This window comes from Microcebus murinus, chromosome 13, assembly GCF_040939455.1.
Source record: "Microcebus murinus isolate Inina chromosome 13, M.murinus_Inina_mat1.0, whole genome shotgun sequence".
In the NCBI taxonomy this organism is placed as follows: Eukaryota; Metazoa; Chordata; class Mammalia; order Primates; family Cheirogaleidae; genus Microcebus; species Microcebus murinus.
Window position 1 is genome coordinate 56,828,085 of NC_134116.1, and position 288,358 is coordinate 57,116,442.

Below are 288,358 nucleotides of genomic sequence, written 5' to 3' on the forward strand. Positions count from 1 at the left end.
CTCTGCTACATTATGAACTCTTTGAAGTTAATAATCATTTCTTTTACTCTTTGTATTCCCATGGCATCTATATATTCTAGGCACAAGGTAAATACTAAATATATACATATTTAATATATTCTCACAGCAGCTACCACAAACAACTGAAACCCAAGCAATCATGGGGATGTGAGATTTTCTAATAAAGAAAAAAACCATACTAACCCCCCCACACACCCCAACACTATACTTTCAAGAATCCTGCTGTGGCAAAAGCAGCAAAAAGTGGAGCTGGGTTTTCCTAGATCCTTCTTTGCCCCAGCTTTACAGATTATCCTCCATTGCAGTGTGTCAAACTCAGGTATTTATGTTTTATAAACAGAGATTCACAAAGTAAGGACCAAAATATTTCAGTGCAATTACAAGTTACAAATACTTCCCATAAAAAGAACGAAATGGGAATTCCCTATGATAAATAATTTCTCAAAATTCTCATTAAAAACTTAAGAAAAAGGTAAATAAACCAAACATCTTCATAGAAAAATTGTATTTACAACTCCATTCAAAAGCAGTTTTTAAAAGCAAACACAATATAATACTGAAGTTGAAAAATCTATGCGTATCCAAAGCTGCCAGGTCTAATAAATTATTAACAGAATACTGCATCAAAAATAAGGCAATAACCCAAAATATATCATTAAAGATTTCTCCACTCCCACAACTAGATAGTACTAATCTATCTAGTAGCAAATGATACTTCTTCACTCAGTTTCAGCATGTCTAAAATACTTAAGGACAGAAATGATAAAATGAGATCTTCATTCTTCATTAGACTCTTAGAACACTTAAAGGAAAATAATTTTTAAAGCACAAAGAGGTAAAGAGGTATAATCTTTCAAAAAGATATTCAATGCTGATAATTCAAGAATGCAATATCAATACACAATGGGCATTAGGTGAATATACGCAATACAATAAAAGCAAATTAATTTATTTAGTACTTTTTCCATTCCATATCATCAGGAGGGTTGATTTCAACTTTCCTTTTACCTACATCAGACCAGTTGGTACTCAAAACTGTACCACCAGACTCCATCTGCAATAAAAAATAAAAGTAGATTAATTTCTGGACCATAAAATATTTTCCTTAAAATGCTATAAGCACAGTCTCAAATACAGGCTATTATATATAGCTCAATATAAACACTATGTTTTGATTTACATATATATTTGTGTGTATATATATAGATATAAAAATAACAGGCTGGGACAGTGGCTCACGCCTGTGATCCTAGCACTCTGGAGGTTGTGGTGGGGGAATTGCTTGAGGTCAGGAGTTTGAGACCAGCCTGAGCAAGAGTAAAATCCCATCTAAAAATAGAAAAAATTAGTCAGGCGTGGTAGTGCACACCTATAGTTCCAGTACTGGGGAGGCTAGGCAGGAGGACTGCTTGAGCCCAAGAATCTGAGGTTGCTGTGAGCTAGGCTGATACACTACAGCCCAGGAAAGAGAATAAGACTCTGTCTAAATAAATAAATAAAATATTTAATAGATCACACACATACATAATATATAGCTCAATATAAACTCAAAACAATATTTTTATTTAATCTAACTGTATATCTAGATACTAGTACACACACACATTAACATCAAAATTAAATATACAACACAATTTACGATCATTCAAAAACAAGATTTAAATACTCAAGTATAAACCTAACAAAATGTGTAGAACTTAAATGCTAAAAACTGCACAATACTGATTTTAAAAAAACCAAGAAGATTTAAATAAAGATTGGGAAATTCAATACAGTAAAGATGTGAATTTTTTCAAAATGACACACAGTTGAATGCAATTCCTATCAGGATTTTTCTGTACATACAAAATTATTCCAAAATTTATATGGGAAGACAAAGGAATTAGACTAACTAAAAATTCTGAAAATGAAGGATAAAGTTAAGTAATGAGTCTGCCAAATTTCAGACTTATACAGCTAGAGTTCAAGACTGGAACTGACAGAAGAACACACACAGATAAACGTAACAGAATGGAGAACCCCAAAATAGAATCACACAAATACGCTCAATTGATTTTTGAGAAAGGTGCAAAGCAATTCAACAGAGGAAAGACAGCCTTTCAACAAATAGTACTAGAGCAACTGAACATACCAGCCCCCATTCCAAAATGGAATCTTGACTTAAATCTCACACTTTAAATAAAAAACTCAAAATACATCATGGACTTATAAATGTAGTATGTAGGACTAGGCAAAGAGCCCTCATACTTGACACCAAAAGCATGATCCACCACTGGAAAGATTGATAAATTGGACTTCTATCAAAATTGAATACTTTAGCTCTATGAAAGACCCAATTAAGAAAATGAAAAGAGGCTGGATGTGGTGGCTCACCCCTATAATCCTAGCACTTGGGGAGACCAAGGCAAGGGGATCGCCTGAGCTCAGGAGTTGAAAACCAGCCTGAGCAAGAGCGAGACCCTGTCTCTACAAAAAATAGAAAAAAAATTAGCTGGGCATGGTAGTGAACAGCTACCCAGGAGGCTGAGTTAAGAAGATTGCTTGAGCTATGATAATGCCACTGTACTCTAGTGAAACCCTGTCTCATAAAAACAAACAAACAAAAAAGAAAACGTAAACAAAACCACAGACTGGGAGAAAATATTTACAAACTACGTATCTGACAAAGATTTGCCAGCTTAGTGATCACCAGGGCCTAAGGAGGGGTGGGGGTGAGGGGCATAGCTATAGAATGACAACATGAGACATCCAACATCCTTGGAATCCCTGGGAATATTCTGTATCTTAAGTGCCGATATCACAATTGCGATATCATACTACAGTTTTGCAAAATGTTTCCATCAGGGGAAACTGTGGAAAGGGTACTAGGAATCTCATTTCTTACAACTGCATGTGAATTTATAATTATCTCAAAATAAAATGTAGGGTGGTCCCAGTAGATCACGTCTGTAATCCTAGCACTCAGGGAGGCTAGGGTGGGAGGATGTGAGGCCAGGAGTCTGAGAAACAGCCCAAGCAAGAACAAAACTTTGTCTCTACAAAAATTAGAAAAATTAGCAGGCTGTGGTGGTGTGCACCAGCAGTCTCAGCTACTTGGGAGGCTGTGGCAGCAGAAGCAGTTGAGCCCGGGAGCTTGAGGTTGCAGTGAACTATGATGACGCCACTGCACTCTAGCTGGGACAACAGAGTGAGACTCTGTCTCAAAAAAAAGTTTAGGCCAGGGCATGGTTGCTCAAGCCTATAATCTTAGCACTATGGGGGGCCAAAGCAGGCGGATAGCTCAAGGTCAGGAGTTCAAAACCAGCCCGAGCAAGAGCGAGAACCCGTCTCTACTAAAATATAGAAAGACATTAATTGGCCAACTAAAAATACATAGAAAAAATTAGCCGGGCATAGTGGCGCATGCCTGTAGTCCCAGCTACTCGGGAGGCTGAGGCAGAAGGATTGCTTAGGCTAAGGAGTTTGAGGTTTCTGTGAGCTGGGCCACGGCATTCTACTCCGGGCTAAGAGTGAGACTCTGTCTCAAAAAAAGCCAATTTCCTCCCATAAAAGATCCTCCAAACAGAAAATCAACAAAGAAATAATGGACTTAAACAGAACTCTAGAACAAATGGGCCTGACTGACATTTACAGGACATTATACCCCAAAACCACTGAATATACATTCTTCTCATCAGCTCATGGGTCATTCTCTAAGATTAACCATATCCTAGGACACAAAGCACATCTCAAAAAATTAAAAAAATAGAAATTATACCATGTATCTTTTCAGACCACAATGGAATAAATGTAGAAATCAATCCTAATAGGAGCTCTCATTTCTACACAAAGTCACGGAAACTAAACAACCTTCTGCTGAATGATCACTTTATAAATGAAGAAATCAAAATGGAAATCAAAAGATTCTTTGAACTATATAACAAAGAAGACACAAGTTACCAAAACCTGTGGGACATAGCTAAAGCAGTCCTGAGAGGAAAGTGTATTTCCATAAATGCCTATATCCAAAAGTCAAAAAGATCACAAACAGACAACCTAATGAATCGTCTCAAAGAGCTGGAAAAAGAAGAACAGACCGACCCCAAACCCGGCAGAAGAATGAAATCATTAAGATCAAATCCAAACTAAATGAAATTGACAAAAGGGAAACTATACTGAAGATTAATAAAACAAAAAGTTGTTTCTTTGAGAAAATAAACAAAATTGACGCACCTTTGGCTAGATTAACAAAAAGCAGAAAAGAAAAATCTCTAATAAGCTCCATCAGGAACAATAAAGGAGAAATTGCAAGTGATGCCACGGAGATACAAGATATAATTTATGAATACTACAAAAACAGGTGGGGGGGGCAGGTATATACATATATAATGAGTGAGATGTGCACCATCTGGGGGATGGTCATGCTGGAGACTCAGACTTGTGGGGGAGGGAAATGGGCATTTATTGAAACCTTAAAATCTGTACCCCCATAATATGCCGAAATAAAAAAAAAATGAAGAAAAAAAAAAAAACCTCTATGCATACAAACTGGAAAATGTGGAGGAAATGGACAATTTCTTAGAAACACACAGCCTCCCTAGGCTCAACCAGGAAGAAACAGAATTCCTGAACAGACAAATATCAAGTACTGAAATTGAAAGAGCAATAAAAAACCTTCCTAAAAAGAAAAGCCCTGGACCAGATGGTTTCACACCCGAATTTTACACCTACAAAGAACTGGTGCCTATCCTGTAAAAATTATTCCACAAAATCGAGAAGGATGGAATCCTCCCCAACACATTTTATGAAGTGAACATAACCCTAATACCAAAACCATGAAAGGATGTAACAAAAAAAGAAAACTACAGACCAATATCCCTTATGAATATAGATGCAAAAATTCTCAACAAAATCTTAGCCAATCAAATCCAGGTGCTTGTCAAGAAAATAATCCATCACAACCAAGTGGCCTTCATCCCAGGGATGGTTCAACATACACAAATCTATAAATGTAATTCACCATGTAAACAGAAGCAAAAACAAAGACCATATGATCCTCTCAATAGATGCAGAAAAAGCATTTGACAAAATTCAACACCCTTTTATGATAAGAACGCTCAACAAAATAGGCATAGACGGGGCTTACCTAAAAATGATACAAGCCATATGACAACCCCATAGCCATATCATACTGAATGGGGAAAAACTGAAAGCATTCCCACTTAGAACTGGAACAAGACAAGGCTGCCCACTATCTCCACTTCTATTCAACATAGTGCTGGAAGTCCTTGCTATAGCAATCAGACAAGAGAACAGAATTAAGGGCGTCCAAATTGGAGCAAAAGAGATCAAACTCTCACTCTTTGCTGATGACATATTATACCTAGAAAACCCCAAGGATTCAACCAAGAGACTCCTTGAACTAATAAATGAATTTGGTAAAGTCTCAGGATACAAAATCAATACACAGAAATCAGAGGCATTCATAAACGCCAACAACAGTATAAATGAGAACCAAATCAAAGACTCAATTCCCTTCAAAATAGCAACAAAAAAAATAAAGTTCCTAGGAATATATTTAACTAAGGAGGTAAAAGACCTCTACAAGGAGAAACAACTCGAAAACTACGAACAACTTGTAGAGTTGTAGAGAACAACTCTACAACTACGAAACACTGAAGAAGGAAACAGCAGAGGATGTAAACAGGTGGAAGAATATACCATGCTCATGGGTCGGCAAAATCAACATTGTTAAAATGTCTATACTACCCAAAGTGACCTACAGAGTCAATACAATCCCTATTAAAATACCACCATCATTTTTCATAGATACAGAAAAAACAATTTTACGCTTCATAGGGAACCAGAGAAGACCCCGTATAGCAAAATCAATCCTAGGCAATAAAAACAAAATAGGAGGTATCAATTTACCAGACTTCAAACTATACTACAAGGCTATAGTCATTAAAACAGCATTTTACTGGCACAAGAACAGGGACATTGACCAGTGGAACAGAACAGAGAACCCAGATATAAAACCATCCTCATACAGCCAACTAATCTTTGACAAAGCAGCCAAAAACATACACTGGGGAAAAGAATCCTTATTCAATAAATGGTGCTTGGAAAACTGAATAGCCACATGTAAAAGACTGAAAAAGGACCCACACCTTTCACCTCTCACAAAAATCAACTCACGCTGGGTAACAGACTTGAAACTTAGGTGTGAAACTATTAGAATTCTAGAGGAAAACGTTGGAAATACTCTACTAGACATTGGCCTAGGCAAAGAATTTATGAAGAAGACCCCAAAGGCAATCACAGCAGCAACAAAAATAAATAAATGGAACCTGATCAAATTAAAAAGCTTCTGCACAGCCAAAGAAACTGTCAAGAGAGCAAGCAAACAACCTACAGAATGGGAGAAAATTTTCGTAAGCTACACATCCGATAAAGGGCTGATAACTAGAATTTATTTAGAACTCAGGAAATCAGCAAGGAAAAATCAAACAACCCTATCAAAAAGTGGGCAAAGGACATGAACAGAAAATTTTCAAAAGAAGACAGAATAATGGTCAACAAACATGAAAAAATGCTCAACATCTCTAATCATCAGGGAAATGCAAATCAAAACTGCAATGAGATATCACTTATCTCCAGAAAGAATGGTGGCCTTTATCAAAAAGTCTCCGAACAATAAATGTTGGCATGGATGCAGAGAGATAGGAACACTCCTACACTGCTGGTGGGACTGCAAACTGGTTCAGCCTCTGTGGAAAGCAATATGGAGATACCTCAAAGCGATACAAGTAGATCTACCATTTGACCCAGCAATTCCACTACTGGGCATCTACCCAAAAGATCAAATGACACTCTACAAATGGGACACCTGCACTCAAATATTTATAGCAGCACAGTTCACAATTGCAAAGTTGTGGAAACAACCCAGGTGCCCATCAATACATGAGTGGATTAATAAAATGTGATTTATGTATACTATGAAGTACTATTCAGTTTTAAGAAACAATGGTGACATAGCACCTCTTCTATTTTCCTGGATAGAGATGGAACCCATTCTACTAAGTGAAGTATCTCAAGACTGAAAACACAAGCACCACATGTATGCACCAGCAAATTGGTATAAACGGATCAACACCTAAGTGAACATATAGGACTAACATTTATTGGGTGTTGGGTGGGTGGGAGGAGGGAGGTGGTGATGGGTATATACAAACATAATGAGTGAGATGTGCAACATTTGGGGGATGGTCACTCTTGAAGCTCCGACTCGAGGGAGGAGGGGGCGTATGGGCAATATACGTAACATTTATACCTCCATAATATGCTGAAATAAAAATAAATAAATAAAAATTTTACGCCACTAGTGAAAAGCATAATTATAACCAGTTTTATATGTGGAATATCTGGGCCAGAACCACACTTATTAACTACATATCAAATTATTAAATATCAATTTTAAATTTCAAGTGTGAATATGAATCCCTTAAAAGAAAAGAGTGACATTTCCTGAGCTACTAGTAAAAGTCAAATGCTTGTATCTTCCTCTTTTTTTTTTTTTTTTAAAGAGATGATGTCCTGCTATATTGCCTAAGCTGGTCTTAGACTCCTGGATTCAAGCAATCCTCCCAGGCTCTAAATGATTGTATTTTCAATCAAAATAATATACATAGTTCTACAGGAATAAAAATCTCAAAACTTAAAGACTAAATCAAGTGATACTTATGCTGTCCTGGCAAAAGGCTTGAATTATCTTAAAACAGGAATTATTAAACCAATAAATACTAATGTGTACCTTCTACTTGCCTAGTACTGTTCTGGAAGTTTCTCTTCTATATTATTCATCTCTGACATTGAGACTATATACTATTCCAGAAGGTGAACAATGGAAACTCGTTCAGCTACGTTATATTTAACTAAGATAACTCCGAATCAATCACTGTAACTTTGGTATTTCTTAGCCATCCAAGTTATAACTCACTGGCAAAAAATATTTATTTGGAATAAACCACTTGTTTTTCATCTCTTCCACGAGGTTTTCAACTTCCTCAACAATTACTCTAAGTTTAGAGCAAGAATAAATGCTCAGAGAAAGCCTATTCAAAGGGTCTCTCAGCTATAGTACATGCAATCTGGTCTCATATTACCTAATTTTTCTTTTAAAATGTCTAATTTGCTTTCATAATATCTGAAAAAAAATTTATGTTCTTACAAATGATTTGTTCATGGCACGTTTAACTTCATCGGAACCATCTGAATAGATCTGCTGAAATAATTTGTTTAAAGCTGCATCTCCCTCCAACTTCTCATTCTTTTCTTCTTCTTTGATCTCGCCAACCAATTTATCCCAATTTCTTGTATAATGAGATGATGATGGATATAGATTCTTTACATCTATGAAGCAAAAACAGGCAGAAGTGATTGATCAACATGTGTGGATTATGTTAAGAATATGTAAATTTTGTGATCACAGTGTACAGAACATCTTAGCTAATAGTTTAGGTCACTGAACTTTATGTCTGCAATAAGTATCTTTCTGATACATCAATAACTAGATTTACATTTTTAAAAACTGAATCAGTTAACATAATGTAAAATCTGGGAATTTCTTCTGAGCAAAGTTAATTCAATAAAGCACAAACTATGGCACATCACTTAAATTAGATTAAAAACAGATTCTTCACATTAACGGGAAACTGGATGAAAATATGCAAAAACTTTTATAGTTACAGAAAAGTAGCAAAAATAGCAACAATTCTAAAAATAAAGGTTCTTTTTTAAAAAGATGCTTAAGAAATTTATCTTTTAAATAAGATTTAATATATGTTAAAACGTGCCTTTTTAAAAGGTATTTATGAATTTTTCTGAGTAGACAAACTGAAAATATAATCATTCATGTTACTAAACAGTAAGTTAAGACTCTATCCTATCCCCACATTAAAAACATAAGATTATTTCAATAGGCAACAACAATAAGGAATTCCTCAATGTTGAAAAATACTACTTGATAATCTAGAGTTCAATGCCCACATCACACACATAGAAAACAGTAATATTTGTAGGACTAAAATAATTATGTAGGACTAAAATCCAGACTGGGGTAAACAGAGGCTAACAGCCCAGGGGCCCAGGGCATTGACAAGACTGTTCCAAAGACCAAGGGCACCAAGATCTTGGTACAGAAATAATTTAAAAATAACTAACTGACCTACTAGCTCTAAGAGCAGCTCTGTTCACGGTCCAATGGAAATACAATAACAAGCACAAATGTGAGCCACATTTCAAATTTCTTATAGCCATGTTACTAAAAAAAAAGCCAAAAATCAGGTGAAATGCATTTTAATGCATTAAGCCAACTTTCTCCCTGCCCATACCCCCTCAAAACAAAATTAAAAACTCCAACACCACCCTGCAGTTTTATTAAAGACAAGTATATTATTTAAAAAATACTATCCACCTACCCACTAATAGAAATCCCTCTGTATTTATACATACTCACTAGTAGCCAAAGAAAACAAAAAATGCATGCCATTGTAAGTTAAGAGCCTGAGAAACATGGATTTAATTAATCCTAATGCTGACTTCCAGAAAAAATGGAAACAGAGGTTTTAATCTCCACATTACAGATAAGAAAGCTGGCCCAGATTGGTTAAGTGACTTGCCTTTATCTGTAGTCTTCAGCTTGCAGTACACAGAAATCTGACAAGCATATTAATTCCTTACAAAAACATAACGGAACAGGAAGAATAGCACCTTGAATATCTAAAGGTGTTAAGTTTAGAGAAAACTTGATAACTACAACACTAAAAAATCTTGATCTTTAAATCTCAGAAAAACTTTGACACCTGGAGATGAACTACTGAGAGATGAGTAATCTATCTTCTTGCTCATTCATTACAATGTCAAATAACTGTACAGATATGTCAGCAGAGACTGCTTCCATTGTTAGAAAATTATACAACAAGCAGTGTCACACAAGGGGTCAACAGAGGAACTGACCCAGACTGTGAAGACCTGGATTTTAGTCCTACATAATGAGAAGTTCTAGGTGATCTTTGGCAAGATGCTTAACCTTTCTGAGCCTGTAAAGTAGGAGGAGAATATGGACTGCCTATTATATAGGGCAGTTATTAGAATTCAGTGAGATATTACATTTAAAGCAACTTTAAAAAAAAAGAGCTTTGGTCGGCCTGTAATCCTAGTAATCTGGGAGGCCGAGACAGGATGATCATTTGAGCTCAGGTGTTTGAGACCAGCCTGAGCAAGAGTGAGACCCCGTCTCTACTAAACAAATAGAAAATTAGCTGGACAAAAAAAAAAAAAATATATATATATATATACACATATATATATATATATATAAATAAAAAAATCAGCCAGGCATGGTGGCTCATGCCTGTAGTCCCAGCTACTTGGGAGGCTGAGGCAGGAGGATCGCTTGAGCCCCGGAGTTTGAGGTTGCTGTGAGATAGGCTGACGCCATGGCACTCTAGCCCAGGAAACAGAGTGAGACTCGGTCTCAAAAAAGGAAAAAAAAAAAAGAGCTCTGTATTATCTATAAACCTCAGTCCAAAAATCTTTCAGACTCAGTACCAAGAGAAGCATACAACTTAATTGAATACCTGAAGTATCAACTAGAACTATTTCAGTCCTTAAAAAGTATCTGTTGGTGTTAATATCCCGGTTTTGCTAATTATACTACAAACTAGTTAAGTTGTTCTCATTGGGAGAGGCTTGGTAAAAGGTACATCAGAACTCATTTCTGCAATGTCTGCATGAGTTTTAAAATGTTTCTAATAAATATGCACACACACAAATGATGTGCTGAATAACTAACTTGGTGTTTTCTAAAAGATGCCACAAGGGAATATGTTTTAAAAGGGAATATGTTATAAAAGAAAGTCAAAATCTGAAAGTAGCCAAGACAAAATGCTAGCTTGTTGCAGTTATCAAATCAGACCATTTCCTCTAATAATAAAAAAAAAATTTCTCACCATTCATTAATGAGCTTATTGCCATAAACTACAATCTCAGGTTGTAGTTCTAAGAGTGACCTGCAAATCTGTCCATTAGAAAAATGCTTATCTGCTTGTAACAGCTTAAAATTGACCTGAAAAGTTGTCTGTCTTAGCCCTAGTTTTCTACTCTTCTTGTAGGCTTTTCTAAGGCATCATTACGTGTTTGTATCCATCTCTAAATTAGCAATATAGTGAAATAGGCTAGATAATTTATTCTGTGAAGCCCTGAAATTCCAGGAAACTAGAGTTGACAGTATTAGAAGGAATAGAAAGAAAGAAATCAAGAGGGAGAGGGAAGAGAGGGAAATATATTAGCAGGATAAATTAATTAACTTGTTGCCCAAAAAGAAGCAACAGGAAAGGCCAACACACAAAAATAATCTCCAACTGATGATAAAAACTTGACATGGTAAAGAATAAATTTCAGCTCGCTCTGGGATTTTGCTGCCATTTGTTTGTATTCTTAAGAGTTTAAGAAGTTTGAGCCTTCAGAAGAAAGACTACTTTGTATTCATTACAGAGCAACCTTATTATACTCAATGTATCTTATCTTGGGAACATAAATAATGAAAGTAGAAAGAATGCTCATTACTATTTAATTTCAATTATACAACACAATATGAATTTAAAGCTCATCAAGACCAGAAAACAAACCTGCTATGAACTGTTTTGGTTTAGACACATCTCCTTGCCCCTCTAGCATCTCCCATCTCACAGCCTCTGGCTTTTTCATTTTAATTTCAATCTGGAGGAAACACCAAATAAAATCCATTATTCAATGTAAAATACACAATACAGTAAAAAATGCAACTGTCTTAAGTCATCAAAGTTTTATAAGAATAGTGTCTTGAACAGTTTTCTTAAATTATACAAGGTTAAATCTGAAGAGCTATGAAACATTTATTTTGTTTCTACACTTAAAACTCACCCTTCAAAAAACAACATAGACTATATAAGCTACAATTAAGAAGAGTCTTGAAATCTGCTTTTTTCCTTCTAGAGCAGTGTTCTCAACCAAGAGGATTCTGCCACCCAGGGGACATTTGGCAATATCAGAAGACACTGTTGGCTGTCATAACTAGAGAGAGAGCAGAGGTGGTACTGACATCTAGTGAATAAAGACCAAGTATGCTACTAACCATCCTATAACGTACAGGGCAGCCCCCCACAACAAAAAATTATCCAACTCAAAATGTCAATAATGCCACCACTTAGAAATCCTGTTCTAAAAGAATTACTGTTTTTACATGTGCTTTAATTTGCTTTAGAACGGAGAAATTTCATAGTAAAAACCTAATTAATACTAACATTTTTCCATTCATTCATTCAACGAATAATTACTAAACATCCACTATGAGAAGTACAGTCTTCAAGACTAGGGGAGATTTCAAAAATATTAAAGACACATTCTTTATCACTTGCAAGTATTGAGATACTTGAAGAGAGTTAGTGAAGAGGCAAATAAATGTTCTAAAAGCTCAAGAGAGATCATACCTGCTTGTGAAGAGGAAAGATTTCACAGCACCTTGAAGGGCTTTGGGGGATAGAAGCAAGAATGGAAGGGGTAGGTCTACAGAGGCAAAAGAATGGCCTGAACTTGGAGCTCTAGAGTATGAAAGGACACAGTGTGCATCAGGGAGTAGAGAGACCACCAATATGTCTCAGGTCCAGGATTTATGTCAGAGCAGTGAAAAGTACAGATGGAAAAGAGGTAGAAGGCTGACTATGGAGAGCTTCAGACTAAGTTCACTTATTAAAATGAAAAGTTAATGGCATCCTAATAGCATCTAAATCAAGGTTGGTTCCCTACAGCCTACCCTTACCCCTAACACACATTCACGCAACATTTATATATAACCTTTTCTTTTCCTTATTCACGTAATGCTCTCATTCCCCATTTTTAGCCTTGCAAAAATCAGCACTTTCAGTGGAAATATTAAACAGTAATAAATATACGAATCAAATTAGAATTTTATATTCTAAGATTTATGAAAAGGATCATTATTCATATAAATAAGAAAAAATCAAAAGACAGATCTGATAAAAAAAAAAAAAAGCCCATTTACCCTACTGGTTCTTTGATTTCTTTATATCACATAACTCATTTAAACCAGCAATTTCTGGTAATCTTTCTACTACCTGCATTTAGAAAGACAACACTCAAAATTTGTATTTTAAAATACCTTAACAAAGCCGTAAAGGAGAAACCTGCCAATATTTTTAATCAAACATGGAGTGATGGTAACTGGAATATGTGGTCTCTGAATGTCTATTTTTATTTAAGAGCACAGATATGTAACAATTGTTTTCATAATAAAAACATGAAACAAACTCACTGGGGCAAGAGCAAAGAGAATAGATAGTATCTTCAATGTAATTTACATGCTTAAATTCTATATATAAAATAAATACTTCATAACAATCTCTAGAATTGCCTAAAGTGAACTATGGTTAATTTCTATAAGGTAAAATATTACCAATGTTTTCTCATACATAGTATTAAGTGATAGTACTCTGGCTACTTTGTCACCTCTGGGATATTTATCAAAAGGGGACAGAAATCCAAAGGTTGGCAATGACACTGCAACAGTTACTGAAAAGTGCTATTAATGTGATCCTAATTTAAAACTGTACCTTACTCCTTTAATTTTCAACTCTTCTGGAAATGAGGGCCTGAAAAGCAGTACATACATCATCACACTAAACTTGGCCACAGGGCACCAAATAGCCATACTTCATTGTTCTTGTACTATGTATGCACTGTCTATAAAAAGTTAGTTGTTTCAAAGAATAGCACAGATTAGCACTCACATCTACTGAAAGCTACTGTAACTTGAGTAATTGTGTAGTATGAACAAAGAGGCCTTTATTTATAAACCAAAGTCAAAGCTCTTAGTAACAGGCAACAAAAACAAAATGGGAGGCATTAATATGCCAGATATTAAACTATACTACAAAGCTGTAGTAATTAAAACAATATGGTATTGGCACAAAAACAGGAATATTGACCAGTGGAACAGATGTGAGAATCCTGATATAAAACCATCCTCATATAGCCGTCTCATCTTTGACAAAGCAGACAAAAACATATGCTGGGGAAAAGAATCCCTCTTCAATAAATGGTGCTGGGAAAACTGGATAGCCACCTGTAGAAGGCTAAAACAGGACCCACACCTTTCACCTCTCACAAAAACCAACTCACGCTGGATAACAGACTTAAACCTAAGATATGAAACTATTAGAACTCTAGAGGAAAAAGTTGGAAACACTCTCCTAGACATCGGCCTGGGCAAAGAGTTTATGAAGAAGTCCCCAAAGGCAATCACAGCAGCAACAAAAATAAATAAATGGGACATGATCAAACTACAAAGCTTCTGCACAGCCAAAGAAATAGTCATGAAAGTAAACAGACAACCTACAGAATGGGAGAAAATTTTTGCATCCTATGCATCCGATAAGGGACTGATAACTAGAATATACTTAGAACTCACGAAAATTAGGAAGAAAAAATCAAATAACCCCATTAAAAAGTGGGCAAAGGACTTGAACAGAAATTTTTCTAAAGAAGACAGAAGAATGGCCAACAAACATATGAAGAAATGCTCAACATCTCTAATCATCAGGGAAATGCAAATCAAAACCACAATGAGATATCACTTAACCCCAGTGAGAATGGCCTTTATCAAAAAATCTCCAAACAATAAATGCTGGCGTGGTTGCGGAGAGAGAGGAACACTCCTACACTGCTGGTGGGACTGCAAACTAGTTCAACCTCTGTGGAAAGCAATATGGAGATACCTTAAAGCGATACAAGTGAATCTACCATTTGATCCAGCAATCCCATTGCTGGGCATCTACCCAAATGATCCAGTGACACTCTACAAAAAAGACACCTGCACTCGAATGTTTATAGCAGCACAATTCATAATTGCAAGGCTGTGGAAACAGCCCAAGTGCCCATCAATCAAAGAATGGATTAATAAAATGTGGTATATGTACACCATGGAGTACTATTCAGCTCTAAGAAACAATGGTGATATAGCACACCTTATATTTTCCTGGTTAGAGCTGGAACCCATACTACTAAGTGAAGTATCCCAAGAATGGAAAAACAAGCACCAGATATATTCTCCAGCAAACTGGTATTAACTGAGTAGCACCTAAGTGGACACATAGGTGCTACAGTAATAGGGTATTGGGCAGGTGGGAGGGGGGAGGGGGGCGGGTATATACATACATAGTGAGTGAGATGTGCACCATCTGGGGGATGGTCATGATGGAGACTCAGACTTTTGGGGGGAGGGGGGGAAATGGGCATTTATTGAAACCTTAAAATCTGTACCCCCATAATATGCCAAAATAAAAAAAAATAATTAAAAAAAAAAAAAAAAAAAAAAAAAAAGCTCTTAGTAACAACCTGTTTCAGCTGAGACAAGCTGACCTGAACTTAAAATTATACTTAACCAATTCATCAAAATAGCTGCATGTAATAAACCATTTTAAAAAGATAAAAAAAAAAAGGGGGGGGGATTGTGGGGACCAGTTTTCTATGAATTCATTTTTACATCTACGATGATTGAACATGCCTTTTTAAAATAAAGTTTTAAGCCTTGATGATTCTGGCAGATAATTCTGGACTTATCACCAATCCAATTTCAGAGATTTCTATTGCCACCATTAATAAACCACTGTGTGTTCATTAAGTCAAAAACACCTTACAAGTTAACTTAAAACTGACAGTTTGCTTGAATCTTGCTCTCATATGCATGGGGAAGGCTTTCATGGTGCCATAATAACCAAAAGCAGTATCCACAGGTTATTAATAAGAATCCCTACTGTGCTGGATCGTTAGCTCTTAACATTATATAGATTACCATCCACTGTTAAAGTCTCCTCTGCATAGCAGAGAGTTTATTAATTTTATCCAATAAAGGAACTTCGGATTTAAAGAGAAGTCATTACTCCTAAGCAATCAAGATCCAACTTACCACTATACACTGACATGAAGGGATCTTTCCCTGAGACTAAATAGCTGTAGCAATTTATTGGCAAACTTCTTAGAATTATATGCTTCGAGGCCTGTAGTCATTAAGTAATTGTTCTCCTGATCTTCAGGATGCAGACTTCCCAATGTTCTCTTACTCAGCTCTTTGCATATTTATTTTTTATTTGTATATATTCATGCCGTACAAGTGCAATTTTGCCACATTCACATATGGCAATGTAGTGCTTCCATGTTTCTGCATATTTAATTGCTGTATCAAATCCCTCTGATAATAGCTCAGTCTTCCTGAGGCCAGACTAATTCATCTACCTTCTTATATATTCAAATCATTTTATAATCATTTTTTAAAATGTAAAAGATGGTAATGAATCATCTCATTTCAAACATTTACAGAGTGCCTACTCTGAGCTAGGCTATTATATAATAAGGACAGAGTCTCTGTTTTTCCTAATCAAGAGACATTCTCATACACAAAACAATTCTAGTATGTGTTATATGTAGCGACAGACTACATACTGGGAAATATCAAGTTATCTAGAAGGAAGTATGCTAAAATGTCATCATGGTGAGTCTGATTCTCCTTTATCTTTTCTAAATTTCTGATGATTATGCTTTGGTATATACTTATTGCTTTTATAACCTGAATAAAACACTAATCAGGATAAAACAATAACAACAATAGTAGTAAGATTTATTGAGCACTTATACATAACCCTATGTGCTAAGTGTTTCACATACATCATCTCACTTAATAGAACCACCATATAAAAGGAGATTACTTATCCACAATTTAGAGATGAGCGAGTCAAGGGATGATATAACTTGCAGGAAATGCCTTTATCAGCTAGCATTTTTACTTATTTCCTCAGAAAAAAGCAGGGATTGAGAACAAGACCGAAAAAAATCAGTTGTGTAATTAGAAAAAAGTCACAAATTGGTGCCGCTTGTTGGATGTATGAGCATAACCAAGTAACTTAATCTCAGTGAGAATAATAGGGCCTACCCACTGTGGGGTTCCTATGAGAATTAAATGAGACTATGTACAAAAAGAATATAGCATTGTGTCTGGCAAATAACTAACAAATGAATGCTATTATCAGTTACCTTCATCATCATTACAGTCAGCTGAAAAACCTGACTTTTTTTCATCTCTGAGTTCAATTTCTCTCCCTATAAACTAGAAATAAAAATACCAATACCATGCAGTAATTTTGACAATTACATAAGATAATACATAACACAGCGTCTGGCATAAGATAAACAGTCAAAACAACTATTATAACTCTCCACAGGTCAAACAATATGGGACTGGCTAAATAAGCTACCGTACATGCATACAATAAAACACTTTGCTAGAGAATATTTAAGGACATGATAAAAATGTCCACAATGCATGATTAAGTTTAAAAAGACAGATACTACGAGCCAGGTGCAGTGGCACATGCCTCTAACCATAACTGCTCTGGAGGCTAAGGTGGGAGAATCGCTTGACCCTAGGAGCTAGAGACCACAACAGTGAGAGACCATTTAAAAATAAAAACAAACAAAAAAGCAGATGGTATATATACAGTAAAATACTTTTTTTTTTTTTTTTGAGACAGAGTCTCACTTTGTTGCCCAGGCTAGAGCAAGTGCCGTGGCGTCAGCCTAGCTCACAACAACCTCAAACTCCTGGGCCCAAGCAATCCTACTCCCTTAGCCTCCCGAGTAGCTGGGACTACAGGCATGTGACACCATGTCCGGCTAATTTTTTCTAAATATATTAGTTGGCCAATTAATTTCTTTCTCTTTATAGTAGAGATGGGGTCTCACTCTTGCTCAGGTTGGTTTTGAACTCCTGACCTCGAGCAATCCGTCCACCTCGGCTTCCCAGAGTGCTAGGATTACAGGTGTGAGCCACCTTGCCTGGCCAAAATCCCTTTAAAAATATTTTTATTTCCCATGATTCCAGGCCTTCATATTCTATATTGTATAATACAGAAAAATTACTTTGACTAAAAATAGGAATATAAGAATATTCTGCAAGGGTAAATTTACCCCAAAGGACTGAGAATTCTTATTCTTAAAGGAAATGGATATGAATTTTTAAAATGAACAGTCATAGTATAGCTACTATTCACAACTGTGACAACAGAAAATTGTCACGAAATTAACAAGATAGAACAAAAGAAACACTACAGTTTAATTTTTTAAAAAGGGTTAACAGGTGGACATGAAAGCTTATATTTAATAAAATGTAGAACTATCAGATACTGAAAAAATATGAATTCTGCTCAGAAACATTAGATATTACATAGTGAAATATTTAGTTAAGTAATGCTATTTTGGCTGGGCTAAGGGTGGCTCACACCTGTAATGTTAGTACTTTGGGAGGCTGAGGCAAGAGGATTGCTTGTGGCCAGGGGTTTGAGACCAGCTTGAGGAACATAGCAAAACCTCACCTCTACAAAAACAACACAAAAATTACCCAGGCATGGTGTCATGAACCTGTAGTCCCAGCTACTTGGGAAGCTGAGGTAGGAGATTGCTTGAGCCCAGAAGCTGGAGACTGCAGTGTTTATGTTAATTCGCTCCTGCCTGGGCAACAGAACAAGATACTGTCTCTTAAAAAAAAAAAAAAATTCCTCTAACAGGTCCCATGTACAAATTTTAATGCCCTCGACTAACTACTTGACCTTCCGAGTGGTTTCCCAGAAACGGTGGATTTTCCCCAAGACAAAGGAGCCCAGATTCTGAAGGCCCCAGGGCATATTTCCTGCAGCCAAGATTCATCATCCCCACAACTGCCCCAAGCAGGTAGAGTTACACCCCAAGGCAGGTGGCCTTTCCCTTAAAAGCCCAGTATCTCCTTTAGAGAGGGGGACTTGAGGCTTCTCTTGTTCTCATCAGTTGTCTTAAAAATTCCTGTCTTCCTTGGCAATTCTCCTTGTCTCAATAATTGGATCTTAGTGCAAGGAGCAACAGGATCTAGACAGAAAACCCTTTGCAGTTTAGACATTTCATTAATGTAAGGGCCTTACCTCTTCCTATTTTCATCACAAATTATAATTAACTCAAATTAATAGCACTTAACCAATGGCTATACGTGAATATGCAATATTAATTCAACCTTGAAGGTGGAAAGAAAATAGGATTCTCAAAAGCAAATCGCCCTCTTAAACTGCTGATTTTACAGAATCTCTAATTTTAAGCAGATTCTCCTAAGCAAAATATACCCTTTTTTCAATTCACACACAGACTCAAGACATCGCAACAGAAATACATTCAAGACATTTAAATACATGAAAAGCAATTTCAGTACTTTTCCCTGTTAGTGTCATCAATAAATAAGCCTCAGTAACTCAGAGATTTTATTTTCAGTATTTTAACATTGTCTCCCTCTGCTGTATGAAAAAAGAATTCAAAGATTTCATCATTTATTTCTCTTAAAATACAATTAAGAAAAATTCTTTCAATATTTCCTATAAAATACAGCTTAAAAGCTAGAAGTTTTATATATATGTATAAAAATGTGGATCTTCCAGGGTCAAGACAAGAAAAATAATCATCCTTTAGAATACATCCTTAGAATCTAAGTTCTTCAAACCAGAACTTACAAAAACCTAAGCAAAGAAGCACTAACTTTAGTTGGCAGTCAGAAGTAAAAGTATGTCTCCTGGGCCAGGCTGAACAATTGAGTACTGGAAAGCATTTAAAGTCCATGAACAAGGCCTGTTCACACCTGGCTCATGGTGGTTTACTGTGATTAAGGTGGTTTAGGATTACAGTGGTTCACACCTGTAATCCTAGCACTCTGGGAGGCTGAGGTAGGCGGATTGCTCGAGGTCAGGAGTTCAAAACCAGCCTGAGCAAGATCAAGACCCCCCCCCCCATCTCTACTAAAAATAGAAATTAACTGAATAACTAAAAATATATATACAAAAAATTAGCCAGGCATGGTAGTGCATGCCTGTAGTCCCAGCTACTCAGGAGGCTGAGGCAGTAGGATTGCTTGAGCCCAGGAGATTGAGGTTGCTGTGAGCTAGGCTGATGCCACAGCACTCACTCCAGCCTGGGCAACAAAGTGAGACTCTGCCTCAAAAAAAAAAAAAAGTCCATGAACCTCAGTTTTTTTTATCTTTTTTTTTTTTTTGAGACAGTCTCACTCTGTTGCCCGGGTTAGTGTCGTGTGTCAGCCTAGCTCACAGCAACCTCAAACTCCTGGGCTCAGGCGATCCTCCTGCCTCAGCCTCCCGAGTAGCTGGGACTTACAGGCATGCGCCACCATGTCCGGCTAATTTTTTCTATATGTCCAGCTAATTTCTTTCTATTTTTTTAGTAGAGACAGAGTCTTGCTCTTGCTCAAGCTGGTCTCGAACTCCTGAGCTCAAACAATCCGCCCGACATGGATTCCCAGAGTGCTAGGACTACAGGCGTGAGCCACCAAGCCCGGCCAGTTTTTTTCTCTCATCTGTAAAACTAAGAATAAAAATATTTACTCCACCAATATCATATGTCTAACATCAGAATTCAACTGAGATTCATTAATTGAACAAATATTATTGAGCACCCTCTATGTACACTGGACAGGGAGAGAGCTGCTAAATTTAGCAAATAAAAATACAGCACAGAATATATTAATGCTAAAAAATTATGCATTGTTTTTCTGAAATACAAACTTAACTGGGCATCCTGTTTTGGCAACCCTAACTGGGGCACACACAAAGATACAAGACATGCTGCTTATCCTCAAAAGACTTACACAAGTACCAGGAATATAAAATGTATATATAAGCAAGGAACTATACAAGGAAGAAAAGTCGTTATGTAGCAGTTAAAGGAAAAGAGACAAAAAAAGCAAACTGGGAACATAGTAAGGTGGTTTGAGGAATGGTTAAAAACAAGAAACACTAGGAGAATAAAAGCAAAAAATTAGACTACTTAATTACATCCCCAACTTTAGACATACAGATTTCTGTATTTACCACACATACTATGTTCTTCACAAGTACATGAGGTGGCTCAGTAATACAAGTTCTTAAATCATTTATCTATTTATTATCTATAATAAGTCTATTTATTATCTACATAAATATCTACTTATTACCTATTCATACAAATCAATTTACATTTACTTCAAATGGACATGGATTAACAGTCTCTTGATAGAAATCTACAAAAAAATTAAACTCATAATTTTCAGACTTGTCTCATTCTCAAATCTTCCTAGAGTTTTGTGCTTGATTAAATTCTATTAAGTAAATTCTTCACTTACGTGGATAGGGCCAGTGACAGACTAAAATCCTGATAAGATTCATCCCTTTTCTCATTTTGTATTGTTCCAAGCAGCTGTTTCATAAATCTGCCTCATTAACTACCAGCTTTGTTCTTGGCATTCTTCAAATAAATAGGCAGATCTTTTCTAATTAGAAGCAAAAAAGTACTTCCATACTTTGCACTTCCTACTCCAATCCTGTGCAGCTGTCCTCTTCCTTTCTGCAGGCCCAGTCACCATTCTTCATGACACAGGCTGACCCTGATCCTGTACCATGATAGGAAACCTCACATGTTCTTAGAACTTAATAAAGTTAATAGCATAGTATGTTGTAGGATCTGTGTATAAAAAAGGTGTAATAATGGAAAAAGCCTACCTACAGCATTCATTCCCATTAACTCATTTATCAAATACCTACACACAATTTTACAGCTGAAAAGTTTTCAGAGCTCATTTGGCCCGTATCTCTCATTTCAAAGATGATGAAAATTTAGTCCTATAATCATTTTGTGATGAGACTAAATTCACAGAGCAAGCAAAAAGTCAGAGTCAGATTTGATTTTCAGTTCACTAAGTTGCACCACTACCTACATCTTTTGAGTGAGAGTTAAATATTTGGTGAATGAAATATTAATTCTATTGTATATTTTTACTTCTTTTTGAAAATATAAAGGAGTCTAAAAATTACAGTTACTGAAACTGTAAATTATTATTCCCTCATAGTAAACTAAAATTCAGCTTAATTAAAAAATAAAACCAAAAAGCAGATTCATCTTTATAGTAGTTTATATTCTGAAATGCATGAGGTAGGGTGAGAAAAGTATCTGTATATCAAACAGACCAAACGGACAAGTTCAAGAGAAAAGACATTGCCATAGTATCCAATCTTAAAGAGGCTGATTTTTATAACTAGCTTTAAAAAAAAAAAAAACTCCTTAATGAAAAGTACTTATCTTATTATCTTAATAATTACTTATCTTATTATCTTATTACTTATCTTATTATCTTAATAAAGTGTGCAAATATCACACAAGCCTAGCAGATATTTATACTTCACTGCACTAGAATTCTGGTGGTAAAAGAACCTTGATACTCAAAAATCATCATTTTTATTTACTTGTCTCTTTTAATTTAAAGATATATGGCTGAAAGAATGTACAAGGTTATTATCACATGGGTAATTAGTTCACTAGTGTTTCTATATTCTGAAAATATTATTTGTGACAACCCTTTTCAATTGTCTTACCTTTGTTGAAAGTACTTTAAACGTGCTCTGTTCTGGTATTATAGGATAAAGAAGTCTGAGTTTCAAATTGTAATCCTCTCCAGATGGAAGTTTCACCAAAGCAGACAACTAATAAACACAAAATAATCACATTTTGTAAATTTATATATGATGAGTAAAATACTTAATATAGAACTTTGATAATATTGCAAATTATTTTAAACACTTTATATGAAATGTCAAAATAATCTTTTTTTCCCCAAAATGGTATCCTTCAGGTGATTTCTCATATACATAATTAAATAACAGAAAAGAACATGTTTCATAATATTTTATCACACATTTAACATTTAAATCTCAAGAAAACAAAATACACAAGAGTAAAATCAGAGTATGTAACAAAAAGAAACTATTCATGTACAAAACATAATTCTACCACTACCACTCAAATTATCTATCATAAGGTTCTCTACTAAATGATTAGAAACCAAGTTATTAAAAGTCATACTCATTTAACATGGTTAGTAAATTCTAAGACATGCATAAATCAAAGAACTTTTTCATGAAGTATACCACACAAGTATTACCAAATCACATTATCTTACCAATGTCAACCAAGTTCTGTTTTGAATTCCAAATTTAAAGAAAAAAAATCTATACCTAGCTATAACGTACAGCATACACATTCTTATCTCAAAACTTAAAATGACTCAACTCAAACTTAAAAGCAATCTTCAGATTTTATTCAGCATTGTCCATAAGGAAGAAATGGCATGTATCTGATAAACTGCTTTAGATTATTCTGCAATATGATAAAGTTGTAAACAGAATTTAATCTCAATATAAAAAATGGTTCCAAGACCTCTTTAGCTGAAAATTCCACATTTACATCATTCTTCTGAACATTCTTGATCATAAGTGTAACGATTACTTGAGATTCTGTTTGATACCAGTCATACCTATTTAAGAAAAAAAAGAAAAACTTAAAACAGCACTTTTAATTCTCTTAAAGTTGTTGTTCATCAAAATAAAAACAAGTCTGATAAACAACAGCTCCACCTTGAGGAACAAAATAGCAAAGTAGCTGTTGATTCACAGCAACAATTTTCTGTAACTAATTTTTCTTGGTACTCTGTACTAAGGGAAAAAACCCAATAAGGTTGATAATGTCCAAACTTTCACAGTTGACCTAAACACTTATGTGATTTTCTGGGTTCTGACTTACATCTCTAATATTGCTGTGCTCAAGCTAATACTAAGATGAAATTTGTTCTAAACTGCTAACAGTTACATGCCATCAACAGAGCTTTATGCTATCATTTCAAATACTAAAGATGAAGGAAACATTTCTATCCCTATATTATCGAAGAGAAAACTTAAGCTCAGAAAGGTGAAGCAATCAGCCAATCAGCAGCAGTGGTACACTGGACCCAAGTCAGCCTGAGTCAACACTCCAAGCTCTGTTAACTGAAGCTGGAAGCAGAATTGAGTAGAGGGAACAAAAGCAAATGAGCCAAAATTAAAATAATGTAAGTTTAACTCATTGTGTCAGGCACAACATTATATACAATACCTTCCTTCAATCTGAAGGTACATGGGAAGACTAATTTGTCTAGAGATTCTAATTATCTGTACCTTTTGAACTGAAAGCTCTAAATGTAGGAATCCTCACTTTAAAATCAGACTAGACTATAAGTCTAGTCCCTGAGAGCAGAGCTATTTATCTATCCTGCCACTGCTACATTCTCAGTTCAAGCACAGTGCCTGCTACATAGTACATTTATTAAGTGTTTACTTTATGCTCCAAATGCCTTAATTATTATTTAATAGCTAAGTGCCCTACCCCTGCTGCCGCTGTCACTAGGGCAAGTCAAAGTTTCTTGTCTACTAGATACCTGGAGTTTCATCCTGTATCATGTATCCTGTAACATGAACAAATTGTTTTAACATTTCCAAGCCATTTTAGGTAATTATATCAAAAAGCAGCCTTGATTAAAGAAATGAACCTCAAGAGTCTCAGTTTTCCTTTTGAAAATCAGTGAGGATGTAAAGCTCCAGATCAATGCCCTGTGTTTCTTTCTGTTACAGTCCTAAGAATACAAGTTGTACACATGGCTAATGATTAAAAATAAAATCAAAGACTTGCTAATTGCTTATTCATTATTGCAATTGCTGCCCTCAGCAATATTAACTTTTAAGTCACACAGTGTTCCTATGAAAAATTTGCTCCAAATATAAAAGGCAGGGCAAGTTACAATTCTGGTAAGCCTACTACTAACCTATTTACCTGTGTAATAACATCAAAGTAACTGGAAGAAACTCTCCTTAATATATGGAAAAGTGACATAATATGGAACCAAGTGAAGTAACTTTAATGATGAGAAATGATATGAATTTAACATAAGTAAAAACACTAATACTGATCCTTAAAACAGACTTTTTTTTTTTTTTTTGAGACAGTCTCGCTTTGTTGCCCAGGCTAGAGTGCCATGGCATCAGCCTAGCTCACAACAACCTCAAACTCCTGGGCTAAAGCAATCCTCCTGCCTCAGTCTCCAGAGTAGCTGGGACTACAGGCATACATCACTATGCCCGGCTAATTTTTTCTATATATATTAGTTGGTCAATTAATTTCTTTCTATTTATAGTAGAGACGGGGTCTTGCTCAGGCTGGTTTCGAACTCCTGACTCGAGCAATCCGCCCGCCTCGGCCTCCCAGAGTGCTAGGATTATAGGTGTGAGCCACCACGTCCGGCCAAAACAGTCTTAAAATTAGTTTTACATAGTCTATAACAATTTTAGAAAACAGAACAAGAAACACTTGAAATCATATGGTATGGACTTGCTTACTATTAAACGGCAGGGCTTTTCCACCTTTAGGCTTATTTATCATGTACTATTTTATGAAAAAGATACACTTACTTGATTTTGGACTGATGAGTCCGCTGGGATGTAGACTGATTTGGGGAAATTGAAAAAGAAAGACTTTTACAAGTTAGTTTAGCAAATGATGTATTAAAATACATGTATTATTAATTTATCCAGCAATAAAGTTATTTTGATATGAAATTACATGAAAACTTTCTTCAAAAATAAAACACAATAAATGTAATTGTAAAATAATGTCTTCATCAAAAAAAAGAATATTAAGCATTTTAATAATTTTATTAGTTTCGATTTCAAAAAAGATTTTTCTAAAATAAAAGTTTAACAGAAAACTTTCTAAAGGTATGGTTGGAAAAGGTTACTTATATAAAATGTCCAGTTCTAAGATTCATTAATTCCCTACACTAAAAATAACATTAATATTTTAAAACATTAACATTAACCTTTTGTTTTGTTTTGGTTTTTTATTATCACTTTTTTGAGACAGAGTCTTGCTCTTTGGCCCAGGCTAGACAGCAGTGGCATTATCATAGCTCACTGCAACATCAAGCTCCAGTGCTCAAGTGATCCTCCTGCCTCAGCCTCCTGAGTAGCTGAGACTACGGCGTGTACATTATGTCAGCTAATTTTTCTATTATTTGTAGCAGAGTCAGCCTCCCAATTAAATGGGATTATAGGCGTGAGCCACTGTGCCTGGCAGCATGAATATTTTAAAAACCATTTTTAAGAAACAGAGCATAACCTTCAGGCTTAACAATGATGTCAAACATTGCTCTGGATACCTTTTGTAAAGGAACATTTACATGGTGGTTTCCTAATAATGTCTTACTTCATTTATAACCTCTCTGCAACATACATACATCATTATCCATCAAGAAAAAAGTGACTCCTGATCAACCTATACTTTCCTAAACTACATATGCACCTATTAAGACTATAAATCTAAAGAGTTTATCCTGGGTCATAGGCAGTCTCTAAGCTGTCCCTAAAGGTGAAGGGAAGAATGGGAGTTTGAAGTCACACACAGTGGCTTGTGCCTGAAATCCCAGCTACTCAAGAGGCTGAGGCAGGAGGATCACTTGAGCCCAGGAGTTCAAGAGCAGCCTGGGCAACATATGAGACCTGAGAAAGAAAAAAAAGAAATGGGTTTTGGAGCAAGGAAATAAGCACACCACTCTAGAGATCTGAGTCTAACTCAGAGTTACCCTCCAGTATTGAGGATCAAGAAATACCTAGACCGTATCAAATAGAGAAACTAACTAGAACAGATTCTTCTAGTTCATCCTGGGACTAGGATAAAACTAGATTGATCCAGAGCAGTGACAAAATGCAGAAAGGCCACACAACTTGTTTGTGTTACTAGACAAAGTCCTTTCTTTGTTACCCAAATGCCTTTCTACTGTTTTCAGGCCTAGTCACAATCTCAAATACTATAAGACCTGAACAAGTCTGACCTACTTTCAGGTGAAGAAGGAAGCCAAGTTTCAAACTCCTCAATCCATTCCCCACTTACCACCCCTAGGAATATGGGCAAGCATGGAGATATAGAGACAGCTAGATAGGGCTCACTAATGGAGATGTTCAAAATCCCAGTCATACATATGCACATGTTGCCTGAAGTTAACAATAACCTACCTAAAGTAGATCAGCTTTATTAGCTCCAGTTACACATGAAGAAATCTCAGGGAATAATTTCAGTATTACAATGGAAATTTTGGAAGACGAATATAAATCTTCCTTGGGAAATGCAAGAGACTCAAAAAGGTTAAGTAATTGCCCATAAAGAGAGGACTACACATGTATCTCTCCTAATTCCTTGTTATTTTATTTCTTGATTAATACATAGACACTAGAGAACATTATGTTAAGTAAAATAAGCCAAGCACAGAAAGACTAATCTCACATGTTCTCATTCATATGTGGGAGTTAAATATCAAAAAACAATTGATCTCCTGGAGACAGAGAATAGAATAATAGTTACCAGAGGTTGGGAAGAGTAACAGGAAGGGATAAAGTGGGGATGGTTAATAGGTACAAAATATAGTTAAGATAGTTACATAGAATGAACAAATTTGATAACACAACAAAGTGACTATAGTCAACAATAAGTTAGGGTATATTTTAAAATAACTAAGAGTAGAACTGGAATGCTCCTAACACAAAGAAATGATAAATGTCTGAGGTGATGGATAACTCAATTACCCTGATTTGATTAATTCACATTGTATGCCTGCATCAAAACATCACGATGTACCCTATAAAGATATACAACTATTACATACCCATAATAATTAAAAACAAAAAAATAACCTTTTATATCTGTTTAATCTAAAAAATACAGACAACTGTTGGTAAAACAGCATTAGCCATATTTTGACTGTGCTATTATATAAATTTAAGTTGATTAAAAAATAAAAACTACTTTTATAACTTCACCGTTTTTTTTTTTTGAGACAGTGTCTCAATCTGTTACCAGGGCTAGAGAGGCGTGGCATCAGCCTAGCTCACAGCAACATCAAACTCCTGGGCTCAAGCAATCCTACTGCCTCAGCCTCCCAGGTCTCTGGGACTATAGACATGCGCCACAATGCCCAGTTAATAACAAATCAACTTGAACCACGAAATACATTAAAATAGCCTAATCATTTTCACAACTATCAACTTCTATATTTTCAAAAAAAATTCTATTTCAGTTACTAAAAGAACTAGTATTTAAATGGAATTGCATAGTATTTAACTGAGAGATAGCTCATCCCAAGTCCCATCTCAAATATATTTGGTACTTGAAATTTAATAAAATTAAGTAAAAACATGAAGGATGAAAACTTTGGACTTACCACCTCAGATTCTGATCCTATTAAAACAAAAAGGAAGCATTTTCAGATAATAGTACATTTATAGACAAAGTTACATATGTGATTTCTATGACTCAAATACACTGATTTAAGCTAGCCAATTCTCCTAACTTTCAACTAATGGAAAGTGGTTTAATTTTGCATCCTGGAATAATTTTAGGCTCCTTAGTAATTTCTCACACGTAATATGTAAGCAAATCCATCCAAATCTCCCTTTCAACGTAAGAAACTAGGCAAACATTAGTACATCTTTGGAAATCCATACCTAAGGGAACATGTACTACCTAAATCATACAATTATAAAGTTAAAAACAAATTTGTTTAAACCAAAAAATTTCAAATGTTCACTTCTCTTTAAAGAACATGTAAATCTACATACCATTCTGAGCTTCTTGACACCTTTTAATCCAGACACTGAAATCAGCATCTGTACCTATAAACAAAAAACTGACTATAATAACATCACTCATATGCACAACCTAACATACTCATTCAACAAATACTTACTGAATACCAACTATGTTCCAGGCACTGGGGATTCAGCGAATAAAAGACAAAAACACCTATCCTTATAGAGTTTACAGCAGCTCTGTTATAAATATTCTAATAGGTTCAAGATTTAGTTGTTCTTCCTGAAAAAAAAAGTCTTTTTAAAAATTAGTTTCAACCACAATTTCAACCTTACTAGTTTCCTAGATACAATCAATCTACATTTCTGCCCACTTTCTTTTTTTTTTGAGACAGGGATTCCAAAGTTCAGGGATTACAGGTATGAGCCATGACACCTTGTCTATCGCCCTGGCTAGAGTACAGTGAAATCATCATAGCTCATGGCAACCTCAAACTCCTGGGCTTAAGTAATCTTCCCACCTCAGCCTCCCAAGCAGCTGGAATTACAGGCATGTACCACCATACCTGGCTAATTTTCCTATTTTTTTGTAGAGACAGGGTCTTGCTCTTGCTCAGGCTGGTCTCAAATTCCTTGCCTTAAGTAATTTTCCTGCCTCAACCTTCCAAAGTGCTAGGATTACACCCCCTACTCTTAAAGGAGCTTCCTCTAATACAACAAAAATCAGACCTGATTCAAAGATTCCCAGTATGTCATCAGGGTAGGAAGGAGGTCTGGTTACCGGCAGCTGGGCTGAGGTTCAGAAGCCCTTCCTGGTCGTCCCAGCTCACTCTTCAGTGCAGCTATCTATTCTGTCTACTACTCTCTCAGTGGCTTTACTTGTTACCATACCTTTCCTACCAACACCAAGAAGCATCTTTGTAATTCGTGAGGTTTTGTTGTATCTCCAAGTTACAAGAAAGTCAAGAGAGTACAGATGATGAACTGTGTATTTACAGATAGCAATGTAAATATGTACACATTATTTACTTCTGAAGACCCAGAACAATGCTTACATCTAAACAGTCACAATGCATAGTAATTTAATTAAGAAAAATAGGGCCAGGTGTCTTGGCTCATACCTGTAATCCCTGCACTTTGGAAGACTCAGGCAGGAGGATCACAGGAATTTGAAAACAGGCTGAGCAACACAGTGAGAACTGGGCTCTACAAAAAAACTAAAAATTGGCTGGGTGTGGAGGTGCATGCCTATAGTCCTAGCTACTCAGGAGGCTAAGGCAGGAGGACCCCTTAAGCCCAGGAGCTCAAGGTTACAGTGAGCTGTGCTCATGCACAGCACTCCAGCCTGAGCAACAGAGCAAAACACTGTCTCTTTAAAAAAAAAAAAAAAAAAAAAAAAAGTACTCTAAATAAAAAGTCGACTAATTCAAGCTAAACACAGGCAAGATTAATCTGAAAAATAAAGAGTAATTAAAACAAAATTTTCTGGCCGGGTGTGGTAGCTCATGCTACCCTAGCACTCTGGGAGGCCGAGGCAGGAGGATTGCTTGAGCTCAGGAGTTCAAGATCAGCCTGAGCAAGAGCGAGACCCCATCTCTACTAAAAAAAATTAGAAAGAAATTAGCTGGACAACTAAAAATATAGAAAAAATTAGGTGGGCATGGTGGCGCATGCTTATAGTCCCAGCTATTCAGGAGGCTGAGGCAGTAGGATTGCTTGAGCCCAGGAGTTTGAGGTTGCTGTGAGCTAGGCTGATGCCACGGCACTCTAGCCCAGGCAACAGAGTGAGACTGTTTCGAAAAGAAAAAGAAAAAAAAAATGTTCTGATTTATAAAAAAATTCAACTATATTTACTTGAAAATTTAAATATATTCTCACACTTTATTTTGGTGGTAAACTACTATATCAAAATCCTAGACTTGAATAACCTATTATAATCAGTAAATAAAACCAAGCTTCCTACCATACCAAAGGGGGAAAATGGCAATATTCTGTGTTAATGTTTCACTTTGATAAAAATGGAAGCCTAACACAGTTTAACCTAAATTTTTCCGTGAATTAAATTTAAAGATAAATTTGTTTTTACATTAAATATCCTCAATAGCAATTTTACCAAAGAAGCTTTCTTCAGAAGGACATTTCTGAAATAATTCTAGGATTTTACTTCCCAGTAAATTTCAATAGCACGATATTAAGATACTACTCAAGGAAGGACTTTAGGCAGGAACTTTCTGTTGCTCTTAAAAGCTAAGGAATAGGCCGGGCGCTGTGGCTCACGCCTGTAATCCTAGCTCTTGGGAGGCCGAGGCGGGCGGATTGCTCAAGGTCAGGAGTTCAAAACCAGCCTGAGCAAGAGCGAGACCCCGTCTCTACTATAAATAGAAACAAATTAATTGGCCAACTGATATATATATAAAAAATTAGCCGGGCATGGTGGCGCATGCCGGTAGTCCCAGCTACCCGGGAGGCTGAGACAGAAGGATCACTCGAGCCCAGGAGTTTGAGGTTGCTGTGAGCTAGGCTGACGCCACGGCACTCACTCTAGCCTGGGCAACAAAGCGAGACTCTGTCTCAAAAAAAAAAAAAAAAAAAGCTAAGGAATAGGGTTTAGAAATGTTGAAGATGCAATGATTCATGTCTCTTCAAGTTTTTCAAATATGTATCAAGGCATGAGATAAAGAGACTCTTTAGAATTTACTAGGAGTGCAGATATGCTATGTTGTTAACTGAATAGGCATATTATTCATGTACTGAACTTGGGATAAAAAAGTCTGAGAACCCCTATTGCCCAGATCTCTTCCTTTCTAATTTGTAGCTTCCATTTCCATAGTCAGGCCTAAAATCCTTTCCTTTGAGTAAGCATATAGCAGAAAAGCAAACATTCAAAGAAATACAGAGTAAATTTTTTAAAATTTAATATACGATACCGGGCCAGGCATCATGGCTCATGCCTGTAATCCTAGCACTCTGGGAGGCCGAGGCGGGAGGACTGCTTGAGCTCAGGAGTTTAAGACCAGCCTGAGCAAGAGCAAGACTCTGTCTCTACTAAAAATAGAAAAATCAGCCTCGCATCATGGCATGTGCCTATAGTGCCAGCTACTCAGGAGGCTGAGGCAGGAGGATCCCTTGAGCCCAAGAGACTGAGGTTGCAGTGAGCTATGATGATGCCATTGCACTCTATCCAGGGCGACAAGAGTGAGACTCTATCTTAAAAAAAATAAAACCCAATAACAAAAAACCCCAATACCACAGAGGAAGGTTTTGAACCACATACATTTTTGCTATGGGGGACTGTCCTGTGCATTATAGGATGTTTAGTAGCATCCCTGACTTCTACTCACTAGATGGCAGTAGCAAATCTCCCATCCACCAGTAATGATAACCAAAAATCTCTTCAGACATTGCCAAAATCTCCTGGGAAGTAAAATCGTTCCCCATTAAGAACCATTGCCTTAGAGAATCATAACACTCTATCATAAAAATAAAATGAATATGCAATCAGGATTATGTAGTTTACAATTTTTTCCAGAGGCAAGGTTCCGCTCTGTCGACTAGGCTACAGTGCAGTGATGTGATCACAACTCACTGCAACCTTCAACTCTTAGAATTGCCTCAGCCTCGCCAGCAGATAGGACTACAGGCATGTGCCACCAATGCCCAGCTAAGTTTTAAAATGTTTTTGTAGAGACAAGGTCTCGCTATGTTGCTCAGGTAGGTCTCGAACTCCTGGCCTCTTGTGACCCTCAAGCCTTGGCCTCCCGAAGTGCTGGGATTACAGGTGTGAGCTGCCATGTCCAACCTACAATTTTTCTATGAGGTTACTCACAGCCTCTTTTAATATTTTGAAGATTTTTATTTTATTTTATTTAGCGACAGAATCTTGCTCTGTTGTCCAGACTGAAGTGCACTGGTGTAATCACAGCTCACCACAGCCTCAAAGCCCTGGGATCAAGCTGTCCTTCCAACTCGGCCTTCTGAGCAACTAGGACTACAAGTGCACATCACCATGCCCAACTAATTTTTTTTATTTTTGTAGAGATGGGGTCTTTCTATATTGTCCAGAATGGTCTTAAATTCCTGGCCTCAGGAGATCCTCCCACCTCAGCCTCCCCACGTGCTGGGGTTATGGGTGTGAACCACTGCACCCAACCTTTTGCAAATTTTTAAGTACTTGAATCTCATAACTTCCGTATGTCTAGATATCCATAATACTATGATAATTTTCATTTATTCCTCTCAAAAAGATGACATTAACAACTCACAATACTCTCAAAGCTCCATATTTCTTCTGTACCCGCTCATAATTTTCACCCAAGCTTACACTTCACTTCTCCATAAAAGATTTTTTTGTAAGACTCTCCATCTCAGCAATCTGCATACTTAAAATGAACAGACTTCTGAATAAGAAAGTAAATTAAATTTTCACTTCTCCATTAAAAAAATAATAAAGCCAGAGCACATTACAGTGTTCATACATAGTTTTTGGCTTATAATGGTTAAGGTATGATTTAAATGCCCAAAAAAAAAAGGCTAATTTAATCAATTTTAGGTGATCTCAAATTCTGCAATCAATGTCATTACAATTAGAAAAAAGTGGGTTCCTACAATTATCCTGAGATGAACGAAATTCAGCTATGGAATTTAAGATATAGAAATAATAGATTAGTTTCTTAAGTATAATACTAATACTTACTATATAATTTTTGTCCTTCTGTAAAGGTTTCTAGAGCAGCAGCATAGTTTTTTTCATGGTATTCACATATCCTGAATTAGCATATTAAAAATAAATTAATACACGTGAGAACATGAAAAATAGCCTTCTTTCTAAATAAAATCTTAGGGTTTTCTATTGTTAAAAGAAAAACATTATTTAAATGTTAACAAGCCAAGAGATTTTCTAAAATGCTGTAACATCTAGTACAATCCTCACTAAAATTCCATTTTGGGACTCACTTCAGAAGATATTTTATTTTATTTTATTTTTGAGACACAGTCTCGCTTTGTTGCCCAGGCTAGAGTGAGTGCCGTGGCATCAGCCTAGCTCACAGCAACCTCACACTCCTGAGCTCAAGCAATCCTGCTGCCTCAGCCTCCCAAGTAGCTGGGACTACAGGCATGCACCACCATGCCCGGCTAGTTTTTTCTATATATATTAGTGGGCCAATTAATTTCTATTTATAGTAGAGACGGGGTCTTGCTCTTGCTCAGGCTGGTTTCGAACTCTTGACCTCGAGCAATCCGCCGCCTCGGCCTCCCAGAGTGCTAGGATTACAGGCGTGAGCCACCGCGCCTGGCCAATATTTGATTTTAATTGTACATACTTGCTTTTCCAAAATATAATTATATGAAGAAATTAAAGAAGTTTTTTGTTTGTTTGAGACAAGGTTTCCCTGTTTCCCAGGCTGGAATGCAGTGACCCCATCACAGCTCACTGCAACCTCAAAGTCCTAGGCAAAAGCAGTCCTCCTGCCCCAGCCTGCTGATAGCTGGGACTATAGGAATGCGCCACCACACCTGGCTAATTTTTCTATTTTTTTGTGGAGACCAGGTCTTGCTCTTGCTCAGGCTGGTTCCGAACTTCTAAGCTCAAGCCATCCTTTGTTGCGGGCTCCCAGAGTGCTAGGATTCCATTTCATGTCTAGCCTAAAGAAGTTTCTTAAGGAATAAAGTCACACTTAACAGATACAAGCTGGGATATACATTAAACAGATATAGAGCTTTCATATCATTAAATGTAGCCTAGCCAGCTTGGTTGAGAAACAGGACATTCTTTAGTCAGTTAAATATAGTAAATTCCAAATGATGAATAAAAAAGGGATATGAAATCTATCAGTTTCATCTATACCTTGCACTTACTTCAATTATCACTATTTTAAAACACACTAACTATAGATCTCCTATCACATACTATGGTTAACATAATAATAGAACTATAAGTTATATTTAAAAAGGAATCGTATCTCAGCTATAAAATGTATATAGAATTTTACCACTTATATAAAGCTTTCAATGGACTCTTTCAACAATTTAAACACCTACTACCTATAATCCTAGCTCAACAAGAAGAGTTGTTTATTGCATACCCTTTTCTCAGCATAGCAGTAGAATTATTTGGATTAAGTTCAAGAGACTTCTTTGTATCAGCGACAGCATCTGCATAGAAAAAGATGGGGTTTTTAGGCAGTTATTTAGAAATCCTAGCAAATACTACACACAAAATTTGAATCTGATAATGATTCTTAAGTTTTCAAGTTGATGGAAAGGCCAAATGGTTTTTTAATAAATTAGGACAAGCTAATCCAAGATACAGTTCAAATAAATAACACTCTTCTATCTTTCTCTCAGCCTAATATTTAGCTTCCTTCTTAAAGCTCTTCATGTGTCACAAAGTTCTTTTCTCATTAACATCATTTATGTATTCTGACTCAAGGTATTGCATTTTTCCCTACCCAGATTCTTGATCAGAATAATTTTTCAAGCTACATAATACAGAAATATTCCTTATTAAAAAATGCTAACAAAACCATTTCATTTAAATATTCTGTGAAACTAAATGTAATGTGATTCTTTATTAGCATATCCAATAGTTATGAACAAAATCTGTATAAATTCTCTACCCACTGAAGAAGAGACACCCATAAAATTTAAATGGGTTTTGTGTAACATAATATTTGTCACATTTCAGCTACTTTTCCTTGTATGAATGAACAGTTTAAAAATCCTCAGAGATAACCTCTATTTTGATTTGATTAAATTTGTCTTGGGTAAAGTTTATAAACAACTTATAAAGAAGAGACAATATACTATATAAGAAAGTTACCACAGTAATTCCCAAGAAGAATGTGACAATAAGCTCTTTGACAATAATACTGTGCATCGTCTGGTTTCTGTTCCAAAGCCTTAGTCAGCTCCTACAAATACAAACATGTTGAATATCAATAAATGTTTTTTAAAAGCTACTGAATTATAATTAAAACCAATTTTTTTTTTTTTTTTTTTTTTTTTGAGGCAGAGTCTGGCTTTGTTGCCCAGGCTAGAGTGAGTGCTGTGGCGTCAGCCTCGCTCACAGCAACCTCAAACTCCTGGGCTCAAGCGATCCTCCTGCCTCAGCCTCCCGAGTAGCTGGGACTACTGGCATGCACTATCATGCCCGGCTAATTTTTTCTATATATATTAGTTGGCCAATTAATTTCTTTCTATTTATAGTAGAGACGGGTCTTGCTCTTGCTCAGGCTGGTTTCAAACTCCTGACCTCGAGTAATCCACCCACCTCGGCCACCCAGAGTGCTAGGATTACAGGCGTGAACCACCACGCCCAGCATGAATTATAATTAAAACTATTTTTAATCAAATAACCTACTATCATAAGCTATTTGGAGGTAAGACAAGGAAACAATCTTGGAACTTTCCCTTGAAAGAGGAATATCTCCCATTCTCCTTCCCCACTCCCCCAAAAGCACACAATCTAACATAGTATCTATCTACTGTAAAGCAGTAGATAGCAGTTCTTGGCCTAAAGTAGGAACTCAATAAATGGTAATTATTATCACCTCATTTATTCAGAAGAGTTTAGTTGATAAACATTGACCATCACAGATATTCTCCTTTTAATTTGGAGAAGATTCAAAAGACCATGTACAATTTGAGATGCCTAGAAAATGTGAACTTGTGCAATTAAAACAAAACAAAACCCTGAAGTTAAATCTAGAGCTCAGGTTTACAGAATCAATAAATATACAACCAAGCTTACCTGTCCCACTCCTACCCTGTCAATAGCAGACAGCCCTAATAGATTAAAACATTCTGTTCAAAGCCCAGATACAATCTCATAGAGACAGCTGTTATCAATTGATCAAGCATTAACATCAGAGAGAGTAAAACTTTTCCATCCTGGACAGTCACAGTATATAGGTGATAGCTGGAAAAATAATGATGCAAGAAGAGATCACACAATTAGTGAGACCAAGGACAAGTGCAGGCAAACAGCAACACTTTGATTCTGTGCCCACTGTCCATACACTCCAGAGATTTGGTAGTTTTACTAAAAGGTAAAATTATTTCAATAGGCCAGGCATGGTAGCTCACACCTATTTAATCCTAGCACTCCAGGAAGCTGAAGCTAGACAATCGCTTGGGGTCAGGAGTATGAGACCAGCCTCAACAAGAGTGAGACCAAAAATAGAAAAAATTAGCTGGGCATGGTGGCATTCGCCTGCAGTCCCAGCTACTTGGGAGGCTGAGGCAGAAGGACTGCTTGAGCCCAGGACTTTTGAGGCTACAGTTAGCTGTGATGATGCCACTGCACTCTAAACAGAGCGATGGCCCGTAACTCCATCCTAAGTCTAAGAGCGTCTGAATACTTGCTTTGTGAGAATCATACTAGGTGAAAAGGTAAAAACAAAGTCAATGACATGTGACTACTGAAATTTTTTTTTTTTTTTTTTTTTTGAGACACAGTCTCACTTCATCACCCTGGTCCAACAGTCATCAAGGCCAATGCAATTTATATCAAATAATTCCCCTCCATGCTCTGAATCACTGCCCTAGATTCAGACAGTCCTCTTTTACCTGGTCTGTACCACTATGTTTCTGCTATCCACTATCACTTTGTCTCCTCCAATCCATTCTGCAATTCAGAAAATTTCACTTCCTTCCTCCAAATCCTTCAGAGATCTCCATGATCATATGACAAAACTAAAGAGCATCTCCTAGGATTTAATGTCTTTGATGGACTTGGCCTTTCTATACTTGTTTAGCCTTTATCTCCCAAAATGTGTCTCCTGACATTTTATGTTCAAATAGACTAAACAACTTTTATTTTGCTATGGAGTCCTTATCATGTGCCAGGCACTGTACTACACATATAATATAGAGTCCCTCACTTATCTTCATAACTCTTTCAGGTAGGTCCCATTTTACAGATGGGAAATCTGTGCTACAGTGATGATAACAACTCTCTGAGGTTACAGATTTATGAAACCAGGATTTGGACCTAACACTTTCTGACTCCAGAGCCTGGGCTCTTAAGCCCCATGTGTAGCGGGACTCAAAAGATTCTCAAACTTCACACATTTTCTCTCCCTACTGAATTGTAACCTCCTCTATAAAGTTTTGTGTGTTTTCTTTTTTTACTCTCCCAGTCAACCTCTGTTCTATGCTCCTTTATACACAACCCCATTGTAGTAGTCATCTTATATTTTCATCTTTAATTTTCTAGTTCCCAGTTATAGCATTTGCCACTAATGTACATCGTTGAAGGAAAAATATAAAACAGCTTAAGTGATACCAACGGTTTCCCCTTTATTCCTAACTGGATGCCTTTATATAAAAGTACACATATTTTAACCAACGTAGTATCAGGTGACCTGAATTACAAAGCAACTACTGCTACAGGAGCCATTGGGAAAATACAGAGGGACATACACTCATATTCATAATCCAGGTTTCAGCCCTATTTATCATTAGGCATTATTTAATAATTTACATTTACATGTTCATCTTTGTGCAAAGGTCATCTCAAGGTTTAAAAAGAACATTTCCTCTTAACAGAGCTGGTTCTTATCATGATCATCCTCACCACACCCAGAGTTTCTGATTCCAGGTTTGTGGTGGATCCTGAGAATCTGCATTTCTAACAAGCTGATACTGTAGCTGATTTGTAGATCTCATTTTTGAGGACCACTGTTCTATAACACTACACTAAAAGTTAGGAAACCTGTGTCCTGCAGCCCGCATTCTACCTCTAATTGGCCGTATACATCTCCAAGACGGATCATTTGGATTTCTTTGGGTTTCTGTTTTCATCTGTACGTTGTAAAAAGATGGGTAAGAAGTACTGGAATACATGAGCTGTCAGGACTTTCAGTAAGAATATGCATTTCTGATGAATTGCCAAGTGATGCTGATACTGCTGGTCCAAGAGCCACATGTTAATGACCAAGATACAAAAGCTAACCACATGCCCACCCTATGCATAGTATATACAACTAAAAGAAAGAAATACATACATGCACTAAAATACATGTACAAGAATATTCACAGCTTTATTCATACTACCTAATAACTAGAAATAACCCAAATGTCCACTAATAAAGTGTGTTATATTTCCACAATGGAACACTACACAGCAATGAAAAATACCACTTCACACAATGTGGATGTATACTCACATAATAATTAAAGCAAAACCAGAGTAGCTACACTCAACAAAGCAGCTACTGCATAATTCTGTTCATGACTGCAAGAAAAGCAAAACTGATGGAGATGGAGGTCAGAATAGGAGTCAGCTGGAGGGTAAGGGGAATTATTGGCTAGGAAGGAGCACGAAGGAGCCTTGTGAACAGATACATTTTTTATCTTGATTTGGGTGGTGTACATATATGTAAAAACTCATCAAATTGTAGCCTTAAAATTTGTGTTATTTACATCACATATCATACCTCAACAAAAAATTAAAGTAAAATAAGCAAGATGTAAAGCAACAATGAAGTTCATTATATTAACATCCTTTAAAAGCAAACTTTTTCTTTTGTTTTTTATCTGACAAAAATGCCATTCAGAATAAAAGCAACACGGCCGGGCGCAGTGGCTCACGCCTGTAATCCTAGCTCTCTGGGAGGCCGAGGTGGGCGGATTGCTCAAGGTCAGGAGTTCAAAACCAGCCTGAGCAAGAGCGAGACCCCGTCTCTACTATAAATAGAAAGAAACTAATTGGCCAACTGATATATATATAAAAAATTAGCCGGGCATGGTGGCGCATGCCTGTAGTCCCAGCTACTCGGGAGGCTGAGACAGAAGGATCGCTCGAGCCCAGGAGTTTGAGGTTGCTGTGAGCTAGGCTGACGCCACGGCACTCACTCTAGCCTGGGCAACAAAGCGAGACTCTGTCTCAAAAAAAAAAAAAGAATAAAAGCAACTTTTATGTAAACTGGATTTGCAAAGGAAGCATGAAGCCTGACGGGACCATAATAAATGTAGATTCAGAATTGTAGATTCAGCTATTAGCTGTCTAAACACAGATCAGTCAGCAATATACGACATAAGAAAAATGATCTGGGCCAATTATGTTTTGCACTGAAACAAAACAAAAAAAGAATTTTCCAGTTGGTAGGAGGGCAGAAATATTTGCGGATTGTGGCTGTAACTCAATAATGGTGATGCCCTAGAGTTATGATCCCCAAACTCCTGTCATCATCTAGCTTCTAACTCTGTGAGGTCACCCTCGTTCTTGGATTTTCATAACACTCTATGGATTTGGTATGTTGGGAGGCAGTTCTCTGTGGGCCTCTCATGTGTCCAGTTGTCTTCTGAACACAGGTACTAGTCTGAAGAATGAAGCCTCTGTTCTGGATAATTTTTTCCAGGATGTTTGTATAATGAACAGTCTTGGTAGATATTGTGTCCCTTGTCTAGAGCAAAGAGAAGGTTTACTATCCAGTAAAATAAAGATAATGTCCCCAAGGGGACAAGGATCAGGCAGGCTTAGGCCCATTATAAAAGATTCAGATTCCCTGCATCCTGAGCTCCTCATATAATGTAACCCACTGCACATACAGGTATTATCTGGCCTTCTTTGTGTCATCCTGTGGGATTTAGGGTTTGGGGAACTGACACAAAAATGCTGATACTCTGGCTTCTGCTATTGTAGGAATTACTAAACAATCCTTTGCTTCTGGGGAAAAAAAAAGAGAAAATGAATAGCCATCTGACAAAGAATTTCGGAGAAAAATTATCAGTGCTATGCTCTTTTGAGTAGATGCCTAATAATGCTATTGCTGGATCAAATGGTATTTCTATTTTTAGTTCTTTGAGGTATCTCCAAATTCTTTTCCATAGAGGTTGCACTAAGACAGATGCACCCAAATGTTTATGGCAGCACAATTCATTATTGTAAAGACGTAGAAACAACCAAAGTGCCAGTTAATTCATGAGTGGATTATTAAAATTTGATATATGTATACAATGGAATATTACTCAATTATGAGAAACCACAGTGATCTAGCACTGCTCATTTTTTCCTGGATTGAGCTTGAGCCCATTATCCGAAGTGAAGTGACACAAGATTGGAAAAATGGGCTCCACGTGTACTTGCCATCAAATTGGTACTAATTAACACTATAGTGTTCACGTAGTGGTGGTGTTCTCCAGGGATTAGGGGGTTGGGAGGGTAGACTCAACAACTGAAGGATGTGGTGAGCATTGTGGAGGGGAGGGGCATACCTCTAACCCTTGCTAGGGAGAGTAAAAGATATAAAATATAATCAAAATGTTTGTACTCTCATAATTTCCTGAAATAAAATTATCAGTGCTTCTTATAACATTACTATAGTATTGATCCCAGAAACCTTACTCAATCTCCTTATTTGAAGGCCTATACGTCCACATCCAAAAACACATCCAGAGCTTAAGAGGCTTTATGTGACCTAGCCCCTGGTTTTCTGTAGAATCTTATCTCCTACTCCTCTTCCACTCCACTCTAATCAAATGGGCCTTTTTGCTGCTCCTTGTATAGGCCAACCTCATTCCTACCACAGGATCTTTGCACTGGCTTTTCTTTCTGCCTGGATAATGCTTGTTCCCCACAGCTTCCAACCTCACTCCCTTGTTTCTTGAGGTCTCTATTCCAATATCATCTTCTGACAGAGGCTCTATTACCCTGTGGCAAATTTCTTTTAGAAGTCATAGCTAAGAAAGAAAAAGGATATCTTGCCTCAAATTGCTAACCTTATTTATGTTAGCTCATAAAAGCATAATAAGGCTTTCCTCTTTTCTGTGCTTGAAAGCAAGCAATTTCTGACTAAATTCTGTGATCCAGAGAATGGTGTATCTTTAGCTTGGTCTCTCTTTACTTCTTATCATTTAATGCTTACTCTTTTACAGACAGCTTTAGAGTCTGTCTTCCACTGCACACGTACAAAAAATCCTAAGTCAGTTAAGTATATAAATAAGACTTTAACCCATAGCAATAAGCGTGTTTGCATACAGCAACTCCAAAAAACGAGTCAGTGAACAATGAACAATGACAGACACCTGGAAAGTTTCAGGGAAATACGGGAAGAGGTTTTTGTTCCACTGCTCCTAAGTTCATACACAAACTTAACATACATAAGAACGTTACATAATGCGAGGATGATTGTCAAATAAAGTGAATACATTTCATCAAATCCACATTTCACTTTCTTCTTACAGTCATAAGTCCCATTAAAAAAATCCTTTCAGGCCATGTATGCATCCTCTAAGAAATAAAATGGAAGTGGTTTTTCTTAGGAACTTCAGGAAGGCAGGAGTCTGGGAGTGGAAAGGACAAAAACAGGGGTCTGGGGTAAAGGGGCCACAGCAGAACAGAGAAAAGAGACCGAGGGGCTCATCGTTGGGGCCGACACACAGGAAACCAGGATTTGGACCTAACAGGACCCGGATTTGGACCCAGCAGCCCAGGTCCCAGGAAGGCAGTGCTGGGAAGAGGCGGGGTCACCATGACCCGACGCAGCCCCTCCCGCTAAGAAGAGTGAAGGCAGAAAATGGGCTCTCTCACCTCTAACGCCGCCTGGGGATCCTTGTCGATCAGAGCATCTGAGCAGCTCTGGAAAAACCTGCCAGGAAAACAACGACTTCAGCAGGGCTCACTAACCAAGTAAAGGGGGATAAAATAAACAGCAGAGGGAATAAAAAACACGCACCTCTGGGTTGTTGCAGGGCCTGCTGCAGCCGCCGCCATCCCTGCCAGTCACAAGTGCTCCCGCTGAAGCTGCTACTACCGCGGTTATCAGCTCCGCCACCGCCCAAGGGGGAAACTTCTGGAGAAACACCAACCGAGCTTCCGTCCTAAGCAGCCAACGAGCAGCCACGCAGCGTGCGGCTGGGGGAGGGGAGCCGACAAGCGGGCGCGGGGCCGGCTGGGAAGGTGGAGGACCGAGTCTCCCAGCCCGGCCCTCGGGTCCCGTGACCAGCGCTCCCAGCCCCCGCCCCTCGCAGCCATGGTTACGGAGGCCTCAGGTATACAAGTTCGCCTCTTTTCCACTGCGCGCCCGCCATCACTCCGACAGAGCCTTCAGGAGTGGTAGAACAAAAGCACTTGTGTAACATACTGTTATCCTTTAGGAATGTGTAGCGAGTAGGGGCGTATGCCTATCTGTTAAGAACACAAGCTACACCGAGCTCCATTTTCACTACTTTTCATCATGGCCGCGGCAGGCAGCCAAGCCTTTTGTAGTTCGTGACGTCACTCGCGGCTGCGCGATCTTTTCCAGGAGCAGAGTCCCGAATGGCGCCTCGATTCCCGCGATCGTTGCGCTGGGAACCTTAACGGGCTAGGACTCGCCGGAAGTCGTTCTGCCCTTACAGATGCTAGAGAGAAAGAAACCTTCCGGTTCCCGGGTAGAGGCGCCCGCTGCTGGTGTGCCCTTGCGTTCCTCAGATTGCTACTTGCCCGGCTTTCTTCCTAGTCGCCTTTGGAGGCTGAAAGAAAAGCCATTTCCATTCTAAGGCCCTAAGGGGTGGCCTAAAGTTGTCTCATGCTGCTTTGTTTTCTAACTTATTCGGTCAGGTTCTCTCCCACCGCCCTTTGACCTACACAGATCAGATAAGGAAAGCTTCCAGCAAGTTCCAGTGATGGGAGGAGCTGGAGGGAGTCGTTTGTCTCACGTTACACCAATACCACACTGCCTTAATTAATGTAACTTTATAAAAAGTCTTAAAGTCGTGTGATTTTGTTCTTCAAGATTGCCTTGGCTGTTCTTAGTCCTTTGTAGTCTTTGAAAATTTTAGAATTTGTTTGTTAGTTTGAAGAAACCTACTAGGATTTTTATTAGGCTCACATTGTATCTGTAGATCTGTTTGGGGAAAAACTGACATGTATTGAGCCCTTCAAGCTATGTATATCATTCCCCTTGCCATTTATTTAAGTGGTCTTTGATTTCTCCAGGCAATGTTGTAGATTGCGTTACAGGGGTCATACATATCTTTTATTAGATTTCTTCTTGGACATTTGGTGTTTTGTTTTGTTTTTGAGACAGAGTCTCACTTTGTTGCCCAGGCTAGAGTGAGTGCCATGGCATCAGCCTAGCTCACAGCAACCTCAATCTCCTGGGCTCAGGCAATCCTGCTGCCTCAGCCTCCCCAGTAGCTGGGACTACAGGCACGCACCATCATGCCCGGCTAATTTTTTCTGTATATATTAGTTGGCCAATTAATTTCTTTCTATTTATAGTAGAGACGGGTCTTGCTCTTGCTCAGGCTGGTTTCGAACTCCTGACCTCGAGCAATCCACCCGCCTCAGCCTCCCAGAGTGCTAGGATTACAGGTGTGAGCCACCACGCCCAGCTGGTGTTTTTTATGTGATATTAAATGGCATTTAATTTTTTATAGTTTTCTTAGTGGCAAGTATATAGACACTGTTGATTTTTACTTATTGACCTTATCTTCATCCATCTTACTAAGTACCCTTATTTCAACTACTTTGCAGATTCTTTTGGAATTTCTGTGATCACAAACTTGTCATCTGTGAATAAAGATGGTTTAATTTGTTCCTGTGTGATCTTTATGCCTGTCACTGGCTATTATATGCACTGTAGTACTGAATATAAATAGTGATAATGGACTTCCTTGCCTTGGTTGTGACATAAGGAGAAAAGCATTCAGTACCAAATGCTTTTTCTGCCTTTATCGAGATGTACACAGGTATTTTTTTTTTTGATATGTTACTGTAAATTACGTTGATTAATTTTCGAATGTTATCTAAGGCTGGGAGTGGAGGCTCGTGCCTGTAATCCCAGCACTTTGGGAGGCCAGGGCTGGAGGATTGCTTGAGCCCAGGACTTAGAGACCAGTCTGGGCAATATGGTGAAACCCTGTCTCTACTAAAAATAAACAATTAGCCAGGCATGGTGGTGCTTGCCTGTAGTCCCAGCTACTCCAGAAACTGAGACAGGAGGATCATTTGATCCCAGGAGTTAGGGGTCATAATGAGCTATGATCCAGCCACTGCATTCCAGCCAGGGTGACAATGAGACCCTGTCTCAAAAAAAAAAAAAGCTATCTAAATGGCCAATATGTATATGAAAAGAAGTTCTATATCAGGGATATTAAAATCCTAATGAAGTACCAAAAGTACTCCCACCAGAATGACTTAAATTAAAAGGATGTCCAATATACCAACCATTGGAAAGTGTATGGAGCAACTCTAACTTTCATATATTGTTGGTAGCACTATAAATTGATTAATCACTTTAGAAGACTGTGTGCCACTGTCTCCTAAAACTAGTCATACATATACCATACTACACAATAATTCTACCACTGGGCATATGCCCAATAGTAAAGAGTATTTATGATTATGTACAAGAATATTCATTGCAGCACCATCTACAGTAGCAAAAACTGCAAATAATCTAAATGTCTTTACATAGGAGAAAAATACCACATAGCAACAAGCAAGAATGAACTATCACTACATACGACAATATGGATGAACCTTGCATACAGAAGTTAGGTTCAAGAAGCCAGACAGAGTATATTGTGATTGATTCCATTTATATGAAGGTACAAAACTATGGTGAGAGAAGGAGCAGGATTTCCAGGAGGAAGTGGGGTGGAGCATGGCATGGATGCTGGGAAATGTTACATCTCGATGGGGTGGTAATTATGCCAGTGTATTCAGATGTAAAATTTATTGAGTTCTACACTTACAATTTGTACACTTTACAAAGTTGTACTTAAATAAAATAGAAAAAAATTAAAACAAAATCAATTTTAAAATGCAAAAAGCCATGCCATTTACAATAACATAAAAAATATTAAATAGTGAAAAATCTGACAAAAGATGTGCGAGACGTGCACTGTAAACAAAACGTTGCTGAGTGAGGGTAAGGAAGACTAACAAATGAAGAGATACTTTATGAGTCAGAAAACTTAATATTGTTGAGATGTCAGTTCTTCAAGATTGATCTAAAGACTCAAAATGATCTCAATCAAAATCCCAGAGGTTTTTACCTTTTAGAAGTTAACAGACTGAGCCTAAAATTCAAATGGACTTAAAATAGCCAAATCAACTTTGAAAAATAACAAAATTTGAGATATGACACTACCTGATTTCAAGACTTGTCAAACTGTATTAGCACAAAGACAGACGAATTAATAGAACAGAATAGAGTCAATAAATAGACCCATAATGTATATGGACAACTGATTTTCAACAAAGGTCCACAGATAATTCAGTGGAGAAAAGATAGTTGAAAAGGATAGTCTTTCAGACTTTTAAGTTGAATAGTCTTTTCAACAAATTAGATACACATATGCCAAAAAGTTTCCATACATATCTTGTACCATCCACAGAAATTAACTCAAAATGGATTATGGATCTAAATATAAAACTTAAAACTAAAAAAACTTCTAGAAGAAAGAATATCTTTGTGATCTTGGGTTAGGTAAAGATTTCTCAGATACAACACCAAAAACATCCATAAAAGAAGAAATATATAAATTAGACTTCAAAATCTAAAAGATTCTTCACTTTGAAAATATTTGTAAATCATAAACCCGATGAAGAGCTTGTATCCAGAATGTGGAAAGAGCTCTCAAAACTTAGTAGTCATTAGTTATTAGGTAAATGTACAATAAATTAAAATCACAGTGATATACCACTACACACCCATTAAAATGGCTAAAATGAAAAAGACTGAGCATGTTGATCAGGATGCAGAGCAACTTGGAGACTCATACAGTAGTGATGAGAATATAAAAAGGTACAACCATAATATGATTCAGCCAGACAACTGCTTCATATTTACCATCTAACAGATATGAAATCCATGTTCATAGAAGCTTTAATGGTAATAACTGAAAACTATAAAAATCCAAATGTATATCATCAGATAAATGGATAAACAATAGCATAGCTATACAATGTAATACTACTCAGCAGTAAAAGAAATGAAGAATTGATAAAGATAACATGGATGAATCTCGAAATAGTTATGCCAAGTGAAAGAAATAAAAAAATAGTATGTGATATATGATTCCATTTATATAAAATCCAAGAAAATCTTTATAGTGACAGAAAGCTGATCAGGTGGGAGTGTGGTGGAGAGCAGGCCAGTAATAGCAAGAATGGAAGTGGCTACAAGGGGACAAAAGTAAACATTTTGGGATAATAAGTATGTTCACTATCTTGATGGTGATGATTTTACAAGTGTATACATATATAAAGTGCACAGTTTAAAGTACTGTACACTTTACATATCTGTAGTTTATTGTATGTCAATTATAGGTCTATAAAGCTTTTTTTGTGTGTGAGACAGAGTCTTACTTACTCTGTTGCCTGGGCTAGAGTGCCGTGGGGTCAACCCAGCTCACAGCAACTCCTGGGCTCAAGCAATCCTGCCTCAGCCTCCCAAATAGCTGGGACTACCGGCATGCGCCACCATGCCCAGTTAATTTTTTCTATATATTTTTAGTTGTCTAGCTAATTTCTATTTTTCAGTAGAGATGGAGTCTGGCTCTTGCTCAGGCTGGTCTTGAACTCCTGAGCTCAAACGATCCATCCGCCTTGGCCTCCCAGAGTGCTAGGATTACAAGCGTGAGCCACCATGCACAGACTATAAAGCTATTTTTTAAAACAAGTTTGGAGCTGTGGATGAGGAATGATAGTTACCAGTGTACAGGTAGCGGTTAGAAACAACATGAGCATGAAAACAGACAAGGAGAACATGTAGTTTGTTCATGTATTTAATAAATCCTTTTGGCTGTTGGCTGTGGAAAAAATTAATTAATCTTGAGTACCTGCAATGTATAGATATTACACTAGGGACTGGGGAATACTGAAAGGACTGTAACCTTGGTGCTTTATAATCTAGTTTTGAAATCACACATATCAAAAATAAATTATTATAGTGTCACACATGCCTAATGGGAGAAATGAAAGTGTTCTGTGGGAGCAGTCGGAAGATTTTTACAGCTCAGAGCAAGCTCTCAAAGAAAGTAATGTCTAAAATGAGGCCTGAAGAACAGGTAGGAGTTAACTAGAATAAGATAAAATGTGCCCAGCAGAGTGGTCTGGAAATAGAGCTAGCAAGGCAATTTAGGAAGTATAGCTTCAGAGCTATTCATTTGTATCAGCTCCTTCAAATCTTCTAATATGGTATTATAATTGTCTATTTTTCCTAAATAAGTCCTCCCCCTCAACCACCAAATTGTTGAAGTTCCAGCCCCACAAAACCTGGATTTACCCTTAAATAGGTTCTTTCTTTTGGGCTACTCAGAAATTAGCCCTTTCTTAACATTTGGGAAATTCCTTGGGTTTTCCCAATGAGCCAATCTCTCTATATATAAACTGAAAATACCAAACCAGTTAGAGAAGCTGAACTTGCTTTCTCAACTTCCCTTGGAGTTAAAGGGAGTTAAAGGCATGGGTACTTGACCTAGGCTCTGCCAATCACATACTTTTAAATTGGTAGCTAGTTGACAACAACAAAACAAGAAAGAACCTTGGTGAACTCTCTCTAGATGCAGTAGCCCTTATGTCAAGATCAAATTCCCAAAGGAGCAGACAGTGGTACAAAGTGGTGTTTTAATGCTTGGCAAAAGTCATTAGTTTCCTCACTGGACCTGTTGTGCAGGATAGTTTGGGATTTATTCCTAGCTATGTGCCTCAGATTGATGCCAAATCTCTAGTCCTTTTGGCCATTCTGTGAGCAGCACAATATTCTACTAAAATTCTCTTATGCTGGAAACCAGAATCTCTCTGTTGCTTATAGCTAAGAACCCAAACTGACAGACAATTGGCTATTTGGAAGTGGTATGTTACAAATCAGACTCTAGTATGAATAACTGGCCAGTTGGAGAAGGTGGGATGGAAGGCATTGAGGACACACTCTTCCAGGCTGGGAACATGGTGACCCTGAGACAGGTCATCAAACTAACACTGTCAAGAAATGTGTTCTAAAGCTGAGCAGACTTGGAAAGAGTATTCTTCCTAGTGCTCATATCAGATGTAGCTGTTGAGGACAAGAATCTAGGGAACCACAACTGACCTGAAAAAGAAGATAGTACATCACCCCAGAGATCCTAGACATGAAGTTGGATAGATTAGCTAGATGAGACTTTGGCTGATTTTGGGGGAAAGAAATACATTTTTCATGTAGGCATGAGCATTTTTAAAGTGTATGTACAAGAAGAAGAATGTGTATGAGTAATAGTAGGATACATCATTTCTCTCTTCCTTCTTCCTCTGGAGCCCTGATTTTGTTTCCCCAACACATAACTAAGTCATTTATGATAATCTCACTTCAATGGCTAGCACTATGGGTTAGGAAGGAGTATATGACCAATCTAGCCAATGAGCATGAGAGGATGGCTGCCCAGGGTCTCTGGGGAAAGTCTCCTTATTGATAAACAGAAATATAGAATGAACTATCTTTAGTAGGAGCCATCCTGGAAAATTAAACCAACAATCTGAGGAATGTTAAAGCAGAAAGATGGAAGAAACTTGGTTCCTCAGTCTTACTACTGAGCTCCAGAATTAACTAACCCACAAGCTTCAAATCTCCAGACTTTTTCTTTTGTATTATGTTGAGTTGGTTTTTTTGTTTTTTGCAATTAAAAGCATCACTATTCTAATTAATACTATGACTTGGATTGTAGAATTTGAAGGTTAAGCTGGTGAGGTAAAGAAGAGGTGAGACCATGCAGAGCCTCAGCTCCATCCAAGGAGAGTAAGGAACCACCAAAGGCTTGACATAATTAGATTGGCACTCCTGTTGCATTGGGGAGAACAGACTAGAGGCGGACAAGGTAAAGACAGACAATGAGAAAAGTAACCTTTAGATAAAACTTGGGGGAACTCCAATCTTTGAAAAAGTCTCTGGACCAACCCAAGAAGAGCATTAAGAGATTATTATACAAGCAGGATAGAAAAGAGGTAGTTTGGTGTGGGAAAAAGTGAAGGCAGTAGAAAGTTTAAAGGAAAAGTGAGTCATGAAAAGTTACCAACTAGGCCGGGCGCTGTGGCTCACGCCTGTAATCCTAGCTCTTGGGAGGCCGAGGCGGGCGGATTGCTCAAGGTCAGGAGTTCAAAACCAGCCTGAGCAAGAGCGAGACCCCGTCTCTACTATAAATACAAAGAAATTAATTGGCCAACTGATATATATAGAAAAAATTAGCCAGGCATGGTGGCGCATGCCTGTAGTCCCAGCTACCCGGGAGGCTGAGGCAGAAGGATCACTCAAGCCCAGGAGTTTGAGGTTGCTGTGAGCTAGGCTGACGCCACGGCACTCACTCTAGCCTGGGCAACAAAGCGAGACTCTGTCTCAAAAAAAAAAAAAAAAAAAAAAAAAAGTTACCAACTGCTGGAAAGGTTCAGGAAGAGAAGGAAAGATGGAAATTTGGCAATATGGAGATTGGTTACTATTAGTGACCTTGGCAATGATAATTTTAGGGTAATAGGGCAAATACAATACTACAAAGATTTAAAGAATGAATGGAAAGTGAGAAAGGCAGCAAGTTTATAGGTGACAATAACATCACAGGTCCTTCCTTAATAAATACTGTTGTCAACGATTGGGTGTGCAGAGGCCACATACTAAGAGCAACGTCATGTGCAGGAGTTCAGTGTGACTAGATTATATTAGGGGAGACATGGGTAGAGAGAGTCAAGACAGATCTCTAGGGACAGATCCATCAATAGGGACAGATCATGTTGGTCCTTGTAAATCCTGTTTAGAAGTTTGCAATTTCCTTACAAGAAATGATGGTAGCTTAAACTAGAATAGAAACATGAAGATGAAACCTGACAACTTAAAAGCTCTTTAGGAGGAAAATTACCTGGACGGCATGATTGATTAGATGTGGATGTCAGATGTGAAAATAGGGAAAAATGGGTCCCTTAGTAGCTGATACTTAGTAAAATGGAAAGATTTACTTGTATTAAGCTTTTGAAATTTTAAGGTTCTTACTACATGAATTTTAGGTTTCTTCTACCTTTACAATTTCAGTGTTCATGGTAATTGTACACTGTTCCAGTAACCTTAAGTAGAGTTATCTCTAAAATTCTTATGCTATACTTTTTTTTTTTTGAGACAGAGTCTCACTTTGTTGCCCAGGCTAGAGTGAGTGCCGTGGCGTCAGTCTAGCTCACAGCAACCTCAAACGCCTGTGCTCAAGCAATCCTACTGCCTCAGCCTCCTGAGTAGCTGGGACTATAGGCATGCGCCACCATGCCCGGCTGATTTTTTTTTCTATATATTTTAGTTGGCCAATTAATTTATTCTTTTCTATTTATAGTAGAGATGGGGTCTCACTCTTGCTCAGGCTGGTTTCGAACTCCTGACCTCGAGCAATCTGCCCGACGCGCCTCCCAGAGTGCTAGGATTACAGGCATGAGCCACTGCACCCGGCCCTTATGCTATACTTTTTAAAGTAAAAAGAAAAAAAAAAACTAAATAAAGTCTAAATGGTGTTACTCATTATTATAGTTTATCTAATATCCCCATGATAAGGATAATTACTGTCAAACACTGCAAGATGCTTATTTTTTTTTTTTTTTTTTTTTTGAGACAGAGTCTGGCTTTGTTGCCCAGGCTAGAGTGAGTGCCGTGGCATCAGCCTAGCTCAAAGCAACCTCAAACTCCTGGGCTCAAGCAATCATCCTGCCTCAGCCTCCTGAGTAGCTGGGACTACCGGCATTGCGCCACCATGCCCGGCTAATTTTTTCTATATATATTAGTTGGCCAATTAATTTCTTTCTATTTATAGTAGAGACTGGGTCTCGCTCTTGCTCAGGCTGGTTTCGAACTCCTGACCTCGAGCAATCCTCCCACCTCGGCCTCCCAGAGTGCTAGGATTACAGGTGTGAGCCACCACGCCCGGCCAAGATGCTTAATTTTTTAAAAAAACCACTACCTACCGTGTGCTATGGTTTGAATGTCTCCTCAAAAACTCGTGTTGAAATTTAGGAGATGGAGATGGAGCCTTTAAGAGGTGATTAGGCCATGAGTACCCCACCTTCATGGGTAAGTTTAATGCCTTAATTATAGCACTTTGCGGGTGGTCTGAGTGCAATGGTATTTACAACTAATTGATCACCACTAGTTACAGATTCCTTTGTTCCTTCTCCACTCCCACAGCTTCACATGACTGGCCTTAAAAAAAATAGGCCGAGCACGATGGCTCAAGCCTGTAATCCTAGCACTCTGGAAGGCTGAGGCAGGAGGATCGCTCAAGGTCAGGAGTTTGAAACTAGCCTGAGCAAGAGTGAGACCCCATCTCTACTAAAAATAGAAAGAAATTAATTGGCCCACTAAAAAATATAGAAAAAATTAGCCAGGCCATGGTGGTGCATACCTGTTGTCCCAGCTACTTGGGAGGCTGAGGCAGCAGGATTGCTTGAGCCCAGGAGTTTGAGGTTGCTGTGAGCTAGGCTGACGCCATAGCACTCTAACCCAGGCAACAAAGTGAGACTCTGTCTCAAAAAATAAAATAAAATAAAAATAAAATGGCTTTTGGGAATGGGCTTTCTCTTTGTTCTTCTGTCTTCTCCCATGTGAAAATGAAGCTTTGGATGCAGTATTAAGGCATGTTTGGAATCACAGTCATCAAACTTACTAGTGCCTTGATATTGGACTTTCCAGTCTCCAGAACTTTGAGCAAATAAAATTCTCATTATAAGTCACCCAGTCTCAGGTATTCTGTTATAGCAGCAACTAAACAAATGAACTGAGAGTGTATATTCACTATTTATGTAGTGAAAAACTACAAAACTTACCTAGTTAAAAGGTTTTATTTAACTGGATTATGGGATACTAACATAATGTTACATTACCTTTAAAAATCACATTTTGGAAGAATATTAATAAATATGAGAAAATGAATGAGTCAGATACTGCTGGGTATAAAGTTATTGGATTACAGAGATTTTTCTTTTCTTTCCTTTTTTTTTTTTTTTTTGAGACAGGGTCTCACTCTGTCACCCTAGCTAGAGTGCAGTGGTGGCATCACAGCTCATTGGAGCAACCTCAAACTCCTGGGCTCAAGCAATCCTTCTGCCTCAGCCTCCTGGTCTCAAACTCTCGACCTCAAGTGACCCTCCTGCCTTGGTCTTCCAGAGTGCTAGGATTACAGGCATGCGTATTTTCTTGTATTTTTCTATGTTTTCAATAACTAACTGACATATTAATAGTTTCTAATTAGAGAACTTTTTAAAAAGTGTATTTAATAAAATTGCTGAGAACATTTTATTTTCTAATTTTTGGAACTTAGTAACTCATTGTGTGATGTCTAGAAATTGCCATTTGGCATGGTAGAAAGGAAGAGTGAGAGATGACATCATACAATTCTAATGGAGTTTGTTATATAAACATTTAGTAACACTGCAAATACTAAAGACATTCTCTATATACTTGTTCTTTAAGAAACATTTTCCTGAAAACAGAAACATTGAGAATTTTTACATGATTTATTTAATAATAAACCAATTAAAGATACAAAAATGTTTAGAGGATTCCAAAATTTAAACTTTTGTTTAAATACAAATTCACTCTGTAATATGAAAACATATAACATTAGACCTCTAATCATAATGATTTTTTTCATCTACAAAAATTTCTCTTTGCTATACTAGAAAATTTTCAGAAAACAATTTTTCTTGTGACATTAAATGTACATTATTTACAGTTGGAAAAGTAATCTAAAAACTATTTCAGAAACTTGGATATATATGTTATCTTTGTATGCAATTGCCCCCTCTACCCCCAGTAAGAAATTATTGAAAATATAAAGCAATTATGCCTTTATAACAACTGAATACTCAGCCAAATTAGCCCAAGGCTCAAGTTACTTTCTTGGCCCTTAAGAAAGAGCCTTGACTCTCTTAGAATAGCAGTATATTATTTAGCACTCAGCAATGTAAGTTTACTAATAGACCACAATGCATAGTGATCTAAAGAGTTAATGAACAAACTAGAAAGAATTTATGGTAGACTTTACTGATAACAGAAGAATGAATTTTGTGGGGTCACATTTTTTCCACAATATTTTAGCTACTCTTATATTAGGAAATAACCTGATAATGTTTAATGTTTAACTGACATAACTTTAAAATATAGGTGTTAGAATAAAAAATTTAGAATTAGAAGGGAATTTGGAGATGATCTAGTATAGTCCAATGCATCCCTTCCTTTTACGAGAAGAACTAAGGCCCCCCAAAATGAAGTGGTTTGCCCTAGTTAGTCAGAGTGCCACTCTAAGGCTGATGCTTTTATACTATCCTGCTTCCGAAACAGGTTCAGCCATATCATGGGCATATCTCAATTTTTAATGTTACTTTATATGCATAGTTCATTATACAGTGCAGCCAACTAAAGTCAACCTAAGTGACATCATAATTTTAATTATGCATAAAATAGGTTTCTTACATTTCAAAGAGTCAAGACTTAACTTATACAAATGGAATGAAAATAGTTCCTATGTAAATTTCCTGCTGCCTTATCTTTAAAGATTGTATTTACAAAAGAATCAGAAAAGCTAATACAGTGTAAAATTAGGAAAGAAATTTTAAAAATACTTATGATATAGCAACTGAAAAATAATCTCAAAAGAACATCTTCATAGTATAAAATGCCTGTTCCTTCACAATTGAATTCTGAAACATTTAGAGAACAAAGAGAAACACTTGGGTTTTCCTCCCTCACCTAACAAAGTCAGAATTAACTTGAAATTGTTAACAATTACAAAAATTAGGAACCTTTGTAGAATTTATCTTACAATCAACCAGATAGTTAGGCAAACTATCGTTCATAACCTTTGGTATATTAACTAAAAAGAGTTGGGTTCCAGCAGTTCGTTTTGTTTCACAGCTACCTGAGAAGGAAATCCATTGGAACTGGACACCACCATCACATAAGGCTGTGGCTGTTGCTCAGTTTTCTCAGTGTCTTCTTTCAAATGATCTTCAACCTCCTTTTTCTCTACTTCTTGTATAAGAGTTTTTGTTTCTTGAGCTTTGATAACTGAAGTGATTACAGTGCCAGGTGGGTGAGCAACCAGTTGTGAACTGCGAGGAGAAAAGGTCACCACAGGGGTAGTGGCACTGAAGGATGGAGATGAAGCCACACTGACGGTTCCATTGCAAATGGACTGAACGTTGCTAGTGAGAACTTGCTGTGGGTGGGCAGGGCTAAAGACAATTGAAGGAGGAGAGCCCGGCTTCTGTGACTGTAGCACGACATTTTCTTTCAGTACTGTCATGGGCTGTGATGATGGAATGGCTTGCAAAATAAATTTCTGAGACCCAGCACCTGCTGATGGATCTGTGCTGGCTATAACCGTTGTGAGTGGCACCGTCTGGAGTGTTACTGTATGCAGCTGCTGATTCCCAGGAGACACGACCACTGGAACTTGGGTTGGAGCCTGTATAGTCCTATTGAGTTTAGGAAATTAAAATGAGAAAATTAGCATACTCTGCATCACTTAAAACTGTTAACACTTGAGAAGTCATTCTGACAAAACACAACTTAGACATTTCAAGTGCTACTTCCCCTATTTTCAACACAACATAACCAACATCGTGCCAGACCATGTATTACAGAATTGCCTACTACAGAACTCTCTGGCCATTAACTAAGATACCACCTGGTGATGCTATGGAAAAAAATGTCTGTAGCTAGTGCCACGTTAGTATTTACAAATAGGGAAATAATTTTGTTGGGGGAGAAAGATATCAAAATGCTTAGCAAGGAAGTTATCTATGAGCTGCAAGAAAGAAAATTAGGAATTTAAAAGCAAATCTGTTTGATTCACTCTTGCTATTTTAATATTTGAGGGATAATGTCATCAACATGCTCATCCACAATACTTACCAAACTTCATATAATTGTTTTCAACCAGGTTTTTTTTACATATAAAGAGGAAAAACAGGCTGGGTGTGGTGACTCACACCTGTAATCCTAGTACCCTGGGAGGCTAAGGAGGGAGGATCACTTGAGCCCAGGAATTTGAGGTTGCAGTGAGCTATGACGACGTCACTGCACTCTACCCAGGCCAACTGAACAAGACTCTGTCTCGGAAAAAAAAAAAAAGATAAAGAGGAAAAATGCTCAATTAAAAAAAAACAAAAATCTCTGTCTTAATTGTATGTATGTGTGAAAGAATTCTTAGAAAAATTTTAATAGCTCACAGTTCAAATCATATTTACATAAAACAAGTCATAGTTATAATTAACTTGTGAGGGTTCTTAGGCTAGCAGAGAAAATAAGGCCAAGCTTTGGCAAATGCGAATAGAAGCATGTTTTAGCAGTTTTCTAGGCTCAAACAAATTTTACAAATGTTAGTCATAAAGCTACAATTTAACTTTCAAAATCCTTTAACACAAAATCCAGTTTATGTAAGGTTGTTAATACCACTTATCGAAGAAAAAGTTACATAAATATTATGAGTTAATCTAATTTTAGAAGTTCACAGCCGTGAAATTTATAGTTATGGCCATTGTTAATACAGCATAAAACAAATGCAGTTGAAAAATCTCAGCATCTGTATGTCAACTCTTTCCTCTGAATTCTGTATTTTTTAAAAGATACTTGATTGCTACTTCAGATGGCTACAGCTAGATTAGTCCCCATAAACCAAATGTTAAACATTATAGATTAAAACTAAATTTTAGTGAGTTATAGTTATGTGTTTCTCACATATGAGAAATGAGATTCTGGAGGAGAAAACAAACTGGCTAGGTGGAAAGATGAAACGAAGATCCAGTGCAACTCAGGTTAAGTACAAAGGAAGTGGGAAGACACAGGATGACTATAAGCCACCCATTCATATAGGATGCTGCTTCTCAAGTCACCACTGTGAGCATCGGTCTCCAGCAGGATATTAACAGCTCTCTTGAAGGACAGGGCTAGAAGAGAGCATCATGAGTTGGGTAATGAAGATTTAATAGGTAGACAAGGGATGCCTGGGAATAAAGCCAGATGTGCTAAAATTACTGGGCAAATAGGGATGAGTTGGGAGGAAATAGAATCACCTCGGGAGCCGGGGAGTTTTTCCAAAATACACTACGTTTCTCTTCTTCTCCTGCCCACCTGACTCAGGGGTATCTTGGGTGAAATATGAATCTGGGTATGATATCTAACCCTACAGCCAGATACCATTTTTAAATTTAAGAAACTCCAAGGGCTTCCCATGAGAAGAGTTTACTTACATGTACATGTGGATAAAATAGTACTTTGCATTTAGTTGGCACTCAGATTGCATATATAAATATGTATAACCTTGCTGCCCTATAAATATTATCCCTGTTTTATACATATGAAAAAACTAAGGCACAAGGAGGTTGAACAGCTTGCACAAGATGACCAGTTAGATAAGAAGAGAGGCCAGCAGAGCCCATGTGCCTACCCATGACAATGTACTGCCGCCTCTTACGTCCTGAGTTACTTCAGCTAAAGATGAATATTTACTATGATATCCTGATACAACGGGCAGTTAAAACTCTTTCATACACATCTCTCCCCTCTTTCCTTCTCTATAAGGTGTGGCACAAGGAATAAGGTACTTGGAAATTTTCCATATTGCTAATCAGGGGTGCCACTAGGCCTTCCATACTTTTGTTCAAATTAAAAAAAGATGCCCTTTGCCTCAGATATCTGACTGCCAACTGTCAGAAAATATATAGACTTACCTGCAATATCTACTATGTAAATATATTGACTTATCTGCATAATTCTAGAACAATTTTCACTAATAAAAATTTAGAGATTAAAAAATAAAATTATGAAGACTTCAGGACTTTAAATATTTAAAGACCACAGGACTTTAAATATTTTTCTTAGTTAATGATTAAACTGTCAGTTGTATCTGATTATATTATATAACAGATTATATTATAGCTGATTACTTATTAAAAATCTCCTAAGCTGCTTGTAAACAACTGGTACAACATTGGTAATTTATTATGCATCAAAATTTCTAAAGTCAAGAAAGATATACAACATAACATTAAGCTTTTGTTGAAGATTTACTTAAGTGTAAAAAGTGTCCTTTAATTGTCTCAACCACCTGTAAGGTTAAATATTATCTAGTAAGTGGAAAGTTTGGAGAGCTGGAAGGTTGTGCCTACATTCTTCCTACTCCATTTCACTGCTTATAAGGTAACCTACACGTCATACATTTTAGAGGATAATTTATTTAAAATACCCTAAGACAAACTATTAGTACTTAAAAAGATATTCTAGAGAAAAAAGTTATGGTAGGTAAATGGATTTCCAAGTTTACCAAGGGACAATTTTCAGAAAATACTTTACCTAGAGATTCATTTGTTGTTTATTTTTAATCACAGAAAAACCCCGTAGACAGGTTTATTTTTGTTGTTTCTTTGACTAAAATGAAGCTGGAGTCAAATTAAAATTTGTAAAAAGCTAAGCATGCATACCATGAGTCTATTAAGAAAAGTTTAATTGATTCAATGTAGATACATGCAGTTATGTGAGATGAAAAGAAATGAGCGAAGGAAAAAAATTATGTTGCTGCCTCACTGTAAATAACTGATAATTCATGTGAATTATGTAAATCAGTAGGCAGTGAGGGAAGTCATTAACCTCACTGCTTTGGGCTAAACTGCTTGCATTAAAACACTATCTCCATGGCTGATGCGGTGTCTGTCTCACGCCTGTAATCCTAGCACTCTGGGAGGCCCAGGCAGGTGGATCGCTCAAGGTCAGGAGTTTGAAACCAGCTCTGAGCAAGAGTGAGACCCTGTCTCTACTAAAAATAGAAAGAAATTAATTGGCCAACTAACAATATATAGAAAAAATTAGCCAGGCATGGTGGTGCATGCCTGTAGTTCCAGCTACTTGGGAAGCTGAGGCAGAAGGATCGATTGAGCCCTGGAGTTTGAGGTTGCTGTGAGCTAGGCTGATGCCACAGCACTCTAGCCCGGGCAACAGAATGAGACTGTCTCAAAAAAAAGAAAAAAAAAGAATATGTGTATACATATATATATAGGAATGATTTACTATAATAAGAATGTATGTTTTAAAGTTTGAAAAAGTTAAATTTTGTATTTCTTCATTATATTAAATAGTCCACCTAGAGAACTCATTACCCTAAGAGGAGATAAGAATGAATATATACACTACTTCAAAATAAATTCTATAAATATAAATGTATCTGACACATTACATACAATGTTAGGTGCTAGGAAAATGACAATGAATAAAACATGGGTCTTAAATATATAGGAAGAGACATACATTAAAATAAACTGAAACACCAGGTTTATATAACAGACTGAGAAACAAGGCAAGGCTTAGCTTTATCTGAGAGTAAGGAAGGAATTATTAGTAGAGGGTGAGAGCTGGCAGCTGAGGCTACAAAAATTGGACTGTACTCTATGTGCAACAGGGACCTAACAAAAGCAGCAAGAAGGCAACATAACAAAGCTACTTTAGAAAAATGACACATAATAATATAAATATATATGTTGGTCTGAAAAAAATATATCAGAAGCAGGCACAGTCCATGGAACTCTCAGGGACCCTGGAAATGAAGATTCTGAAAGGTACACCAAGGATAGTTTAAAAGCCAATGGGCCAGGCGCGGTGGCTCACGCCTGTAATCCTAGCTCTTGGGAGGCCGAGGCGGGCAGATTGCTCAAGGTCAGGAGTTCAAAACCAGCCTGAGCAAGAGCGAGACCCCGTCTCTACTATAAATACAAAGAAATTAATTGGCCAACTGATATATATATAAAAAATTAGCCGGGCATGGTGGCGCATGCCTGTAGTCCCAGCTACTTGGGAGGCTGAGGCAGAAGGATCGCTCAAGCCCAGGAGTTTGAGGTTGCTGTGAGCTAGGCTGACGCCACGGCACTCACTCTAGCCTGGGCAACAAAGCGAGACTCTGTCTCAAAAAAAAAATAAATAAATAAAAGCCAATGGGAGGGAGTATAGCTTTGAATTTTCCTGGCAAGTATTACAATATCTGTTTTAATATTTTACATTGGTTATTAATCAGAAATTGAAATTCAGAGTAATATAGTATCCAATACAATATCTACAATTTAGTATCTTTCAAACCTAGAAGTGTTTTTTGTCTTGTTTCTTATTCTTACAGTCTAAAAAGGTAATTTTGAATACAGATACTAAAAAATTCCACTGAATCATTCGAAGAAGGGGGTTTCACTAACTGACTACACTAACTGGCTATTGTGTATCTGCTATCAACACAAATAAACACAACAAACAGCCTCGAAACCAATGGGAGGAACCACCCACTCTCAACTAGCTGGTCATCACACATAACCAATAGGGCATAAAAGAAAATAAAACATTAATAGGAAAACAGCTAAATAAGTACCAGTTTAGCATCCCAAACCCAAAAATCTGAAATGCTCTAAAATCCAAAACCTTTTGAGCACCAATGTGACATTCAAAGGAAATGCTCACAGGAGCATTCTGGATTAGGGACTTTTGGATTTGGGATGCTCAACCAATTTAAGTATAATGCAAATATTCAAAAATCTGAAATAATCTGAAATCTGAAACACCTCTGGTTCCAAGCATTTTGGATAAGGAATACTCAACCTGCACTCCTTTAGTAACAGTTACTGAGAATTAATATATCATCCAAATTAAAATGAAAAATGTCTTTGTACCCTGCTCACAAATCAACTGAAGACTTAAGAGAATTAGATTTTAACAGTGTCAAAGAGTTTAAATTGACTATATAAAGATGACCGAATCACCCAAGTTGGTCTTGATTCTAGGTAATATAACTTCAAAATCAGTTGAACAAAATCTTAGCATTTATATTCTGGAATATAACAATGTAGGACTGAAGTCTATTAATTAAAATAATCAAAGAATCATTTTTATTGGCTTTAGAAGGGCTCATATTTTATTATAATTAGTGTTCTAGAAATCAATGACAATATAAACAGAAAAAGAGAGTGCTGTAAATATCCAATTTTCTGCCTTCCTTTCTTGCTCCCATTCTAAATCAGCTGAGACGAGTCCCAAATTTCTACAGAAGACCGGACTCAAAGCATGTAGGGTTCTCTCGGTCAATTTGTTGTTTAGCATCTTTCCTGGGGCTCTGAGGCAAATCTGATTTGATTAAACCAACACAGCTGGTTTGGTGCTGTGTAGTGATATGTAGTGATATGCACTGGCAGTTTTAGTTTTCTTACCTAATACTCTGAACGGAAGAATTTAATGTCTCATCCTGCATGCTACTGGTGATGGGTGCTTCTCCTTCTGGGACAGCTTGTACTGGCTGTACTACATGAACAGTCCGGAAGAGCTGGACAGGGTATGGAGGCTGTGAGGGCTGCACTGTCCTCAAAACTTCTGATGGCTGTGCAACTTCCACAGGATCTTTGGGTTTTGTAGCTTTAGAATTCCCTGGTTTTAGAACTGTAGTGGCTCCTCCTTTTACCCCTGGACTCGAAGGCACTCTTGACCGGCTTGCTTGGTTCCTACTTGAAGTGGTTGTTGAGGATAGTGATGGATCTGAAGATTCTACACTGGAACTTGGATCCTCATCATCTATATATATGAGATCTTTTGGCATTTCTTTAAACTGATACACCAGGCGCTGACCTTCCACTTTGGCCAGAATACCCCTTTGGTAATAGTACCTATTCAAAACAGACAATTTCATCAATATTTTATTCAATCAAACATAAAATAGTATTCAACAAATCAAATTTTCCTAATCATAAAGAAAATTTAATGGTTGGGGTCAAACAAGTGAGGAATTTCTAAATGAAGGGCAGTTATTTTATGTAAGATACATACACATTTATGCACAGATAGAGAAAAGTTCTTATTACCAACTAAATCTAAAACCAATTCTATTGAGGGGATTTTTTAATAAAGAATCTTCTGGCCCTTCACTTTTCTTCCTTCCTCCACCCTTCTGCTAACTTGCCAGGATAATCAAATCTGTTACAAACCTTAAGAAACTTTTTCCCCCTTCACACCTTCCTATCAACGTCCCTACCAGCTTAAATGTGATTCAGTAAACTTAATTCAGTTTGTGTATAAGATTTAATGATGTACAATAAAAGTGATCCAAATTTTGTCATCAATTTTTATAAAATTAAGAACCTAAAAAGTATAAATTAAAAAAGTAAAAACTATAACTAAATAGTTCTAGTTTAAGATTGCCAAATTATATTTACCCTAAAACTCATTCAGATAGTTCCTATTTCTAGTAACTCTTTCTCAAATACATGCATACTTTGAAGAATAAATGGCACTATCATAGAAAAACAAACTAAAACTGAGCTTAAGAATAAAATGGGGCTAGATGTGGTGGCTCACACTGATAATCCCAGCACTTTGGGAGACCAAGAGGGGAGGATAGCTTAAGCCCAAGACTTTGAGACAAGCCTGGGCAACACAGTAAGAAAGAACTCATCCCTACAAAAAATTTTAGCTGGGTGTGGTGGCATGTGCCAGTAGTCCCAGCTAACAGCTACTCAAGAGGCTGAGGCAGGAGATTGCTTGAGCCCAGGAGTTGAAGGTTGCAGTAAGCTATGATCATACCATTGCGTTCTAGCATGGGTGACAGTGAGACTGTCTCTGAACTGAAAAAAAAAGAAAAAAGAAAAAAAGAAGAAAATGGTTCAAAATTTTCACTCTCTAGTATTCTTGAAGTATTAATTTATTCCACCTCTTATTAAGTACCTGCATTACCACTATTGGTACTTTGCTGAATTTAAGTTTAAAAGCTTAAAACATACAAACCCGATGGCCTATTTTCTGATCCTTCCCTTCTTTTTTTTTTGTAAGAGACAAGGTTTTACTCTATCCCCCAAGCTGGAGTATAGTGGCCCGATTATAGCTGACGTTGAATTCCTGGGCTCAAGTGATCCTCCTACCTCAGCCTGCCAAAGTGCTGGGACTACAGACGTGTGCCACCCTGCCTGGCTCTCTGATTTCTTTGTAAGTAAGATATCTGTTGTTTGCAATGAAGATTTATTTTTTTTGAAGGAAAACATTTTCCCAGATTAGAATAAGATTTCAATTTAAATGCACACTGATTTCTATAAGTATTGTGGTTTTGGCACTCCAATTAATAAAATTCACCACTTCTTTAATCCCTTAATTTTTAAAGTTACCTATTTTTTTAGTATTTACAAAATAAGATTCTTAACACAATAAACTACAAAAACTTCACATACCTGAGTGCTCGTCCCATGGTCTCATAATTCATATCAGGTTTGTTTTTGTGCTTCCCCCACAACCTGGACACTGCTTTAGAATCTACCAATTTAAAAATGCCTTTCTCCCGCTGGGTCCATTTGATGTATTTAGGACAGGTAGCTTTGTCCTGGAGCAGTGCCAGTAAAAACTCCCAAAGATAAATTGTGTTTCCTGAAACAAAAACAAATTCTTTTTAAATGACCAAAATTTCATGTAAAAGAGCAAAATAAAACACAACTAAAAGTTATAAAAGTTCCATCTATAGTTATAAAAAAATATTACGTAATTCAGTTAGTATTGGTGATATAATTCAGTTAGTAATGGTGAGATAATGGTCATAATTTTTAAGGTCTAAGAAAGATCTTTTTATTAAGTCCCACAAAGATGTCTGAACAAAGCAATCTTGTGAGATTCTGATAATTCATAGAGAACGTACTTTGAGACAATCTTTTTCTACTTCTTTAAGAACAATCACATAGAAGAAACATGAAAGAGTTATACAAAACCTTTCAATAGTTATTCTTTCTGTATTAGAACCAGCAGATCAGCCATAATGTGTTTTTCAAATTTAGGCATGAGTTATGAAAATACTTGAACTCCAAGACAACATAATAAAGTGCTATGAATTGAAAATCTAACCTGGCTGAACTGTTCTAAGAGCCTCATTATTAAATGAAAGGAATGGATTATTTTAACAGGTACGTGACAGTCACTCAAATTAATTTCTTTGGTTATTGTATTACCAGTCTCTCTTTTTTTCTGTTTTGTTTTTGAGACAAGGTATCGCACTCTGTTGTCTGGGTTAGAGTGCAGCGGAACACAGCAACCTCAAACTCCAGGCTCAAGAGATCCCCCTGCCTCAGCCTCCCAAGTAGCTCGGACTATAAGCATGTACTACCATGTCCAACTTAATTTTTTAATTTTTTGTAGAGATGGGGTCTCACTATATTGCCCAGGCTGGCCTTGAACTCCTGGCCTCAAGAAGTCCTCCCACCTTGGCCTCCCAAAATGCTAAGATTATATATAGGTGTGATATCAGTTTCTTTACAGAAATTGGCAACTATATCTAATAAGCACGTGGCAGCAGTAAGATCCATTTCAACATATCAAGAAAGCCGGTGGTTTCTACTTACAATATGTAGATGCTATAAAGCTGCGCCTGGTACTGGTCTGTGGCCTGTTGGGAACCAGGCTGCACAGCAGGAGGTGAGCAGAGGGTGAGCCAGCAAAGCTTCATCTGTATTTACAGCTGCTCCCCATTGCTTGCATCACCGCCTGAGCTCTGCCTCCTGTCAGATCAGCGGCAGCATTAGATTCTCATAGGAGCGCAAACCCTACTGTAAACTGCGCATGTGAGGGATCTAGGTTGCAGCTCCTTATGAGAATCTAATGCCTGATGATCTGAGGTGCAGCTGAGGAGGTGACACTAGTGCTTGGGAGCGGCTGCGAATACAGGCTATCATCAGCAGAGAGGTTTGACTGCACCACAAATGTAATGCACTTGAATCATCCCCAAACTGACCACACCCACCCCCCATATCCCACCACCCCCCATGGAAAAATTGTCTTCCATGAAATCAGTCCCTGGTGCCAAAAAGGTTGGGGACCACTGCTATAAAAATATCTGAAGGTTATTTGACCAGTAAGTATTGCAGGGAAATTATAGTAGTACTTACCCTTCCCATCTTTGTTTTTCTTCTTTACAGATATATTTGGCGTAGTGGCTGGGGAATCTGGTCGTGGTGGTTTAGTTTTTCTCCCTGAAATAAGAACAGCTCTGAGTAAGTATTTGCTTTCAAAAGCGAGAGAGAATGGGCAATCTAGCTATTTGTCATTTATCCTAAATTTCAAGGGTCAAATGCTTTATATAAGGGTCGCATATACAGGTCTCATAAAATGCTGTTTACTAAAAGGAAAACTTCAGTAAAAATTGAACATTAATGTAGGTTAGATCACAAATGTACTTACATAAGAAATAATTTAGCTTGTTTTTTTTTGAGTCAGAGTCTCACTCTGTTGCCTGGACTAGAGTGCCATGGCATCAGCCTAGCTCACAGCACCCTCAAACTCCTGGGCTCAAGCAATCCTCCTGCCTCAGCCTCCCAAGTAGCTGGGACTACAGGCACATGCCTGCAGTCCCAGCTACACTATATATATATATATATTTATATATTTATATATATATATAGTGGGCCAATTAATTAATTTCTTTCTATTTATACTAGAGACGGGGTCTCACTCTTGCTCAGGCTGGTTTTGAACTCCTGACCTTGAGCAATCTGCCTGCCTCAGCCTCCCAGAGTGCTAGGATTACAGGCATGAGCCACCACGCCCAGCCAATAATTTAGCTTATATATGGAAAAATTAGGTTAAATTAAAAATATTGTATCTTGCCCCTTGAGGTAATTATACTGATAGTTCTTTCTTAAAATTTTGGAGAACACTCTTGACATTGATAAAATTTGGGATCAAAATATAAGTTATATAGGTTTGTCTGTCTGTTGGTTACACAAACTTGTTAAGGAAGAGAAGTGGATTTCTAGCTTTCTCTCTATAAACACATGCCTGCATACAGTTAGTTCCTGAATATTAGAAAGTTCCCCAAACTCTAGAAATACAGAAAAATGCCTGAGGCAAAATTTTGGTGAACCACATTTTTCGTGTGCATTTTATTTATTTTTTAGAGATGGGGTCTTGCTATGTTGCCCAGTCTGGATTGCAGGGGCTATTCACAGGCACAGTCCCACTACTAATCAGCACAATAGTTTTGACTTACTCCATTTCCAACCTGGGCTGGTTTACCCCTCCTTAATCTGGTGGTCCCCTGCTCCCAGGAGTTCACAGTATTGATGCCGAACTTGGTACAGATATCTGATGGGCACAATACACTACAGCCCAGAACTCCTGGGCTCAAGTGATCTTCCTGCCTCAGCCTCCCAAGTAGCTGGGACTATACAAACAGGGCCTGGTTCCTGTGTATTTTTAAACATCTTATGGTTTTTTTTTTTTTTAATCTCGTTCAATTCATAGCAAACTTCCTAGTTATCCATCATCAGTCTCTAAATAAGTCCATCCCAACAGCCTTATCTGAGTCAATCAGCTATTCTTAAGCCTTGTGATCTTCTCTAACCACAGCTTGGTAGCAGTGTTGCCTTGTATTTAGGTTGAGATGATCATGCTGTCTGAAGAGATAACCATTCTGCATATAGGAAATGATGAATATTGTACTTACTGCCTCCTAACCCAACATTCTTGAGGCTGATTCTCTGGTCTAGATCACAATGGTGAATCGTAGGTTAATATAATATGGGGCAATAATTTAGAATGCTAGAGCTAAAAATCACGAGGTTAGTTAATAACCTATCCTCAAAAACTGAATAGGAAAACATTCCTAAAGTCACTTGGGTAAATGAAAGTTAAGGGAGAAGGGGATAAAAAGGCCCCTCTTACAACTGCCAAAATGTATACTAGTCAAGCAGGCATCTCACCTTTTATCACTGCAGGCCCCTTCAGAGAACCCATTCATAAGGCAGATTCCTCTGGCTGACTGTCTTCATGACAATTGGAAGCCAAGATTTTGGTAACCTTCTACCATCTTATTTTATGCTGTTTATCTACTTTTCCTGGTAGATAACATTTTCTTTATTCCCACTTTCTTCTCCCTTACGATTTTCTTTTCTTTAGCTTACTTTATTGTAAGAATATAGGATATAATACAAATGACATAAAATATGTGTTAATCAGTTGTTGATGTTATCAGAAAGTTTTCAGTTAACAGGTGACTATTAGTTAAGTTTTTGGGGAGTCAAAAGTTATACACAGGTTTTTGACTGCTCAGGGGGTAGGTGCCCTCCACACTGTTTGAGGGTTAACAGTAGAAGCATATTCTTATCTGTCTGGCTTCTTTCCCTTAGCATAATTGTGTTGAGATTCACCCATTTTTGTTGTATGTATCAAGGGTATATTCTGTTTTATTGCTGAGTGGTATTTTATTATATATACCACATATTTCTTTATCATTTCTTTATCAACTGTCCATCAGTTGATGGACATTTGGATTGCTTCCAGTTTTGGGCAATTGCAAATAAGGCAGCTAAGAACATTCATGCACAAGTTTTTCTATATATGGTTTCACTTCTTTTGGGTAAATACTCAGTAGTGAAATGGTTGGGTCACGTGTTAAGTATACATTAAATTTTTTAAGGCCAGGTGCACTGGTTCACGCCTGTAATTCTAGCACTTTGGGAGGCTGAGGCAGGATGATCGCTTAAAGGCTAGCCTGAGCAACATAGTGAGACCCCATCTCTACTAGAAATAGGAAAATTAGCAGGGCATGGTGGCATGCACCTGTAGTCCCAGCTACTCCAGAAGCGGAGGCAGGAGGATTGCTTGAGGCCAGGAGTTTGAGGTTGCAGTGAGTTTAATGATACCATTGCCCCCTATTCTCAGGCAACATAGCAAAAACAACATCAACAAAAAACTTTTATCATCTTGTTTTATTAAATGGAAGAAAATGTTTTTTTAAGAAACTGACATTGCCAAAACAAGTTCCTCCCTACAGTAAGGTGGGGCAATCACAGGGCTCACCTCATTTGTTTCTCGTCTCTCAGGGCTCACTGGCTTTTGCTGACTGATGTCCAATTTCCTCAGTACCATTGTTTCATATATTTTGTCTGTGTTTTTATAGTTGTTTCAGGTGGTAGAGTAAATCCATGTTCTGTTATTCCACCTTGACTAGAAGAGGAAGTTCCACCTGGTCTTTTTTAATAGCCTTATTCTTTGACCATGTTTTTTATTCTTTTGCTTTAAAAATTATAATCCTATTCATTTAAAGCTTCTATTTGATAATTCTATTGCCTATGGTTCTTAAAGAATTAATCCTAGGGCTCTCTATGTCTGTTGCTTCTCATCAGGGAGTGTCTTCTTCATGTATTCAATGACACTGAAATGTGAATTTACCTTCAACAAGGCTTTACCTGAGGATGTAAGTGTGTCCAAGGTTGAATGCGTAAAGAGCAATTTTACAAGAACTTCTTCTGCCTGGTACCCCAAAGTTATTATCATCCTAGGGCCACTATTATGTTAATTACTTGGCTGAGAATTCCTAACATCAGCGATAGTTTTAAATCTAATTTAGTTTTAAATCTAAATCTGGTAACACAGGCCTAAGATTATGAATTCTTAAGAATAAGAATGAAGAATAAGATTAATTTCTCCACTCAGAGACCTGACTGAGAAATACAAGCTTCCTTAACATCTGTGCCACTGGGTGGATGTTTCTCCCCTCGGGGTATAACCCATCAAGGGTCTCAGTTATGTGCTAAGGTCTCTGTCTAATACCCCATCTTGCATAGGCTCAAGACCTAAGCTTCTGCCTCTGCACGGGCAATAAAACCAAGCCCCCTGATATAGCCTTCACAGCCCTTCCAAGCTGCCGCAGTGTCAGCTCACGCTTACTATTTTTACTTTCCTCTTCATTTTTGGCTCTTGGAATTTCCCTTACTTTCATGGGAACTTACGTTACTAGGTGGCTGGTGATACCATTGACCAGATGTTATGCTCAAACTACTAAACAAGCAGGAGTAGAATCACAAGGCAATGAAAATGGACTGAGTATCAGACTTTAGAATGTAAGTGTGGGCCCAATTTGTGAAAAATTAAAAGTTCCCATTTAACACATCCTAACATTTCAATTATTTACCTGGTTTTCAACTCATTATATTTTTCCAACTGGCATCTTATATTGGAATCACCAATATAAACTGGTGGCTTTCCTTGGGAGGTAGCTGACTTGCCCCTATTCCTATGTGCTTTATGAACTTGGATAAAAGGGTTTAGATAAAAATTTGAGGCTTTAAAATGTTGGAAAATCCCCTTTCTACGAGATAGACCAAATATTTTAAATGCATAGAATAATTTAATTTAAAAAATAATCCTACTATGAAGAAAACCTCTTCATTTATGTTTTATGCCCTCAAACTTTTTTCTTACATAAGTTTTAGCTGGTGTAGAAATATCCTTGAATAAAAATTATATCTAGATTCCACGTGAAGACTTGACTGCTTGCCCTGAACAAGTTGACCACCTACCTTTCTTTCTCTTAGGCTGTTCTGGTGATGAGGCTCCAGGTGAGTCTGCATATTTCTCTTGCACCTGCTGAGTTTCCATCACTTCAGGAATTCCATCTAATGTGACGGATACGTGGGTGACCGGGGCAACAACAATGTCATCTTCAGATGAACTAAATATATTATCTAATGGAAATAAAATGAACTAATTATAATTAACTGTGCACTATAAACCAAAACAATTTCATAAAATAATGTCCTGTCCAGTTTCTATGAAGATTGAACTAGAAATAAAATCTCAAAACCTATTCCCTGATTTTTATTTCCTCTTTCCTAAATTAAGTACTCTAAATCAGCTCAGGCTTGACTGGACTATTTCAATGTCTTTCTTACTTGACTTCCTATCACCAGTCTATCCTGTCTCTTCTCTCCATTCTTCACATTGTTGCTAGAGTTACCTTCTGAATCCTAAGTCTGATCTGACCATATTCCTCTATATAAAAACTGTACACCCTGAAAATTAGAAAGAAAAATAAAATGACATATTTTCCCATAGTTTATATGGAGGGGGGAAGGTAAGAACAACCCAACTCTATAGCATGCAAAGTGTCCACATCTAGACTAAGCCTGCTTTTCCAATTTTATTTCCCACACACTACGAAGCTTACATTTCAGTTATACCAAAACATTTCTATCTCAAATATTTTTATTTCTTTATTTTTAAACAGGTCTGTGTTTTTGGCTTAACCCATTCTCTCTAGCATGAATGCCCTTTCCTGTTTTCTCTACCAATTATAAGCTTATTTGTCAATTACAGCCCAGGTCAAAACACTCCCCCAGTAAAGTCTATCTCCGATGTTCTAAATACTCATTACTTACAGAACACTTTGCTATCACTGTCATGGACTTTATTTTTGGCTTTTGTAGTTATTTACATAAGTGTCTTTAAAATTAAACTGTCAGCTTGAGGAAATGAACCTTTGCTCGTTTGTATATTATCCTATTGCCTAATGTACTACTATGCATATATTAAATATTGAATAAATATCTTGAATTGATTTAGTAATAATCAATTTTATGAGTTTGCTTCCCTATCAGAAAAGCCCAAAGCAGAACATGAATTTAAAAGCATGTCCAGTTAATGTGGTAGTAAATTTTATGCCATGAAGTGTTAGTAAAATTTTCAATATATTTTTCCCTATTCACTGATGAATATCTATAGAGATGACTAAACTGTAACAGTTTGGGCCTTAAATACCCAAATACTTTCACCAATGAGCTTAAGAGAAAAAATTCTGCATAATCTATTTGATAACTCATAAATGACTTTTTTTCTTAAAGGTTTCATTTCCCAAATTTAATATAAGACAGTCTTTTAATCTCTTAATATTTACCATGTAATACGGAGAGATGGCAAGAATAACTTAACAAAGCAAATAAAGATGAATAGTCATAACCACTCACTTCGTTTCTCATCCAGCAGAGGGCCAGGAGAGTCCATATTGAGGAGTGCCTCAGCAGCCTCAATAGTTTCAATTGTCTCATCCCCATCATGACAAGAAGCTTCGACTATAATTCATTCAAAGAAAAAAAATAAAATTAGCTTACAAGACATCCGTTGCTCTGAAATTCATACACTACTGATCTTTTGAACCAGGAGACATCACTTAATATTTGAGTTTATATATGGATAAACTATGAACATATTAAATTATACTGAATCTGTTTAAGTAATTGCCTATATTTTAGTTAAAAATAATTTCTGTAAGATGCTGGGGGGTATCTCTAAGAAAAAACAACAAGCAGAACTTCAACCACTTTTTTGTTAGGACTTTTTATTATAGAAAATGTCAAACATACACAAAAGTTGAATCAAAAAACAAATCCCATGTGTCTAGGGCCCAGACTCAATAATTAACAATAATAGTTGATCTTCATTCGTCTACACTTCCCTAGACCAATACAAACATACACTGAATTATTTTAAAGTGAACCCCAGAAAGCATACCACTCAACTGTAAATATTACAGTATTTATCTCTAAGAAAACATTGCCATGATCATATCTTTAAAAAATTATTCTTGGCCAGGCGTGGTGGCTCACGCCTGTAATCCTAATACTCTGGGAGGCCCAGGCGGGCGGATTGCTCGAGGTCAGGAGTTCAAAACCAGCCTGAGCAAGAGCGAGACCCCGTCTCTACTATAAATAGAAAGAAATTAATTGGCCAACTAATATATACAGACAAAACTAGCCAGGCATGGTAGTGCATGCCTGTAGCCCCAGCTACTCGGGAGGCAGAGGCAGCAGGATTGCTTGAGCCCAGGAGTTTGAGGTTGCTGTGAGCTAGGCTGACGCCATGGCACTCACTCTAGCCTGGGCAACAAAGCCAGACTCTGTCTCAAAAAAAAAAAAAAATTATTCTCTACAGCAGATATCCAATGTCTCAAGTTTTTAAAAAGTCTGTTCAAATCAGGACCCAAAGTTCATACGTTATATTTGATGACATGTATTTCCTCCCTCTTTCTTTGTTCTGTTTTTGCTGTTTACCTTAAAAAAACAGGGTCATCTATAGTTTCCCATACTTTAGATTTTGCTGATTATACCTCTGTAGTGTCAGTTACCATAATGCCTCCCCCATGCATTTCCTGTAAACTGGTGGTTTCATCAAATCCACATTCAATTTTTTTGACAAAAACATCTCAAGGGTGTTTGCATCACGCTATGTACCTCCAGACATAATGCTACAAAGTCTGGTAGCCTGCTTTCAGTATTAAGACTGAGAACTGTGTTAAGGTGTTAATCAGTAGGATCTGCCCATTCTAAGATTCTCCATCAGCCTTTCATCTAATGCCTTTAGCGGTTATTAGTTGCTTAGATCCGATACTTCCTCATGGGTTCTAAAATGGTGATGATTCTAATCCTATCATTCCTCCTGCATTTATTAGCTAGAATTCTCTATAAAGAACTTTCCTTTATCATATACCTGGTTAACCTAGGCCACAGTTCATACAATAAAGGCAAATTAAATGCTTGATTCTTTTTTTCACTTATTAATGGTTTTCAGAATAATAAATGGGCTTCTAGCATCTTCCAAAAGTGACCAATGAGTTGGTTTTTCTTTTTTAGTATCATTGTGAATACAGAGATTTGGACATATTTGATGTACACCAATCAACTGCAATTATAATTCTAAATGATGCTCTAAATGTTCCATCTTTGGGAACTAAAGCTGGTTCCTTTAGACATGAACTGAGTAATCTTTGATAACTTCCCTGCCTCTGGGGATGACAAGGTTTTATAGGCTATTATTGTATATGTCCTCTGCAAGCCCAGAATCAGTCATTTTTCTCAGGTATCCTGAGATCTTTAGTGGGAGGTGATTTTATTTATTCATTTTTTTTTTCTTACGGTATTAACGGCCTTTACTGATTGGTAAGTAGAAGAGGAGGGGACATGATAACTCCTGCTTCCTGGGGTGGTGTCCACAGAGGCTACTATTGGGGCTACTACTTTCCAAAAGGAGAAAGTGTCTCTAGAGGCCACAATTTGGATACCAGGGTTGCTCACTGCTATCAGATTGCTCATTATTTCTAGGTCTTATCAGAGGTCAAAGTTAGGAAATATTAGATTTTCTAAAAATGTTTATTTTGGGGAATTTTAGACATATTGAAATGTAAATAGAATGACATGATAAACTCCTAGGTATTATTCACCACTCAGTTCCAACAATTATCAACTCATGGCCAATCCTGTTTTACCTATATTTACATGTACTCCCCCACTTCCGTATTATTTTGATGCAAATTCTAAACATCCTGACATTTCAGTAGTAAATACTTCACAACATCTGTCTAAAACACAAGGGCTGTTTTGAAATCATTATCATAATGCCATTATCATACATACACACAAGCAAAATCAGTATTTCCTTAATATTAAATGGCCAACCAGCATTCAAATGACCAATTGGCTCAAAAATCATAAATGGTGGTGGTAGAAGGGAGGAGTGGACAGTTTTTTGTTTTCAAATGAAGTCTGCACATTGCAATTGACATGTCTGAGTTCCTATTCATTTCTATGTCATTCTCTATCTCTAGCTTTTTTTTACTCTGTAGTTTATTTTTTGAAGAAATTTAGGCTTGTTAGAATTTTTACCTAAGTTTTACAATTTAACATCACATTTTTCTACATTTTCCTCTATACTGGTAGCCAGATCTAGAGGCTTAATCAAATTCCAATGTAATTTTTTTTTGGCAAGACTATTTTTCATTTGTGATGGTGTGTTCTTTTATTAATAGCAAAAGGCTCAAATGTATTCATTTGTTAGTTGAAATACCACTATTAGACAAACTTCTTGTCTAATATTTGGTTACTCAGTGATAGAGTTCACATCATCATGGGAGGTGACTTTATTTATTCATTTAATTGTTGTTTTTTCTTACAGTATAGTATTAAGGGCCTTGATTGGTTGCAATGGAAAGTGGAAAAGGAGGGGATGTGACAACTCCTGCTTCTGGGGTAGCACCCACAGACTTGGCTGCTACACCCCAGTACCTCAGAATGTAGAGTGTATTTGGCAATAGGGCCTTTACAGAGATAATTAAGTTAGAATGAGGTCATTCATGTAGGCCCTAATCCAACATAGCTAGAATCCCTCTAAGAAGAAACTTGGACATGGACATGTACAGGGAGAAGACCATATAAAGACACAGGAAGAAGACAATCACCTACGAGCCCATGAAAGTGGCCTAAGAAGAAAACAAACCTGCCAACACCTTGGTCTCAGATTTCTAGCTTCCAGAACTGTGAAATTTCTCATTCAAGCCACCCAGTCTGTGGTACTTTGCTATGGCAGTCCTAGTAAACTAACGCACCATCTGAAGCACCACCTAACATACATAAGAATACAACTGTGCTGTCCTTATGTCCTTATTTCTTTCATTCCCGGGAACTTCTCAAAAGCATACATACTCCCCAGCCTTCCCCATTCTGGAATAAGAAAAGCTATAAGGTTCTCCTCTTATGACATTGCTCACACAAGGACGGAGGAGTTAAAGCTTCAGTAAGTCAAGAGATAACAGGAGGGGGAAAAACATGCAAATAGAAAATCTGCTTTTCAGCCGGGCACAGTGGCTCACGCCTGTAATACTAGCACTCTGGGAGGCCGAGGCAGGAGGATTGTTCAAGGTCAGGAGTTCGAAACCAGCCTATACAGCCCATCTCTACTAAAAATAGAAAGAAATTAATTGGTCAACTAAAAAGATATAGAAAAAATTAGCCGGGCATGGTGGTACATGCCTGTAGTTCCAACTACTCGGGAGGCTGAGGCAGTAGGATTGCTTGAGCCCAGGAGTTTGAGGTTGCTATGAGCTAGGCTGATGCCACGGCACTCTAGCCTGGGTATCAGAGTGAGACTGTCTTAAAAAAAAAAAAATCTGCTTTTCAAGATAGGTCTTGCTTTCTGGACCCCTTCCACACCAGTTCTATTTTCTAGGAAGGAGCCTATCTATTTCCAGATCACAGTCAGCAATGAGCAAAAACTTCTGATCTGATTAATCCAATTCCCTTATTGGTAAGGGAGAAGTAAGTCTAGTTTCACCAAAAAACATTCATTGGTTTGCTATGAACAAAAAAAGTGAATACATGAGAAAAATGCTCTCTAAAAAATAGGCTTGGTGGCTGAAGCCTGTAATTCTAGCTTTGGGAGGCCAAGCTTTGGGAGGCCATCTCAACAAGAAAATAGAAAACTAGCTGGGAGTGGTGGTGTGCACCTGTAGTCCCAGCTACTTAGGAGGCTGAGGCAGGAGGATTACTTAAGCCCAGGAGTTTGAGGTTATAGTAAGCTATGAAGACACCACTATACTCTACAGGGGTGACAGAGCGAGACTCTGTCTATAAAGAAATAAATGAATGAATACATAAAATAAAAAATAAAAAAAACAGAGAACACAAAAATTAGGTAATGTTAACCAATGTTATCAAATGGGAGCTTTGCCACTTGGTATATGACCTTAGACAAATCATTTAATTTAACCTAACTTCAGTTTTCCATTATGAGAATCAAATAAATAGGATAATGTATGTTTTTTAACAAAAACCTATTACTTTAATATGATGTGCTGAAAAGAAGAAAATACCATTTTTGTGGTATTCTTGACAAAAAATATATTACCTCATTCCAATCATGTGAAAACATCACACAACTAAAATTGAGGGACATTCTATAAAATACTCAACCAGTCAAAGTTATCAGAGACAAGACAAGACAGGAACTGTTATAGACTGGCAGAGACTAAGGAAAAATAAGTCCTAAATGAAATGTGAAATTCTGAACAGGACCCTGGAACAGAAAAAGAACACTGGTACAAAGCTGGTGAAAGACAAATAAGGTCTAGGTTTAGGTAATAATACCGTGACCAGCCTTGAGTTCCTGTTCTTTATAAAAGTACCATAGTTACATAAGATGTTAACATTAGGGGATGCAGGACGAGGGAACTCTTTGTACGACTTTTGTAACTTTTTTATAAGTCCAAAAATAAAAACTCAAAATTAAGTTTTTAAAAAACTATCACAGGGCTTAGCATATAGCAAGCACTCAATAACTGATCTATTATTTATTTTGATTATCATGATCACATTTACTACTAAAGATAACTGCAATTTTATTCAGTTCCAAATCAACCTTGTGTTCTTTCCCCCAGCTACAGCTAGCCTCTAGCATGAGTCCCTAAAACAATGTTCCTGGTCTAGTTTTTCCACATGATAGAAAACAGAAACTCACAATTCTTCGTTCCCTTTCCAGTCTCTATTTTTATGTGTCATCTATAAGACTATCTATACCACCCACAAACATAACCACACCCAGAGCTTTTTTGGTGTTATGACAAAAACGTCAGCCCAATTTCTATTCTTTCGGTCCTAAAATCTGTGCCACAAAACTATCGTCTTTTTGTTTATTATCTTTTGTCATCTTTTCAATATGATGGGTGAAAATGGTTATTTGTTTAATAAATAAAATATCTCTCTTGGTCATACTTACTGAATATTTAATAAGTTTTTCATTTATTAACATGATTGTTCAAATTCTTTGCCAACTTAAGGTAGTTACTGATTGGTAAGAGCTCTCTATAAATTAAAAACATTAACCCTTTATCTACCATGTAAATTGTAAATAGTTTTAGCCATTTGTCATCTATTTCAGTTATATTGTTTTTTGGCATAACAAGTTTTCAATATTTGTCACTAAAGTCATCCACCTTTTTCCTTTTATACTTTTCTCCTAATTTTTATGCATACAAAATCCTTTGTTACTTTAAAATCAAATATTCAACCCTTTACAGTTTTTTTAAATGGTTTTATTTGTTATATTACATTTGTAATCCATTTGGATTTACTTTGATATTTTGGAGCATGATTAAGGTAAAATCTAACTTTCTTTTCTCTCCCCCACCAAATGGGTATCAGGTCATTCTTTCTTTCCCCTCTGATCAAAAATGTCACTATGTCGTATGTTAACTTCTTAATTAGACCAGAACCTACATCTAGACTTAATATTCAGTCCTAAGGTCCTGTGCTATATACTAAGGTAAAATTGAGACAAAGCAGCCACAGTATTTGCCAAGATGAAATCTACAGATATACCTCATTATGCTTTTTTTTTTGGTAAACTTTCTTTTATGAATACAGATGAAAATATTTGCTTCTAAATAATTAAATTTCTCAAATATCCCCAACATCTCTGGCCAAGATACATGAATGTAAATGCACAAAAATAGAAAGGATACACTAATTTCTAAAACTGATGAAAATATGATTACCACTACCCTCACATTTTATGTAGTCTACTCTTCAAGTTTAAAATATCTTTCTAGTTCTGACTGAACCAGAAGAGAAACCCTCTATAAATCGAAGGACCTTATTTGGGTCATGGCCTACTATTTTGCTTCCTGTAGCAGTATAAGAACATTTCTACCTCTTGCCTTGCAAACAACTTGGTCTCAGGAATACAGAGGTAGGCACATAAAAAATGTACTCGGTGAGCTATGTGTAGTGCTGCTCACCTACATATAGTCCCAGCTACTCTGTACCAGGTGTCCACAAACTAAGGCCCGCAGGCCACATGCCGCCCGCTGAGGACATTTATCCGGCCCTCAGGGTGTTTTAGCCACCGCTGCCTGTCCTGCTTAGGAGCTGACTAGTCCCGGGCCCACAGTGCACACTCTCCAAGGGTCTGAGGGACGGTGAACTGGCCCCCTGTTTAAAAAGCTTAGGACCCCTGCTATAGGCTGTGGAGTGGGGTAGGGGGAAGATTGCTTGAGCCCAAGAGTTTGAATCTATCCTGGGCAATACAATGAGACCCCCTACCTCTTAAACAAAGTATTCAGTGAAGTTGATGACTTGAGTAGATTTGGTTCCTGTTACATGCCTATTTTATCACATTCATCTCAATATATTTAGGAAAGAAGAAATGGGAGGTGACAAAGCAGTACAAAACACAGCAGATGAGACAGTAATGTCATTTCCTTTTCCAGGTGATGCTCTAGGCTTTTGCAAATAAGTTACTAAAAACTAAGGTAAGGACTTTGTATACCCCAAACCTCAGGACTGGGACATTGCCTAAAACTACTGCAGCAAGGTCCCCCGTAGACACACATACCTGTAAGGGTGATGTCATCATCATCATCGTCTATGATTTCTTCTTCAGCCACATCCAGTGAGCTCTCGGTAATCATGTCATTGGGCTCTTCCACACAGGCTAGATGAGTGTAACTATTGAGAATATCAGCACCAGGAACATGTTCCACAATAACCGCAGGAAAAATAGCTGGATCACCAAGCTGGGAGGTGTTGGGAAGAGGTGGGAAAACAAAGAATTAAAGTTTTGCTTTTGTTAAATACAGCTGAAAAATATTTTATACTAGATATTGACTTAGTTTTTACATCATCAGCTACTTGTATCTTGACGATCCTTCTAGGCTGGGCATGATGGCTCACACTTGCAATCCTAGCACTTTGGGAGGCTGAGGCAGGAGGATTGCTTGATGCAAGAAGTTCAAGCCTGGGCAACAAGAGCAAGACCTTATCTCTACCAAAAATTGAAATATGAGCCAGGCATGGTGGCACATGCCTGTAACCCCAGCTACTCGGGAGACTGAGGCAGGATGATCACTTGAGCCCAGGAGGTTGCAGTGACCTATTATAATCTCACTGCTCTCTAGCCTAGGCAACAGAGTGAGATCCTGCCTCAAAAAAAAAAGGACAAATAAACTTTCATTATCAATCATCTTGGGTCTTAACAACCAAGTTTTCATTGGGTAATCCTATAAAAGTACATTTTTTTAAATGACACTAAATAAAAATCCAATAAGATAACATTAATGAATAAGCATAAACCAAGAAGTGGCATACAAATAAAATGTACAATTAAATAAAATTTTATTAAAATTTCTTTTGCAGAAAAGCATCTGTGAGCTTAATAAATATTATGCTGTCACTTGGCACACAGGCCTGGTTTTAAAAATACCTTTTGACTCAAATGAGAAAATTTACTTTCGTTTTCTATTATTGTCCTCTTCAAGCATGGCTATTTTAAGGGTATAAGTTACTGCTACTATGTCTACTTATAAAGTCACAGAATTTTAGAATTGGAAGGATCCCTAAAATTTAATGTAGGCTAGCCACCTCATTTTATAGATAAGGAAACTGACCCAGAGAAGGTTTTTAACAACCTACTCAATTATCAGTTAACTAGTGGCAAAAACCTCATTAAGCTACTGCCTCCTTTAACTTTTTACTTTAAAATAATTTCAGACTTGCAAAAGCTGTAAAAATCGCACAAAAAATTCACATTCATCATCCATTACATTTAGTCATATTCTCCCAATTTCAACATTTAATCACATCTATTTATCACTCAAATTTTTTTCTGAATTGTTTGAAAATGGTGTAATTGCTTCTTAAACCCTAAATATTTCAGTGTTCATTTCCTAAATATATGAATATTATCTTATATAAGATAGCACAGGCTGGGCACGTGGCTCACACCTGTAATCCTAGCACTCTGGGAGACTGAGGTGGGAGGATCATTCAAGGTCAGGAGTTCAAAACTAGCCTGAGCAAGAGCGAGACCCCATCTCTACTAAAAATAGAAACAAATTAATTGGCCAACTGAAAAGATATAGAAAAAATTAGCCAGCATAGTGGCACACGCCTGTTGTCCCAGCTACTCGGGAGGTTGAGGCAGAAGGACTGTTTGAGCCCAGGAGTTTGAGGTTGCTGTGAGCTAGGCTGATGCCACGACACTCTAGCCCGGGCAACACAGTGAGACTCTGTCTCAAAAAAAAAAAAGCACAATCATTAAAATCAGGAAAGTAACATTGATATAGTACTATTATCTAACCTACAGATCTCATTTAAATTTCTAACTCTCCCAGTAACATCCTTTAAAAAAAATGAAAAAAAATTTTTTTTGGTTTAGGATCTAATGTAGGATCACAGGTTTCATTTAGTAAATATCGTGTTTCTTATTGACAACTCCTTTGACATGGAACAGTTTCTTCTCCTTTAATCTAGAGTTCTTGAGAGTCTTTATCTTTCATAATCTTGACACTTTTAAAGAATATAGGTCATTGTTTTATAGATGTCTCCCAATTAGAGTTTGTATGATATTTTCTCATGATTAGATTCACTTTGCATTTCTGCTAGGACCAAAGAAGTAAAGTTATGTCCTTTCAAATACATCATGTTAGGAGGCTCAAAATATCTATTTGTCCCATTCCTGGGGTTATTATTTAATTCATTTAGTTATTGATTAGGATGCACTATGTTGCCTAGGCTGGACTCAAACACCTAGGCTCAAGCAAGTAGCTAAGACTATAGGCCTGTGCCACCATGCCCACCTTAATTTTGATCACTCAGTTAATTAAGATAGTGTAAGAAATCTAAGAAAAAGTTCCTACTTATAGATAATAATGTTAGGTCCTTGGCTCTTTTAAAAATTTTTTATTTTCTTTTATTTACTTATTTTTTAGAGACAAGGCCTCACTATGTTGCCCAGGCTGGAGTACAGTGGCTATTTACTGGTACAATCATAGTGAAATACAGCCTTGAACTCCCGGACTCAAGTGATCCTCCTGCCTCAGCCTCCCAAGTAGCTAGGACTACCGGCGCAAACCACATCACCCAGAAACTTTACTATTTTCCTTAAGTCTGCTGTACTGAAAATATTTATGGTTTCATTATAATTAAGCAGCCTCAATAATTTTTTCTGTTTAAAAATTTTAGTAACATTTTTTTCTTTTTTTTTTTGACACAGAGTCTCATCCTGTTGTCCCCCCCCCCTTTTTTTTTTTTAGCTGGGGTGCATTTTATTGGTTTTCTTTCAGAATCCTTCTACAAAACAGCAAAGTCAAAAACCAAGGCCCTGGCAGACAGTGGTTAGGGTGTAGCGGCGTCATCATGGCTCAGTGCAGCCTCAAACTCCTGGGCTCAAGCAATCTTCCTGCCTCAGCCTCCTGAGTAGTTGGGACTACAGATGAGTGCCACCACGCCGGCTGGTTTTTCTATTTCTTGTAGAGATGGAGTCTTGCTCTTGCTCAGGATGGTCTTGAACTCCTGAGCTCAAGTGATCATCCCGCCTCAGCCTCCCAGAGTGCTAGGATTACAGGTGTGAGCCACCAAGCCTGGCCAGCAGCCTCAATATTTTAAAATTAATATGTCTACAGAACTGAAGTTAGATATTACTATCATAAGAATTTAATTACCTAAATTAAATATATATCATAGATGCTAAACAGATACTATCTTTGCCTTCAAGAATGTTACCCTATGTTCTGAAATTTATGGGTAATAACCCTGAAACACATTTGAATCGTTTTATTTCAAAACGTTTCTTCCTGTTTCAGAAAAGAGGAAGTTAGCCAAAAGTAACTGGCTCTTCAAATCATAAAACAAGTTTTAAAACTTGTGGAAACTAGGAGGCTCAAAAATCAGGGTGCAGTAGCACACACCTGTAATCCTAGTTACTTGAGAGGCTCAGGAGGGAGGATTGCTTGAGCTCAGGAATTTGAGGCTGCAGTGAGCTATGATCACACCTATAAATGGCCACAGCACTCCAGCCTGGGCAATGTGCCAAGACACTGGTCTCCAAAAACAGAAAAAAAATTATACTGTAAAACACATACTCTGCACACAGAAGCAATAGAGAAAATATAAAATGTTTAAAGCAAAGTCATTTGGCCTTCCCTTTCTCTCTTTTGAGAGGTGAATAGTATACATGCAATCCAATCTAGCACAAACATGCACTTGTTAAAACACATCTCGTCTAGGAGCTCAGCGCTCCTACTCTTCTAACAAGGCTTAGCCCAGGGTTGAGTAAATTTTCACATGATTTCATTTTATGCTGCAACAACCCTCTGCACAAGGTAAGAACAGAGCTCATCTCTCCATCCATTGATATCATGAGGAGGAATCAGGTCAAGAAACTTATCCAAGATCACACACTAAGTCAAAGACGGAAGCATGTAAAATGCAATTCACAGGAACAGTCCTTGCGCAAAAGAAACCGAGGTATTCCTCCCTATCCAAATCTATTTGGCTTTTGCAATTTGGGTAAAGCATAATAAGAAAGTGGACATTACAAAGGATACCTCCAATATTTGAATCTCTACAGTTCCCAAGTTTCAATGAACCATGGAAACTTGTCACTACTTTCTGCCTTGTCCTAGTCTGCTAACCTGTGATTATTCCCCAGAATTCACAGGTCTCAGGAACACCTTGTCAGATACCACTACAATCAATGCCACCTCTACTCTAGTGCCCTTCCTAGAGGCAACCATCGTTACCAGTTTCTTTGTTCCATAACAGTCAGTATATACACAATCAAGCATATTGTAATCTGCTTTAAACAATCATTTTAATTTCAGTTCAAAGAATTTTTAAACTATTAAGAAAAATTTCAAACACATTTTCTACAAAAGTAGAAAAATGTTTCCTTTGAAGCAAAAGGTTAATTATGACTGCAAAGGGACACATGGTTCTGTGATTTAGAAGGCAGCATGTATTTAAAAAAAACTGTGAACCAGGAGACCTAGGGCTCTCTCCAACTCTGATGTCATGACCTCATTTTTCTTACCTCTAAATGAAGGAAGAGCACCAGCTGATCCTAAGGGCCCTTTTGGGTTTTGCTTTGTTAAGATGTATTTTAACATGGATTCTAAAACTATCTGAGCTTATAACATTATAAGAGAAGGGATTATTCATTCTTATGCACCCAATTGGGGGAGGGAGTAGAATGCACCGTGGCCACATAGCTGCTGCCTTTGCTATTGCTATTAACTAACATTTATTAGCACTCAATATGCACCAGGCATTTTGCTCACTGCTTTACAAAAGATTACCGCTCAATTTAATCACTGCAAATTCCTATGAGGGAGATATGCTGGACTATCTATTTTGCACACAGGAAAATGGAGGCAAGGGGAAGGGAAATAATCTACTGCAAGCATATAGCTAGCAAGGGGTAGAACCCCAACTTGAACCAAATCGAAGGTCCATGCTCTTTACCTGTACAGTTATAGTTAGCCTTAAACATGGTACAGTTTTGTTTTATTAGCATATTTACTTGGCACTGTTTAGAAAACCAGAATAGGCAAGGAGCTGTGTTTGAGGGGGGAGGTATGACTTTCAATAGTATTTTTTCCAGGGCTTCACAAATTTGAGTCTGTGATAAACTTTCTCATGAGCAGAGCCAGTTCCTCTTGGTTAGCAGGGTACTTTCCAGGATCACTCCTAATTTGGCCATACAGCCTTTTCCTTCTGAGGCACTTGCTCTTATCATGCATGAAAAGCATGGTCCATTTTTTTCTAGTCCACTGAAATGGGGATATATATTAAAAGTTGTTCACCTCTAATTTCTCCAGGGTGCTATTAATCCATATACAAGAAAAAGATCAATTTTTGGATCCTCATAATATGAATAGTTAGGTAAAAGGCCTGAATCTATATGTGCAAAATACATCTAGGAAACACCTCCCAGGTAACTGGGAAAACTCTCCCCCTCCATTATCATAAATGAAAGGAGGATGTGCATTCCAGAAACTCCACCTGCTGATCTGGGCTCATAATAAACTGCCCCTCTGACTAGCAACTGGCTCAAGTATGAGTCATCAGGAATCCATGAACGCTAACTACACATTCTAAAATATATATTACAGAGAACTAGTTTCTCTACTTCTTAAATAAAGACATAGTAAAATTGCAAAAGTTAAAATATCGGGACTTATATTAGTTTGCTATGGCTGACATGACTTAGTACCACATACTGGGTCCCTTAAACAACTGAAATTTATTGTGTCACAGCTCTTGAGGCTAGAAGTCTGAAAATCAAGGTGTTGGTAGGATTGATTCCTTCTGCATACTGTGAGGGAAGGATGTGTCCCAGGCCTCTCTGCTTGGCTTGTAGATGGCTAGTCTTCATGTTCTCACGGGTCTTCCCTGTATCTGTGTCCAAATTTCCCCTTTTTATAAGGACACCAGTCATACTGGAGTAGGGGCTCACCCTACTCCAGTATGACCTCATCTTAACTAATTATGTCTGCAACGACTCTATTTCCAAATAAGGTCACATTCTGAGGTACTAGGGGTTAGGATTTCAATACAAGAATTGTGTGTGTGTGTATGTGTGCGTGTGTGCACATGCGTGTACACAATTCAACTGATAATAGGACTCGATTTAATTTGGCTTTAAGTCTTATCATTTGACAATTGATTCCCTCAACCCTAAATAACTTTTATAGTTCACAGTGAAAAAGATACATATACTTTATTACTGTTTCTGAATTGAGATCAGATATTATTCTTCAGATTTCTTTGCTGAAGACCATCAAATCTTATCCATCTCAGTTTTTTCTAAACCATTTCATCCAGATCCTTTCCAAGATTTATTTAAAAGAAGAGCTTCAGGAAGGTCAGAGGTATGCATAAAATAGCCACACTCCCAACAGCAAAATGTACTGTTATCTACTTTTAAGATATGAAGGTGTCAATACTTCTTTGATGCTCTAACAAAAACATTACATTCCACTGGGCTGGCTACTTCTTTTTAAAAAATGACTCTCCAAATACTTCTAAAAGCTCTCATCACTTAAATAATTAGATTAAACATCTTTTCTGCCTTTTATTTGAATGGAGGAACTTCACTAAATTCTACCAGTGCTCATCAACCTTGGGTATACACTGAGAACAATTTTTAAAAAATCATTATCAGAATAAATAAATCAGAATATCTAGGGGTGTGACCAGGGCCTGATATTAAAGCTACTCAGGTGGGTTCAATTTGCATCCAGGCTTTAGAACAACTGCTTTAAAGAATTATATTTAAAATTGAATTCCTTAAATTGAGTCAACTCTAATTATTCATGCCATTATCTGGGGTTCTTTCTAGTAATGCAAACAATTACATTTTTATATTATGTCTTTTGCGGTTTGGCACCTGCAGATTATTTCCCCCTTTATTTTCTGAACAGAATCAAAACAAATCACAAAACATGGGAAGACAGAGGGAAGATCTAGATTTAAAATCTGTGAAAGAGCAGACTTTTCAAAGTCTAAATTTCTAGAAGCAAATTAAACTATAGTGATGAACTTTCAACTGTTTTGTAACTTTCCTGAAGGTCTTTATAGCTCCAGAGAGAAAAATACATACACCAATGTCTCCTTTCTATTAATTACAGGTAAGTTTAGGATATGTGTTGAAAGCAAAACTTTAGCAAACTTTTTAGCAGCAATAATAAAAATAAAACCAAGTTTGGGCAGGAGAGAGATAGTTCCCCAAATTTCAACATTGTTCACTATATAGTTTCCAGTTGTTGTGGTTGATCGCACATGTGGCAATACCATCAAGACAAAAAGAGAAGGGAAGTGACCAATGTAAACGGTACAACATGTTACTCCTCTAACTAGGTATGCTTGTTCCTTCAATATACCATAATCCAAGATTGTAGATGGATATTAAAGAAACTGTGAATCATTATTCCAACTCTATTAATGAATTTGTTAAACAAGTTTTTGGATATAAAAAAGCACAAGAACTTTCACCTAACTTGCTTGTCAAGCTTTGCTAACAGCACAGCTCAATCTGGTACATGATGATTGTGAAACATCCTACCAAGATCCTCTATGAAATAGCTTAAAATGAAATACCTATAAAATGTTTTCCTAAAACACAAAGTTAAAAAACTATTTTTAAAAATGTCCCCAAAGCAGATATTTATTTTTTGAGGCTGGTATGAAATGAGCACACCTTCAAGTAGTTCATACCATATCTTTGCATCAAGACAAGAGGATACCAAGAGTAGTCTGGGGCCTTAACTCCTCCTGTAGTCTTCAATATCTCCTCCTACTCCAAAGCCTCTCCAATAAACACACAAACTACACACTGCACTTGCTATGAAAACACACCTTTGAGTCAAATTCCTGTGCTCTGCCTTCCAATCGGACTAAAGCCTCAACACCTCATTCTATGAAAGGACACCACTTTGAGGACTTCAGACTTATTCTTCAAACGACTTCCTTCACCTTTGATTTAAAAAACAAAAACCCACCACCTCACGCTATCATGACATGATCTGATAATATTTTACCAAGAAGTAAATGCACTACATATACACATGATGAAAACAGGGTGCAACAATAAGTGCTCAGGCTCTTTTTTAAGGCCAAATACCCACAGCCTGGGTATTTGAACTCAAGACAAACTATACAGCCTCTCTAAGCCTAAATTTTTGTGTCTACTCAAAATAAGAAAAATATCTGAGTTTGAGGCTGCAGTGAGCTGTGATCCTGCCACTGCACTCCAACCTGGGAAAAAGAATATCTTCTATTAATAGAGTTGTTGTAAGAATTAAACAACATGTAAACAAATCACTTGTTATAATGCATGGCATATAGTAAGCAATCAGTATTGATGATCAAAGTCCTTCAACATTTGATTTAAACAGAAATAAACACTCTTAAAAGGTGGTTTACTACAATCTGAAACTGACAAGAATGGTTTTGGTTTTATTTTTACTGAGAATGATCTTTTCAGAAAATTGGTGAAAAAATTTAACCATCTACACTTAGCAACAACATTTAGCTTCAACTAAAAGCAAAAGCTAATACATATGTGTGTTCACTTTATGAAAACTGATTAAACTGTGTACTGTGCATATTTTCGTATTTATGCTATACTTCAATAAGAAGTTTAAAAAGCAGAGATCCATCTGATGGGACAAATAGAACTTTAAAATGTCTTCAATACACTTTTCTCTAGTTTCTCTCAGTTCTGAGCATTGTTCTAAGGCAGAGGTAGAAAAGAAGCAAATCTGTTAGGGGGGAGAGGCTGGGACCAGATCAAATACTATTATGGCATTCCTTTATTACCATATATAAACCATAATAAAATTAATGGAAATCTCTAGACACTGTGGATCTAGGTGGATAAACACAAAAAAATTAGGGTGACTGGTTAACAAAATTAAAATTCTGAAATCATTTAAACAAGTCCCCCCAGATTGTTTTAAAAAATTATTTTGGGGAATAATTATGCATAAACATACATATATTCCAAGAATATAACACCACTGTTCCCTCTCCATAGAGTGCCTCTCCCCAATGGCTACCACTACTACCAATTTCTAAAGTGCATTTTATTTTTCTTTACTTTTCAAAAATAATTATTTTATTTATTTATTTTTAGACACAAGGTCATGCTATGTTGCCCAGGCTGGACTCAAAGTCCTGGGCTCAAGCACTCCTTCAGCCTCAGCCTCCAGAGTAGCTGGGACTACTGCTACACACTGTGCCCAGCCAAAGTGCATTTTAAATGATTTCAGGAATTGATGTATTACATAAAACGAGGTAGGATTGTGCAACAGATCTCCAAGGTCCAGCACAGAGTTTTCTGTGAAGAATTCTTCACAGCCAAATTCTCTGCATACTTTAAAAAATCTGCTACTAAAACAGCTTCCTTATCTGCAAATGAAAATATATCTGTTAAGTCAAGACCCTTACAAACACCTTCTATTCTTTATTTTAAAAGAAAATAAAAAGTAGTTTTACAAAGCAGGCAGTAAAGTCTAAGTAGCTGCAGTACCTAACTACCCAATAATACATGGATCTAAATTATAAAAACATCACAGTTTCTCTGACTACAAGGGTAGCGTATGAATCTAATTTTTAAAAATGTAATGCAAACATGTATTTGGGAAAGAGTAAAACTCTCATTTATTCCAGGTATAATCACTATAAAAGACAATTTACCTAATATTCTTCCATATTCTCTTTTTCCTTTTAGGTTCTTTTATCTTTATTTCCTAGCACAATGGTTAAGAGTTTGGGCTCCCTCAAGTCAGACACTCAATTTCAATGCAGGTGCTGTCACTTTACTGTTGTGTGTTTCTGGGCAAAATTCATTCCTTCATTCAACCTCTCTGAGATTCTTCATTATAAAGGTTTTCCTTATTTGTAAAATGGGGATAACAAGAGTTGTCATACCATACAGGCTTACTGTAAAGATCAAAAGAGAAAATGCATATCACATACAGAATCTGACAAGGGTAAGAGACAATAAATATTCGCTCATTATTATATTTAAACAAAATATCCATCTTGAGAGCTCAATCTAATGTTTTTTCCACCAGGTTTTGGTATCAGTGTTATGTTGGCTTCATACAGATGAATTAGGAAACTCTCTCTGAACTGAAACTATTTCAGTAGTTCATTAAAATTTAAAATAACCCATCCATGAAACTATTTGGACCTACCAATTTTATGCATGTAAAGATTGTTCCCTGGCAATTTCTTCAATTTCTCTTATTACTAGAGCATTTTCATTTCAAACAAAGCACCAAATTTAGATTACTGCCATTCCAAAAACTTAAAAATACTTCAATGTACTAGCTCAAAGGATCTAACAAGTCCATCCCCCAGAATAAGTAAAATAAAAAGAAATAATAAAAGAAAAAGGCTGTAGCCTGGGCAACAGAGTGAGACTCTGTCTCAAAAAAAAAAAAAAAAGAAAGAAAGAAAGAAAAGAAAAAGGGCCAAGCACAGTGGCTCATGCCTATATTCCTAGCACTTTGGGAGGCTGAGGTGGGAGGATCACATTAGCCACAAGGAATGGCTAATAAGGCAAATTATCCACTAACAGATACTCTAAAAGAATGTTAGTCCCCATAATATAAAAAAAGTAAAAAAATAAAAAAATTAAAAAAAAGAATGTTAGCAAATCAGAATTATAATCCAGATATATTTATAGTAAATAAGCTAGCTTATTTTGATCAGCAATTATTCTGGGTGTCTTTGTAACCCTTCCTTACTAATCTATTATAGGTGAAAGATTCTAATATAGGTCTTCCAGGTATCCAGTAACAAATTCAAGGGAACAATATACTACAGAATGTGGGAAGAATACTATCTCTATCATAGGGTGATTTGTAAGAAAGTGCATGCAGAGAAGACTCTGTAAACTACAAAGCACTGTGTAAAATGCTAGGCAGTGTTATCTTTACACTGTACTCAAGATTAAAGCAAATAACGTTTTCTTGGCTTAGAGGATGGCATGCAAAGCAGCATCAAGGTATAAAATATAAATACATGTCTCTTTTAGTCTCCTCACTTCCCACTGGCTTTCTTCAATATCCTAGGTATTTGGATTATATACCTGCTATAAATATCATGACACAGATAAATATTACATTATGTGGTTTGATATAGGGGAAAAGGGATTCAAGTCTCTGGTAATTAACATAATCAAAGTACTTCCATCTTTAAAAAAAAAACTCACTATACAGCTGTGTGTAAAAAGGTGTTCTCGCCGGGCGCGGTGGCTCACGCCTGTAATCCTAGCTCTTGGGAGGCCCAGGCGGGCGGATTGCTCAAGGTCAGGAGTTCAAAACCAGCCTGAGCAAGAGCGAGACCCCGTCTCTACTATAAATAGAAAGAAATTAATTGGCCAACTGATATATATATAAAAAATTAGCCGGGCATGGTGGCTCATGCCTGTAGTCCCAGCTACTCGGGAGGCTGAGGCAGAAGGATCGCTTGAGCCCAGGAGTTTGAGGTTGCTGTGAGCTAGGCTGACGCCACAGCACTCACTCTAGCCTGGGCAACAAAGCGAGACTCTGTCTCAAAAAAAAAAAAAAAAAAAAAAAAGGTGTTCTCTAGTCTCTATCTCTGAGGGTTCTTCAGCATAATGAACTATAAAATAGAATTAAATGGCACTACTAATGTGGTGATGATGATGGAAATAGTTACTATGTTACAAAAGTATTTCATATGGCTTTTCCCACGTAATTCCCACAACATCACTATATTAATGACACTAGTCAACCAGCCAGGACCCTAGAGACCACAAGTTTCATGACTACCACAGACTATAAGTACGGGATCCCACAGATAAACTATAGTCATAATGAAAGTTTCATCTCAGTTAAAACTTAGCTCAAAAAAGTCATACAGATAGTTATTTTTTTGTTCTTTTTAAAAAAAAAGACAGCATCTCGCTTTGTCACCCAGGCTAGAATGCAGTGGCGTCAGCATAACTCACTACAACCTCAAACTCCTGAGCTCCAGTGATCCTCCTACCTCAGCCTCCTGAGTAGCTGGGACAACAGGTACGTACCACCATGCTCGGCTAATTTTTCTATTTTTGGTAGAGACAGGGTCTCACTCTTTTTGTCAGGCTGGTCTCAAACACATGGCCTCAAGCAATTCTCTCAACTTGGCCTTCTAAAGTGCTAGGATTTCAGGTGTGACCCACTGCACCCCAGCCGATAGTTATCTTCCTAACATTATATTAGACCCACAGATGAAACAACTTTGTTTTACTTCTGTTGGCTCCAGTAGGGATGAGTCTTTCTGAAAAAGCCTGCATAGAACCACCAAAAATACAAAGATCTAAGTGAAATGGTCTTTTTTTCAGACTTCTCCAAGATAACTATTGAAATTCCAATGTAAATCCCCATGTAGTTGCTTTAACCAAGTCTAATCCTAGTGTAACTCTTTCATGACTACTGGCTTTCTTTAGTCTTTGCCCAGATTCTCCTATTTTTTTTAACCAGGATAAATTACAGTTTGGCCACGCATATCAAAAAGTAAAACCAATGAAAATAATCAGTTTTTGTATTAGAGTACCCACTTTAAAAGCTTAATACATAGGTGGTGTGTGTGTGTGTGTGTGTGTGTGTGTGTGTGTGTGTGTGTATGGCTATATGTGAACAGAATTAGTTATGAGGTAAAGAAACAGGTAGATTTGAGGGGAAAGTAGTAAATTTTAACCAGGCTTAAATATGTTTACTTACAAACTTAGTAGATAATAAACATCACAGGAATCCCTACCAGATTAATAAATGTTTTAAATATGAAGATTCTACATAACTCAAAGAAATTAAATAAAATCATAATTAAAGGAACAGTTTCTGCTTCTAAAAGATAGACTCTGACAAGAATCTTGTATGATACGTACAAGTCATAGAATAAAATCAGGCAAGGCATGCCTAAATATAGGCAGTTTGGCTACAAAAGAGCCTCCTCAAAATGGAAAAGTCACAATACCTGATTATATGCAAAGACAGAAATTAGAATTACACCAAAAAAACTGAACGACAGGTCAAAAACTATGTCAAAACAAATTTAAAACGCAATGGAAATGTTAAAGGAAATGGGATGAATCCTCTTCGGGATGAATCTACCAGATTTTTTAAAATTCTGAGTGACAAGTTTATTGGCTTATTCTAGAATCAAGATAGCCATTCTGGATTACCAAAGGGAAAATAAGAAAACAGAACAAAACAACAGCTGAATGAATTTGTATAAATGGTATGTAAGTCACAGACATCGCCTCCATTACCTCACTTATTCAAAACAATTGTGCAATATAGAGTATACAGTGCAAGACAACATCCTGGATGCTTTTTCTTGATTTAACTCATGTCATTATTATGACTACAGCACCAACAGCAACTGTTACATTTATTGACTACTTCCTGTGTCCCAGGCTCCTGGAAAATGCTTTGCAAAAACATTTAATGCTCATAACCATGGAAGATAATACTCTTATTTTTGATGGAAGAAATAAAGTTCAGTGATATTTAAAAACACATCTAAAGTCACACAGCTAGGAAGGGGTGGAGCCAGGTTCCCAAACTGATACTCTTATGCCACATTACACAGACTCTCAATTGACAAGAACATCAATTTTCATGACTCAATATTTATGTCCAAGCTATAGGCAGTTAGACTGGATGCACACTAATCAATCTCTTTTTTAAAAATCATCTTCCATCTAAGTCTTTAAATATCAAATTATTTCTGAATGTGTTTATGTGTTGAGGTAGGAAAGGGGAGAGAAGAGATTACAGTTACTTGAGGTTCCCAGTAATTGCTTTCCTACAGAATACTGGAAGTTTGTTCTAAATGCTTTTGTTTTTGTTTTCCCTATGCCACAGAATAAAGTACAATGTTGAAAATGCAGAACTCATGAAAAACCATAACATATAACAAATCTTTAAACTGTCACTAAAATACCGCTCTTTAGGAGGGAAACATCTCCTCTAATTTCAGTCTTCATACCATCCTGCTAGTAAGTTCCCTGGTCCTGTCTTATACCTTGGGTGCTTTCTCTCAATGTCACATTAGGTGGGAACAGGTTAAACAGACAAGCTCACGAGTGTTTTGCCAATCATTACATTATAATGTGGCAGTTCCAAAAATAATTCTTTAACAAATTTCTAAAAGAACAGCCCTACTATTGACAATTTTGGTATCTTAAAAAAAAAACCTGCTTGCATTCTAGCTTATTGAATATTAGGCATGTTACATTTATGAACACTATTAAGAGGATATGGTTTGTTAAACTGATACTCTAACAAACCATTAACAACCAGTTTCCTTTTTACTTCATTAAATAAAAGGACATGGCCGGGCGCTGTGGCTCACGCCTGTAATCCTAGCTCTTGGGAGGCCGAGGCGGCCGGATTGCTCAAGGTCAGGAGTTCAAAACCAGCCTGAGCAAGAGCGAGACCCCGTCTCTACTATAAATAGAAAGAAATTAATTGGCCAACTGATATATATATAAAAAATTAGCCAGGCATGGTGGCGCATGCCTGTAGTCCCAGCTACCCGGGAGGCTGAGGCAGAAGGATCACTGGAGCCCAGGAGTTTGAGGTTGCTGTGAGCTAGGCTGACGCCACGGCACTCACTCTAGCCTGGGCAACAAAGCGAGACTCTGTCTCAAAAAAAATAAATAAATAAATAAAAGGACATTATCTTCATCAGTACTCTTTAAACAATGTAGAAGATGACCCTTTTGTTCTTTTTAAGGCCAGTAAGCCTATCTGTTTACACAACTGCTTATCTTAATATGCTATGTGTTAACTGAAATAGAAAGGAGACAAAAATTTTCAAGGTTACATAGCAAAACTAATATACATCAAAGACATCAAATGTTCAGGGGAAAGTTTTTTGTTGTTGTTGTTGTTGTTTTTAATAAAACAGTATATTTAGAAACAACAACAGAGATACTAATTTCCTTTTTTACCCAGCACGGCTGTTTCGGTGACTAAGTACTTTCTGAGAGAACAGAGATTGCCAACAAAAATTTAGCAATAAAAAACTGACCAATACAAACCTTGTTAATAAAAATAGTCTTCTTTTAAAAAGTATACAGAATGAAAAAAAAAGTATACAGAATGGATAAATACAATGTGGTATATCTATATGGTATATACATATTCCACACGATGGAATATTACTCAGCAATGAAAAGAATGGAGTACTAACATATGGCACAACGAGGTTGAACCTAGAACACACTATGCTTCAGTGAAAGAAGCCAGTTACAAGAGACTACATATTGTATGATTCCATTTACTGTGTCTGAAATGTCCAGAATAGACAAGCACACAAAGACAGAAAGTACACTAGTGGTTCTCAGGTACACTAATGCTGGGTACAGATTTCTTTTTAGGGTGATAAATAAGTGGACTATGTGGTATGTGAGTTATACTGCAACAAACCTTTTTTATTTTATTTTATTTTTTACCACTTCGGGCCTCACTGGACACTCAGCTAAGAGCATCAAGGGGGCACTAAGAGGTGAGGCAGAATGGTCAGTGGCATGCTGTGGCAGGCCACCTGCCCAATAATAAAGCTTTTTTTTATTAAAAAAAAATAAAGGCATAAACACAGGTACACCAGGCATAAAGACTGTCTGCCTGTAATTACACTAATAAATCAACTAAATATACTTTTTTACTAAAATCATAAATGCAAAGTACAATAATTCTTCCACATTCGAAACCACCTTTTTGCCACCTGCATATAGCAGTGGCTAACATTATTCAAATAGTGGTTAAAGCCAGGCAAGGTGGCTCATGCCTATAATTCCAGCACTTTGAGAGTTTGAGTGCTACAAAAAAATAAAAAATAGTAGCTGGGTGAGGTACCTCAAGACTGTAGTCCTAGTTACTAGTAGGGAGGCTGAGGCAGGAGGATTGCTTGAGCCCAAGAGTTCAGGGTCACAGTGAGTTCTAATCGTGCCACTGTACTCTAGTCTGAGTGATAGAGAGAGACCTTGTGTCAAAAAAAAAAAAAAAAAAAAAAAAAGAAAAAGAAAAGAAAAGGAAATAGAAAGTGGTTGAAGGCACAGGCTGGGTTACAATTCCCAGCTTTATCACTTAGTAGAGCTATGTAATTACAGGCAAGTTGCTTCTTTTCTCTGAGCCTCACTTTACTCTTTTGTAAAGTAAGAATTAGAGCACTTACTTCTTCTTAAGATTGTTGTAAGAATTAAATAGGATAATCCCTGTAAAGCACAGTGCACAAAGCAAAATGCTCAGTAAACACTGGCTACTGAAATTCATCACTGAATGTTTCTGGAGCCCATCTAGCCCATGTCCTACCCTATGTGATGATCTCAGCTATATGCATTTTTAGGACGTTATCGGGGCCTATGTATGATGGCTTTGGGGGGGGGTCTGTTAACGAGAGATTTTGCAAAAGAGAGAAATAAGTTCCTGCTCCCCTCACCAACTCTGCTTTCATAATAACCATCAGCTTTCCTGCTGCCAAGAGTTGGCAGGGAGGTAAGCTAGGCCACAGGCTGGGCCATCCCTCCACTTAACTTGAAGAATGCCTGGGCCTTATGCAATGTCAGACTTTCCCCAGAAAGCAATTAGGTTTGTACCTCGGGGTTTTTCTGACATAACTCCTTTGATGAAGACTCTTCCAAGTACACAGAAAAGAAACAAGCAACTTCTGTATGTGAGTTTTACAAATGGCCAACTTTATAATGAGATTTGTGAAATCTGATCTGCCAAGATTTCAAAAGAAGGCGACCAAAGCAGGTAGACCCTGGAATTTTATATAGATAACAGACGATCCACTGATTCCAGGTACAGGTGAGTAGCACCATTCTAGCTTCCTGCCCTCCAAATCACTGGTGCTGAATAAGTTACACATAGAACACAATCAACTAATTCCTTCCACCCTATTTTATGAGGTGCACTTAATCTCTGACCTAATAGAATCTTACCATTCCAGCTGAAAAATGGCAGGTCTGGTGTGATTAATACTCTTATGTACATTTTCTCAATCTACAACACACAGCCTCAGTCTCAAAATGCAATCATGCCAAAAACTGCCTCTGCAATTTGAAGGATTTTCCCAAGAAGTAGGAAAAGCTCTATATGGATGTTAGTTTATTTTAGGGAGGGGGGGGAACAATTTTAATATATAACCACTTACAGAGAAAAATAAAAGCATCCACATGCCCACCAACCAGATTTACTCAATAAATGTGAATACTGTTATTTAATGGATTTTAATTTACAATTTAAATGACAATTTTTAAAAGTGATTTTCACAAAACATGTACAATAGTTCAAAGTACTATCAGAAAAAAAGACTCAGAAATATTTGTTTCTGGCCTTGGAATTGTGGTGACATGGCCACACTGCCCATGCACTAACTGTGGATAATCGGTCCCTGGAAAATATATACTATAGTCAAGAGAGTTGTGTAACAAGAATCACTTCTTATCATTCAAAGATCTTCTGATGTGATAAACGCCATAACTGAATGACTATATACATATATATACACACACGTATCACAGTGTGTGTGATCATTTTACCAAAAGGTAATTTTTATCTATTTTATAAAACAGATCATTTCATCAACAGATTAAGAAGAAGAAAAATCTTTAAGAGGGCTCAATGATATTATATGCTTTGGGAATATTAAGGGAGAAAAAGGTAATCTCTTTAAGTAACTTAGCACTTATTTGGGGAAATTAGCAATGCATATATGAAAATTTAGCACAGTAAATGTGTGACACTGACAATAAATGATACAGGAAGAACAGGATAAAGTTGTCAATTCCTGAAGGTTTTAGGATGAGTTCCTGGAATAAGTAGGTTTTGTTCTAAGTCCCTGAAAGATGATTAGACTTAAACATGCAACAGGTGCAAATGTGAGCAATTATTCCTGAGCAAACAGAAATGAAGCAGGAAAGCATCTGGGAAAATTACACATGAGGCTGGCAAAAATATGTAATACAAGAAACAAAAGAGTGTGACACAGTCAAACTGGGGAAAGTTTCTAACTATAAATTAAGATGTTTGGACTGATTAAGAAGTCAAGAGAAATGCATCAAAAGTTTTGGTACATTCTACCGCTCTGGGACTCCTCCTCTTTTTCATTTGTCAGATCCAGTTTAACTGCAACTTCCACAGTAAAGATTTCCCAACCTTGCAGTGCAGTCAGTTGTTCCACTCCCTGTAGCCACAGCACTTTGTGTTTACCCCTGTTACACTGAGTAGTGATTCCCAAGCACTGCAGGAAAAAATCACTGGGCAGCTTGTTTAAAAGACAGCAAGGCACTGTTATCCTTTAACCTCCGGGAATTAGCAGTCAGAGAAAGCCAGTTTACTCCCTAGGAAAGAAAGTCCTAAGACCACCTTCTTATCTGTTATAATGAGATTCGATAAAAATACTCATTCTACTTGTTCATTTTTGCCAGGCATGTCAAAACAAGCTTCTCTCTGGTGACCTAAGTCTATTAAGCACAAATGATTTGCCAGAAGTTCTGCTTTTAAAACCAACAACTGAAAAAACATACAATGTAATAATATATCAAAAATACCAAAAGATTTATCAAACTTGTAAAAAAAACCATTCAACTACTAGCTGGTTTCCATTAAAGTAGCTCCTGGAATATTAAATAGTCAAGTTTCCTTCTTTAGAAACTTATATCCATAGACATCAGCTTTTCTCTTATTCTCATACATTCAATAGGCAAACACGCCTGTTTAATAAGGTCAAACCAAAACACCTTCGTATAAAAGGTTATTATTGCATTTCAACACTGAGCACTTCATTTTCAGCTACAAATATTCCCATGTTACAACAGACAGCAAGAACAGAGTTTTAAACTGTCAGCATCAACAGTGCTGATATTTCTTTTCCAACACCCCAACCCCACCCCCGCCATCTCCACCCAAGAGTTCCAAGCAATTTTGAAAGAGTATGAATTGAATAAGAGAAAATTATCAGAGTGTTGGCAACCCGGCATTAACAGTGTTGTTTTCTTTAGACTATAATATTTATAACCACAGACCATAACTGCAAACAAGAAATATATTCTAATCTGGTGCCCTCAAACAGTGATGTTATAAAGAACCAACCAATATAGGATCATAGAACACAATAAATTATATGAAAAGATATAAATACTTTTTAATTTTGAAAAGTAAAAATCCCAACAGTGTTTTTAATGTAACTTAATCAGCCAACACTGAAATTCATTCAAAAACCTACCCCAATTTGGGAGGAGGGGATATCCTATAAGATATCAAATTTACAAAGTGATATTCATGAAAACAATGTGATATTGGCACAATATAAAAACAGTTCAATTAAAACAATACATTCTCAAGTTCAAAACTTCTGTATATATGGAAATTTGGTATATAACAAAGGTGGCAGTTTTGGTGTGAAAAATATAAAACACTCAATAAACAGTTAAAGGCTAACACCACTATTTGTGGGTAAGGGAGAGCAGTCATCACATTGTGACTATCTCACATCATACAAAAATAAACTTCAGATGGACTGGGGAGCTAAACATATGAAACATACTAGAAGAAAATATAAAGAGACTATTTAATAATTTTAGGGGTAAGGAAAGCTTTCTTAAGCAGAAGCAAAAAAAAGTCAAAAACTTGGTAATATTATCAATTTATATTGATAAATTTTATGAAAAATATTTGAAATTTCTATAGGGTAAAAGATGTAAAATTGTTAAAAGACAGTACCAGATTGGGAAAAAATATTTGCATCATGTTGTCACGAGAAGAGAGTTAACCATTAATTGCAGAATATATTAGCTAGAAAACAATGCTTCTAATGTAATATCCATAATATAGAAAGAACTCCTGCTGGGCAGAAGGATATTAATAATTCAAAGAAAATTCAAATTTAGAATAAAATTCACAAACGATAAACTACTACCTTACCACTAGCAGTCAAGGAAATGCAACACACACACACTTATAATACATTAAGTGAAACCAAGTCACAAATATGATTTAGCATAATTTCATTTGCATCTTAAAAAACAACCTCTGTAAGTAATTATACATGTACATTATTCATTTGTTTAGACCTATGTCTAAAAAATTATACACAAATAGTTGATACTAGCTTCTTTTGGGCAGGAGAATAAGATTAGAAAGTAAAGGTGAAGAGAAAATTTTACTATTTTATACATCTTTGTATTAGGTTCACTGCTTTTATAAATGGCCAGTTATTACTTTTATATTAAAAACAAATTAAACTAACAAGCAAACAAACAAGGAAGTAGAGCCACAAGTCAGATAAGATGCTAATTACGAGACCACCACAGGATCTACCCTCCTGTAAAGCAGGTTTCTGTACTCATGGCCACAGACTGAAGAACTCTACACCTGGCCAGCAGTTTCAAACATTTTGACAATGATTATAATATGGTAAGACTGTCACACATCATTGCAGGAATATTCAAAACATCATTAGTGACAGTCAGATTGCTTATGTTCTAATCAAGGCACCACTATTTACTTGCTGTATGCATTCAGGCAGGTCATTTAACCTCTTTATGCCTTAATTTCCTCATCATAAAATGGAGATATTAGTATTTACCTTAAATGGTTAATATTTGTAAAATCCTTACAATACCTGCACAAAATGAATATAGATTCATTTTGCTAGATAAAAATAACTTAAGAAAATACATGTATGTACATGTTGACAGCACCATCTCCCTTTCCAAAGACATAAATAACCTCTCCAAAATAAACTAAATGCTTCGTATATATGGTAGGTGTGTAAGTATTGTTTTCAAAACTCTTTTAAGGCTACATAGATGCCATAACATAAAATGCATTTCTCATGGTCAGAAGAGTATCAAAGCCACTGTACCAGTGCATACCAGTGAGCAGCTGAGAGCTCTGTCCTCTGCTGCCACATCCTGAGATCAAAACTCACCACATCAAGTACGGGATCTATAACAGCATCTTTCATCTAAGAGGGCTGGATAGTAAACATACTGTTTCAAACCTTAATATACACATAAACATCCTGTCTTAAATTCGTAACACTTTCTTCTTCTAAAATATCTTTTTAATTGTCTCTAGACTAAATTCATAGCACTATTAATATATTTTTAACTGGGACCAAGCAATCCTCTCTCTGAAACTTTTCTCCTCCCTAATCAAAGCTCATCTCCATTTTAAGGCAACTTAATCCAAATTCTCACCTTTTGTAAATTTATACACTTTTTAGCCTGTCACTTCAATGGACAATACAGCTAAAAAATCATAATATCCTGCCAAAAGTAAAAATCAATTTTATTTTTTGTAATAATTATGTTTCTAGAATAAAACCATGACATATTATATAACTGGCCTACTAAAGTTAGGTATTTAGGCTTATTTCAGTAATACATCATATTTTAAACCTACTAGTTCTCAAAATATTTTTCTTAGTACACTGAGTCTCTTGCACTATTTTTCCCACATCACCTATATACCTGCTTTAAAAAAATGAAGTAAACTATAAAATCCCCAGAAACCCTAGCCTCCCCCTAGCCCTTTTTTGGGGGGTGGGAGTGGAGAACTAGAATTAATCTTAGATGCTTTATTCAATAGCCCTTAGATTTTTATTATATTCTGAAAACAGTAATTTGTACATCTTGTATAAATTCAATGAAAACCGATTTAGAAATTCTTCAGTTCAATCCTCTCATTCTACAGATGATGAGGACCTAGAGAAGGTTAAGCAACTTCCCTCAAGAGTCACATGCTTTAGACTGAAATGATGCGTGACTCTGGGACTGCTAACATTGTTTCCTCTGCTTGAAGAAATGACCCATGATTATAAATATTAACTACATGCATTAAAAGTTAGTATAACTCTAGAAATTTTCAAATTACTTTGAAATAATCACTTGAGACATTTACTATTAAGTCTCATTTTACAGAAAAAGAAACTGAACCCCAAAAGTATTACTTCCTTATTACCACATCAAAGCTAAGGATAAGATTTATAACCTAATGAATTAACTGGCACTTAAAACATTATTTCCTCTAAATATTTAATTTCTAAACATTTACTTCAACAAAGTTTCTCTACCATCCTTTAAAGCAAATCACTTTCTGCTACAAATGGAAAAATCATAATAAATTTATTAAAACCCAATTTTCTCTGGATCTCATCATACCTGTTGGTCATCCTCCATGACGTTACTAGCAAATTCAAATACTAGGTCGTTCTGTTGGACAACAGCAGCCATAATAAAGCATTCCCCTTAGATCCACATGAGAAAAATTCCACACAGGTTCAAGTATCAGGCAGCAGACAGTGTCCAGTGACCAATTTTGGGTAAAAACTCTCAGCTGAGTCTGTGAAGTTACTGTATACCCAGGTTTTCTTCAGGGAAGATGCTTCAAATTTTCTTGGTTCATTGATATTCTACTCCAAGCTGAAGCAATTTTTCTGGATTTTTTCTTCTCTGAAGCTTCTTGGCCTAAAAAAACAAAAGCTTAAGTTAGTTATAAAAAAAGCAATCACCCATTTAGAATATAACAACTGATACAGAGGGCAGTATCTACAAAGCGGTTTTTTTTTTTTTGGTGGTGGTGGTTAATGTTTTTAAATAAAAGCAACATGACTAATGAACACAGGTTTAAAGGGAAAAAAAAAGTTATGTATTTTCTTTGAAGACTTCATTCCTGCTAAGATCACCTCTCATAACTGAAAATGATGCCTTTTTCTTCCTTCCCCAAGTTAAACTGCAGTTAAAGTACTCAATATTTTAAAAAAAGAGAGACAAAAAACCACCCAGCAATAAAAATGAGATTTGTAATTGTAATAAAGGACATATGGGTTAGTTCATTCCACCAACCCAGCAAACTACATACATAGAAATTGCTACTCCATGAGAAATTTCATAATGTATTTTCATCTTTAATAGAAACATTCAGAAAACATCCCTATTAGGTCTAATACAAGTATTTAAAAATCGAATACATTTAAAGTTACTAAGAACTATTAAGAGCTTTTTAAAGTAATCAGAAATTAAAGCCCATTCTTTCTGTTCTTTAAAAAGGCTTTTGATAAGTAGAACGCTTTAAAAGTTACCATGCTTAAGCCTGTCTTCAGTGGCTTCTCTTTTAATGCACTGAAACATATCCTTATCTCTAGCAAAGGCTTGTGAGCAACAGGAAGGAAACAGCACTTGACCACGTCATGGCAAATTAGAACATGCAAAGAACTGCACTTTACAATAGGAGAAAAACAGAAACACAACTTAAGAGTGAAAACAATTTCGTAGCAAATGGAGAAATGCTTTAAAAAAGTCTGCCAAAGACGTTTGCCTATTTTTAAACATAAGTTACCACTACTAAAAAAAGTAAAAGAAAAAAATTTAACTTAGGTGTTTATCACACTTTTATTAAACATTGCATCAAATGATTATGGCCGGCCGGGCATGGTAGCTCACGGCTATAATCCTAGCATTCTGGGAGGCTGAGGCAGGAGGATCACTTGAGGTCAGGAGTTCAAGAACAGCCAGAGCAAGAGTGAGACTCCACCTCTACTAAAAATAGAAAAAATTAGCTGTGCAACTAAAAATAGAAAAAATTAGCTGGGAGTGGTAGTGCGGGCCTGTAGTCCCAGCTACTCAGGAGGCTCAGGCAGCAGGATCACTTGAGCCCAGGAGTTTTGAGGTTGCTGTGAGCTAGGCTGACACCATGGCACTCTAGCCCGGGCAACAGAGTGAGACTCTGTCTTAAAAAAGAACGAAAGGAAAGAAAGGAAGAAAAGAAAGAAAGAGGCCGGGCGTGATGGCTCACATCTGTAATCCTAGCACTCTGGGAAGCCGAGGCAGGTGGATCGTTTGAGCTCCCGGAGTTCGAGACCAGCCAGAGCTAGGCTGACGCCATGGCACTCTAGCCCAGGCAACAGAGTGAGACTCTGTCTCAAAAAAAAAAAAAAAAAAAGGAAGAAAAAAGAAAAAATAAACAAATGGTTATGGCCATAAATGTTGACATGAAAAGACAAGGATAAAAATAATCACATTTAAAAACAACTAGTTCTTTGAAACAGCATTTACAATCTTAATGCAAATACTTCAAAAAAGAAGTTGATTCCAACGAAACGATTACTACTAATTTCCTAATAATTTAAAAGAGACAAGTCTGGAGATGAATCTGACATGGTGAATTGGTTTCCCTGAAAACCTAAATCTAGCTAGTATGTGCTAGCCAAATCACGTCCTCGATTGCCTAATTTCGGCAAAGCCAATTCCCTGTGTACATATTCTGTGCTCTCTGGGTCATTATGGATGACTGTGATTTCCCTAAGTGAAAATCAAAATAAAATAAGGGTTAAGAATTCAATTCAGATGACATTTCTACTCACTAAATTCAAGTCCATTCCAGCAGTTTCCCCCTCCTACCCACTCCACCCTTTTTAACAGTGACTCCAATACTGGGAAAGTATTTTTAGCACATTCTGGTAGTTTTAGAGGAGGAAAAAAAAAGTGTTTTGATCTAAATTGATCAGACAGATATATAAACATAAGGCACACATTTGGTCTTGGACAAACCTTACTTATATAGTATCTTTCCCCTTAAATTATTACCCAACCTCCCATTCTACCATCTGTAACTAACCAAAAAAATCTAAAAAGAATTATAATCTTGAGTCTTGTAACCAACCGTCTTTGTGTGTGTCTGTCTTTTTGTGTTCTGTGTAAAAAAATATATATATATATTTAAAAAATAAAAAAATAATTATAATCTTTAAAAATTAAAAAAATGTATTACCCAACCTAATTCTTCTATAGTAGGCCTGCCTTCCTTGTGTTCCTCCACAAAAGCTACTCATTCTTGTCTCCTTTCTCAACTACTACTACTCCCCATGATCTGAACACCTCCCCTCACTTGTCAGCACCCAATCAAATCTCCATTCTTTAATGCTCAGGTCCCTTTTCTTTCACAAAGCCACCCAACTTCTATGCCTCAAACCACAATGATTGCTCCCTTCAAAAATATAGCACTTAACTGCCTGTAGCACCAATTTAGCACTAACTATACATAATCTCACATATGAAAATTCTGTCCACCTAATTTAGTTGAATAAATGTTTCAGTGCCTATTATTTGCAAGGCAATGTGCCAGCCACCAAGATAATTAGAGCAAAACCTCTTCTGGGGAAGTAACTATTGCCTAAAATTTCTTCTGTACCTTCCAAACCTGTGTACCCACAGTAATGAGAAAAAGGATTATATTAATGGCAGAGAAAGTTTTAACTATCTTATCATTAGGTATTTAAGCTATTTCAACATATATTCTTTATTTTAAAAAAAGAATAACTGGCCGGGCGCGGTGGCTCACGCCTGTAATCCTAGCTCTCTGGGAGGCCGAGGCGGGTGGATTGCTCAGGTCAGAAGTTCGAAACCAGCCTGAGCAAGAGCGAGACCCCGTCTCTACTATAAATAGAAAGAAATTAATTGGCCAACTAATATATATAGAAAAAATTAGCCGGGCATGGTGGCGCATGCCTGTAGTCCCAGCTACTTGGGAGGCTGAGGCAGAAGGATTGCTTGAGCCAGGAGTTTGAGGTTGCTGTGAGCTAGGCTGACCCATGGCACTCACTCTAGCCTAGGCAACAAAGTGAGACTCTGTCTCAAAAAAATAAATAAATAAAATAACTGAAGTTACTTCTGATAAAGAGGAAACTATTATCTTAAATTCCAAAAACCACAGTAAGAAAATATAACCAGAATCAAGGGATATTTCCTGATACAAAAGTTTCTCTAGTAAAAAGTTAGGTTCAAAAAGGCTATTCCAAAACCTACCTGGTTTGGAAGTACAAAGTGACACTGTACCAACGACCAATGTGAATTCGTCTACATAAATTTAAGTTTCACTTTCTTTTCCATTGCTATCAGGCACATTTTCTTACCAGTACTTGTGTACTGCTATTGTGCTTTAATATGATCTTTCAGAAACCTCAAAAATGAGGATAAGCAATCAACATACCCACACCTTCACACTAACTACCAACAGTAATCAGTCAAAACTTAAATGGATCCCCCCTAAACCATTTGTTGGGGTAACAAAAATACATCTTTGCTCTGGCATACAGCTCTTGGTCATTTCTATACAGAAATTCATAAACTGAAAATGTATAAGTAAATAAAAGCATTTTATTGGCTCAATCAGGTCTCTGAAGCTCTGTCATCTTTCCTGCTCCTCTTCCTCTTCCCTGTGACATCAAGGTGGTTCTGATACAGAGATATCACCTGTATATTCCAGAAGTATTTAGATAACAGCCCAGGTGTATTAAAAATTTTTCAGTAATAGACAATACTGAAAACCTACAACGATTCAATTTTTGGTTAGTAAACTGAGGTGCCCAAGGTCCCACTGTCTGAAGTATAACAGATCTAAAACTAGAATTCTTGTTTCCTAAATCAGGACTAAGACTATAATTTACAGCCTTGTCTCTAAATCTACCCAAATCCTTTCTTCCATAGTAGTTTGGTATATAGATTTAAGTAAATGCATATATCAATTTTTAAAAATCTTCACCTCTAGTTTGGCTACTGATTTCCAAATCTAGTCACTAAACTGTCTATAAGACAAGTCCATGTCAGTGCCTCTCAATGTGTCTAAAGCATGTCCAAAACTAAATGCATCATCTGATATGGGTATTCAGATTGAGGAAAAAAAGAGGCTTTTCTGCTCTACCTCGACAAATTATAAAATCCTCAGTACCCATCATTAGTTATATCTATTATATTCAGGAAACACTCTGCTGTATTAATAGTTCTCAAATACATGTTCTTTTCAAAGTGCCACTTAGTCTTTATAAAATAACAAGGAAAAAAGGTAAGTAAAAACTATTGATTCACCACACGGACATAAGGAGTCAACTTATTTGAACAGTCATCCAGTTGGGCATCTACTAGATAATGAAAACTTTCCAGGCTGGCTCTGATGTCTTTCTATTGGGTCAGGATCATATTCTTATTCAAGGAGACATGCCACAAGAATAGTTAGCAACAATGTTCCTAACCTCTCACGACTAAAAAATAAGCATTGGATTTAAGGTAAAATAGTAAAGCAAAACAGTTAAGAGCACAGGCTCTGGAGTCAGAACACTTGGGTGCCAATCTTCTGCAGTGTGACCTTGGAAAAGTCACTTTCTTGGTGTCTCAAGTCTCCCATTTCTGTAAAATAGGTATAAGCTTCAAGTTTCCTCAGTCTATAAAACAAATAATCCAGAGTTACTGGAAGATTAGAAGCAAAACGCATGTGCAGAATACCTGGCACATGAATTGTACTCAGTATTTCATTATAACTGGAAGTGTACTGCAAGAGATATGTAACAGGTGCATGCCAGATAACTAATTATTCCTTAAATCTCATTTCTCTACTCCCTGGGGGTCTCCTTTACCTTGGCTATGTGCTAGACTCCAAGAAAGAACACCAAGTCCATTATTAGCAAAAGTATAATTCCCTTACAGTACCTAAAAATCTGGCCACCTTTTTGATCAATCCAGTTGTGTCATGGATAGGACTTTACTCTGCCTGGCAAGTTTCCCTAACAGAGAGTCCCAATATGCCCCATTCGAAACAAAAATAATTTACTGACTGTAAACACAAAACCCTCAGCCACATTACTGGCTACTTACAGCCAATTCAAATGGTTAATTTTTATTTAATTTATTATAAAAGACTTCAGGTATTAGAAAAACATAAGATACTCAAAATTAATCACTGAACAAAATTGAAGATTCTTTCAAAAGGGTTTTTAGACAAAAGGATATAAAAATGCATGAATTCACGAAGATTTTTTTTTTAAAAAAATCATTGCTCTCCTTTGGAAGTTACTATGGTACCACTCATTATAGTGAAAATTGATAAATAAAGGGAATGAATCAAACAAGTGAAAAGGTTTTAGATTACACAAAAAGAAGGCAAAATACACCAGCTTAGAGCAATGAGGTGGTTGAATAACTTTAATAAAGTATGAAATTCAAACAGCGCTTCTGTATATATGCATGTTTGTAGTGTGGCCGTATCTAAACAACTGGAATTGTGTAGTAACTCCAGACGTGAGGTGGAAATCTACTAAAGGGCCTTTTCAACATATAGGCATAAGCATTATAAGAAATATAAGTGTATCTGGAAAATCCACTAGAAGAAATACAATAGAATTTAAGAAAACAGAGTAAGAAAAGTGAGAGAAGAGAAGCTATACAAATTAGAAATGAGAAATAAGCAATAAATCCATAAACTGTAATGACTGGAGTTCTTGTGGGATGGACCAGAGGCAGGCCTTTTATTTGTTTTCTAATATAGTAGAGTACGCTATTTGAGCTTCCATGAGAAATGACAACAAGTAGTATCAAGATAAATTCTGATCATCTTCCAAGGGCCTGCTCATTCTCAATCTAAAATGTGTGGGATCAAGGATTTTAGAGCTGAAAAACATCTAATGCATTCATTGAAAAGATATAAGAAGCTGGGCCCAGAGCATTCTGATTTGTCCAAGAACACACAGCAAGTTAGTAACAAAGGAAGCACAAGGGGTCCATATTCCTTATGTGTGCCCTCTATATCTACATAAATAAAACTTTATTAATATGTTCATTAATATTTTATCTTTAGCAGAGTATTTGGAAAAATAAGAAATCCCTTACACAAATATCTGTAGCAAAAGTGCCTTACAAACTGGTAATCAGAATGCTTTTATACACTGTTCCATGCAACCTCTTGTTACTTGGTAAACCATTTTCAACCATATTTTTATCTGAAACAACTAATGGGTTTATAGATTTCCCCATTATTGCTTTAAATCTTAAAGTTTTACTCTTATTGTTCTTTCCCAAGTTTACCACATCATACCATTTTGGATTTATACCTTCGCTCCGCCAAATGTGAAAAAGACACACTTATAAGCTTTTTTTTATAAGATTATTACAATTTAATAACTCGGTAAAACACTTTGACATAGAGTTTTACTGACATTTTTCTTTCTAGTTCTTTAAATACAGTATTATTTGCTATCATTTACATAAAAAAATATAGATATGGAAAAAACAAAGAAACACACCAAAATGTCTTTACAATTAAGTCACCAGATTTGAACTTCCCCAAACAAGGGTGGTAATAGTCTCTCAGTTCTTGCTAAGGAAAAAAAAAAAAAGGAGATCACTTTTAAAATAAATCTCATCATACACCTTTCTCTAAGCCAGGTACTCTATACACAAAATAAAAGGGGGGAAAAACACAAGTTAATGTCACAAGGTGAACAAACCTTTCATTGTATTCAGCATTCTCATAATTTAATTGAAAAAGAAAATGTTTCTATACCCCAACCTTTAAATTTTTTTCTGAATATACAAGAAATTTAAGAATTCAGAAAAAGTTTTAAAATATGTTCTTGGAATCCAAATAGGTAACATAGGTACCATACACATCACCACCAATATCTTTTAAGTATTAATAGAAATCCTATATAGCTACTTAAAATTAGGCATTGTTTAATGGGGGGGGGCAGAAGGTAGTAGAGGTAAGTACTCAGAACTTTATTAAAAATATAGTTTTATTTTTACATAAATGAAGCACAAACTGATGTTTTTTTACACAGAAAGTCTCAGCCTGGCTTCTAGTGAGCTATGCAAAGCTGAAGCAGGTCTTGGGAACCTGATCAAGCTCATTTTAGCTTCAACTATGTTAATTAAAAAAAAAATCAATATGATCAAACTGAACAGACTGACTTCTTAACAACTTTTGCCTTTTTGCTGACAACCAGATGAAAAGTTCCAGGAGTCAGAGAACAGACCACAATTACTCACAACCCAGACCTGAAATTCCAGTTCTTTCACATAGTTCTCCACTTTCTATCATTGGCCACTTGGACCTACCTGGTGTCAGATTACACTCAGGCAGCATTTATAGCACCTTGCAAAACAGCCAAACAGATCAAATACCTAGACCTGTCCATACCTGTGATCTCAAGATTAACTCTTTTTCTGAGCATGTTCTATAAACAAGAGACTTTAAAACCAAAAGAGAAAATATCCAACAGCAGTAATCAGATGTTTTAACTCTGGTCATTAAAAAAAAGTTTAATTTCTTTCCTTTCCCCAAAAGGCTGAAAGTTATACTTATCACAATGTCATAAATTGGTGCTTTTCATTATGCAAATAAACTGACTGAAAGAACTTCCAGCACCCAAAATCTGAACTCTGACAAAACAGTAGCCAAAAAACACAAACATGCTAAAATGTCCTTATCAGCAAAACCTGTTTGGGCAGTTAAAAAATTTCTCTCTACAGTAAACAAGACTTAACTTGCAAGGAAACTGTTTCATTTCTGTGGCTGTTTATTCTCCTGGTTAATATTTTCATCTCCTTAGAAAAATATAGGCCCTAGTGCAGTGGTTCCCCCATCTGAGAATATAGCAAGTTCCCATTTGTTAACAGCGTTTCACTCTGACACTGAGGGGGTAAACACAGGGATATGTTGTTTAAAGGTCCCACAGATGATATGCCTCCCCCTCTTTAATTCCCACACTGCAGGATGCTCATCTAGTAGAAACCATAGTCTGTCATAAGAAGTTCCACTCTTACAAAGAGATATGCCATCAGCCAAAAGCAAAATTTAAAGGTCATATAGATCACTTCCTGGCCATAGATTACATTATTAGGTGGTAACTGTTTTATGTATTCATTTCAGGGGCCCTTGCTACTACTTTTATTCTAGCTCCTCTACAGTGGTTCTTCAGCCTGGAGTCGGAGTCATTACTAAAAATGAAACTATGGTCAACTTAGTTCTCTACTTAAAACTAATGGCTTCCACTACCTATAGGAAAAACTCCAAATCCATTAACAGGGCTAAAATGGGTCCTCCTCTTGACATGGCAAAGGTATGAGGAAGTCAGTCAGAATTGTAAGACAGGATATCTGAAGTAAATGGAAATATTCCATAGATTAAGCTTAAAAGTACATTTATAAACTACAGTAATAAAGACAGTGAGTGGACTGGTGAAAGGACAAATAGATCAATGGAACGGAAGAGAGGGCAGAAATAAAGTCACATAAAAACAGCTGATTGTATTTGACAAAGAAGAAAGTTAATACAATGGAGACAAGTCTTTTCAACAAATAGTGCTAGAACAACCAGACATCCAAATGCTAAACAAATAACTAAATAATCTACACAGACATCACATTCTTTGCAAATATTAACTTGAAGTGGATCACAGACCTAAACATAAAATGCAAAATTATAAAACTCTTAGAACACATAGCACAGGAGAAAATCTGGATGACCATGGGTTTGGTGGTAACTTTTTAGATATGACCCCAAAGGGAAGATGCATGAAAAAAGAATTGATAAGTTTCACTTAATTAAAATTAAAAATTTCTGCTCTGTGAAAGACACTGTCAAGAGAATGAGGAGACAAGCCACAGACTGGAAGAAAATATTAGCAAAAGACATATCTGTTAAAAGACTGTTACCTAAAATATGCAAAGGCCTCCTAAAACTCAATAATAAGAAAACAACCTGGTTAAAAAATGGGCCCAAGACCTTAAAAGACACCTCACCAAAGAAGATATATAGATTAGCACATGAAAAGTGCTCCATATATGTCATCAGAAAATTAAAATAACAATGAGATACCACTACACACCTATTAGAATGGCCAAAATCCAGAACAGAGATATCAAAAACTGGCAAGGATATGGAGCAATGGGAACTCTCATTCATTGTTGGTAGGAATGCAAAATGTTACAACTACTTTGGGAGACAGTTTGGCAGTTTCTTATAACTCTAAACATACTCTTAGCATGCAATCCAGTAGTTGTGCTCCATGGTATTTACCTAGTGAAACTGAAAACTTATATTCACACAAAACCTGCACATGGATGTTTACAGCAGCTATATTCATAACTGCCAAATTTGGAAGTAACCAAGATATCCTTTAGTAAGTGAATTAGTAACAAACAGTGGCACATCCAGAAAATGGAGTATTATTCAGCACTAAAAAGAAATAAGCTTTCAAGCCACAAAAAGACATGGTAGAAACTTAAATGCATATTACTAAGTGACATTTGTCCAAATCCATAGAATGTTTTAACACAAGTGAATCCTAGTATAAACTATGAACTTTGGTGATAATGATGTGTCAGTGTATTTTAATCAACTGTGACAAATGCATTCTAGTGGGGGGTGCTGATATGGGGAGACTATGCATGTGTAAGATGGAGGGAGGAGGATACGGGAAATCTTTGTACTTCCCCTTCAATTTTGCTGTGAATCTAAAACTACTCTAAAAAATAAAGTCTTTTTTTAATTTTTTTTTTATTATTATTTTTTTTTAATAAGTCTCTTCCATGAGGAAAGTCTTTTTTTTAAAGTACACCTCTGACATAGTTTTATTACCCTTCACTATCATCTCAAAAACAGATATTCCAGCATTTCTGCATTTTATAGTTTCCCATCTCCCCCCTACACCACCCCACTATTAAAGAACCCAATATATACTACCCTTTCCCAGGCTTCCTATCTGTGCTCACTGCCACACTTAATCCAGACCTTTCCACCTATTCTAATGATCACAACTTTTTATTCCTATGTCATTTTAGGATCTTCTTCCAAATCACATTGCAACCAGACTTAAGGATATAAACTCTAGGGAAATAAACATTTCTATCTTTCCCCAAATTACCAACAAGTTTGAAAGACTTTAAGATTATTTGGGCCAGGTGGCTCACACCTGTAATCCTAGCACTCTGGGTGGCCGAGGCAGGTGGATCGCCCAAGGTCAGGAGTTCTAAACCAGCTCTGAGCAAGAGCGAGACCCCGCCTCTACTAAAAATAGAAATTAATTGGCCAACTAAAAATACACAGAAAAAAAAATTAGCCGAACATGGTGGCACGTGCCTATAGTCCCAGCCACTTGGAAGGCTGAGGCAGGAGGATCGCTTGAGCCCAGGAGTTTGAGGTTGCTGTGAGCAAGGCTGACGCCATAGCACTCTAGCCGGGGCAACAGAGTGAGACTCAGACTCAAAAAAAAAAAAAAAAAGGAAAGAAAAAAGAAAAGATTATTTGTGCATAAAACTTCCTTCTTCCCATGTGTACAAAGACCCTGAATGACCTACCGTTTTCACAGTGTACCTCTTTTCTTTTTAAAACAGTAATAGGAAACTATTTTAAATCAATTTGGATAAAATCAAACACTTTTGATGTTTCATGTCAGCATCCTTAAAATGTGACTCTTCTTACAATCATTGTCATAAGTGTCTAGCACTCACCTAAGCTTCTAAACTCAATGAAACCAAAAAACAAGAAGCAGCAAAACCACAAGATGAGAAGTGAAAAAGTGGAAGGGCATGGCTTAGTATCGTAAGATACATACAGTCATGGGCCACATATTGATGTTTTTGTCAAAAATGGACTGAACATACAAAAGTGGTCCTATAAGAGACTATAAGACTATATTTTTTTATCATACCTTTTCTATGTTTAGATTGGTTTAGATACACAAATAGTAGCCTTGTGTTTCAATTGCCTATAGTATTCAGTACAGTAACACGCTGTATGGGTTTGTAGCTTAAGAGCAACAGGCTATACCATACAGCCTAGGTATGTAGTAAGCTCTACAATCCAGTTTGGGGTAAGTACACTCCGTGATGTTCACACAATGAGGAAGTTACCTAATGACAGGTTTCTCAGACTGTACCCCTGTTAAGGGATAAATGCCTATGTGTAATATTTATGAATTATACATTAACTTTATACTTTATTATTACACGAATCCTAGATAGAAGCAAACTTTAAGTACTATGCATCATATGAAGATTTAAAATACATCCAGAACAGTTAAAATTTTAAGCCTTCCGTCTTTTGTAAAATGATCTCTCAATTAATTTTCAAATCCTTTGAATCCATTTCAGTTACTATTAAGTAAAGTGCATCAATGACTCTGGTATTAGGTTTTCTCCAACATGAAACAGTTTTATTATGCTTATCTGAGGCAAACCCAAAGCTATTCAGATGATCCCAAACATATTTTCAGAGACACCTCTACTACTATTAATTGACTTAGTGGTAAAAAGATGATAAATATTTATTGAATTTCTCCTAAACTCAGCACTGTTACACAGAGATAATGCAGGATCCCTGTTCCCATGAAACTTACAATCTAGTTCAGGAAATAAGACCAAGAGAGACAACTAAATGCCACAAGGTAGTGTTTAATTAAGTGCTAATAAAGCTGGTCAGTACTGCAGCATTTCAGAAGAATGGATGGTCAAACAGGTCAAGAAAACACTTCACAGGTAACACAGCATCTAAACTGAACCTTAGAAGGAAGGTAGGATTTGGAGATATTATAGGGAAAGGAAAAGATAGCATATTGTGTATGTGTGTGCATGTGCATGTAACTCCTGTGATACAAAAGAATGAAGAGAATCAAAAATGACCAGAGCTAAGAGTTCACAACGGGAAATAGTAGAAAATTGGTTAAATAAGCAAAGCAAAACCAGATAAATGATGGAGAGTCTTGAAAGCCAGGCAGTAGAATTTAGGCTTGATTTGAGAAGTAAAAAGTTCCTGGAGGTTTTCAAATCAGGTTTGCAACAGCAGAGTGTGGGCTCTATGATCACAAAGCCCAACGCAAGTTATGTAAGTGGGATCTGGCAACTGCCATCCAAAAATGATGAAGATAGTTTAAACAAACATTCCACAGCTTGATTGGTACACTGATAGCTTCCTGTCACCAATGTGTATACTGCCCTCCTTAAATTCTTCATTAATTACTTATACTAGAGATTCTCAACAATGGGTTTTAAACTGTTCAGAGTATGGCAAAATTCTTTAAAAAAACAAAAATTGCTTAACTAATTTACTTCATGCTTTTGTTCTTTTCCTAAGGATTGAAAGAGGGGAAAACAGAGAAATGAGATTTTCAAAAAGGTATGACTTGTTACCATATAATCCTCCTTACAAATTATTCAATTGAGCATCAAAATGACCCTTCATTCATTTGGATACCTGTAAAACTGAAATAAATGAAACATTTGCATCTATGGTTGACTATATCTTGTCATTTATTATTACATATTTTGAATAGATGATGTTGACTCAGTTATTCAATGAAAAAAATATGGTATCAATGACAGATCCAAATTTCTTAGTCACTGAATAGAGACGGCTATTACCAGCATTCATGAAATCTTTACTTTCTTACAGGGTGATATTTAGAAGAAAAATGCTCCTGTGAAAACAATTAGTTGACAATTTGAGGCTACATTGAAGCCTGGTTCTTCATTATAGGTATTTTCTGCTTCAGGGCTTTGTCTTACTCTCTGGAAAGTTCAAGAATTCAAAGTTGTCTTAGTAGCTGCAACAGGCACTATTAGATTTACAAAAATACTTTAGCATAAAGACAGATCCAGGAATCATACAATAGCACAATAAGGTCCATTTACATTATCATTTGCTAGTAATACCTATCTAATAACTTCTTTATGGTTTACAAAGCAAAATGTACACAGTATACCACTTAATCCTTGAACATCTCTAATAGCTACTGATGTTTTTTGCATAGATACAAAAAATGTATCACATCCTAAAGGAGATTAGGAAAAAGATAATAAAAAAATCATAAAACTAGATAGTACCCAAAGCAATCTACAGATTCAATGCAATCTCTATAAAAATGCCAATGAAATTCTTCACAGAAATGGAAAAAACAAATCTTAAAATTTGTACAGAACCACAAAAGACCCCAAATAGCCAAAGCAATTATAAGCAAAAAGAGCAAAGCTAGAGGCAACATACTACCTTAATTCAAAATATACTACAAAGCTGTAGTAACCAAAACAGTGTGGTACTGGAATAAAAAGACATACAAACTAAAGGAACAGAATAGCAAACTTATAAATTAATCCATATATCTAAAGTGAACTGATTTTTGATACAGAAGCCAAGAACACTCATTGGAGATAGGATAGTCTCTTCAATAAATGATGCTGGGAAAACTGGATATCCATACACAGAAGAAGGAAACTAGACTCCCATCTCTTACCCTATATAAAAATCAACTCCAAGTGGATCAAAGACCTAAATGTAAGACCCAGAACTATAAAACTACTAGAAGAAAACACAGGGGAAACACTTCAGGACATTGGTCTGGGAAAAGATTTTATGAATAAGACTTTAAAAGCATAGGCAACAAAAGTGAAAAAAAAAAAACAACAAATGGGATTATATCAAACTAAAATGCTTCTGCACAACAAAGGAAACAATAAACAGAGTGAAAAAGCAACCTACAGAATGGAAGAAAATTTATTTACAAATCTGACAGGGGATTAATATCCAGAATATACAAGGAACCCTAAGATCTCAACAGTTAAAAAAAACAAAAAAACCTCAAATAAGTCCAATGAAAAAATGGGCAAATGATCTGAATGGACATTTCACAAAAGAAGACATACAAATAGCTAACAAATATATGGAAAAAATGCTCAATATCACTAATCATCAGGGAAATGCAAATCAAAACCACAATGAGGTATCATCTCACCACAGGACAGCTGTTATCAAAAAGACAAAAAATAAGTGCTGGAGAGTATGTGAAGAAAAGGGAACTCGTATATGCCGATGATGGGAGTGTAAACTAGTACAGCCACTATGGAGAACAGTGTGGAAGTTCCTCAAGAAACTCCAACTAGAACTACCATATGATCCAATCATGTCACTACTGGGAATGTATCCAAAAGAAAGGAAATCAGTATATCTAAGTAACATCTGTACCCCCATGTTTATCCCAACACTATTTACAATAGCCAAGACAAGGAATCAACCCAAGTATCCAACAACAGATGGATAAAGAAAATGTGGATCCTCCTCAAGGGAGGGTGAAATGGAGGAAGGAGGAAAAAAAAAAAAAAAAAGAAAATGTGGTGTATATATACATGATGGAATACTATTCAGACATTTAAAAAAATGAAATCCTGTCATTGGATTTCCATGGATGGAAGTGGAGGACATTATGTTAAGTGCAATAAACCAGGAACAATTTGTTCACATGTAGGTCCAAAATTGAAAATAAATAAATAAACAAACAAACAAAATAAATAAATAAACCAACCAGGAACAAGAACACTGCATGTTCTCACTGACATGTGGAAGCTAAAAAAAAAAAAAAGTTAATCTCACGGAAGTAAAAAGTAGAACAGAGGATACTAGAAGCTGGGAAGGATAAGTGAAAGGGAAGATAGGGAGGTTTGTTAAAGCTGTGGTCTCCAACCCTGGCTCCCCCACCTATCAGTGGTCTGTTAGGAACGCAGCTGCACAGCAGGAGGTGAGCACCAAGAGCACCCAGAGCCAGCAAACGAAGAAGCTTCGTCTGTATTTACAGCTTCGTCTGTATTTACAGCCGCTCCCCATCACTGGCATCCCTGAGTGAGCTCTGCCTCCTGCCAGATCAGCGGTGGCATTAGATTCTCACAGGAGCACAAACCCTATTGTAAACTGCGCATGGGAGGGATCTAGGTTGTGCTCCTTATGGAAATCAAATGCCTGATGATCCGAGGTGGAGCTGAGCCGGTGATGCTAGTGTTGGGGAGCGGCTGCAAATACAGATGGTCATTAGCAGAGAGGTTTTAGTGCACAACAAATGTAATGCACTTGAACCATCCCCAAACCATCCTCCTCATCCCCAGTCTGTGGAAAAACTGTCTTCCACTAAACTGGTCCCTGGTGCCAAAAAAGGTTGGGGACTGCTGCATTAAAGGACACAAAATTACAACTAGATAGGAGAATAAGTATTAGTGTTCTATGCCACTGTAGGATGACTACAGTAAATAGTAATATATGGTTTCAAATAGCTAGAAGGAGGATATTGAATGTTCCCAGGACAAAGAAATGATAAATGTTTGAGATGATGCATATGCTAATTACCCTGACCTGATCACTCTAAGTCACATACATCAAAATACCACTATGTATCCCATATGTAATTTTTTTAAAAATTAAATTTAAAAAAGAAATTATTAAATAATAGCTACCATTTACATGTGCCAGGTCCTATGCTAAATGCTTTACTGTATTTTTCATTTAATCTTCATGTCAATAGTATTTATTTCCTTTAAATATATGATGATACAAAGATTGATAGCCAATCAAATAAGGGCAGGGATGTTGCTGTGGTCACCACTGTACTCCCAGATCTTACACAGATGGTCCATGATAAATATTTGTCAAAGAAATACTCAAAGTATTCAGAAGCAGAGTTGGGACTTAAGCCCACGTCTGACCTTAGTTTATGTTTATTCATCTGTTCATTCATTCAACAAATATCTACTGAGCACCTGTAATGTGCCAGACCCTACTCTAGGTGCTGGAAATACAGTGGTATGCAAAATAGAGCAAAATTTCTGCCCTCATGGGATTTATCATCTAGTATTCTTAATTACTTTATGCTCCCCCTCAAAATATTCTGCTTTAAAAATGTATAGCTGAGCATGGTGCCACATTATCTGTAGTCCCAGCTACTCAGGAGACTGGGGCAGGAGGACTGCTTGAGCCCAGGAGTTGGGGGCTGCAGAGGGCTAAGACTGTGCCTGTGAATAGGCACTGTACTCCAGCCTGAGCAACAGTGTAGACCCCTGTCTTAAAGAAAAAAAAAATGCAGGATTATAAGGCAATACAGGCTATTATCTTAGGATCCAGGAATAGAAACTTCTGCCACTGTCCTTGCAACTATCGACAATTGGACCCCCCAAAAATATGACCTCTCATACCCTAAATGAGGAGTAAGAGTTGGGAGAAATGTTTTTACCTTTCAGACAATGTGTGAGTATATAAGGAGGGGAGAAGGGAAAATGGGGGGCGGGGGGAGACAGGTACAGGTAAATCTCAAAGCACACTGTTCCCGGAAAAATTGATTTACCTAGGGTTAACCTCAGGGCCTTCATTTTGCTTTAATTCAACTCTGAATGAAAGAAATTCTGCAACAAAGTATACCGAGATTTTTAAAAGCATTCCCTTTGCAAATATAAATACTTAGGGAACAAAAAATTTTTCCAGTATTGTCTATTCCTATATACCAGATGGCCCTCAGAAATCATATCAATACTACATTCTTTTATTTATTCAACCAGCATCCATTAGGGGCCTATCTGCCAGACATTGGTGGCCAAGAGACGAGTAGGAAAGAGACAACTGGCTAAGACTTTCCCTACAGGCAATCACAATCTATTAACTAAGATATGCAAATCATGATAACAGGCACTACAGCAGAAGTGGGTACAAAGCTCATTCTCCTATGTTATTCAGGAATTATTTACTACATCCTATCTCTTAAGATTATAAGCTACTTGAAAGCAAAAGACTTATATAATAAGATTTTCTATGTGTTCTTTATTAATAAACATAATTTAAGGCTGGGTATAGTGACCCAAGCCTGTAATCCTAGCACTTTGGGAGGCCAAGGCAGGAGGATCACTTGAGCCTAGGAGTTTAAGGCTGCAGTGAGCTAAGACGATGCCACTGCACTCTAGTCAGGGCAACAGAGGAAGACTCTGTCTTGAAAAAAATAAAATAAAACACAATTTAAAAGAATGCTGTGAGCACACTATGTGTTAAAACGTCAAATGAGAATAAGATCAAAGGTTACTTTGTAAATAAAAAGTATTTACTTACTAAAATTCTTCATTAAAATGGTAAAAGATTAGTGTTCTCTTAAGTTTTAGTATTCTATAGAATTTCATATGCTGTGTATTGTAGAGTGTTTCTCAAGAAAAAAAGAAAAGAACTTCACATGATGCACTAGCCTCACAGAACCAACTAACAGTAAGCTAAGCTTCACTGACTATCCTCAAAGTGACACACATACATGTATTCTCTGATTCAAACAGAGAAATACATCAACACCCCTAGCAAATGGCACCAAAAGGAAGATCTCACATGTAAAAGGACACTCAACAGCGCTATAAACTATTTTCCACATGGCTACCCTAAATCAAGTTTTAATAAACAAAAGAACTATTTGGTTGGTTCCTCTAAAACTCCTTAAAAAATGAAACTCGTACAACTTCATAACTTTCCCATTATCTTTAAAAGGCAGACTTGAATCCTTAGATTTGACTTTGATTTTTTTTAAATGATAGTAACTTATATCAATTTTCAGCTGGAAAAACTGTTAATACATGAACTTTATAACACATTCCTAGAATAGGTAGGTCTTAGCTAAAGTTATACTTGTGAAAAGTCTTGCTCCATTGATAATAAGACTGCAATTTACATGCCCCAAATCACTGAGGCACAGGAAACTTAGAGACATCAGAAACAAAAAGTGTTAAAAGGAATTACTCCCTCTGTTCAGTGGAGAAATTTGGACTATAATGAAGAGCCAGACATTTTTTCCAGATTAATTTAAAGCCAAAAGTAAAAGATTTTTAATGCTTAGTAATCCAAGATAACTAAGCTATTTGCAGCTACATTTTTTAGTGGACCAATATGTAATCACCACTTTTAACTAGGGTAGAAACACTAATAATTTTACTAAGATACCTGATTTCCATAAATAACAAAAACAATTTGCATGGGGAGAGGCTGAAGCAGGGAACAAACTATAATAAATTATTTCTTATAAATAAACCATAACGGCAACTTATAGAAAAGTGAAGTGATGAAGGAATAGAAAGGGATGAATACCTGTGAGGACCTGAAAAAACTTCACAAGAAAGTGCCACGTGGGCTATTTCTTTAGGGACAGGTAGTATCTATTTTTTTCCCAAGTACAGAGGACAGGAGGGGAAGGGAGTGAAGGCATTGTAGGTAGAATAAGCAAAGGTAACCCTAAAAGTTAAAGTCACTGAGAAATAAGTAGAAATGTAATTTAATGAAAACAAACTTTTTCCTAATATTAGGGACATAAGATCTAGCATCACAAGATCTGCACTCAAGTTCTAGTTCTGTCATTTACAAACTATATTTTCTTGGATAAGTCAACCTCTATGACCTTCTATTTTATCTTTCATCTTAATTTTTTTCACCTTTCATCTTAAAATTATACTGAAATGCTTTTAAAGTTTTAAAGAATCCTGACATACCAATATATGAAAATAATGCTTAGATACTAAAATTTCAAGATCAAAATATTGCAGCTTATCATTTCATAGTGGATTTATACCATATATATAAATTCATGTGCCAATCTTTTGTGGCCTATAAAAACATCACAAAAGTAAATACTTTTTAAATATGTAGAAGTTATATTTTCCTATTAGGTCCTGTATCAAACATCTAATTGTCACCAGGTAATACATATATAATCCATATGATCCGAAACAAGCCTACAACATCCCTAGAATCAACAAATGTAAAAAGTTTAATGAAACAAGCTTTATGCTTAACTGGTCTCCCCGATGGGAAATTAAAGCAGCAATTGTACATCTGTGTCTCTGTTCCTCTCATCGTGGTTTAACTGACAGGAAGCAGAGAATAAGATATGGCATACAAATGTCAAGTATTTCCTGCCTTCTCTGCTACATCTTTATGTCTTGTTTTATAAATAGTCCAGTAGTTTATATGAAAATATATGTAAGTACGGCATCAGAAGCATATGAATGGTGAATAGTGTTTATGAAAGCAGAGCTAATAAAAAATTGTTTTGGTGCTGGGATCTAAAATTTAATATGCACACAAAGACTCAATACTTTTGAAGAAGTATTCTTAGGAGCAAACACCATATAAGTTAAGATTTGAAAACCACAATGACTTGAGTAAAAAATCAAATGCCTTAACAATAGAATAAGCTCTCTATTTTACCCAGCTGTTTACATGAGAACACTTGACTACCTTGATATGACCCCATCCCTATCCCTGCCTTTACCTATCAGAAAAGATAACTACTGCAAAAAACAAAACAAAAACCTTCAAGCAACTGACTCTCAATAAAGCAGGACAACTTGCCTCTTTGACCCTTGGTTATTTTTTACCATGGCATCTTGTCAGCACTCTTCCCCGATTATAATTTGTGTCCCCCACCAAACTATCTCTACTCCCCTTGCTCACTTCCCTACATATCCAAAACTTGGCTCACATTATTTACTCATATACATTCACTACCAACTATAGACAAACCAAGTAGAATTCTATTCTCAACAGGTCAATCCTACCTGCTTCAAGTCATTTTAAGCAAACTTCCAATTAATTATAGCTGAAACAGGGGTGCTCACTTTTTATCATGCCTAGCTGCCTCCCAGACTAATAATCCTTAAGAGTGTCCTCAATTCTTCACTTATATGGTTCACACTATATATAAACTTGGGCAAAATACAACTATCTTATTCATTCACAGTGGTCAATTCTTACCTAAATTACAAAAAGAGTAACCCTACCACAACTACAGTTGCACCAGGCTTTAGTGCTATTCTATTCTAGGTCAGTGTCCAAAATGACTCTTCAGATTTTACTGCACATAGCCCATCTTGAGATTCCTTATGACCTCTCTTTCCTAAACAGAACTTAACATACACCCAATAAGCTTTAAGCATGGCACTAGGGTCCTAAAGTAACATTTCTTTAAAAAGTGGCTTGGAAAAACAATTTTATTTTTACCCAGTATTTTTCAAATGGAAGGATCTAGCTCATTCTTTTCAAGAGTTTAAGAGTTATTAGTGCCTTCCTAGCATATTTTTAGTATATTTCTGTTCTTATTTGTAAATGTATTAGCTCAATTGTCCCCAATATCTAGGGAATAAGGAATAAGTGTTCCCTGAACCCTGAACAAAGAAGAACTTGTCTATTTCCTTATGCATTAACTCCCTTCTCCTGGTCTCTGGCTCTGGGGCTTGTTTAAATAAACCTAAAAGGTAGGAAAAGTCTCAGAGAAGCTACAGAGAACCTAGTGTCCACCACGTACCCCAACAATCAAATATACTAACAATGGTGTGCAAGTGTTCTATCCTATCCAGGGCAGATGAGTATTACACCTTCCTTTCAGTTTATTCCTAAGACTATTAGGTTGTAAATTATCTTATAACAACATACCATTTTGTCTCTGATCCATAGATCAAAGGATCAAATATAATGTCCAGCTTACAATGTTCACATCATAAAAACATTTTGAATAAAATGATTTACACAATATATCTTATATCTAAATACAAATTATTTTAAATTGCCCCTAAAACTGAAACACATGTAACATTAATTTTAATTATTCTAATTTAAATCTAAAATCTTTATATTAACTTTTTTCTCCATACTTTAGTATATATGTTTTGTGTAGTATATTTTAAAACCTTATATAAATAGTATACTGTATATATTCTTCTAGCATACTTTAACAAGTTTATTTAAAACATAAAACTTTGAAAACTTTGAAAAGGAATTTTAAACATCAACATTCCCTTGAACTTAGTGCTTAGAAAAATATTAAACCTAACTAGAGACAAGTCATGATTATTATTAGGCTTCCATTATGACAAAGAGAAATATCTCAGATGCTCAAAAGCAGCCTATGTCCCATAATGCCTTTCACAAAAAGGGTTGTGTACTTCTGCAGAATAAAGATAATACACCTCAAAAATGCCCTTTGTGGAGGTCTTAACAGGAAGCCTGAGGGTCTAAACCCAATAGTCTCTTTCTTTTTTTTTTTTTTTTTTTGAGACAGAGTCTCGCTTTCTTGCCTAGGCTAGAGTGAGTGCCGTGGCGTCAGCCTAGCTCACAGCAACCTCAAACTCCTGGGCTCAAGCGATCCTGCTGCCTCAGCCTCCCGAGTAGCTGGGACTACAGGCACGAGCCACCATGCCCGGCTGATTTTTATATTATATATATTAGTTGGCCAATTAATTTCTTTCTATTTTTATGGTAGAGACGGGGTCTCGCTCAGGCTGGTTTTGAACTCCTGACCTTGAGCAATCCGCCCGCCTCGGCCTCCCAGAGTGCTAGGATTACAGGCGTGAGCCACCGCGCCCGGCCCCAATAGTCTCTTTCTAACTTACTTAACACTCCTTTAATTCAGTTTGAAGCTACTCAACTTCAAAGCAACCGAAATATTTCAATTAGGAAGAACACCACAATAGGAAAACGTAAATCAGAAAATGCTTAATGAGAAATTAAGTCTACAGGAAGAAGTTAATTTGAAGGCACATGCCACCTATACTGTAAAGCATATAAAAATGGTACCACTGCCAATTCCTCTCACTGTAAAAATTAAGTTACTATACAAAAATCCCCTAGACTAGCAGAGAAGCCAGTAATTGCCTTCTTCAGCCTTTTCACTTCCCTTTTCTTGGTCACAAAGACACCAACGAAATGGAAGTATTGCTGCTCAGAACCAACACTTTCACCAAGCATTTATGCTATTATTGTTTAAGCTGTGAGCCAAACTACCTACTTCTTTCACAGATCATTTTTACTTGAAAGAACTAATTATTCAGAATTGGATATCCAGCAGAAATTTTCCCAAAACAAAGTAAGTCCATCACTTCAAGGGAAACAATTGACAGCATTTGCCACCAATAATAAAATGTAAGCTTTCAACTGAAAGTTAGAATTTTGGAAAACTTGCATCCAACACTTTGAGTTTATTGGCTTTCCAATACACTTAAAGACTTTTCTGATGAGATTGGTATTGTTTTTACCTTATGTCAACATTTAGAATACTAAATGACCAATGAATGCTACAAAACCTTAAGTTTAAAAAAAAAAAAAAGCCATCCAAAGTACAAGACAGACCTATGGATTTTAGTGTTACAGAGGACAAAAAGTTTATTAACAGGGTTTCAGAGTCCCACTGTACTAACCTTTAAGCCAGCTAGCATTTGTTGTTGAGTTTTGGTATAGTATCAAAGAATATCCACCTGTGTGACAGAGTGAGACTTCATCTCTTTGGGAGCCTCAGTAATTTTTGAGAGTATAAAAAAAGATACAGAGTATAAAGTTTTGGGTTTTTTTTTAAAGTATAGTTTGAGAACTGCTACACAATTACAACCAGTGGTTCAAATATCCTTACAGCTCAATCGTTGTTCGCATCCTTAAATTTTTTTTAGGATAGATTCCCAGAATTTGATTCTATCAAAAGGCATGTAGATTTCTATATAATTTATTGATTCATTCAACAATTATTGTCAGATATTCTTGATGCTGAGAGATATAGCAGTGAACAAACATAAAAACTTTATTTATAAATTATATACATTATAATATGTAATGGAAGTTAACTTCCACTATATTTTAAAAAAATAAAATTATATTTTAAAATATAATGTACATAAAAATTAGAGAAAATTACAGAAAACCTAGATTAATGGTCTTCAAATTGCTCCACATGATCCATAGAGGTGAGGAAAGAATACTAGAACTTATACTCAGCAGCTTTATTTTACCAAGGGAAAAATTGTATCTAACAGTGTTCTTTTCAATATACTACTCTGATAAAAGACTCTTTTAAAAGGCTATAATAATAGGCTGTGCCCGTAAAGAATTTGTATATTGATAAATATGGCTCATGTAAACAAAAGCTCTTCGTGGTCTTCAGCAATTTTTAAGAGTATAAAGGTATTTTTGACACCAAAAATTTGAGAACTGCTGAACTGTTGCAACTAGTAGTTTGTAAATATTATTCTTACAGCAAAAATCTTTATTTCTATCTTTAAATTTTATTTAAGAAACTGGTTGAGTAACTTTCCCAAGATTTTCTAGTTTGGCAGATCATCGGTTACATTTGATTTAGTCTGTTTTCGTATTGAAAATTAAACAGTTTTATATCATTAAATTGAGGTTTAAAAAAACACACGTTTTCTGAACCAGAACAATTAGAATAAAAGCATTGGATTGAAGTTTTTTCCCCAATGAGAAAAATCATAGACTATCAGCTTTACCATTTATTTGTGCCCTTCCTAGTCCTTACCATAAAGAACAATTCATTAAAATTGGGAAGAATATTAAATTATATTTAAAATTAAAATATTAAACTTTCTTTCTTTTTTTTTTTTTTTGCAACAAGGTCTCAGTCTGTTGCTCAGGCAGGAAAGCGGTGGTGCGACCACAGTTCACTGCAACCTCAAATTCCTGGGCTCAAACAATCCTCCTGCCTTGGCCTGCCAAAGTGCTGTGATTACAGGCATGAGCCACCATGCTCAGCCAGGATCGTCTCTATATACATAATTGGGACAATATTATACCCATTTCTGTTAAAATTTACTTTTTACTCAGAATTATGTTTGAAATAATTGAACTTTGGTTAATAAAGGATGGGTATGGTGAACTGATTGGTGGTTAGGAGTCAAGTTTATTTATGTCTACAACTTACTCAATTGAAATATAGCAATTGCCCATCTTTTTAGGGTCTTGGAGGATTTCATACCCCAGGGCAATACACCATAGTAAGATTCTGAATGGGTAAGAAGTCGTCAATGGCAAACACCTGTTTCTAGGAAAACGGTAATGAAAAACTCTAAATTATCTTAAATTATCCAGCTTCTCTATTCTCTAAATCTTCATATACCTCAACGTGAAGATACTGCCCTAAAGAACTTTTGCACATACATTCCAGGAAACATGTGCAAAAATGTTCCCAAACTGAAAATAATCTACTGCCATCAACAAGAGAGAATAAATACACTCTGGTACACACAAATAATGGAATACCATATAGCAATGAAAATTAAGATAAATCTCAGAGTTGAAAGAAGCAAGTCACTATAAAATATATAATATAAGCTATGATTCCATTTACATAAAGTTCAAAGGGGTAAAACTATAAATAAAGAATTATCAGAAAAGTCAGGATAGTAGTTATTTTTAAAAGGAAACAAACATGAATAGGACTAGGGGGCTTCTAGGTTATAGACATAATCCATTTCTTAACCTAGGTTGTTGTGACATGGGTAAATGCTTTATAATTATATTGTAACTGTACGTGTTTTATACATTCTCCTAAATGCATATTTCCATTTTAAAGAAAAAATAATAAATTGCCCCACTTCAATACTAAACTTCCATTTAGCACTGATATAATAAAATGTACATAAACTAAGTTATTAAATCAATACCTCATTTTTATAGTTTCACTATAAAATTTCATAGTTTCACCATTTATAAGAATGTTTTCTAAACCTGGAAACTAACCAATTTTAAGTTAATTATATTTAGATTTTTTTTAAATTATACCATCCAACTGCACAAATGCAATGATCAATATATAATTGAGCATCTGTCGTACAGATACTGCAGGATGTAGAGTCATACTGGTTCCTGCTACCTTGAAGAGTTTTTAATGCATAGAGTAAAAGACAGGAGAAAAATCAATCCCAGGAAAACACAAATTAGGCTGGGCATGGTAGCTATAATCCCAGCACTTTGGGAGGCTGAGGCAGGAAGATCACTTGAGGCCAGGAGTTAAGACCAGCCTGGCCAACACAGCAAGACCCCATCTCCACTAAAAATTTAAAAAATTAGCCCGGCATGCCTGTAGTCTCAGCTCCTTGGGAGGTTGAGGTGGGAAGCTCACTTGAGACCAGGCGTTTGAGGCTAAAGGGAGCTATGATTGGGCCGCTGCACTCAAGTCTGGACAACACAGTAAGACCTTGTCCTCCCCCCTCCCCCAAGAAAAGGAAAAAAGAAGAGAAAAAAGAAAACACAAGTTTAAAAAATGAAATCAACTTATCGAAGAAGTAGTTGCCTATAGGCAGCAAGACCGAGAGTGAGAAGAGATAGGCTGGTCCGAAGGTAGTGAGTTATCTCACTTGATTGTTCAGTCAGTTACAGATTGAACTCCTTGTTCTACTACTTTCCCCCTTCTCACTACTGTACTTGACTAGTCTTGAGAGAGAGAGAGAGAGAGAGAGAGAGACAGAGACAGAGAGAGAGAGAGAGAGAGAGGGAGAGGGAGAGAGGAGAGAGAGAGGAGAGAGAAGAGAGAGGCTGCTTTGCATTATAGACTCATCTGTCCTATTAGATGTTAAACAATGTGCATATATCACTTTGATAACTTTTTAATACAAAAATTTTTAAACCAATCTTCATACAAACTATAGAATAAACTATATGGTTTATAGTTGCATTTTACTATTTATACCTGGAAGAGAAGGAATCAAAATGTTTCTGCATAGAAATTTGTATATTCAAAGCTCAGCTGCATAACTTCTCCCTCTCTGCCAACAAAGCAAATAGCACACAATGAGTTATTTATCTCATGAGGGGGAGGGGCTTCCTAGAATCGTGACCAGAAAAGACATTTGTAGTATAGCTCAACAGCCACTTTTACTATGGCATACAGCTCATTTGACAAGACACAAAAAACTTTCTCTTTAGTAGGTTCTCCATGCTAACTGAAGACATTGTTCAGAAAGTTGAAAACTGCCCTAATCATTTGAGTTGACTCCATATTGTTACTAATTTAATTTTTAACATTTATATGAAGCAGCTCCTAAGCAAAGAAGTGAAATAATCTGGCCAACTGATGGAAGCAACGATTATTTTCAGACAATTCAACTGATGGGACTCTTCTTCCCAACTCACGTAAGAGTCAGCAAACACTCAACTGTGGCCTGTTAGGTGGGATGTAATGTTAGGCAAAACCTAGAAATATGCAATGATCCAGTGAAATGTCCAAATAAACCTCAAAAATCATATCCAAGCATCACATGGTTAAAAAATGACTTCCTCCCAAACTCAAGCAATTACAAATAATAATAGTGTATTTCGCCAGAAAGAAAGGCTTTCAAAAGGGGATGTTTTTTCTAGAGTCCCAAGGATAAGGGGATATAGAGGGAATCCATGAACCATCACTTGGAACTAAAACAATTAACATTGGAAGAGTTCACTGGGAGATAAAGAATAGGTTAATTATACTAAAAACTAAAAATCAGTTTGATTATATGTTGTGAAATAAAAATAAAATCCTAAGCCCCTTTGCTAACTGAATGGACCCCTTTTGACCAAGGGGATCCCCAGAAAAAAAACTTGAAACTGAGTTCCCAGTCATTACAAGATGGGAGGTATAAAGCACAATTACACATATGCGTTTTCTCTTTATCAATATTCATGGCTCCTCCTATAGCCTGTTAAATATGTATATTTAGACACCCTGCTCAGTATAAAATCTTGTTCCCTTTTGTCACTCGCTTGAAACACGGCTTGTGGCTGGAGCAGTGTTTCCCAGTCTGTCAAGAATGGCCTCTGCAGGGTGAGACCCCTTCACGAGAAATAAGGGTCTCCTTTTGTAAAACTATAAACCTCATAGTTTTTTTAATTAACACTATGATGGTCAATACGGTAGTTGGTATGTGCGGGGAGTTAGACAGAATCAGAAAAGGAAAGAGGGAGAGCCACACAGTTGAACATCACATAAAACAGCAATAAATGGACTAGAGAAAGGGATAACTGGGGTAGGGAAAGGAGGCTAAATAGGTTCTAACATTGACAATCCTAACGCCTGTCGTCCTAGCTTTCTGGGAGGCCGAGGCGGGCGGATAGCTGCTGCTTCAGGGCTTCGACATCAGCCTGAACACAGCCTGAGCACAGTCAGACCCCGTCTCTAAATCTAAAAAGAAAGTAAAAAAAATAATAATAATTGACAATGAAGTACCCTAGACACTTTCCTTCCTTACGGTGGGCTTCAAAATATCATTGCTGCCTAAAAATTCAAATATTAAAATGCAAACTAAAATTGCTTTTCACAGCCTTAAGCCTGCCTCCATTACAATCATCTAGGCTACTTATTAAAAATGCTAGCTGCTAAACCCAACCCCAGGCCTAATGAATCAGAATCTAAGTTGAAGCCAGCTGATTCTTTATTACACCAAAGGTTGACAATTACAGCTTTAAAGGTAACACTATCAGGTAGGTGTTAATTTTTTTTTTTAATAGCTACAAAGTGCAGGCACGAGACAGAAATTAAGCTGAGGGCCACGTGCTGTTTAGAGATTTGTCAACCCTAACTTTAGCAGGAAGGTCAACTGAATAGGATGGCAACAAAGAGTGGCCAAAGGTTTAAGGCAGCAAATATCTGCCTACTACTCCTATGTGCCTGGTACTTTGTCAAAAGTTGAAGACGGAAAAATAGAATAAAACATTTCTGATCTCAAAGAGCTTATTATATTCTTATTCTTATTGGTGAAGACACTCTTCTTAACCTAGGTAAATCCTATTTATCCTTAAATATTCACAATTCCTTCAAGATAAACTCTCTAGAGTATTTTAAGTTTCAGTTGTCTTATCTCCAGGCAGTCTGAACCTGAATTTACCCAGTCAGCAGTTTGGGTCTATTCTTTACTTACTTCACCTGTTAACAAGCCTTGTTTTCCCAGTAAGAATGTAAGTTTATTCGGATAAAACCATGTCTCCAGCCTTTTTGCCACTTGTTGCTTAGGACAATCATGGCCACACTATGAAGGATCTCATTTAGAACTGGGTTAGAAAACTCAGAAATTAAGGAAACTCAACAGTTATATGCAAAGTAATAAAAAAAAAATCCAAATTTCAGACCTAAAGAACAAGCAGATGTAAGTAAATTTCCATCCACCCCAATAAAACACACCAAAAAGTTAATAGACAAAAATGTTGTATTCCCCAGAAGATTCCAAAAGTACTTCTCTCACGAGGAGGAGGAGGAGGAAAGGACAGAGACAAGTGGAATAAGATTGCTACCTTCCCAGAGGTCAAATTTAAGATAAGCATAAGGTTAAAGCTTAGAGATCTCTGAATTTTGTTAACTCACATGCAAAGTTTTACACACACACACACACATTTTAGTAGATAAGGTATCATATTAAGCAATATTTGCCCTCCTAAAAGAATAAAACTAAAGCAGAAATAAACCTGTCTTTGTACCCAGGTTTCAAATTAAATTCCCAACTCCTTGTATTTCCATGTAGGGCCACCTTAAATAAGGAATGTCACAAACAAAAAATTCCAACAGTGAAAAAAAAACAAAAGCTGTTGTAGAAATTAAGTAAATGCATCATCTTTCTGATGAGAAAGGAAAGTACGTATATTTTCAAAATTTCTGGCAAATCTATCTGGTTGCATCTTATCACCAAAATTATCATCAAACATCTTAATTAAGGTTTTATTTGCTCTTAAGGAAATATAGACCATTTCAAACAAAGCATCACTTGTTGTGGACTAGCTAGAGCAGCTCCAGACTGCCAAGCCCTGCCATTAAGCACTGCATGACCTCGGGCAAGTCACAGGACCTCTTTGGGCCACTGTTTCTCATCTATAAAAGTGAGGCAGTTGGACGATCTTCAGTCGCTTTCAGCACCAAAACTCTGTAAATTGGTAATTGTGAATTTAAGTCTGATGATTCAGTTTAAACTTACATTCAACCTTATGGAAGGAAAAAAAATAGGGAGGGGACGACTCAAGTTTTTCTGGCCTTCCCTTGTTTCTCTGCCTTTTTTGTTTTTCTTCTCCCTTCTCCTTGAAGGCCCTTTTCAGTCTTTATCACATAGGAAGCTGAAATATGTGACTGGTTATCTATTTAAATTGCACCAGCTTCTTAATTTCAAGAAAACAAAATGCTTCTACTCTCTTTAACAAATGAATCTTAATTATGCTGCTTATTGGTGCGTCTCTTAATTTTTCTCATAAGGATCACTGCCTTTAAAATTTTTTTTAATTTTTTAAAAAAGCAAACAGGTTTCATTAGATTTATCACACAGACCAGACCAGAAGCAAATACAGCCTTTGCTTACTCAAAGGCTGACTAAACCAGCAATATGCAAACAGAGATGATAGCAAATGGCTCAGGGCTGAATTGGTAAAATGTCCTCTGTGCCTTTTTTATAATACCACAAAATTGAGATCTGTTAATATCAACAATCCTTTCAAAAGAGTAACAAATAATAACTGGCTGACTTTCTATCTTCCCTCTTCTCTGACAGGCCTGCAAACGCTTAGAAAGTTAATAAGAGCAAATTCTCAAAGAACTAGCTAAATACCATTATGGTCAATAATAAACAGCTTGGTAAATTTTATTTACAAAAACTTTATTCCTAATCATTGCACTTTCAAATTTTATTTTCATGTAAATTTTATTTTCATAAATATGATTCAGAAGTAAAATACTACTGCACTCAGCTTCTCAGAGTACCTAGAACTTCAAGACATATCAGAATATACACTTGCCAGCCAAAATCTCACAATTTCAATGATGATGAATATTTCAGGAAAAGATTGAGCAATTTTCTTCATTTAATTCAAAACAAGCATATTTTAAGAACAGTAGTATAGAAGGAAGGCCAGGAGTCTTTACTTTTCTCCCTTTTATACAAAACTGAAATACTAAATGTTTCCTTAGAAGACAGCTTTGCTTCTAAGATTGTTACTCAGAACAAGTTTCCAGTGTTAATTATAAAGCTTCATTTTTTTCTAACAATAAATGAATCATTCAAGTCTTTCTTCCTCTTCATTTAATACTCACTTTTACTTGTTATCTAAATGACCGTTCATTTTACTTAAACTTCTATTTAGTTTCCAAAATGAAATAGTTAGTATATTAATTTCATTAACTTACAAATAGAGAAGAAAAGGATAGGTCAGTGAGCAACACCTAGGACTGAGTTGTCCCAAAACTTCATCCTTGACCACCAAAATATGCCACTGCCCCTGAATTTTTTTTAAATATCCATATCACACATGAATAATACAATTTAATTTCCCAGCTACCCCAACAAATACAATTAGGTTTTTAAAATTAAAACCTAACCTAGTTTTGTGATACATAAAAAAGAAAAATTTCCTTTCTTCTTAAGTCACAAAGACAAAAAAAAAAATCACACAAGACATAAAACAATGCCATACCAAGAAGATCTAAAACTTTCCAGAATTTGACTGCTTTGTTTCCCCCTAGTACTGAAGTTCAATCAGGCATGTGACTAACTGCACACATTTTATCAGAGTTAAAGAACACATTCAGCCATGTTCTTCGACAGGTAAGAACCACCCTCCGTTTATCAGCTCAAGAAATAGCCAGAAGCAAACACACAAAAGTGTAACAAGTTACCTTCAAATATTCTTTCCTTTTAGGTATCGTCCTTTGGGCTTGAAAATAAAAAGCAATCCGGCAAGTTTTATGCTGTTAAAATGGCTCCTGTAGATTGGGGAAGTGGTGTCTGTGCTTCAGCTTATGAGTCATACATGAAACTAAGTGTTTCTAAGGGAGGCACGCCCATGTTGCTGTGGACCCAATTATTCTGCTAGGTCAAACATGCAAATCTACAGGTAAAAACGGGGGAGAGGTAGAGGAAAGGAGGAAACTAGAGGCAGGGAGCAAGATCTACCCTGATTAGACCATTATTAAGCTCATGTTAATTGCCATAATTTAAAATTAATAATAAAATAGAATAAGAATCTACAAGGAAACAAAATTAAAGACTGTATGTTGTTTTAAAGTATAAAATCTCAATTGTAAAAGTTGTTTTAATATATCAACTGAAGAAAACTATGAAAGGAAAAAGAAGTATGAAAGGGGATGCAAGTGAGACAGCAAACTTTGTGGCTCTTATCGTTAACAATGGACTGTGAGTCTAATCTGGCTACTTATTAACCCTTATATAAAAGGGATATATTGCTTTGTAATCTGGAAAAGCTAGCAAACTGCAATATCAGATGCAGATGTGTAAGTTCACTAAACAGATAAAATTCACCAGAAAATTCAAAGTTCAATGAAAAAATAAGTGTGAATTAATCTCGTTTTTACTATTAGAAAAACAAAAACACCTCAGTGTTAGAAAGGAACTTAAAGTCCAACATAGCAAAATGATTTTAAATTGAACTGCAAGCTTGATATAAAAGCCTATTTTTAAAAAATTATCAATGCAATCATAGTTCATAATGCTACTACTTCCAAATGATAGCCACAGTTTTCTTTACCTCTCCAACAAAATTTTCCACATATATTGCAAGCCTCCCAAGTGCCAGGCACCCTGCTACAGCTCCACTGCACTGCACATGGCCAGCCTAAGGGGACAACAACTAAGACCCATGAAGCTCTGCTCTCCAAGTCACCTTACATCTGACAAGGTGCCCAAGTCTCTAGAACGTTACTATCACTATTTACCCTGGCTCCTGGTGAATATTTACTAATTTATTCTAAGAGCTTAAATTAATCAAAATGGTTTGAAAGCATTAAGCACTCCCAAAAGTGCTTGAAATGATGAAGTGCAACTCAATAGATAGTCTTTGTCCTGATATTTTACACAAAGTAAACACGGTTTAGTAAGGTTTTCTCCCTTTAGTTAATTACTTGAGAGTAATTATTCTGCCTTACCAGAGGCACAGACGAGAGGGCAAGCTGTCACTGACTTAAGAACTTTACAAACTGCTGCAAAATGTAGTGATAGTGAACCAACTTTCTGCCCATTAAGTGCCTATTTTATTCCATTCCACTGAACATTCCACTGCTTGGTTTATCTTTTTATGAAAATAATCTCCATGGTTTAACAAATTATTAATATGTTTTATTGCCAAATGTTTAGAGGCTAAAAAAGAAAAAAATAATAAAGTAAAAAAATTATGCTAAAAAGAAAAATATCACTTTTTTTCTTGTAAAATGCCATAGTTAGCTTACATTAACTCACTTATCCAGAATGACTATTTAGAACCAATGCACCCAGAAACAAGGTCCTCAGAGCAGTCACAGGAGACTCACTATCCACTGGAAAGCACACCCTCAGTCATAACAGCTGAAACTCATTTGAGGCAATATCAATGTAAGCCTAATAATTTGATTATTTTCTTTTAGCTAATTAGAAATAGAAATTATAAGGGGTGAAAGAGGGCAACAGTAAAACGATGATGTCATAAACAAGGGACAGAGCTGATAATGAGAAAAGACCAAAACAATGCCTTATAAAAGCACAAATAGGTCCAGCTCGAAGGCTCACACCTGTAATCCTAGCACTCTGGGAGGCTGAGGCTGGCGGATCGCTCAGGTAGGAGTTCGAAACCCGCCTGAGCAAGAGCAAGACCCCATCTCTAATAAAAATAGAAAGAAATTAATTGGCCAGCTAAAAATATATAGAAAAAATTAGCCGGGCATGGTGCTCATGCCTGTAGTCCCAAGCTACTCGGGAGGCTGAGGCAGAAGGATCGCTTGAGCCCAGGAGTTTGAGGTTGCTTTGAGCTAGGCTGATGCCATGGCACTCTAGCCCAGGCAACACAGTGAGACTCTGTCTCACAAAAAAAAAAAAAAAAATTAAAAAAAAATAGGCAAAAGAGGTCAATAGAAAGAAGTTACTTGCCCAATGTCAAGTTAATGCCTGATTTGAGGTACTTGTAGTCATTCTTTTATTAATAACAAATATTTACTGAGCAATTAGTGTCAGACACTATGCTAGCCCCTTGCTGTAGCAGATGTGGTTTCATTGCTTGAGCAAATTAACACATCTCCTAGTACATGGTATACAGCTAATGATCTGGCAAATGCCTTTTCTCTGCACCTGTCCATAAGGCCCACCAGAAATTTGCTTTGAGCTGGCAAGGCCAGCGTGTACCCTCACTGTCTTACCTCAGGTATATACCAGCTCTCGAGCCCAAGTCATAATTTAGTTCACAGGAATCTTGATCACCTTTTCCTCCCACAAGATATCACACAGGTCCATTAAATCACTGACAATATGCTCATTAGACTTAATGAGCAAGAAGTAGCAACTATTCTAGACTTATGGTAAGACACCGCATGTCAGAGGGTGGGAAATAAATCTGACTAAAATTCAGGAGTCTTCTACCTCAGTGCAATTTATAGGGGTCCACTGCTGTGGAGCATGTCAAGATATCCCTACTAAGGTTAAGGATAAGTTGCTGCATCTTACTCCTCCTTCAACCAAGAAAGAGGCACAATGCCTAGTGGGCCTATTTGGATTTTGACAGCAACACATTCCTAATGTGAGTGTGTTACTCTGGTCCAATTACTTAGTGACCCAAAAAGCTGCCAGTTTTGAGTGGGACCCAGAACAGGAAAAGGTGCTACATCAGGTCCAGACTCCTGTGCAAACTGCTCTGCCACTGGGCCATAGGATCCAGCAGATCCAATAGTACCTGAGGTGTCATTGGTGGATCGGGATGCTGTTAGGAGCCTTTGACACACCCCTACACGTGAATCACAGTGCAGGCCTTCAGGATTTTGGAGCCAGGCCTTGCCATCATCTGCAGATAATACTTTCCTTTTGAGAGACAACTCTTGGCCTGCTACTGGGCCTTAGTAGATAAAAACTGAACACTTAACCATGGGCCACCAAGTTACCATGCAACCTGGGCTGCCCATCATGAACTGGGTGTTATCTGACCCACCAAGCCATAAAGGTAGGTATGGACAACAGCACTCCAGAATCCAATCAAAGTGGTACATACATTATCAGGCCTGAGCAGGTCCTAAAGGCCAAGTTACATGAAGAAGTGGCCCAAATTCCCATGGCTGCTACTGCTACACTGCCTTCTCTCTCCCAGCCTGCACCTATGGTCTCATGCAGACTAGTACACAATGATCAGATAACAGAGGAAGAGAAGACCAGAGCCTAATTTACAGAGGTTCTGCATGATATGCAGGCACCACCCAGAAGTGGACAGCTGGAACATGACAACCTCTTTCTGAGACATCTCTGAAGAACAGTGGTGAAGGGAAATCTTCCCAGAGGGCAGAGCACCTTGTTGTGCACTTTGCTTGGAAGGAGAAATGGCCAGATACGTGATGATATTCTGATTTATGGGCTGTAGCCAATGGTTTAGGTACATGATTGGAAAATTGGTAACAAAGATTTTGGGGAAGAGGTAGATAGACAGACCTCTCTAACTGGGCAAAGGACTTGTGTCCCATGTGAATGCTCACCGAAGGGTGACTTTGGCAGAGGAGGACTTTAATAATCAAGTGGATACGATGACTCATTCTGTGGATATCAGCCAGCCTCTTTCCCAAGCCACCCCTATCATTGCCCAGTGGGCTCATCCTGGCCATGGTGGCAGGGATGGATGTTATACATCGGCTCAGCAACATGGACTTCCCCTCACCAAGACCAACCTGGCTATAGCCCGTGCTGAGTGCCCAATATGCCTGCAGCAGAGACCAACACTGAGCCCTTGATGCAGCACCATTCCCTGGGGTGCTCACCAACTTACCTGGTGACAGGATGGCTACACAGGACCACTTCCATGATGGAAGGGGCAGCATTTTGTCCCTACTGGAATAGATACTCTATGGATTTGCCTTCCCTCCATGCAATGCTTCTGCCAAAACTACCATTCGTGAACTCATGAAATGCCTTATCCACCAACACAGCAGTATTCCACACAGCATTGTTTCTGACCAAGGAAATTACCTCACAGCCAAAGAAGTGAGGCAATGGGTTCATGCTCATGGAATTCACTAATTTTACCATGTTCCCCACTATCCTGAAGCAGCTAACTTAATAGAACGGTGGAGTGGCCTTTTGAAGATGCAAATACAGTGCTAGCTAGGTAACAATACTTTGCAGAGCTGGGGCAAAGCTCTCCAGAAGGCGATATATACTCTGAATCAGCATCTATTACATGGTACTGTTTCTCCCACAGCAAGAATTCACGGGTCCGAGAAACAAGGGGTAGAAATGGGAGTGGCACCACTCACCATTACCCCTAGTGACCCACTACCAAAACTTTTGCTTCCAGTTCCCACGATTATATGATCTAATAGCCTAGAGGTCTTAGCTCCAGAGAGAGAAATGCTGCCACCAGGAAATACAACAATGATTGCACTGAACTGAAAGGTAAGACTGCTACTCAGCCATCTTGGGCTCCTCATGCCTCTGAGTCAACAGGCCAACAACGGAATTACAGTGATAATTTTGAAGATCTAGTCCAGTGTGACATTTGATTTTATAGTCTCTCCAAGTCCTCAGGATAGTGCTTGCAGAACTAAGAACAAAAATCAAATTAAGGCTACATTTTTTAAAAGTCTCATCAAATTTTTATATAATTTGCTTGAAATAATAAAGTTACCAAATATTTAGAACAAAAATTTTATAAAATCCTCAAAAATTCAATTATGCTTATTATACTTTATTAGTACAAGGTAAAAATGCTATCCTAATATTTTAGAAACATTCCTTTATCTTATGGCAGTAGGATATTTAAGCAAATGGGTTTTTAGCACAAGTTCAAAAAGGGTCATCTTTTTGACACCAAAACTTTGTGTTCTTTAAAAAAAAGAAAAGACAATTACCTTTGTCATCAGTAAAGTTTAAAGCAATATGACAGAAGGCAAGCCTCTTGATTGAAACTAGCCTGAATCAGGCTATATCTCTATTTTCATTTGATATTATTTACCTGTAAAACAAATTAAAGATCCTATTTACAAGGAAACTATGAAAAAGCTTTGTATTATTTTTTTAATTCCTGTAAACAGATGTATTCAATGTTAATTCATAATTGCCTGTGGACCGATGACTGACTTGGCTTGACTCTTTGCTTAAGGCCCAAATCACATAACCCTTAGCCCCTAAGATTAAAAACTAGCAACACAGAAAACAAACATACCCCTGCTATTATTATTTTTGCTCTTTAATGAAAGAGGAACCAAATATAAACAAAAAAGGAGAATTTTATAATGTGTTAAAGAAACAAGAACTTTTAACTTCTCTTAATTATACTGCTGGTCAAAACAGAGAAATGAAGAAACTAACATTAGCAACTAGCCATGTAGCATAACAGTTAAGAAGCAGGAGTCCTCAAACTTTTTAAACAGGGGTCCAGTTCACTGTCCCTCAGATCGTTGGAGGGTGGCTGGAGAGTGCGTTGCACATTCCGCACATGCATGCTGTGGGCCCAGGACAAGTCGGCTGCTAAGCAGGACAGGCAGCCGTGGCAAAATGGGGGGGGGGGGGGGCGGCGTGGATACATGTCCTCAGCTGGCCCGTAGGTCATAGTTTGAGGACGCCTGGTTAAGAGGATGGGCTTTAGAATGGGTGACTCAGGTTTGAGTGCCAATTCTACTATTAACTAGTTGTATAAACTTAGGGCTACTAAAACTCTCTAAGCCTCTGTTGTCACTTCTGTTAAAGGAACAATGATAATCCTTGTTTCACAAAATAATTCACTCAAATTGGTTGCTATAATGCCAGGACACACAATATGTTCTCAAATACTTATCAAAAAAGGCAGATAAACAAACTGTAGTGGATCCATACTTAGCAATAAAAAGGAATAAACTATTGATAACTATAACAAATTGGATGACTCTCAAAAGCATTACAATGAGTCAAAGAAACCAGTCAAAAAGGTTACATACTGTATAATTCCACTTCTATGACATTTTTTTGTTTTTGTTTTGTGGGGTTTTTTTTTCTTTTTGAGACAGTCTCACTCTGTTGCCCAGGCTAGAGTCCCATGGCATCAGCCCTCATTCACAGCAACCTCAAACACCTGGACTCAAGTGATCCTCCTGCCTCAGCCTCCCAAGTAGTTGAGACTTCAGGTGCGCATCAACTATGCCTGGCTAATTTTTTCTATTTTTAGTAGAGACAGGGTCTTGCTCTTGCTCAGGCTGGTTTCAAACTCCTGACCTCAAGCAATCCTTCCGCCTTGGCCTCCCAGAGTACCAGGATTACAGGCATGAGCCACCATGCCCAGCCACATATATATGACATTTCTTGAAGAGACAAAACTATATTGATGGAGAACAGATCAGTGGTTGCTAGGAATATAGATGAAGGGGAGGATGTGACTACAGAGAGAGTGTGAGGGTTTTGAGAGGTGATGAAATTTTCTATATCCTGATTATAATGGTGGTTACACAAATCTAGATGTATTAAAATTCATAGAACTGTACACAGAAAAAGTCAATTTTAGTTAATGAGAATTTGAAAAATAAAATAAAATTTTTTAAAAACCTCCAATATCAGGCCGGGCACTGTGGCTCACGCCTGTAATCCTAGCTCTCTGGGAGGCCGAGGCGGGCGGATTGCTCAAGGTCAGGAGTTCAAAACCAGCCTGAGCAAGAGCGAGACCCCGTCTCTACTATAAATAGAAAGAAATTAATTGGCCAACTGATGTATATATATAAAAATTAGCCGGGCATAGTGGCGCATGCCTGTAGTCCCAGCTACTCGGGAGGCTGAGGCAGAAGGATCACTCGAGCCCAGGAGTTTGAGGTTGCTGTGAGCTAGGCTGACGCCACGGCACTCACTCTAGCCTGGACAACAAAGCGAGACTCTGTCTCAAAAAAAAAAAAAAAAAAAAAAAACCTCCAATATCCCCAAAACTCATCATTCCAGTCCATTAATCATCAGAAAATATGAGACAAAATCAAATTAAGGAACATTCTACAAAATATCTGACTGGTACACTTCAAAAGCATCAAGGTCAAAAAAAAAATAATAGATTTGAGGGGTTTAAAGAGACATAACCACTAAGTGTGGCACGATATATTCTGGATTGGATCCTGAAACAGAAAAGGATCATTAGTCCAAAAGCTGGAGACATCCTCATAAAGTCTATAGTTAACAGTATTGTACTAGTGTTAACAGTATTGTACTAATGTTAGTTCTTAGTTTTGATCACTGTACTATGATTATGCAAAATGGTCACATTAGCAGAAGCTGGACAAGGAGTATACAGTAGTGCTCCGTAGTATTTATGAAACTCTTCTGTAAAACTTTAAATCATTTCAAAATAAGTTGAAAAAATTCAATGCCAGAAACTTTAAGAAAAAGTACAGTCTATAGTAATTTCATAAAACAAAAATACATTATTTCTTTCTCTTCTGATGCCATCATGTGTATTTTGATTTAAATGCTTTTACCTAAAGTAAGATCATATATGTTATCTGAAAGGGATAAAACAGACTCCTCCATAAATTATTCAATTTATTTGCAGTGCTCATTTCAAAAGCTTGTTTATAGCTTTTCAAATTCTGTCAATGTTTGATTTCCCAATTCAAGAATAATGTGATTTTTAAGGCATTTCTCATGAATTCTACCTCTTACTATTCCTATTAGGAAAAAAACCCTTCACTGACCTACTAGCACCCCCAGAATAAATTCCAACATAAGATTTTGTCTGTCTTGACTTCAGTCCACCCGATTATGTCTCAGCTCTAGCATTCTACCTCCCAACACATAGCCTACAATCCAGCTTTTCTGAACTTCTTGTTAGTTCAGACCATGTCATGCTTTTTACTTCACATTTTTAGGCCTCCCCCACCCAGTGAATCTCCTACAAGCCTTTCTCTCCTCACTGAGTCATTAAAAGGAAGAACTAGTTACTTCTTCCTTTGTGTTCCCACAGTATTTTCTAAATGATCTAATCACACTGTTTACGAATCACATGGTTTACTCATTCATACATATGTTTATGCACTACTACAATATGCAAAGCATTCTCTGGATTTGGGGCACTCAAAGGTGAATAGATTTTTCTTTAGAACTCCTCCTGCCTACACTGCTGGAATACGTGGTGAAGTACATTACATCTTACATCATTTGTGTATATGCCTCATTGGTCATTTATTTCTATCTGATAGTGTGTTCCTGGCCCACAATAGTTGTTTAATAAATATTTGCTGAATGATACCTTTGGAAGTTGAACTGAACATTGGCTCAGTGACAAACCTTTTTCCTTTCTCTTCCACACAATCCAAATCATTCTCAGGTCATTTCTGTATAGGTCTGAATAACCAACAAAATGAAGGCCCCTTTCTCACCTTCTAACTTAGTCCAAATTCTACAAAGAGCTTGATAGGCTGGGTCTGGTAGTCCTGTTTGGAGATCAAGCCCATAGCAGTAAAGCTCTGCAGTAATCCCAGCACTCTGGGAGGCCGAGGCGGGTGGATTGCTCAAGGTCAGGAGTTCAAAACCAGCCTGAGCAAGAGCGAGACCCCGTCTCTACTATAAAAAATAAAAAGAAATTAATTGGCCAACTAAAATATATATATAAAAAATTAGTCGGGCATGGTGGTGCATGCCTGTAGTCCCAGCTACTCAGGAGGCTGAGGCAGCAGGATCGCTTGAGCCCAGGAGTTTGAGGTTGCTGTGAGCTAGGCTGACGCCACGCCACTCACTCTAGCCTGGGCAACAAAGCGAGACTCTGTCTAAAAAAAAAAAGAACAGCTTCTGGATTTGACCCTTGACCCACTGTTTATACTTCAACATCCCACTATGTTAATGGATGACAACACTTCAAAATTAGAGAGAAAGAGAGACAGAGAGAGAGAGGAAGAAAACAAAGAAGAAAAAGGTAAGAAAAACTTATCCTAAGAGGTTATCCAAAAGTGGCCCTTTCCTAAAACTTTTGGTCTTCTGTCCCTTTCAGACCTTTACTTATACAGCCTCCTGTAAATAAACCGTCCTAATTAGAAGCAGGCTGGTAAAAGCTTCACTAAAAAGGAACATTCAAATAAGATATTTAGCCTCCAGCTTTACTTATTCATGTTTCACAAGACAGATGAAACATGTTCCATATAGATGAATAAATGCCTTTTTTGAACCCAAGTTTTATTATGACAAAGGAAACATTTTAGCTATAGCTAAACTGCTATACTCCTCTTCTTCCACACCTGAAGTCAAATCACTGGCAGAAATGACATGTGAGAACTTAAAAGTATTTTAGATTTACAATCATTTTAGGAAATATTTCTTTGGTGTATCCAATGTGCTAAACATTTTAATGTTCTCCAATTTCTATCTCCAGGTCTTGCTCAGGAACTCCAGATTCTTCTATCCACTTGACAACCCCTTTCAATAGTCTTCTCAAACTTAACATATCCAAACCTGAATTTCAGGTCTTCCATTCAAAACCTACTCTGCCCACAGCTTTCTCCATTCATCTTGGTGACAATTTGATACTTCCAGCTGCTCAGACCAAAAATCTTGACTCTTGGTTTCTTTCTGTCATAAACTCATATCCAATCCATCAAGAAATCTTACTGACTTCAATCTTCAAAACATACACAGAACCCTACAGCCACTGACCTTCATTGCTACTATCATGCTCTGAGCCACTGTCATCTCTCACCTGGACCGCTGGAGTAGTCTAAGTAGCCTTCCTGCTAGATCTCTCCCTCCGTCTCTCCCTATCTCCCAGGGAGTCTCAAAACAGCAGCCTGAAGTCAGATCATATCAATCCCTGCTTCAAAACCCTCCCAAAGCTCCTCTTTTTACACAAAATAAAAGTCTTTATAATTGCTTGCTAGGACTGTAAGATTTTGCCAGGGCCCTAGCCACTATGATTGTATCTCTCACTACCTCCTACTTGTTCCCTTCCTTCTAAGTCACACTTGCTCTCCTTGCTATTCTATGAACACATCAAGCATTTTTCTGCCTTAGGTCTTTGCACAGCCTATTCTCACTGCCTGCCTATGAAGCTTTTCTGTTAGATATCCAAAGAGTTAACTATCCTTTACTTCCTGTGGTCAACTGGTACAGTCATGGCTACCAAGTTGTTCATACTTCTCAGTATGCAACAAGACTTTGTCTCTTAAGTATGGGATTGGCCAAGTGATATGCTTTGACCAATGGAATAACAACAAATGTAACACAAGCAAAAGCTTGAAAGGGTAGGCACACAGGCATGCTCTCTCTTGCTGCGGAGACCTCTTATGCCACCACTGGGGTGTAAGAGCCACACAGAGAGAGGTCCTTAGCCATGTGAGTGAAGCCCACCTAGATTAAGTATCTAGCCCCAGCTGAGGCAGCCAGATCTGAAGAATCACCCAGTCAAGTAACGGAATAATGAGAAACATCATATGATGCATATATTGGCTCAAAAATTATGACTTTCCCACAATCACATGGTTAGTAAAATTAAAGTGAACATTTAAACCCATTCTCACTCCAGAATCCCATGCTCTTTCTATAACATCCCAAACTTAAAACCTCAAAAATATTTTGAACTTTAGAATTTAGCTTGAACAACCTCAACAGACATTTCCCAAATTTAAGGATACTAAAATATGTAAGTGTAATGTGATACACAGAGTGAGAATTCAGAGAATTACAAGTTAGTGAAATAAGTCCCCTGAATTTACCAACCTCTTTATTTTTGCTCTTGTTGCTATTTCCCCACTATCTTTTCTTCCCATGCTTCAAGATTCTACCAAAGTTCATCCAAGAAAGAATATCTAAGAGAAATGAAGAAATCTTGAAAAAAACAATAGTGAGGGATATGCCTTATCAGACAAATTGCCTCAAGCAGGTAAATGTAGGAATAGATTAAATAGCATAGGATATAAAGAGCTCTGATACTATTTACAAACTTGGATTATAATAAAAATGGCACTGATAAAAAAAATCTATTTTGGCCGGGCGCGGTGGCTCACGCCTGTAATCCTAGCTCTTGGGAGGCCGAGGCGGGCGGATTGCTCAAGGTCAGGAGTTCAAAACCAGCCTGAGCAAGAGCGAGACCCCGTCTCTACTATAAATAGAAAGAAATTAATTGGCCAACTGATATATATATAAAAAAATTAGCCGGGCATGGTGGTGCATGCCTGTAGTCCCAGCTACTCGGGAGGCTGAGGCAGAAGGATCACTCAAGCCCAGGAGTTTGAGGTTGCTGTGAGCTAGGCTGACGCCATGGCACTCACTCTAGCCTGGACAACAAAGTGAGACTCTGTCTCAAAAAAAAAAAAAAAAAAAAAAAAAAAATCTATTTTGTCTGAAAAAATTCACAAAAAGGAAGATTGTTCATTAAATGATATTAGCTAACAATTTCAAACCACTGCCAATCATTTCTTTAAAAATCCCTATATCACATTATTCCAATTACAGATTTAAATATGTGAAAAGTACAAGAAAATATAAACATTTATACATTAATTGATGTATAAATGTATAAAAGGAAGACTAAGGAATGTCTACATATGACACAAAGAGGAAGAAAAAAGTAAAGGAAGAGGATGATATTTGACTACATAAAAATTTAAAAGCACCATAACCAAAGCTAAGGTAAAGAACAAACTAAGAGGAAAATATGACCCAAAAAAATCTTCACAAAAAGACGAAAAGACCCTATTCTTGGGGTTAGCTTACATAGGTGAATACATATGTCAAAACTCAGCAAATGCTTACGAAAATCTCTTATTCCATTTAACAAATCAAAACTAAAAGTCATAGGCAATGTACTGTGGGTACATTGACAATACAGAAAGACAATACAAAAAAGTACAACCAACCATAGGCTCAAAGAAAATGGCCTTGAACCCTTCAACAAAAGACCGATCAATGAACATCCAATTCTATGTTTTAAGTTAAAATGTTTAAGGTGGAAAAATTAATGCATGTAGTTTTATGTAAGTTTTATCTTAAAAGAAAAATACCTAGCGCCTATAGTCTCAGCTACTCCTAACTCAGGAGGCTGAGGAAGGAAGATCACTTGGGCCCAGGAGTTTGAGTCAAGCCTGGACAGTGACCCAGTCTCTAAAGAAAAAAGAAAGAAAGAAAAAAAACCCTAAAATATTGAAATACTATTCAACGACCTAAATGCTAAAGTATTTACATATAAATATACTAATATCTGAAATTTAATTTAAAATGTATCAAAAAATAAGATAAAATAGTGAGTAGATAGGATAAATATATGATAAAGCAAATATTATAAAATATTAATGATAAAACCTAGGTGGTAAGTATATCAGTGCTCAATATAAAATTTCAACTTTGCTGTATGTTGAAAAACTTTCATAATAAAATACAGAAGAAAAAAGGTATTATTAATACAATCAAATACTCTAATAGAAAAACAGGCATAGGGCATGAATAGGTACTTTATAAGAGAAAGGTGGCCAAAGATGTTCATTCATTCTCAAACCTCAGAGCAGAAAAACAATACCACTTTTCACTTCCCTGGGAACCTGCAGCCTTAAATGCACACGTGGCCCTCCAAATCCCAAGTGTGGCCCTCTCCACTGAATCCAAACTTCATAGAACAAATTCCTCTATTAAAATGGTTTGTTCTGTAAAATTTGGATTCCATCAAAAGGCCACACTCAAAGATCCAGAAGGTCATATGTGGACCCAAGGCTGCTGGTTCCCCGTACCTCATGAGAATTAAAAGATTATTCCATAAAGCAATTTCACAATCAAAAGGCCTTAATGTATATATCTTTTCACCCAGCAGTTTCAGTCCTATGGATATATTCTAACAAAAGAAATACATATGCAAAGATGTACACAGACATTCAGCACAGTATTGTTCAAAGTAGTAAAAAAACAAAAACAAACTGTTATGTAAATCAGGAAATGGCATAGAAACTACAACCCATTATATGGAATGTACCATATTATCCCCCTGTTAAAAATGATTACCTATATAAAATGGCATAGATATGGAAAAATTTCCAGGATAAATTTAAGTGAAATATGAAAGTTACAAAATAGTACATTTATATATATACATGACCTACATTTCAATAACTGAAATAACGGTCAACTAAGTCAACAGTATTTACTCCAGTTAGTAAGAGTTCTATGATGTGTATTATTTGTATTTGTTATGCAGTATGTAAGCAGTTCCTGTTCTGTAGACTCCGGATACAGTCAGTTTACTTGTAGACTAAGGTAAACAATTCAGGCATGGTCCCTGCCCACATATGAAGGTGTCCCCCCACCTATGTGCTAGGACACCTTCCCCTATCCACTTTGCAGTCATACCCTTCCTTTCCATTTCAGCTCTTTCAATTAAGCCCAGTGCCTGCCCTACTCAGCATGTGATTCAGTGGTAGAGTCTCATCCAGCTCAGTTAATAGGGTCATTGGGTGTCCCATGGCTTAATAAGAGGGTAAAAGTGATAAACAAAAATGTTTGGAAAGCTGAGGTACAACAAATCCCATTAAGACCCTGAAAGGCTGAATTAAATATTGGATTAAAGCTTCACATGGAGCAATACATCAATACATCCTAAATCAGAAATGTATCCTGGCCTTCAGATACTAAATCCAAAACAGACTTTTAAGTGAAAAGATTAAACTACAAATAAAGATTTAAGACAATCTAGAAAGTCTCTTTAGATTGAGAAGTCACTAGACTAAGTACCTTCCCAGCCATCTAAAATAAAGCACAAAAAAGTTTTAAATCAAAAGTCTTCATTCAGATTAGCATGGCCCCTGTGCAAGGATGACACGCAAATGTGTGAAGCATTCCATATTAAAAAAAAAAAAAAGTATTCATTCAATAGTGAAGAGTTTACACTCAAAAATAAAAGATCTATTAAAATTCATGCACACAAATAACTTATGAAAACAGTTCTTATTGCTTTATCAAAATTCAAGTCATCTATGTTAGAATTACTTTTCAAAGAACAAAATGTTTTATTATTTACATCTATGAAAATGAACCCAGGTGTGAAAAGTAAAAGGGAACACTATCTTCTATGGATCTTAAAATAGTCACTATTATAGTATAAAAAGGCAGACAGATAGTGTGATAACAGAGTTTCTTAAGTGTTAAGTTAAATGTTAAACTAAAAATTTATTTATATAAGGTCAATGTCACTTAGTGAAACTATTAAAGGAGGTAACAAAACATAAATATATCTCTAACTTTATTGGCTCCTCATTCCAAAACCTAGGAAAGGAGCAAATAGACCAGCAAGTATTTTGAAAAGTTACTTTTCTTAAACCATACCTAAATAATATTATTTTTTATATGCCAATGTACCTTGTGAGTCTATATAACATTTGCATTTTCATCATGGTCTATTTCACTTAAAATTACACAGTGTATGTTTGCAGAATATCAGATACACATGTAGCAAAAAAATAATTTTGAAAAATTATCCACGATTCCATATATTTACTTTGAAAAAGTTAAATAAGACCAAACATTTAAAGTTCATTACCATGTTTGTCATGCTACACTTTCCAGAAGAGCTGACTTAGAGAAATATTTAAAATCATTAACATTACATTTCACAATTAGTCCACTACCAAAACGTAAGGTCCTTATGGTGAAGTATCATGTAGCCTAAGGGGCAAGGGGTTCAATCAATACTTCATCCATTCTACTCTACAGCCTGTGTATCACCTTCCTAAACAAGGCACAACTGCTGACCTCAGAATGCTGCTTTAGTCACTTCTGCTTCACTGGTGACACAAATTTCAAGTGCTAAATGGCTAACCCACCCCTCTTGAAACACCTTAGGAAATTCAAGTGTGTAAGCCATTTATAACATTATAGGCTGTAAATAGGTCATCTGCTGGGAAAGTTTTATTTAATCCAACACTAAACTATTACCTGAGCTACAGAGAGCAAATAAGTCTTGCACAACCCCCATTTCATTTTGATTCAAGCTAGTTTACCACTGTTTAATTTGGGAGCAGGCTGCTCTTCTTAATAAGTAACACATAATATAATTCAAACTCGTTTATATAAATACAATTAAGGCAATTCATCCAAAACATGGAAAATTTTTAAAAAATAAAACCAAATCCACAAAGAAATGAGGATAGAAGGCCACTTTCACTTAATCAAAAAAAGGGTGTTGAGGGGGAAGTCTTCACATACTTCTCAAGGACAATATCATATGTATTGTAAAATAGGATGAAAAAAATCAGTACAATATAAAGAAAAAAAGACCATTTCACAACAGGTTTACATGCCACTATACTTTAAATACCATCTAAGAAGCATTCTTGAATTTCTTTGCAACTTTTAAAAGCTATTGATGGTGTTTTTTTACTCCATTTAAAAGCCTCAGAAAAAGTTCAGGAAACAAACTAATTTCAGGCTGTCCGTTTAGTGAATACAGGCACATACAACAACATGGAAAAACTAAATACAGTTCTAAAATAGTAAATTTCAAATGAATAAAACGTCACTATATAATTCGTGATAGTTTTAGTTCTAAGTTATATTGTCCACAGGGTGGCAGTCTCACAGTCTTGTTCCCAGATTCAATGTACAATTTGATGTTCAATTTCAATGTTCAAAAAGACACATACACATGGGCAATTTTTAAAAAAGTAAAAACTGCCTGTCCCCTCCAAAAAAAAAAATCTGTGCTGCGTTTTTTTTTTTTGTTTTTTTTTGAGACAGAATCTTACTCTGTTGCCCGGGCTAGAGTGCCCTGGCATCAGCCTAGCTCACAGCAACCTCAAACTCCTGGGCTCAAACAATCCTTCTGCCTCAGCCATTCAAGTAGCTGGGACTACTGGCATGTGCCACCATGCCCGGCTAATTTTTTCTATATATTTTTAGTTGGCTAATTAATTTATTTGTATTTTTTTTAGTAGAGACGAAGTCTTGCTCTTAATCAGGCTGGTTTCAAACTCCTGACCCTTGAGCGATCCACCTGCCTCAGCCTCCCAGAGTGCTAGGATTGCAGGTGTGAGCCACCTTGCCCACCCAAATATGTGCTTCTTAACTTCTCTATTTCTTTCAGGAGTATTTATTTTCTGACATCTTAAATTTTTCCTTCCATGTACCTCTTGCATCTGATCTATCTTTTTATTTTTTTTTTTGAGACAGGGGCTCACTTTGTTGCCCAGGCTAGAGTGAGTGCCGTGGTGTCAGCCTAGCTCACAGCAACCTCACACTCCTGGGCTCAAGCAATCCTCCTGCCTCAGCCTCCCGAGTAGCTGGGACTACAGGCATGCGCCACCATGCCCGGCTAATTTTTTCTATATATATATTAGTTGGCCAATTAATTTCTTTCTATTTATAGTAGAGACAGGGTCTCACTCTTGCTCAGGCTGGTTTCGAACTCCTGACCTTGAGCAATCCTCCCGCCTCGGCCTCCCAGAGTGCTAGGATTACAGGCGTGAGCCACTGCGCCCACCTGATCTATCATTTCTATTCTGCTACCACCACCCTATTTATGGAGACCAGAAGCAAAGAGAGCTATTAGGTGGCTATTACTGTACTGCAGGAGATCCCTGACCTTGATCAAGGCCTAGCAAAGTGGGAGGGGAAATAGGAATAAGAAGGTGGAGATGGACACCACAGACATAATCCTTTCATCCTTCAGCTCATCCTGCACACTACTACCAAATTAACTTCACTAAAACACTCCTTATATCACCAGAAACCCTTTTTCTTAGCTAAGTAAACTCCTTAGCCTGAAATTCAAGGGCCTCCCAAAATCCCTTGTCAAGGGTCAAGGGGATTTGTAAAATAAACTTTGAATAGAACTCGCAACTTCCTAATTTTCACTTGTTCATTCAAAAATTTTCTGATGTTCACTAGGTGCCAAGCATGGCTCCATGTGCGGTGACATAGAGGAATAAGTCAAAGTCCCTGCTCCAAAGTTACACTGTGAGGACAGTCTTTTGGGATGGGGGGAGGGTTTCCGGGCACTTTCAGCTCTCTGCAGGAAGAGGCAAGGTTCCTCCTAAGTAGGAGCCATTGGAAGCACACTAGGGATTGGAAGAACAGTAAAAAGACATCAGAGATCTGCTAAAGCACTGACATTGTCCCCTATTGAATCTAATCTATTTTTGCAATTTTATTTCCCTTTCCTATCCTACCTGTACTCTCAGTGCCACTAAAATGTGCCAGCAGCTGTTAATGTGCCTCTGCTCCCCTTTGCTTCCCTAAAAGGCCTTGTCCCCCTCCCCCATCTCTACCAGCAAAAGCCTAACCAGCCTTCAGAGCCCATCTCCTCACACAAACTCAGACGGATTTTAGAACAATTATGACCCTTGGCTTTATTCCCCTCTGAGCATTCACCACACTATGCATACTATCATCATTATCTGTATACTTATCTAACCTTCTTCATCAGTTATTCACTGAGCACTTGCTACATTCCTGAAACTATCTAGGAGCTAGAGTTTCACTGTTGAATTATTCCACTATTATTATTATTATTTTCCAAGTGATAAATGTAAAATTGAGATAAGATATACTCAATTAAATATAGAATATACAAATAAAATATTTTATATAAAATATATACAAATATATTTTATATAAAATATATGCTTTTTATTGCTTCAATCCCTTTTGAGTTTGGTTGAGATATAACTTACATACCACATAAAGTTCACCCACTTAAAGTGTACAATTCAATGTTTTTTAGTTTATTTATGGAGTTGTACAACCATCACCATAATCTAATTTTAGGACATTTAACCACTCTAAATGTACCCCCACATTAGCAGTCACCTCCCATAAACCTCCTTAACCCTCTATTCTGAAGCAACCACTAATCTATCCTCTTTCTCTATAGATTTGCCTATTTAAGACTTTTCATATAAATGGAATTATACAAAATGCGGTTGCTATTTTCACTTAGCATAATGTTTTTGAGATTCATTCATGTGGTCACATGTAGCAGTTCTTCATTCCTTTTTATTGCCAAATAATACTCCATTGTGTGGATACACTATATTTTACTTAGTCATCAGTTGATAGACATTTGAGTTGTTTCCACTTTTTGCTTATGAATAATGCTGCTATAAACATCTGTGTACAAGTTTTAGTGTGGGACTATGTTTTCATTTCTGCTGGGTATATACCTAGGAGTGGAAATGCTGGGTCATAGGGTAACTGTTTAACATTTCGAGGCACTGCCAAATTGTTTTACAAAGTGACCGCATCATAGGGACTGCATTATTTCATATTTCCACCAGTAATGTATGAACATTCTAACTTCTTCACTATTGTTTGAATTTTATAGAACAAGAACATTCTCACTATACAATATCCTTACTCTCATGGAACTTATATTCTGATGGAATAAGAAATAAACAGGTTAATTTCAGATAGTAAGAAAATGAAGAAAAAACTGTAAAGTAACAAGAGAGTAACCAAGGAAGAGGGAGTCTCTGAGTAGGGTTGTCAAAAAGACTTCTCTGAGTAGGTAACGTTGACCTGAGACATGAATACCTAGAGGGGGAAAATTCCAGACAGAGGAGAGAGTAAGTAATAAAACACTGAGACAAGAATAAGTTTGGCGTGTTCAAGGAGCAAAAAGGCAGTATAATGTGGTGGCTTAAGTATAAGGAAGAGGTAAAGAAGGGTAGGAGATGAAGTTCGGAAAGTAAGCAGAGGCCAGATCATGTTGGGCCTCAGACACTTTGGATTTTACCAACATGCTTGGATTTTATCTAAAATTCTAGAATCATTTTTCAATCCCTTCTATTTCTTTAAACACAAGTGTTTATCTCTGCAAACATGTATTGAACTTTCATATATCTTCTGATTACACCTAAAGTTAGCAAAGGGACTATTTGGGTAATTCCACAGCTTTCAATTAGTGTCACTATTTTGTGGCCCAAGAGAGAACAACTAAAATATGACTGCCAATGGTATTTTGGTAACAAGACACAATCATAAGAATGAATCCTCACAAATTTGCCTTAACCAATTTACAGTTTATGCTTTATTGACATTAATTAGCAGTTCTATCTTAGAATATCAAAATCATTTCTTTTTTCTTTTTTTTTTTTTTGAGATGTGGTCTCACTCTGTCACTGAGGCTGGCGTATGTACAGTGGCACTACTATAGTTCACTACAGCCTTGAACTCCTGGGCTAAAGTGACCCTCCTGCTTCAGCCTCCCAAGTAGCTGAGACTACAGGTACATGCCAACATACCTGGCTTATTTTTTTTTAATTTTTTTTTTTTAGAGACAGAGTCTCACCATGTTGCCTAGGCTGGTTGGTGTCAAACCCCTGGCCTCAGGTAATCCTTCTGTCTTAGCCACCCAAAGTGCTGAGATTACAGGTGTGAGCCACCATGCCTGGCCCAAAGTCATTTTCTATAAAGTAAGCCAATAAAAATATAGCTGTAGATCATTCTCATAATTTGAACCTAGATTTTATTCTTATGAATTCTAGTTAACTGATTGCTTTTCTGCATTCTATTAATTAAAAATTAATATTCAACCCCTAAACATAAATATTCTACATGTATGCTATATGGTTTGAAACTTTTAAAACAAGAATTTTTCGCATATTACTGCTCTATTTGGGTCTTCTAAGAGACAAAAATGTTTTTAAAACTCTAGTGACATAAAATGTCACTCCTTGATAAAAGAACCTGTTACCTAGTCAAAATTTATCAAGTTAAAATTCCTTTCTAGTTCCCAGCTTGATGTCTCATGACTCTCCCTCCAGACACTCTGGTGCTCCTGCCAAACCAGACTACTTGCCAGCCTCATACTTGTTCCCCCACCACAACTTTATGATTCACATTCCCCACCAGGAGAAATCCAACCAGTTCTTCAAGATCCAGGGCAAACACTCTGCTTTCCACATCTCTTCTCCAGTCCCCTTGCCTAAGTAAGAACTGATGGCTCCAGTAGCACTTAGATGTTGGCCTACCATTTTATGCCTAATACACAACTATACATAAGGTCATTTTGTGTCTTCCACAGAGATGACCCACTACTGCCTTCCACTCACCCCCCTACTATAACAATTACTGAGTGCACAGTTGAAAATAACATCCATTTTAACACCATTTGGCACGATATGATACCAACTCATTACAAAATGCAAGGAAAAAACTAAGCCTTCTCTCAGGACAAGAAGAGCTGTCTTTCATTCCTCTCAAATTTGGAACGACTGTAATTCTTTAGTAACTGTTTCCTAATAACACAATACTCCTTATTTAAACAAAAATTTTCCACTGTCATTACCTATTCAAGAGCTGCTCAACAATTCTTGCAACTGTGAGTGATATATGCACCTTCAAAAATTCCTAGCTCCAAAGCCAGTGCACAGAGAAGGTGAAAGATCTCCACAAGGTCACACAGCTAATCACAGAGGCCAAAATACCATTCTATCTACTACCTATTAACATGAAGAACTTGAACATCAGTAACTTCAAAGGTTATCTGGTGGTACCTGGAGCATAGTAAACACTCAAACATCTGAATTTATGAAGATGACTTAAAATACTTTTAGTTGTGGCAGGCATTTTTATTATTTTTACAGTGTAAGGCCAATTAATCCTTAATCACGCAGATCATTAATAAATTTACTGTGCAGTTAACGCTATAAAATAGCATGGGAACATACACACACACTAACAGCCAAAACTTCTGTTTTAGTATCCACAAGAGTCACTTTTTCCTTCACTTGTCCCCAGAGGCCCAATAGACTAAACATTATAGCTGACCCTATTTTCTAATTTCAGCTTGCATTTAAGATAACGCTTTTGTTTCACTTACAGCCCGCATGCTGCTGACACAGCTGCCCCTTCTCTGTAATAAACACAGGGCTTCTATATTTAAAAATACAGTGAAACTTTGTTATAACATCCCCTCCCCAGTCTCCAGCCAGTTTTCTCTCTTCCAAGCCCCACCTCCACCCCAGGAGGGTTTTTTTTGTTTTTTGTTTTTTTTAAATCAACGGCGCTCAAAACATTAGACCCTTTGGAAAAATCAATTGTCTTCTTTGAAGACATCTCATCATAATGGTATTTTTCTTCTCCACAGCTCGTGTGTTTTTTAACACCCAGAGGGGGAAAAAAAAAAGATTCTCCTCCCCAAAGGCCTTCTCCTGAGTCTGGGGTATTTTGGGGGCCGCGACCAGCGCCCCGAATGTCAAGTTGGGATGACCTCGCGGGGGGCGCGGGTGGAGACGCGGGTGCGCACGCGGCGGAAAGCGGTGACGGGCGGCTGCGCCGACGGGAACGCGCGCCCCCCGGGAGGCTATGGGAGGCACCCCGCGTTCCGGGGGTCAGATAGGGGAGGTCCCGAAAACACCCCCCCCCAGACAGACAGATAATGACAAGGACCACCGGCCAGCGCGCGGGCTCCGGAGCGCCCGGGGCCGGGGGCAAACGCTCCCCGCATCTCTTGGGACGAGTTAGAAAAGGGCGGCCAAGGAGGGTGTGGGCCGAAGCGGGGCGCTGGGAGGAGATAATGCTCGAGGCCAGAGTTAATCATCACCTCCGAGCGTCTGGAAAACTACGGCCAGGGGCCGGAGGGGCGGGGGAGCAGCCTCGGGGAAAGTGAAACTCCTTCCCGGCCGACCAGCCCCGCGAGCGCGAGGCGGGAGAGGGACTCCGTGCGCGCCCGGTCCTCCGCCACGCACGGCGCAGCACTCATGGCTGGCTCCGAAAGCCGCAGTCCAGCTCACGGCGCCACTAACAACTGTAATGCTTTTTTTCCCCCCACAAACTCACCCGGACAGCACACTGAAAACAATAAGTCAGTCCTACAAATCGGTTTTTATTCATTGAAATTTAAAAAAAAAGAAAAGCTACACCATTCCCATACCGGGAGTCGAACCCGGGCCGCCTGGGTGAAAACCAGGAATCCTAACCGCTAGACCATATGGGAAGTGCTGTGAGACACCTCGCCGAGACCCACCTGACAAACGTAAGCGCCGCTGCCGTGTTGCTTACGCTTCCCGCCGCTGCCGCCACCGCTTCTATGCCAGGTAAGCCGCTGCCCCGGCTGCCCACGCGCTCCGAGTGAAGGAACCAGCCGGGTCTGAGCGCGCGGGCGTCGCGGGGGAGGGGTGGGGCGGGACCGCTCCGCCGCCTCTGGAAAGTTGTGAGGCGAACCCCAGAGACTCGCAGCCCAGGAACCCGCTGTTTCACCTTTCTCTTTAAACTCCGCCAACGGCCCCCAACCCACAGGTCCAGGTTGCTCCGCTGTTCAAAGTGCGTGCGGACTAGTTGGCAAAGTTGAGCGGCGACGTCTCTGGGAACAGCTGTTTGCGTTCGGGGCGGAGGCGGCGCGCGAGCTCCTTGGCCACAAGCCAGCGAGCCTAGAAGGAGAGTGGAGGTTCTGGAGCCCAGGGGAGGAGAGAGCGCGGGATGGCGCGGGGACTTGAGGTTTGAAGTCCGTACTTCAGCTCAAGTCCCGTCGCGCTTTCGCCCCTTCCCAGTGACCTCAACCCCTTTATACCGACCCCACCTCTCAGGAGCCGGGAGTACCGCCCCTGTAGGGGGAGGGGACGAGGAGGCGATTTCGAACGCGGATTGGGTCGTCCGGGCACCCGTAGTGGGGAACCGTGGAACGCCGGTCCGGGGCAGGAGGGAGGCGTCCAGTCTTGGAAGGAGTTCGAGTGGTCCTCGCGGCGGGCCGGGCCTGGCTCGCCTCGCTTGGAGAGCGCGAGTCTGAGTTGGACCCCGGACTACGCGCGGAGCGGCCGGCGCAGTCATGTGAGTCGGGTCGCAGGCCCTAAACAAGGAGGTGTTGTTTCTCTGGGCGGCCTTGTCTCCCCCGAGTCTTCCCTCCCCCCGTCTCCCGCCCTTCGGCCGGGGGCGTGACGGACGCGCTCTTAACTCGCTCGGGACCGGCGCCCGACCGGCAGGGCCGGTTCTCGGAGCGGGGTGGAAATACTACCCCGCGGAGCGCTTTGGGGGCGTGGAGGGCGGAGGTGAGAGGCCGGCGGCCAGTGGAGGTGGCGGCTCCGACGGCAGCCGACGGCGCGACGCCGTCTCCCTGCACTGCGCTGTCGGGGGTCGCGGGCGCCCTTTTCGGTTCCGGAGCGCCCGGAGCCCGGGGGGGATTGCGAAACTTTGCGCTTGGGCTGCGGCCACTGCTGCCTTCGCCGCCCAGTAAAAGCGGCCAGCCCCGGATAGCGTAATGACGACTTCATTTGGGATTTTTTTGTTTTGTCTTGTTTTGTTTTCTGTGAGGTGCCTTGGCTTTCCCAACTCTATCTTGCCCTGAGGCTCAAGAACAACTTGTATTAACTTGGAGGAACCACTGTCTTCCCCGGAGTAGTCTTGTCCTTTGTTCTTTTGGTGGAAATAACTTGATTAAAAGCAAACATGAGTTTCCTCTGGCCTCCATTACAGCAACCTCCAAAAAAGCCAGAAAGGCACAGAGGGGATAAATATATTCTTCTCTGACATGTTTCTTATTTCTTCGTGCCTGTGACAGTAACAAATAAAGAATTTTTTTGAAGCTGTCTTATTTAAAGGAGTTTTATAATAGATCCGGTGCAGACTTTCTTTATGCTCCTAGCGACAGAATTTCGGTTGACTGCTTCAGCCACTGAAGTGATATAACATGGAGCTGTGTATAACAAGACAAAATTCAGTAGCAGGGGCATATATTTCAATATGTAAAGCTTGTAGAATTTTACGTGTTAATTTTAAGTAAGCTTAGACTTGTTTTTCCCTTTTTCAGGGCGGACTACTGGAAGTCACAACCAAAGAAATTCTGTGATTACTGCAAGTGCTGGATAGCAGACAATAGGCCTGTATGATAATTACCGCTGTTAGTCTAATAATATTGTGTTCATGTGCAGTATTCCTTTTTGTTGTAAACTCAGAATTTACAAAGCAATTTTATATACATTGCTCTTGATTTTTCAAAACATCAAAAGATTTCTGTCTTATTCCCTGTAAGAAAGCTATGAGCCTTCTTCCTTTTCATCAACCTAAATTTGATCATATTTTAAGCCAAATTCTTTCTCAATGGTCTTTTAGGAAATGAACAATGACTAGGTAATCTCATTCATGCTTATGAAACTATAATGCTGTTGTTTGTAATACTGTCATATACAAAGAAAAGTAAAAGTGTAAAGTCCTAAAAACATGAACATTGTTGTGGTTTTCTTGTGTGTATTTGCTTTAGAAATAATTAAAGTATTTGATGTTGAGCTTTATATCTTTAGATGCTTAATTTTGAAAGATCAATATACCCTCTGTCATGAAATACAGAAGTAGCAACTGTGTTAAGTATGTTATTACTCTAGATCCAGTTTTATAAGACATAAAGCAAAAAGCCCACCACCGATTTCCCCCCCTCCTGCATTTCATTATGTACCTATTATATAAACACTAGGGTATCTATTATATGTTCATATCCTTTTTACTTGGCAGAGTTGGATACACAAAGCATAGTAGTTTCATATTTAACAGTGCTGTGGATTTCTTTGGTAGACATTTATTTACTGTAATCTACAAGGTATTTGTGGTTTTGGTGTTTTTTTAATGCATTGTTTTGGTCTTTTTGGATAGTTGCTAAAGTTCTTGACTATATTGTTTGACTTAGGCTAACTTTTCAAATAAATACCATGAATTTTAAACCACACAAATCACTGAAAATCTCTTCCTTGGAGGTACCCAAGCTGTAAAATGAATTTTATGAGTTATCTGGAATAAGTAATCTCTTCCAGTGTAGACTATCTGTATCTACTGAATTGCTAATACACATTGATTTAACCTTTAATTAGAAACAAAATTAATTTAATTTTGAATGATACTAATGATTTTAATATTCTTTGTGTGGTATAATCAACTTTAAGAAACTCAATATATGAAAAATAGAGGATGATTATTTGCTTTACAAAGTCACGCTTTAAAGAGGAATTCACAGGAGTATTTAGAATAGCTCAGTTAATGCATCATGTAAGATTTGATTGACAGAACTTATTTGCAGAGCTAACCAGGAATGTCTTTATTGCATACAACCAGGTACTTGTAATTTAGTAGCATTTCTGGTTGTATAATTAGATAATAATGCCCACTCACCCACCCCTGTCCCCATTAATCCAGTTACCATCACTCCCCATAGGTTATCATTTTTTTCGTTTTCTTGTCTATCCTTCCATTGTTTCTGCATGTATATAGATATAGGTTCTTATTCAACATTCATAAAAGGTAAAATTGTATATACTGTCGTGCATCATAGTTTTAAAAAATTGAACAATACGTCCTCAAGCTCTCTCCTTATGAATATATAGGGAGTTTCTTTGTTCTCTATTACAGGAGCCTGTAGGAATATACCATAGTTTATTTAACCAGTCCTCTATAGATGGACACTTGGATTGTTATTGCAAACCGTGCTGCAGTGAATAACCTTCTATATAACATCATTTTGTACATGTCCAAATATATATAGAGAACATATTCCCAGAAATGGGATTGCTTGGTTAAAGGGCAAAAGTATTTGGAATTTTGATAGATATTACCAAATTGTCCTCCACAGGAGATGTACATTTTATACCATTACTACATTGTATAAAAGTGTTTGTATACATTTATGAGTAATTTTTAAACATCTACTTTTCTCCCAGTTGGAGGAATATGGATCATTGTTCTTAATGTTTCTAATTTAATGTGCAAACAAACCAATAAAATGCCAGACGCTTACTAATTTTGATGTTGAAAGGTGTTTCTTTTTTTTTATTTTGTTTTGGAGACACAGTCTCACTCTTTTGCCCTAGCTGGGGTGCAGTGGCATCATTGTAGCTCACTGCAACCCCAAACTCCAGGGCTCAAGCAATCCTCCTACCTCAGCTTCCCAAGTAGCCAGGGCTACAGGCACACGCCACCGTGCCTGGCTAATTTTTTCGTGTTTTTGTAGAGACAGGGTCTTGCTCTTGCTCAGGCTGGTCTCCAACTCCTCAGTTCCAGTAGTCCTCATGTCTAGGCCTCCTAAAATTCTAGGATTACAAGTGTGACCCACTATACCTCCGGCAGAGAGGTGTTTTTTATGATTGTTTTTTCCAGTCCTCTTTTGGCCTTGTGTCTTGTTTGAGTCCTCATTACAATCATATTCACTAGATTAGTCATCAAAGGTACCTTGTCTTTTTCTCTATTAATGTGGCCATCATAGTTTAAGAAACAAAAGAATCCTAGTCAGAGGGTGTTGTAACAATGTGATTCCCTAGCATCATTTGATAAAAAGGGCCAATTTGCAAATAAATTAATCTATTTTTATCTTTTGTGCCAGTCATTTTAATTTCAATTTTTTATGTCCCATTCCCATATTTACTGTATTATTATGAATTTTATGATGTTTATATAGTTTTCCTTTGTATTTTCTCTTTTTTTCGTTTTCAAGAGTGTCGAATTTCATGAAAGAGGAAAGAATCATAAGGAAAATGTGGCAAAAAGGATCAGTGAGGTAATATAGATTGTTTCTTTGCCAAGTTTTCTATGTAGATGTCAGTCCTTTATCTCTCTCACTTTCACTTTTATATGTGTCTCACATAGATTAAACAGAAAAGCCTGGATAAGGCAAAGGAAGAAGAAAAGGCATCAAAGGAGTTTGCTGCAATGGAGGCAGCTGCCCTGAAAGCATACCAAGAGGATTTGAAAAGGCTTGGCTTAGAGTCAGGTAAAAAGGCAGCCAGCATGTTTTAAAAGTAACATCAGAGGTCATGCTAAGTAAGCTTTGATTGTTACCATAAAGAGGTTATAAACTCAGTATATTCTCAGTGTGTTTATTATGCACATAGCCCTATTTAGATTGTGGAACTTTGTTCATGCACTTTGCTCTTTATCTTTTTTTTTTCCAGACAGGGTCTTGCTCTGTTAAATTCATGGGCTCAAGTGATCCTCCTGCCTCAGCCTCCTGAGTAGCTGGAACTACAGGTGTGCAACACCACACCTGGCTGATTTTTCTATTTTTTGTAGAGAACAGGGTCTCGCTCTTGTTCAGGCTAGCCTCGAACTCCTAGCCTCAAGCAATCCTCTGGTCTCGGCCTCCCAAAGTGCTAGGGTTACAGGCATGAGCCACTCAGCCCAGCCTTAATGCCTTATCTTTTAACACCTTCATTCACAGCAACCATAACTACCCGCATGGTTACCCAGTCTTTGGTGAGTGGTTAATTTCAGAGACACTTTGAGTTTTTTAGGTATTCTAATTATTTGGCTAAAAGATGCTATTAAAAAATAGGCCTTGCATTATAATTATGATTGTCTTTATACATATGGTCAAAACTTTGAGTCTTGTTTATTATATGGGTGACTATGTAGTGAATATGAAAATAAGGAAGTTCCCAATAAAAGACATAATTTAACTAGAATGTTATCTGTTTTATCCTTAAATTTAGGCTTGAAGCTGGGAAACTTCTGTGAGCATTTCTTCCATGACAAATCCATTTTCCTTAAGACAAGCATATAACAGATCTCAGTTGTCGATCTTCCATAGTGGTCGGGATAATCAACATGTAATGATACTCTTTATTCTCTAATAAAAACAGCTTTCGATTTAGGTTTTGAGCAGAATAGCAGTTAAGTTAATTAGCATTGCCTTCATTAAATAAGAACAGTTCTAACCAGACTTTAAAAATATTATCCTGGACATTGTAGTTAAAAGGTGGGAAAGGTGTTTGGTTCCATGAGGATAAAGCCATATGATCATTTTGAGAGGAAAAAAGATATAGGCATTCCTGGAGAATTAGAGAAGAGTAGTTAAAAGTTCAACTTTTACCAATTATATGGATTGAGAGATTCCATTTATGCTGCCCTTAGAGAAAATAAATTTTAGCATTTTATATTTAAGTAGATATTTTTATTGAAACATAATTTAAATATTTTATATAAATTATATTTTAAATTTATAAATTATATTTTAAGTATAATTTAAATATTTTATATGTAAATGGATTTTCCTATTAGATATTATTCATAGCCTTGTATTCCTAAATAGGATATATATTCCTTTAAAAGAACAACAGTGCAGTACAAAGAAAAGAATTTTTAAAAGCTCACTAACTGCTATTAAGATTTTTTTCAGGCTGCTTCTTTAGATTTTTAAAAATTATATATTTTGTGCTGTGGTCTATTTGGAGGTTGTTTTATTTTTTTCCCTCAGTGATATGTCAAATATATCTTTTCATTTAAATAATTAAGGCTATATAGGCTGGGCGTGGTGGCTCATGCCTATAATCCTAGCACTATGGGAGGCCGAGGCGGGAGGATCACTCAAGGTCAGGACTTCGAAACCAGCCTGAGCAAGAGTGAGACCCCTGTCTCTATTATAAATAGAAAGAAATTAATTGGCCAACTAATATATATAGAAACAATTAGCCGGGCATGCCTGTAGTCCCAGCTACTCAGGAGGCTGAGGCAGGAGGATTGGTTGAGCCCAGGAGTCTGAGGTTGCTGTGAGCTAGGCTGATGCCACGACACTCTAGCCCGGGCAACAGAGTGAGACTCTGTATCAAACAAACAAACAAACAAAAAACCTAAATAATTAAGACTATATATCATTTTTGTATGATGGTTAAGAGCACAGACTTCGGAGTCAAACAGCATTGCCTCTTAGATTTTTACTAAAACTAACATTATGTTATAAATTGCTTATTATAGTGACCACCCATAACAAGTGTTTAATAAAGAGTAGCCATTATTATTTCATCTGTACACTGTATTTAGTCTTTTCCTAGTTATCATGTAGCTTGCTTAGAGTTTTCACTGTTATAAAGAATGCTACAGTGAGCACATCCTTATGCATGTATCTTTTCACATTTATTTGTCTCTGTAGGTTCAATTTCTAAAAATGAGATTACAGTATCAAAGTGAATATATTTTATATATTGATAGCTAATACCATGCTTTCTCCAGAAATAGACTGATTTACACTTTCGCTAGAAATAAAATAAGTTTATTAACTGGTGTTGGGAATAACTGGCCAATCCTTTGGCACACAGAGCCATAAAACCTGCCCGTTTTTCACACAATGTGAATACCTGGTCAGACTAACTCTGGATTTGATTATTCTTTTTAGTACTTACTGATCTTCAAAAAAAAATTATAATTATTTCTATTTCTTTGAATATTAGCAAAGATAAGCATTAATTCTCTGAATTGCCTTTATAATTTTTACCCATTTCTCTGTTAGAGTGTTTGATTTGTAAGGAATCTTTGTTAGGAATATTAACCCTTTGGCTTATTTGTTCTAAATATTTTTTTATTTTGTTTCTTGTATATATTTTTTTGTTTTTGCCATATAGAATATTTTAGTTTTTGTGTAGTCAAATTTAACATTATTTTACTTTGTGTTCTTTTCATAAATGTCTTTGACCTGGTATTTATATTGGTGTATGAAAGTGGGAAGGGAGTAGAGAAAGGGGAATAGCTTTACTTTTTCCCCCAAATAATTAACCAAATATTGCAAAATCTTTTTTTGAAATGATGTATCCTTTTCCCTCTGATAAGAAACACTGGGAATCTGCAGATGGCTCTGTAACTGGACTATTCTGTTTTAGTCATACGTTTGTCTATTTCTGCATCAGTTCCACAATACTAGATTTTTTTTTTTTTTAAAGGCAAGGTCTTTTGCTCTTTTGCCCTGGCTGGAGTGCAGTGGCATGACCACAACTCACCACAGCCTCAAACTCCTGAGCTCAGTCTACCTTCCCACCTCAGCCTCCCAACTACCTGGGACTACAGGCACATAACACCATGCCCGGCTATTTTGTTTGTTCGTTTAAGAGAGGGGGTCTTGCTGTGTTGCCCTGGCTGTTGTTGAACTCCTGTCCTCACATGATCCTCTTGCCTCAGCCTCCCAAAGTGCTGAGATTACAGGCGCACAAGTGTCAGCCACCATGGCTGACCTGGATTGTTTTTTTTTTTGAACCATAGTTTTAGAGTAAGTTTTAATATCTGGTAAGGGTGGGGCATAGTGGCTCATGCCTATAATCCTAGCACTCTGGGAGGCCAAGGCAGGATTGCTTGAGCTCAGGAGTTTAAGACCAGCCTGAGCAAGACTGACAACCTGTCTCTACAAAAAATAGAAAAATTAGCCAGGAGTCATGGCGTGTGCCTGTGGTCCCAGCTACTTGGGAGGCTGAGGGCAGGAGGATCCCTTGAGGTTGCAGTGAGCTACAATGATGCCACTGCACTCTATCCAGGTTGACAGAGTGAGACTCTGTTTTTTGTTTTTCGTTTTTTGTTTTTTTGAGACAGAGTCTTGCTTTGTTGCCCAGGCTAAAATGAGTGCCGTGGCATCAGCCTAGCTCACAGCAACCTCAAACTCCTGGGCTCAAGCGATCTTCCTGCCTCAGCCTCCCAAGTAGCTGGGACTACAGGCATGCGCCACCACGCCCGGCTAATTTTTTCTCTATATATTAGTTGGCCAATTAATTTCTTTCTATTAATAGTAGAGACGGGGTCTCGCTCTTGCTCAAGCTGGTTTCGAACTCCTGACCTTGAGCAATCCGCCCGCCTCGGCCTCCCAGAGTGTTGGGATTACAGGCGTGAGCCACCTCACCCAGCCGAGACTCTGTTTTAAAAAAATGATCTGGTAGAAGTAAATTTTCCTCCTCCTCCTTTTTTTTTTTTTTTTTAACAATTTTCCTGTATATTTTTGCATGTTATTTTTCCAAGTTAATTTTACAATAATATGTTAAGTTCCCAATAAAGTTACTTTGGCTACTTCACCCTTCTGTCATCTCTTTTCTAGAAATTTCAGAACCAAGCATATCACCAGTAACCAGCACTGTTCCACCTTCCTCTACATCAAATCAACAGAAAGAACAGAAAGGAAAGAAGAAAAAAAAAAAAGATCCTCCAAAAGGAAGATGGGTAGAAGGCATAACCTCTGAGGGTTACCATTACTATTATGATCTTATTTCAGGAGGTAAGTTACTTAGGCATAAAACTACAGTTTCACTAGTAGAATAGAGCAATTTGTTTTGTGTTAGGATTTTTATTTAATATTGAAACATTTTAAACAATGAAAGACTATAACTTTTCATTTTTACCACAAAGTGAGAAAATCATATGCCCTTTAAAAAAGAAGTATCCTTCTCATAGTCACTCAGTGTCATACTTAGTCAAAGCCTTTAATAATGGATTCCTTACAAATAAACTATAAGTTTATACTTTCTCAATAAAACTTTCTGAAAGGCTGGGTGCAGTAACTCACACCTAGCACTCTGGGATGCCAAGGTGGGAGGATGGCTTGAGCTCAAGTTACAGACCAGGCCAGGCGCTGTGGCTCACGCTTATGATCCTAGCACTCTGGGAGGCCAAGGAGGGTGGATTGATTGAGCTCAGGAGTTCGGGACCAGCCTGAGCTAGAGCAAGACCCCGTCTGTACTAAAAAAAACAGAAAGAAATTAGCTGGACAACTAAAAATATACAGAAAAAATAAGCCAGGCATGGTGGCATATGCCTGTAGTCCCAATTACTTGGGAGGCTGAGACAGTAGGATCACTTGAGCCCAGGAGTTTGAAGATGTAGGGGCAGAATGAGGCTGGAAAAATAGATTGGGCCCATATTCTGGAGGGCTCGGAGAATGATGGTGCCATTTACTGAGGTATGGAACGAAAAATAAGTTTAATGGGGACAATAATTAATTCAAATTTGGATACGTTGAATTTGAGGTCACTATAGAATATTCATGTGGCAATTATCAGTAGCTAATTGATGATTATAGTCTGGAGTTGGAGGGCTAAATTGAGTCTGGGGATGTATCAATAGATAATATGTAAACCTTTAGGAGTATATGAGATCACAAGCTGAGAGAATAGAGCAAGAAGTAAAGAGGGTGGGTAATACATACATTAAAGAAATGGATAGAAGAAAAGCCAGCAAAATAGTTAAGAATGGTTAGGAAGGTAGGAAATAAGATAAGATCAGAGAGTTAATCATGAAGGAAATCTTAGGCTAACAATATTGTAATTATTATTATCTTAAGAATCATAATCAGCTCTGGACTACAGAGAAATATTAATCTCTCAGAGTTTTATTTGCACTGAACTTTAAGTGACATGCATATTATAGTTCAGCAATGAGGATACCATGAATTAATTACGTACTGGTAATTAGAAGTCTTTCAGATTGACTTAGAAACTGTTTCTTTTCTCCCTTCTAATGCTTATTACTTGCTTTCATTGTTCAACATTCTACTTTAAATGCTCTTGCTCTCAGTAATACTTGTCTTTAATTTCTGCGTACTTCATCTTTTTCCTCTTCTGAGTCATTATTCAATCCATCTCTCATTCTCCTGTGCCCCAGGATGTCAAAGGGCCATCTCCTTCCTTTGAAATTTATCTAGCCTGAATTCAATGAAGTCTTGAACTACTTCACTACGGAGCTCACCAGCCTGGAAACCTTGCCCACAGCTGGCACTCATAGTCCGCAGGATAGTCTGTACTGCATTGACGACGAATCCGTTTTGCTCTTGTGTGTTGAGGAAAGCTTGTTTTACTTTACAGGCAGCTTTACTTGTAATGTAAATCAGAATAGGGAACATATACGTACATGTTTTTATTACGTTATTTTTAAATGTTCACAATTTTATTTGGATAAATGAAAAATTAGAAAAGTCTTATCACAGCTGTTGGCTAAAGTCATCTGTGGCTATTGGCTATAGTCAACGCATGTACTGAAGTGGTTAAGAGAAGCCCTTCCTGGCTCTGTTAATTGCTGTGGAAGTTCCAGTAACTTCTCATCCTCCTTCATTCTGTCCTTTCTTCTTGGTTACATAGCACTCACATACATTCTCTGCACAATACTACTAGAACGTATGTTGTTACTTTTTTATTTTTCAATTATGTTTTAAATTGTGCATCTATTGTGTTTTGTACACAGTGACTATCTTATAAATGTTTGCCAAATTAAATTTTATTAAAAGTTTTTTTTAAAGCAAAAAGATTTTATAAATGCAATATTTTTTTTGCTTTAAGCATCTCAGTGGGAGAAACCTGAAGGATTTGAAGGAAACTTAAAAAAGGTAACTGAAGCACGGTAATATAGTGTTTTTGCATTATTCTTTAAAGTAACTGGCTTCTGGGAGTTTTGTAGATTTTTGTTTAGCAGATTTACTTACCGTTACCCACTCCTTCTTCCCCCCAAAACTTTATTTTTTCTTGTAATTCTTTTGCTAGGAGGCTGGGTGAAGGTGAAATAGTGATATGTAGCCAAATACTCCATGGCGGGCAAATACTAGGTTGCACTTAGTTGCCATTCATATGTCCCTAGCAATTTGGAAGAATTGTTCCTGGCTTTCAGAGGAGGCATTCCCTCCTCGAAAGTTGGCTCGTGATTAGCAGTAACCAAGCTTCTGGCCATGATCAGTACCTACTGCTCCTAATTCCCAGGTGTTAAGAGGAAAGGAAAGGGTGCTTGACTCTCCCTTAGTTATTCAATATATAACCCATCATTGTTATCTTCAGTTTATGCTGCATTTTTTCCTCCCATTAGACAGCAGTGAAGACCATTTGGGTAGAAGGTTTAAGCGAAGATGGTTATACCTATTATTATAATACAGAAACAGGAGGTATGTATTACCTTTGATTATCTAAAATTGTACCTGCTTATTAATTAGCCTACTGATGAATCATTTTAACTTGGGAATTTTAATGATAAACATGTTTCTATAGCAAACATGTATTATTTTTTGTAATTTAAAAACATTAATACAGGAAAGAGCAAAAATATTTGTAATATATTTTGCTGTGCACTGTTATTCTCAATTGATACTGTATTCACAAACTTAGAATCATTTTAGCTTTCTCTAACATTACTGGCTTTTATCATAATTATTTTAGAACTATAATCATTATCTTTGAGGGTCAAGAGATCAAGTTCATCTTGCCTTTTCATTTTATTTTAGGAGACAAGGTCTCACTCTGTTGCTGAGGCAACAGTGCAGTGGCGTGGTCACAGTTCACTGCAGCCTCAAACTCCTGAGCCCAAGCCATCTTCCTTCCTGAGCCTCCCAAATAGCTAAGATTACAAGCATGTGCCACCATGCCCAGCTAATTTTTTGCCCAGTCTAGTCTTGAACTCCTTGCCTCAGTCGTTCTGCCCTCAGCCTACCAAAGTGCTGGGATTACAGGCATGAGCCATCACATCCAGCCCTTTTCGAAGACAAAACAAGCTATTTCAGCAGTGGCTGAAATTGTTAAATTTCAACTTTTACTAATGTAATGTTTCAGTTCTATAAATATTTATAAAGCATGCCTGATTACTGTCTAATTATTATCTAAAATTTTCAAATTAATATTTTACCCAATTTAATTTCATAAAACTGGTCTTCAACACTCTACAAAAAAGACACCTGCACTCGAATGTTTATAGCAGCACAATTCATAATTGCAAGGCTGTGGAAACAGCCCCAAGTGCCCATCAATCCAAGAATGGATTAATAAAATGTGGTATATGTATACCATGGAGTACTATTCAGCTCTAAGAAACAATGGTGATATAGCACATCTTATATTTTCCTGGTTAGAGCTGGAACCCATACTACTAAGTGAAGTATCCCAAGAATGGAAAAACAAGCACCAGATATATTCTCCAGCAAACTGGTATTAACTGAGTAGCACCTAAGTGGACACATAGGTACTACAGTAATAGGGTATTGGGCAGGTGGGAGGGGGGAGGGGGGCGGGTATATACATACATAATGAGTGAGATGTGCACCATCTAGGGGATGGTCATGATGGAGACTCAGACTTTTGGGGGGAGGGGGAGAAATGGGCATTTATTGAAACCTTAAAATCTGTACCCCCATAATATGCCGAAATAAAAAAAAAAAAAGGAAATTATGAAAGAAAAAAAAAACTGGTCTTCAAGTTATTGTACTTTGTTTCTACTGCAGTTAAATTTACGAGAGTAGCTATAATATTGGTGTAACTTTGGGAGAGGCTTTCTTTTTTAATTGCTACTTCCATAGATACCTAGCCTGCCCAATTCTAACAATATTTCTATCCCAAGACAATTGAAGTTCTGAATCTTTATAGTATAATATAGTGATATAATATAGCTTTAGAGTTAGACACATATGAGCTCAACGCACAGCTTCTTCCCTTCCCAGTGATGTGCTTGTGGTCAAGTCACTCACTCTTCAGTGAAATAGGGCAGTCATATGTGTTTTGTGAGGTCATGAATGTCATATGTCTGTAAAGTTCCTAAAACAGTGCCAGGCATATAGTAGGCACTTAACAATTTATTTCTTGGCCAGGTGCGGTGGCTCACGCCTGAGCCATAGTGTAATACTAGCACTCTGAGAGGCCTAGGCGTGCGGATTGCTTGAGGTCAGGAGTTCGAAACCAGCCTGAGCAAGAGCGAGACCCCGTCTCTACTATAAATAGAAAGAAATTAATTGGCCAACTAATATATATATATAGAAGAAATTAGCCGGGCATGGTGGCACATGCCTGTAGTCCCAGCTACTCGGGAGGCTGAGGCAGTAGGATTGCTTGAGCTCAGGAGTTTAAGGTTGCTGTGAGCTGGGCTGATGCCATAGCACTCTAGCTTGGTCAACAAAGTGAGACCCTGTCTCAAAAAAAAAAAAAAAATTATTTCTTGAAAGTTCTTTTGTTAATTCTGTGCAATGTAGATAAGGAAATGCGATATTTCACATTAACCCTAGCAAGTACCCTATATTAATTAAGGGACTATACATATTGATTTGCCCTGAATGATTTTGGTTTATGCCTGAACTAGTATAGTAATTAATAACAGACCCCTTCACTCTTAAAACTATCCCAGTTGAACAATAAATTGTATAGTCTTTCTCCCTTTTATTAAACTAAAAATACAGAATAACTACAAGGTAATTAGAAATGTTGTCATTTTACTAAAAGCCCTGTGGACCACTGGATGGCAGTAGAGTTCAATCAATTGAAACATCCCTCTCCCCCACAGTAAAAATGACAACTTATATTCATTCAACCCTTCACAATATGATTTCACTTTGTGAAATCTTATCACTAAGTATCAATTCCAGAAAATCTCATGAATGCTCATTATCAATGTGTTTCCTGTAATTGGTGTCAGTTTAACTGTGAGATTCTTTAGAAGTATCACCCAGTTCTTAGGTCTCTCATTCCATTTGAGCTACAGTTTATACATCTAGTATATCCAGGTTGTTTGAAATCAGTTTCTGAAAGTTAAAAGAACAGGATGGTTGGGAACTTTTACTATCTTCTTGATCAAGTGGTAAAATAAATGCAATATTGTCATTAATAATTGTAAGTGATACGAAGTGTTATGTTGAAATTATGTATGAGTAGAATTGATAACTAAATAACATGACTATTAAAATGTGTTGAGCAGAATCCAGATGGGAGAAACCTGATGATTTCATTCCACACACTGGTGATCTGCCTACTGGTAAAGTCAATGAAAAGTCACTTGGCAGCCTGGAAGAATCCAAATCATCAGATTCACATAGTGATTCTGATTCCAATCGGGAACAGGAAGCAGAAGGAGAAGAGGTCTCTACAGAAACAAAAAAAACAAAAATAAAGTTTAAGGTAGGTTTTTTATTTACTCTTCACAAAAGGTTATCCATTTATAAGAAGCTCTGTTGAACTAGACCTTCTTCAGTCTTCTGGTAGAAGGTAGAAATAAAGTCAAGAGGTATATTTTAGCAACTAGATAAATGGTTTATTGACATCTATAGATAATGAATGTAGAAGGGTCTGATGATATGGCATCAAATTGAAAAGGGGTTCAATATAAAGGGCATCACTGTTGGATAAGTAAGAAAGCAGAAAAGAGGTCTGTTTATATGTCCTTAATTGTAGAATTGATGACATTAATAGGCTTGTGTTATTTTAAAAAGTGAGGCGCTTTGGGGAACCTTGGTCATGGTACATCAGCATTTCAGACATAATGAGAAACCTAATCAAGCATTAAAGTTGTTCTATGTACAATTACTGCGTTATTTGCAAATTTAAATTCCTTTTTTTTTTTTTTTTTTTTTTTGAGACAGCGTCTCACTCTGTTGTCTGGAATAGAGTGCTGTGGCATCAGCCTAGCTCACAGCAACCTCAAACTCCTGGGCTCAAGCGATCCTCCTGCCTCAGCCTCCCAAGTAGCTGGAACTACAGGCATGTGCCACCATGCCAGGCTAATTTTTTCTATTTTTGGTAGAGACGGGGTGTCGCTCTTGCTAAGGCTGGTCTCAACCTCCTGAGCTCAAACAATCCACCCACCTTGGCCTCCCAGAGTACTAGGATTATAGGCGTGAGATACCATGCCTGGCCTTCTAACAAGACTTTTAAAAGCCTTAAAGAAATTTTGTTTTTGTTGTGGTAGTTTTGCTTCAAGTGTGTTATTCCTTGACTTTTACGTTTCAGGAAAAAAAAAATAGTGATGAAGGAACTGACCCAGAAACACAGAAAGAAAAAAGTATTCAAAAACAGAATTCGTTGGGTTCAAATGAAGAAAAACCCAAAACCCTTAAAAAATCAAACCCATATGGAGAATGGCAAGAAATTAAACAAGAGGTTGAGTCTCAGTAAGTATCTGGAACTTTATCCCCATTATTATTATTACAAGTATTTTACATCCCAATGCTTCCATAAATTGCAATAACTAATTTCAAGGATGCTGTGCTTATTAAAAGTGTGGCTCATTTCTTTTATATCTAGAGTGGTTTTTATTTTTTCAAATTAAATATGTTTTTTAAAACTTTAAAATATAAACTAACAGTTACTTTAAAAAGTAAGCTAATGATTGTTTTAATTCCTACCAAAATATGACTTTTTTTTCCTTTTCTTTCTTTCTTTTTTTTTTTCCTAAGACACAGGGTCTCGCTCTGTCACCCAGGCTGGAGTGCTGTGGCATAATCATAGCTCACTGTAACCTTGAACTCCTGGGCTCAAGGGATCCTCCTGCCTCAGCCTCCCAAGTAGCTGGGACTACAGGCATGTGCCACCATGCCTGGCTAATTTTTAATATTTTTATTTTTAGAAACGGGGTCTCACTGTGTTGCCCAGGCTGATTTCAAACTCCTCACCTCAAATAATCTTCCTACCTCAGCCTCCCAGAATGCTGTGATTATAGGCCTGAGCCACCGGACCTGGCCCATTTTCTGATTTTATAATGAACCCTGATTATTGTATGGATATTTATCTTTGTGCACATTTCTGACTATTTCTAGAAATGGAATACCTATTTAAAAGTTATGAACATTTTTCCTCGTTGGCATAGTGAGTAAAAGAAAAAAGTAGAAAAAAGTCATGAGTATTCTGAAATCTTGATACACAGTGTCCAATTGCTTTTTAGAAAGAGCATACCATTCATACTCCATCAGCTGTTTCTGAAAGTTCCTATCCCATTGGATCCTCCCAGAATTAATTATTAATGAGCCTTTAAGTATTTTCTAGTTTAGCAAAAAGTATCTCATTTTAATTTTCTTTTGATTGACTGATGAGATTGAAAAATTTTTTTCCATATATATCAGTACATCCCTTCATCAGTTTTTGAGTAAATGTTATAGCATTATGATCTACTAAGGTAAATTGTTCAAGTTTTACATTATGCAGAATGGCCTTTTTTTTTCCTTTAAGTTTTTTAACTGTCCATTACTGGCTTTAAATCTTATCTTTGTCCTTATATCCTCTTTTATTTTGTTTTTGCAATCCTAGCAAATTTTCTAACTATTCCTAAATTTTTACAAATTATTACAGTGCCTCTACAGACATACTTTTCCAAGCCTGCATTTTTATCCATGAATGTGTAGGGTGGAACATAAAAAGATCTCTCAGTACTGTTTCCATAGACCTTTCTTTATAGTCTGTGTGACAGAGAAGAAAATTTATTAATATCATGTACTCTTGTTTAAGATAATTGAACTGAATAACATATATTAAATTTTAAGTCTTAGCAAACACATAAAAATCATGCTGTCTCTAAATTGCAGTTATCAAGAACCAAAGTTGATAGGAGATTACTATTCTTGGTTTACTGGTTTTGTTGTGAGAATTATATATAATCCACTCCAGTGCCCTTTTCATTTGCAAATGACAGAAATCAGGAATATAGCTTAGTGGTAAAGCATTTGATTGCAAATGACAGAAATTCTCTTATGTCTAGGGGTGCAGTGGCTTCAAGTGTGGCTGGATCTAGGGGCTTGAATAAAATCTTCGGCTACTGTGTCTGTCTCTGATTGTCTGCTTTGCCTTCCTCTGAGATGACCCCTTCTCAGGCAGGTTTTTCCTACCTCATGGCAAAGCTTTAGGCTTATCTCATACTTATATTTGGAGATCCCAGCCAAAAGAGGGTGCTTCTTTATTGGCAGTTCCCAAATTGGTCTTAAGTTTTATCACATACCCAGATCCCATTCCTGAGATAACTACTAGAATTCTGAATGGACATGAACTGAACTCAAAACTTATGGATTGAAAAGGGGTGTTTCCCAAAAGGGAAAAAAATAACAATAAAAGCAATTCTAGTGCTAAGAAAAAGGGAATGAGACATTAGAAGAGAGAAAATAAAATTAAAAGGAAACATTTCTACTCCAAGTGCATAGTGCAGTGTCTGTCACATAGTAGCATTCAGTATAGCTATTAGGATAATTAAGCTTTCGGTATGTTTAAATTATCCATTAGTTGTTATATCTTCCTTTTAAATTTGGGTTTTTTTTTTCTTTTTTGTTTTTAAGAAATTTACCAAAGGATTTTTTGTTTTTTCCGTAGTGAGCCAGCTCTTGAATTTGTCTGTTTTATTACATTTACATTTATTAATTGATTTTTCTGTTTCTTCATATCTACTTTTATTTTTGGAATTTTTTTCCTCTAGCTTGTCTTAGTTTTTTTCTGTTTTTGTTCTCATTTTCTTTAAATGAATACTTAAAATATTGACAGGAAGGCCGGGCACGGTGGCTCAAGCCTGTAATCCTAGCACTCTGGGAGGCCGAGGCGGGCGGATTGCTCCAGGTCAGGAGTTCGAGACCAGCCTGAGCAAGAGTGAGACCCCGTCTCTACTATAAATAGAAAGAAATTAATTGGCCAACTAATATATATAGAAAAAAACTAGCCGGGCATGGTGGCGCATGCCTGTAGTCCCAGCTACTTGGGAGGCTGAGGCAGGAGGATCGCTTGAGCCCAGGAGTTTGAGGTTGCTGTGAGCGAGGCTGACGCCATGGCACTCACTCTAGCCTGGGCAACAAAGCAAGACTCTGTCTCAAAAAAAAAAAATATTGACAGGAGTTGAGGGAGGTATCTATTCTTGTCTTTTTTCTTTTAACCCATTTCCCATGTGTTTATTTCTTATACAAACATACTTAGGTTTACCAACTTGTTCCTTTACAGAAAAAATAGGAAAATTCTGGGCAGGACTTCTAGGGTGGTTTGTTGCTGTTTAGCTGGGTTTTACTTTCCTCCCACAAAGCAATAAGGGAGGGGGGGGATGAATCTGTCCAGGGATCAATTTTGTTAGGCTTCAAACCTCACTGATGGGTTCACATTAATCACACCTTCAAATGTGAGACTAGTAGTGAACCTCTTCATTTCTTAGTTTTGGCTGGAAGCAGATTGGTATAGGGGAAAGAATGTAGGTTTTAGGTCAGTTAGTTCCTTTTCTAGGAATGAGGACATGTTAGCTTGGCAAGAGTTGTAGTCTGATTATCAGACAAAATAAATAATGATTATATATAAGTTATGTCTGTAAACTTTGTTGTCATGAGAATATTTGGGGGATTCCATTTTGAGCTTGCATCTTATTGCTTTGTCACTTTTTAAAGGGGAAATAGGAAGCCTATGCCTATATTTTTTCTCAGTTAATTTTTTAGGTGAATTTTTTTATTGAATCTTCTTGTTTTTCCTAGTGAAAGTAAATAAAGCTATTAATTTGTCTATAAATATAGTTCTGCCTATATAGCCTGTAAACTGAATGAACATTTCTTGATTTCATTGGTTTTGAAATAGTTTAATATTGTGTTTTTGCTTACTTCCAAATTTGGTGGGTTTTCAGAATAATGTCTTATTTTTAAATCTCTAGGTAGGTAGGAGTTTTTTGTTTGTTTGTTTCCACTTTTAATGCACTGTGTTCAGATATAACCATTGTAGTTTTTGAATTTGGAATTTGGAAATGATTATGGTTTTATGGAAGTGCTTACATCATTATTTTTTGTAACAGTTCTAAAGATATTTGAAAAGAAGGCATATTGTCTGTACAGGTTGAGTTTCCCTTATCCAAAATGCTTGGGACCAGAAGTGGCTTTGGATTTGAGGTTATTTGTATTATATATACTTACTAGTTGAGTATCCCAAATTCAGAAATCTAAAATGTTCAGTGAGCATCATATCAACACTCAAAAAGTTTTCAGATTTTGGAGCATTCCAGATTTGGGATACTTTGCTTCTAGGCTCTTGCCTTTTTTTCCTTCAAATACAATTTTTTTTGCTTCACAAGGGCATATCCTACTTTACTGGCACTTTTCTTTTCTTTTCTTTTCTTTTTGTTTTTTTTTGTTTGTTTGTTTGAGACAGAGTCTCACTTTGTTGCCCAGACTAGAGTGAGTGCCCTGGGGTCAGCCTAGCTCACAGCAATCTCAATCTCCTGGGCTCAAGCAATTCTTATGCCTCAGCCTCCTGAGTAGTTGGGACTATGCCACCATGCCTGGCTAATTTTTTCTATATATATTAGTTGGCCAATTAATTTCTTTCTATTTATAGTAGAGACGGGGTCTCGCTCTTGCTCAGGCTGGTTTTGAACTCCTGACCTCGAGCAATCTACCCGCCTCGGCCTCCCAGAGTGCTAGGATTACAGGCGTGAGCCACCCCACCCAGCCACTGCCACTTTTCTCAACCTTGACTAAGAAATTTCCCTGGAACCATGATTTCAGAAATAAAACCCTTCTTTATTTTTTAGCACTGCTATAATCTCACTTAAGAAGTAATATGATGGTTTGATCACTGTATCAAAATATAAGACACATTTCTGAGATTCAGTGAAATAAATGATTCTCACATAGAAATTTCTTGGACACAGATCCATTTGTCCAATGATCAGACCCTCTTCATTATTCAAGTCTCTTGATTATTCAAGTCTTCATTATTCAAGCTCTTCATTATTCAAGTCATTCTCTGCTTGGCTAATTGCATTTCTTAGTTTTGGCTGGAAGCAGATTGGTGTAGGAAAAGAATGTAGGTTTGAGGTTAGACAGGCCTGGGTTTTAATATAAGTTCCATCACTTACAGAACAGTTTGGTTTCACCAAGTTATTGATCTCTCTAAGCCTCAGTTTTGTCTCCTTAAAATAAGAATAAAAAGCCAAGAATTAATACCTCATCAGCTGAAGGGGCATTCTTAGAAAGCACCATTCTTGGCAATCTAAGGGAAAATATAGAAGTAGGAAAAGCAAATAAAAATGCATTGAGCATATATTTTTAGCACAATTAAAAGTTCTAGAAGGCATCTATTTTCAAAACAGGTCAGATTCTCTGTCTCCCAGCTCAGCTTTTCTCTGCATACCCACTTGCTTCTCTTATTTCTGCAGAATTCCTTTCTTTTTCCCCCCAAGTATCACAGTGTTTATAGATAGATAGATACAAGTATATAAAATCAGGGCATGAACATGAGTTGATAAATTAAGTAGACATAATTTCAAAACCATAATAGGAACCTATTCAAATTCTTACCATTTGTGTCACACCCACAAAAACCGCTTTAGGGGCATTAACAATCTCAAAAACCTAACCAGTTTTGTGCAGGTGAATTGTGTTTAAAGAGACTTGTGCACTTGCCCAGGCTCAAGGATATTAAAACCTAGCACATAAAGCCCATTATTAGACTAGAAATACAGGCAATATACTATTATGGTAACAACCATCAATTTCAATTAATAATTTTTCTGTAACAACCAAATGCATAAGGAAATATTGCAGCAACTCAAGTATTACTGAGCAAAGTGCATTTCTACAGGATTCATTGTTGCTACTGTCACCCTAGCTGGAATGCACTGGCATGATCACAGCTCATTGCAACCTTGAACTCCTAGGCTTAAGCAGTCCTCCCACCTCAGCCTCCCAGGTAGCTGGGACTATAGGTGTGCACCACCCCACACCCAGCTAATTGTTTTGTGGAGATGGGGTCTCACTTGTTGCCCAAGCTAGTCTCAAACTCGTGGCCTCAAGCAATCCCTCCCACTTCAGCCGCCCAAAATTCTGGGATTATAGGTGTGAGCCACCACGCCTGGCCTAATTCTATGTTTTTTTTTTTGTTTTTTTTTTAATTCTATGTTTTTTATCTTGTATTATGTAAGCCTCCAGAGTGTTCATCAGTCCATAGCAAAATCAGTTTCCATATCCATTTACTGGTACTGCTTATCATGTATAAGGATAACATTTTCTTAGACGATACATCCTTTGTGCAACAGGAATAAATAGATAGGACTCTTCCTGGCATGTGTCTACCTAATAAGTGCTCAGTATCTTAATATTGTAAAATTAGTATTTTAAAATAGTTTCCGCCTGGGCGTGGTGGCTCACACCTGTAATCCTAGCACTCTGGGGGAGGCCAAAGCGGGCAGATCATATGAGCTCAGGTCTCACTGTTCGAGACCAGTCTGAGCAAAAGCGAGACCCCATCTCTACCAAAATTAGAAAAAATTAGCTGGGTGTGGTGGCGCATGCCTGTAGTCCCAGCCACTCGGGAGGCTGAGGCAGAAGGATCACTTGAGCCCAGGGGTTTGAGGTTGCTGTGAGCTAGGCTGATGCCACAGCACTCTAGTCGGGGCAACAGAGTGAGACTCTCTCAAAAAAAAAATAAAATAGGCTGGGCGCAGTGGCTCACGCATGTAATCCTAGCACTCTGGGAGGCCAAGGAGAGCAGATCACTCCAAGTTAGGAGTTCAAAACCAGCCCGAGCAAGAGTGAGACCCCGTCTCTACTAAAATAGAAAGAAATTAATTGGCCACCTAAAAATATATAGAAAAAATTACCCAGGCATAGTAGCACATGCCTGTGGTCCCAGCTACTCGAGAGGCTGAGGCAGGAGGATCGCTTGAGCCCAGGAGGTTGCTGTGAGCTAGGCTGATGCCACAGCACTCTATTCTAGACAACAGAGTGAGACTCTGACAGACATACATACATACATAAAATAAAATAGTTTCCACTCCACAATGAGCAACTTCTAACTTCTCATTATTATTATTAGAAAGGTGGCCTTGGGACAGTTTATATGAAAATGTTTCTTACTCTGTCAAGTAATCGTTTTATTTTTACTTTCTATTCCAGTGAGGAGGTAGATTTGGAACTTCCAAGTGCTGAAAATGAGTCTGTATCAACTTCAGACGCTGATGGTGGGGAACCCAAAGTGGTATTTAAAGAAAAAACAGTCACTTCTCTTGGAGTTATGGCAGAGGGAGTGGCCCCAGTCTTCAAAAAGAGAAGAATTGAAAATGGAAAATCTAGAAATTTAAGGCAACGAGGTGATGATCAATAATTGTAAGAGAGCTTTTTGCATATGCTTTTTATACAGAATGGAGACTTAATTCATATTAAAACTTGTCTGTGTTTCTAAGTACTTTGATACTAAAAATTTAGATTTATTCTAAATGTATTTTATGTGAATTAAAATAAATCTTTTTTTCATGTGAAATTTATTTTTGTTCCTAAAATGGAAGCTTATTACCACATTGCATTGTAATACAGTGTATTATGTTCAGTGTCTAAAAATTATTAATTATGTCATAATTTAAGATGCTATGTATCTGTTATTTAAAACATGGGAAAACAAGGCCTTTATTCCATTCTTATTCATATGAACATACTTACCTTGCATTGAAAATGCATTACTTTTGCACACTGATGTTAACTGTTATCAAAAAAATAAGATTCAGAGCACGTAAGAGAAGACTCACAGCCCAGTAATGATTCAGTTCTGAGGATCCTGTCAGAAGGCTGATGTAGAAAGTATATGCATATTGGCTTACCTTACTCAATTTCAATTTAAGGTCAGAGGCCAAAAACCAAGAGCAGCTCAGGTACTTCAAATGTAGTGCTTAACATGGAGTGAAAACTGGACCAAAGGTAGCGATGTGTATTTGCCCTAGTTCACTTCAAAGCAACAAACATTGCTTAAGCATTTTACTTTGAGCCAGGCATTATGCTAGGAACCCAGGGATATAAAGAGGAATCAAATATATCTCTGTTCTTCAGGAGTTCGCATTCTAACATAGTCCTTTTTCTCCCAGTCATGCACTCTTTTTAACAGCCTATATGTACTGGAAAATATTTTTTAAGGCTTATTTAAAGCTGTGTAGATGAAGGCTTGAACTAAAATAGTTTTCTGGCTTCAGTAAAAGTTTTTGGTGTCACTTAGACAAATTAGAAATTTCCCATTTTCTGGTTAAATTTCTTAAAAAGTAGAATTTGCTTATTTAATCCGTTTGAAGTAGGTACTTCCCTTTAAAGTATATTTTTCATAAATTGTACAGTATTTAACTTTTGGTAGTAAATATTTGTCTTTTTAAGATTACTAGTGTACATGTAAGAAAAAGATAGCTTATTAAAAACTTCATGAAAGAGTAAATTAAGTATTGTTTTTATTTTCTTCTAACACTAATGAGAATGAATTTAGCATTGGTGTGCCAGTATTTGAAAATTTGTCTTAGCATTTGTTCAGTCTACTCTGGGCCATTTTATAAATGTAAAACCTGGACTTTCCCTGTCATTACGAAGAAATATTTCATAATTCTTCATAGCCCATATGTCATCTAGGTGAACAATGCATTTGGGACTTTTCTCAGTTGGGAAAGATAGTATACTATAAATGGAATGCTCCTATACAGTACAAAATACGAAAGCAAAATATATTGGACTTCATCAAAATTAAAAACATTTGTGCTTCAAAGAACACTATCAAGAAAGTGAAAAGATGACACATGGTGAATTAGTTTGCTGGGGCTTCCATAACAAAATACTACAGACTGGATGGCCTAAACAACAGAAATTTGTTTTCTCACAATTATGGAGGCTGGAAGTCCAATATCAAGATCCCAGGAGGTTTGTTTTCTTCTGAGGCCTCCCCTTGGCTTGCAGATGGCTACCTTCTCTCTGTGTCCTCACATGGCCTTTCTTTTGTGCCATTACATTCCTAGCGTTTCATTTTTCTTTCTTTTTTTTTTTTTTTTGAGACAGAGATTCTGTTGCCTGGGCTAGCATGCCATGGCGTCAGTCTAGCTCACAGCAACCTTAAACTCCTGAGCTCAAGCAGTCCTCCTGCCTCAGGCTCCTGAGTAGCTGGGACTACAGACATGTGCCACTGTGCTGGGCTAATTTTTTCTATTTTTGGTAGAGATGGGGTCTCGCTTTTTCTCAGGCTGGTCTTGAACTCCTGAGTTCAAATAATCCACCCACCTCGGCTTCCCGGAGTGCTAGGATTACAGGCATGAGCCACCGCGCCTGGCCCCTAGCATTTTGTTGTGTGTCCTAATCTCTTCCTAGAAGGACACACAAAGCTTTCATACTTGTGCTTTTGGTGTCATGTGTAAGGAGTCTACTAACTTAGGTCATGGAAATTTACTCCTATGTTTTCTTCTCTAAAAGTTTTCTAGTTTTAGCTCTTATATTTATTTAGGTCTGTGATCCATTTTGAATTAATTTCTGTGTATGAAGGAGTCAAAATTCATTGTTTTTGCATGTGGATATCTAGTCGTTTCAAGACCATTCGTCAAAAAGACTATTCTTTCCACCATTGAATGGTCTTCATACTCTTGTTAAAATTCAGTTGACCATTAGATTAAGGCCCACCCTAATGGCCTTGTTTTAATGTAATTATCTATTTAAAGGTATCTCCAAATACAGTCACATTCTGAGGAACTAGGGGTTAGGACTTCAACATATAAATTGGGGGGTGGAAAGATACAATTTAGCCCATACAGAATGGGAGCAAATATTTCAGATCATATCTGATAATGCAGTGATATCCAGAAAATATAAAGAACTTCAACACCTTAACAATAAAAAGATAACCCAATGAAAAACGGGCAATGGATCTGACAAAACATTTTTCCACATAAGATATACAAGTGGACAAGAAGTAAATGAAAAGAATGTTTAACATCATTAGCCATTTGTTGCTAGGGAAATGCAAGTCCAAATCACAATAGGAGATATCCCATCATATCCACAAGGAAGGCTATCAAAAAGATAGTAACAAGTGTAAGTGTGGAGAAATTGGAACATTAGATACATTGATGTTGGAATTTAACATTTTATAAAATGGTGCAGCCACTTTAGAAAACAGTTTGGCAATTCCTCAAGAAGTTAAACATAGACCCAAGAGTACTGAATATATATGTTCACATGAAAACTTGCACATGAATGTTTATAGCAGCATTGTTCATAATGGCCAAAAAGTAGAAACAACACAAATGTCCATCAAATGAAGATGGCTAAGTAAAATATGGTTTATCCATGCAATGGAATATCAGACCATAAAAAGGAAGGAAGTGGCCGGGCGCAGTGGCTCACGCCTGTAATCCTAGCTCTCTGGGAGGCCGAGGCGGGCGGATTGCTCAAGGTCAGGAGTTCAAAACCAGCCTGAGCAAGAGTGAGACCCCGTCTCTACTATAAATAGAAAGAAATTAATTGGCCAACTGATATATATATAAAAAATTAGCCGAGCATGGTGGCGCATGCCTGTAGTCCCGGCTACTCGGGAGGCTGAGGCAGAAGGATCGCTCGAGCCCAGGAGTTTGAGGTTGCTGTGAGCTAGGCTGACGCCATGGCACTCACTCTAGCCTGGACAACAAAGCGAGACTCTGTCTCAAAAAAAAAAAAAAGGAAGGAAGTACTGATACATGCCACAGCGTGAACCTTGAAAACATGCTTAAGTGAAAAGAAGCCAGATACAAAAGACGACATATTGTATGATTCTATGTATACAAAACGTCCATAGACACAGAATAGATGAGTGGTTGCCTAAGTTTGGGGGAGAAGGTGAAGTTGACAGGAAATGGGAATTAACTGCTAATAGGTACAGGGTTTCTTTTTGGAGTGATGAAACAAATGTGATTGTGATGGTTGCACAACTATTGACTATACAAAATTGAATTATACACTATACCATTGAATTATATAAGACTTTAAATGGGGAATTATATGGCATGTGAATTATATCTCAAAGCCATTAAAACACATAGGATTACAAACAAAACCAATTATTTTTAAATAGTTATCAAAATATTTTTAATGTATAAGAGTGTTATATGTGCTTCTTTACACATTTAGAAGATCTAGCAGGTCTTTTTTATTTTTTTTATTTTTATTTATTTATTTATTTATTTTTTGAGACAGAGTCTCACTTTGTTGCCCAGGCTAGAGTGAGTGCCATGGCATCAGCCTAGCTCACAGCAACCTCAAACTCCTGGGCTCAAGCAATCCTCCTGCCTCAGCCTTCCCAGTAGCTGGGACTACAGGCATACACCACCATGCCCGGCTAATTTTTTCTATATATATTAGTTGGCCAATTAATTTCTTTGTATTTATAGTAGAGATGGGGTCTCGCTCTTGCTCAGGGTGGTTTCAAACTCCTGACCTCGAGCAATCCGCCCACCTGGGCCTCCCAGAGTGCTAGGATTACAGGCGTGAGCCACCGCTCCCAGCCATCTTTTTTATTTATTTATTTTTTTGAGACGGGGTCTCGCTCTTTCTCAGGCTGGTTTTGAACTCCTGACCTCAAGCAATCGCCCGCCTCAGCCTTCCAGAGTGCTAGGATTACAGGCGTGAGCCACTGCGCCTGGCCCTAGCAGGTCTTCTTAATAACTACCATATTTCAAAGAACTAATGAGTATAAATGGTATTTTGAGATATTTGCAACAACTGCAATGAGATATGAAAGATTTACAATTCCTATTGGTAGTAAAGTTACAGGTGCTGCTAATACTATTGTGGTTCATTGCTTATGTTCATAAAAAGAGAACACTAAGTTTCAGTTATAGGTTAGTGAAAATAAAGATATAAATTTTTTCCCAACAAAATTAATGAACCCCCTGAATTCTACCTACAAATACTCTGGGGAAGGGGAGTCTTTGAACCCCAGGTAATAAATCCTGAGTTAGAAAAGAAACCAGTTAGAAAGCTATTATAGAAATCCAAGCCAGCATACACATGAGCTAGTGTGAAGGCAGGAGGAATGGAGAAAAGCGGGGAAAATATAGCTGTATTTTGGGAGCTGCATCCATAGGATTTAGTAATTGCATGAATGTGGACCATGAGGCAGGTGGAAAGAAAGACAATGTCTGGGTACCCAAGTGGACAGTGGGCCATCCATCAAAATAGGAAGTGTGGAAGGAGAAGCGGCTTGAGGGAAGCAAGACTAGAGGAAGCTCAAGAGATCTGTTTGGGGTACATTTAGTATGAGGCAGAGCTGTGGAACAAGATAGCTGAATGTATGGTTCTGTAGCTCAGAAGTAAAGATGGACTAGAGATATAGATATGGGAATCATCAACAGCCAAACAGAATTGAATGCAGTAGTACAGAAATAGAGATATAGAGAAAGAAGATGGCCAAAACAGGAGCTAGAGGGTCAGAAACATTTAAGAAAGGAGCAGAGGACTGACTAGAAGGCTGAAAAGATGATGTAGATAGAACAGAGTCAGAGAAGTAAGAGGAAAGCCAAGACAGTGATTTGATTCCTAGCACCATGGCATAGAGACTTAGGACTCATATACAAAATTATACAATCGTTTTATACACTTAGTTTAAAATTTATCATTTTAACCATTTTTAAAGGTACAATTCAGTGGCATTAGTTACGTTCACAATGTTATGCAGCTATCACCATTGTCTATTTCCAATACATCTTTATCATCCCAAACAGAAACTCTGTAACCATTAAGGAGTAACTTCCCATTTCTCCCTATCCCCAGCCCCTGATAAGCTCTAATCTACTTTTGATCACTATGAATTTGCCTATTCCAGATGTTCATATAATTCATAACATTATTTATATGACTCCACTTCATACAAGTGGAATCATACAATAGTTGTCCTTTTGTGTCCAGCTTATTTCACTTAGCATGGTGATTACCATTTTCACCCATGAAGCATGTGTCAGTACTTCATTCCTTTTTATAACTGAATAATATTCCATTGGCCATATATACCACATTTTCTTTAACCATTCATCAGTTGATGGACACTGGGTTGTTTACATCTTTTGGCTATCATGATTTGCTGCAATGAACATTGGCAGACCAGTATCTGAGTCCCTGTTTTCAATGCTTTCATATGTATATATATTACTGGGCCATATAGTAATTTTATATTTAGCTTTTAGAGAACTGCCAAACTTTTCTACAGTAGCCATACCATTTTACATTCCTACCAACAATGTATGAGGGTCCCAATTCCCCACCAATGCATGCTATTTTCCATTTATTATGACTATTATTTGTTAGAGATTGCATCTCACTTTGTCACCTAGGCTGGAGTGCAGTGGCCCTATCATAGCTGACTGCACTCTCAAATTCCTGGACTCAAGAGATCCTCCCACCTCAGGCTCCTGAGTACCTGGGACTATAAGGTGTGTGCCACGACACCTGCCTAATTTTTTAAATTTTTGTATAGAGACAGGGGTCTCACTATATTGCCCAGGCTGGTCTTGAACTCCTGGCCTCACGGTCCTTCTGACTCGACCTCCCAAAGCACTGGGATTACAGATGTAAACTACTGTTCCTGGCTCCTTTTATCATCATCATCATTATTATTATTATCCCAGCGTAACCACACCACACCAATCTGGCTCAACTTTTATGTAACAAAGTTGTGAGTTGTTTTTCAGTTGCCATGGTCCTCCAGGTTGAAGGTCATGTAACCTGAGCATGCCCAGATGAACCAAGCATGCAACCGCAGATGGAACCTAAATGGTGGGAACAGGACTGAATTAGGAAGTGTACACCGCATGGCAGGATCCAGGATCCAATCAGATCGAGCCCTAGTGTCACCCCATGGCAGGATCCAGTGAGAGCATGCTTTCTGGCATCACCCAGTTGCAAGATTCTATCAGATCATGCCTCATTACCCTCTGACTATAAAACCACCACCCCCTTCCAGAGACACACTGCTTTGGGACTCATCTGTGTGATCCTTACTTGTGCCAAGAAATAAAACCCCCATGCTATAATCGACTTGGCTGGGTCTATTTCCCTGATGCCCACCAAGCAAACAAACCTCTCTGTTTGGGAGGTAACACCAGTAGGTATGAACTGGTATTTCATTGTGGTTTTGATTTGCATTTCCCTAATGACTAATGATGTTGGGCATCTTTTCATGTACTTTTTAGCCATTTGTATATCTTCTTTGGAGATGTCTATTTAAGTCCTTTTCCTTTTGTTTTTAATCGGTGCCCAACATCATCCTTTACTTCCAACTTCACTTCATTCTTTTGCATGCAAATATCTAGTTACTCCAGTACCCTCTGCTGAAAAGACTATTCTTTCCTCACTGAATGATTTGGTACTCTTTTCAAACTCAATTGACCATAGATCTATTAGTTTATTTGTAGACTTATAGTTCTATTTCACTGGTATATATGCAATCTCTCATGACAGTAAGAAGTTATGCCAGTACCACACTATCTTGATTACTATAACTTTGTAATAAGTTTTGAAATCAGCAAAAGTGAGATTTTTGTCTTTCACAAATATTAGACAGCAAGAATATGTGCTGATCAAGGAACACCAGTATCTAGTCTGTTTGAAAGTTATATTTTCTAATTGTAAATTAATATTTCAGTATTACAGCTTTTATACATTTGATTCTTAATGGTTTGGTTAATAGGATTCAGTACTCAAACTCAACCACATCAAGGTGTAGTAATAATTGAATATCCTAACTTCACAATAAGAGAACTAGACCTGGGGTATAGTAACTCTCTGACAAGCAACTTTTGTAGCATCTGTGTGGCTGGACACCTGACACTCTCCTGACAAAACTTCCATTTCATTAGACCACCTTCAATCTTTATCAGTAGGCAGATATCTAAGTTTAGCTGTCTCCAAGTTTGACCTCTGACCTAGTATTGTGTGTAGTATTCAGTGCTTATTTGAAAGAATAAAAAAGTGTGGAGATTTTCAAAAGACTAAAATGAAGTTTTTATAAATATATGTCAAAATAACCCAGGGGTTCTGATACCAAGATCTGCAATCTTGACACCATTCCTTATACTGCCCCTTCTTATCTTTCACGTTGTCCTCTTGAGAATTCCCCCTATGTGTATTATGGAAGTTGGCTGAATGTATTTGAAGTATATACTGCTTTTATACTGCCAAGAGTCCAGGAGATGAGCTAATTGCAATATAACTTCTTTTAGATAAGGTTATTAGACTATTTACTGGTGAGTATTGAATATGAGTTATGCCTGACCCTCTTTAGTATATATGACCAAAACTCTTGAGGTATCTTCCATTACAAAATAAGCTCTGCCTTTTTTTTTTTTTTTTTTTGAGACAGAGTCTCGCTTTGTTATCCAGGCTAGAGTGAGTGCCGTGGCGTCAGCCTAGCTCACAGCAACCTCAAACTCCTGGGCTCAAGCAATCCTACTGCCTCAGCCTCCCACGTAGCTGGGACTACAGGCATGTGCCACCATGCCCGGCTAATTTTTTATATATATATCAGTTGGCCAATTAATTTCTTTCTATTTATAGTAGAGACAGGGTCTCGCTCTTGCTCAGGCTGGTTTTGAACTCCTGACCTTGAGCAATCCGCCCGCCTCGGCCTCCCAAGAGCTAGGATTACAGGCGTGAGCCACAGCGCCCGGCCAGCTCTGCCTTTTTAAAACTACATTCATGCCGGGCGCGGTGGCTCACGCCTGTAATCCTAGCACTCTGGGAGGCCGAGGCGGGTGGATTGCTCAAGGTCAGGAGTTCAAAACCAGCCTGAGCGAGACCCCGTCTCTACCATAAAAATAGAAAGAAATTAATTGGCCAACTAATATATATATATATAAAAATCAGCCGGGCATGGTGGCTTGTGCCTGTAGTCCCAGCTACTTGGGAGGCTGAGGCAGGAGGATGGCTTGAGCCCAGGAGTTTGAGGTTGCTGTGAGCTAGGCTGACGCCACGGCACTCACTCTAGCCTAGGCAAGAAAGCTAGACTCTGTCTCAAAAAAAAAAAAAAAAAAAAAAAAAAAAACTACATTCATGGCTGGTGGAAGGGCCCAGATAAACCCTGTTAATTGAACTAATGATGAACGTTCTGTGATGACCTAACCCAATTTAATAAAACCCTTTGTGGTTCCTGCCCTTAAAATGTGAGTGCAAGGAATGGGGATGGGCAAGTGTCTTTTTCGGAGCAAATCTCAATTTTTGTAAGACTTTTTCATTTGCTAATTTAACATGAAGCAACATTTAAGCAACAGGCAACAAGGAGCAAAAGAGGAAATATTTAGGCTGTAACAGAGCTCTTCAGAGGTTGTTATGTAGCAATTACTTTTCAAAATTCCCTTGACAACTTGGACAGAAAACGTAGCTGAATACATGGGTGCTTGTGGAAAAATGGAGAAACCTGAAGGAAGTATGAAAGGGTTGGGAGTGGAGGTGTGTGTCACACTGCTTTGTTTTTCCCCCCTCTAGCTTTTTATTGGTTTAAATAGATTTGTGTTTCCCTTCTAATTCTCCACCATCTTAATAAAAGAGAAATATACAGAGTGAGAAATGTGATTTTTAATAACATCATTATTCCATGATTGAAAACAGTGTGTTTGGTTGTCTGGTAGAATATGCACATCAGAAATAACCTGTAGTTCTGCAGGCCAGCGTGTTGCTATAACCAGACAAAACAGTTTAATAGCTCTCCCTCAAAGCTGGAAAATTGACAAAAAGATGATTGCTACAAATACACATATTTGTCATATAAATGTAAACAAACACCAAACACATTTATTTATTTCTTGTGAGTGCCAATGCTGTGCCTGGTATTGTTAGGAACTTTTTTTTTTTTTTTTTTGAGACAATGTCTCACTTTGTTGCTTAGGCTAGAGTGAGTGTGGTGGTGTCAGCCTAGCTCAGAGCAACCTCAATCTCCTGGGCTCAAGTGATCCTACTACCTCAGCCTCCCAAGTAGCTGGGACTACAGGCATGTGCCACCATGCCTGGCTAATTTTTTATATATATTTTTTTAGTTGGTCAATTAGTTTCTTTCTATTTTTAGTAGAGACAGGGTCTCGCTCAGGCTGGTTTCGAACTCCTGACCTTGAGCGATCCACCCACCTCGGCCTCCCAGAGTGCTAGGATTACAGGCGTGAGCCACAGCGCCCAGCCAGGAACTTGGAAAAAGACAGACATGGTTCCTGCCATGATGGTGTAGACATTCTAGTGTAGTCTGGAACACATGTAATAAAGAGTAAATAAATTGATAACTGAATACTTCCAGCATGTGAGAAGGGCCCTATAAGAAGGAAAGCAATGAGTCTGAGATACTAAATAAGCAGTATCTAGTATAAAATACAGAGAAGAGCCTGGTCACAGCATATATGAAAAATCTTATATTTAAACTTGTAGGAGATTTAGTAGAAATGAAATACAGAATGGAGTCTTAATGTAGGAAAAGAAAAACAACTAATAACTGAAGTAATACTCTTTACTTGCTGACAGAGGTTAGAGTTCTATATGAAAAAAGGATTGTTAATTTTTAAAATGAATATGGTTATTTGTAATGAAAATTATAATGATAAAAGATGGCCGGGCGCGGTGGCTCACGCCTGTAATCCTAGCTCTCTGGGAGGCCGAGGCGGGCGGATTGCTCAAGGTCGGGAGTTCGAAACCAGCCTGAGCAAGAGCGAGACCCCGTCTCTACTATAAATAGAAAGAAACTAATTGGCCAACTAATATATATAGAAAAAATTAGCCGGGCATGGTGGCTCATGCCTGTAGTCCCAGCTACTTGGGAGGCTGAGACAGAAGGATCACTTGAGCCCAGGTGTTTAAGGTTGCTGTGAGCTAGGCTGACGCCACGGCACTCACTCTAGCCTAGGCAACAAAGCGAGACTCTGTCTCAAAAAAAAAAAAAAAAAAAAAAGAAATCACGTAGTTGACAGAAGCAATTCTTCAAAATGTTCTCTGACAGCTGTTTTGAAGTTTTCACAAACATAAAAAATGACATTATATGTGTATATTGACTAAACTATGATTAATCTGAAGTCAGTATAAGAATTGGACAAGAAACTAAATACTGAATAGACTATTGTGTCTAATGGTCTGAGCTTCAGTAAAGAGGGAAGTAAGTAGATTATAGTCCACAGCACTGAAAAGATGATTCAGGCACAGAAAATGCTGGAATAATAGACAGCCTAATTTGCTCTAAGAAATTTCCAATTTTTGTCATTAACCTATAATTCTGATAGCTCTTATTTTCCTAACAGAAGCAACATTTGTTGTTTAAGATAATTAATACTACCACTGATTATACAGAGCCAATTCTCAATGCTCTTTTCTTTCCACTTGGGAAGTTGGAACATTCTATGATGATCTACAGCACCAGTACACTTAGTCTATGAGGCTTTATTTCATCAAAGCACGATCAAGTGCCCTTGTCTTTTCTGTACGGAGCAGCAGCAGGAGCCTGGGGAGCTCCCCAGGTATTTCTGGGGTGGGATCCCTAACTCATCCTGTGCCAGTTGCAGAAACTCCTGGGAAGGGTGTTTTCCAAATCGCCCAACGTCAGGCCTTGCACAGAGCCTTGGTTTCCTCACCCTTCCCATTCCCTTCCTTGCTACCATGGTCTGGAGGAGCTACATGCTTCTGGTGCTACTCATGCTATGCACCCACTTCCAGCACCCACATCCAAAAGCCAACTGTAAGATTCTGGCCAGCCCCATCCCAGCCTAGAACAAAGAGCAGCTTTGAAGGCCTGGGTGCAAGCTCCACTTTTGCACCTTGGCATTGCAGGACCTACACCTTCCGATCAGCGTCCTTCATCACACCCTACCTGATACCCCACCACCACCGTGTCCTCAGGGGCGTGAGCTGCTTGCAAAATAGCGCATCCTCAGCCTGGCCATCTTCTTGGTCACCTTCTTCTGCCAGAACCCTTTACCTTCCTGCACGTCTGGAAGGCAATGGCCCAAGTAGTTCAGGAAATGGCCACAGATCCACTATGTTATATAGGCCTAAGACCCTAAGCAATTCTCTATGAGAGCTACTGCAAAATATTGCCTTTTTCCACTAGAGTTTCTAAGTTGGTATGATATGGGTCTGGAGAATCCTGGAAATCACTTTGGCTGTCATGTGATAAAATCACAGATGGGGTAGAATGGATTGCTATTTAAACTAATAGCTTTTTGCCTTCATTCTACAAGAAGGAATTACTGAATTTTAACTACATACATGTTGACCCAGAATAAAGACTACCTCTCCCAGGCACCCTCGCAACTAGATGTACCATATAGTTAAGATCTGGCCAATTGCATGAACCAGCAGTGATATGCACAATTTCCCTTATATAAAAGACAGGATCATACCCTCCCCTTCCCCTTCCTTCTTGATGGCTGGAACGTAGACATGTGGGTGAATCATCTGGACCAGGACAACATGCTAAGGATAACAGAAACAGGCAGACAGAAAAGCCTGGGTCTCAGGTGATTTTTAAACAGATTATTATACTTTTATATGAGAAATTTAAACAACTATAGATTCTCTATTACATACAACCAACCTGTGTTCTAACCAATGCATAAAGTGAGAGAAAACGTCCCATGATACATTTTCTGTACAAAGAAAGCCCTGAAGACATTAAGACTGGATTAGGCTGTGCCTAAAGTGAATGCCATTGCTGGACTTTTCAGTTACATTAGGCAAAACATGCTATTTTATTTTCTTAAGATGATTTAAATTACAGTTCTATTGCTTACAACTGAGATTCCTGATTCTTCTCATTCTTTAAGTCACAAACAGCCATTTTGGAAGAACATTTTTTTGCCTGCCACTTATGTAGTCTGATTTAAATAGTTTGCCCAGAATTAAGGATTAGTTTTCCCCAAAAAAGTATTCCTGATTGAGATATAAAATAGTAGGTCCAAGCAGCAATTTTACCTTTGGAGGTAAGAATGTAAAAGGCTGATTCCATTGGATAGAGATGACCAGGTTGTTTTAATATATCTCAGATATGGAGGGAATAGTATGCAACATCATCTGTTCCCTAGTGTTCTAAAGGAAAATATATGCTTTCAAATCATATCTATATAGAAATTCCTATCCAATCACTTTTCTATTATAAAAATTAAAATTTGAAGGTTAAAGCACTTGTGGCAGTAAATAATATAAAACTTATTAGAAGACTAAATCAGTGTAACAAACCAAACATACTAAATAATCAAATCAATATTGGACTTTTAGCACAGAAAATTATTAGTTTTATTTCTTTGGAATGTTAAAACCAAACTTGCAGTAATAAACTCCCACTCTGTAGGGGACTGACATATATTTTCCTAGTTTAAGAATTAAATTTATTCTGCTTGGAACACATGCTCAAGGCAAAAAAAAATAAAAACATAAAAAAAAAAAAGAAGAATTAAATTTAGTGAGTAATGTACATGTTCTGCCCAGAGTGTTTAAAAGCAATGTGCTCCAGACAAGGTCCTTGTGATAAACAAGGCTGTTGCCTAGAGACATAAGAAAGGACCTGAGCTGCAATTAAGCAAGAGTGGCCCCACCCCACAGCAATGGGGGTCTGGAGGCCACACGATAAACACATTGTTCCTGTGATTGCTGCATACACCCCATAAAATGGCTGGTTAGTCAATGATGGGTAAGACCCCTCAAGGGAGGGGCGACCTAAGCCAGCAAAGCCACCAGGGTTCAGCTGAAGATCTTAGGGGATCACCCTAAGAGAAGCTGGGGATGACAAATGCCCCCTGTGGCTTGCCTTGCCCATCCTTGCTAATCTCGGTCTGTGATCTATGCCGGGCGCCTAGAGCAACCACCTGGAAATTCTGAGCCAGGGGATGTCTGCGTCCCTAAGGCTACACATTCCGGAATTTATGGCCATTGCTGAAATGCCTGGGTGGTTATGTACAAGGAACTAACTTTAATTTTTTAGAGTATAAAAATAAAACTGACCCAGTGTATTATTACTTGAGTCAACCATCTGTATGTGTGTCCGCATTTTTCTTTGTGTTCTGCATTTTTGTTTTGTGTTCTGTGTTCATCCTCCGTCCTGTAAACATGCCACAACATCACTCTGCTCAGGAATAGAAAGGATATCTTTTAAAGATATTTCCGATAGCAGTAAAGACAACTTAGTGATTCAGTTTAGTTACAACAAACCTTGTGATCCCGTGCATTTTGGTAATCCTATGCATTTCTAAGCTTGTTCATTTCACTGAAGTGCTATGTTCGTCCAAAAATCATCATCATAAAAAGAAGTTACACTTTCTGCCTCACAGTCCAATCCACTCCATATAACATATTCTTCAGTGAGGAAACTCTGACCAGGTTCAAGGCAAGAAGGATAAACACCAGCTGAGAGGCAAAAAAAAGTTAGAGTCAAACAGCAAGATGCCTAATGTGGTATCTATATTAATCCATTGGTCTCCCCTAACATCATATTCATACAGTCACCTGGTTCTTGTTCCATCCTTGGGTGTGTGAGGTGATGATCAACAATTTTTGGCTGGGCATGGTGGCTCACGCCTGTAATCCTAGCACTCTGGGAGGCCAAGGTGGGAGGATCACTCTAGGTCAGAAGTTTGAAACCAGCCTGAGCAAGAGCAAGACCCCATCTCTACTATAAGTAGAATGAAATTCATTAGACAACTAAAAATATATATAGAAAAAATTAGCCGGGCATGGTGGTGCATGCCTGTAGTCCCAGCTACTCAGGAGGCTGAGGCAGGAGGATCACTTGAGCTCAGGAGTTTGAGGTTGCTGTGAGCAAGGCTGACACCAGGACACTCTAGCCTGGGCAACAAAGTGAGACTCTGTGTCAAAAAAACAAAAACAAAAACAACTTTTGGCCATGATTGATAATCTGGCAATTGTTAATATCTGATACCAAGGGAATATTATTAATCTGCCTCCATTCTTCCCTGACTGGGTTATAGACCTTCATGACTGAGATCTTTCAGATACAGTAGATCTCATCATTGAAGACACATGTTTCCTCAAAATAACGTGGCTTAAGAGAAACACACTTCAGCCACATGTTATGGCTAGGATCATAACAGATCATACGCCTACTGTTGAGAACACAGAGATAGTTCTGAATTACCATTAGGTTAAAGGATATAAAAGAATGGGGTAGCGGAGCCACTAATGCCCACTAGTTCCTCTGGACATTATAGCATTCCACTTCCTTCAATTTAACTCCAGTAATAGGGTCTTGCCCAAACAAAATGTAAATGTAGCCATTGAGGTATGCAATATACATGCCCTCACCACACAGCAAGTGGTCTGCAAGCTGCTGCCAACTATTCTGGGCTGGTTTACACACCCAGAGGTCTTTTCCAGGCTGGGCAACAAGATAGATGTCATGCTCTGGAGAGATACAGACAGCTAAGGTAGTGACAGTCCTAGTGTAAGCAAGGCAGGTCAAAGGTGAGGGCACTTTGTAAATACCCCCTGAGTATGGGTCACAGCAGAGAAAGGGATCTCCGGGGTGTCCAAAGATCACCATCTTCTTGGCACATAATACCCAGCCTCTGGGGTGGATTTTCTGCTGCAGATACAACAGAGCTGCTGCTGCTGCTGCTGCTGCTGCTGCTGCTGTTTGGCACTGGCACCAGAGACTTGTACATGTCACCATAACACATCTGCAGGACCCCTTCAATGGTGTCCAGGCAGTACTTCTTCACAATGGGCTTGGTCAGCAGCCCTTGCAGGTAGTCCTGATCATTTTCAGTGAAGTGTGCCCAGCGGACACACTTGAACACTTCTGCAGCACTGGGACCCCGCTCTTTCGGAGCTGCCTCCAGCCACTGCACAGCCACATGGCACACTGTTCACTCTCTATGTTCAGACTATCCAGGTGCAGGACAGCCAGCAGCTGGGCCAGGGTCAGATATGCTTGAGTTTCCTCCCAAATGGAACCCATCTGGCTTAGATGCTTGAAGTTGTGAGCTATATAGGAATGAGCCTGAGAGCGTCGCTTGTGATGGTCAAAGGCGTCAGCAAATTTGAGGATGGCGGTGCAGTTGGCCAGGTCAAGACGGCGCGCTAAGAAGGAGGCACAGGCTTCGCGCACATACTCCAGCTGTAGCATGTCGGAGGCTGCATACAGGCGCTGCACATTGGCCTCACTCAGGGACACACGGCCCGTGTAGCAGTAGTCGACCAACACCTCGAAGGCTCGACGTCCACATCGTGCATGGTCACACTCGCCTGCTGGCTCTCGTACATGCCGCCCGTGAACATGCTCTTGAAGTAGGGACACGCGGCGGGGGACGCTGAGGGCGAGAACGGCGGCAGGGACCCGGCTCTGGCTGCCCTCACCCTTCCCTCGCTGACGCTAAGACAGGGGCGTCGCAGCACGGGCCGCATTTAATTCAGCCCTATGCCGCGGTGCCGCCTCCCCTTATCCCGTAGAGACAGCGCCTGACTCACCCGCGTGCATTTCCGCGCCCTTTCTCCGCCTCAGCTCGCCCTCATTGGACCCGCTGGCTGGAGGCCAGAGAACCGCCCCGGCCAGGAGTACTACCACTCCCAGCTTGCCTTTCGCGCCTCGATGCATCCTGGGACCCCTCATACTTCCAGGCAGCGGCGGGCGGAACGAAGCCGCTTTGCATGCTGGGAATAGTAGTTCTTATAGTATCGCGAGCTTCCTCTGCTGTTCATTGTTTTGACTGTCGCTGTTAGAGCCAATTCTCCTCGATATGATTTTACGGTTTATAACTTTGGCTTTGGGATCTAGATTAGTCGGCTGACTCTAGTATATATTGTTTGGCTTTTCTCTTCGAACTGTTTCTTCTTTTGTAAAATGTGAATAAAAGTATTTCATAGGATTGTGTGAAAATTAAATGAGTTAAATTGCATTGGATATAGGAGGCTCTTAATAAATATTTGTTGGTTTGTAGAATAATCAAGTATTTACGGTAGTACTTAGAGCATAAATGTTCAAGAAGTTTTGGTTTTCCTTCTAGTGTTTATAAAAAATGAAGCACCACTAATTTGAAATCATGAGCCTGAGAAAGCACAAGGAGCTCCCATATACTTTGCCCCCTTCACAGTTTCTCCTATTATTTACATCCTGCATTAGTGTATATGTTTGTTAGAATTGATATTAAATATTTTTACTGTCTATGTGGTTTTGTCCATTGTCTAGAAAGTGATAATTCTCTTGAAAGGAAGACTTTCTCCCCTAAATGTATAGACAACATCATTAGTTTCCTCTTTCTGAGACCAAAAGACAACTGTTAGAGTTTCTAGGATTGGTTGGCCATTGCTGAAATTAGAGCTCTAGCTTTTTCACTATTGCCTCTCTTTATTTGCCATGACTGAGGAAACTACATCCAACCCCCTGAAATGTCTGCATTTCAAAACCTGATGTCCCTCTCTAGCCTCTTCTTTAACTCTTGGACTCTTCAGTTATTCAATACCTCTTTCTCTTTTTATACACAGAAAGGAAAGACATCCTTTACAAATCCTTACCCCCAAACAATGGAAGCCAGAAGTCTGGTGGGTACTTTAGCTTCCTTTTAGACCCAGTGGCTCAGGCATTTCCCCTTTTTTGTGTAAAGTTTCTGCTACCATCAGAGCTGACTTAGTTTTATATCATCCACTCAACCTTTCTTATCCCATACAGTTCATTCCTTATGACTCACTGAGAATACCCAACACCTTTCTGCTTCCAGACTCCCCTTCTAAGAAATCTTAACACTTAGATTTAATTTCATAGAAGGGGAGTCTGTGAGAGTCTCACTTCATTATCCATCACTGTGAAAACCTCAATTTAGCTACTCTTCCTGCCCTCTCCTCTGAAGGACAACCTTATGAGTGTATCACCAGCACACAGTCTTCAACCCTTTCTTGTTCTGACATCACCAAAACTCCTCTCAAAGACCTTGATATCGCCTTCTTTGTAGAAGAACCCAGACACATTCTTGGTTTCTCCTTGGTCCCTCTCCCAAAATTTAGTCCTCAGCCTCCATAAGATTACACATTGTGGCAAAGAAAATCTTAAAGATCTCTATTACAAATATTGTTGGAGATGCCCTAGTATTGAGCAGGTAACCTCAACTTGCCCCACTTGCCAGAAACACAATCCTGGTCAACATATCCAGATGGGGCAAGGATGAGAGCCAACTCTCTCTGGTCAAATACTCTGGATTTTTGTTTAGATAATGACACACCCAGTTTAGTCTCTGAGCCAGTAGGTGGTGCTTGTGGTGAGATTCAACCACACCTTGTGTGATGAGTCAGTAAATGCAGTAAAAGAGCATGCAAATTGACCTCCCAGTAAGTAGATGGCACTTGCTGAGAGGAACAGGCTGCAGTGTTGGTTTTGGGTCCTGTAACCAGCTCATTCCTCTAGAGAGGCACTGTAGTGCCTCAGGTGGTAGGTGGGACCCTTGGACTTCCAGGTCTGTCCTAATTCTCCACCTCAGTGGGTGCAGGTGGGGGAGTGAGGCTGGGCGGGGCTGGGTTGGGAGAGCCTGCCTAAAAGTTCCACAAATGCTGTTAGCAGGGGTCAAAGGTCTGTTCTCTGCTTCTGGGCAAAGCTGCCAGGGAGGGGCTGAAATGACCTCACTCTGCCAAAAAGTCTGGGTGTTCAGGGGCTGTCTGAGACCTGCAATTTGGGGCAGGCCTTGCTCCTTTCCACCCTCCCCTATCTGGGCAGGCAGGACCTCTAGACATTGGTGCTCTCATGACTATGATGTGAGCTAGAAGGTTCCCTTCCCACAATCTTGGCCTGAGCTGGGAGCTCAGCCCTCCTCTGGGGGGAGAGTTGGCCCTGAGCAGGCTGCATCTGGGACTCAGTCTGATCTGTCCCTCAAGGCACACGCACCTCTGTAGACAAGTTCACAAATATCCCTTCTGTGCCCCCAGGCAATGCAATTGAGACCTGGGTGTACTGGGATCTGGCCTGTAGGCCTGTCCCCCCACCCCTTCCCCCTTCCCCCCCTGACCTTGCAAGGGAGAAGAATGCTGGTCTCAAGTCACCCATGGGTGCCCAAGCTGGATCAATGTCTGTCTCAGGGTTTGCCCCGCTCTACTGGAGTCACCAGACAAGTGGCACTAGGGAGGGCAGGTGAGTAAGGAGCTCACAATCCAAGTACCCCTGAATCCGCTGCAGGGTCCCCAAAGGAAAGGTCTCGTTCCCCGTGGATGCCTCCAGGTGGTGGCTAAATTGTCTCTCTCAACAGTGTGGGTAGGGGAGGAGAAGGGGAGACTGAAGCAACATGGCGCCTGCCTATTGGCTGGGGTCTGTGGAATGTGCCCCGAGGGAGGGAGCTGGGAGCCTGGTGCCCTGTCCCCAAGAGGCTCACCACACTCTGGTGGCAACCTTCTCTGGGCTGGTGTTGTTGGGAGGTCTCTCCAGCAGCTCAGGAGCCCAACACCAGTCTGAGGCGCAAGGGAGGGGACATTAACCGCCCCACCTACCCTTGTGGCTGGTCTCCAAGCCTCTCATCGTTTAGACCCTGCCAATGCCTTTCTCCTTACAGTTTTGCTCCGCAACCTCTTCCCATGAAATCTCCTGTAGGTTCAGGCACCGTTCCTTCACCGTCATCCGATCTATGTTTTTCTGCCTGTTTGTTTTTTTCACTTTCATCTAAAATCTTTCCATCTTTCAGAGTCACTCTGGCTGGAGGTATTCCTCATCCGCCATCTTGCCTCTCCCTCTAAAAATGCAGTTGTTACAAACACGTAAATCAAAATATCCCAGGAGACAGGCCAGGCGCCACGGCTCACGCCTGTAATCCTAGCACTCTGAGAGGCCAAGGTGGGCGGATTGCTTGAGGTCAGGAGTTCAAAACCAGCCTGAGCAAGAGCGAGACCCCCCGTCTCTACTATAAATGGAAAGAAATTAATTGGCCAACTAATATATATAGAAAAAATTAGCCGGGCATGGTGGCGCATGCCTGTAGTCCCAGCTACTCGGGAGGCTGAGGCAACAGGATTGCTTGAGCCCAGGAGTTTGAGGTTGCTGTGAGCTAGGCTGACGCCACGGCGCTCACTCTAGCCTGGGCAACAAAGTGAGACTCTGTCTCAAAAAAAAAAAAAGATCCCAGGAGTTATGCTACCAAAATCTACATTTTTTTTCCTTGGAGATAGTATCTCACTATGTTGCCCAGGCAGGCCTTGAACTTTAGGCTCAAGCAATCCTTCCACCTCAGCCTCCCAAGCAGCTGACGTTATATAGGTACATACTATCATGCCCAGCTGAAAATCTGCAATCTTGATAGTACTCTCCATAATGTTCCTCTTTATCTTTATCTTTGTCCTCTTGACAGCATCCCTGCTGTATATTTTTGAAGATGGCTGAATATATTGAGTGAATACTGCTTTTATAAGGTCAAAGCCTGGGAGGTAAGCCAATTGAATATAACCTTTTTTTTAAAGATAAGGTTATGAGGCTGTTTACTAGTGGGTATTTCAACTCTAAGAGAAAAGCATTCAGAATTGCACAGAGGAAGGTGTAGTGAGGTATTTATAATAGGATATACCTTGGAACTGGTATATTTCAACATACACTGCGGAACAGTGACTCTAGTACTTGTGAACAGAACCTATACAAGAGAAAATGTGACATAATATACGTAAAATTCCCTTAGGGTATCTACTGTTATGAAATAGACTCTGCCTTTTCAACTACATCCATGGCTGGTTAAATGACCCAAATAAACCTTGTTTTATTTTCTATAATGATTAATCCCATTGGGATTCTCAGTTCCTGTCCCTACAATGTGAGGGGACAGGGGGTACCTTATATTGGAACTTTTTTTCAGAGCTAATCTCAATTTTTGTAGGATTATTATCATTTGCTAGTTTAACATGAAATTTAAGCAATAGGCAATAAAAGAAAAAGAGGAAATATTTAGACTGTAAAGGAGTTCTTCAGAGTTCTTTGTTGTGTAGCAATTAAGTTTCAAAACTCCCCTAACAGCTTGGACAGAAAACCCAGTCCAAATCACAGGTGCCTGTGGAAAGGTTGGAGAACTTGGAGGAAATACAAGAATTGGGAGTGGACCATGTGTCATACTGCTTTGTTTTAACTGGTTTGAACAGATTTTTTGCCTTTCTGATTCTCTGCCATCTTTGTAAAAGATGAAGAGAAAACCTCTCAATGCCCCCTCTATAGTGTGAGAAATGTGATTTATAATAGCATCATTATATCATAACTGAAAATACTGTTTGGTCGTCTGGGAAAATAATTGCATCAGAATTAACTTGTAGCTCTGGAGGCCAGTGAGTTGCTATAACAACCAGGAAAAAATGTGTAATAATATTAATAGCTCTCCCTCAAAGCTGGAGAACTCACTCAATGATGAGAGCTATAAATGCGGGTGTTTGTCATATAAATTCAAACCAACACCAAACACATTTCTTTCTTTCTTCTTTTAGGAGCACGGACTCCATGCCTGGTAGTAAGGCTAGAAACTGGTGGAAAAGATAGATGTGGTCCCTCCCATAATGGAGTGCACATTCCCATGGAGAAGACAGATAATAAAGAGTAAAAAGAAAATTGATAAACAGAATAATCTCAACATGTGAGAAAGGCTCTATAGGGAAGAAAGCAAGAGGCCCTGATACCAGACAAGCAGAGAAGGGCTGCTCTAGCATAGGATACAAAGAAGTAGACAGTCTTATCATAAATCTTGCCTTTAAGGCTGTATGAGCTTTAGTAAAGTGAAGGAATAAAGAACGTAGTCTTACAGTCTTTATTATTAAAAACAATTTAAGGGAAGAAACACAACTGCTAATGAAGCATTATTATCATTTTTTTTTTTTTTTTTGCTGTAAGAGTTTAACATTACAATTCCCAGAAATTTCCTTGAATTAGGTGAATTGAACATGAAAATGAGAGTTGTGGCCAGGCATGGCAGCTCATGCCTGTAATCCTAGCACTCTGGGAGGCCAAGGTGGGGGGATTACTTGAGGTCAGGAGTTCAAGACCAGCCGGAGCAAGAGCAAGACCCCTGTCTCTACTGAAAATAGAAAAATGAGCCAGGCATGGTGGCATATGCCTGTAGTCACAGCTTCTCGGGAAGCTGAGATAGGAGGATCACTTGAGCCCAGGAGTTTGAGGTTGCTGTGAGCTAGGCTGATGCCATGGCACTCTACTCAGGGCAACAGAGTGAGACTCTGTCTCAAAGAAAAAAAAGAAAAGAAAAGAAAATGAGAGTTGTTTGTGTGTTTTAAAAACAAGTATTGTATAGGTCATGAGGTCACACTGTGAAAAAAAAAACAAGTATTGTTTCATTGCGGCTTTATTCATAATAGATAAAAACTGGAAAAAACACAAATGTCCTTCAGTAGGTGAATGGTTCAACAGCATTTAATATATATACTATGGAATACTCTTCAGCAATAATAAGGAAATGAACTATTTTTTTAAATAACAACTTTATTGAGATATAATTCACAAACCATAGACTTCATATTTTTAAAGTGTACTGTGCACAAATGGAAGTAAAACTCAAGGGAAATCAAGTAGATGGGAGGAGGGAAGAGGGGATGGGTAAATTCACACCTAATGGGTACAATGCACATTAACTGGGTGAAGGGCACACTTATAACTTTGGCTCAAACTGGACAAAAGCAAATTATGTAACCAAAACATGTATACCACCATAATATTCTGAAATCTAAAAAATAATAACAAAATAAAATCCCAGGAAATATATTTTTAGAAGTTTACAGCTCAGTGATTTTTAGTATACTCACAATGTAAAAACTACTTAGATAGCTAAACTATTCAGATAGTTGTGCAAAAACCAACACTAATTCCAAAACATTTTCGTCACCCCTAAAAGAAGCACCGTGTCTATTAGCAGTTATTTGCCATTCCCATCTAACTATCCATATACCCTCTCCCCAACCCAGGCAATCACTAATCTACTCTCTGTCTCTATGGACTTGCCTATTTATATTTCATATAAATTAAATCATAAAATATGTGTCCCGTTTCTGGCTTCTTTCACTTAACAGAATATGCTCAAGGTTCATCCATGTGATACCACGTATGAGAACTCTACTGTTTTTTATGGACAAACAAAATTCCATTGCATCAATATTGATCTTTTGTTCTCCTTTTTGTCGGTTATGAACATTTGTGTACCAGGGGTTTTTTTTGTTTTCTTTTGTTTTTTGTACACTTTTTCAATTCTCTTGGATATACACCTAGGAGGAGAATTGCTGGATCAAATGGCCTCTGCTTAACTTTCTGAGGAACTGCAAACTGTTTTCCAAAGTAGAAGTACCATTTTACACTCCTACCAATTTTTTCCACATCCTTGCCAACTCTTGTTATTTTGAGTTTTTTTGTTTATTTGCTTTTGATTTTCATTTGCATTTCTCTAATGTGTTGAGCATGTTTTCATGTGCCCGTTGCCCATATGTATATTTTCTTTGAAGAAATGTGTGTTCAAATCTTTTCTCATTTTTCAATTGGGTTCTCTGTTGTTTTATTGTTGAATTATATTAGTTCTTTACATATTCTGAGCACAAATCCCTTAACAGTTATATGATTTGCAAATATTTTATCTCATTGTATGAGTTGTTTCTTTACTTTCTTGATGGTATCATTTGAAGAAAATTAAACAAAAGTTTAATTTTGATTAAACTTAAATTAAATTTTGATTAGTCCAAGTTATCTAATTTTTCTTTTTTATACCAGTGTTTTATTTATTTATTACATAAATGCCCTATACGTCAAGCTGTCTGCAGAGTTTACTCAGAAATAGCTCAAATAATGAAACACTCTAATAATGGAGATTTTTAGTGAGTTGTCAGATCAATTAGGGACAATTCTTTGGTTTTGAACTCCTGACCTTAATTTTTTTTCTTTTTCTTTTCTTTTTTTTTTTTTTTTTGATACAGAGTCTTACTCTGTTGCTCGTGCTAGAATGCCGTGGCATCAGCCTAGCTCACAGCAACCTCAAACTCCTGGGCTCAAGCAATCCTTCTGCCTCAGCTTCCTGAGTAGCTGGGACTACAGGCATGCGCCACCATGCCCGGCTAATTTTTTCTATATATTTTTAGTTGGCCAATTAATTTCTTTCTATTTTTCGAAGAAATGGGGTCTCGCTCTTGCTCAGGCTGGTTTTGAACTCCTGACCTTGAGCGATCCTCCAGCCTTGACCTCCCATACTGTTATGATTACAGGCATGAGCCACCACGCCTGGCCAGGACAATTCTTAGGGGATGGCGCTTTTAGGGAACTCCACATTCATTCTGCTTTCTCTAGTAGCTGATAAGTTGCTGATTTCCACAGCTGCTATAAAAGTGAAGCTGTTGAGTTTTAAAGCTTCCTTGGAGCTCAGGAGAGGTATATAAGGTTAGAGCAAGTCACAGAGTTTCTGTTCTGAGATTCCGCTGCTTTTCTTGAATAAACACTCCTTGGAATGTTGCAAGCCTTTAGTTAACTTCCAGAGTTCTAATCAGTTAATTTCAACAGTTTTTGCTAGTGTCTTCATGGCTTTTATGGAGGAACAGATGTTTAGGAGGTCTTTACTACACCATTTGGAATGTTTACTGATAGACACAGTAACTTGTATAAATCTCAAGGGAATTGTGCTGAGTCAAAAAAATGATCTCTGAAGGTTGTATGCTGTGTGATTCCTTTTATGTAACATTCTTTAAATGACAAAATTACAGAGATGGATTTCAGATTAGAGATTGAGAAAGGTTAGGGAAGTGAGAAAGGAAAAGGCTGTGGCCATAAAAGCATTACACAAGGGATATTTGTGACAGAACTGTTTTGTATCTTGATTATACTGGTGTTCTCATGAATTGACACATGATCACATTTCATAGAATTAGATATACACATGCAAATGCATACATGTAAAAGTGGTAAAATATGAATGTCAATGATTTGTATCGATGTCAATTTCTTGGTGGTTATATTTTACTATAGTTGTACAAGACGTTACCATTGGGGAAAACATAAACAAAGTGAAGGATATATGGGATTTCTCTGTATCATTTCTTTTTTCTTTTTTTTTTTTTTTTTGAGACAGAGTCTCACTTTGTTGTCCAGGCTAGAGTGAGTGCCATGGTGTCAGCCTGGCTCACAACAACCTCAAACTCCTGGGCTCAAGCAATCCTGCTGCCTCAGCCTCCCGAATAGCTGGGACTACAGGCATATGCCACCATGCCTGGCTAATTTTTTCTATATATATGAGTTGGCCAATTAATTTCTTTCTATTTATAGTAGAGACAGGGTCTCGCTCTTGCTCAGGCTGGTTTTGAACTCCTGACCTTGAGCAATCCGCCTGCCTTGGCCTCCCAGAGTGCTAGGATTACAGGCGTGAGCCACTGCACCCAGCCTGAATAGATTCTTATGGCTAATGATCTGGGCTTAAATCGATAAAAAAAAATGGATTACATTCACACAACACTGCAAAAATGATTCAGAAACAGAAAATGCTAAAATTTTAGTATGTAGCCTTTTATGAGGCACCCCTTCCTGAAACATGAAATTTCATATAGGTGGGTCAACTTTTGGTATTCATTTAAAAGAGAATTGCATGGGAGGCTGAGGTGGAGGATTGCTTGAGGCCAGGAGTTCAAGACCAGCCTGAGCAATATAGCCAGACACTATCTCTAAAAAAAATAAATAAAAATTAGCCAGGTGTGGTGGTGAGAGCCTATAGTCTCAGCTACTTAAGAGGCTGAGGCAGAAGGATTGCTTGAGCCCAGGAGTTTGGGGCTGCAGTGAGCTATGATTGCACCACTGCACTCCAGGCTAGGCAACAGAGCAAGACTTTGTCTTTAAAAAAATAAAATAGAATTGCAGAATCATGGGTGTTTCAACAAATATAGGTATGAATGATCCTGGAATAAGTTGAACAAGACAAAGCTTCATCAAGATACTCTGGAACATTCTGGAACTTAGTTAAAACTGAATACAGTGTATTTCTTAACCTTCACATAACTAAAAATAAAAATTGGATATTCTGGTGTCTAACATCATTTCTGAAGAAATTCCAAGATACTCCTCATAAAATATGCCCCCAGCATGATATTCCAAACAATTTAACTTCATTTTGTCATACTTATTTCAAGTCTAAATGGAAATCATCTATATTGATTTTTTAAATGTTTTATCTATGGTAAGATATAAAGACTTTACATATTTGAGGAATTTTTGTTTTAGAGATATTATTATTAGTATGTGTTCATCAAAAAGATGTGAAATCCACAGAAGCTTCGATTCTGAAGACCTCATTTTAAATACTACATAGTGCCTCCCTTTTCTCTAAATCTTCTAGGTCTCCTGACAAGCTGTTTTGTTGGGCTGATACCAGTTTTCCATCCTTTCTCTTTTCTTTAGCATTCATAAACAGAGTGAACATGGGGAAGAGAAAGGACCTGAGTTCCTCGAAAATTAGGAACTAGCTACACAAGTATTAAAAATCCTTGAATTTTAGAGATCTCAAGCATATCAGTACAGTAACTTTAAGGTTTATTTCAGGTATAATTAAAAACCTCGTGATAACATACATACAGACTTATTTTTTTGTTTTGTTTTGTTTTTTGAGACAGTCTCACTCTGTTGCCCAGGCTAGAGTGCCATGGCATCAGCCTCACTCACAGCAACCTTAAATTCCTGGGCTCAAGTGATCCTCCTGCCTCAGCCTCCTAAGTAGCTAGGACTATAGGCTCGCACCACCATGCCCGGCTAATTTTTTTTCTATTTTTAGTAGAGATGGGGCCTTGCTCTTTCTCAGGCTGGTCTCGAACTCCTGATCTCAAGCTATCTTCCGGTCTCAGCCTCCCAGAGTGCTAGGATTACAGGTGTGAGCCACCATGCCCAGCCTTACATTTGACAAATTTAGATTGCACTTAAATATAAGAATAAGATAGTATTTATTAAATTAGCTCAATGCTCTCACTGAGATTACTGTATCTGAATTGGAATTGACAAAGTGAATAGTGAAACTAAAAATAATACAAAAAACAAAAATAATACAAATACAAAATAGGATACTAAAGATATAAGCAGAATACTATATGTTTTTTGTTTTGTTTTGTTTGTTTGTTTTGTTTTGAGACAGAGTCTCGATTTGTTGCCCAGGCTAGAGTGAGTGCCGTGGCATCAGCCTAGCTCACAGCAACCTCAAACCCCTGGGCTCAAGCAATCCTCCTGCCTCAGCCTCCCGAGTAGCTGGGACTACAGGCATGTGACACCATGCCCGGCTAATTTTTCCTATGTATTTTAAGTTAGCTAATTGATTTCCTTCTATTTATAGTAGAGAAGGGGTCTCGCTCTTGCTCAGGCTGGTTTCGAACTCCTGACCTCGAGCAATCCGCCCCCCTCGGCCTCCCAGAATGCTAGGATTTCAGGCGTGAGCCACAGCGCCCGGCCAATACTATATGTTTTAATATATAAAAACTTATAATTTGATCACTAGAGGTTAGGTTGGGTTTTACTTTGAATTAAAAACAATTTTTAATCTTCTTTCTGCATTGTTCTAAAATGACTTGACTTCCAGTCTGGGACTTTGTTTTTTTTTTTTTTTTTTATGGAACGCTTCACGAATTTGCGTGTCATCCTTGCGCAGGGGCCATGCTAATCTTCTCTGTATCGTTCCAATTTTAGTATATGTGCTGCCGAAGCGAGCACTGGGACTTTGTTGATTCAGAGTTCTGAGTAAAGGATCCAGAAATTCCAGATTAAGTGCCCTGAGGTACAGCAGAATTAGATTGGAGGACCGAATAAATTTCAAGCAAACAACAGTGATTTTACTTTCTAGGTCCTATGTTTGAGATAGTGAACACATTGAAAAACTGGTGTAGATTTCATCATAAATGTTACTCAGCAGCCAAGAGTGTATACTGGAAATAGAAAGCGCCTTGATTTAAGAGACAGGAAACAGTTCTAATTCCAGTTTTACTAATAACTAGCAGTGCGACACCTGGTAAATTATTTAAAATTCTTTAGTAGGAATTAGGAAACCTAATTCTTTCAGTTTAAGCAGGCTGTAATATTTGATGATTCTAACTGACAAAAAAAAATCAAGAATCAACTTATGATTAAGAACAACATACAGAAATATAAGCCATTTAAGGATTATGTAAAAAACAGAATAGATTTATATTTATGAATAGATTTTATATTGTTGAGATCTAGGATTTCAGCAGTTGTGTTTTACAATAATGCTTCCAGTTTCCAATGTTTTTTCCATTCCATTCAAGCCCCTCTGGTGTTCTGAGAGCTGCACAGTTGAAGCAGACCCTACCCCTCATCCCATGGAGCTTACCAGCTAGCTGGTTTTCACTCTCCTCAAACACCCTTCCCCACGGGGTGGGGAAAAGCTTTGCATTCTAATTCAAAGAAGGAAAACATCATTCTGATAAGTTCCCTGAAGTCCAAAGCCAAACCTAGAAACTCATCTCCATCAACCCTGCCCTTCTTCCTGCAGCGTTGGAAGAAAAGGGGTCCTGACTTCTACTGCAGGGTAATCCTGCCTCGGAGGCCATCCCTTTCCCTTCCCTTGAGCTTCTGGGCCCAGGCCCTTCACGATGCTCTAGTGGCTTTTTGCCTGAGCTTAGGAAAGTGTTCAAGACTCTAATATGAAAACAACAGCAATGAAAACCACAACCTTGGTGTTCTCTCCCTCACTAGGTACTGCCCATTCCACTTTCTCACATCTCACCAGGTGATAAGATAAATTGTGTCAGTTGTCCTGTTGGACATATCACTTTCTGGATGTGGCTGATTGCTTCTTCATGTATTTTTTTTTCTTCCTTTTATTTCATCATATTATGGGGGTACAAATATTGTTAGGGTTACAAATATTGCCCCTACCCTCCCCGCGACGTGCCAGATTCAAGCGTGTCCAATCCCCCGGTGGTACCCACCCCACACATTATGTAAGTACACACCCTTCTCCTCCTTCCCCTCCCACCTGCCCACCACCCGATGAAAAGTTTTTTTGTTTGTTTGTTTGTTTTGGGTGTTTTTTTTTTTGACATTTTGGTTACATTGTATATCTTTGCCTCTCCCTAGGAAGGGTTTCTTCATGTTGGTTTTATTTTATTTTATTTTATTTTTATTTTCTTCATGTTGTTTTAAATTCATCCTTCTCACCACTGTCTTTCTTGTAAACTAGATGTTTGTTCTAATGGCTTAATTACATTCAGATTCAACACTTTTGGCAGGACTTTTTTTTTTTTTTTTAATAAAAACATGGCCAGGTGTGTTGGCACACACCTATAATCCCAAGTGATACAAGAGGATCGCTTGAGGCCAGGAGTTTGAGACCAGCCTGGGCAACACAGAGAGACCTTGTCTCTCTCTCTCTCTCTCTCTCTCTCTTTTCAGAGAGTTAACGGCAGCATTGTGGACCTTGTTTCTTAAAAAAAATTTTTTTTTTTAATTAACCGGTGTGGTGGTGCACACTGGTAGTCCCAGATACTTTGTGAGGCTGAGGCAGGAGGATCCCTTGAGCCCAGGAATTCAAGGCTGCAATAAGCCATTACTGTACCACTGCACTCCAGCCTGGGCAACAGAGTAAGACCCTGCCTCTGAAACAAAACGAAAACAACAAAAATATGAATTTTCTTTTTGTTATCATGTCAGGAGAAGGGCTGTGAGGCTTGAATTTGCTTGTTACAGGTGGGTAAACCCATATTTGGCTGTGACTAAGGAAAGCTTCATCTCACTCATTCTAATCCCCTTACCAGGCTTCTGCCCCCAAGCAATTGTTCAAATTGAAACTTTTTTGCAAAATACCACCTAGTGTTCTTCTGCCAAGTTAAATTTCTGTGATGTGACATTATTGACCGTATCCTGAGAGTGAGACTGGGAAGATGAGTTACTGAACTGATTACTGCTGTCAGGAACTGAGGTTCAACCCAGCAGGGAATCATCTGAGGACCCGTGTAGAGGGCTTTCATGTGGTCCCCTTTTTAAGGTTAGGATGCAGAGGCATTTATCTACCAATTCTCATCCTACATTGCTCAAGGACTTCCCTGGGGGCATCAACTTCGCCTTGAATTCCTGTGGTGTGCTTGCAGGAACACTGCCCTAGAGGATGCTCCTTCAGTGAAAGCCCTGAGGCAGAAAAGCACAGTGAAATGACTTGCTAGCACTGCCTCTTACTTCGGAGATGGACCAAAGCCATGTGATGGGGGACACTAAATGCATCTAGTAAGGTCTCCAAATCGAGTCAGATTCCTGTATTCCCAAACTCACTACATGGCAGCACTATCTACTTAGTCAACTGTGACAGTGACTGCTAATTGCCCTAATCTATTTTCCTCTAATTCCTTTTAGTAACAGTGAGAACTTTTGGGGTATGGGATGAGTAAGAGGTCTACGCTGGTAGATTCCCAGAGGACAAGACCAGGGAGCTGGGAAGAGTTTAGGGATCTAGGGAAAGAACCCTGGCACTCTGGAGGCTTAATTTCTGCCATGTGTAGGAATACATGGACTAAGATAAGGACTTAATAGCAAGGATATGAGCAGTGTGTGTGTGTGTGTGTTTTAAAACACTCAGGTGTATTTGTTTGTGAAAAATCATTATTCAGCATGACATGGAATTTAACTTTTGGCTGTGAATTTATTGTGGAAGGAGGGAGATTTAAAGTGACCATAATAACAATAAAGCTTGCATGGTGGTGTGAATTGCCTACATTTGAATATAGGAAGCCTGGACATGTTTGTATTAAAATATATTCATTTATTAGCACCTGTTTAGTAATACAGCCCCCTGAGTTTTGGCTAGGCACACAGCTACCCTCTAGTGACAATATTTTGCAATTGACATTGCAGCTGGGTATGGATATTAAATTCTCCCCAATAGAAAAATGGCAAAAGTGAGGTAAAAGTCCCTTAACACATTAACTGCCATGTGAGTTGTATTTAACTCACGCTAGTTTTGAGCCCGGGGCCTCATGAAGCATATGTAACTCCCACATCTGTTCACCTTGGGAGCTGTGAGAATTATTTTTCAAGTTGCATATAACTGAAGTACATAAAACAATAAAAAATAATAATTTTTTCATTAAATTGGAAAGGATCATTTAGTATTCAAAGTTTTTATTCTATTTTCGTAATAAAACACTATGGCCCCAGGGAAAACAAATTTTTTTTTTCTAGTGTAGCAGTCAATGTGTTAAAAGAGAATTATTTTGCCCTCCATTTCCTCTTTCTCCTTTTTGGCAGGCTGACACATAGATACAGTTCTGGTGAATGTGCTTTGCCCACTAGGACAAAGACAACTCATTAGGAGTTGGAAAGAAAAACGACAACAGAACCTGGGCGCATGTACAATGTCACAGGGCAGAACTACTCTGCCAATACTTGGCTGCTCACTTCTGGACTGAAGATAGAGAAAAGAGTTTCTATCTTGTGTCTTAGGGCCTCTTTGGTATGAAAGCTTGGCCTATATCCTAATACAACATCCAAAGAAGAAACTTGTGAATAGTTTATGGTCCTTCCTTTCTCATATTCCTTACAGCACCCTTCCTTCCAAACAGACAATTATAGGTGCAGATCAATTTAACCTCACTTACATCTGCTTCTTTCTCATCAAGCCCATAACTACGACCCCTATTAAGGACCACAGCATGTCACTGTCTGGATTATAACATCCTTTTAATTATTCTTGCCCCCACAGCCTTGCACTATTATTACATACAGAAGGGTCTCAATAAAACAAATACAATTGTGTCGTGCCCCTACTTAAAAATTCTTGGCTGGGACTGGTGGCTCCCACCTGTAATCCCGGCACTTTGAGGCCAAGGCAGGAGGGACACTTGGGGTCAGGAGTTTGAGACCAGCCTGGGAAATACAGCGAGATCCTCTCTCTCTCTACAAGAAAATGGAAAAAATTAACCTTGGGTGTGGTGGCATGCCCCCAGCTGAGGTGGGAGAATTACTTGAGACCAGGAGTTGGAGGTTGCAGTGAGTTATAATTGGACCATTGCAATTCAGCCTGGGTGACAGAGCAAGACACCGTCCCAAAACAAAACAAAAAACACAACTCAAAGAATTATGCTGTATGCAAAAAGAAAAAAAACAAGTCCACATTCCTTAATGGTATACAAGACCTTCGATATCTGATGCTGAACAATTTCTCTTGTTCTCATCCCAAACTTCCCCTCCCATACTAGGATTAGGTCACATCAAAATATATGCTGTGTCCTGAACATGCCCACCTTTGGAACTCTGTCTTTGTAGAATCTGCCACAGTAGGAACTATAACCTTTATTGAGGTTATTTCCTTACCTACTGGTCTGCCTCAACATTTCCCAACTTTATCTGTTACAAGTGACCAGACTACTTGGCTATTCAGAGGCGCCTAAGAATTTTCTGCCAGAGATATCAGAAAATATTGCCTCTTTCCACTGGGGTTTCTAAGTTGGTATGATGTAGGTCTTGGGAGTCCTGACAATCATTTTGGCTGCCAGGTGATAAAAATCTAAGCCTGACAGGTGGTGTAGCAGAGATTGCTATTTATATCCCAATACCCTTCCTCAGCATTCTGCAAGAAGGAACCACTGAATTTGAACTAGTTACTGTTGACCCAGAATAAAGACTACCTCTTCCAGGCACCCTTGCAGCCAGGTATGACCATGTAGTTAAGATTTTCCCAGTATTATGTGGCCAAAAGTGATATGCACAACTGCCCTGACAGGAAATGTGGACATGAGGGTGAACCACCTTGGACCAAGTGGAACAGAGTAACACCCTAAGGATAGTAGAACAGGAAGATAGAAAAGCCTGGGTCTCAGGTGACTTTGTAGATTGGTGTTGACATAATAGATTGGACTTTTACATGAGAAATTTCTATCTTATGTAAACAATTATAGGGTCTCTATACATACAATCACAGCTAGATCCTAACTAATGTATAAAGAGAGAGAAAGCACTTTCCCATTATTTTTTCTAAAAGGAAAGCCCTAAAGACATCAAGACTCAGAATCAGGCTGTGCCTTGAAGTGAGATCCATTGCTATTTGCTTGTTTGCCCAGAATTAACACCTAGTTTGCTCCCAAAATAATGCTCCTTCTTAAGATATAATGGTTCCAAGCAGCTAAAATTGCTTTGCAGATGAGTGGAAAAGGCTGACTCCATTAGAGAGAGGTGACTCCCCAGAGGAGAAAATATGTCTTGGATTTGGATATGGAGGCAATAATATGCAACCATATCCGTTCCTTACCTGCCCTGTGCCTTGGACCATGTTGAGCCCACAAGGGGAAAGTAAGAAATGAGAGCTGATGGCAGAGATCTAGGTAACAAAATAGCTCAGCATCAAGGAGAGGGCATAAAACCTATTGCCTGTCCGGGACTCTGAGATTTGGCAACTTCTGTGAACAGTATTTTTTTCTTGTTGTTCATTAAAAAAACAATTGGTTTGTATATATTTAACCCTCTTGATGGTTTACAGTAACTTATCAATTAATTCTCTTGGGATTGCCAGCCACATTTTCTAGAAATAATTTTGCCTCTTACTACTTTCCTGCTTTATCATACTTGCTATAACAAATATTCTTTTAAAGTTAGTTGTAAAGATGAAAAACTGTTGAAGTTTTTCAACAGATATGGAAAAGAGAGATTTGATCTGAGGATAGAGGCAAAGTAAAACTGCTAAGAAGTAAGCAACATAAAAGGATCCCAAGAGTTCAAATCCAAAGCAGAATGTAGATGTCTACAATCTGGTTAACAGATTGTAGGGTTTCAAAGACCAATCAACTTTCTTTTAAAGTTAAGGGGACTGATATAAGACTGAAAACTTCTTTTTTTTTTTTGAGACAGAGTCTCGCTTTGTTGCCCAGGCTAGACTGAGTGCCATGGCATCAGCCTAGCTCACAGCAACCTCAAACTCCTGGGCTCAAGCAATCCTACTGCCTCAGCCTCCCGAGTAGCTAGGACTCCAGGCATGCGCCACCATGCCCGGCTAATTTTTTCTATATATATTAGTTGGTCATTTCTTTCTATTTTTAGTAGAGACGGGGTCTCACTCTTGCTCAGACTGGTTTTGAACTCCTGACTTTGAGCGATCCGCCTGCCTCGGCCTCCCAGAGAGCTAGGATTACAGGCATGAGCCATGTGCCCAGCCAATACTGAAAACTTTTTACACTTCCAATTTATGAACAATATAACAAATCTAACAGAATAATTTTAGTTTCACAACTCATTGATTGTTTTATATTTTTTCCACATTTCAGCACATAAAAAAATTACATCAGGCAAAATGACATCATTGATTCCTGAATTAATGAGCAGTGAGTAAAACACTGGTTGTATTTTCTTTTACTACATTTTAAATAGATTCTTTATAGGTAGTGCCCTTTTCCAACCACCCATTTTCCTGCTCATGATGAGTAAAGAACTTTTGCTATGTCTCTAAGACATATATGTTGAGACAAAGATATATATACAATATGTATATTTAAAATATATAACATATATGAGACAGATAGATAGATAGATAGATAGATAGATAGATAGATATACACAAAGAAAGAGAGAGAGGGAGTCTTGCTCTGTCACCCAGGCTGGAATGCAGTGTTGCAATCATAGCTCATTGCAACCTCCAACTCCTGAGCTCAAGGGATCTTCCTCAGCCTTCCAAGTAGCTGGATCTAGGCATGTTCCACCATGCTTGGCTAATTTTTTTTTTTTTTTTTTTTTTTTTGTAGAGACATGGTCTTGCTGTGTTGCCCAGGCTGGTCTTGAACTCCTGGCTTCAAGCAATCCTCTTGCCTTGGCCTCCCCAAAGTGCTGGGATCACAGGCATGAGCCACCACACCCAGGCTTTTGAAATTTTTTTAGGCTAGTTAAGTGAAACAGTGAAAGTGGAGAAAGAACAGAGAAATCTGTAACTGCTTGTGATCAATTAGCTGTAAACATCACTGCACTCAGACCAGTCTTACATATATATATATATAATTTTATATATACATATAATTTTGAGACAGCGTCTCACTCTGTCGTCCTGTGTGGAGTGCAATGGATCATTGTAGCTCACTGCAACCTCAAATTCCTGGGCTTAAGTGATCCTTCTGCTTCAGCCTCCTGAGTAGGCCTAGGCCCAAGCTACCATGAAGTCTGGCTAATTTTTTTATTTTTAGTACAGACGGGGTCTCACTCTTGCTCAAGCTGGTCTAGAATTCCTGAGCTCAAGCAGTCCTCCTGCATTGGCCTTTCAGAGTGCTAGGATTACAGGCATGAGCCACCTCACTCAGCCCTTTGAGAGATATATATACATGTATATATACATATACATATATATATGTGTACATATATATATATATATATAATTTTTTTTTTGAGACAGAGTTTCACTCTGTTACTCACTCAGGATAGAGTGCCGTGGTGTCAGCTTAGCTCACAGCAACCTCAAACTCCTGGGCTCAAGCAATCCTACTGCCTCAGCCTCCTGAGTAGCTGGGACTACAGGAATGTGTCACCATGCCCAACTAATTTTTTCTATATATTTTTAGTTGTCCAGCTAATTTCTCTCTATTTTTTTTAGTAGAGACAGGGGTCTCACTCTTGCTCAGGCTGGTCTTGAACTCCTGAGCTCAAATGATCCACCCCTTGGCCTCCCGGAGTATTTAGGATAACAGGTGTGAGCCACTGCACCCGGCCCCTTAGATATATTTCTAATAAACCGCTGTCATGTCAGCAGTTTGAAACATCTGAACCATATATTTTGCTTTATAATCCAATATATACAGTCTTCTTAGACAACAATTGTATCACTTACATTTGTGTAACTCAAGTTTCAAAGCTTTCATATACATTAGCTCATTTGACTTTTTCCTTTAAATCATTTATATTTACTTAAATATTCTTGTGTTACTCACCATGAGGAAATTTAAATTTCAGAAATGTCAACTTTGCCTTCGTTCTGAGGTACTCATTAGTTCTCATATCTCTTTCAGATGGTGAATGTGTGTTATCTCTTTAGGACTATTCTAGGAATTACTTTTCCCCTACAAACATTTAAGCTATGTTATAAAAAATGCTAATTCCTTTTTGTAGGTGTATTCTTGGGACTTTGTCTTACCTTGGGTGTGTGGATCAACTTCAGACATGTCATTATATCCTTGAAATTATGAAAATATGAACATGTGCATTTTCCTGAGGAATGGGTCAAAAGATTTCACTATATTCTGTTAAGATCCAAGTACCAATACAGAAAAAAGCACCACTCAACTAGAGTAGATAGGAGGGAAATATTATAAACTAAAATTAATCCTTAAACTACATTTAAATAATTTATTTGCTAAATTAGTGTCCTATTTTATCCTTTTGAAAATACCACTGACATCTATAAAAGTGTTTGAAATAATTTGGGTACTCAGCTTTTCATACTATGGGCACATAGATATAAAAGATAATTAAGGTCATTCTAAATCTTACATATGGTAATCCTGCAAATGACATTATATTGAACATTTGCTAAAAGATGTGCCGATTAATCGGAAAACTGAGACAAGGGCGTTTTATTGTCAAGAAGGTATTTCTTTTCTTTTCTTTATTTGAGACAGAGTCTCACTCTGTTGCCCTGGCTGTAGTGCTATGAGTCAGCCTAGCTCACAGCAACCTCAAACTCCTGGGCTCAAGCAATCCTCCTGCCTCAGCCTCCCGAGTAGCTGGGACTACAGGCATGTGCCATCATGCCCGGCTAATTTTTTCTATATTTTTAGTTGGCCAATTATTTTCTTTCTATTTTTAGTAGAGATGGGGTCTCGCTCTTGCTCAGGCTGAAGATATTTCAACACTGCTAGTTATGTCACTCACTGCGCAACAAGGGGTTTTATACATTTAGCAGATCCACTGAATTAGAAAGTCAGGAAGCCTAGGTTCTAGTACCAGTTTTATTTATAACTAACCACATACAAATCACTTATCTATAAAATAATGATTAACATTTACTCCCTAATTCACAAATATATCACAAAACCAAAATCTTTCCCAAGAAAACCTCATTATAAATCAAGACATCTCTACTATTTAGCCTAGGCTTTAACTAAAAGGTTAAGAATGACAAATTGGAGAATTTGCCTTTTATACATTAATTGCATATCTTTATTCTGCAGATGGGTAATCTGGTTGAGATAAGTATTGTCATGTTTCAACCTTATAAAACAAAAAGCTATTAACTAAGAAGTTAATGGTGAAGAAGTTGGCCCAAAAATAAGAATATTGAGAAATAGCTTTCTATGTTGAAGAACAGTGCTTATAATATCCCTGAATTCAAATGGAATAAAAGTTAGCCTTAGGCCACTAAAGCATGTTTACCCTTTTGAAGAAACATACTGGTAGGGCAGGTAACTTATTTCACTAGTAAAGATCTTAAACAGGAATGTCTTCTAGACTTTTCAAATGGCCAATCAAAATGGCTAAGAAAACATTATTTGTGGGTTTTTTGTTTCTCTATTCTTTTCTCATTCAAAAATTCAGTTCCCCATCTGGGATCAAACTCCTCTATCCTCAGCCAGGGTGTAAGAAATATTAGCATTCTGTCATTAAAGAATAAACAAAGAAGAGGAATTAGCATGTTACTTAACAAAGATTCAGGAAGATAATTCTATATGGGTATAGAAAAATGTAATACACCATAAACATCAGTATATGTATATATATACCATTTATCATATGTATGTACTGTGACAACATATGTATTAATAAACCTTCAAATGTAAGCACCCATATTTTGTATTTAACAATGTCAGTTATGTGCGATTTATTATCTATTTATGGACTTTCCCGTACATGTGATGACAAAAACAAACACGGACTGGAGCATGGTTCACAGAGAAACATAGAACATATACAAATACCATAATAAAATAACCATGTATACCAGCGCTTAAGGAAATATTTTGGAGGAAACATACTTTCACTACTGGCCCCAAATGCCATCATTCATTTATGTCCTTTTAATTGTCAACTTTTAATACAAAAATACCTTCAAGCTGATACTAAGAACATTTACTTACAAAACTGACAATATTTCAATGCTACACAAAACAGTTCTATATATAGCTTAAAGTTTTAAAGTTCTTTGCTGGCACTTGATTTTATAGTTGATAAGACACAATAACTACTAATCTCAATAAAATAATGTTTATAGCCTCTACATATTTTCAAAACCAATATTACCTCACAAAACAGTAAATAAATCACTTCCTGCTGAAGAATCTTCTAGGACGAACACCAAAACTATACAGCCAAAATATTTTAGAGAAGCAAATAAACCTTTGTCCAGTGGGAAAAAAACTGTTCCTGACTCATGAAGCATATATCAGGCATAGATCAAAATTATGAACTTAGAAAGCAAGTTACCTTTTTTGGTTTAGAAGGGTGTTTAAATAATTGGTGGCACTACTAGAAAGGATGTTTCTTTAGATAAAAAATTAGTCGCATTTAACAAATACACATTTTATATTCCAAAATAAAAGCTGAGATTTCTTTTAAAACAGTGGAATCCTGATTTTTTTATTTTCTGTAAACTTGTAAGGCCATTCTACACATTATCAGAATGAAATCACTATTCAGTAAACTTAATATACATATCCATTTTTCTTTGCAGAAGAAAACCAAACCAAATTTAATAAACTATATTTAACTTAGAATACTAAAAACTGAATAGTTTAAAATTTCTGAAATCTACTTTCATTATTCTGAAGGAAAATATATACCTTCAAAACTCTACCAACAATTCCTAGTCTAGTTTTCCCTTACACAAATTATAAAGTTAAACTCCTTGTGGCACTAAACAGAATTTAAAAATTAACAGAAGACTAAATTAGAATAATCAAAATATAAACATACTAACTAATCAAAACAATCCACTGGTGCAATGAATATTTCAACAAAGAAAAAAACACCAAGCATCCTAATCAATTATATAGTTCCTTTTTGCATATTTTAATTCTGGACTTTTAGCACACTAAATTACTAAACAGGTTGATTTCGTGGGCTGTTAAAATTTTGTATTATTTCAAAATATTACCCTTTCTAAACCAAATCTGTGGTCTTAATCAACTTTTTTTTTCCCAGGAAAAAAGGATATATTTTTAAGATACATTCTATAGCAGTAGAAACATCTTAGTGTTTCAAAATACTATTTACAAAGAACCCTGCTGATCCTGTGCATTTCGCTGAGGTGCTACTTGCACCCAGACTTCATCATCAGAAAAAGAACTTGAACTTCCTGACTCAGAGTCCAGCTCACTGAATCCATCTAAGTCCCATTCAGTACTAGACTCACTCCGTGCATCGTCTTCCTCAGTGATAAAACTTTGACCCGGTTCAAGGCAGGAAGGATAAACACGAGCACAGAGGCAAATAAAGCCAGAGTCAAACTGCAAAAGGCCTAACATGGTACCTATATTAATCCATTGGTCTTCCCTAGTATCATATTCATACACGGTCACCCGGTTCTTTTTCCATTGTGGGGTTGTAGAAGTGATGAGCAGTAACTTTTGGTCATGATTGACAATCTGGTAGTTGTGGGTCTCTGAGTCCAAGGGAATATTACTAATCCGCCTCCATTCTCCCCTAGCTGGGTTGTAGACCTTCATGACTGGGATGTCACAGATACAATAGATTTCATCATTAAAGACACATGCTTCCTGAAAGTCACTGCGTTTAAGAGAAGCACAGTTCAACCACATATTGTGGCTAGGATCATAGCAGAGCATGCGCTTACTGTTGACAGCATAAAGATAGTTCTGAACCACTATTAGTTCAAAGGAATAGAAAGAATGGGGGACAGGCGCCACCAGGGCCCACTGGTTCCTCTGAACACTATAGCATTCCACTTCCTTCAATTTAACTCCAGTAATAGGGTCTCGTCCACCCAAAATGTAAATGTAGCCATTGAGGTATGCCACATCCATGCCCTCACGACACAGTAAGCGGTCTGCAAGCTGCTGCCAACTATTCTGGGCTGGTTTATACACCCAGAGGTCTTTTCTGGGCTGGGCTGCTAGATATATGTCATGTTCTGGAGAGACACAGACAGCTGAGGAGGTGATAGTTTTAGTGTGAGCCAAGCTGGTCAAAGGTGATGGCATTGTGTAAATGTCCCCTGAGTATGGGTCATAGCAGAGAAAGGGATCTCTGGGATGTCCAAAAAAGATCACCATTTCCTTGGCACACATACCCAGTCTCTGAGGCGGATTTTCTACTGCAGATACAACAGAGCTGCTGCTGCTACTGCTGCTGCTACTGCTGTTTGGTTTTGGCACCAGAGACTTGTACAACATGTCACCGTAGCGCATCTGAAGGGCCCCTTCAATGGTGTCCAGGCAGTACTTCTTCACAATGGGCTTGGTCAGCAGCCCTTGCAGGTAGTCCTGATCATTTTCAGTGAAGTGTGCCCAGCGGACACACTTGAACACTTCTGCAGCACTGGGACCCCGCTCTTTCGGAGCTGCCTCCAGCCACTGCACAGCCACATGGCATACAGTCCGCTCACTTTCTATGTCCAAACTATCCAGGCGTAGGACAGCCAGCAGCTGGGCCAGAGTCAGATCTGCCAGAGTTTCCTCTCGAATGGAACCCATTCGACTGAGCTGCTTGAAGTTGTGAGCAATAAAGGACTGGGCCTGAGAGCGTAGCTTGTGATGGTCAAAGGCGTCAGCAAATTTGAGGATGGCGGTGCAGTTGGCCAGGTCAAGACGGCGCGCTAAGAAGGAGGCACAGGCTTCGCGCACATACTCCAGCTGTAGCATGTCGGAGGCTGCATACAGGCGCTGCACATTGGCCTCACTCAGGGACACACGGCCCGTGTAGCAGTAGTCGACCAACACCTCGAAGGACTCGGCGTCCACATCGTGCATGGTCACACTCGCCTGCTGGCTCTCGTACATGCCGCCCGTGAACATGCTCTTGAAGTAGGGACACGCGGCGGCCAGCACGTTGCGGTTGCAGGAGAACAGGCGACCTGTGCCGGGCCCGCTGCCAGGCGTCACCACCTCGATGGTCACATCACACAGCAGCCGCGCGTCGTAGAAGGACTTGAGCTGTGCCAGCAAGGCTGCAGAATGGGCCGTGTCCTTTAATTCTTCTGGGCCCGTGAAAAAGGCCGAAACCGAGGGCTTAGAAATCCTCTTGGGCCGCCTCCCACCGCGGGGACTGGCGAGGCGGCGGGAGCGCGGAGCGTCTTCCCGGGACTGCATGGTGGAGATGGCGGCGGGGCGCTGAGGGCGAGAACGGCGGCAGGGACCCGGCTCTGGCTCCTCCTCACCCTTCCCTCGCTGACGCTAAGACAGCGGCGTCGCGGAACAGACCGCGGCCCGGGCCGCACTTACTTAATTCAGCCCTGCGCCGCGGCACCGCCTCCCTTTATCGCGTAGAGACAGCGCCTGACTCACCCACTTCCAGTTCCGCGCCCTTTCTCCGCCTCAGCTCGCCCTCACTGGACCCGCTGGCAGGAGCCGAGAGAGCCGCCGCTGCCGTGCTGGCGAAACCGGTAGGCGTCTGAGAGAACTACCACTCCCAAGTTGCCTTTCGCACCTCGAGGCAGGCTGGGGGCTCCCGGGACTCCCGGGCAGAGACAGAAGCCGCTTTGCATGTTGGGAGTAGTAGTTTGTGTAGTATCGCGATCTTTGTTGTCGTTGACAACTTTCTCCAACAGAATTAGCGTTGATTCTCTTGGATTTGATGGTTAAGAGCATTGGCTTACAGACTCAGAGTAGAAGCCCCGTGTTGTTATTCATTACATTTGTGACTTTTCTCTGAAAAGTTTTCTATTTTAGTAAAGTGGAGATTATTAATAATCCATAGGGTAGTGTATTGAATGATATAAAATTTACTTAGGACACTTTGATACATATTTTATTAGACTAATAATTAAAGTGATATACACCGTGTCTAGAACATAGTCCATAATTGTTAGCCTTTTTTTTTTTTTTTTTTTTTTGAGACAGAGTCTCGCTTTGTTGCCCAGGCTAGAGTGAGTGCCGTGGCGTCAGCCTGGCTCACAGCAATCTCAATCTCCGGGGGTCAGTGATTCTTCTGCCTCAGCCTCCAGAGTAGCTGGGATTACAGGCATGCGCCCCCATGCCCGGCTAATTTTTTTTTTGTATATATATTTTTAGTTGGTCAATTAATTTCTTTCTATTTTTGGTAGAGACAGGGTCTCGCTCAGGCTGGTTGTTAGCCTTTTTTGTGGACTGTATGACAAGTCAGTGACTAATTTGAAACCAAAAGCCTTTAAAAAACTGCAAATTTTTACAGAGAACTTCCAGTTTTTAATTTTTTCTTTTGAAAAGTTCTGAAGGGTATTAACGATATCTTCAATGTTAAACAAGATGCGTAGGAACATTGGGATGTCTTAGACGACTAAGTTGAGGTCCTAGAGAACAGCATTAATAGATGGCTTCAAATATGCAAATCATGCATATAAAAATAGACGGTTTCTAGAATCTGAGGGTATTTTGTAAAAAAAAAAAAAAAATAGACGGTTTCGTGCTCTCTCACCCAAAAAAAACATTTCATCTCTGGGGAGCAAGACTATTTTAAATAAACTTGAAAACACTCATAGCACTTCAATTAGTGTTTTAATATGAGTGTTTTCAATTCGTCTAATACAGATTCTTTTACTGCCATTGTACAAATTGAAGATTCTTCAATTCCCTTTATTAAGGAGTTTTGGGGAAAATTTTAAATCAAAAGATTTCAATGAACAGATTTTGTTCTGTACAAAAAGCACATGATTCTTAAAGTTTGGCACCCATACATGCCCTGACATTCTTTGAATTAATAAAGTACAATCCATACTTTACCAAAGTCTTTTATGTAATGTATTAATCAACATTGTTAAATCATCAAAATCAAGGATTAGAGATTGATTGTTTCTGGTTTTTTTGTTTTTTTTTTTGGAGACAGAGTATCACTTCTGTTTTCCAGGCTAGAGTGCTGTGGCATTGGCTTTAGCTACCAGCAACCTCAAACTCCTGGGCTCAAGTGATCCTCCTGCCTCAGCCTCCCAAGTAGCTGGGAGTACAGGCATGTGCCACCATGCTTGGCTCATTTTTTCTATATATTTTTAGTTGGCCAATTAATTTCTTTGTATTTATAGTACAGACGGGTCTCCCTCTTGCTCAGACTGGTCTTGAACTCCTGACTTTGAGTGATCCTCCTGCTTGGGCCTCCCAGAGTGCTAGGATTACAGGCGTGAGCCACCACGCCCAGCCTAGAGATTGATTTTTCAGAGACAACTTTTATTTAAAAACCAGTGAATATTCCTGCTGCTAATTTGCCATAAATTACTGTAACCTAATGATGAAAATTGTCAACATTACTTTTTTATAAACTTTTTAATATAGGTAAAATACACATAATTGAATTTACCATTAAAAGAGTTTTAAATGTACAGTCCTTTAGCATTAAGTATATTGTTTTGCAACCATCACCACCATCCATCTCTAGAACTTTTCATCTTGCAAAACTGAAAATCTGTGCCTGTTAATAACTCTCCATTCCCCCAATAGCTGGCAATCACCAGTCTACTTTCTGTCTCTATGAGTTTGATTTCTCTAGATACGTCATATAAGTTCAGTGCCTGATTTTTCACTTCCTTATATCTTCCCTTACTATGTTGTTTGCTTAGATTACCTTTCACAGAATCCAAAATATTTATTGGACACTGTTTCCTAAGGTCTAGAGCAGTGCTCTCCCATAGAACTTCCTGCAATGTTGGAAATATTTTATATCTGTGCTGATAGAATAGCCAGAAGCCATATGTAGCTCTTAAGTACTTGAAATGTAGCTAGGGCAACTGATGAACTAAATTTTTAATTTTAGAAACACAGCACTGATACCAATGCCATTCAGTGGAGAAATAAATAGTCCTCTTATTTAATAACAAATGGTGTTGGAACAACTGGATCAGAATGTAAGAAAAAAATTAACCTTCATTCCTACCTTATACCATAAACAAAAATTAATTTGAAATGGATCTTAGTAATAAATGGAAATGTAAAAACTTTAGCTTCTAAAACAAAACATAGATGACTATCTCCATAACATTGAGGTTGGCAAAGATTTCTTAGGACACAAAAAACGTGAATCATTATAAAAGACAAAGTGAATCTCAACAAAATTATAAGCTTCTGAACTTCAAAAGACAGTGAAGCCCGGGCACGTTGGCTCACGCCTGTAATCCTAGCACTCTGGGAGGCCAAGGTCGGCGGATTGCTCGAGGTCAAGAGTTCGAAACCAGCCTGAGCAAGAGCAAGACCCCGGGTCTACTATAAATAGAAAGAAATTAATTGGCCAACTAATATATATAGAAAAAATTAGTTGGGCATGGTGGCGCATGCTGTAGTCCCAGCTACTCAGGAGGCTGAGATAGAAGGATTGCTTGAGCCCAGGAGTTTGAGGTTGCTGTGAGCTAGGCTGATGCCACGGCACTCACTCTAGCCTGGGCAACAAAGCGAGACTATGTCTCAAAAAAAAAAAAAAAAAAGACAGTGAAAACAAAATAAAAAGGTAAGCCATAGACTGAGAAACAATATTGGTACTGTGTATACCTGATGGCCAATAAACATATGAAAAGATGTTCAGTGTCATTCACCATCAGGTCACAATGAGAAAACACTGAACACCCACTAGAATGGCTAAACTTAAAAAGATCAATAATATTATTTGTTGGTGAAGATATGCAGCCACTGGACTCTCATACATTAATAATAGAAATATAAATTGGTATATTCACATTAGAAAACTCTTTCAGTAGTTAATGACCAGTAATTCACCTCTAGGCAACTGCCCAAGGGGAATGAAAACATATATCCACAAAAAAAAACTGGTATAAGAATTTTCGGCTGGTCTTGGTGGCTCACGCCTGTAATCCTAGCACTTGGGAGGCCAGGGCAGGAGGATCACTCAAGGTCAGGAGTAACCAGCCTGCAAGAGCAAGACCCTGTCCCTACTATAAATAGAAATAAATTAATTGGCCAACTAAGAATATATAGAAAAAAAATGAGCCGGGCATGGTGGTGCATGACTGTAGTCCCAGCCACTTGGGAGGCTGAGGCAGAAGGATTGCTTGGGCTCAGGAGTTTGAGGTTTCTGTGAGCTAGACCACGGCATTCTACCCCGGGCAAAGAGTGAGACTCTGTTTTTTTTTCTTTAAAAAAAAGAATTTTCATAATAGTTTTATCTGTACTACTCCAAAATTGGAAACAAGCCAAGTGCAAATCAACAGGAGAATGAAAAAAATTATAGCATATTCATACAGCATAAATACTACCCAGAAAAAAAGAAAACTCTGATACATGTAATAGTGTAGATGATTCTCAAAAATTTTATGTCGAGCCAAAGAAGACAGATAGATACACAGGAGTACATACTACGCCAATTTATGTGAAATTTTAGAATAGTCAAAATAAGTTTTAGAGAATAAAAATCATAACAGAGGCTATCACTCTTGGGTACGGGGGGAGGGGTCACATTGCTAGACTGACTGGAAAGGAACATGAAGAAACTTTCAGGGGTGATGTAAATGTTTTCTTCCTGATGGGGCTGGCGGTTGCATGGGTGAATGCCATTGTCAAACTCAGTGAACTGTACTCTTCAAATGTATGCATTTTATGTACTCTAAATTAAATATCCTCTCAGGAGGAGCCATTTCATAATTGCTGGCACTGAACAAAATTGCAGAATTCTTTGCCAGAAAATCATTGTGAAGATAGTTCAGTCATAAAACAAGGCTCTTCTCATCTAGAGGTGTACAGGGCAACATGGCTCCAGTTCATACAATTATCTCAGTAGATGTGGTGCTCCATACACCTGGGATTTGGTGCCTCTGAGTAATCTTCAAGGATTCAGCATACTCTGGTCTTTCAAATTTGTACAGTAGCTGAGTGCCCAACATTATATTCAAGTATTCTTTTATTCCTGCTACAACTTTATTAATAACATACTCCTTATCATCTGTATTTCCTCAAGTTTCCTTGTAATTTGCATAATCCTCTACAATACAATCCACATTCTTGGCAGGAAGATAAAGAGCTGTTTTAACTGGTAATTACATGTCAGTAATCAACAAAACATGGTTTAGGCCGCCGCTCTGGGAGGCCGAGATGGGCAGATTGCTTGAGGTCAGGAGTTTGAAACCAGCCTGAGCAAGAGCGAGACCCAGTCTCTACTATAAATAGAAAGAAATTAATTGGTCAACTAATATATATAGAAAAAATTAGCCGGGCATGGTGGCGCATGCCTGTAGTCCCAGCTACTCGGGAGGCTGAGGCAGGAGGATTGCTTGAGCCCAGAAGTTTGAAGTTGCTGTGAGCTAGGCTGACGCCATGGCACTCAGTCTAGCCTGGGCAACAAAGCGAGACTCTGTCTTAAAAAAAAAACAACACATGGGTTAGTTCTTCAGGAATCTTTATCTTCAACTCTGTTCATGAATGTTTTCAACAGTGGGATCTACTTGGCTCTTCTGAGGAAGGCTGAGGTGTGTGTCTCAGTGGTACTGTCGCCATTTCCGGGTGACTTCAACATTTTTCTCTTGCAGACCGGATGTCCTGTTTCCTGGGGCAGCCCCTCTCTTCTTCCTTTCTGAATTTTGCTCCTGATTTGCTTCTTTAAGTTCTCTCTGTTTCTGCAGATTGGTGTCCAAGTATCTGAATACTCTACATTCATTCCAGTTCTCACTCCAACCACTCTACCGTATAAAGTATTTCACTTGTTTGTTCTTTACGGCAGCCTTTACACATTTGCCTTCATAAGGAGGCCTGTGAAAGCATGCCACCTGCTCCCCTTTTCGCAGTTTAGGCTTCAGTGCCATTTATAAGTGATTCTCTCCTACCTCCTTCTCCTACTTCACACGACAACAGCCCCTACTCTCTACCCCACCGAAATCAGCTCAGTGTCAGGCAAGCCATCGGCACTGCCAACTTTACATGCTGGGCCTATTGGTACTGTTTTCACTCTGATTTTTAAGTACACTCTTAAAACTGTTCGCTCCTTTATTTCTACATTCAAAATGACTCCTGTGATCTTTCTCCACTCATGGAGACTGACCTATTCCTCACTGAAACATAATAAAATTTTTTTAAAAAATGACTCCCAATATGGTTTGAATGTCCCCTCCAAAATGCATGTTGAAAGTTAATCCTCAATGTGGCAGTATTGAGAGGTGAGGCTTTTAAGAGGTGATTGGATCATGAGGGCAGAGCCATTAATCATGAATGCATTAATTCATTCATGGGTTAATGGATTAATGAGTTATCATGGGAAGGGAACTAGTGGCTTTGTAGAAGGAAGAGAGACCTGAGGTGGCATGCTCAGTCCCCTCACCATGTGATGCCCTGCATTGCCTCGGGACTCTGTCAGAGTACCCACCTGCAATTAGGCCCTCACCAGATTCACGCCCTCGACTTTGGACTTCTCAGCCTCCAGAACTGTAAGTAATAAATTCCTTTCCTTTATAAATGACCCAGTTTCAGGTATGCTGATGTAAGCAACAAAAAAATGGACTAATACCACTCTGCACTGCCTTTAGCCATTGGCTGCCATGACAGTTTTATGGATCCACTCTCTCTCAGTTGGAAGATGCCTAAAGAGTGAGCAGACATAGGGCATGACTTCTGTTCCACATTATTTAGTGGCAGCTAACTTATTTCAAACCTGTCATATACTATTTTTTTTTTTTGACCCAGGGTCTTGTTCTGTTGCCCAGCCTGGTCTTGAACTCCTGTGCTCAAGTGATCCTCCAGCCTCAGTTTCTAACTTATACTTTTATTATTTAAAAATCTGTATTGAAGTGTAGCATATATATATATACAGAAAAAAGAACCAATCAAAATTGAAATGCAATGAATTATCAGAAAATAAATACACCTGTGTAACCTCTACTCAGGTCAAGAAATAGAACATTACCAGCATTCCAGAAGCTCCACTTCCCGTAATTGCTAATCGCTATTGGCCCCTACAACACGAGAGTCAGATACTTTTAAAAATAATTTCTTTTAATTTTTTGATTGTCAATAGCAGTTTGTTGATCCTAGGTTGCTGGACTTGATTTCAAATTTAATTTAAAAATATATCTGGGGGGGGCATGTGCAACATACGTAACCTTAACATTTGTATCCCATAATATGCTGGAATAAAAATAAAATAAAATATATCTAAAATATATTTTGACAGGCATGGTGACTGATGCCTGTAATCCCAGCACTTGGGAGGCTGAGGTGGGAGGATCACTGGAGCCCAGGAATTCGAGACCAGCCTGGGCAACACAGACCCCGTCTCCACAAAACAATAAAGTATATTTTGAAATAAAGTTTGTTATTCCTTGATATTCTAAAATAAATCTTGGCTTTCCATATTTTTAACTAGAATCCTGACATAGCTTGGTTTCTATGTTCGTTTCCTAACATTTTTCTACTAACAGTTAAAAGATGTAAAATTAATCTCTGTACTTAGTGATAGGTCTATCTAAACGAAACATGATTATGAGTTTATTTGAACCTCACTGTATGAAAATAACATGTATAACAGCTGAAAGTACTAACTGAATAATAGATATCCTAGTTCCTTGCTACTCCAAGTGTTGTTTGTGGATTGGCAGATCCACCCTTAGCTGGGAGCTCGTTAGAAATGCAGAATCACAGGCCTACCGAATCAAAATCCGCATTCTAGCAAGAACCCCAAGAGATTTGTATATACACAGAGGTTTGAGGAAAATGCTGACATTTTTGTAGGTTCACAGCTCCAATATTTCATTGTTTTGACTCCTTTTTTCCTCCAAATAAATCGTGTGCTTTAAGGAAAAGCCAAAACTCGAGGAAGAGGGAAGAGTAAAGGGAAAAGTAGTAATACGGTGTGGCAGCAGCAGGGTAACTGACACATCAAGGAGGTCCCTCATTTGGTTAAAGAACCACATTTTCATGCCAGGCGCAGTGGCTCACGCCTGTAATCCTAGTACTCTGGGAGGCCGAGGCGGGCGGATTGCTCGAGGTCAGGAGTTCGAAACCAGCCTGAGCAAGAGCGAGACCCCGTCTCTACTATAAATAGAAAGAAATTAATAGGCCAACTAATATATAGAGAAAAAATTAGCCAGGCATGGTGGCACATGCCTGTAGAGCCAGCTACTCGGGAGGCTGAGGCAGCAGGATTGCTTGAGCCCAGAAGTTTGAGGTTGCTGTGAGCTAGGCTGACGCCACGGCACTCACTCTAGCCTGGGCAACAAAGGACTCTGTCTCAAAAAAAAAAAAAAAAAAAAAAAGAACCATGTTCCCCTTTGTTCTCTTTCTCTGTGGGTCCCTCCCATTCCTTGGCACATACAGAATGTTGAACTGATCATCAAGTGAACGGTACAAAATCAATACCCCTTTGGTTTGCTTTCTCTCTTACAATTTTTCACATTCTTAAATTAGTGGATTCTTTGGCAGAAATCATGTTTTGGGTTTTATGTATTTAGTGCTTTTTTTCTAAAGAAAAAAAGTCTGAATTTTAAAAATGACTTGTAGTCTTATATATTTGCTGTAATATAGCAAATTAGGCTATCTTTATTTTGCGCTGTTTCCCGTGATGTTTAATATTTACATTTCCTTGGTTAAATATGCCTGTTATGGAAAACACCTGAAAACAAAATCAGTTTCTTTGTTTCTAACTTTTACACTGTAACTGTCTATTAAATTCAACATTCTCGTGATAAATCTGATTCTCCAGCGACATCAATTATTTTGGAGGGCAATGCCTAGCCCTAGGGAAATAATAATGGTACTGATTCAAATGGAATTAAATTATCTCTCAACTAGGAGAAAGTGTGAGGAAACACAAAGGAAAGCTTTTAAAAAAAGAATGGCGGCAGGCCGGGCGCTGTGGCTCACGCCTGTAATCCTAGCTCTTGGGAGGCCGAGGCGGGCGGATTGCTCAAGGTCAGGAGTTCAAAACCAGCCTGAGCAAGACCAAGACCCCGTCTCTACTATAAATAGAAAGAAATTAATTGGCCAACTGATATATATATATAAAAATTAGCCGGGCATGGTGGCACATGCCTGTAGTCCCAGCTACCCGGGAGGCTGAGGCAGAAGGATCACTCGAGCCCAGGAGTTTGAGGTTGCTGTGAGCTAGGCTGACGCCACAGCACTCACTCTAGCCTGGGCAACAAAGTGAGACTCTGTCTCAAAAAAAAAAAAAAAAAAAAAGAATGGCGGCTAATAAATGTAGAATGAATGAGAGGAGAACATCACCCTTTTGTAATTACCAATAAAACAGCTGATTCAGGCAAAGCAAGAATTATTAATTGACGTTAAAGTCATGAAATGAAAGGTCATCGGGTGTAGTAGTTATGTATTGTGGCGTAACAAGCTACCCTAACATTTAACAGCTGTAAACAACAAACTTTAACTCACAGTTTCTGAGGGTCCACATATCCTGCAGCAGCTTAGTGGGGTGCCTCGGGCTCGAAGTTTCTCCTGCAATTATATATAGTTCAACCATCAGTCAGGGCCACCGTCATCAAAAAACAGGACTCAGGCTGAATGCTCTGCTTCCAAGCTCACTTGTGCTTGTCGGCAGGCTTCAGTTCTTTGAGGCCTTAGCTGGACTGAGGGATTTGCCACACCACGTGGGCCACTCCACAGGGTTGCTCCCAACATCAATCGTGCTTCCACCAGCACAATTAGGAGAAAAAGAGACTGAGCCAGAAACAAGTCTTTTTATAACCTAATTTGGAAGTGACAATCCCACCACTTTTCTTGTATTCTACTTGTTAGAGGAGTCAATAGGTCCAGTCCACACTCAAGGGAAGGAGATGACAGAAGCCCATGAATACCAGCAAAGGGGATGACTAGGGACATCTCAGAAGCTGCCTAGCGCAATGAGGACTCAATGTGCATATGATGCCAAAGGATTATCCCACCAATTTCATTCTAATTATTAAGGAGAACATGCACGATTACTATTATGTTAGTGATGAAATTGTTAAAGATAAACACAGCTGGGCATTAAAGTGGGGAAAACAGATATTATTTAGTATTAATAATTACTGACAGTAGGAGAAAGAGCTGAGCTCCATTCCAATTTGTACAGAGGTGATTTGTGTGTGTTTTTATTTTTTTTGAGACAGTCTCATTTTGTTGCCCAGGCTAGAATTAGTGCCGTGGCGTCAGCCTAGCTCACAGCAACCTCAAACTCCTGGGCTCAAGCAATCCTGCTGCCTCAGCCTCCCAAGTAGCTGGGACTACAGGCATGCGCCACCATGCCCGGCTAATTTTTTCTATATATATTAGTTGGCCAATTAATTTCTTTCTATTTATAGTAGAGACGGGGTCTCGCTCTTGCTCAGGCTGGTTTCAAACTCCTGAGTTCAAATGATCCACCCGCCTCGGCCTCCCAGAGAGCTAGGATTACAGGCGTGAGCCACCACACCCGGCCGATTTGTGTGTTTTAAAGGAAGAATGAGAGACAGGAGAGTGTGAGGACTCTGCAGAGTTAGAGAAATGAAATAGTGTAATACAAAAGGTTGGCCAGTGTAATGCGCTTAGGCCAGCTATGTCTACTAGCTGCTAGCTATCTAAGACAGAATTCCCACAGAGACTGGCAGATAGAGGCCCCATCCTTCCTGATGATTATATTTCACAGGGAAGACTCTCAAGTCCTTGAGAGAGATGCTTCTGAGTCGCAAGTGATACATATGAATAATTGTAAGCCCTTTTTAGTAAATCCTTTAAGAAAGTTGAGGTCTATCATCAAGTGCGTGTTGGCTAGCACAAATAGTATATTTTCCTGGTAACACTGACCTTTCTCAGGCAGGCATTTTATTAATAAGGGGGTCATTCTAGGGACATGGCTTTATGCTGCTAGAAGTCGTGCTAGAGTTTGGTCAATTCTCTTAGTGTGGGTGTTTGGATGAAGTTGTCATGTGCCAGGAATTGTGTAGTTCTCAAAATTCAGCATCACTAATAGCGCAACTTCCTGATATGATACAATATGAATTTCACAATATCACCTACAAAATAGTCTTGCCAGATGTGTTTAACCTAGATTTAATTAATCTTTAGACTTAATTTTACTTTTATAGTACATCGATTTAATTGGATGTATTAAATTAAATGAATGGATGAAAGTTACCAACAGCCAAATCCAGATTTCAGCCATTCTACAAAATAACTTTTGCTAGACTCTTCAAAAATCAATGTCATGTGGGAAATAAATTAAGGGGATGCTATGGTTTGAATGTGTCCCCTAAATTTCATGTGTTGGAAACTTAATATCCAATTATCATACGTTGATGGTACTTAGAAGGGGGGCCTTTGGGAGGTATTTAGGATTAGATAAGGTCATCAGGATGGGGCCCCCATAATGGGACTGGTGGCCTTATAAGAGGAAGATCATAAACTGTTATCTGAAAATAAATAAGAAGAGGAAGAGAGACCTAAGTGGGCATGCTTATGCTGTCTTGCCACGTGATACATTCTTTTACCATGTTATGACGTAGTGAGAAGGCTCTCACTGGACGCTAGTGTCATGCCCTGGTACTTCCTACCATCCAGAATTGTAGTACATTTCTTTTCATTATAAATTACCCAATTTCAGGTACCCTGTCACAGCAATAGAAAATGAAGACGGGATTATCTAGAATTTAGAGACATCCAAATGCAATGCATGAATCTTGGTTACATCCTGGATTGAACAAAACTAGAAAAAACAGCTAAAAAAGTCATTGGGGGCCGGGCGCGGTGGCTCACCCCTGTAATCCTAGCACTTTGGGAGGCCGAGGTGGGCGGATTGCTCGAGTTTAAAACCAGCCTGAGCAAGAGCGAGACCCCGTCTCTACTATAAATAGAAATAGATTAATTGGCCCACTAATATATAGAGAAAAAATTAGCTGGGCATGGTGGCGCATGCCTGTAGTCCCAGCTACTTGGGAGGCTGAGGCAGCAGGATTGCTTGAGCCCAGGAGTTTGAGGTTGCTGTGAGCTAGGCTGATGCCACGGCACTCACTCTAGCCTGGGCAACAAAGTGAGACTCTGTCTCAAAAAAAAAAAGTCATTGGGGATAACTGAAAATTTAATATGTAATAGCTATTAATTCATATTATAGAATTGCTAATTTTATTAGGTATGATAATGGAATTATGATTTTGTAGGAGAATGTCCTTATTATCTGGAAATGCATGCTAAAAATATTTTGGAGTACTATCAAATGAAATGTTAGAGGTATGCAACTATTAAATGGTTCAACAACTGCCGCACAGTGTGTGTGTATGTTCAGAGAAAAAAAACCCAAATGTGACAAAATGTTAACAATAGTTGAAACTAGAGTATGCAGTGTTCATTTAATTATTTTCCTTTTTTTTTCTGAGACAGAGTCTCCCTTTGTTGCCCAGGCTAGACTGAGTGCCATGGCGTCAGCCTAGCTCACAGCAACCTCAAACTCCTGGGCTCAAGCAATCCTCCTGCCTCAGCCTCCCGAGTAGCTGGGACTACAGGCATGCGCCACCATGCCCGGCTAATTTTTTTTCTCTATATATTATTTGGCCAATTAATTTCTTTCTATTTATAGTAGAGACGGGGTCTCGCTCTTGCTCAGGCTGGTTTCAAACTCCTGATCTTAAGCAATGCGCCTGCCTTGGCCTCCCAGAGTGCTAGGATTATGAATTATTTCTTAAAAATTATTTTTAAAAATCTCTGTGTGCTCGAATATTTTCAAAATAAAAATTTAGGAAAACATTTCTCTCTCATCTCTACCTCCAAATAATTCCACTGGTCTTAAAACTCTAGCTCAGGTCCTCAAACTTTTTAAACAGGGGGCCAGTTCACTGTCCCTCAGATCGTTGGAGGGCCAATCTATAGTTTAAAAAAAACTATGAGCAAATTCCTATGCACACTGAACGTATCTTATTTTGAAGTAAAAAAACAAACGGGCAAAAACACCCGCATGTGGCCTGCGGGCCATAGTTTGAGGATGCCTGCTCTAGCTAGTCTTTCTTGGCATGTAAGTTCTTCTCTGAGGAATGTCTAAATAATTATTCTACACTTTTTTACTCAAAAAACTTCTTTAGAGCAACTACTAAATATATTATGCCACTTTGTATTAGTTGGTGATTTATATGTTTAAATCTTCTTTAAGGTAAAGACTGGGTTTTACATATCACTGCACAAAACCAACGGCAGTGAATTACTCATACTATACCACATCTGTTGATGCTCATTAAGTTAAACCAATGAACAATAAGAAATAGGAGTCAAGGAGAGAGTATACTTTAAATATTGGCTTGTAGTTTATACAGTATAGAATTCAGCAATCAATGAGTTTTAAAATCTGTATCCTAGATGCTAATTTTTAACTGAGTGGCTCATATTCTTCACAATTTTAATCAATTTTTTATTTGAAAGTTGCAGTCTAAGTCCTAATTTTGACATGATTGACAGTACTTTTTTCTTTAAATAAGTGGTTTTCAAGTTAAGTGTAAATTAATAAATCATATATCATTGAATTTTATCACATTTTCCTGAAGTAGTAGAAAAAATATTTGAATTAATTCAGATGGTTTATTTATTTTTATTTTTTGTAGAGATGGAGTCTCACTATGTTGCCCAGGCTGGTCTTGAACCCCTGGCCTCAAGTAATCTTCCCACTGTAGCCTCCCAAGGTGCAGGGATTATAAATGTGAGCCATCACCCTCAGCCAATTCATGACGGTTTAAAAAAAAGGCATATAAAGAGAACAAGTGCCCTGTCTTCTATCACACAATCAATTCTTAATACTCTGTCTTTTCAAGAATGCATGCTTATTTTCTACCTGATGACTTGGAATGGGACTTTGACTCATTAAAATACATATTTGTAAGTACTATGTACTCATAGCTATACTTTAGAAATATTCATAAAGATTTCCATGCTTCGGTCTGCTTCTTGATATAGGTCCATTTCATTTAACAAAATAATATATGATAAATCAGCATTTATTTTGCTGATTTAAGGTTTTCATCCAAAAGTTCAACAATAGCTTCTTCATCTGCTGATTGGAGCAGTCTCTGAATTAGCTGTTCCAGGCATTTTTCACCACATAAAAATTCCTGGTAAAAGAGAGTTATTATTAAAATTATTAAAAATGAAGAAACAAAAAGTTACATGTATATTTATTTCATTTCTTTACAGTCATTATTTAATAGCAACAAAAGATTACTAATGTTCTACAATATAATGAAGACAATTGTTAGCCTGGGAGGATTCCCAGTTTGTAGTGGCTTTTATGTAAAAAATGAATCTAAAAGAGCAAATACAATTCTACTCTTTCTTAAATGGTTTAAGTTAGCAGTTTGTTTTAACATCAATCTTCTGAGATTTGGATCTTTCCAACTACTCTGGAGACAACAAAATCAAGGATCTGAATCAACTTTTGAAAGCAACCATCTCTCTCTTTAAAATTCCATTGCTTGGCTTTTATGACACCACCATTCTTGGTTCTCCAACCATCTTTGGGAAAATGTTTGCTGAATTCTTTCTCTTCCTGTATCTTAAGAAGGCAGCTTTTTATTTTTGTCCTGAAAATCCTACCCTTTTCACTCATATGATGTTAATTAACAAAAGGAAAAAAAGATTGAAACGTCTTAGTATCTCAAGTATTTTGTTGCCACGTTAACATGCACATCGTTCCTTGCCAAATCCTCTGGATCTGGCTCAGAGGACGCCTTCCCAGACCATTCCAGCTTACCCTTCTCATGCCAACTCTCCAAATTTAGATCATTTAATACGTAAGTGGTTTATGATAGTTTTTTTTCTTTTTTTCTTTAGAGGTAGAGTCTTGCTCTGTCACCCAGGCTGGAGTACAGCAATGTGATCACAGCTCACTGTAACCTCAAACTCCTAAGCTCAAGAGAGCCTTCTGCCTCAGCCTCCCAAGTAGCTACGACTACAGGCGTGCACCATCATGTGGCTAATTTTTTTATTTTTATTTTGTAGAGACAGGGTCTCATTATGTTGCCCAGGCTGGCATCAAACAGTTTTTTTCTTAAGTTGGTTTTAAAATCTAGAAGTCTTGTGTAATAGAAAAAAATATTTTTCTTGAAATATCTAGGAGTGAAGTGTCTTGAGGTCTGCAACTTGCTTTCAAATGGTTCATCAGCAACACAGGTATAGAGAGAGAAAGAGGAGGTGGGAGAGAAAAAAAAGGCAAATATAATTTTAAAAAAAGAGAGAAAAGGCAAATACAGCAAAATGTTAACAATTGTCAAATCTAGGAACAGGCTCTATAGCATTCATTGACCTAATCTCTAAACATTATGTATGCTTGAAAAATTTCAAAATAAAAAATTGAGAAAAAAATTTCTCATGTTTACCTCTAAATAATTCCATCAGGTGAAAAGTGTCTCAGTTAGATGTCCCTGTAGCATTCCCTACAGTTATCCTCTGAAAAAAGGCTAAAATAATGGCTTCAGATATTTTTCCTGTGTAATACAAATTCTGTGCAGTAAAGTTGTTGGGATTGGCCGGCGCGGTGGCTCATGCCTGTAATCCTAGCACTCTGGGAGGCCGAGGCGGGCGGATTGCTCGAGGCCAGGAGTTCCAAACCAGCCTGAGCAAGAGCAAGACCCCGTCTCTACTATAAATGGAAAGAAATTAATTGGCCAACTAAAAATATATACAAAAATTAGCCGGGCATGGTGGTGCATGCCTGTAGTCCCAGCTACTCGGGAGGCTGAGGCAGGAGGATCGCTTGAGCCCAGTAGTTTGAGGTTGCTGTGAGCTAGGCTGACGCCACAGTACTCACTCTAGCCTGGGCAACAAAGTGAGACTCTGTCTCAAAAAAAAAAAAAAAAAGTTGTTGGGATTAGTGAATTTGCATATTCCCATATTTTAGAACTGCTTAAAGTTTAGACATTGGCTTAATGGAAATACTCTAATGTTGCTATCTGAACAGTTAAAGTTTTTTTTTTTTTTATTTCGGCATGTTTATGGGGCAGTTAAAGTTTTGATGTAGGTATGAACTAATTTTATATTTAGTCTTGCTTGAATAGTCTTAGAGTTGAACTTTAGGTGAGTGTACACATCTATCTCCCAAACTGTAAAGGAAAGGATATGTCTTGATACCTCTGTATTCCCCAAAGCACCAGCATATAGCAAAATCTCCAACTCTAAAATTAGACAGCAAAAGCAGTATGATATAATTTTTTTTTTTTTTTTTGAGACTGAGTCTCACTCTGTTGCCTGGGCTCGAGTACCTTGGTGTTAGCCTAGCTCACACCAACCTCAAACTCCTGGGCTCAAGCAATCCTCCTGCCTCAGCCTCCTGAGTAGCTGGGACTACAGGCATGTGCCACCATGCCCAGCTAATTTTTTTCTATATGTTTTTAGTTGTCCAGTTAATTTCTTTCTATTTTTAGTAGAGACAGGGTCTCACTCTTGTTCAGGCTGGTTTCGAACTCCTGACCTTGAGGGATCCACCCACGTTAGCCTCCCAAAGTGCTAGGATTACAGGCGTGAGCCACCGTGCCCAGCCAAATTTCAAAATTAAGATTTATACCATTCTGAGCATAATATGAAATTGCTGACAAAATCTGTGTGGGGCTCAAATTATTACAGTATTGCCAAGGTGATTTCATCTTTGGAACTGATGTAAAAAGTTCATAATGATAATCACAACACATTGAGAATTCATTTGTATTAACAAGTGCTAGAGATAAAAAGATCAGAGATGAATGAGTTCTGGTTCTTAACTTCCAAAAGCTAATAATCTAGTGGAATAGCTAGACAAATAACTCAAAACAACACAATAAATTAAAAAATGAGAAGAAAGCAAGAGTTGTGAGGAGCATTACTTTTGACAGGACTACGGCATCAGGGAAAGATTCAGGAAAAAATTTGAATTAGATTTTAAGAAGAATATAGTATTTTCCCAAATAGAAATGAGCAGAACACTTTAGTCAAAAGAATGAGTATTATGAAAGGCAGGGAGGCTAGGTATGGTGGCGTATGCCTGTAATCCAAGCACTTTGGGAGGCTGAGGCAGGAGGAACCCTTGAGCTCAGGGATTTGAAGGAATTTGAAGTTACAGTGAACTATGATGATACCACTGCACTCTAGCCAAGCAGCAGAGTAAGACCCTGTCACACAAAGAAAGAAAGAAAGAAAGAAAGAAAGAAAGAAAGAAAGAAAGAAAGAAAGAAAGAAAGAAAGAAAGAAAGAAAGAAAGAAAGAAAGAAGAAAAAGAAAGGAAGGCGGGTGGGGGGGGGGAAGTACATTTAAAGTTCCAAGGCAAGAGGAAATTTCCAATGTAACTGTAATATACAGCAGGAGATAAGGCAAGATAAGACAAGGACATTGAGAAATAGAATAAAAATGTGATTCTTTGGAACCAGGACATGGAAGAAAGAAAAAAAAAGAATAAAAATGTGAAATAAGACAATATATGGTAGTCTGCGCTTATGAGCTACATAAATAAACACTTAAAGTTACCTACAGGGGAAATCACAAAAAGAATACCAGGTGATCTCATAGGATTCAAGGATAGGAATGTACAGGGCTGCCACCACCATGGTAGGAGTGAGACTAAGCCTCAGGAATAAATGAATATGTGGATGTATTTCATCAGGATTCTTTCTGATCACTTCTCATTTTTGCTTTTCTCAGTATATAAGCCTCATTATTCTCTCACTGAAGATGCTTTCTCTCTATGCCTGAAAATGTGGCTTCTCAATTTTTTTTTCTCTTTTTTTAAAATCCATAGAATTTTACAGAATTAACTTCTTATAAGCTTTACATATTCCAGCTTTAGTTACCAAGCGAGAGAATGATCCTCTTCATCTCCGATTTTAAGATCCGGGGAAGGAACTCATTGGCTGGGGCTCATCTGATGTCTACTTCAAACTAGTTTTTGCATTGGGTCAGGGTCATGATCATGTAAGAACATGGCAGCTCCATCAGGAACTAAGTGGATGGAGTAAAAAGAAGGACAAGTTCTAGAATAAGGGAGGAGAACTGGGCAAAAAGTCCCATAGATGTTCACTTTCTTTCCTATGAGTATACAACCCCTTCCATTTTGCCCAATAGCTGTTGGCCTAGGATTAAGGTTTTTATCACGTTTCCAGCCTCATCTATAATGACTCCGTTCCTCTCTCTAGTTCACTCTCACTAGTCTCTTTACTGTCTTCCATACTGATTTTAATGTTTATAACTACATTTTTTCATGCTGTTTTCAAGGTTTTTCCTTTCACTAATATGGAATATTTTCTTTCCAATAGGATGGTTAGTGATTATTAGAGCATGCCAACATACTTTTCCTTATTATTTCTGAGTCTGGCATACTAGTTTAGTTAGTCATATATTAGTGTTAGGCCAAAGTCAGATATTTTATAACTATAAAAGCCAGTTATGGGCAGGCATGGTGGCTTACACCTGTAATCCCAGCATTTTGGGAGACTGAGGCAGGAGGATCACTTGTGGCCAAGAGTTTAGACCAGACAGCGTTGGCCTTGGCAACATAGTGAGATGCTGTCTACTCAAAAAAATAAGAAAAATTAGCCCGAGGCATGGTAGCACACGCCCGTAGTCCCAGCTACTAGGGAGGCTGAGGCAGGAGGATTGCTTGAGTTGGAAGGTGCAGTGAGCTATTATTGCACCACTGCACTCCAGCCTAGAAGGCAGAGCAAGACCCTGTGTCTAAAACAAAAAAACAAACAAACCTCCCCTCCTCCTAAAACCCGGTTACCTTGCCTCTGTTTCACAACTGAATACTATACTGTATACCTACGTGCCTATCTAAAAGATACTTATTACTGGTCATAAGAATGTAGCTTTCTCAGAAAAAAATTGTCACTGCTACCAGTAAAACAACTAAAAGAATATGGCTTAATTAGAACAATATGGCCAAACATGTTTGCTTAATACTGTGTGTTTCCTGAGGAAAGGGAAATTAGCAAATATTTTCTCTTTTTTGACACAGATATTGCATTCCTATACAAGATAGCCTTATACTGCTGAGGAGACAGAGGAAGTAGCATAAGATACACAGAAATTTATAAACATATTAAAAACACAGACATTTCCCTTGTAAAACCAGGTCTTTATTTTGACTACAGAATGGGACAGTATCAAGTGAAAGAAGCCTGAGGCACCAAGAAAAAGGATCAGAACTTTCTGTCCTCTGCCTTTTCCACATAGTCCTTTATGGGAACCAGTTCACTTCCTCCTTCAGTGGCAACAAAAGAGAAATTTTTCTGTGTTTCATCATTAATGTATTGACTATACTTTCTTTGAAAATCAAATACATTAATGTCCGTGGTCCTGGCTAGATGGGATTTAGGTAGGGTAATGTTCAAATATTCTTGACAGGGTCTTTTCCCCAACAACAATTGTAACACCCGAACCTAACAAAATACATATTGTGGTAGGCAGAAGTCTAAGAGGCCCCCTGGTGTACATATTTCATATAATCTCCTCCTGTAAATGCAGACACAACATGTGAATACAATGGAGTATCACTCAGTGCTTAGGTGATTAATCAGTTGATGTTTGAGTTAATCAAAAGCAACATTGTCTAGGTGGGCTTGACTGAATCAGGAGAGCCCTTAAAAAGGCCTGAACCATTCCGGCAAGAAGAGATTCAAAGTGGGAGAGGGTATCTGCATGGAGCCAGACCAGAAGCAACTTCTGCAGCAGTAAGGAGCTGAAGGCAGACTCCAGCTGACTGCCAACAAGGGAATGGGGGCTTCAGTCCTACAATGCAAAGCAATGAAACTCTGATGACAACAACATGAGCTTGTAAGTTGGCCTTGGGGGACACTGAGCAGATAACTGAGTTCAGTTGTGCCCAGATTTCTGACCTACAGAAATGATGAGATAATAAATGGGTATTGTTTTAAGCTGCTAAATTTGTGGTAATCTGTTGCCCAGCAATAGAGAATTAATATACATGTGCATATGTAGACTGAATATATATGTTAACACATTGTGACTACGTAACAAAGAATTTGGAATTTAAAAAGATAACTATTTCAAATAGGCATAAAGATAATTTTTCTTACCAGTAAATTAATAAAAATGTTTGCAAATTTTAGGATACCAACATAAAGTAGCTTAATGAATGATTTTAAAACACTTGGTAATATTTTAGATGTAACTCTCTAGAATTTGACTACACTTTCTTTGAAAATCAAAGGTACATAAAGCATGCTCAGTAATATTACCTTAATACCACGAACTTCATATGCTATTCTGTGGTCAGTGACTCTATCCTGTGTGAAATTATACGTCCGAATTCTCTCTGACTGGGCTCTTGTTCCCACCTGTGCCATAACAAAAAGCAATTCATATTTTAGCTTTATAAATTATTACAGTGGATAAATGACTTTTCTATTTTAACAGTTTAAATATTTTCTGAAAGTCACATACCCAAAGTGAGAAGGAACAAAAATGGACAGACCTTAATGTTTAAGACAACAGGTTTGTAGAGCTTAATTATGGAATAAGAATGAATGTCTATTTCATACTTCAAACTCCAAGTATTTAAAATCAAATCAATCATCTTTCCACCCCAATCAGTTCTTCCTCCTGGTGTCTACAGATGACACCACCATATGTTCCCTTTTATCCAAGTAGAAAACTCTTGACATTCTGCAATTTAGCAGACATTTCATAGGAGCTTACGCCACCAGGCTTTGACATAGATGCTAGAGGAGCGACCACCTTCAATTCATTCCATTCTCAAACTGCCCATTTCCAATTGGTTTCAAGAGTCTCTTATTTATATCCTGCCCTTCTCATTTCTACTATCACTCAAGGGCTCATTACTTCCAATTACATTCCTGCAAAAATCTGACTAATCTTCCATTTTTCTGCTTATGTTGTACTGCCCTGCTTAGTCTTCCTAAAGCAAAGTTTTCTGATAAGTTTTCTTCTTTGGTTCCTTCCTGTCTACTAAACAGACACAACTCAATTTGGTATTCAAGGTACCTCACAATGTGGCCAACCTTCCCAACATTATTTCTGAAAATTATGTGGACTTCTATAATGCCACTTATTATACCATATCATTATTATGGGTGTGTCTGTTAACTCTGCTAAAACACCACCCCAAAGGATGCCCTTCCCTAACAGTCTCCTACCACCTCTGCCTTTCTGGTCCCAGCAATTGAAATATGTACTCTTCCTCCTCTGAAACCTCTTGCATTTGGAAATGTCTTCATGGCACACCACAGTGCGCCTCATGCTACCATTACTTGATTTCTTACTCTACTCATCTCCCCTACCTCCCCAACACACGATATACACAGCCCCACTCTCAATCATGTTCGCTTTTTAAGGAAAAAAAAAGACATTTCTATAACTCATTTCCTTAAACCCTAAGGCAATCAATATGAAACTAAATTCCTGATCATCAGGACAATTTTTTAAAATTATAGATTCCTAAGCCCAAACTCAGATATGCTGAATCAGGGATTGTGGTTTTTTGAAAACAATCCCCAGGCCATCCATTCTGACAATCAGCCAAGTTTGGACACTACTATTCCAAAGCACCGTATTAATGGCCAGGACCCCATCTAGATGAATGACATCAGAATCTCCAGGGTTGAGGTCAGGGCATCTACAAAGCTCTTTAGGTGATCAGAGGAGTCAGGGTTGAAAATCTGGTGTAATATCTTCTGTATAGAAGTCATTGTATATACTGGTTGGTGAAAAAGCTTATAAGCCTTAAATATCCCTACTAAAATGTTTAGGCAGGTGGACAAGTTATTCAAGAGGCAGAAAGGTCTTTTCTGGTTCCTCAAATCAGGCTACTGAAGAATATCCACAGGCTGGGTGTGGTGGCTCACGCCTGTAATCCTAGCTCTCTGGGAGGCCGAGGCGGGCGGATTGCTTGAGGTCAGGAGTTCGAAACCAGCCTGAGCAAGAGCAAGACCTCATCTCTACTATAAATAGAAAGAAATTAATTGGCCAACTAATATATATAGAAAAAATTAGCCAGGCATGGTGGCACATGCCTGTAGTCCCAGCTACTCGGGAGGCTGAGGCAGTAGGATTGCTTGAGCCCAGGAGTTTGAGGTTGCTGTGAGCTAGGCTGTCGCCACGCCACTCACTCTAGCCTGGGCAACAAAACGAGACTCTGTCTCACACACACACACACAAAAAAAGAATATACACATATAAAATTCGCATAAAGCCAATCCTGAATATTTATTTTAAAAATTACTATGTGGAACCTCTCTGGTGCTGGAATGTTAAATGGCAAGTAAATCCAAATGTCTTTAATTAATTCACCTGTGGCAGGGTTCGCAGTATTTATGTTATCACTTACTGCCAAGAAGTAATGGTGTGTAAATGAGCATTCCTATCAGCAAATGTACATAGACACTACTCCACAATCTGGGATCACCACACTTGATCTTAGCCAAAAGGGGATTACCACAAATACAGTGTTAATATATTATTTATTCTGACACTTTTACTATAATACTTGCAAGTTAGAATGTGAGTAAAGAAAGCTAGGAAGACAATAGTGTGAAAAGGCTAGGACACGTGTAGATGAAAAGAATAAGTAAGGTTTATTCAATTCATTATCTTAAAAGGCCACAAAATCTTCCAAATTTAATTTACTGTAGCACATCTAACTGCAAATAACACAAAAGCATAGTTATTTCGGAGTACCACTTTCTCTTCCAACCTCTTTCAAAGACAGGCTTTACTTTTTATAGAATTTAAAATTATGTAATACTTTGTTTACTTAAAACAGTAAGATTTTCTCATTTTGCTTAGAATTTGTCTATTTATGTATTTGAATAAATATACATGTATATTATAAAAAATTCAAAAAGTACCAAAGGGTATAAAATGAAAAATAAATCTCCCTTTACCTCTTGTCCCCAGACACCATCAGTAGTAATCACTGTTCCCAGTTTTTGCAGTACCCTTTATGTTAATATTTAATTTCACAAATAGTTACAATAAAAGCATAGGTTTTTAATTTTAAAAATCTAAAAAGCTCTTAATTTCCAAAGAATTGTCTTTTAAACCAATCTCCTGTTAAGACAGTAATGATATAAACACTGGAAGAAAACAACTGAGAACTAATTTTTAGTTTACACATCTTTCATTTACTCATTTGCAAACTGGCATGCCCAAGTTTAGCCATAATCCAACATCAGTCCATATGCATTTAAGTTATTGCTTATTTACAAATGAGCACAAATAAACATGGTTCCCTATACTCATTTATTTCCATTTTAGTGAGAACAAACATTTTATTTTCTACATAAAATGTTGACATTTTACATAGAGCTACTAAATTATTACACTAAATAAATCTTACCTGGAGTTTCCTAGCACTTTGTTGCTGACACTTGTCTTTCTCAATAATCTGCTGGTAGAGTCTAGCTCTCAACACACGCAAAGCTATTTCTTTATTTTTTATTTGTGATCGTTCTTGTTGGCATTCTACTACTAGCCCTGAAAAATAATAGGGATCAGAGGTAAACTGTAGCCTTCATGGGCCAAATTAAAATAGAAGTGAGGAACATTTTTAAGGGGAGAGGTTAATCAGAAAGAGATCCCAAAAGATAAAAACATTTTAAATTTAGCACACTTCAGAAACTGTACCTAGGTTCTAATGGTAATAGCTGCAGATGGCTGTTTAGAGTCTGATATATAAACAAGATATCTGCAATAAGACTGAGAAGAGTAGATGGTTATATATCCTTTCATTCCCCAAGCTCTGCCTCTCCCTCCTAGCTCATTTAGGGATTTCTGCAGCTCAACTAAGAGCAAACCACTGCCACCCCCTATATGGGAGTGCCGCTCCATTCTCTGTCCTACTTGAGGAACCCAACCTTTCCCTTTTCAGTCACAAATACACACAGAGCTGAGGTTTTAAAAATACTTTTATATAAATAAACCAATAAAAAGAAACTACTCAAAGTCTTTAAAAGGAAGAGTCTATAGTGAATGTGTTTCTGAGTTGTCTGGGTTCTAGATTTCTAAATTGTTCTGAGTTGTGTCAGTGAGAGGGGTCCCAGCTAATCAATACATCTAACCACACTCGTTTTGGTTGGCCAACTTCTGGATTTTGGTGGGTTTGGCCCACCTTGTGGTCCAGTTCTTAGCCCAAATCTAGCCCTGAAATGGTCACTCTTGAGACTTCAGGCTATGCTGTTCTTAACTTTGCAGCTACCACTTTGAAGGTCTGTGTCTAATCTTGCATTAGAAAAGAAAGGCATTTTCCTTTCTGAAACCACAAAAACCCAAATCCAAAAACCAAAATCCATTAGCTTAGGCCAGTTTCACTGATATAGTGGTAGATATTTTGCTGGAGATTTAAAAAATTTCTATAAAATTCTACTTTCCAAACTATGTTTTCTCCCTGTCTAAATAAGCTGCAGTCTGTACCTGCTAATGCTTTTAGTAGGGCACCTAGGTTTCACGTCTATTAGTTTAAACTCACTTCTTGACTGCTTTCCTACAGGCAGTAGTTGTGCTAGGGGCATCAACTTGTCTCCATCTTCCAGGAATTTGCCTGGAGCTCTCTTGAATTTGCTATCCTCTTTTCACTACCCGAAAGAATATGAGTTTCCATGTGAAGATGGCCAGACTTGCATGAGCTTTCCTCCACATTCCTCTTCTTGTCAGCTGGAAGGAAACAACTGAGAACTAAGAGTTTTAAGAACTAGTGTTTAAGAACTAGTAATGATTTTTGCCTAAGCACCTGGCACTATTCCTAGTTACTGGCTCAAGTCAGAACTTTTAGCTTAAAACTATTCCTCTGACAGATGATGTGTGAAGTCTGAAAGAAAAAGCCAGAAAAAACAAAAAAAACTATTCCTTACCAGCTCAATAATTCCTAAGGGAATCACTTGATTATATAACTTAATATACTTTCTATCGGCCGGGCATGGTAGCTCACGCCTATAATCCTAGCACTCTGGGAGGCCGAGGCAGGCGGATTGCTTGAGATCAGGAGTTCGAAACCAGCCTGAGCGAGACCCCATCTCTATCAAAAATAGAAAGAAATTAATTGACCAACTAAAAATATATATACAAAAAATTAGCCGGGCATGGTAGCACATGCCTGTAGTCCCAGCTACTTGGGAGGCTGAGGCAGTGGGATCGCTTGAGCCCAGGAGATTGAGGTTGCTGTGAGCTAGGCTGATGCCACGACACTCACTGTAGCCTGGGCAACAAAGTGAGACTGTCTCAAAAAAAAAAAAAAAAAAAAAAAAAAAAAATATATATATATATATATATGCTTTCTATAGAGGAATATTTAATAAAAAGTACTCCCTTAAGAATAGAGGATTTGGGGGAGTGAGGTAGGGTATACAGAATAATAGAAGAGTGGTTGAAAAAAGAAAGTGCTGGGGTTGTTAAAGGACTTTGGAAAAAATAAGTTTTATTTGTGGTTTTTCAACACTGTACAGGAAGATTCCAAAATTCTAGGTAACAATAGGCTTGTTGAAGTGGGTATTTAATATATATTTGCTAACTAATTAAAAGATTTGCAGTTATAAATAAGAATAAAAATACTGTCTTTTAATTCTAAAAAGTCCATTAAAAATATTCTAACACCTCTGGAACTGGAATGTGTCTTACAATCACTGGCATGTCATAGCTTAAACAGCAGAGCTTTTTTATTTCTTCATAGTAATAAAACAGTGATGTATCTTTCAATTGATGGGCTTTTAGATCAGATAAAATAAGTTTTATATATATATAAGTATATATAAAATGAAAGGTTAAATAAAAATCCTTTAACCTTAAAAGTACATACTGATGTAAAAGATAAAATCTGACCTGTAAGATTTAGGTGTTGTCAATAATATATGATAATGAAGGAAGGAAGGTAGTGTAAGAATTATAGAGGTCCACTTTTATTCACCAGCTGGTAACAAACTAAAAAGCCTGCTTTAAAGCACAAAAGACTCATTTGTCTTCATCATTATTTTGATAAGTTTTACCAAAAAAAGTAATTTTTCCCTGTATCAACATTTAACCATACCCCTATGTATAACTCTTCCAGTGGTAGAAAATGGAGTTATCTAGAAGCACTAGGTTAGAGAAAATGTGATTCTTCAGAGTCCATGGCATGGAGAATATGGAGAAATGACCTACAGTTCTCACTTTGAATTCTAGCAAGGACATAGTTCCCATCCTCAGGGTCTTGGTATGGAAGAAAGGACAGGAGAAATGGAAGAAAGGCTGAGTTTTCACTGAAGCAGATGCTTAAATCATGGCCAATCTTGAAATATAAAGAAGTAGACTCAAGAAATCACTGCTCATAACTATAAGGATTCACAAGATTGAGTTAGTAGGTCTTGATATGCCTGGCCTAAGGGGAAGGCTGGAAGATAAGCCATGAGGCCTCATTAAAATCAAAGAACTAGATCTAAGTGGCCCAAGGTAAGTTTGGGAAACTTTCCCAAGCATACTTGGGAAACTCTTCTGAATAGTTCTGCTCATTGTCTGCATCCTTTAAGAGAGGTACCTTTTCCAAACAGAAGGGGAATATGAACACAACAGGGACCTCTGATTTACAACCCCAATGCCATCCTGAAAGGGTTGTGCAAGGAACCAGACACTAACATAGGACTATTTCCTTAAAAATGCTGAATAGTTTTATAAGATGGGAATAAAGATCAAAAGTACAAAGGCCAAGGGACTTGCTTACCTGTGGGGATATGGACAAGTCTGACAGCACTATCTGTTGTATTAACATGCTGCCCTCCTGCTCCTTTGGCTCGAAATGTATCTATACGTAAATCCTTGGGGTCCAATTTCACATCTACCTAGAAAAAAAGGCATAGCATAATTCTACACTCTATGAATACTAAGTCTATTCCAAAATTTTTCAAATAAACTGTACTGCTTTGTGTTAAGTAAGTTCTAGCCATTAGACTAAGAGGAGAAATAACTACACCAAAGAAAGAACCATAAACTCCCTATTCCAATAGGATACTATTTTTTAACAGACTTAGTATGTTATGAGATCACTGAGTTATGTAATCTTTTAAAGGTTTCATCATCCATCATCCCACAGTTACATGAAATAGAATATATATATAATACATATATATGTACTATTAATATATCGAGTTTCATTATTCCCGGAATCCCTTTTTGCAAATTTGCCTACTCACTAAGATTTATTTGTATCTTCATATCAATACCTGCAGCACTTTTACAGTCATTTGCAGACATGTGTAGAGTAGTGAAAAATATGAGTTGCTTTACATTTGCACATTCCCAGCTGAAGGATGACAAGGTGACACTCTGCCTTCTTTTCTCAGTTCTCCTAGAGAGCACACACACATGGATTTAGCTAATACTGAAATACGGAACCACTACTCTTAATATTGATTTAGCAAATAAAGAACCATTGCTCCTAGGTGGTTCAGTATTCACTATATTAGTGCTTGCTGCAACTTTATAGACTATAACTACTGTGAATATTGAAAATCAATTCAATTTGTGTGTGTATTTATTAGTGCATTGAAAGGTAGCCTCCAAGATGATATGTTCATGTTCTAACTCCTGGAACTTTACTTGGAAAAAGGGTCTTTGCACATGTAATTGAGTTGAGATTATTCTGGATTATCCAGGTAGGATACGACAAGTGTCCTTATAATCGATAACTAGAGGAGAGAGATGAAAAGACCATGTGAATTTGAAGGCAGAGATTTGAGTTGTATAGTTTCAAGCCAAGGAACACCTGGAGCCACCAGAAGCTGGAATATGCAAGAGAGGATTGTCCCCCAAAGCCTTCAGACAGAGCATGACCATACTGACAACTTGATTTTGGATTGCTGGCCAATAAAACTGTGAGAGAATAAATTACTGTTGTTTTAAGCCACCAAGTTTATGGTAATTTGTTACGGCAGCCTTCAGAAACTAATACACACACACAAACACACACATATATAAACAAATAGTTACCAAATATGCTGGGGTTTTTTTTGAGACAGAGTCTCCCTTTGTTGCCCAAGTTAGAGTGAGTGCCGTGGCATCAGCCTAGCTCATAGCAATCTCAAACTCCTGGGCTCCTACTGCCTCAGCCTCCCCAGTAGCTGGGGACTACAGGCATGTGCCACCATGCCCGGCTAATTTCTTCTATATATATATATTAGTTGGCCAATTAATTTCTTTCTATTTATAGTAGAGACGGGGTCTCACTGTTGCTCAGGCTGGTTTTGAACTCCTGACCTCGAGCAATCTGCCCACCTCGGGCTCCCAGAGTGCTAGAATTACAGGTGTCAGCCACTACGCCTGGCCCAAATATGCTGTTTTTGACAGGTGATCTAACATTTCATTCCACATTTGTCATTTATTAGCATGAATGACATAGCAAGGTGACTTTTCTCTTTCAAAAGTACACTAATAACAGGGTCAAGGTTGGAATCTAATATATCACTTGGTTGTTCTTTTGTATGTTTCTTCTAAAATAAGTACTATAGAGTGAAGAAAAAGATTATATAACTTTTGTTAAAATATGCTAATGTTGACTACTTTGAAATTTCTATAAACACTACTAAAGAGATTAAGAGTAATTTCTCATTTCTTGTGGTTATAGCATATTAAGTAGTTATATAGCAAATGTGTGGATATCATATGTCATATTCTCCCAAATGTTACAGAAACTACCTAATGAATTTTGGGGGAATTCTGAACACAGAAACAGTGACTTAATAATAAACACAGAATTTTAAAAGTCAATTAAAAAAACATGATTTTGTTTTTTTTAGAAAAGTGAAGTTCCATTAAATCAATTTAGTTTTCAAGAGTAAGAAGACAAAAACAGGATAGGTGGGAATAGGAATGAAGAAATAAGGAAGCAGCAAGATAAATCTATGGTGTTTTGATTTTTGAACCATGTTAATATGTACAAAAAATAAAGTAAAAGAGGAACAAAAAATCAAAACCTAAAATTAAATATAAACAGAAACAAATGAACCAAAATATTTATCATAATGATAACATAACCACACAGAAAAACATTATTAATATTTCAGATGATCTTTGAATATAGTGCTCTGACTATGCATTCTTGGTAGGATGTATTCTAAGGACAAAAATCTTACACATTACTCAGTAGTTTACTATTATCATGCTGATATTGTAATTTTAAAACTATTTTATATATATTATATAATAAAGCAAATAAGTAAACACATTAAAATTATTATTTAACAAGATTTTTTTCTCTAAGTAGAAAGAGATATAAATATGAAATGCAAGAAGTTGGGGGAGACCAAAATCTCTACAATGTTAAAGTTGAATTGGTAATGCTAATATGAAGCTGTGACTTTAAAACATTTATTTCCTAGCTCTATCCACTGAAAGAGTCTAGAATTTGAGAACACTCTAGTAATAATGAGCATACCCCACTAACCAGATCTCGATTTCAGGGTACATTTCCCACCAAAATGAGCCAGGCTGAGTCCAGATTTGAGGCAGGATAATATAAAATGGGCTTGGGATATCTACTTGTACAGAAAGCATGGGCACACTCAAAGACCGATGGCATCATTTCAAAAGGACAAAAGGGGCAACCTAAAAAAGCTACCACAGGCCAAATTTGGGATGATTTGAACATCAAAAATAATAATGAGGCCAGGTGTGGTGGCTGACGCCTGTAAACCTAGCACTCTGGGAGGCCAAGGCGGGAGGATGGCTCTAGGTCAGGAGTTGGAAACCAGCCTGAGCAAGAGCGAGACCCCATTTCTACTAAAAATAGAAAGAAATTTAGCCAAACAACTAAAAATATATAGAAAAAATTAGCCGGGCATGGTGGTGCATGCCTATAGTCCCAGCTACTCATGAGGCTGAGGCAGAAGGATTGCTTGAACCCAGGAGTTTGAGGTTGCCGTGAGCTAGGCTGATGCCACGGCACTCTAGCCCGGGCAACACAGTCAGACTCTGTCTCAAATAATAATAATAATAATAATAATGATTATAAGTCATTGAATTAAAATATAAATCCATGAGACTATAATGAAGTCAATACATGAAACTGAATATGAGTTTATAATGAAATCAAAAGAGAAAAAAAGGAAGAAGGTGGGGGTGTTGGGGGTGAGAAGGTAGTAGACAGGAAAGTTTTTTACAGAAGAATGCCAGTTAATAAATGTAGAAGGAATGATAGGATTAGAAAATCACCATCTTGCAACCCTCAAACTAAGCAACTGACTCAGGCAAGGATCACCAACAGATGTTAAAATAATGGATGAAAGGTTATTGGGAAGATGGTGTATATACCCTAGAGAATACTTAGTAATTGCAAATGGAGAAATATATTAATACTTTTACAATGTAGGTATTTTTGTGGTTACCATCTTAACTAAATGCTCAAACTAAGCCATACTAAAAGTGGGACAATCTAACATTGTGTGTCTTCTGATAAGATGCAACATGGTTATAACTGTACCTATGAAGTCTTCTTGCTCAAAATGTGTAATCTGAATGAAATGGAACATTCATTAATAGATATAACTTTCGCTATAATAGAGAGGATAAAGGAACAAGTTAAAGAGTACAATGAGGGAACAGAAGAATCCAGAATGTGGAACATTCTACAAGACCAATGGTTTAGACTCTTAAAGTCAGTATCAGTAAAAAAAAAAGTTGGGAGACTGTTCCAAACTCAAAGAAATATAACAGCTAATTGCAATGTGTGAAACTTGACAGAATACTAGTTTAAAAAAATAGCTATAGCTAGGCATGGTGGCACATGCCTGTAGTCCAGCTACTCAGAAGGTCTGAGGCAAGAGGATTGCCCAGAAATTCAAGTCTAGCTGGGTTAACATAGTGAGACCCTGTCTCTAAAAAGTAATTAAAATATAAATAAATCACTATAAAAATGCTTTTAAGTTGCCTGGGAAAACTGTTAAATGGACTGACTAGATATTACATAATATTACAGAATTATGGTTAATTTTCATAGATAAAAGTAGTGTGCTTATATAGAAGAATGTCCTTATTCTTAGGAGATGTATGGAAAAATGGAAGGAAAAGTCTCATGGTGTCTGCTATATCCTTTACAGTTCACTTAAAAAAATGTATATACAGATATATATATAGGAATCAACAAAATGTGAAAAAAGGTAAATAATTACAACCTCAGATGAAGGTTATAAAAGTTTTTATTGTGGCAGTCTTTTAACTTTCTGTATGTTTAGAAAAAGGTCAGAGAAAAGAAAATATAGGGAAGATGGCTGTATTCAACTAAAAAGACATATAGAAAGATATATAGACTCCATACAGATATTATATCACTGAACTTGATATTATCTGTGTAATTCAATTTTTTTCTTAAGATAAAACATAGGCACCAACATTAAAAAAGGTCTGTGGATTCTGTTTTTTTTTAAAAGAAGTGATTTCTACTTAAAACAGTATCTTGGTCAGGCATAAGAGGGGAAACTTTATCTGAGGAAGAGTTAAAGATTTCCCATTATAGACTGTAAAGTTCAATCCATACCCATGAAAAGAACAGATTTTCCTGTAAGGCTTTTAGCAATACCCATTTACATGGAGTGAGTTTTCCGTGCCTCCTGGTGAGGTTACCTCATCTGGTTGAGGAAGGACAATAACTGACATTGTTCCTGTGTGAATACGCTGCATCCGTGATGACAGGCCCACCTCAGGGATTCGCTGAACTCGGTGAATCCCACCTTCATACTTCAAATGCTTATAGACATTGTCACCAGAAATTCGGGCAGCTGCATGATGTAGTCCACCTAGGGAAAAAAAAATCCTGAAATACCAATGAATTCTAGTTTGAAAGGGATCAGGATTCTAAATGTCCTTAATCTAAGGCCTGAATGTGAGTATAGAGCCTGAGATGAGAACATATAATATGTACAAAACTATATTTTCCCAATGTAAATGTGTTTATAAAAGGAAACATACCAAAATATTATTTATGGTTATCTCTCAGTAGTAGACTTTTTACTTTCTCAAACTCCTGGGCTCAAGCAATCCTTCTGCCTCAGCCTCCCAAGTAGCCATGACTACAGGCATGCGCCACCATGCCCAGCTAACTTTTTCTATATATATATATTAGCTGGCCAATTAATTTCTTTCTATTTATAGTAGACATGGGGACTCACCCTTGCTTAGGCTGGTTTCGAACTCCTGACCTCGAGCAATACACTCACCTGGGCCTCCCAGAGTGCTAGGATTACAGGTGTAAGTCACCGCGCCGGGCCAACTTTTTACTTTTTATACTTTTTTATTTCTAAATTTTCTATAATAAATAAGCTTTATTTTTATAATCAGAAAAAAAATGCTATTACAACAAAAAAGAATATGGCGATGTTTTCTGCATTAAACTAACTTGTGCAGTCTTAGGCCAATATGGTGTCATGTATATAAAAGAATGCTGAATAACAGAATAATTTCATAATATTGAATAACTCTAGAAGGAGTTTTCAGGAATTTATACTGAAAGTTAGCTTTTGGTTTTCTGTGGAGTGGGAAGAGTATCACAAAATAACAGCCTTGGCTAACTTATTCTTATCTAACAAGTTTTAAAAGAAAACATTTTAATGATACAGTTATACATAGAGACAGAAAAATGCTAATGAACACCAACTAGGTCAAGAAGCAGAACTTTAATTAGCTGGGCATGGTGATGCATGCCTGTAGTCCTAGCTACTCGGGAGGCTGAGGCAGGAGGATTGCTTGAGCCCAGGAGTTTGAGGTTGCTGTGAGCTAGGCTGACGCCATGGCACTCTAGCCCAGGCAACAAAGTGAGACTCCGTCTCAAAAAAAAAAAGAAAGAAACAGAACTTTGCTAGTCACCCCAAAGCCCTCCCATAAGTCCTTCCCAGTCATAATCCTTTCCCTTCCCCATGAGTAACCATTATATTGACTTTATTATAATGTTATTACCTAAATGTGTAACCCTAGGCAATATAGTTTTTAGTTTTGTCCATTTAAAAAATTTTGATGTCTTTTAAGTTTCTTAGTCCACATGTGCATCATCTATTTGTTTCATTTCCTATAAGCTATCTGTTGAGGAACCTGAGCTGCTGACCAGTAGGACTTCCAACAGTCTGGTCTTGCTGCAATCCAACCTGTTCTGCTGCCCTCTGTATTATTGGCTGCAATTTGGCAGCCGATCCAGAGACTGGATCAGGCACCAGCTTGAGCCCCTTCACAAGACTACAGGAGGCATATGATGTCTGGATGCCTCTCTTTTTATGGTCTTGACAGCCTTTGATGCTTAACGCATCACTGGGGGTTATAAAATGGTGATAGTCTAATTCTACCATTTCTCACTTACTAGTTAAAATACACTTATAAGAGATACCTCCCCTTGTCTATTATTTGATCACTCAGTAATACAGCTATATAGGAAAGGCAGGACAAATGTTTCATTCTGTCCATTTACCAGTTTTACCAATAAACTAACATTTTTTTTTTGCAATACACTGAACTTGTTCCTTTTAATTTTTAATCCTCTAAAGATAATCAATTAAAATTTTAAAAAATCACTATGAACTCAAGAATTTAAACACATCTAGCATGTTTAAATCAATTGCAATTATTATTATTGAAGTGTCACTGTGTTACTTTTGGTCACTGGGAGCTTCCTCAAGTTAACTTCTGATGAAAATGTCTGATGAAAATCTAATTTTCTTTCCTTTATAAGTCACACGTCTTTGTTTCTTTTTTTTTTTTTTTTTTTTTCCAATGCTATCATTAAGGATATATCTTTGTTTCTATAATACCAATGGATCTTCTTTTTTTTTTTTTTGAGACAGAGTCTCACTTTGTTGTCCTGGCTAGAGTGAGTGCCATGGCGTCAGCCTAGCTCACAGCAACCTCAAACTCCTGGGCTCAAGCAATCCTCCTGCCTCAGCCTCCCAAGTAGCTGGGACTACAGGCATGCGCCACCATGCCCGGCTAATTTTTTCTATATATATTAGTTGGCCAATTAATTTCTTTCTATTTATAGTAGAGACAGGGTCTCGCTCTTGCTCAGGCTGGTTTCGAACTCCTGACCTCGAGCAATCCACCCGCCTTGGCCTCCCAGAGTGTTAGGATTACAGGCGTGAGCCACCACGCCCGGCCAGACCAGTGGATCTTTACCTTTTTTATTTATTTTTTTTTTTTTTTTGAGACAGAGTCTCACTTTGTTGCCCAGGCTAGAGTGAGTGCCGTGGCGTCAGCCTAGCTCACAGCAACCTCAAACTCCTGGGCTCAAGCAATCCTTCTGCCTCAGCCTCCCAAGTAGCTGGGACTACAGGCATGTGCCACCATGCCCGGCTAATTTTTTATATATATATTAGTTGGCCAATTAATTTCTTTCTATTTATAGTAGAGACGGGGTCTCGCTCTTGCTCAGGCTGGTTTCGAACTCCTGACCTCGAGCAATCCGCCCGCCTCGGCCTCCCAGAGAGCTAGGATTACAGGCGTGAGCCACCGCGCCCGGCCTACCTTTTTTATTTTAAGTCCAAAAGTTTTACTAGAATATATCTTAGTGTTGATTATTTTAGCTGGATATTTTCAGATGTGCTCTTTAAATATATGGCTTCAAATATATGTATTTTTCTATTTCAGAAGAGTTTTCTTGAAACATAGATGTTAGTACTTGTCCTAGGCAGCTTCAAAGGTGGTGCCCCATGACCCCTGCCTCCTGGTATTCACACCCTTATATGGTCTATATGATCAATATAGATGATATATATGATCAGATGGTCTATATGATCAATAGCATACAGCAGAGATGCTACTATGTCAACTTCTGAGATTAGATTATAAAGAACCATGGCTTCCGTCTTGGGTGCTGGCTTACATTCCTGCATCGCTCACTTGGGAGAAACAGGTTGCCATATTGTGAGCAGCCCTATGGGGAGGTCCTCATGGTGAGAAATACACCTGCCAACAAACATATGAGTGACTTGAAAGCAGATCCTTAAGCCAAGGGTTGACATGACTACGGCCCCACTCAACAGCTTCAATGAAATCCTGTACCAGAATCACTCAGGAAAGCAGCTCCCTGATTCCTGACATTCATATATTCTGAGATAAAAAAATGTTTGTTGCTTTAAAGCTGCTAAGCATTAGGTAATTTGGCTTTTTGATTTTTATTTATTTTATTTTTTACCTTGCAGCTTCAGCTCAAAGGAAGATTTGGGTAATCTGTTACTTAGAAATAGATACTGAATATAGTACCTGCTCTGACTCTTTTTATCACATAATCTTTTTGCTTATCATCAATACTTGTCATTTTCCTTCATCCTTTTTTATTTTTCTTCTTTTTAATTTAAAAAAATTACCTTTTTTTGACTACTGCTTTCTTAAGGCATTAAATGTTCTGTTTATACACTCATATGTTCCCGCTGATTTATTCATTTCTCAAATGATTTTTATTTCTAATTCTTTCGTGAGTCTGTCACTTCATTTCTTCTAATCCTGATTTATGAGGCTCTTTCACAGACACATTGTTGTCTTAATGTCTCATTTGAAATAGATTAGTTTTGATCTGTTTTCTAGACACATATTTCTAGTGTGCTTTCATTGTCTGTAGGAATATTATTCTGCTCCTTATTCTTTTTTTTCTCATAAAATTTTCTATGGAATTTGACTTTGATATTTCCCTTATTTTTATGTGAAATAACTTTTCCTTAAGTTTTAGAATGAGGCCAAGCGTAGGAAGGCTTTTCTAATTTCCCAGAGTTCTCTTTTCTGTGGCTTTGTGTGATCTTCAAATAAACAGTGACCTGCTTGCTGGTACTTCCTGGCTGTTCTCCCTGACTTTGGTCTAGATCTTCTTTTTCCCTCTTTATTCCTGTCCTGCCCCCCTTTTTTTTTTTCTCTTTTTTTTTTTTCTTTTTCTTTTTTCTTTTTTTTTTCCAATTCTATACACAGCTGATGAACTGTCCTGCTCAATTTGATTCTATTCCTAGCAGTTAGTTCTTCCTCAGTCTGGGGCCGTTCTAGAAGCAAGCACTGGAGGCTCCATTTTGAGAAATCAGGGGGGCTAGATGGCTCTGGCCTCTTAAGATCTTCTTACCTAAGGTCTGAGCAGTCATCACTCACTGTTGAATAAAGCAAAATTTCTCCTAGTTTCTGCCCATGTTCACAATTGACTCTCAAATTCCACAGAATAACCATTAGTTATGTGGGTTCTCTAGTTTTCACATCAGTCAGATGCCACCCCACTGCTTCCTTCTTCCTCCTGCTTGTTTATATACCATGCAGGTCCTATGGCTACTGGTGGTTTGCCCCAACCTCTCATATTTTGGGGTTTTGTGGGGATGCCTTGCAACTGATGTTAGCATAAATGCTGCCCATGGGTTTTAGTTTTGCTATCCAGTTGGTCTGTATGGTCTTTCATGGGGATCCAGAGAGAATGAAAACCATGCTGCCACTGTAGCTACCATCTTCCTAATATGCTTCTAATGAACACACAATAACCTTAACCCATTTAGTTTCTAAAGTCAGTAAGTTAGACAAAAATTGGGTATAGTTTTAAATTATCCTTGAAAATGGGGAGCTCTCTGAACCTATACTGGTACAGAGTGCTGTCCATAAAAATAAAGAAAAAAAGAAAATGTTTTAGGAAGGTATCTTATCAGAGGTCAAAATATTGTCTCTTAATAAGTCTAATACAGCTGGCCTTTCTCAGTAGTGGAAGAGATTACTGTTAATCTTCTTGAATACCAGATAAAGAACATGATGTGCATTTAGGGGACAGAGGATATGAGAAAGCTAATTGTTTAACATTCACACTCAGTGTGGTAAGATGGTCATATGATGAAAGATAACCAGGAACTGAAACAGAGTGAAGCCACAACAAATTTAAATTTGCCATCTCATATTCACACTGTACTTTAAAAATTATTTCCCCTTCCCCTCTACTTCATGTCACATGCAAACAGTTGAATTAAAGTGAGTGAATAGGCTGGGCGCGGTGGCTCTCACCTGTAATCCTAGCACTCTAGTAGGCCGAGGCGGGTGGATCGCTCAAGGTCAGGAGTTCGAAACCAGCCTGAGCGAGACCCCATCTCTACCAAAAATAGGAAGAAATTAATTGACCAACTACAAATATATATATACAAAAAATTAGCTGGGCATGGTGGCGCATGCCTGTAGTCCCAGCTACTTGGGAGGCTGAGGCAGTAGGATAGTTTAAGCCCAGGAGACTGAGGTTGCTGTGAGCCAGGCTGACGCCACTGCACTCACTCTAGCCTGGACAACAAAGTGAGACTCTGTCTCAAAATAAATAAATAAATAAATAAAGCGAGTGAATAAAAAAAAAACCCTTGAATTTATATGAGCTAAAAATTAAAAAGCTATCATTTTACTGTATAGATTAATAGAGCCACTTTTAGGCTGCCTAGGTGCAAAATTCATGCTCCTCCTTTTCCTAGCTGTGTGCTTACAGGGGCGAGTTACTTGTCCATGCTTTGGTTTTCTATTTATAAATTATAATAATATATAACTAGGGCTACAGCACTGCACATCTGAAGGAGGAGCCATTCATATTACAGATTATATGAGTACTGCCTCAAGGCATATGTACACATATGATTTAACCCTGAATTCAACCTACTTTCTAAGGGTGTTTGTGAAAAATATCTAAATATATGTAGAGCGTTTAGTACAGTGTTGACATTTAGCTGTTGACAAGGACCAGTAGTAACTGGAACTACACCATAGGACCTCCTGGACTGGTGTGATATCTTGGGAAAGGAAAGATTCCTATGAACTAAATTGTGGCAGAGGACTGGAGGGTTGATATACCCCTGATGAAGGACTGTGAAGGTATAGTGCTGGCCTTGACTCACTCCTTCCAAGTGAAAGGAAATTGCGCCTAGTGGCCCTTATTGACAGAGATAGACTAAAAGACATCTGCCAGATCAACAGCTGTATACCAGGTACCAGGGGATATGGAAATTTGCTCAAGCAATGAAACCACATCTGGTATAGCAGCTGCAACTGGAGTCACCACTTGGTTAAGCTTATGCATGACAAGATAATCCACTGTCATTCTCTAGGATCCATCTGTCCTCCACACAGGCCAAACAGGAGAACTGAATGGGGATGTGGTCAGAATCACCACTCCTGCATTTATATTTTATTTTAGTTTAGTTTATTTTATATTTTATTTTGAGACACAGTCTCACTCTGTTGCCCGGACTAGAGTGCCATGGCGTCAGCCTAGCTCACAGCAACCTTAAACTCCTGGGCTCAAGCAATCCTCCTGCCTCAGCCTCCTAAGTAGCTGGGACTATAGGCATGCACCACCATGCCCAGCTAATGTTTTCTATATATTTTTAGTTGGCCAATTAATTTATTTCTATTTTTAGTAGAGACAGGGTCTTGCTCTTGCTCAGGCTGGTTTCGAACTCCTGACCTTGAGCGATCTGCCTGCCTCGGCCTCCCAGAGAGCTAAGATTACAAGCGTGAGCCACCACGCCTGGCCGACTCCTACATATTTTAGGTTCTTGAAGGTGGCATTAATCTCTGCAATCCCTCCAGGAATGTGGCATTGCTTTTTGTTTACTATTTTCCTACAGGCACTTGGTCTTTTCCACCAGCCTTTGGTCCACAGATCAGGGAACAAGTGTAAAAATTCTGGCAGCTGCTAAATATGTCTATTCTAATTATGCATTCTGCAAATAGGGAAATAACCACAGGATGGGTTCAGGGACCCACTGGCCCACTGTGAGATGGATTTGGGCTAAGACTCATTGATCACCTGACTTCTATAAGCCCCTACTCTGACTGGTAGATCACTGACATTTTGGATCTCCTGGAATTACTGTTAGTTCAGAGTCAGCATCCAGTAGTCCCCAAGGTCTGACTATTTTCTCTTCCTCAATACATAGTTACCCTGTTAAAATGCCATGGGTCCCTTTGCAGAGGTTGAGGGACAGATTAACAGTATAAAGTTTTGGCATTGTACCAGGGTCCTTTATCAAGGGGACCCACCCTTTCCTTCATTCAAGGAATTTTAGGTCTGTAAACTGGCTCAAGTCTTGGAACTGACTGAGGGGCTGTGACTCCCTGTCTTTATAACTCAGGTTAGACTTATGTTCACTTGACCTAGAACTTTTCTCTTACACAGAGCAAGTAATAATTTAGTAGGCTTCCTATCTATTTTACTTCTAGAACACTATGATGTGTTCTATTCACTTCAAAAGTCTGTGAAATGCCGGGCACGGTGGCTCACGCCTGTAATCCTAGCACTCTGGGAGGCCGAGGCGGGCGGATTGCTTGAGGTCAGGAGTTCGAAACCAGCCTGAGCAAGAGTGAGACCCTGTCTCTACTAAAAATAGAAAGAAATTAATTGGCCAACTAATATATATAGAAAAAATCAGCCAGGCATGGTGGCGCATGCCTGTAGTCCCAGCTACTTGGGAGGCTGAGGCAGAAGGATTGCTTGAGCCCAGGAGTTTGAGGTTGCTGTGAGCTAGGCTGACACCACGGCACTCACTGTAGCCTAGGCAACAAAGCGAGACTCTGTCTCAAAAAAAAAAAAAAAAAGTCTGTGAAAAGCTATTATTCTGAGTGCTGCTTTGACTCTGCTGTCCAATATGGTAACTATGGCCACCTTGCCAATTACTGCTACTGCATTTAGGTTTCCTAATTCAGTAACCAAAGGTCCGGCATACAGAGAAGAGCTCTTCAAGGACAGTGGGACTCCCCTCACAAATTGATTTCTCACAGTTGTGGAGAAAAGTATGTCTCTGGAAACATAAAATTAACCATCACATTACTTTAAGTGTCCTTTCCCCAAATTCAACTGGTGAATAGGGAATAACAAAACATAGGAATAACAAAACATAATTTTAAACAATCTGTTGAGGACTGGGGAGATGATGCAATACATTTCATAGAATCCCTTTAACTTAGGAAATATTAGATACCAATTCATTAGATACCAGGTTTACAGATTAACAGTGTCATAACTACACTACTTATCAAGAGCCCTTACCCTCCACTGCTTCCACAGGACTATCTCGTAATCAGCTAGGCTCTGTGGCTTATGCCTGTAATCCCAGCACTTTGGGACACCAAGGTAGGAGGACAGCTTAAGACCAGGAGTTCAAGACCAGCCTGAGCAATGTAGTGAGACCCCATCTCTACAAAAGATAAGAAAAATTGGCTGGGCATGGTAGCCCACACCTGGAGTCCCACCTACTAGGGAGGCTGAGGCAGGAGGATCATTTGAGCTCAGGAATCAGGGCTGCAGTGAGCTATGATTGTGTCACTGTTCTCCAGCCTGGGTAATAAGGCAAGACCCTATCTCTTAAAAAAGAGAAAGAAAAAAAAGACTATCTTGTAACATTTCATTTGGACTATTTATGTAATGGTTGAGTACTATCTTTATTTGTACCTATAATCACAAAACTCTATAAGACTTTAAAAGTCACTTAATATATGAATTTTTACATAAGTGTTTCTTTCCATCTTTAGCTTTTAGTGTTATGTGAATCTCTGTATCTGTGAGTTCCTCTCCATTTTAATTAAACATCATAAATATATAAATAATTTAATATATGTATTTTATAAGGTAGCTGCTTTTTTCCTTTTCTCTATCTACATCTTTTCTTCTAACTGGTTATAATAAAAAATCCATTTAAAAAATTAATTTATAATTTCAATGAATAGAAGGTTTATTCCTAGTCTTTAATTTTAAAGGTGTTTGAGGAAATTATTTATAATTTCTTTTTCAAAAAAAGGGCTTTTTACTTTTCAAAATATTTTTATTTTATTTGGCAGTGAGTCATTGCTTAAATGAAAGGTTTCCCAACCACTGTTTAGGCAGCTCTACATAACTGGAACAGGGCCTCTTTTCCTGTTACTAAGTTCATCTCCCTTCTATTTTTGAAAGTCCTATTCAAAATATACATCTCAGAGGTCACTGATAACATTTCCCACTATTCTCTTTTTTATAATGCTGCTGTATGTGAGTATACTCTACTTGAAACTCCTCTTTTGCTTCCATAATAGTATCCAGTATCCTTATAATAGTAAACAGTATCCTCATCATTTTTCTGCTTATCTGACTCCTCTTCTTCTTTTGCCAACTGGTCTATCTTTCTAAATGTGGCCATTCTTCAAAGCTTGATGCCATGAATGTTCCCTCTCTATAGGCTCTCCCTCACTTATTCTCTCAGTATCAGATATTATCTCTGTGCTAACAGCTATCAAATAGCTCTCCTGAATTCTATTCTCTCACCAAAGCTCTGGTTACACAACTTCAGCATTTATTGAATATTTCTAAATGGATGCTCACTATAACCTCAAACTTAATAATTCAAAACCCACTCATAGTTATTCTTCCCAAATGGGCTTTGCCTTCCAAAATTCTACTCCGCTCGATGGCGTGAATGAACAAATATCACAATCTTCCCAGCTAAAAAAACTAGAATCACTGTGGCTTATCTCTTTTGCGTCAGAAAAGACTAATGAAATGTAATACAGCTCTGGATCAGAGAGACTTAAATTTAATCCCAAGATTGTCATTACTTATTGTGTGATCTTGAATTAGTTACTTACTCTCTGAGCCTAAATCCTCATCTGTAAAATGAGATTAATAATATCTAATCTCCCAGGGTTGTGAGGTTATATACACAGGACATACTAGGCAAGCAATAGCCCGTCTTGTATCCAGTCACTTGGCAAATTCTGCCCATTCCTCCTTTCAAGGTCTCTCACATATATCCCTATTGCCAATTCTAACTCCTGGTCATGTATGGTTACTCTAATAATCTCTTGGCAGTCTGCCTTAAATCTAGCCTCTTCAATCCATTTCTTCATAATGTTGTCAAAATAATCTTCTTTAAATATAAATTTTATCAAATCATATTCTTATTTAATAAAATTTTCAACAGCTCCCTATTGCCTATCAATCAAGGCTTGTTCAGCTTTCAAGGCTGTTCAAAACCTACCCACTCAAACCTACTTTAGCTATTACATCCTACCACAAATATGCTGTGGGTACATTGGTCTCCTTCTTGTCCTACCCACATGCCATGATCTTCTCACCTCTGAGCTGATGCTCAAGTTGTTCCTTCCCTCTGCTCTCACTGATGTTCCCCTCTCCCAGCCACTGGCTGTATTAGAAATCCGTACTCAGTATGGATTTCTTTCTACCTTACTTATCCTGCTTTCTGGTTTTAATTTCCCTCTGTTGTTTAACTTATATTAACACATCGACTGCCGCACAAGAAAAAATTTCTTTCATGGGGCCATGGTGTTTTATTATGAAAACTGAATAAAAACTTAGAAAACAAAACCATCCTTTCTAATTTAATGGAAAATTTGTATTTTTTATTGTCTTCGGTGTTTTTTCAATAAAAAATAATATAAAAACTTGAGGCTGGGCAGGTGGCTCACACCTGTAATCCTAGCATTCTGGGAGGCCGAAGCGGGAGGATCGCTCAAGGTCAGGAATTCGAAACTAGCCTGAGCAAGAGTGAGACCCCGTCTCTACTAAAAAAGTAGAAAGAAATTAATTGGCCAACTAAAAATATATAGAAAAAAAATTAGCTGGGCATGGTGGTACATGCCTATAGTCCCAGCTACTTGGGAGGCTGAGGTAGAAGGATTGCTTGAGCCCAGAAGTTTGAGGTTGCTGTGAGCTAGGCTGACGCCATGGCACTCTAGCCTGGGCAACAGAATGAGACTCTGTCTCAAAAAAAAAAAAAAAACTCAACAAAAAAACCAAAAAACTTTAAAAGAAAATAATATAAAAACTTGAAAATTAGTAATATGAATACTTGAAAAATAGTTCATAAAAGTGTTTTTCTTGAACTGTCAAGTATGACTTAAGGTAAACATAAATAGAAAAACAAAATTTATTGACTTCTATTCATTTAATCTATGTTTTTCAAATTAATTTGTCAATATTAATTGTAACAATAAGAGCATCAGCAAGTAAGATTTTTATGAACCAACTGCAGTGTTTTGGCCAGGTTTTGCTTCATGAGGCCCCGGGCTCAAAACTAGTGTGAGTTAAATACAACTCACATGGCAGTTAAGGTGTTAATCTTATTTCCAGTCTTTGATGGTTTATGGTTTATTACCGATGACCCCTCTTTCAACTACAGCGTATCACTATGTAACCAAATAGACAAAACCTTTCAGATGGATTAAAAGAATAGGAAAAGTGAGAGAATTACTATCAGATGTTCTGAATTAACATGCTTAAATATTTAAATGTTTAAGAAATTGCACTATTTGTTATTGTTTATGTCATATAATTTTTTTTTTTTTTTGAGACAGAGTCTCACTTTGTTGCCCAGGCTAGAGTGAGTGCTGTGGCATCAGCCTAGCTCACAGCAACTCAAACTCCTGGGGTTAAGCAATCCTTCTGCCTCAGCCTCCCAAGTAGCTGGGACTACAGGTATGTGCCACCATGCCCGGCTAATTTTTTCTATATATATTAGTTGGCCAATTAATTTCTTTCTATTTATAGTAGAGACGGGGTCTCGCTCTTGCTCAGGCTGGTTTAGAACTCCTGGCCTCGAGCAATCCGCCCGCCTCGGCCTCCCAGAGTGCTAGGATTACAGGCGTGAGCCACGGCGCCTGGCCTATGTCATATAAATTTTTATCAACCCAAATAGAGTGGAAGTTTCTTAAAAATACAAATGTTTAACTTTTTTTGTACTGCCATAAAAATCGAACACATTATTGCCCACTTAGTCTAACTAATAATAGTCTCTGATTATAAATGTTAAAGTTTCACATAAACGATAAAGTTCTTTAGAGTAAAATTTTAACATATCTTTGGTTTGAATTCACAGAGCAGTGACTTTCAAGGTAAGGTAAACATCTATCTTTCACAAGGGAATTTTCTCTAATTCACATATTTTTCCTAGGATGCTTCCTTCCTTCCCATTCTCTTCTCCCAACTAACTCTACTATAAGCCACGTGGTTGATGAGCCTGTGTCACAGTGTCTAGTTGATACAGACCAAAAGTTTTTAAAAATGGGACAACATGGTTCTGATCAAGAGCACAAGTAAAATAATTTTTACCATGTTCTATGGACAAAATCCTGAAATATGCCTACCATAATCTGCTGGTGTGTAATTCAGAAGTTCAAATGTCCAGTGTTTATAGCATGAATAATTCTGGTACATGTCAAATATTTCTCGGGTAAATTGTTGGCAGATATCACCTAAAAGAAAATATAAAAAATATTCAGTCAGCACAAATTTCTAAGAGAGCCATCCATAGGTGTGAGCCCCTTAGGAAAATGAGGAATAACTATTTTCAGTTAAACACATTTAACAGACTTTTAAAGATACAGTGATATCAAATTAAGGTAAAATTTAAGTATTTTTTTAGATCACAATAAAATTATTTTATATGTACCTCCAGTAGTTCTTCCAGATGTCACCTCTAAAATAACATCATTTTTGTCATATTTCTCTTTTGGCACTAGATTCTGAAAAAGCTGGAAAAGCAAAAAAAATATCAGCATTGCTATGTATATTTTCACTGGCATACTTATTATTTCTCTATATAAAAGCCCCCATATCATTAAAAGAAGATCAGTTATTAACAAATATTAACATCTCAATGAGGTTAATTCTAAAATGCTGTAATAAGAAGATCTAATTAGACCTAAAATAGATGATCAACTCATGTTAACAATGAAGTTACTTGTCAGATTATCTTAATTTTCTAAAACACAAAAGTTTAGATCAAAGTTTAGCTCACAGTGTTCCATTCATTCAGATTTTGCCTCTTATAATTAGTTCTGAACAGTAGCTTCTTTCAGCTAATGAAAGCAAGGCTTTGAGAGAAAATGAAGACTTTTTACATGTGATTTCATATTTTCTCTTGCCATAAACGACAGCAGACACCATGCCACACCTTGCCTTTTCAGTACTCTCTCTATTTTAAGACTACGTTGAGGACTCACAAGATAAGGCTCAAATAGATTTTCTCAACTGTGACAAGGAAAAAGGGGGCTTTCTAATAGTCAAATTTTCTCTTAGGAAGAAAAAGGAAGCAATTTAATTGCTAATACAGGTCGTTCAAATCAAACTAAAAGTACCTAAGTGTAATGACTCTCCCTACTGCTAATTTCTTTTTTTCCTGAGACAAGCTCTCAAGTTGTTGCCTGGGCTGGAGTGCCATGGTGTCATCACAGCTCACTGTAACCTCAAACTCCTGGGCTGAAGTAATTTTCCTCCTTCAGCCTCCCCAGTAGCTGGGACTACAGGTACATGCTACCACACCTGGCTAACTTCTTAAAATTTCTTGTAGAGACAGGATCTCACTACGTTGCCCAGGCTGGTATTGAACTGACCGCAAGTGATCTTCCTGATTCAGCCTCCTAAAGTGCTAGGATTATAGACATGAGCCACTGTGTCTGGCCCCTACTGCCAATTTCTGAAATACTCCATCTCTGCTAGCAATTATATAGCCTGTGGGAGAGAATATTAGACTATGAGTCAGACATCCTGCTTCTGCCTTTGATAAACTGGTTAAATCAGTGGTAAAAATAACTGATACCTTCATTTCATCCCTCTAACCCCTAAAAAGACCCCTCTCCTGGATTCCCAGAGTAAGGGAGACTAAAGTGGGAAGATGGCAAATATGAGAGGGAAACACGATATATAGTACTGTGTTCTTCACTGTCTTTGTAAGGAAAAGAGACCATGGGTGAAGGAAATTTTTCCACTTCCATGGCTAGAAGATTTCAGCTGATGCTGATATAGTATCATAAACCATAACAGATCCTCACTAGACCTAACTAAGGATGTGTGTTAACCAACCATCTCTACACCCTTGGATTCATTCTGTTATACCTAGAGGGCAAATTTTCAATCCTTAATTGACACAATCACCATACTCCCACCCACCCTTCTAACACTTAAAAACCCCTGGCGCTTCCCCATGGTGAACAAAATTTCTTTATCAGCATGTGTTCTCTTGCCTGGCAAGATAACATACTAAGCTTTGAAATTTTTTTGCTCTGTGGGTCTTTGTTTTATTCTTTGACATCACAATTCCTTCAATCTCATTCTGCAGCAAATTATAGACCTAAATCCAGCTTAATTACTTTTCATAAAAGAACACTTAATGTTTTGAGCATTAGAGTCTAGCAAAAACAGTATTCCTTTATATATCACTATTGAGATTAGTCTACCTCCTTAAACGTACCTCATTGTATAACATGTTGATTTTTAGATCAATGGTTTGCCTTTCTTCCAATACAAGTTCTTGTAACTGCTTTTCATCTTGTTTATTTAGACCTAAAAAAGCCAGCAACAGAAATAATGGTAAAGTTTTTAAATACTTACAAAGAAAGTCTTAAATAGCCACCTCTTCTTTGTCTGCTAAGTTTTATTTCAGTTGGGAAGGCAAGAGATTATACAAACACAAACAATAAAAATAGTTAGAGAGGCCAGGCACAGTGGCCCATGCTTGTAATCATAGTACTCTGGGAGGCCAAGGCAAAAGGATCATTTGAGGCCAGGAGTTTGAGACCAGCCTGGGCAACATATTGAGTCCCTGTCTCTGCCAGATATAGAAAAATTAGCCGGGCGTTTGCGGCACATGCCTGTAGTTCCAGCTACTTGGGAGGCAGAGGCTTGAGAATCACTTGAGACCAGGAGTTTGAAGTTGCAGTGAATTATGATGATGCCACTGCATTCTAGCCTGGGCAACAGAGTGAGACCCTGTCTCAGAAACAAAACAAAACAAAACAAAAAAACGCTGGAGAGTGTCAATTAACAAAAATTTGCTAAGCATGTCCAAAAACTTCAATATGAAAAGTAGCACAATCTTGTCCCCCAAAGCTTGTGATTTGAACAGCTATAAGTAATTAAAGAAATCTGTGATTAATCAAACAGGTTTAAAAAGGGATTGGCGGCTGGGGGCGGTGGCTCACACCTATAATCCTAGCACTCTGGGAGGCCGAGGCGGGCAGATTGCTTGAGGTCAGGAGTTCAAAACCAGCCTGAGGAAGAGCGAGACCCTGTCTCTACTATAAACAGAAAGAAATTAATTGGCCAACTAATATATATAGAAAAAATTAGCCGGGCATGGTGGCACATGCCTGTAGTCCCAGCTACTCGGGAGGCTGAGGCAGCAGGACTGCTTGAGCCCAGGAAGTTGAGGTTGCTGTGAGCTAGGCTGACGCCATGGCACTCACTCTAGCCTGGGCAACAAAGCAAGACTGTCTCAAGAAAAAGGGGGGGAGGATTGGCTAATTAAATATAAACCCAATAAGGTAAGTTTTGGAGCATATCAGGGTGAGCAATTCCTGTTTAAGTGGTAACCATAACTTAGCACATTGTGATGTGTGTCCAGCATGACTAGCACTTACATTTTGGCCTAGAGTAGTCAGAAATAAGAACTCTTAAAATCTCTTGGTCAGGCACATGGCTCATGCCTGTAATCCCAACACTCTGGGAGGCTGAGGGAGGAGGATTGCTTGAGCTCAGGAGTTCAAGACCAGTCTGAGAAAGAGCAAAACTCAATCCCTACTAAAAACATAAAAACTAGCTGGGCATCATGGTGCAAACCTGTAGTCCCAGCTACTTGAGAGGCCGAGGCAGGAGGATTGCTTGAGCCCATGAGTTTGAGATTGCTGTGAGCTATAAATGACGCCATCACACTCTACCCAGGTCAACAGAGTGAGACTCTGTCTCAAAAACAAAAAAAAACAACAAAAAAGAAATCTCTCGATCCATTCATACCTAGTACACATTTTTTTTTTAGAGACGAAGTCTCAATATGTTACCTAGACTGTACTCGAAAGCCTGGACTCCAGTGATCCTTCTGCCTCAGCCTTCTGAGTACATGGGATTAAAGTTATGTGTCACTTTGCCCCATTTAGTACACATATCTTTATAATATCATGTGGGTAAATCTTAAATTCAGCTGATAAAATAAAAAAATACCATGTGGTTCAAATATAACACATTTTTGTAACATGTGCTTTATGAAAACAATGATCCTTTTCACACCATTTCAAAAGCAAAAAATTAAATCATGGAACCTCTGGCAAAACAAAGTAACAATGATAGAGTGGCCAAGTATGGTAGATCCTATGACCTTTAATTCCACTGCTTTAGAAGCCTAGAAACTTTACTTGTCAGTAGTGACAGATGCAAACTGAGGTAGAAATGTTTAATTGTTAATAATTATAATGAAAGTAGAAATTAAGAATCATAATTATAAAGGAGCACAGTGAAGGCTCTTTGAAATTCTTCTCTAATCATGGAAGTCATTAGGGTTTGGTGGGCTTCTGTGCCTAATTCAAATTTCCAACATGTAACACTATGTGCTAGACACACCAAGGATGATAAAACATGGCCTACGGACTCAAATGGCTCAGTCTGGTGGGAAAGGTGGACACATACCTATGATTACAATTTGTGATAAGGGCACTGACGACAGTGTGCCATGGGGGCATAAATGAGGGGACTTAACCCAGATATCAGCACTTAAGGAGGGCTTCCTGGCTAAGCCGTCATCTGAACTAATTCTCATTGTGGAACATCTGTTGCAGAATTGTAGTATCACCATTGGTACCACATTGTGCATGTATGCCATAAATGCAAATGTCTACTGGCTCAAAGGTGTCAGAAAAACCTGATTTACAGTCATATAAGATTATACTTATAGTCTATGATTATTTGCCATAAACCTGTAAAATCTAATCTAATCCAATTTCACTATATCAATAAAAATTTGAGAACCTATTATATCCTATATTGGGGCACTGCAGAAGATATAAAAATGACTGAGACATAGGCCCTTCTTTGAGGAACAGATCATTGGGTTAGGGTCTGAGGTTAAGACAATTACATAAAGGATCATAATACAAAATAAAGAAAGTTAACCATATTTGCTTTGCAAAGAGGACTGAAGCCAAAGTACGACATCCAAGCCCAACTTTGTAAGAGGACTGACTTTTAACAAGGTGAAACTGGTGGGTTAACAACGTGAGCAAAGACAGACAAGGAACAGTGTGGATATATCCAGGGAATGATAAGGTGTCTATTTTGGTTGGAAGGCAGAATATGCAAAGTGAATTAATATACTACACAGAAAGGCTGAGGTCACTCTGCAGAGGCTTTTAAATCCCAAACCAAGAAATCTCTATTTCCAGGCAATGGGAGCTACCAAAAATTTTCAACTGGTGAGTAATATGACTGATTGTACTTGGGGTCAGGTGCAGTGGCTCATGCCTATAATCCCAGTGCTTTGGGAGGCCAAGGTGGGAGGATCACTTGAGGTCAGGAGTTCAAGACCAGCCTGGGCAACACAGAGAGACACCTGTCTCTACAAAAATTTTAAAAAATTAGCCAGGTGTGGTGGCACATGCTTGTAGTCCCAGCTACTTGGGAGGCTGAGCCAGGATGGCTTTAGCCCGCGAGTTTGAGATTACTGTGATCTGTGATCACACCACTGAATTCCAGCCTGGGCAACAGACTGAGACCCTGTCTCTAAGTCTCTCATTAAAAAAAAAAAAAAATTGTACTTGGACTAGAAAAGCCTAGAGCTAGGACTACAAGCAAGTTAGGAGCTGATGCTGATTGTAATCATCTAGGTCAGAGATATAATGAAGATATATTAGCGGCAAGAATAGAAGGAGACTCGTGCAAGATACATTACAGAGGTAGAGCATATTGGACTCTGAATCATTGTGCAGTGGAAAAGAGCAGAGGCTTCGGAGTCTCATTGCTTGAGTTTAAATGATTGTTCTTCCCCTCACTGACTGAGCTGAGCAACTTCTGGAAATTTAACCTCTCAGTTTCCTTATCTATAAAATGGGGATAATAAAACAATTCTTACCTCATAAGATTACTCTGAAAATTAAAATGAGATAGTATTTGTAAAGCACTTAGTTTAGTGCTTGGCACATAGTAATGCTAAGTAAATGTAGTTATTATCACTATTATTATAGAATAACAGAATTAAAGAGCTAGCAGAGCCTTTAGAAATGATCTAATCCAATGTACTAATATTACACATGAGACAACCAGGGCTGAAAGAAGTTTTTTTTTGAGACAGAGTCTCATTTTGTTGCCCAGGCTGGAGTTAGTGCCGTGGCGTCAGCCTAGCTCACAGCAACCTCAATTTCCTGGGCTCAAGCTATCCTACTGCCTCAGCCTCCCAAGTAGCTGGGACTACAGGCATGCGCCACGATGCTCGGTAATTTTTTGTATATATATTTTTAGTTGGTCAATTGATTTCTTTCTATTTTTAGTAGAGACAGGGTCTCGCTCAGGCTGGTTTTGAACTTCTGACATTGAGTGATCCGTCCACCTGGCCTCTCAGAGTGTTAGGATTACAGGCGTGTGCCACCGCGCCAGGCCGAAAGAAGTTATTTTTAATTGATTTAAAATTCCAATTTAATTGAAAAGCAATTAGTAAGCCCCTACTATGTGCAAGCAACTTTCTCAAAACTAATTAATTACAAATTTAAGTGGCATTATTCAAAAGAGTAAAAAATATCCTCAGTAAACTTCCATGAGAGGTTCATGGTACCACTAATAGAAGTTAGGCAAACATGGCTTTGAACATCCAGGATTTTACAGATATAACAGTAACAGGCCTTCACATCACTTAATACCACCAAAGCTTGATGAAACAGATTAGTGGCTGCCCATATCTGGCAGGGATACACCACAAAATCACCTGCTTAAATAGCTTTTATGGTGTTCACAAAGTGTAACCATTACCACAACAATTTTAGAACATTTTCATCACCTTAAAAAGAAATCCTGCACCCCTAAGCCATCATGCCCCAAGTCCTCTTTCCCTGCCTAGTTAGAAAATCCCCAGCTTCTCTGGTCAACTTGCATAGCATCTACATCCGTGTGGGTCCCAGAACCTCCTTAGCAGGACATTCAAGACCCATCACAATCTTAACTGGTTAGTCCACTGTCGCTCTGCACCATAAACTACATGCTGACACGACTACACATTCTCACCCTTCCTTAGCTTTGGTTCATATTGTTTCTTCATTTGGAATGTCCTTCTTTCTTTTCTCACCAGAAAAATCATTCTTCAGAATCTAATTTAAAAGCCCATCCCACCCACCTCTGTCAGAATTAGTCATTCCCTTCTTTGAGCTACTAGAGTGCTTGATTTATATTGTGAATCTGGCATTTATCACATTGCCTTTCATTTATATGTAGGATGTCTCCCAAATTAGACAGTAAACTTCTTAGAGCTTAATGATCTTTTTAGCCCTGCTTCCTACAACAACGCCTGGCTATATAGTAAGCCCTCAGGAAATGCTGACTGAATAAATGACTGAATTAACCGGACTAGATTCTTAGAAAAAAATTACTTTAATTAAACATCTATAAGAAATCTAGAAGCAGTATTTAGTTACGTCCACCTTGAAATTCTAACATGGTAACCCAAGTATATACATATTCATATTTTAGAAGGTTCTAAATCTGAAAAATAGATGGAATCAATTGTTTTGAACACCTGCTTGGTAGTTTGTAAACTTCTGATGAATGGGGGTCTCGGCTGAGTGGAGATGCTTATTTGGTGCTTAAAGTAACAGCGAAGACACTTAGGCTTATTATTTGACAATGGTAACTGTGAATACTTCCAAGGTTCTAAGAAATCCAGTCAGCTGTTTGTCCTAGAAAATATCTCCATCCCTCAAAAATACAAAGTCCAAATAATCTAAAACTACAATTGGAATAGACATTAAAGAATATCTTCTGAAATTTCCCCAGAGGAATCTGAAAAGGGAGTAACTTCAAGATATATAACATGAAATATAAAGCTTCCTTCGTGGTTCCACTAATGTGTGGTCTCATCTAGGAAGCTCTACCCAATCTATCCAGACTGGTTTGAGTGTCCCTCCTACTTACTCCCATAAAACCCTGTGCTTTCCTCTAGTGGAGCAAGTGTCACATTGTAAATAATATTTAAATAAATACAGTCTCACTCACTAAGCCGTATAAGTCCTTGGATGGGGTAGGAAATATATTTCTGTGTCCCTGGTAAGCAGAACAGTACTCAATAAAGGTCTACTCAATAAATTAAAGCTTCTGAAAAGGTTAATACTGAGTTTACCAGACCTGAAGAACTTCACGGCAAGCTACACAAGGAGCCTGGTCACTTAGCATAGTTGATCTTTAGTAGCTAAAATACATCAAATACCCTGTATATAGAGTCCTGCCCTTTGCAAGTGTTGAGCTTATTACTTGTAGGCTTTTTTAAAGACTAAGTTCAATAAAGTTTTAACTTAGAAAATCTCATCCTTATACATACATATCTTTTACCTACTTGTACACATTGATTCTAATTCTTCAATTGCTTGTTCAGCCTCCTGAATTTCTTGGTAAATGGCAGCAAGTGGTGCCAACTCAGCATGCCTTCGGTTCAAGGACCTTCGATTCTCTTCATTTACAGAGGTATGCTGCAAACATTGTTCAAGTGTTTGGTACTCCTTATTCAGGTCCTCCATATATTTCTGTAGTGCTTTATGCTTCCAGAGCATCTTGGTGTCTTGATGACAGTATCTCCTGGACCAGTTCTTATTTAACAGCTGGAGAATCCGATTCCTGTTTGGTCTAAATACCCACAGCCTTGTATGAAGATGTATCTGTCTACATTGATGAGAATGGAGGTGGATGTAACACTGGGAGTAACCATTAAGAGATGGATGTCTAAAAAGCCAAACACATAGGTGACGACTCATCTCAGCATCTGAAATATAATAAACACAATCTGAAAAAGGCAACTCTAAAGATATATGGGCCAGGCATGGTGGCTCACACCTATAGTCCTAGCACTCTGAGAGGCCAAGGCGGGCGGATTGCTCGAGGTCAGGAGTTCGAAACCCTGAGCAAGAGTTAGGAGACCCTGTCTCTACTAAAAATAGAAAGAAATTAATTGGCCAACTAAAAATATATATAGAAAAAAATTAGCCAGGCATGGTGGCAGATGCCTGTAGTCCCAGCTACTAGGGAGGCTGAGGCAGTGGGATCGCTTGAGCCCAGGAGTTTGAGGTTGCTGTGAACTGGGTTGACGCCACGGTACTCTAGTCCGGGCAAGAATGAGACTCTGACCCAAAAAAATAAAAAAATAAAAATAAAGATATATGGCTGGATGTGGTGGCTCACGCTTGTAATCCTAGTACTCCGGGAGGCCGAGGTGGAGGACTGCTTGAGGTCAGGAATTTGAGGCTACAGTGAGCTATGATGATGTCACTGCACTCTAGTCCAGGGTGACAAGACCAAGACTCTGTCTCAAAAATTTTTTAAAAAATTTTTGTTTTAATTAAAAAGTAAAAAAGATATATGGCATAATAAAACTAGAAGGCGCTCCAAGAAATCCTGTTAAGTTTACTGCCTCAGCCAGCTCCAAATGCAGTACCAAAATAACCCACAAAAAAATCCCACAATTTTTCAAACCTCTGAACAATAGCATATTAAAATAACTGAAAACAGCAGTTTTCTACCCACCCAACATATATAATTAACTAAGGCAAATAAGTAAGACAGTAAGAGTATAACAAATATATCGACTGAATCAATTAATTCAGCTACTTTCTAGAAAGTATCCAGAGTCTAGAATTGAGTGTGTAAACAAGCACTTGAAAGCTATGAAATAATCCTGCAAACTTTAGGTGGTTCACATAGTCATACATTCCAAAGCTTTAAGAAAACACTGACTACTTTGTCTAATTCTTTACTTTTAGGTATCCAGATGTCCAAGGAAGTCAAATAACTTAACCAGGACTATTGATGCAGCCACATAGAAAAACAAGTCAGTATTATATAGAATGCAAGTTGCCTGTTCAGGGCTCAGTACTTTTTATTCTCAATCCTGCAATCACTTTTAAAAGGTGATTAGTAATCTATGTACAAAAAAGTGTATATAGTACTTTTTGTTTTCTTTTAAACTGTCTGCCCTGCGTCTGCCCGTTATGATTTCATTCAATTCATCCCGGTCATCAAAAGGCAGTTTATTTTAGAGAGGTATGGTGACAGCACTACTTCAGCCCAATTTGTGTATCAGCCTCCCAACAGAGTGCTTTTTAAAAAGAAAACTAAATAAGAAACACACCAAAATGTTAATAAGATAATCTCTAGTTGTGGGATTATGGATACCTTTGCTTGCTTTCTGTTTTTTCTACTTTTTACTGTTTTCCAAGCCTTCTATACATATAGCACGTATCACATTTATAATCAGAAAAAAAGGTTACTTTAAAAAATTACAGGTTAGGTGAAATTGGCTGTGTACAAAAATTATCTGTTATCCTCCTCCCCTCGAACAGAAATAATCAAGAGCTAACAAAAGCACACAATGGTTTTATTGAGTAGAAAACAAAAAATATAAAGTGTTCTAAGAAAAACACTTTGCCCTTAAAATTCCCAGGTTCAAAGTTGAAATAAGGGTCAAAATTTATTAGAATCAGGCCGGGCGCTGTGGCTCACGCCTGTAATCCTAGCTCTTGGGAGGCCGAGGCGGGTGGATTGCTCAAGGTCAGGAGTTCAAAACCAGCCTGAGCAAGACCCCGTCTCTACTATAAATAGAAAGAAATTAATTGGCCAACTGATATATATATAAAAAAATTAGCCGGGCATGGTGGCACATGCCTGTAGTCCCAGCTACCCGGGAGGCTGAGGCAGAAGGATCACTGGAGCCCAGGAGTTTGAGGTTGCTGTGAGCTAGGCTGACGCCACGGCACTCACTCTAGCCCGGGCAACAAAGTGAGACTCTGTCTCAAAAAAAAAAAAAAAAAAAAAAAATTTATTAGAATCAATCTTTACTGTCTCCAATGTTTCTCCTACTTTAGGACGTGCATTCATATATTAGTTCATTTGACCACTATAGGTATGTTAATTTTGGATTATTGCCTAGGAAATAAAATATTCAGAATGATCTCTAAAATAGTCAAAGATTCCCGGGTCCTACTGATACATTTTAAAATACTAAATCACATCTGGAAAAGAATGCACCAATGCCCAGCAGCCATAAATGTTACACTCCCCCAGCAGAAGTTTCTCTGAGTTTTTAAATCTAGTTTCAAGCACATCAGAGGAGGTGTGTCTATTTTTATAACAGACAGAATAAGAGGATGACAAACTGATTTTTGTTAGAATACTTCTAGCTAAAATCCACCTTAGGAATAGTAGGAGAATGACTAATTCTCAAGGTCATGAACCTCAACATGAAGGGAAAAACCCAAAACTTTTACTCTCCAGGGTTAACTATATCTGAGAGCAGCAAGACGTCTCCATCACTCACCATAGTAACAGTATTACTCTGATACCTTAGGAAAAATTCTGTGTCGGCGTGTCAGAAGTGGCAATAAGTGGGCGCTGGAGTAGCACGTGCAAACCATATTGTGTAACTCAGTATATGAAGTGATTCCATAAGGAAGCAACAGAGGGAAAAATAAGAAAAGCAAAAGGTCCTTGTAAGATCGGGAAAAAATTATGAGTACCTATGAAAAAGAAGAAAGGACGTTAGCTCGCCTGTCTGAGGTCAGAACCTTACCAGACCCGCTACATTTCAGGCTGACAGACCCGGAATCACTTTTACTTCCGGGTACACTCCTTCCGGGTTAACGCTTGCTCCTGGCTCTTCCTCCGTCACGACCGTTTTCCAACGGAAAAATCCTTGGGTGTGCTTAACAATCAGCTAAAAATGACAAAAATTAGCTAAATGAGAAAAATGACAGAGAAAAGTGAGACTACTACGCCAAGCTGATCCGGAGCTGGAGCCGCAAGGCACGGGTGGAGATTGTGGGAGGGATAGAGGTGCCGCGGGGGAAATGAACCGGTGAACCACAACTCCCAGGAGCTCCCACCAAGGAACTCCCAGACTGCCAGGGAGTCTGGGAGTTGTGGTTCATCCCGCGACTGGCTGGCCCACCGTCCCCTCTCGCTGCCTCCCACCTCGCCCCGCGAAAGGTGGACTTTGGTTTTCAGTTACATGCAAACCCAGGAGAGAGAGTCTGTACAGTTTTGATTAAGAGATCAAGATTTGTGGCCCGATGCGGTGGCTCACGCCTGTAATCCTAGCACCTGGGAGGCCGAAGCGGGTGGATCGCTCAAGGTCAGGAGTTTGAAACCAGCCTGAGCAAGAGCGAGACCCCGTCTCTACTGTAAATAGAGAGAAATTAATTGGCCAACTAATATATATAGAAGAAATTAGCCGGGCATGGTGGCGCATGCCTGTAGTCCCAGCTACTTGGGAGGCTGAGGCAGCAGGATTGCTTGAGCCCAGGAGTTTGAGGTTGCTGTGAGCTAGGCTGATGCCACCGCACTCACTCTAGCCTGGGCAACAAAGGGAAACTGTCTCAAAAAAAAAAAAAGAGAGAGAGAGAGATCAAGATTTGTAATATATCATATGGGAAATTACAGTAATTTCCTTATATTATATATTATGAGCTCCTAAAGCAATGGTTTCTGTATTTCTTTTAATAAATACTCTTTTTTCATCTTTCAATGATTTAGGGGATTCTGCACGTTAATTGCTATACTTTCAGCTTCCATTTCTTCAGAAAATACCTAATGACTAAAGGAGATTACAAATTTGTATTTTTAGGCCCGGGCGCAGTGTCTCACACCTGTAATCCTAGCACTCTGGGAGGCTGAGGTGGGCTGATTGTTTGAACTCAGGAGTTCTAGACTAGCCTGAGCAAGAGTGAGACCCCATCTCTACTAAAAATAGAAAGAAATATATATTAAAAAAAAGAAATTAATTGGCCAACTAAAAATATATAAAAAATTAGCCAGGCATGGTGGCATGCCTATAGTCCCAGCTACTCAGGAGGCTGAGGCAGGAAGATCGCTTGAGCCCAGGAGTTTGCTGTGAGCTGGCTGACACCACAGCACTCTAGCCCAGGCAACAGGGTGAGACTCTGTCTCAAAAAAAAAAAAAAAAAAATTGTATTTTTAAAGGTCATAATAAAATCTCAAAAATAAGAGACTATGTATTTCCACTCTACAAGTTAGAGATTTTACAGAATTGCATGTACATATGGACTTTAGGGGCTCAACCTAGGTTTCAGTTGTGATTAAAGAATATTAGGGTGGAAAGCCTAATAGGTGCTCATGGCACGGGTGGAGAAATATTGCTTACACAGAAATTAATATATAAAAGTAAAAAAGTTTATTTTATCCTTCTTAGAAGCTAGAGAGAGTGTGGGGGGGGTGGCAACCCAAAGAAAGAGAAGGGAGATGCCAGCAGTGAGGCCAAGTTGCTTGCTGCTTTTAAGGGGGACAAAGAGAAAAAAAAGTAGCGATGGCTGTCAGGTGATAACAAAAGGGGCAGCAGGTAGTGTTAGGGGGGAGGAGTTTAAGGCTTCAATATATAAATTTTGAATATGAACATGAACAATAGGAATATAAACAATAGCAGTAAGGCTTATTATTTAAAGAGAACAAAGCATTATATTTAATACTTAGGTTTTATAGCTGCAAACACAAATCAAAATAAAGAATTAAAGAACTTTCTTTCTTTGATAATTTACGAGAATGATTATGTAGATCCCTTGGAATTTGTTCTCTACTGGAACATAAGCTCCATGTGGGCAAAGATTTTTGTCTTTTCTGTTTATTGCTAAATCTTCATACCTAGAATAGTAAATAGCATATAACTGGTGTTCAATATTTTATTTATTGAATGAATGATTGAATCTTTTCTGTTTTGGGAGGAGGGAGGCCACTATATCAGAGCTCAGGAGCCCCAGATCATTAGGACAGATTGCCATATTGAATCTTGGCTTTATCACTTACTAAGTCTTTTACCTTGGACAAGTTGCTTGAGCTCTCTGTGCCTTAGTTTTCTGCAAAATGGGTATTTTAGGGTTGTTGTGAGGATTATATGAATTAATAGGGTTAAAACATTTAGCGTCTAGTATGTAGTTGGTAGAAGTAGGTACCATGATGAAGGTAATAAATGTTAGATATCATTTTGTATGTATGGCTAGTTTTCCTTTTTATGTATGTGATATTAACCTAAGAAAATATTCTGTAAATTTAGTAATATGGAATATTTTTGCTTTTACTTCTGAGAAAGAAAAATTGAGGCACAGAGATTGAAGGACTTGTAAATGTGATAGCCAAGGGCTGTATCCCACTGGAATATTCAAAGTAGACTATTATGTTGGCATATTCCTGGAATTGTTTAATTGGCTTTTTATTGAAAGGGGTGGCCTTGCAAAAATAACAAGAAAATACCTAATCCTACAATTTCCCCAGTAACAGTTAAAGAGCAATCCTATGAGTCCTCTAACTAACAGGTACCCTGCAGGATTTCTGTTTTGCACAACGTCTAAAAAGAGCTTCATGGACAGAAAAGAGATGTAAATCTCTCCTTTCAAAATTGCTTTTTAAGAATTTGCTTCTACAGAGTTCCTCAGTAAACAGCCTAAGAACAAGCTATAGCCTCAACCATATCTCAAGGACAGAGTCACATCTCCTGTGATAATCTCTTCTCCAAGGGAAGGCAGTAGACCAATTCTTGGGCTTTGATAGCTTTGCAGATTTTGTTATCTACTGTTATAGTCCAAAGTGTGAGAAAAGACCACCTTAGAAACAACACATGCTGAAACCAATCTTACCTCAGGCTAATTGATATAAAGCGTAAGTTCCTATGGCACACTTCTGGCCATGAAAACATCACCAAACTTTTAAATAATACTTCTAATATTAAATATTAGCTCAAAATACTTCTAATATTAAATATTGAGATAACTGTGAGCTATACATACATTTAAGAAAGATGAATAAAAACAAGTAAGCTAAATTTTTATCCAGTTATTCCAGTTCTGAGTCACAGGTGAGCAGAGTATATCCCAGCAGCTCAGGGGACAACGTGGGAACCGGCCCTGGCATGGTGGCATTCATCACAGGGTGCACTCACACACGGCCACATTCACTCAGACTGGGACAACGTAGACATGACAATAAACCTAACAGGTATATCTTTGAGATGTGGGATGAAATCAGAGTACTTGGAGCAAACCCAGTAAGACAAGGGAAGAACATGAAATGGGATTTTAATCAGATATATTTTTCTACAGAAAAAATGAAATCAGGAATTATTTAGCAATGTAATACAAAATTCAAACTGTCCCTAACGAGGAAAAGAAATGTCAAAGCAAAGGTTGTTCCATTTGTATTCTTATAAACTATGTTCTTTGGAAGAAGCAGACTATGAGGATGATGTGAACTAAAGTAAAATTGTAAGGCTCACCACCCCACCCCCCATCGGCTGACCGAATGGACCACCTCGTAGTCAAAGGAATCTCTTAAAACTAAACTGTCTGCCTGGAGGAGGGTGGTCAGACCTGTCTCATCATGCTCCACTCCCTTCGTGGGGACATCTTTTGTAACCCATTAACAGGCCTAAGATGGTATGCAAGACAAACCTACAGGTCCTCAGTTTACACAACAAATCTATGTCTAGTGGCTTATCTCTGATAACAGCTCCTTATGTTAAAACATTCCAAGCCTTTAGACAAAGCTTCACATCTTTTACCAATTACAATCCAAAGAATCTTTAAACCCACCTATAACCTGTAAGCCACCCCTCCTCGAGATGTCCCACCTTTTTGGGCCAAACCAAGGTATGCCTCCCATATATTGATTTATGACTTTACCTGTAACCCCTGTCTCCCTGAAATGTATAAAAACCAAACTGTAACACAGTCACTTCAAGTCCACTTGCCCAAGGGCTCCTGGGAGGGGTTCCAGGTCATCGTCCTCAAATTTGGCTCAGAATAAATCTCTTTAAAGTTATTTTACAGAGTTTGGCTTTTTTCCGTTGACAATGAAAAGGCAGCATTTCTTCTTTTCACGTATTCATACTAGTTGTCAAAATTTTTCTTTTTTTTCTATTTTTCTTTATATATTAAACTTTGTTTAATTTTACAAATTTAAATTATTTTCTTTTCTTTTTAATCCATCCTAGTTTGTCCTAAGTCAAATATTTTTAGCTTGGAAAAAAATGCTAAGAAATGCGCCACCTGTTGGCACTATTGAAAATTTTATTAACAGGTCAGAGACCTTTAAGAGGCCTTGAAAAATCAACCTATCTTCCTTTCACTATTGATAAAAGAAAAAGGAAAAGCAGTTTGAAACTAATGAATCCTGAAAACTCCCATTCCCCCCTAAACAATAGTAGTATTAGCCTAAGTTGAAGTCTGCTTTGTTAACAAGATCCATTTAGTGTCTCCTACAACTTGGTCATTTTAACTCCATCCATTAATCTAAATACCATGCCAAAAATTTTTCTTAAATCATTTACTTCAGTTTTGAATTATACATTTTCAAATCTTCCATTCAATAAATTTTATTTTTTCATCTTTTTCTCCTGACAGTAGTCTTCAAATACCCTTTAGCATTAAAGTGTTTTCCAATTTAGATCCAAAGTGGTTTACATTGAGATATGCAATGTAATCTACATTTTTTGTGTGTGTATCTAGATGTATGTCTTTCCTTTTTTCCTTACTATGAAAAATTTCCAACATTTTTAAAAACACAACAGTGTAATAAACCCCAATGTCCCAATGCACCCAGTCTCAACAGTTCTCAGTTGGTAACTCATTGTTTTATCTGCCCTCTTCCCTCTCCCTTCTCCTCATTCTCCCTGGGTTATTTTGAAGTGAATACAAAACAATATATCTTTTCATTTGTACATATTTTCATATGTAACTCCAGGACAAAAAGACTTTTGAACCAGCTGTGGAGGCGCATTGCGCTGTAATAGCCACTGCACTCCAGCCTGGGCAACACAGTGAGACCCCTGTCTCCAAAAAAAAGAAAAAAGAAAAGAAAAAAGAAAGTATAATCACCCCTAAAGATTAAAATTTCTTCTTAATATTATCAAATATCCAGTCAGTATTCAGATTTCTCTGGTTATATCAGATTTTTCTTTTTCTTTCTTTTTTTTTGGCAGTTTGTTCATATTAGGATTCAAATAAGGTCCATACATTGCAATTGGTATATTTTTTATTTTAATCTGTATGTTCCCCCTCCCCTTCTTTTTTACCTTGCAATTTATTTGTTGAAGAAATTGGATCCTTCATCCTGAAGAGTTTTAATCAAGATTTAAACTAGATTTAGGCCGGGCGCGGTGGCTCACGCCTGTAATCCTAGCACTTTGGGAGGCCGAGGCGGGCGGATTGCTTAAGGTCAGGAGTTCGAAACTAGCCTGAGCGAGACCCCGTCTCTACCAAAAATAGAAATAAATTAATTGACCAACTAAAAATATATATACAAAAAATTAGCCGGGCATGGTGGCACATGCCTGTAGTCCCAGCTACTCGGGAGGCTGAGGCAGTAGGATCGCTGAGCCCCGGAGATTGAGGTTGCTGTGAGCCAGGCTGACGCCACGGCACTCACTCTAGCCTGGGCAACAAAGTGAGACTCTGTCTCAAAAAAAAAAAAAAATAAAAAAAATAAATAAATAAATAAACTAGATTTAATCAAGATTTTTCTAGATTTGTGGTATATCATGTGTTGTTCTTTTTTTAAATTACGTGCTCTTTGTTCCCTGCATTTCCTATAAGCTAGTCTAGAAGCTTGATCAGATTCAGGTTTAAATTTTTTTGGCAAAACTACTTCATAGCGAGGGTTACATAATTCCACAAGAAGGTGCGAAATGTGTACTTGTGTCTTTTTAATTGATTCTAGAAGCTCTTGATTGCCTAGATCCATCATTTCCATGAGAGGACCAGAGTGCACTTTCCTCCACCTAGACTCTTTTTCTCCCCTTTCCCTCACCCACCCACAGCTACCAAGAGAGATAATTGAGCCACCACACGGAGGCTTCCACAGGAAACGGGGCTCCGACTTTTCCTTTTGGGGTCCTGCAGTAGACTGGGTGGTGCTTAGACTGTGAGCTCCCTGCCCACTGGCCCTCCTTGTTGCTGCTTGTCCAGTGACTCCAGCAGAGCAGGGCACACTCCGAGGCAGAGGGACATGGAACCAGCTTGGGCACCCAGTGGGTGACTTGGGACCAGCAAGCATCCCTCTCCCTGGCATGGTCAGGGATTGATCTCTGGGGCTCTGGGGATGGGCCCACAGACCAGATCTCATACACCCAGGTCTTTATCACATTGCCTGGTGGCACAGAGGGGTTATTTGTGAATTGGTCTCCTGAGGTGCCTGCAGGGGCAGTTCAGATGGGAGAGTGCGGTGTGGGTCCTAGCTAAACCGTGCATGCGGAGCACCCCTGGGGGGGTCGTGTTCTGAGCTCAGGCCAAGATCCTGGGCAGGGAACCTTCTGGCCTACATCACAGTGGTGGGGGAGCTCAGCTGGCTTGAGTTCCTGCCTGCCAGAGGAGGCCCTGGAGAAACCGTGGAATAGGGGAGGGTGGAAAATAATATTATTAAGAGTCAGCAAGAAAAGGGCAAAGATACATATCAAAGAATCGTTATCTGGGGGGAAGGCTGAGAACCAGGCAGAGGGATGAGCAGAGGCAGAGGAAGCTGCATTCATACAGGCAGAGCTGGGGTCTTAGTGGGGCTGGGCTCCAGCTGTGCCAACAGGTGGCGAGTGATCTCAGTTTGGGTGTCAGCTGTGCAGCCGGGTTTTCAGCCCACAGAAGCCTCAAAGAAAGCAGAGATTAAGAGTGGCTCTTCCTGCTCTGGTTTACGGGTAGCACCTGCACAGCCCATCACAGAGATTCCCTGGGTTGTTCACCAGGCCACCCTCTTTTCTCATGCATGTGATCCTTTCCAATTTTTAAACCACAAGATTAAGACAAATGGAAGTAATATTACTCTCGCAATAGCAAATTTCAATCCGCAGCTTAATAGGAAGCAAGCTACTGAGAGCTGCTAAGTGAGCTCTGAGTACAGAACAGAGATGTTATAATAAAATACTCCAGAGTTCACATTCACTGCTGATAATGCCCTCCCAGGGAACAGACTGTCCATTTTCAACATCCTTTTACCAGGCAGTGGGTTAGATGGTTTTTAAAGGTGAGCTTCTTCATAACTGGATTAGGATATGCCTGTAGGTTTGAGGAGTGGGAGGAAGGAGGCAGTAATGAATGACTAGACAAGTGTCACCGAGGAGGACTTAGTGCCAACTGTTCTGTTTGGTGCTAGACTCACACAGCAAAAAAATGTTATCGGCTGGCAGTGCATGCCTTGCAGGCATGTTCTTAACATCATGATAAAATATAACATTTTGATTTTTGTTCCAGTTCCTCAAATCTTTTTTTTATGGCCCTGTGTTTTTCAAAAAGGAGGGCAAAATCGAGAGAGTAGTGGTGGAGGATGGTTTATTTCCTTCTGTACCTGAAGACAGGATGATACATTAGAGGCATTTCAGAAGGAGCCAAAAAACATACAGTACAGACAGCAGGTGGCATCATGTGTCAAATTAACTTTGTCCAAATAAATCTTCACAATCCCCACCTGTGTGGAAAAGTAGACACCTATGAGAGTCTACCCATGATGACATTTAAAAGAAAGATGCTATTCGTGGTGCCGGAGATAAAACAATAAGTTATGACTGAGTGTTAGGAAACCTTTATTTTTTCTCCTTTATTTCTGCCACAGCATATGGTGTGATTTCTTTCCTCTTTATTATTAAAATTCAATGCTGGTAGTTACAGTATAATCAGGATCAAATGATGGATAATTTCTTCCCTTCTATGCTTTCCTTGTTATAATTTCTTAGACTGGTATAACAGCAGAGATGTCTTTAGAAAATAAAATGTTAAGATGAATTACTAAACTGGGAGGAACATCAAAGTTTATATACACAAACACCCTGTGTAATATTCGCAGAGGGTCTTTGTAGATTGTCCACAGTGACAGCTATTGGGAACCAGGATTAGGTCTAATATCTATATATCTCTTGCCCAGTGGCTTCCTTTTTCTGCCAAATACAGGTGTCTTGACTTTTTCTATTATGTCCTCATTAATCCTTCCAGTAACTCTTCCCCTGGATACTTTCTCAGGCAGCCCTAACTATACAGACGATGAAAAACACTTTCTTCACTAAGTATTAGCTAGTTTCTGACAAGCTACTTTAGGTCCCTGCTCACATCAAAATGAAATTATATGAAATACTTGGCATCCATGGCTTACATAAAAAAGAGTCTTGGGTGTCTAAAAAGAAAATAATATCCAATAAAGCTGTTTGTTTTGGCGTGAGGGAGAAATATTTAAAAATGTGTGTATGTGGTTGGTATAAGGTAGATTAAAATGTAAAAATTACACACACAAAAAAAATCTGAAGTAGGAATTAGGTTCCCTAAAGTTAGAAAAATCAATTTAGTCTAATACCTGATTTGTGTATTCTTTTTCAGGTAAGCATCACTAAAATGTATCAAGAGAGTGGATTTAGTACATTTAAGAATTTGAAGAAAATGAGCATTAGTCTAGAAAAGAGCATGGAATTATAATCCTGTAAAAACATAACTTATATTCCAAAAACTCCCTAATGCAGCATATTGCAGAATATCAAGGTAACAATTAGATCTATTGTTTTAGAGCCCATTGTTTATGTGAAAGAAAACCAGTCTATAATCAAACACTACCTATCCACATGGGAAAAATTTATAGATTTGTTAAACAGAATTACACTGAACCAATGAATGCCATGAGTAAAAGGAACACTACCTCGTTAATGATAACCAAGACATTTTCAGAGGTAGTTCCATTTACCAATATAATTATCTAGTCCTGTATTATCTATCATTTTATCCTTTTTCTTAAGAAATGAACAAGGAGGCATCTACCAATGCAAATTTCCTATCATTACAAGAATATAATTGTTACTGTTGAGGAGTCCAAATGAATTTATGCCTCACTTGGACTGAATCAGAAAAATATAGTTCATTAGAGATGCTAAATTCTCAGCAGGAAAAACACACACATTCACACACACACAGACATACATATACACTTATGAGAATTAGTGAAATTTGGCATATGATGCTAGTTGTGTACTTTTTTGCTATTAAACCTTCTACATAGACTAATGAGGTTGCTGAAGATCATCCACTTGTAAGAATTCAAAGTTTTTCCTTCACATCAGAAATGTTACTTCTATTGAAATAATCATAATATTTTGAGTATACACATTTTAATTCTGTTCTATGGGAAAAATAGCATAATATCTTTACAAGGAAATCAAATGAAGATATAGTTAAGTTTTTCTTTTAATCTGTGTCCAACTCTCCAAACTCCAGATATGCCCCGTATTTTACTCATATAGGTGAAAGGGGAAATAATACTTAAAGAATAGAAATCATACAAGATCTCTATTGTATGACAGCTTTTGAAATTTTAATTAATCATAGTCTGATTTAAATCATGTAGGAAAAAAAGTATCTATTCATGACATTTTCTGTTATGCTTATGTATAAACAGAAACATTAATATAGGACAATACATTTTGCTTTTCTTTTTGAGACAGAATCTCACTCTGTTGCCCAGGTTACAATGCTGTGGCATCAGCCTAGCTCACGGCAACCTCAAACTCCTGAGCTCAAGCAATCCTCCTGCCTCAGCCTTCCAAGTAGTGGGACTACAGGCATGTGCCACCATGCCCACCTAATTTTTTCTACATATTTTTAGTTGCCTGGCTAATTTCTTCTATATTTAGTAGAGATGTGGTCTCACTGTTGCTCAGGCTGGTTTTGAACTCCTGACCTTGAGCAGTCCTCCCACCTCAGCCTCCCAGAGTGCTAGGATTACAGGTGTGAGACATCATGCCTGACCTACATTTGCTTTTTAAAATTAAATGGCAGGGCCGGGCATGGTGGCTCACGCCTGTAATCCTAGCACTATGGGAGGCCGAGGCAGGAGGATCCTTTGAGCTCAGGAGTTTGAGACCAGCCTGAGCAAGAGCGAGACCCCATCTCTACTAAAAAAATAGAAAGAAATTAGCTGGACAACATATATATATATATATATATATATATACACATTTATATATGTAGCTGGGCATGGTGGCATATCTTTGTAGTCCCAGCTACTCGGGAGGCTGAGGCAGGAGGATTGCTTGAGCCCAGGAGTTTGAGGTTGCTGTGAGCTAGGCTGACGCCATGGCACTCACTCTAGCCCAGGCAATAGAATGAGACTCTGTCTCAAAAAAAAAGAAAAAAATTAAATTGAATTAAACTAAATGGCAGAGATAACTCATCCAACAAACCAGCAGAAAGAGCAGATTTTTTTCACTTTGACACTTCAGACGGCATTTGCAAGTGTGACTAATTGTAAAGTGATAAAATGACTTCCTTCTGTCAGTGTCTGTGTGAGAAATACAAGTGGAATTAGTGTGAAAATTTTCTCCTATGTTATTTATGTTTCAATTTAAAATCAGAGAACAATGAAAGAGCATTTTTTTTGAGACAGAGTCTTGCTTTGTTGCCCAGGCTAGAGTGAGTGCCGTGGTGTCAGCCTAGCTCACAGCAACCTCAAACTCCTGAGCTCAAGTGAGCTTCCTGCCTCAGCCTCCCAAGTAACTGGGACTTACAGGCATGCGCCAACATGCCCGGCTAATTTTTTTTATATGTATATATATATTTAGTTAGCCAATTAATTTCTTTCTATTTTTAGTAGAGATGAGGTCTCACTCAGGCTGATTTTGAACTCCTGACCTCAAGCAATCTGCCCGCCTCGGCCTCCCAGAGTGCTAGGATTACAGGCGTGAGCCACCACGCCTGGCTGGAAGAGCATTTTCTATGCATGGAAATATGTTGAAAGAAAAAGGGGGACGCAGTCCCTGAGAATTGATATTATTAGTTGCCTAATGTTTAGTAGAACGAGTGGTTAAGAGCATAAAGTTTGCAGTCAAATGAGTTCCATCCAGAGACTCATCATTGTTTGGCTATGGCACCTTAAGCAAGTTACCAACCTTTTAAGGCTTAGTTTTATGATGTAATACAATAAATTAATAATTGCTTCTTAGAAATTTGTTAGAGAAATAAATGATGTAATAAGACGCAGCACATCTCTTGGCAATTATTAGTTAACATTAGTTTTGACTTGGTCTCATGAAATTAGAGGATAGAACATTAATGTATTTTTAGTTAGCAATATTTGTTGCTAGGTGTGACTTTTACCATTACATGAACTTTTCTTGAATGCTTCCACATTTAAGAGTATGTCTATCCAATAGTTCTTATAAAAGATGATTCTTACTTATCAATGCAGATATGCCTAACTTTCCCCCTAAGAAATGATCAGGCACTTTTGGAAAATCTAGCACAATTGTTACACAGAAAATTGCAAAATATTGAACTTTCAACAGTTAAAATCATTCCTCCTCATCAATAATATTATCCTAAGACTTTACTATCTTTAGCTGTTCTCTACCTATACATAAACCCTTCCTTTTCAAAATGATCTCATATAAAGACATATTTTATTCTCTGTGGACATCTGAAAGATTGTATTTCAGAGGAAAAAATGGTAAAATAAACTGTATGGAAAAGAGATCAACTTTTTTTTTTTTTTTTTTATAAATCAAATGATTTTATTCAAAATGCATTCTAGAAATTATATAGCCTGCATAACAAATACTAAAACAATGCATTTACTTTAGTTGTTACATGTTTCTGTAGACCAAAGAATCCAATTTCATTTATTGAAATAGATATTTTAAAAGATGAATGTTTTGTTAAATATATAACACATATACACAAGTTATTTTATCATGTGGGTTTGTTTGGTTTCTCTATAACATTTATATTTGCAAATCTGACAGAAATTCGTGTATCTCATCTTGTGTTTGGTTTTTTTTTTTTTTTTTTTTTTTTAATCAGGGAAGATACTTAAGAGAAACTTTCAATGATGTAGGAAAGAAAATTTTAATTTCCCCTCCTCACATATCCAATGAGGATGGGACTTCTACCTCATTCTCTGAAAGACCAAAATGAATGTGAACACATTTGCCACTTTTTCTAGTTCCCACACAGGAGAAGTCACACATCCAATATTTATTTCAGCAGGGGTATTTTACCGGTAGTTGAGATTAGGATGGCAAAGGTCGCTCATTCTCTCTTTGGCTGAGCCCAGAGAGATGGAATTCATTCTCCTATCTCTACACGTAAGCAGCCTCTGTGGGAGCTCTTCCGCAAGCCAGTGGTTCACTTCCTCAAGTCTAGATTTTGACAGGCCAATGGGTAGAAAGGTGAGGTTGACACTACCGTGTTAACCCAAATTATCATCACGTCTGGGTGGGAAAAGGAGACCTTACACACCAATATTACCCACTTATGAGTGGATACCACCCATTGGTCAAGCGCTAACAAGGTATTTGTTGCCTGACTATTGAACTAAAGCATTGACATCCATTTGACAATTAGTGTGTACTACACAAAGAGTGAGGAAGGATATGAAATATTTTAAATATGATTATCAGGTTTATGCATTACATCAATAGCTTGAATCTCATTAGATGGTCATCGGCAGTGTTTCGTATAAGGAAGATACTAAAAATTATATGTAAAAGTTGACACATGTTTGTGAAACATGCAGATTTTGATTCAGAATAAGTTCACTATGAGCAAATACTCAAAAAATGCTATCTGAAGTGCTACCATACAAAAATAGTAGTAAAATCAGTGTATTTTTTAGTACCATTTCTTGTGTTTTTGGCCATGGCACACCTAAAGTCTTGGGTTAATAAATGCAGCCATGAATTCGTGCTGGAATTAGAATGTCAATGCCTTCTGACCAATGTCTGTTATCTAGGAGACATTGAGGACTAAATATGAACAAGAGAGACCAGCAGACAATTAATAAGAAAACCCAAATAATGAATGATTAAGAAAGTAATCAACTGAAATAAAATAATAAGGCATGTATAATAATAATTAGGAAGAATTCAACTGTAATGAAATTATCAGGTCTGACAGATGGAAACCTAGAAGTCTGGGAGAGAGTTTACTTAGACGTAACAATGACCCAAATAAGGTTGAAAATAAACGTATCTGAGAAAAGCAGGAGAGAGTATTTCAGGTTCTGAGTGAAAACTAGTAGCTAGGAATGAACTTAGTAGGACAGAGGAATTGAATGCAGAGCAGGCATTGACTTTAGAATGCAAAGAGTGAGCAGGTGAACAAGAGGAAGCAGAGGAAGTATGCCCAGATCATGTTGTGCTTTCTGGGCTCTGGAAAGAATAATATTGAATATTTACTGAACAATTACTATGTGCCAGGTTCTAGTTTAAGTTGCTTTATGTGAATTAATTTATTTAACCCTCACAACAACCTTTTGAGAGAGGTACTATCACAATATTTTACCATGCAGTACTGAAATGGAGAGTAAATTGTTCAAGTAAATTGTTCAATCCACATCACCAGAAAAATCTCTGAGTCAGGATTCTAAACTAAGCAGGTATACATAGTCTTTTTCTTCTTAACCACTATGGTATGCTTCCCAAAGCCAGTAAATTGCATGTGTTGTATTAGAGTAATGTAATGTGCTTTAAAAATTATAAACACTGGCTTAAATTGGACACAAGGATGATGTGGATGATGTGGATTGTGACTCTTTTATCTTTAATGTTTACCATAGCTAATATGTAAAAAAAAAATGATTTAGAGGACAAGAATATAAGCAAGAAGATAAAAAAAGATGCTGTTGGTCAAACTCTTCCAACTAAATGGGGCCAGTGTACTATGGGAATTTTTGAATTCACTCCTCAGTACCACCAAGTACTTATGACAAAATGCAATGGAAAAAAAATCATCTTCTTACATGTGGCAATCTCTTTTATATCTATAGTAGCAAAATATCAAGTCAGGTACATACTGCATAGAGTGTAGATTCAATAGTTGTTCAGATGTTTACTGTTTAGGAACCGCATGACTTCCTAAAAAAGATGGATGCATATCTTACATATCCACATGGCAACAACATAAGCCCCAAGGAGTAACCTAAAATGATTATTACTTTCTATTCATTTGTCTTTCAGTGTCATCTGCTGGGGGAGATTCAGGGAATAAGAGGGTATGTGCATTCCAAGTCATATCTAACCCACAGTGGTTTTCCACAAAGTGTGCTTGGCTACTTAGACTAGCCTCTGCTCTACATACACACAATTTAAAGCTACCAGAAAAGGAAATTAGCTGGTCAACTATTAATAGCTTTATTTCATTATAGTCAGAAAAGACAATGGATATGATTCTGACTTTAAAAAAATTTTTGAGACTTTTTTTGCGGCCTGACACATGGTCGATCCTGGAGAATGTTCCATGTGCTGATGAGAAGAAGTTGTATTCTGTAGCTGTTGGATGAAATGTTATGTAAATGTCAGTTAGGTCCATTTGATCTATGAAATCTGATGTTTCTATCTTGATTGTCCGCCTAGATCATCTGTCCAATCCTGAGATTAGGGTGTTAAAGGCCTCAACTATTGGAATCTATCTCTCCTTTTCATCTAATAATATTTGATTTATATATCTAGGTGCTCTAGTGTTGGGTGCATATATATTTCTAATTATTATATTTTATTGCTAAATTGATTACCTTGGTATTATATAATGAGCTTCTTTGTCCTTTTTTACAGTTTTTGACTTAAAGTCTATTTTATCTTATATAAGTATGGCTATTTCTAGTTTTGGTTTTTGTTTGCCTAGAATATCATTTTCCATTCCTTCACTTTCCATGTATGTGTGTCTTCACAGATGAAGTGAGTTTCTTCTAGGCAGCATATAGTTGGGTCTTTAAAAAAATCCATTCAGCCAAGTCTGTCTTTTAATTGGTAATTTAGTCTGTTTACATTTGAGGTTATTATTGACAGGTGAAAACTTACTCCTGTCATTTTGTTAATTGTTTTCTGGTTGCTTTGTATATCCTTTGCTCCTTTCTTCAATTTTTACTGTTTATCTTTGCAGTTTGGTAGGTTTCTGTAGTGATAAAGCTTGATTCATTTCTCTTTCTCATTTCTATATCTGCTCTATCGTGAGTTTTATACTTTTGCATGTTTTCATGATGGTAATCTTTCTTTTGTTTCCAGATGTAGGACACTCTTAAACCTTACTTGTAATGCCAGTCTAGTGGTGATGAATTCCCTCAATTTTTGCTTCTCTGGGAAAGATATTATTTCTTCATTTCTGGAGGATAGCTTTGCTGGGTATAGTATTTTTGGCTGATAGTTTTGCTGGCAGTTTTTTCCTGTCAGCACTTTGACTGTATCATCCCATTCTCTCCTGCCCTGTAAGGTTTCTCCTGAGAAACCTACTGTTAGTATAATAGGGATTACAATATATGTGACTTGACACTTTTCTCTTGCTGTTTTTAGAATTCTGTCTTTGTCTTTGACCTTTTTTTAATTTTTTATTTCAGCATATTATAAGGGTACAAATGTTTAAGGTTACATATATTGCTCTTGCCCCACCTGAGTCAGAGTTTCAAGTGTGTCCATCCCCCAGACGGTGTGCACCACACCCATTAGGTATGTATATACCCATCCCCTCCTCCCCCTCCCATCTGCCTGACACCCAGTGAGTGCTATTACTATATGTTTGACTACTATGTGCCTTATAAAGGACCTTCTGGGGTTAGATCTATTTGGGAACCTTTGTGCTTCCTGGATGTGGACATTGATATGTCCCAAGACTTGGGATATTTTCAGCTATTATGTTTTGTTTTTTTTTTTTTTTTTTTATTTATTTTTTTTTTTTAATTTTTTTTTAAGACTAGTCAAGTGCAGTAGTGAGGAGGGGGGAAAGTAGTAGAACAAGGAGTTCAATCTGTAACTGACTGTGAACAATCACGTGAGATAACTCACTACCTTCGGACCAGCCAGCTATTATGTTTTTAAAGAGATTTTCTATGCCTTTTCTCATTTTTTTCTCCTTCTGAAATTTTCTCAATGCAAATATTTGTCATCTAATTGTGTCCTGTAATTCCCATGGGCTTTCTTCATAATTTTTTATCCTTTTTTGTTTTTGTCTGACTGGGTTATTTCAAAGACTTGTCTTCAAGTTCAGAAAGTCTTTTCTCTGCTTGGTCTATTTCATTGTTGAAGTTTTGATTGTATTTTTTATTTCATTTCTTGAATTATTCAGTGCCAAGATTTCTGTTTGGTTCTTTTTTTAATGATATCTATATCTTTGTTGAATTTCTCATTCATGCCATGAATTGTTTTCCTAATTTTGTCATATTATCTATCTGCATTCTCTTGTATCACACTGAGTTTCCTTAAGGTCATTATTTTGAACTATTTCTCAGGCAATTTATAGTTTTTTAATCTGGGATCTGTTACTGGGGAATTATTGTGTTTCTTTGGAGGTGTAATGTTTCCTTGCTTTTCATGTTTCTTGCATCTCTACATTGAGTTTTGTACATTTGGTGGAACTGTTGCCTCTTCTAATTTTATGGAGTAGCTTTCATAGAGAAAGACTTTTTCCTTTAGTTTTGTCCTTAATTAACATTATCAGTTTCTACAAGTATCTCAGAGTCCTAGGCTGGGGGTATTCACAGAGGCAGTGATGTGGCTTTGCTGGGGGCTGGGGACACCACGTGGTCTGGCTCTCAGGCTCTAGGGAGGCAGGGCATGTGCTGAGTGTCATGGCTCCACTAGTCAGGTGTGGCAACACTGACAAAGTGAGAACCAGGCAGGACAGTA

General features: G+C 37.9%; 5 protein-coding genes, 3 non-coding genes and 2 pseudogenes across 16 annotated transcripts; 2 read left to right on the forward strand and 8 right to left on the reverse strand.

Moving 5' to 3' along the window:
* Window positions 1-931: 931 nt before the first annotated feature.
* Window positions 932-42,454, reverse strand: SUGT1 (SGT1 assembly cochaperone of MIS12 kinetochore complex). Of its 3 annotated transcripts, XM_076009410.1 has the most exons (14): window positions 42,290-42,454; window positions 42,145-42,202; window positions 35,431-35,521; window positions 34,694-34,763; window positions 33,294-33,374; window positions 31,562-31,644; window positions 28,641-28,694; window positions 28,244-28,260; window positions 25,443-25,465; window positions 23,383-23,479; window positions 22,542-22,649; window positions 11,691-11,781; window positions 8,231-8,412; window positions 932-1,075 (listed from the first exon to the last, which is right to left on the reverse strand). In XM_076009410.1, the coding sequence occupies exons 1-14, from the start codon at window positions 42,325-42,327 to the stop codon at window positions 974-976; spliced, it is 1,095 nt and encodes a 364-aa protein (XP_075865525.1). In that variant the 5' UTR covers window positions 42,328-42,454; the 3' UTR covers window positions 932-973. The 3 variants fall into 3 exon arrangements, with proteins under 3 accessions (XP_075865525.1, XP_012620434.1, XP_075865524.1); XM_012764980.2 differs by lacking the exon at window positions 31,562-31,644 and having other exon boundaries at window positions 25,443-25,477; window positions 33,304-33,374; XM_076009409.1 differs by lacking the exons at window positions 932-1,075; window positions 11,691-11,781; window positions 31,562-31,644 and having other exon boundaries at window positions 8,370-8,412; window positions 25,443-25,477; window positions 33,304-33,374.
* A 10,588-nt stretch (window positions 42,455-53,042) lies between these two features.
* On the reverse strand, window positions 53,043-152,862 carry ELF1 (E74 like ETS transcription factor 1). 4 transcript variants are annotated; one of them, XM_076009412.1, is made up of 10 exons: window positions 100,588-101,445; window positions 99,668-99,973; window positions 87,169-87,414; window positions 77,525-77,705; window positions 70,333-70,437; window positions 68,890-69,054; window positions 64,477-64,560; window positions 62,779-62,971; window positions 60,778-61,227; window positions 53,043-55,017 (listed from the first exon to the last, which is right to left on the reverse strand). In XM_076009412.1, the coding sequence occupies exons 4-10, from the start codon at window positions 77,598-77,600 to the stop codon at window positions 54,414-54,416; spliced, it is 1,677 nt and encodes a 558-aa protein (XP_075865527.1). In that variant the 5' UTR covers window positions 77,601-77,705; window positions 87,169-87,414; window positions 99,668-99,973; window positions 100,588-101,445; the 3' UTR covers window positions 53,043-54,413. The 4 variants fall into 4 exon arrangements, with proteins under 4 accessions (XP_075865527.1, XP_012620431.1, XP_075865526.1 ...); XM_012764977.3 differs by lacking the exons at window positions 87,169-87,414; window positions 100,588-101,445 and adding an exon at window positions 152,724-152,862; XM_076009411.1 differs by lacking the exons at window positions 87,169-87,414; window positions 100,588-101,445 and adding an exon at window positions 130,504-130,652.
* On the forward strand, window positions 144,549-144,609 carry LOC142875301 (uncharacterized; annotated as a pseudogene).
* On the reverse strand, window positions 152,622-152,693 carry TRNAE-UUC (transfer RNA glutamic acid (anticodon UUC)). Its single transcript has one exon. It is a non-coding gene; the product is annotated as a tRNA-Glu (tRNA).
* Window positions 152,863-153,386: 524 nt separating the features above from the next.
* WBP4 (WW domain binding protein 4) lies at window positions 153,387-176,331 on the forward strand. The gene is made up of 10 exons (XM_020290337.2): window positions 153,387-153,523; window positions 154,500-154,572; window positions 157,164-157,226; window positions 157,316-157,439; window positions 161,514-161,690; window positions 163,744-163,790; window positions 164,261-164,336; window positions 167,123-167,322; window positions 168,151-168,311; window positions 175,035-176,331. Coding segments are annotated over exons 1-10 (1,131 nt in total). The 5' UTR covers window positions 153,387-153,521; the 3' UTR covers window positions 175,243-176,331.
* A 12,847-nt stretch (window positions 176,332-189,178) lies between these two features.
* LOC105871586 (kelch repeat and BTB domain-containing protein 6-like) lies at window positions 189,179-193,251 on the reverse strand (annotated as a pseudogene).
* A 9,172-nt stretch (window positions 193,252-202,423) lies between these two features.
* On the reverse strand, window positions 202,424-202,530 carry LOC142875276 (U6 spliceosomal RNA). The gene has a single exon (XR_012922673.1). It is a non-coding gene; the product is annotated as a U6 spliceosomal RNA (small nuclear RNA).
* Window positions 202,531-212,582: 10,052 nt separating this feature from the next.
* On the reverse strand, window positions 212,583-217,330 carry KBTBD7 (kelch repeat and BTB domain containing 7). The gene has a single exon (XM_012764985.3). It carries the CDS (start codon window positions 216,057-216,059, stop codon window positions 214,002-214,004), a length of 2,058 nt encoding a protein of 685 aa, XP_012620439.1. The 5' UTR covers window positions 216,060-217,330; the 3' UTR covers window positions 212,583-214,001.
* A 12,050-nt stretch (window positions 217,331-229,380) lies between these two features.
* MTRF1 (mitochondrial translation release factor 1) lies at window positions 229,381-271,502 on the reverse strand. Of its 4 annotated transcripts, none has more exons than XM_012764987.3 (10): window positions 271,245-271,502; window positions 268,076-268,498; window positions 261,968-262,059; window positions 260,168-260,249; window positions 259,863-259,970; window positions 247,389-247,561; window positions 242,497-242,614; window positions 239,149-239,285; window positions 236,030-236,128; window positions 229,381-229,921 (listed from the first exon to the last, which is right to left on the reverse strand). In XM_012764987.3, exons 2-10 carry the CDS (start codon window positions 268,488-268,490, stop codon window positions 229,808-229,810), a joined length of 1,338 nt encoding a protein of 445 aa, XP_012620441.1. In that variant the 5' UTR covers window positions 268,491-268,498; window positions 271,245-271,502; the 3' UTR covers window positions 229,381-229,807. The 4 variants fall into 4 exon arrangements, with proteins under 4 accessions (XP_012620441.1, XP_012620440.1, XP_012620447.1 ...); XM_012764986.3 differs by having other exon boundaries at window positions 271,046-271,501; XM_012764993.3 differs by having other exon boundaries at window positions 268,076-268,458; window positions 271,245-271,500.
* Window positions 269,695-269,819, reverse strand: LOC142875324 (small Cajal body-specific RNA 8). Its single transcript, XR_012922713.1, has one exon.
* Window positions 271,503-288,358: the final 16,856 nt, after the last annotated feature.

What these genes read in the sequence shown, in the direction of transcription:
- SUGT1 (XM_076009410.1), bottom strand. Translation starts at nt 42,327, where the DNA reads ATGGCGGCGGCTGCAGCAGGCCCTGCAACAACCCAGAG. An exon ending in AAATTATATAGTAAGTATTA is followed by an intron (nt 31,645 to 33,293) that starts GTATTATACTTA and finishes GTAGAGACAGAG; the next exon opens with TCTTGCTCTTGCTCAGGCTG. An exon ending in GTGCCATGAACAAATCATTT is followed by an intron (nt 1,076 to 8,230) that starts GTAAGAACATAA and finishes TTTTTATTGCAG; the next exon opens with ATGGAGTCTGGTGGTACAGT.
- ELF1 (XM_012764977.3), bottom strand. Translation starts at nt 99,739, where the DNA reads ATGGCTGCTGTTGTCCAACAGAACGACCTAGTATTTGAATTTGCTAGT. An exon ending in TCATGGAGGATGACCAACAG is followed by an intron (nt 77,706 to 99,667) that starts GTATGATGAGAT and finishes AACACCTCCCAG; the next exon opens with CTTGGTGATCCAGCTATTTT. An exon ending in TCTTCCGTTCAGAGTATTAG is followed by an intron (nt 55,018 to 60,777) that starts GTAAGAAAACTA and finishes TAAACTCAATAG; the next exon opens with GACTATACAGGCTCCAACCC.
- WBP4 (XM_020290337.2), top strand. An exon ending in TTATAATACAGAAACAGGAG is followed by an intron (nt 164,337 to 167,122) that starts GTATGTATTACC and finishes TGTGTTGAGCAG; the next exon opens with AATCCAGATGGGAGAAACCT. An exon ending in AAACAAGAGGTTGAGTCTCA is followed by an intron (nt 168,312 to 175,034) that starts GTAAGTATCTGG and finishes TTTCTATTCCAG; the next exon opens with TGAGGAGGTAGATTTGGAAC.
- KBTBD7 (XM_012764985.3), bottom strand. Translation starts at nt 216,059, where the DNA reads ATGCAGTCCCGGGAAGACGCTCCGCGCTCCCGCCGCCTCGCCAGTCCC.
- MTRF1 (XM_012764987.3), bottom strand. Translation starts at nt 268,490, where the DNA reads ATGAGTCGTCACCTATGTGTTTGGCTTTTTAGACATCCATCTCTTAAT. An exon ending in TCAACATGTTATACAATGAG is followed by an intron (nt 260,250 to 261,967) that starts GTACGTTTAAGG and finishes TTGCTTTTCCAG; the next exon opens with CTTTTTCAGAATCTAGTGCC. An exon ending in AAAGTGCTAGGAAACTCCAG is followed by an intron (nt 236,129 to 239,148) that starts GTAAGATTTATT and finishes GTTATGGCACAG; the next exon opens with GTGGGAACAAGAGCCCAGTC.